Source organism: Perissodus microlepis, chromosome 3 (assembly GCF_051167445.1).
Source record: "Perissodus microlepis isolate ML-2025 ecotype Zambia chromosome 3, ASM5116744v1, whole genome shotgun sequence".
Lineage (NCBI taxonomy): Eukaryota > Metazoa > Chordata > Actinopteri > Cichliformes > Cichlidae > Perissodus > Perissodus microlepis.
Genome location: NC_140463.1, coordinates 6686252 through 6959374, shown reverse-complemented (window position 1 = coordinate 6959374; position 273123 = coordinate 6686252). Strand labels below are relative to the sequence as shown.

Genomic DNA, 273123 nt, shown 5'->3' with positions numbered 1-273123 from the left:
GCAGAGAGGATCATTGGTGTCTCTCTCCCTTCCCCCCAGGACATTTACAGCACCCGTCTCACAAAAAAAGCCCTTGCATAGCGGCTGATCCCACGCACCCAATGCAAAGCTTCTTCAAGCTGCTGCCGTCAGGGAGGAGACTGCGGAGTCTCCAGGCCAGGACCAGCAGACTGAAGGACAGCTTCATCCATCAGGCTGTCAGGAAGCTTAACTCCCTTCCGATTCTGCCTCCTCTCCCCTCTTCTCCTTCACGGTCTCACTGAACTCTGTCACACACATTCACACACACACACACACTCTCTGACTTCACTCACTGGCCTGCACCAGTTACCAGTCACTTTGTGGAGCATTGGACTGCCATTATCTCATAAGACTTTGTTGTTATACTATCTCTTACCGTATATTACTAAATCTCCATTTGCACTATTTGCTTATTTGCACTACTCTGCCTGGTTTACACTCAATGTCATTTATCCTTACTTGAATATTGTATATTGTATATTGCATAGCTTTCTTGTTATACGTAAAATTGTATTGTATTTATTTAAATTTTTATTTTTAATTATTTTATTTGCATTTTTTAATCACTCTCTTATATTTAAATGTTCATTTGCTATTTCACCTAGGGTTTGAGAGTAACGAAATTTCTATTCTCTGTATGTCCTGTACATGTGGTAGAATTGACAAATAAAGTTGACTTGACTTGACTTGACTTGACTTTAGCAGTAATGATATCTGTAACAAATGTAGCATATTTACAGCTCTGGAGGCCAGGATTACTGAATTGGAGACTCGGCTTCGCACCCTTCATTCACCCGTAGCTAGCCAGGCCCCTGTAGCTGGTGCAGCCGAAGATAGCGTAGGCCCCGCTAGCTGTTCCCCGGCAGACCCCAAGCAGCTGGGGAAAGAGGGTGGCTGGGTCACGGTGAGGAGGAAGCATAGTCCTAAACAGAAGCCCCAGGTACACCACCAACCCGTTCATGTGTCTAACCGTTTTTCCCCACTCGGTGACACACCCGCCGGGGGTCAAACTCTGGTAATTGGTGATTCTGTTCTCAGACATGTGAAGCTAGAGACACCGGCAACCATAGTCAATTGTCTTCCAGGGGCCAGAGCAGGCGACATTGAAGGAAATTTAAAACTGCTGGCTAAGGGTAAACGTAAATTCAGTAAAATCATAATTCACGTCGGCAGTAATGACACCCGGTTACGCCAATCGGAGGTCACTAAAATCAATATTGAATCGATGTGCAACTTTGCTAAAACAATGTCGGACTCTGTAGTTTTCTCTGGTCCCCTCCCCAATCAGACCAGGAGTGACATGTTTAGCCGCATGTTCTCCTTAAATTGCTGGCTGTCTGAGTGGTGTCCCAGAAACGATGTGGGCTTCATAGATAATTGGCAAACCTTCTGGAGGAAACCTGGTCTTGTTAGGAGAGACGGCATCCATCCCACTTTGGATGGAGCAGCTCTCATTTCTAGAAATATGGACAAATTTATTAAACCCCCCAAAATATGACTATCCAGAGTTGGGACCAGGAAGCAGAGTTGCAGTCTTACACGCCTCTCTGCAGCTTCTCTCCTCCTGCTACCCCCCCAAAAACCCATCTCCATAGAGACTGTGTCAGCTTCCAAAAAGACAAAAAACAAACTAAAAACCAGCAACAAACAACTTAAACATAAACAATTACAAAGAAAGAACAGTACAGTATCCACATCTGAACCAAAGAGTAAAACAGTGAAATGTGGATTATTAAATATTAGGTCTCTCTCCTCCAAGTCTCTGTTAGTACATGACTTAATAATTGATCAACAAATTGATTTACTCTGCCTTACAGAAACCTGGTTGCAGCAGGATGATTATGTTAGTTTAAATGAATCAACACCCCCGAGTCATTCTAACTACCAGAAACCTCGAAGCACAGGCCGAGGGGGCGGTGTGGCAGCAATTTTTCACACCAGCCTATTAATTAATGAAAGACCAAGACAGACTTTTAATTCATTTGAAAGCCTGATGCTTAACATTGTCCACCCCAGCTGTGAAACTCAGAAACCAGTCTTACTTGTTACCATCTATCGTCCACCTGGGCCTTACACAGAGTTTCTGTCTGATTTCTCAGACTTTATATCTAATTTAGTTCTGAGCTCAAATAAAATAATTATTGTGGGTGATTTTAACAGCCATGTAGATGCTAAAAATGACAGCCTCAACATGGCATTTAGTCTGTTATTAGACTCAATCGGCTTCTCTCAAAATGTAAAAGAACCCACCCACCACTTTAATCACACTCTAGATCTTGTTTTAACATATGGCATAGAAACTGAACATTTAACAGTGTTTCCTGAAAACCCTCTCCTGTCTGATCATTTCCTGATAACATTTACAATAATTGATTACACAGCGGTGGAGAGTAGATTTTATCAAAGTAGATGTCTTTCTGAAAGCGCTGTAACTAAGTTTAAGAATGTAATCCACCCACTGTTATCATCTTCAATGCCCTGTACCAACACAGAGCAGAGCAGCTATCTGAACGCTACCCCAACAGAGGTCGATTATCTTGTTAATAATTTCACCTCCTCACTACGTACGACTCTGGATACTGTAGCTCCTGTGAAAACTAAGGTCTCTAATCAGAAGTACCTGACTCCGTGGTATAATTCTCAAACACGTACCCTAAAGCAGATGACTCGTAATCTGGAGAGGAAATGGCGTGTCACAAATTTAGAGGATCATCATTTAGCCTGGAGAAATAGTTTGCTGCTTTATAAGAAAGCTCTCCGCAAAGCCAGAACATCTTACTATTCATCACTGATTGAAGAAAATAAGAACAACCCCAGGTTTCTCTTCAGCACTGTAGCCAGGCTGACAAACAGTCAGAGCTCTGTTGAGCCAACCATCCCTTTAACGTTAACTAGTAATGACTTCATGAACTTCTTCACAAATAAAATTTTTATCATTAGAGAAAAAATTACCAGTAATCATCCCACAGATGTAATATTATCTACAGCTACTTTTAGTACCATTGATGTTAAGTTAGACTCTTTTTCTCCAATTGATCTTTCTGAGTTAACTTCAATAATTACTTCCTCCAAACCATCAACGTGTCTTTTAGACCCCATTCCTACAAAACTGCTCAAAGAAGTCCTGCCATTAATTAATTCTTCGATCTTAAATATGATCAACCTATCTCTAATAATCGGCTATGTACCACAGGCCTTCAAGCTGGCTGTAGTTAAACCTTTACTCAAAAAGCATCTCTAGACCCAGCAGTCTTAGCTAATTATAGGCCAATCTCCAACCTTCCTTTCATATCAAAAATCCTTGAAAGAGTAGTTGTCAAACAGCTAACAGATCATCTGCAGAGGAATGGCTTATTTGAAGAGTTTCAGTCAGGTTTCAGAGCTCATCACAGCACAGAAACAGCTTTAGTGAAGGTTACAAATGATCTTCTTATGGCCTCTGACAGTGGACTCATCTCTGTGCTTGTCCTGCTAGACCTCAGTGCAGCGTTCGATACTGTTGACCATAATATCCTATTAGAGCGATTAGAACATGCTGTAGGTATTACAGTAATGTGCTGCAGTGGTTTGTATCATATCTATCTAATAGACTCCAATTTGTGCATGTAAATGGAGAGTCCTCTTCACACACTGAGGTTAATTATGGAGTTCCACAGGGTTCAGTGCTAGGACCAATTCTGTTTACATTATACATGCTTCCCTTAGGCAGCATCATTAGAAGACATAGCATACATTTTCACTGCTATGCAGATGACACCCAGCTCTATCTGTCCATGAAGCCAGATAACACACACCAATTAGTTAAACTGCAGGAATGTCTTAAAGACATAAAGACCTGGATGGCCGCTAACTTTCTGCTTCTTAATTCAGATAAAACTGAGGTTATTGTACTCGGCCCTGAAAATCTTAGAAATATGGTATCTAACCAGATTCATACTCTGGATGGCATTACCTTGGCCTCCAGTAACGCTGTGAGGAACCTTGGAGTCATTTTTGACCAGGACATGTCCTTCAACGCACATATTAAACAAATATGTAAGACTGCTTTCTTCCATTTGCGCAACATCTCTAAAATTAGAAATATCCTGTCTCAGAGTGACGCTGAAAAACTAGTTCATGCATTTATTACTTCCAGGCTGGACTACTGTAATTCATTATTATCAGGATGTCCAAAAAACTCACTGAAAAGCCTTCAGCTAATCCAAAATGCTGCAGCAAGAGTACTGACAGGGACTAGAAGGAGAGAGCATATTTCTCCTGTTTTGGCTTCCCTTCATTGGCTTCCTGTTAAGTCCAGAATTGAATTCAAAATCCTGCTCCTCACATACAAGGTCTTAAATAATCAGGCCCCATCTTATCTTAATGACCTTGTAGTACCATATCACCCTATTAGAGCACTTCGCTCTCGCTCTGCAGGCCTACTTGTTGTTCCTAGAGTATTTAAAAGTAGAATGGGAGGCAGAGCCTTCAGTTTTCAGGCCCCTCTTCTGTGGAACCAGCTTCCAGTTTGGATTCGGGAGACAGAAACTATCTCTACTTTTAAGATTAGGCTTAAAACTTTCCTTTTTGCTAAAGCATATAGTTAGGGCTGGACCAGGTGACCCTGAATCCTCCCTTAGTTATGCTGCAATAGACGTAGGCTGCCGGGGGATTCCCATGATGCATTGAGATTTTCCTTTCCAGTCACCTTTCTCACTCACTATGTATTAATAGACCTCTCTGCATTGAATCATATCTGTTATTAACCTCTGTCTCTCTTCCGCAGCATGTCTTTTATCCTGTCTTCCTTCTCTCACCCCAACCGGTCGCAGCAGATGGCCGCCCCTCCCTGAGCCTGGTTCTGCCGGAGGTTTCTTCCTGTTAAAAGGGAGTTTTTCCTTCCCACTGTCGCCAAAGTGCTTGCTCATAGGGGGTCATATGATTGTTGGGTTTTTCTCTGTATCTATGAAGCGCCTTGAGGCGACTTTTGTTGTGATTTGGCGCTATATAAATAAAATTGAATTGAATTGAATTGAACTTAACAAAGCACTAATGACCCTAGATTATCACACTATCTAGATACTAACTGCTTACATAAAGTCTTAATGTTTAGTAGATTCACATACCCCATGCCAGAATGATGCTGTCGGAATCACATTAACAATATTTCACACAACCTGATGTGTTTAAAAATGGAAACAAAGATAGCTAGATCGAGATGATTAAGATCGAGAACAATACTTACTTTAAGCTGTATCACAATAGTAACCAAAATCATTTACAATGTAATATTACGTATAGGTCATGCAAGTTTTATAAAGACAAAAAATAGGTGAGCCAGACAGAAAAAAGAAGCCTCTAGGTTATCCTTCTGACAAAACTATTCACAGCTTAAAGGCTTCTAATTGTGGCTAAAAGAAAAACAAAATCAGCCTATGATCGAAATTAGATTGCATTGTGTAGCAAAACTTTAACCATGCTTTTCCTAGGCACAGTAGCACTCTCTAGCTGAAGACTTTTGTCAAATGAAAGTTTATAAGTCTTATCCACTCCCGTGCTAAAGTTTAGAATGGCTAGCATTAGCTACATGTGGTAGTGCAAAATATTTCTTGAACTGTATGAGCGTAACATCTTACTTACATCTTACATCCACTACACGTGACTAGAGACAGAGGTTAATAACAGATATGATCCAATGCAGAGAGGTCTATTAACACATAGTGAGTGAGAAAGGTGACTGGAAAGGAAAAACTCAATGCATCATGGGAATCCCCGGCAGCCTAAGTCTATTGCAGCATAACTAAGGGAGGATTCAGGGTCACCTGGTCCAGCCCTAACTATATGCTTTAGCAAAGAGGAAAGTTTTAAGCCTAATCTTAAAAGTAGAGATAGTGTCTGTCTCCCGAATCCAAACTGGAAGCTGGTTCCACAGAAGAGGGGCCTGAAAACTGAAGGCTCTCCCTCCCATTCTACTTTTAAATACTCTAGGAACAACAAGTAGGCCTGCAGAGCGAGAGCGAAGTGCTCTAATAGGGTGATATGGTACATCAAGGTCATTAAGATAAGATGGGGCCTGATTATTTAAGACCTTGTATGTGAGGAGCAGGATTTTGAATTCAATTCTGTATTTAACAGGAAGCCAATGAAGGGAAGCCAATACAGGAGAAATATGCTCTCTCTTTCTAGTCCCTGTCAGTACTCTTGCTGCAGCATTTTGGATTAGCTGAAGGCTTTTCAGCAATTTTTTGGACATCCTGATAATAATGAATTACAGTCGTCCAGCCTGGAAGTAATAAATGCATGAACTAGTTTTTCAGCGTCACTCTGAGACAGGATATTTCTAACTTTAGAGATGTTGCACAAATGGAAGAAAGCAGTCTTACATATTTGTTTAATATGTGCGTTGAAGGACATATCCTGGTCAAAAATGACTCCAAGGTTCCTCACGGTGTTACTGGAGGCCAAGGTAATGCCATCCAGAGTAAGAATCTGGTTAGATACCATATTTCTAAGATTTTCAGGGCCAAGTACAATAATCTCAGTTTGATCTGAATTAAGAAGCAGAAAGTTAGCGGCTATCCAGGTCTTTATGTCATTAAGACATTCCTGCAGTTTACCTAATTGGTGTGTGTTATCTGGCTTCTGTCACGGTGGTGGACGGACTCAGGCACAGACTGAGGTAGCACGGTTCAACAACACTTTATTAATCACTCCGGTGCGCTATGTACACGTGAAGGGGGGGGGGGGGGGGACACCAGGGTCCCGGGGATCAATAGGCTGGGAAAACACACTTCTTCACACTTGCTCCGCTCCTTGTCCAGGAGTCAAAACGGGCGGGTCCAGATAAACCTATAAACATAGACGAGGGTAAGTCGGCTTCAAGCATGGGAACAACTGATTCACAATGAAGCCAGGCAATACTGACGAGGGTTACTCAATATTCCAGCGACGAATAGCTCAGAGCCCCAGCCTTAAGAAGAGCCAGAGATCAACTGCAGGTGCGTGGGCCAAGGGCGGGAGCCCAATCAGAGCTCTGCCCAGGCAGACAGGTAGGAGAGAGAGAGAGAGAGAGAGAGAAAAACAACAAACACTTGTGGCCACACTGGGCTGGGCGGGGAGGCACAGCGACCATGACAGCTTCATGGATAGATAGAGCTGCGTGTCATCTGCATAGCAGTAAAAATTTATGCTATGTCTTCTAATGATGCTGCCTAGGGGAAGCATGTATAATGTAAACAGAATTGGTCCTAGCACTGAACCCTGTGGAACTCCATAATTAACCTCAGTGTGTGAAGAGGACTCTCCATTTACATGTACAAACTGGAGTCTATTAGATAGATATGATACAAACCACTGCAGCACAGTACCTGTAATACCTACAGCATGTTCTAATCGCTCTAATAGGATATTATGGTCGACAGTATCGAACGCTGCACTGAGGTCTAGCAGGACAAGCACAGAGATGAGTCCACTGTCAGAGGCCATAAGAAGATCATTTGTAACCTTCACTAAAGCTGTTTCTGTGCTGTGATGAGCTCTGAAACCTGACTGAAACTCTTCAAATAAGCCATTCCTCTGCAGATGATCTGTTAGACAACTACTCTTTCAAGGATTTTTGATATGAAAGGAAGGTTGGAGATTGGCCTATAATTAGCTAAGACTGCTGGGTCTAGAGATGGCTTTTTGAGTAAAGGTTTAACTACCGCCAGCTTGAAGGCCTGTGGTACATAGCCGATTATTAGAGATAGGTTGATCATATTTAAGATCGAAGAATTAATTAATGGCAGGACTTCTTTGAGCAGTTTTGTAGGAATGGGGTCTAAAAGACACGTTGATGGTTTGGAGGAAGTAATTATTGAAGTTAACTCAGAAAGATCAATTGGAGAAAAAGAGTCTAACTTAACATCAATGGTACTAAAAGTAGCTGTAGATAATATTACATCTGTGGGATGATCATTGGTATTTTTTTCACTCATGATTAAAATTTTATTTGTGAAGAAGTTCATGAAGTCATTACTAGTTAACGTTAAAGGGATGGTTGGCTCAAAAGAGCTCTGACTCTTTGTCAGCCTGGCTACAGAGCTGAAGAGAAACCTGGGGTTGTTCTTATTTTCTTCAATCAGTGATGAATAGTAAGATGTTCTGGCTTTGCGGAGGGCTTTCTTATAAAGCAACAAACTATTTCTCCAGGCTAAATGATGATCTTCTAAATTTGTGACACGTTATTTCCTCTCCAGCTTACGAGTCATCTGCTTTAGGGTACGTGTTTGAGAATTATACCACGGAGTCAGGTACTTCTGATTAGAGACCTTAGTTTTCACAGGAGCTACAGTATCCAGAGTCAGGAGGTAAAATTATTAACAAGATAATTGACCTCTGTTGGAGTAGCGTTCAGGTAGCTGCTCTGCTCTGTGTTGGTACAGGGCATTGAAGATGATAACAGTGGGTGGATTACATTCTTAAACATAGTTACAGCGCTTTCAGAAAGACATCTACTGTGATAAGGTCTACTCTCCACTGCTGTGTAATCAATTATTGTAAATGTAAATGTTATCAGGAAATGACCAGACAGGAGAGGGTTTTCAGGAAACACTGTTAAATGTTCAGTTTCTATGCCATATGTTAAAACAAGATCTAGAGTGTGATTAAAGTGGTGGGTGGGTTCTTTTACATTTTGAGAGAAACCAATTGAGTCTAATAACAGATTAAATGCCATGTTGAGGCTGTCATTTTTAGCATCTACATGGATGTTAAAATCACCCACGATAATTATTTTATCTGAGCTCAGAACTAAATTAGATATAAAGTCTGAGAAATCAGACAGAAACTCTGTGTAAGGCCCAGGTGGACGATAGATGATAACAAGTAAGACTGGTTTCTGAGTTTTACAGCTGGGGTGGACGAGGTTAAGCATCAGGCTTTCAAATGAATTAAAAGTCTGTCTGGGTCTTTCATTAATTAATAGGCTGGTGTGAAAAATTGCTGCCACACCGCCCCCTCGGCCTGTGCTTCAAGATTTCTGGTTAGAATGACTCGGGGGTGTTGATTCATTTAAACTAACATAATCATCCTGCTGCAACCAGGTTTCTGTAAGGCAGAGTAAATCAATTTGTTGATCAATTATTAAGTCATGCACTAACTGTCACGATCCTGGCTCAGAAATTAAGAGAAAGGTTGGCTAAAGCAAAGAGAGGCTCTGGCAGCATTGAAGACACTAAACAAGAGAAACAGATCAGAGAACATCAGACTGAATAAGTGGAATAAAGTGAAACAGAGAACTAACGCTCCCTAAGAATGGAGCTGTCAGAGGAAGAGAGTGTCACGATCCTGGGTCTTATGACCCAGTTTTTTGAGTTTTAGTTCTTTTGATGTTTATAGTGTATGTTTAAGCTTATTAGGTTTCCTATGTTCATTTGCTTATTAGTTCCCCTTGTGTTTTCAACCCCTGTGAAGTCTCCCTGGCCCTTCGTGTGTTTCATGTCTGTGTGTCTTATGTTGTCATGTCTGCCTCTCATGTTTCCTGTTTTATTTTGAAGAGATCTCGTGTTTTTATATTATGGATTATGTTTTTAGTCCTTTGTTGTACTGTTTCTTGTTTCCCTAGATTTCAGTTATGGTTATCATAGGTTTAGTTCTTTGGCTTTGTAATATGGCTTCCCTGTGTTCAATGTTGTGTCTACTGTGACCTTTTTGTACCATGTTTCTGGTCCCTATGTTCTGTCTTCTCAGTTGCTGTTAAGTTTGCATGTTTAGAGTTCAGTCAGTGTGTTTCCTGTTTTACTTTGAAGGTCCATGTCTCATGTGAGTGTTTCTAGTTTTGCTTCACTTGTCTCGTCCAGCCTGATTACTCCCAGCTGTGCTCTCCTTCTGTGTCTCATTCCCTCATTATCCCTCTGTGTATTTAAGCCCTGTGTTTCTCTTTGTCAGTGTTGTAGTCTCCCTCATGGCTGTGTTTCCCCTGTGTGTCAGTTTATCCATTCCCCAGTTTAGTTTTGTTATATTTTTGTGCCATTCTGCAATAAAGCAGCCTTTTGAGTTTTATTCCTGCGTGGTGAGTTTTGCGTTTGGGTCCTTCCTTCTCTTGCCTGCACACAGCCGAAACATGACACTAACAGAGACTTGGAGGAGAGAGACCTAATATTTAATAATCCACATTTCACTGTTTTACTCTTTGGTTCAGATGTGGATACTGTATTGTTCTTTCTTTGTGGTTGTTTATGTTTAGGTTGTTTACTGATGGTTTTTAGTTTGTTTTTTGTCTTTTTGGGAGCTGACACAGTCTCTATGGAGATGGGGGAGGGGGGGGGGGAGGAGGAGAGAAGCTGCAGAGAGGCGTGTAAGACTGAACTCTGCTTCGTGGTCCCAACTCTGGATAGTCATATTTTGGGGGGTTTAATAAATTTGTCCATAGTTCTAGAAATGAGAACTGCTCCATCCAAAGTGTGATGGATGCCGTCTCTCCTGACAAGACCAGGTTTCCTCCAGAAGGTTTGGCAATTATCAAATACGATAAAACTGCAATAAATTACAGGCAGCAATAAAATAAACTATTAACTCTTCTAAACTACGTCCACACCTACCTACACGGGTATTTTTGACAAAGCAGCTTTTCACAGCCTTTTCTCTGCGTTTAGGCCTTTCGTCCACACGTAAACGGCATGAATCACTGAAAACAGAGACTTTTTAAAAACTCCTGCCAGGTTGGAGATTTTCAAAAACCCTGTTTTTGCGTTCACCTGTGGACGATGAATACAGACTTTGTCACGCAACATCAAAGGTATGTGCCTTTTTTGACGTTATTGTTTACATGAGACGAATTTCTACAATGGTGGAAAATACTGCTACTGTTAATCTTACTATCTTCAGTTTTTACACACTTACATATACATAAACATTTACCGTCCCTCCATTTAGAAAGGCAGAGGTGTCACGGTGTAATTATTTTACGTGTAGTTGTTATTTACTGTGTAATAATATTCAACATTGCTATCAATACATTTTTCAAAAAATGCCTCTCTGTGCAAAATGGGTTCAATGGTTTGAGTTACTGCAATATCATTTTGGAAGAAAGGATGTAGTAATCAGTGCACACATGTCATGCATGCTTTGAGGCAGCTATATGATGAATGTAAACTTCAGATCCGAAGTTTAGAGTCATTGGGCGTGGTGTCAGAAAGCTATGAGAGTTTGCTATTCCCAATACAGTTGAAGATGATTCCAGATGATATAGCTCTTGAATATAGCTGTCAGAGAAATGAAGATGGAGAATGGAAAGTGTCGGAAATAGTCACATTTCTACAGAAGGAGGTTCAGAGCAGGGAAAGAGCGCTGCAGATGACAAAACCGTACACTCCACGGAAAACTACAAATAAGTCATATAAGCCACAGTTCAGTGATGTGAGGTTCAAGGAGCCTAGCATGCAAACTACTGCTGCACTGTACACAACCAGCCAGAAACAAAACACCTGCATATTCTGTGAGGGTGGTGATCACATATCAGAAAATTGCCCAAACCATGACATTGCTCAAAGAAAGGTCAAGTTAAAGAGAATGGGAAGATGTTTTGTGTGTTTGGGACAGAAACATTGTAAAATTCTTTAAGATAAAGTATGTGCCCTGTGAGAAATGTGGACGGAGACATCATGTTGCTGTGTGTGGTGGTGAAAGAGTTGATGTGCAGGCCCCATCCCAACAACAAGAAGGGTGGAGGGACTGGCAGAAACATTGGTGGCACTGGAGAGCATATTTGGCTTTGTCATTTTCTCTGTAGAGGATGTGCAGCTATTGTTGTACAACTATTGCTATAGTCATGCAACCATACTGGGAAATCCTGGGTTAACTTAGAGATCTGATAACCAGCGTCCTGTGAATGTTTATCCTGGTCCCAGGGTTGGTGTCAGTGAATCCAAGAAACGGAAAGATATCCTGGATATGCTGACCTCACTCTGTGTATACAGAGCTCCGAGACAGCAGCTAGACTGCCTGTTTACCTTCATTATTAATGTTCACAATGAAAATCAAGAGATAAAGACCCGATGGATATAGATACAACCTCATTATCATTATTACGATATTATATATAGATATAACCTCATATATCTTATAATAATATAAGGAGTGTTGGGTAAGTTACTTTAAAAAAGTAATTAATTACTATATTACTTTCTCTGGAGTTTCTTATCACGTGAGGTGATCAACCTTCCTGTTTCCACTAAGGTTGCTCTTTTTTAGATTGTGGAAATCACATTCAGGCCTTTTACACGTGAATACCTCTAATTATAACATAGACCTCAAACTTATACAGAGGTTAATAATAAAACAAAACAAACACAAAACTTCAGTTTCAAAGTAGCGTTACTTTCATGCATCTGTTGCAGTGTCACCTGATTCACAGCAGTAAGACCAGTCAGTGTAAAACCCAAAAAAGACTCACTCATGTGAAAAATAAGAAATAAGCTAAAATGATCTACACCATGCAAGTTCAAGAGAAAAAAATATGAAAGTATCAGGACTCTGGTCCTTAATTTCATGATCTCTAGTTCACTCCAGCTAAGCTAATGAAAGAAACAAAATCAAATCACAATTTTAAGTAAGAAATTGAGCTACACAAAACAAAATAAGGCTGATAAACAAACATGCCTCCATATTTTATTTCATTTTTTACTATTTTAATATATGTCTCTTTACTCTAAAGAAATACCCAAAGCGTTAGTAAGGAAAGTGTAAAAATAGGAGCATTTCTAACATTTTGTTAAAAATGAGTTGATGACTTAATTTAAGAAGTTGTTCAAAAACAAAATAAGAAAAATTGGCTTAACTTAAATATATCTCAGCTGTGCATAACAATTTTCCCTTTACTTAACAATATAGCAGTATTAAGTGGGTAAAAGTTAAATATCTTATGAGCATCTTTCAAAAGGAACAAGGTGGAGTTTGCCTGGACCTGTAGTCAGACAGATAAATCCAAACTAAAGGCTATGCTAGCTCTTTTTGATGACAGTAGAAGGCGAGGTTGATACTTGGCACTGAACTACAACAGGATTAGTTGTAGAACTGCAGATTCATGAGAATATTTGTTCAGTGTTGGCACCATGTCGATGAACATTTAGTAAGTAACAGGTTTGTTGGTGGGACGCTTAATGTTAGAGACTAAACGGGTAAACTGTAGGTTTCTATAGATAATGTTTAAGTTGATGTTTAAGGCAAAGGTCTAGTTTGGTTTGAGGATAAAATTGAGCTAAAGTATATTCTGTGTCATAGTGCAGTCTGCAAACAACGACCAGAAATCCAAAGCCACACTGTAGAGACACCATATGGAAAAGTTACATAATGAGTTGGTTGTTTAAGTCACATTACTTAGCATTAGCATATAAAAGCTTAGTTACTATTGTCATTGTTTGCACACAATTTCTGTCTATTCGTTTTCACGTTTTCTTAAATCTTGAAACAATTCAGATGATTTTTTATGTTTGCTTGGTTTTTAATACAGTTTAAACTTTCTCACATTGTAGTTTGACTTAATATTTTGCATTCTGGCATGTCTCAAATTGGAGCTTTAAAATCTGCAAATTTGAAACACCAGGAAAGTTAAATAAACTTCTGGAGGATCGGTTTAACATATATTAAAATTATTCGCAGGATAAATATTTGGTAATAGGGAGAGAAATTGCTATTCGTGGCTGATATTACACTTGCATCCATACATAATGTACTTTCATTGCTCTCATTTTTAAATATGATGATTTAAAATACTGACATTGATTGTGACCTGCTAATGCTAAGATGATGAGGATATGACTAATGATGTGATGATGATTGCTCTAACAGGATCTGCTATAATCTCTGATCTAGCAGTGCAAGGATTGTGATTGAGGGAAAAGAAATCCTGAAAGATGTGGATGTACCCAGAGCCTGTGTCTTTCTCATGGGGCTAAAATATACACTCAATCTCAGCTACGCAAAAGAACTGAAAAACACATTTGAGGTGTTTCAAATGATATTTCTGGAGCTGGATGGTCTAAAAGCTAGCCCAAAGGTAAAGCCCACAGTAGTACTGGGCTGGAATCAAGTTCAAGAGGAAATGTTGCACTGTTATTTATTTGTAAAGTTGTGTTGTGCAACTTCCTGCAGCTGATTGTTGATAGCTGGCAATTTTTAAAACTAACTAGAATACACAAAGTCATCAACGTGCTCCTGCTTGACACAGCAACTTTTCAGATATAGTGTTTTATATTTTGTCTGTTGTATTCTTGGCGCTGAACTCACTTCTTCCTCCAAAGTCCAAATTAATAATGTTTTTGTCTCTCACTCAAAGACAACTTCTTAGTAAAAACCAAAAGCAAATATTTGAGTTAATGTATTCATTTCAGTTTCCCAAAGATTTTTGTATGGATGTATTTTCTTTTCTTTTCTTTGACATAATTTTTGAAGTGGGCCTGTCTATTTTGAAGATTGGTTTTGCATTAAACGATGTTAATATCAAAGTGGAATTGCTATGTGTAACTAAAGGAAAGTACAGTTGCTAATAATAAAATTTATGCAACAATGTGCATGGACATTTTTTAATAAAATAAAAATAAAATCAAGAATTTTGAGTAATTTAAATAATTTGATCACTTGATATCACCAAAGCTTTTTACTGAAATTAAGTTTTTTTGAGCTTAATTTAGCTTTTAGAGGAAAACGTAAATCATGCTGGTTGTAGCAGAGTAATTGAGTGAGTCTAACTAAAATTTTCACATTGTATTTATTCAGTAGTGGCTGCGTTGGAATTACTTAAAAGTGCTGTTATGCGTCATATTGTTTATCTCCTCTCTCCCTATTATCTACACTGATGAACCATTTAACCAAAAGCTGCTGATTTGCAAAACACAAAACAGGTTTTTTAACTGCAGAAAACACATAAAGAAGACAAAAATAACCTTTAAAATGTCATTTGAAAAAAGCTGAAAGATACAATACCAAAAGTAGACCTGGAGTGTGTGTTACATTTTTCCACACAGATGGGAGGAAAAGGTAAAAGGCAAAAACTAATATCATTACAATAACTATGACTATGCAAGAGTTGGCTCCCAGCCTCTATTTCCATTCCTCCAAAATAACAGTGAAGTTAAATTTACAGATACGAGGACATCCATCATACATTACAGCAGGTATCCTGATCAAATTTGATATCAGGTGAGGTTTGGGCTTCTTACAGTCCAATTTATGGCTGATATTTTTATGGTTATCAAACAGTCAAAGCAGAAGCAGAAGGACATTGTCAAAGCTGTTAAAAGAGACACTGCAAACCAAAAAAACAAGACACCAGAGCCTATCGGGAAAACTTCAAGATGAAGCTAAAAACTAGTGAGTGGACCTCTGATTAAAAAATTTCTACCAAACTACAACTGCAGCTGAACAAAAGAGCTGTTGGTGGAACTTTACACTCTGAAATATTGAACACAGCATGTTATTAACTTCACACATGAAGTGGTTCAGTCCAGTCAGACTTCAGTTTTGCAGCCACCGTCCACATCCTGCTTCTTCATCTGGTCGTCACGGTAACTCTGGACTTTCCTCCAACGAATCCTGAAGTCTGTCAGTCCTTCTGACAGCATGAGGCCTGACAGCTGGACAAAATGTGCAGATGATGAAAAACATGAAGCATAGTTTGAACTTGTGTCAAGTTTGTGTTTGTGACTGAACTGCTGACCTGCTGTGAAACCTGCTGCTGGATCTCTGTGCTGTGCATGTCTGCCTCTGACTGAAGCTTCATTTTCAATTCAATTCAATTCAATTTTATTTATATAGCGCCAAATCACAACAAAAGTCGCCTCAAGGCGCTTCATAGATACAGAGAAAAACCCAACAATCATATGACCCCCTATGAGCAAGCACTTTGGCGACAGTGGGAAGGAAAAACTCCCTTTTAACAGGAAGAAACCTCCGGCAGAACCAGGCTCAGGGAGGGGCGGCCATCTGCTGCGACCGGTTGGGGTGAGAGAAGGAAGACAGGATAAAGACATGCTGTGGAAGAGAGACAGAGGTTAATAACAGATATGATTCAATGCAGAGAGGTCTATTAATACATAGTGAGTGAGAAAGGTGACTGGAAAGGAAAAACTCAATGCATCTTGGGAATCCCCCGGCAGCCTACGTCTATTGCAGCATAACTAAGGGAGGATTCAGGGTCACCTGGTCCAGCCCTAACTATATGCTTTAGCAAAAAGGAAAGTTTTAAGCCTAATCTTAAAAGTAGAGATAGTTTCTGTCTCCCGAATCCAAACTGGAAGCTGGTTCCACAGAAGAGGGGCCTGAAAACTGAAGGCTCTGCCTCCCATTCTACTTTTAAATACTCTAGGAACAACAAGTAGGCCTGCAGAGCGAGAGCGAAGTGCTCTAATAGGGTGATATGGTACTACAAGGTCATTAAGATAAGATGGGGCCTGATTATTTAAGACCTTGTATGTGAGGAGCAGGATTTTGAATTCAATTCTGGATTTAACAGGAAGCCAATGAAGGGAAGCCAAAACAGGAGAAATATGCTCTCTCCTTCTAGTCCCTGTCAGTACTCTTGCTGCAGCATTTTGGATTAGCTGAAGGCTTTTCAGTGAGTTTTTTGGACATCCTAATAATAATGAATTACAGTAGTCCAGCCTGGAAGTAATAAATGCATGAACTAGTTTTTCAGCGTCACTCTGAGACAGGATATTTCTAATTTTAGAGATGTTGCGCAAATGGAAGAAAGCAGTCTTACATATTTGTTTAATATGTGCGTTGAAGGACATGTCCTGGTCAAAAATGACTCCAAGGTTCCTCACAGCGTTACTGGAGGCCAAGGTAATGCCATCCAGAGTATGAATCTGGTTAGATACCATATTTCTAAGATTTTCAGGGCCGAGTACAATAACCTCAGTTTTATCTGAATTAAGAAGCAGAAAGTTAGCGGCCATCCAGGTCTTTATGTCTTTAAGACATTCCTGCAGTTTAACTAATTGGTGTGTGTTATCTGGCTTCATGGACAGATAGAGCTGGGTGTCATCTGCATAGCAGTGAAAATGTATGCTATGTCTTCTAATGATGCTGCCTAAGGGAAGCATGTATATTGTAAACAGAATTGGTCCTAGCACTGAACCCTGTGGAACTCCATAATTAACCTCAGTGTGTGAAGAGGACTCTCCATTTACATGCACAAATTGGAGTCTATTAGATAGATATGATACAACCCACTGCAGTGCAGTACCTGTAATACCTACAGCATGTTCTAATCGCTCTAATAGGATATTATGGTCGACAGTATCGAACGCTGCACTGAGGTCTAGCAGGACAAGCACAGAGATGAGTCCACTGTCAGAGGCCATAAGAAGATCATTTGTAACCTTCACTAAAGCTGTTTCTGTGCTGTGATGAGCTCTGAAACCTGACTGAAACTCTTCAAATAAGCCATTCCTCTGCAGATGATCTGTTAGCTGTTTGACAACTACTCTTTCAAGGATTTTTGATATGAAAGGAAGGTTGGAGATTGGCCTATAATTAGCTAAGACTGCTGGGTCTAGAGATGGCTTTTTGAGTAAAGGTTTAACCACAGCCAGCTTGAAGGCCTGTGGTACATAGCCGATTATTAGAGATAGGTTGATCATATTTAAGATCGAAGAATTAATCAATGGCAGGACTTCTTTGAGCAGTTTTGTAGGAATGGGGTCTAAAAGACACGTTGATGGTTTGGAGGAAGTAATTATTGAAGTTAACTCAGAAAGATCAATTGGAGAAAAAGAGTCTAACTTAACATCAATGGTACTAAGAGTAGCTGTAGATAATATTACATCTGTGGGATGATTACTGGTAATTTTTTCTCTAATGATAAAAATTTTATTTGTGAAGAAGTTCATGAAGTCATTATTAGTTAACGTTAAAGGGATGGTTGGCTCAACAGAGCTCTGACTTTCAGCACTGTTTGCTTTGTACCTGCTAAAAATGAACCACATATAAAACACAAATATTAGTGTTTTACATGATGACAGGATCTTACAGTGTTTGCATTCTGGACCTCACCTGTGAAACAGAAAACATAGTTTTTATAGTTGCTGAAGCCATCATCCCATTCCCCTGACATTAAATTTAGTGCTCCACAGTATTCAATTGAATTGTAGTTATCAGGCACAGAAGGCCCCCAGTTAGTGAATCTGGAGGTTGTGTTGTCAGACCAGAAGGACCAAGGATCCCTGTAGAGGCCAATCCACACATACTGAACCCCTGATCCATTCAAAGTGAGCGTGATGTTGGATTTCTCCTCTTTGCTTCTTATACTGGTCAGGTCTGTGTGGTATGTCCTGCAGTACGACTGAGCCGCTGACCAGGAGCGGCTCTCCATCACTAAGATGTAACTTGTATTTTTGGCTGTGAAAGATTAAAAACTATGATGACTTTTTAGAACATGCACATAATATGAAAAAATAAATCTCATAAAATTGTAGGGATATCAAGGGCAACAAATGTTTTTTCCTACCATTGTAACACAGGAAAGGGTAAGAAGCTCCACAGGGTCTATCATTCATCTGTGTTTGTCCCTGAAGAGCCACACAGTATTCCTTTGCATTTGCACAGTCTGGTTGGCCGTTAGCCCAGATCAAAAATTCATGTGTACTGCCAACATAAAAAAGTTTTCCCTCCATGGACCACTTCCAGCTGTAACGATCATCATAGAGTCCTATCCAAGCCCAATCATTGATCCTTGGTGCCATTGAAACAAGCAGTTGGTTGATGTCTCTGTTGTAGATGGTGACCAAGTCAGTGAAGTGTTCTCTGCAGTAACTCTGAGCTTCAGTCCAGGTCATTTTCTGGTTCACAAAGTGGTATTCTCTGGAGTGGGGAGGAAGAGTGGAAAGTCCTCCTGAGAGAAATAAAACAAAGGTTTTTATTGCGGAAACTGTGCTCCTGGGTGAATCACTGAAAAGGACAAATTTACAAAAATAAAAATTATAACCATTTAAATAGTCAAACTATATGGAGACTAACCAGAGGTGGGAAGTTACAAGGTAAGTTACAAACATAAAAGACAGCCCTGTGCTGTGTCTATCACCAGGGTCATGTGATTGTTTGGTTGGGTTTTTGTCTGTATGTATTATTGTAGGGTCTACTTTACAATATAAAGTACACTGACAACAGAAAATAGAGCATTTTTAATTCTCTTCTCTGCTTTGTGTTCAAGCTGAGGACATTAATTAGAATTAAAATTAATATTAGACTAATATTATTTTATTATTATTTTATCATAGCACAAGGCAAAAACTGGTAGAAATGTCCTCCAAACTGTACATTAGGAGTACATGTCAGAGTCTAAACATTTTCTTTACTTTTACTAGAGTAAAGTAGTTGAATCACCGCTCCAACTTTTACCAGAGTATTTTTAAACATACGTATCTGTATTTGTACTTAGCTGCAGAATGACTATATGACTGTTTTGGCATCTCTGTGGCTAACACATAATAATTACATTTGTCAAACTCCAACATGTACAATATATGTAATAAAACCATGTAAAACTAATGTAGTGCAATATATACAGATATCAATGAAGATGCAGTCAAGTAAGGTGGGATATAGAGAGACTGAAGTCCGTCCAGTTTACCCCTCATTACATCTGCCAAAAGGTACAAAGCCTTTACATGCAGTCTTTTATGTGATTTATAGAGTGAAAATAAGAGTTTCTATGCACAGACATGAAATTTTCTTATTGGTGTCTGGGTGTGACTGCAGGAATGTGGAAGACCAAAGCTGTGATAAGATAAGAAACCATCATTATACATGATTTTGAATAACAATGATTTGTTAAACACAAAACCGTAACTCATGTGTGATTTTGCTGATAGTTATTTATGCTTAATACTAACCAGATCATGATAAGATATTTTAAGTATGTTTAGGTTTAACCAATATAACAAATAAGAAAATATGAGATATAGTAGTGATTCTAAAGACAGGCCTCACACTGAGAGTCTCCACACCAGAAAGTCCATTTGGCTCATGAAAGTTTCTAACTGAGAGTTGCGACCCACAGGTATCTGTGTGGCAGCCATAATAAGAGCTGTTCCAATTCTCCAAATATTAAGGAAAGGACCTTCAATGGGTTACTGTCCGCTCTGTAACTCTCTCCCTTTCTGCTGTTCATGTTGTGTTGATTGGAAACACACCTGAGCTATATGGTAATGTTCAATCATATGTTACATGCAGCAAGTCTTTTTCTCCAGTCTTCAGCAGGAGGGAGAGACATTGCAGGAGTTTTTTTCAGCTCCAAAAACGTTAGAGCACTTATGCAAATATGTGATGTCTTGATAAATCGAGCAGATATTTGAAGTTTACACAGCACCATTCTCACATGAAAATATCTTAAACGTTTATTTTGTGACCCAGACAGAGTAATATTTCAAACTCCGCCACTCTGTGTTCCTCTGCCACTGCCTCGATTGAGTTTTGGACGAAATGGATTCTGGGATATTGCATTTCGTCATTTCGAGCTGATTGGAGACCAAAACAGCCAATCAGATTTTTTTTTCATCCAAGTCTGTGATTGGCTGGTTTTGTGGCACAAATATAACGGTGTAGAGAAAGAGTTGAGCGTGCTCAGGCAGAAATGTTGAGAGCGCAAGCAACACATTGCGAGCAAGCGCAAGTGCAAAAGCTGAGCGAGAGGGGCTGCTATTGTGTGTGTGTATGTATAATAGCAAACACTGAAATACATTTTTTGCACGCAGCAATGAATTTTGTTCACTCAAATTTAGCTTTTCTTCGCTCAAAATAAATTTATGCAACACTTGCACCTGCATTTTTTTTTTTTTTACATGCGCTCAATTTTTTTTTTACGTGCGCTCAGAATAGTGGCACAAAAAAACCCCGCCATACTCCTGCTGCTATTTCAATCATGAAACTGATCAATGATCAACTGATCGGCTTTTCTGTTGCGAGTCCGTCTCTCTTGTTTGTTTATTGCCCACTTCGCGCCGGAAAGAGGAAACCAGCGTCTGAACAACAGCAGCACGTTTAAGCTTGATAAGCTGTTGTTAGAATTTATTTAATATTACTTTCTACACCAGGATCCTTTTCTACGTAGCTGACGGCTGGTAACTGTGCAGGGGCGGATCCAGCAAAGTTTAGCCAGGGGGGCCGATAGGGCATGAACTGGCCACTCGCTCACAGGCAAACTCACGAACTTTGGACCATTTTGCCATTCTGAGTCTTCATCTAGATCTCTGGGACTAGCTCCTCTTGTGACTACATCCGCAATGTTCTGAGGGCCAGGGATCCACCACCAATCTTGAATCCTTGTGCTGCTCTGTATTTCTCCAATCCTATTTGCGAAAAAGGTCTGATAACCATAGCTCTCCCTCTGTATTGCCCCAATGACCGTTTGGCTGTCGACAAAGTGATATCACCTCTCAACCTGAATCCGGCTTTGAGCCTCAAAGTATTTCTTTAGGCGTGAGCCAAACACTGCCCCACACAGCTCTGCTTTGACAACATCCCCTTTGTGGTCCAATGGAGTTAACTTAGCTTTGGACTCCACCAACCTGATGATTGTGCCCTGATCTGAATTCCACCTCAAGTACAACACTGCCCCATAGGCTTGCTCACTTCCATCGAAGAAAGTAATTGCCCAGGGTTCTTCGGTGAAGCATGGGGGAGTTAGAGTTAGCGCCCTGGCAAATGTAACTTTGCTGAGCTGGGCATACTCCTCAAAAAGCCTAATGGCGTCCTCCCTCATGGCATCTGAGAGCGCCATGTCCCAAGTGTCCTTGACCAAACAGCTTTCTACTTTTTTCTCTTGGAATGCCCTGCAAACTAAGATTGCTCCTTTTTGCTTTGCAGGAGTGAACAAACCAACTGGATCATACAACCCTGACACTTGACTGAGAAGCTCTCTTCGTGTCAGCGGGTTTGGCGTGTGGGTCTTAATCTGCTCCTGGACAAGGTCTTGGCCAACTCGCATCTTTTTCTTCCTCTTGGAGAAGATGATTGCTACCATGACATGAAGCTTGTCCTCTTCCACTATATAACCCAGACCAAGAGCTTTGTTTTCTTCGTCACGCATTTGGTTTGGTAGGACTATGGTTTTCACTCTTGTCTTCTCACCCTTGTCATCGCGCTTCCTCCTCCCACTTTGCCCAGATAAGACCCAAGGCTTCAGCTCAAATCCTCCAGCCTTTAGAATTCGCCCAATGTTCTCTGTAATGACTTCTAGTTGGTTCATGTCATTGTGAGAGGTAAGGATGTCATCGACATAGCTATCTTGCTGGAGTACCTGACGTTCCTCCTTGAGGTGGGAAAAGGTAGAAAGACTGGCAGTTTCATGCATTGCCAGCTGTGCAATGCATCCTGCCGGTTTATCTCCAATATTCACCCTTGTGATTGCATATTCCTCCAGCTCGTCATCCTCAGAGTCCCGCCAGAGGAATCTATGCAGGTGCATCTCTCTGTCTTCCAACTAAACTGAATTGCACATCTTTTTTATGTCACCAAGGGCGCCGTACACTCCACCTCTGAATCTGAGGAGAACTGCCCGAATCTGGTTGAGGACATCTGGACCCTTTATTAGCAGGTCGTTCAAGCTCACACCTCTAAACCTCTGGCTGCTATTCCACACAAGCCTCACTGGAGTTAGCAGAGTGAGGATTCGGAGCAATGAGGTGACTCACGTACCACACTGGCCCATCCCAGTTACTGATCATCCCCTTGGACAACTTGACTGCGGCTCCACGCTCCACCATGTCATGCACTTGAGCGGTATACGTGACTTTCCATTCAGGCTCCTTGGCCAATTGCTTCTCTGTCTGGAGGAATGTGCTCTCAACTCCTCTTTTGTTGTCTGGTAAGGATGCTGGATCTTCAACCCAGGGGTACTTGGCATGCCAGTGTGGTTCTTCGCTGTGGCCATCACCTGTGACATAGGTGAGCCCTTCTCTTATTATTTCAAGCTCTCTCTCCTCGGCCAGTGTCATTTCTTTCCCACCTGGCTGGCAATTTCCGCAACGGCAACCCTCACACTTTGGCTCACATGCAGCACCAATACTATCCCACTTCCACCACTCTAAGAATTCTCGACTGGTGGTTGAGGTGCTTGACCTCTGAAACTTAGTAGGTACATGCTTCCTTGTTGAAGACTGGTCTGAGGCCTTGCCAATGAGCTCCTCATACTTGACAGCTGCTGCTCTCATTGACCTGGCAAAGTAAGTAAGTAAGTAAAATTTATTTATATAGCGCTTTTCACAGATAAAAATCACAAAGTGCTTTACAACACAGGAAATGGAAATATAAAAACAATATAACAGTAAATAAAACAATGTAAAACAATAAAACTATAAAAACAGCATAAGAAGAAATTAATCAAATGCTTTTCTAAATAAAAATGTCTTCAGCTGTTTCTTAAAAGAATCAATGGAGTCCGTGCAGCGAAGAGACAGTGGGTGCCACAGTCTGAAAGGTCCGATCACCACGAGTTTTAAAACGAGTGTGCGGTACCACCAGCAGTCTCTGATCTAATGACCTTAAAGCCCGAGAAGATGAATGTGGTTTCAGCAGGTCAGATAAACATTGAGGAGCTTGACCATATAGGGCCCTAAAGGTTAGAACTAAAATTTTAAAATTTATAGGCAACCAATGAAGTGAGGCCAAGACTGGAGTGATATGCGATATTCTCTTGGTGCCTGTTAAGAGACGTGCTGCAGCATTCTGCACAGTCTGAAGACGATTTAAGGCTGATTTGTTAAAACAAGTAAAAAGGCCATTACAGTAGTCTAAACGAGAAGAAATAAAAGCATGAATAATCATCTCAAGTTCAAACTTTGACACCTTTGACACCCCTACTCCATGAACAACCAGAGTGATTTCTTCACTTCTCAGGTTAAGACTGCTTGCAGCCCTGTGGGTTATATAGTTGGTGTCAGAAGCCAGGTCAAGTAATGTCCCAATCTTTTGCCCAGCATTAGCTGTGACCTCAAGGAGCATCATGATTACTGGCAGCTCTCGAAGCCCACCTTCAAATAGGAGACTTGGCTGCTCCTTGGTGGTGCTGCATGCCCTGGATGCAGTGTTTGAAAATGCATCCCTGCATTCTCTTGTCAGTTCAGGTGATAGTTTTCTGAGGAACTCCTCCTGATCCTCCGTACATTTCCTGCTGACCTTTCCTCCCTCTGGATCAGATCTGTTTTGCCTCCCTGCTGCACTTCCCTTCCTCACCTCAGCATTAGGGCATAGGTAGTAATGGTGCTCTGCAGCGTGCGCTTCTTTGCAGCCTGGGTTTTTGCACAGATAAGTGGGTTTGCAGTACGACCCGTTGTCATGAACCTCGAGACAACTCCAGCATGCCCCTGGTTTCTTAATTGCAGCCTTCTTCTCTGCAAGCTTTAACGTTTTAAACTGCCTGCAGAAGTAGAGTTTCTTTTTATGCTTTCCATCACCGCAGACCACACACCCTTCATCACTACCTAATTTGGTGAATTTGCTTCTGGAATGTTTCAGCTCCACTCTTTCTCGCTTACTTGGCTCTTCCTCTCTCAGATGATCAAGCTGTTCATATATGGTTTCTTGCTCTTTGAGGAATTCCAGGAGGCTATCAAATCGTCTTTCTGGTGTCACTGCATTTCTACTGGGCGATCGGGGCTCAAGAGTTGGGAGTTCGCCTTGTAATCAGAAGGTTGCCGGTTTGAGCCCCAGCTTGGACAGTCCTGGTCGTTGTATCCTTGGGCAAGACACTTCACCCGTTGCCTACTGGTGGTGGTCGGAGGACCCGGTGGCGCCAGTGTCCGGCAGCCTCGCCTCTGTCAGTGCGCCCCAGGGTGGCTGTGGCTACAATGTAGCTGCCATCACCAGTGTGTGAATGTGTGTGTGAATGGGTGGATGACTGGTTGTGTAAAGCACTTTGGGGTCCTTAGGGACTAGTAAAGCGCTATACAAATACAGGCCATTTACCATTTACTGTCAGCAACATAAATAAGCCACTCCCTTTTGAGTGTCTCTGGAAGTTTACTTTCGATTGACTTTGTCACCAATGGGTTTTTTATAGCCCCCGTGTCACCAAGGTCAACCAGGTCTTGGAGCGCCTTCTCCACAGCTTGAATTAATTCCACTATTTTTCTTGGCTGGTGGCTCTTAACAGCTGGCATTCTCTGTAACTCCTCCACTATTTCAATAGCAATTGATGTTTGATTGCCGAACCGATTCTCCAAAACACGAAAGATGTCATCTGCAGTGTTGTAAGTGGTGAGTCGAAGTTCTCTCGTTATTTTCTCATCCACACTATCAAGTAGCTGAAACTTTTTCAAACCAGATGGCTCCGCCTGCCCCTGAAGAGCCTCCCATTCCTTCTTCCATCTGTGGAAGTCTCGTTTATTTCCAAGAAACTTGGGAATGGCTGTTGGTTTCAGCTTGATGATTAGCATGGGGCAGCTGGAGGTAGCTGGCAATGACGTCAGGTGATTAGCATCCTCCTTTACTCTCATCTCCAGAAAGTCAGCTTTTCTGGAAACCAGCCTGGGTATGCAGAGTTCCAGCTTCTGTAGATTGCTTTGAAGATCCCTCCGAACACTTGATGGGATCCAATGCTTCCACTTGCTATACCTCTCCTTTGCCGCCTCCACCAGTTCTTTCAGGTGGCCAAGTACGAAATCATACACTTCATAATTACCGTCAGGCTTAATGGCAGCAACATGTTCACACTCAGCCTCTGCTGCCTGTAGTGGCGTGGACAATTCTGCACTTCCAAAGTTGGCCCAGAGAGTCTCTCTGACTAGGGTTTTTATTTCCTTTAGTTTTAACTCACACTCACTTGCAGTCCTTGTTAAGTCGACTTTCTGCTGTTCTGTCAGCACAAGTGCTTCACTTGTGTCAAGCTTTGCCTCTAGTTCTGCAATGAAACCAGCCTCCAGATCATCATTGGCCTCCATGAGTTTCTATGCTTCCATTGTTAGTCTATTGAAACTGTCTTTGAGTTCTTCCTTCTTGATGCATCTACCACAGGTGTTTAACTGGATTTCACTCAATGACCAGGCAGATCTTTTGTTTTCCTTTTTCTTTAATCTTCTTTTCGGCCATAGTCAGCCATAGGTGAAAAACCTTTAAATACAAACCAAAAACCAAAATACAAATTATGTTTGTTATCACACATCTGCATATACCGTGAACAATCCCAAACATTTTTTTTAACACATCAATGCAGTGCATAAAGCTTTGTAGTTCAATATTTACTTGAGTATTTTTAAATGCTCAAATTATGTAATTCACTAACAATTGTACATACACCTTGAAAAATACTGCTTTCTATTAAAGTGCTAAATTAAATGATCAATCTGCATTAGAACTTAAGCAGTAACAATAGTATTTATAACCAGCTTCTCTTAACCATATGCAAGCATTAACAGTCTTCCATATGCAGACCAACAATAAACAATGGTGCCGCTCGTAAACAGGCGACCAACTCGCGGCACAATGCTAATGCTATGTAAGCTAGCGGCAGCCGCGATTCTTTAGCAACTCGTTTCAGTCTTTTAACATAGTCAGCAACCATTTCCTTACCGGCTGCCTCCCTGGCTTTGTAGATACATCAGTTCCACACAATATCCATGTTGGTGACAACTTATTGAAAGAATTTTTTTTATTTTTTATTTGTACAAATTAACAATTACAGCGCATATCTTACAAATCAAAAAGATATGTACAAGTATACGTATAGGTGGTTAAGAACAAAGCAGCCATTGAACAAAGAACAAAAGAACAGTATAGGTCAGAAATAACATAAAGCTATTGAAAGAATTATGCTGGGCTTTTCCCGTAAGTGGCAACTTCCTGTTGCTCCCCAGTTCGCCTTCTTTTTCCTCCCCGACAGAAACCCAGACACAAGATTAGTTCTGCCCTCCAGTCTGTCACTTTTACTTTTTTGCCTCAGGCTCTCCACCTCCTACTTGGTTTGACTTGACACCCATTGCTATTGTTTCTGTGTTCACTGAAAGCCTGCAGCTGCATGTTTTGTGTTGTCTTTCTGAGGGTGTTTAAAGCAGAGAGAAGCTGTCAGACACACGGGACACAAATTACATCATATTGGAATCATTTTTCCATTATTTCATATGCAAAATGATGGAAAATCTTATTAAAACACTGATCCAAATTTCAGAATCAGAATACTTTATTAATCCCTAAGAAAATGATAGAAATCTGTCAATGAGGACACTGTCAGATTCAGTGTTTTACTTACTATTCACAATACAATATCTCAGGATATTATATAAGAAAAAAATTACACCTCGGAAGACGGAAGCAGTGATTGTGGCGGAAGATCTGATCAGTGTGCAGGTGTGACTTCACAGTGATGCAATATGAAGGTAACGTCTCTACTGAGGCAAATCGGTGAGTACACGCATTGAGTTTCTCTCTGAACTGAGATTTGACAGTCAGGGCTTTCTCCATTTGAAATTTAGCTGAATAAATTCTCAGTTTTCTCAGGATAAATCTAGTTGATTAACATAGGACAAATGATAAAAATGTTTCTAAAACCTCAGTTTTAGAATATTTGAATTGTTCACTCATCTAACTCACCTCTGCAAACAACTAACAGGAGGATAAGTTCAGAAAGCATTTGTGTGCCGTTTCTCTCCAACAAGAAAAAAATACAAGTTTGTCACTTCCTTGCAACATATCAAGTGCCAAACCTCAAACTAACACCTTCAGTGTGTTTTCAGTTTTCAGCTCAGTGCTGTGCTGCACAACAAACCAAGGTCAGTAAATGTCTTCTATCAGCATTCAAACAACCATCATCTAAAAAAGTTTTAATGTAGGAAGAAGACTGCATTAATGCTACAAATGCCATGGTTCCTTGTGTTTCCACAACGTTGCTGTTGTTATTCTCTCTCGCTCTCTGTTGCTGGGGCAGAACTCATTGTGGGTTCCTGCCTCTGGCCCACGCACCTGCAAATGATCAGCGTTGTCCTGACACTGCAGCCACTACTAAAGGCAACGGCTCAGTGTTTCTCATCATTGGATCTTTGTACAACACTCATTTTCTTGGACCCATCCCAGTTTCCACCCCTGGAGTTGTGATTGTTTTGAGTGGCGTGTGGGGCCAAAGAAGAGAGTGGTTTTCCCCCCACCTTTCCTGAATTTTCTGAAACCCCCTTCCCCTTGCATTTTGCAGATAGTACTCAGTGATTGTGTAAATAAAATGTTTATATTCAACAGTAACAGAGTCCTGCGCTTGAGTCCGCTCGTTCATTGTGACAACAAATTTTTCTCAGTGGTTTGCCATCGTAAAAGCTGGCCAAACTTAGCTTCCTTCATGAAGCATCATGAGTAATGTTTTCGTCCTTATCTGGAGTTTGTGTTGGAATCAGTTTGTATTGCTAAAGAGAAGTATTGAGGCGCTCAGAGCATTAACAGCACATCCAGTGAGTTTTAGGCCTTCACATAGAAGTCACTTCATAGACTGTGAACAAAGATTCACAGAAGATTTAATTTTAACAACAATCTGCTCAAAAAATGTCACTAAAATCTCCTTACATATGAAAAAAACCTGAAGTTTTAATTGTTTGGACATATTCCTCTTTTTCACTACAGCTCGTCTGACTGTGAGTCCCAGAAGCTCTCAGTTGTTTGAATATGACTTTGTGTCTCTGAGCTGTGAGGAGGACGACAGCTCTGCTGGATGGACTCTGAGGAGAAACATGAGCAAACAACAAATGACCCAGTGTGGCGTTAAATGGGGAAGGTATACAGGTTCTTCTTGTGAGATTCAATTCATCGACCCACTGGACAGTGGAGTTTACTGGTGTGAGTCCAGAGAGGGGCCCATCAGTAACATGGTTAACCTGACAGTCACTGGTAAGCTGAGTGTGTGGAGTTAGTGTTGATGAAGCTGTGTGTAAATGGATGAAATGCTGTAGTTTGTCTCTGTGTTGAGGTGGATCAGTGATCCTGCAGAGTCCTGTCCTCCCTGTGATGGAGGGAGATGACGTCACTCTGCTCTGTAAAACAAAGACCACTCCCTCCAACCTCCCAGCTGCTTTCTATAAAGATGGCTCCCTCATCAGGAAGCAGCCTACAGGTCACATGACCATCCAGCATGTTTCCAGGTCTGATGAAGGCCTCTACAAGTGTGACATCAGCGGTCATGGAGAGTCTCCATCCAGCTGGATCACTGTCACAGGTGAGGAGCTTCACTCTGATTTCACCACTCCCTTTGTGTTCACAGTCAATCAAACAGGTGGGATTCTCTCTGCAGCTAAACCATCAACCACAGCTTCACCCACTACCCTACCCATGACCACCTCTGCAGCACCTCCATCGCTTATCTCCACCCCTTTCCAGGTTGTGACTACAGTCTGCCACCTGCTGTTGTTCTTTTCGCACTTACTTCATCTCCACTGTGCTCATGCCACAGGTGAGCCCCTGAATCATTTATTCACCTTTCAAACATCAGCAAACAAACAGTCAGCCTTTTTATCACTGACGCTTAACTCTAAATAAACTCTTCACATGTTAATGTCTGGAAAAGACAAACATAACAGTGAGTCCACTGCTCTTGTAACCTAACAGACATCAACAAAAAAATATTCATGGAGTTCTGTAGCTTTAGCGTTATACTGTAGATCTCACAGGATATTATTAGAAAATTCTATATACATTTCCAATTCTATGAAAATGATATTGATATATTTATAATGCCAGATGACACCAATAAATAAGTTCAATTACGTTGTAAACACATAAAGGACTGAATCATTTCAGGAACACTGAGGATTTTTAGAGCCACTGACATCTTCATTAACATGCATATTAAACAACGCAGAAGAACTGTTTTTTTTTATCTGTGCAATATCTCTAAAATTAGATAACAGTGACATGGAAAAACGATTTCACGCATTTATTACTTCCAGGCTGGACTACTGTTATTCATTATTATCAGGATGTCCTAAAAACTCCCTGAAAAGCCTTCAGCTAATCCAAAATGCTGCAGCAAGAGTCTTGACAGGGACTAGAAAGAGAGAGCATATTTCTCCTGTTTTGGCTTCCCTTCATTGGCTTCCTGTTAAATCCAGAATTGAATTCAAAATCCTGCTCCTCACATACAAGGTCTTAAATAATCAGGCCCCATCTTATCTTAATGACCTTGTAGTACCATATCACCCTATTAGAGCACTTCGCTCTCGCTCTGCAGGCCTACTTGTTGTTCCTAGAGTATTTAAAAGTAGAATGGGAGGCAGAGCCTTCAGTTTTCAGGCCCCTCTTCTGTGGAACCAGCTTCCAGTTTGGATTCGGGAGACAGACACTATCTCTACTTTCAAGATATGCTTCATTTGCCTTTTTAAAAAAGTTTAGAGATAGGGCTGGGTCAGATAATCCTGAATCCTCCCTTAGTTATCCTGCTTTACCATAATGTACTGATCATCACTTCTTCCCGTTTTTTTTTTGCCTGTGATGCTGCTGCATGTCATTAAACCATGGCCTTCTCACAGTTTGTGTTTTGTTCTCTCTTTGTGCTCTCCTCTCCCCCCCCCCATTCTCTTTCCTCTCACCCCCAAAGTTGTCAAGGCAGATGGCTGCCCCTCTGTGTTCACAGTTGGAGGTTTCTTTCTGTTTGAAAGGAGCTCTTCCTCACTCTGTTTAAATAAATATAACGTGTTGAACAGCATTTCCATCAGTATTGCTTCCATGATCTCAGGTTATTTACTGCTCAGTTGTTTACTAATATGGATTAGTTGTTAACATGTTCAGCTAACATAACCATCAATGTTTACTGTGAGGGTACACATGCCTAAATAGTAACCAGAAACAACTGTTCATCAGCTGATGTTTGTAAAGACTGAAGAGAGGAAAGCTAAACTAAACTGGAGCTAAACTACTTTTAATCTTAAACTAAAGAACTGCTGGTGTTAAGATTGATCAATCTTTTCTGTAAGTTACAGAACTGACATAATAAACATAATATGTAGTACAATATGAAAATGCTCTAAAACCAGGATATAAAATGTAAAAACATCGCTTTAAACTTTGGTACATGATCCTAATTTTCTCTCCAATGTGCTCTCCATGTAGAAAACACCCTACCTGTCTCCATGGTGACGACCCATGTACTGAAGACGAAGGTTCGATGGCAAGAATGAGAGTATAATTTCTAAACTGTGCCAATGAAGATGGAAATTTATATTGCAACTCTATGAAACTTAATTAGCTGAATAGACGGCTTGTCTCGTTTTACATACTTTATGACAAGGTTGTCCAACTCCAGGCCTCGGGGGCCGGTGTCCTGCAGGTTTTATATCTCACCCTGGGTCAACACACCTGAATCAAATGATCAGTTCATTACCAGGCCTCTGGAGAACGTCAAGACATGTTGAGGAGGCCATTTGAATCAGCTGTGTTGGATCATGGACACATCTAAAACCTGCAGGACACCGGCCCTTGAAACCTGGACTTGGACACCTCTGCTTTATGGCAATCAAAATTAAAGAGCTGAATCTGGAAATATTACAAAAAATATCTTTTATATCCAGCAAAGCAGGTCAAGAGTTTGACATTTTGATGAAAATATACTTTTTGCAAGATTGCACAAGAATCTATAACTTGTGATTATGATTTACAGCTTTACATACTGTCTAATTCTAAAATGTATAAGTCAGTTGTTAGAATTTATGAGGAATGTTTCTCTGGAGAAATCAGTGTTTTATTTTATTTATTTCTATATTGTTATTACTTGCTGTTAACAAAAATTTTTAATCATACACATGTTCAGCCCCTCCAAATAAAATGCATATCTGCTGTTTTTATTAATTGCATGCTCATATACAAGTTATCTTTCCTTGCTACAAGTTCAAAATAATATGACCTCTGCTTGGTCTGATATTATTTAAGCAAATTCTAAAGTTTAGAGTAAATCTAAACGCAGTATTGTTGCATTGTATTGTTGTATTGAAGGGCCGCGTTGGTGTCCTCCTCTCCATCATGCAGCAGTCCAGCCCTTCGAAATCCGTTGGTGATCGTGGATGTTTTCACACTTTTCCACGCTGTCAGAATCCACTGGTGGAGTTGGGCATAACTTGCTTTTTGCATGAATGATTTATCGCCGCTCGTCATCCACGCCTCCCACTGAATGCGTAGCGCTACTTTGAAGTTTGTTTTTCGCGCTACTTCGTACGGCACTTAGGCTACGTTCACACTGCAGGTGTTAATGCTGCAGTGTGATCAAATCCGATTTTTTTGTCTGCTTGTTCACACTACAAATAAAATGCGACAGCAAACGCTCTCTAGTGTGAACCCTCAAAGCGGCCCGCATGCGCAAAAGAAGATGTCACACACAACGCGCTCTGTTTAGACCCAGAGCAAACAATATTGTTTGACTAATGGCCCTTAATATAAAGACTTCGGACTTTACGTTTCCCAATCTTTGCTTTAAGTTATTTTGTTATTTACATAATAATGTAAATAACCAAATAATTATCCTTATTGCTGTTTTAGAGGAGCGGTGCTTCAAAGGATAGTTGCAGATTTCTGTCAGAATCTGCAGATTATGCAGTACAAATAAAATGTTCACGTTTCTCCAACATTGTCTTCCCAACAGTTTCACTGACATCTACACGGGATGGCGAGTAAGCGGTCACGATGTCTTCTCGGGCGCTGATAATTGGCGTCTGTCTTGTGTCAGTGACGTAAAAGACAGATTTTAATGCGACTTGACCATTCACACAGCAGTCGCTTTCTAAAACATCGGATATGTATCAGATTCAGTACCACATACGAAAGTGACCCAGATTGGATTTGAAAATATCGGATTTGTGCCGTTCACTCTGTCATACCATGATCGGATATGGGTCGCATAGGGTCAAAAAATCGGATTTGATGCGCTTTCGCCTGCAGTGTGAACGTAGCCTAAGTTGCCTGGTGGACGGACATGTGACCAACATTCCACTCTTGTACCCCAATACTGTGTCTGATCACATGCCCTTCCACCAGGCAACGTAGTGCCATACAACAGCGGTCCCAAACCCCTGGGCCTCGGACCGGTACCGGTCCGTGAGTCGTTTGGTACCGGGCCGCGAGAGTTGAGGTTCAGGTGTGAAATGTATAGTTTTCAGGGTTTTTATCGGTTTTCAGCGTTATTTTGTTATCGTTTTGATCGTTAACTCGGTTTTCCTGGGTCTTTTCACGTGTGTTATGAATAAATCTTCTTTTTTTCTGTACCGGTACTAGTTTTATTTTGTTGTATTTATCCGCGACACCTTAAAGGCCGGTCCGTGAAAAATATTGTAGGGCATAAACCGGTCCGTGGCGCAAAAAAGGTTGGAGACCGCTGCCGTACAACAGCGGAACAAACAAAACAAATCCTCTTACGATATCACAAAAATCATGGACAATCCATAGAAAAGCTGCACCTGACTAAAAGCCGCAGGGTTCAAAGCTTGTGCAAAAAGTAGCGGCTTATAGCCCAACAGTTACGCTACTCAGTCCCAGGACCAGTTTCCAAACCAAGTTACTCTTATTTTCTGTTTTAACTGATGACCGTAACTTAGACAATACACAACATGAAGTGTAACATAAGGTAAATACATCTTCTTAACTCACATATGTTAGCTGACAGATTCACTGGCTCTCCACTGTAATGATATAATACTTTAAGATTTAATAAGAAAAAAGTATTACGATTTAATACTTTAAGAGCTGTATATGTCATTCAGCAGTTAACTTAAATACAGACAGTGGCAGAAAAACCATCTTGCAATATGGCGGAGCACTATTGAAATCTAGCTTGCACAGCAATGGAGTTCAGCTGAAAGTAGTCCACCATTACAATGAACAATGATGATGGGCTAACGGTCAGCAGTAAAACGTGTTGCCACATTTATAGAGTTCTGTGCAGTGGGCAGTTACCTTAAACAGGGGAAATAGTGGAGAGATGAAAGAAGCTCCTGCTCATCTGTATTGACTGAAGCACAAGAGGTGCAAATCCCCCTACTGGAGCCCTGAGGCATTACCAAATCAAAACACTATTCACTACATATATGTGTGTGTGTGTGTGTGTGTGTGTGTATACATATACATACAATTAAAAAAATAATAATATACAGAGGTTAGCGGTTGGATATTGTACAAAGGAAATGGCATTTATGTACAGTATGGAGTGCATAATGTTGAAGTTCTGGTAAGTGAAGGTGAGGCGTCTATGAAGTGTTCAGCAGTCTGATGGCTGCTTGTTCGAGACTGGATACTGCAGTACCAATGGATCAACGCAAAGTGAACCCGGACAAAACTATTACCATCATCTCGTTTTACATTCCCACTGTGTATAGCCATGAGACCAGTTTTCCCACGCTTCAATTGTGTATGTTCATGCGAAGAGGGGAGAAAAAAAAAAAAACTTCCACAGGACTCTGATGTGAAAAGATATAAACAAAAATTTATTCCACAGCTTGTAAATCTTCTTATAGGAGTAATCAGGACTAAGTTATCCTCAAGAACTGTGGCTCTGTCCTCTCTTGCAGCATCTTGCCTCTGCTATACTAACTTTTTTCTCTCCCACTCCCCCCTTTAGCAACGCATGTACTCATTTGCATAAATCCACAATGCTGGGTTTTTAACTATAAACCAAGCCTTTAAGGCACACGTATTCATGGTTTTACTTAACCAATCCAACAATAATGCAATAAAAATGAAATTTAGTTCAATCATAACCATGAATTTACTTATTAAATTACTAAATACACAAAATAAGTTTAACAAAAAAATATAAATACTAAAATATATTAACTATATTAACTTTGCTCATACAAACTGCATATTCCATACAGCAACACATTCAAAACAACAATGAAGACATGTCATGAAATACAAGGAATAGTTGTGTATGAAGTGTTTCAAACTTTGTGTTATGGAAAAAGAAATCCAGCTCACATTCGAGCTAGTTGGCTATTAGCTTGTTCCTAACAAGAACAAAGCTGACATAAAAATTGGTAAATCTAACTTTCCTTTAAGCTGCAGCAACCCTGGTTTTATCCTCGAACACAAAGTCTTAAAAACTAGAAAACAAGAATCTAGGCAAAACAGGAAAAAGGCAATGATCAGCTGAAGTCTGTATTCAGTGAGGAGATTATTTACATAACATGACCTATAGCGAGTACTGGCTTGAATAAAGTGAATGAAAGCCAAATGTGAATTGTGGTTTCAACAATATGTTTAAGGAGGCAGCAGGAGGACAGCTGCAGTTTAACAGCTTCAATTCACTGACAGGAAACAACATTAGAAATATCATCATCCTCAACTCATCTGCTGCACTGACACTGACACCTTCAACGGCAACACCTTCACTTCATCAGCCCAAATATATGGAAACATCCTGTGAGTGAAAGTGTGTGTGAAGGTGTGTATGTGTGTGTTAGTATCAGGATCAGAGAACGACAGCTTTCCTCTGTTCCAGTCCAGATTCACTCTGATCCTCTGGAGCTTCTTCTGGACTGAGAGAGCAGTGGATCCAGTTGATGGTGAACATGATGAGTATGTACCTTTATATAACAATACAGTCCATAATTCAGACTGTATGATTCCCTTCCTCTGCACAGACTCTGCTAACACACCCAGTCTCCACCATTTACTGTCTCCTACATCAACATCCCAGCTGTGAGTCCCTGAGTTAAAGCCCTCAGAGCCCAGGACAGAGTAGTAAAAATCAATCCTCTCTGGATTATCAGGAAGCTGCTGTTCATCTCCTTCTACCACACTGGTCAGATCTTCAGAGAAGATGAGGTTTGGATGAGCAGTGTTTGGGTCCAGAATGAGAGGAGTGTAGGAGACCATGTCCTTCATGTTGTTCCAGATGTTGAAGGTCAGGTTGCCCAGGTGTTTGGCCTGGTCTATCAGAGCTCCTGAGGGCAGCTGTGGATCATCCAGCAGGGGGCAGCGCTGGACTCTTTCCACTGCAGCCTTGTAGTTGTGCAGGAATGAGACGTCTTCAGCTCTCAGCTCCTCCTCTGTGGCTCTGACTGTGTCTGAAAGAGCTGCTATCTCTCTGCTCAGAGCCTCCATCTTCTCCTTCATCATCCCACTCTTCTGCTCCTCTTCCTCCCTCAGTGCAGCCAGCCTGGCCTCCTCTTCCTCTGCTAGAAACTGGTGAAGCTTCTTAAACTGCTCCTTAATCTGCCTCTCTGTGTGTCGGGCCTGGACCTTAATGTGTTCTGCTGTTTGATCAAACTTCACTTGAACTCGTTTGCAAACCTTTAACTTCTTCTTTAAGGGCTCCAGAGTTTCCTGAAGTTCCTTCTTGTGTTGTTGTGCAGCTTCATCGATGGGTCTGAATCTGTGATTGGTGTGATTTTCTGAGTCTCTGCAGACGACACACACTGGCTGCTGATGGTCCAGACAGAAGAGTTTGAGTTTCTCAGAGTGCAGACTGCAGAGAGCCTCTGAAGCTCTCTGATCTCTCTCCTGTAAGAACGACTCACACAGGTTCTTTAAAGCTCGGTTTAAAGGTGGATCATCCTTTGGAGATATGTTCTTACAAACTGGACACTCACGTATCTGTTTTTTGATCCACCATCTATTCAGACAGTCTTTACAGAAGCTGTGGCTACATGACAGAATAACAGGATCTCTAAAGACCTCCTGACAGACCGGACAGCAGAGATCCTCCTCTGATCTGGAAGCCATTGAGTCTGTGAGTGAAGCTGAAAACAGCAGACAGGAAGTACAGTCAGTCCTGGCTCCCCTCCCTCCTCTACCACCTTCACTGAAACTTCCTTTGAGTCGTGTTTTTGCTCAAACTCACATTCAGTGTGTGGAGCGTCAGCAGCTTGAAGCAGCAGTGTTGGAGTTTTCCACTTTTCTCTCCTGTAGCTGGACTCACTCAGAGGAAGCTGCTAGTTTGGTCTGAACTGTGTCTGATCGTCTGTGCGTCTCTCTTCTCTGAAGAAGAAAAATAGTCTGTTTCCTTGTTTGTCGCATGTGAATGACGTTAGGGGCGGAGCTTCATTCAACTTCCCAAACCCCATCGGCGGAGCGGGGGAAGGGGGCCGGGCGTATTGGTCTTAAGTCCGGGTTATTTTTTCAGAAGCCCGGGGTCTTTTGGAGTGTAATTTGTTTCATAGTTAGATGCCTGACTGACAACTGTATAAAACAAAAACTACACACAATATTTGAAGCACATTGCGCACAGTCGTAAATCCCCCCTAATTTTGGTACGATCCGAGCTCAGGCACGACTGAGCACAGCACTTACGTATGTGAGCGAGGGGAGCTGCTTCGAGTTTGCTGTAGTGCAGCCAGGCAGACAGCGGAGAGCTTAAGTTTGACCAGGTACCAAAGCAAATCATCCGTACTGTCCAAATAATGTAAATATGACGGTGTATCACAAAAGATTGATGTCAAACTGATCACTTGACCCACATTACGTTACTTGCTCTTCGAGTGAACCAACAAATGGCGAAATGAAAAGCCGAACAACAACAATGCTGTTTTTTTAGAGTCTTAGCTTACATGTGTGTTTCATATTTTCAGTTGTTACCCTCCACGGCTAAATAACTCACAGTTGAAATCAGATATTATCATACACTTTAGGGAAAAACGAGCATTTTTTTTACTGTTAAACATCAGTTTAGAGTAAACTTTTTTGTTTTAGATAAATAAATATTGAAATATCTTTTGAATTAGTTAAATGTCAGAATAAAAAGAGGGAGCTGTCTATTTTAATCACTTTCATCAACTTTAGGAGTACATATACACTAAGTTTATTGTTAATTAATAAGAAAACTGCAGACGATTCATTCTGAGCTTAAGAAGCGTCCATGTGAGTAAATTGGTGGCACAGCTGTGGATGCATATAAGGCAAAACACAGAGCCTGTTTCTTTGAAATGGGAAAATCCAGAGACATCAACCAAAACAGCAGGAAAAGAATTGTGAAGCTCCATAAGTGTGGCTCAATTTTGAATACAATTTGGTGCCATTTACAATTAAGAAATACAGAGTTTCTCTCTTTACTCTTAAAGTTAACAAATATGTTTTTTATATTTATCAATAAAAAATATTTAGTCTGATTTGAGTATGTAAGAGTATGTAAATATCTGGTTTCAGCTGTATATTTGATGATGTTGGTGTTTGGCTTGATTGTCAACACAAAGAGGTAGAGAGAGGAACAGAACAGAGATGGAACAATAGCAGGTGAGACAGACGTGTTAGTCAAATGGTTGTTTGCCAAAACTCATCAGAACATGTGTCTAGTACCTAGTGGAACTTTTTAGATACAATTTTTTACTTTCAAATTCTATATTTATAAAGTTATGCAGGCTTGTTTGCACAACAAGGCTAAATAGTTACATAGTTATAGTTATATAGTTTATACAGGTATATAGTTCTGAATCTAAATAGTGTACTTTGGTAGAATTAGAAAATAATATGGTACAAACTCATGAAGACCAACACAGAGGGATCATTAAATAATAGTGATCTTTCAGATTGGTCAGGGGAAATCAGGAAAGTGAGAGAAAGCCAAAACACAACTGCAGGAAGCAGCAGGTGGATCGTTAAGGATAGCTGAAGGAGGTTTACTAGAAGGAGCAGCAGGAGATGATTTAGGAGAGTTCCTAAATCCAAGACAAAATGTCCTCCCACAGTAGCCACTGAGCCAGTTTGGAGGTCAATCAGTAAGAGTTGGTTTTAAAAGTTTTAATGGTTGGAGTATTCTGTTGTGTGGAACTTTGCTTTCTGTTTTTCATGTTGCATTTGTGAGAAGCAAAATACTTGAAAAAAGATGGCCTCAGTCATTCAGGGTTCTGCAACTGGAAGAGGGCTTTAGATGCCTTTAAGGAGCACGAAAAGAGTTCCAGCCATTCGTCTTTTATGATCTGCGTGTTGCACCGGTGCATTTCAGACCCAGCAATGCACCGGGTCTGAAAATGGGTCTGAAATGCACCGGTGCAACACGCTCAGACAATGTGGTGTATGCTGTACAGTATAGCGAGGAATGCCCAGACCTCTACATCGGAGAGACCAAACAGCCACTTCACAAGTTCATGGCACAACATAGAAGAGCCACCTCCACAGGACAAGACTCAGCAGTGATGAAACAAAAACTAAATTGGATCCCAGATAGTTTTTCTTCTTCTTCTCTTTAGTTTAGTTTTAGCAGTTTAACAGGTTTAATTTCAAATCACAGTTTCTCTCTGTTAAGTAAATGAAAGTAACTCTATGAGCTCATGAAACTACATACATATGACAGAATTGCACCTGCTATGAGTGAGGGAATAAGTGTTATGTTTGTCTACAAAGATAGATGTCAGAAAACACAAATCAACCAGTTGACTTGAACTGCAGGGATGTCTTAAAGACATAAACTTCAGATAAAACAGATTATTTTACTCTGGCCAAAATATTTACATTTACTATGAAAGCTGCTCAGACACAAATGTTCCTCAGCTCATGTGTAACGACTGAAGAGAGGAAGCTATGTGGTAGTTTGTCAGCTCTGCACGCCCCCTGCTGGAGATATCTGGTAATTGTTTATCATCTTATTATTGCATGACTGTATTTTCAGTTCCAGACATGACCTAAGATATCACTTTAAACTTTATAAGAAAGATGACCAGTCTGTCTCCATGGTGATGACCCCACCTACTGAAATTGGATGTAAAGACTGATGCTGTTACAACAAAGTATAATATCTGCCTTGAACCGATCAGACAGGAATCTTCAAAAGTTGATTCTGTTCATCTGGACGTAGCGTTTTCAGTGAGAGAAACATTTCGTCACTCATCCAAGTGACTTCTTCAGTCTCAGCTAACTGCGGGTTTCCCCAACCTTATAAACAGGACATTTGCATAATGATGATTATTACTAGATGATTATAATTGTTAATTCTGTAAATTTATGGTTAGATGTGTGTGACTGATTGTTTCAGCTGTGGTGGTGTCTGATACTCTGAGAGTAAAGTGAAATACAGATTTCCCTGTTTTCTGATCAGGTTAAAAACGTTTGTAATAATCTGTCGCTGAAGCTCACTTGGAAAGCTTCAGACTCTCTGACCATCAGCATTCTCAGGTCTGAGGGGTTTTTCAGAAATAATGATGATGTTTTCCAGAGATCTGATTGGCCACAGGTGATAGTTATACCCCCGCTGAACTCTATTCTCAAAAATAATCTGCTCCAGTGCAAGTTAGGTCTGCAGACTCTGTAACCATGACGATGTACCCTCTGAAGAAGTGAGGTGCGCAGAGGTTACCTGGATATCTCTTTATCCTGACTCAGTGTGTTGTAGGTTGTGTAGGAAGTGTTTCAAACTTCATACATAAGAATGCAGGTTCAAGCACGTTAGCCTACAAATGTTAGCTTGCTGCTAACAAGGACACAGCTGATGTTAAAGTTTTAAATCCAACTTTCCTGAAGCTGTAGGAACTCTGGTCTCATCCTCAAACGTCAGGAGCTGCTGCTCCATCAGAAACACCACAGAAGAAGAACCACAGTGGATCAGAGAGGGTATTTTTATTCTCTTGACTGAACAGGGACATTAATGGGCATTATTATAAAAATAAGATAAGTACACCTGCCTGATTATAATTAAATTGCTTGCATTTATAGTGCCGGGGCAGGTCTTATATAGACAATCACACTGGTAGAGGTAGGGTCACCAACTTTGTAACTATCAAATAAGGGACACTGGTGTGGCACAAGCACAATGCACAGCCAGCTGGGCACAGTGTAAATACGAACTGTATGATTATATTCTTAAAGTCAAAATGCAGTAAAATGTTGGTATTCAGTTCAATCAATAGCTCATCTAAATCAATAAAGAAAATACAGTAAATGATGACAGAAATCACATGTGCATTACCTTGAAAAATAAGCAAAAAAGAAAAATAGTCAAAGAAAATATTGTAAGTACAGGTCTCAGTTACCCAGTATATTATGTTACGCAGACCAAACAACACCTTATTTTTAAGAATCGTGTATTACTCCTCACACCTGGTGTGTGCGACGGGCATCACTGACAGATGTGACTACACGCAAGTACTCCTCTGATGTAACTGCAGTCAAATCAGTTTTGGTATTTGTTAAGAGTGCCAGCTGTTAGTCAGAAAATGACATTCCAGGTAACGGTAATTATACGGGACATTTAAGGTAGAATACTGCAGAAACCTATGTTGCTCATTTTACGGGACATCCTAGATAAAACGGGATAGTTGGCAACCCTACATAGAAGGGACAACAGATCTGACTGGACTGATTTGAGCCTCAAAGATCGTACACATGGAGATTGATTTTTACTATGATGATGGTATGTTTGTGTTTCCGCTCATGTAATAACAATAATCATGGACACTAAAAGTCTCAAACACACAACAACAACATCACACTGACTCCACTCTGACATCACTGATCAATAATCAAAGAACACACAGATCAAACTGATTGATCAGCCATCAGAGGAGTCGGATCAATGGAGCTGCTTCTGTTCCTGATGTCCCCTGTTTGATCCTGGACCTGAACTCTCCCTGCAGAGGAGACACAAGACAGTCAGACACACACGCACACACACACAAACCTTTGACTGTGAGCAGCACTCTTTTGTATCTCTTGATCTCCCCGTAGACTCTACAGCTGTACCTCCCACTGTCTCTCTCTGTGGGCTGACTGAGGTCTCCAGGCTTCAGCAGAGATCTTCTCTTCATCTTTGTTCGGTCTCTGTAAACCTGGTGCTGTTCTCCAGGCTGATCAGAGCCGTTCTTATACACGTGGACCTTCCTGTCATCATTGTTCCACCACACCACCTTAGCATCTGCAGGCAGGTCTTTTGTGGTTTTGAAAGGTAGCTCTACAGACTCCGCCCCCTCCTCTACCTCCACCTGACAGACTGAGAGGACAACAAATTTCATAAACAGTCTAAAGCACAAAATAAGATTTGTGTTCATGAATATCTCATCATCTCTTCTTCTTCTGCAGCTAACACCCAGCAGCAGCACTGACCTCTGACTTTCAGCTCCACTTGTTTCATCAGGATTTTTTTCCCCTCCCTGTTGCAGACGGTGTAGGTGTAGATGTCCGTGTCCCAGTCTGTGGGGTATTTCAGGGTCAGACTGAGGTCTCTAGTTTTCAGCAGGTCTTTATTCATCTGTGTTCGGTCTCTGTAATGGTTGTCCTGATCTTCAAGCTGGCCAGATCCGTTCTCATACACGTGGACCTTCCTGTTGAATCTGGTCATCCACTTCACTTTAGCATCTTTAGGCAGGTTTATAGCAGGGCAGCAGGACAGATGCCTCCCCTGAATCCACCTCCACCTGGGGGACTGAGAGGAGAAAAAACACAACATGAGCTGTGCAGCAAAAGCAGCTCTGAACATGTTTTGTCTGAATGGAGAAAATGGCATCTTTTCAGTGAAATCAAGTTTGACTGGTTCCAGTTTGAAACATGTCCAACTGAACAGAAACTGTGTCTTATTTGGTTTCTGTCCAATCAGCAGCAGAGCTCTGTCTTAAAGAACTCTGAGTCAAAGACTTATTTGCCATCTTGTTACCTGAGAGCTGTCCTATCAAGCAAGTTTGATTTATTCAGACTAAAAAAATATTGAAATAAAATAAAAATGTTTCAAAATAAAAAGCAAAACTGAATTTTAAATGTCAGCAAAATCTAAATGAACATGATTCTCTGCATGCCAGATACATTATGTCATAAAGACGTCTGTTCTGTGACATGAACGAGTTCTTCTTTCAGAAACAGAGCTCAGCTGAGAGAAATACAGACTAATCAGTACAATTCATTAGTAAAGACATCTGTTTCAGCAAATTCATTATTCATTTTCAGGTGATCTGTTGTATTAGTGATTCCATTAATGTAAGAACATCTGCTTCACCTCTTGTTGGAGACAGAGTCAAAGCAAAGAAAGGCAATTTGATGGCAGCACTGTCATGGGACATGAGTATCAGGCCCACTGCAATATAATCTTAGTCATTCATATACTGCTGCATGTGCTGGGCTGTATTTACATCGTAAGGTCTTAAAAACTGAGCTTTAAAATGAACAGTGGTAATAAAAACCGAGAGAGGCCGACTGTGATCACTGACTTTTTAAGAGGCTTGTTCAAATGAAATGGAACAAGATACAAAGTATTAAAACATGTTAAAAAGACAACTGTCATGGGTCTGTAGTTCTGTCCACGGTTTTAGGGAACATATTTAGTTTTAAAGTAAGTTACAGGGCTTTTCCTGTCTTTCTGAGGGACTTGCATATGCAATATGATGATATGCATATTAGCATAATTATGGATTATTATGATTATGATATTAAAAAAGACACACTGTATGTTAAAGAAAGTACATTAAGAAACAGATTATATTAGTGTTTGTTTTATGTGTATAGATTTTTAAAAATTATTATTCATGATATAACACGGTCTATAAATGCTTCGTAAGAATAGTTCTAGAACATTGTCTATCATTACTTTGTTATGGATTAGGTGCAAGATTTGTAACTAGGGATGGGTACCGGTATCCGGTGCCATGATGGCACCGGTTCTGACATAAACGGTAGTAACCAGACCGAAAAGCAGCGCACATTTCGGTGCTTTTTTTTTCCTGAGATGTCATACACTTTGGATTCCAGCCAATCATTTTACCTTTGCAAGCGTAGTAGGCGGGCCCAGGTACGTACGTTCTTTTAGAGCAGAGGTACAGATTAAAAATACCCAAGGCAGAGCGGTCAAAAGTCTGGCTGTACTTCACAGCAAAATATGCAAACTCAGCAGCCTGCAACAAGGGCTTTAAGCTGATACTGTGATACTGTGCAAAGGAGGTAACACCTCGAATCTGATGAAACACCTGGCGACGCATAGCGTTTTGTTAAAAGCCGAGAAATGCACCGTATTTGATAGCTTGCTGCGAGACCTCACACCGAGCACATCTACTGCGGGTGTGGTGCCTGTTATCAGACCCGGAGTTAGCAACATCCCCCAAAAACCCGAAGAGGAGAGTCCTGGCCCCTAGCCCTGCCAGTGTAGCAGAAATGACGGATGATGATGGCAGCAGCAGCCGTTCGTCTCTGCGTGAGTCGCTTAATGTTGTTCGTGTATAATTTACGTTGAGTAGGCTAACCACGTTATTACATTAATGCATGTAAGGTGAACTAGCAAACACCGTCATAGTTACATGTGGCTGTCTTCTTGTTTGATGGCAGATACTCCCTTCACCCTGGTCCAAAAGGCTAAAATGACCAAAGAAAAAGTGGAAAACAGCTAAACATGAGAGGTTTTTGGACAAAGTTGGTGTGTCCCCCCCCCCCCCCCCCCATTGATTAAGCACTGCTTCCAGCCAAGAGTGATACCATAAATCCCCTATAGCTGCAGAAAAGGCTAACATTGCTATCTTTTTACAAAAAAAACAGCTAAACATGAGAGGTTTTTGTACAAAGTTTGTGTTCTTCATTCTTTAAGTACCGGTTCGAGCACCGTTTAAGCACCGGCACCGTTTCAAAAGTACCGGTTTGGTACTGGTATCGGATAAAACCTAAACGATACCCATCCCTATTTGTGAAGTGTGGATAATTAAATAATAGATTAATGCAATAGCAAACTGTGCCTTGTTGTCAGATGGACATCAAGTGGAGAGTGATAGATGAGATGAGGAGATGAAAGAGTAAGAGAGGCAAACTGAGTCACAGGCAGAGCCGAGTTTATTTTGTTTCCTTATGGTTCCAAGCACCTTCACCAATCTTTGCATTTAATGTCTACAGTCTCGGATCAGCACAGCCCTGCCCTCCAGCACTATCACAGCAGGAGCAGCAGAAACCCCACAAGAGCAACATTGTACCCATCAGGTAAACATGGAATATGTTTGCTTTGCCTTGTCCCCACCTGATGACAGTGATATAGTATGATGTGATTCCATATTAGATTGTTGATGAATGTGGGTTGTTGTTATTCGGCCTGTTTCTCTGTGCCCCTTCTGAACTTTGAGCACCCGCCCATTTAAAAATCTCTGCACAGCCTTGTCCCTGTTTATGTGTATAGGTGTTTGGACGTGGGTGTGTGTATCCGGAAGAAAGAATTACAAGCATCATCAGGCTGAGGAGAGTTCCTGCTCTGAAGCCAGCTGATTGCCTTCATCAGTTGCCTCTCTACTTAAGCGAGTGGCTGAGCTTCAGTCGGTGCTGGATCGTTGAGTTCACGATGGGTTTGTTAGTGAGAACTTTGTGTGTGTGTTGCTTGGCAGTTTAATTCATGTGTTTTCTCACTAGGTATTGGGAACTGAGAGAAGCCACTGTACAGATTTGGAGTTGGGGTTGTCACAATTCACACCACAGACGTGAGCACTGTGTGGGATTCGGGGAGAAACAAGGTCAAAACTATGTTCGGACCTTTGACCTGTATAAGCAGCACTGACCTCTGACATGGAGCTGCACATTTTTCCTTGTCAGTATGTTTCCTTTCCTGCTGTAGATGGTACAGGTGTAGGTGAAGTTGTCGTCATCCGTGGGATATGTCAGGGTCAGACTGAGGTCTCCAGGTTTCAGCAGAGATGTCCTCTTCATCTCTGTTCGGTTTCTGTAAAACCGGTGCTGTTTTTCAGGCTGGTCAGAGCCGTTCTGATACACGTGGACCTTCCTGTTGTTTCTGTCCCTCCACTCCACTTTAGTGTGTTTTAGGAATTTAAATATAGTTTTGCAGGGCAGCTTGACAGACGCCACCCCTGAATCCACCTCCACTTGGTAATCTGAGAGGACAACAAAGCACAACACGATGACATCAGCAGCAGCTGTGATGGTCACATGACCTTCCTGTCCCCTTCCCCTCGTTCTTTGGTAACTAGTCTGCAGCGTCCTGTAAAGTGCTGCAGACATCTTAGATGAAGAACAGAAGAACAGACAGACTGAGCCTCCACAGTGAGCCATGTCTCACACACATCAGCACAGAAACCATGAAGATCTCATGTGTCTGCTCTGAACACAGTCAAGAGGCCACCAGAGGACACCTGTTGACCCTTCAAACCCAGTCGGAGCGGGCACGCTCCGTTTTGCGTAACTATTTTTAAATCCCTGTAGAACCGGAACCACGTAAGGTAGCACAATAATTTTTTTTGAACATGAAACCAGAGGAGTTGTACTTATATCTCATCGAAAAATGACGTCACTCATCGAAAGTGACGTCATTTTTGCAGAAAATGTAGTTTTTTTTTACCTTCGCTGTCTTATAAGCCTACACTGGTGTTTTTGAAGGTCATGTTTTACTTTATGCTTTTATGAATAGTTTCTGGGATGCTTATTTTGATGCACATGCTGTTGTTTTCCTAAATTTGCATTATAATATTTATTTTCGTTTTTCCAGCAGTATATAAAAATTGGTGTATCTCAAAAATAAAACTATGAAGACACTCAAAATAAATTTCCTGTTTTTGGAAACTATTTTGTGCTACTTTTTTGTATTTACAGTTTTGAGGGATAAACCTCTGAAATTCCTCTAACTAGAAATATATGTAAGAAAAAAAGATTTTCATTTTTTTGTTTTTTTAGAATTTATGTAGTTATTATAGACTTAATGCATACATATTATTAAAATTTGGGCTATAATGGTTGTATTGATGTATAGCAACTTGAAATGCTCCCAAAAATGGCTCTACAGCATGTAAAAATATAAAGATCACTATGGCGGACTTGGTTCTATGGTAGGTCTTAAAGGGTTAACCACTGGTATTATGGGTAGTGTAGTAGGAAAGACACTTACCTGACATGTAATAGTGACGTAAATAATATAAAAGACCTCCAAAAATAACAAAGACAAACAGGAGAACCAGAAGATCTTTGACCCAGGATGGAAATGGTTCTGTGGGGAAACATAAAACAAAATGACTTCTAATCTCTGACCTGTGTCTACAGTATTGACCTTTGACCTTTATCTCCAGCACCTACTTTTGACCTGCAGCATGACTTTTTGTCTCAAGATGTCTTTGTCCCTGTAGATGGTGCAGATGTATCGTCCCGTGTCTCTCTCTGTGGGGTATTTCAGGGTCAGATTGAGGTCTCCAGTTCTCAGCAGGTCTTCACTCATCTTCGTTCGGTCTCTGTAAACTTCGTCCTGAGTCATAAGGTCATCATTTCTGTTAGAATACTCATGGACTGTGATGAGTCCGAGGTCAGAGCGAGTCCACTCTACTGTGGTGTCCTCAGGCAGGTCGGCTTTTGTTTTGCACGGCAGGATGACAGACTCTGTTCCTTCCCTCACCTTCACCTCCACCTGCTGGTCTGAGAGGACAAGAAACCAAAACATAAACTGTAGAAGCGGCAGAAAAATACCGCTAAAAGTTTTGTGTTGGGCCGTGCATAAAATTTTAATGCATGTATGATATATGTACAGACGTGAGTGTGCTGAACCTCTCTGAGCTAAACACAAACACATCTGCACACAAGCAGTAGAACCTACATGAAACAGAGCTCATGTCTTTCAGAAGTTATAGAACTAAGAACCCATTTTATCTGCTTTGTTTCTCATGTTTTGCTGTTTCCACAAACGTTTGTGCTTGTTTCATCAAGACCTTCAGAATCGTTTGAGAAATACTTTGCGTTCGTTTAATCTTTAACCGTTCCCTGCAGTACTGACTTATGACCTGTAATTACAGCAGGTGTTGGGTTTGTTACTGACCTTTGACCTGCAGCTGGATGTCTCTGAGTTTTCGTTCTTTTCCTCCAGCACTGATGGAGCAGGTGTAGTTGCCACTGTCAGTCTTTGTGGGTTTCCTCAGAGTGAGACTGAAGTCTTTAATGATCAAAGCGTAACGATTCATTGATGTGCGCCTGCTGTAATGCTGGTTTTGTCCTCTAAGATCGTCTCGTTCTTCTCGTCGTTGGTGTACAGATATGGGATCGAGGTCACTGCGAGTCCACATCACTGTTGAATTGTCCTCAGGTATAGGACCTGAGAACAGACAGGGCAGCAGGACAGACCTTTCCCCCTCATTCACCTCCACCACCACCACAGCCAGAGCATGCTGGGAAACTGGAAGGACAGAAACACAAACACAAATCAAGTTCCTGTTGTAGGTTTGACCCAGAGTTAAAAAATAACCAAGTTTAACTTCATGCATTCTCTGATCCTTGTCCAGAGCCTATTCCAGCTACTATAGGGCAGCGGTCCCCAACCCCTGGGCCTCGGACCGGTACCGGTCCGTGAGTCATTTGGTACCGATGTATGGTTTTCAGGGTTTTTATCGCTTTTCAGCGTTATTTTGTTATCGTTTTGATCGTTAACTCGGTTTTCCTGGGTCTTTTCACGTGTGTTATGAATAAATCTTCTTTTTTTCGGTTGGAGGCGACTGCTGTAGCCTCAGCCTAACACACACAAAGCCCCACCTTCAACTTTTCCTGCCCCTCTCACTCTTTTTGTTTGCATCTTCTATTCATTATTTGTAGTAAAAAAACAACATGAACAAAGAACTTCTTCCACTACAGTATTCATTACAGCACTCCACAAACCCTCACACTGTCTCAATCCCTCTTTACAATTTCACTGAAAGAAAGCACGAAGCTCATACAGACACAGGACAAGACGTGATCCGCTGACAAAGCTACAGGGATTAGAAAGTTGTGGGTGTGGCTGACAGTGGATCAACAGGTGTAAAACTATGAGTAGTAGTCAGTTTTGGCAGTCTGCCATTATGTCTGGCTGTACACACTAAATCTGAAATGTAAACAAACACGGCTGGAAACTTAAGAGTAAAATATGTGAAAGGCTGAAATACCCTGACAGCTTTTTCTTTATGTTTATTGTAATCAGTGATTTCTCTGCACACTTTAAGAAACCTCTGAGTCATAAAAAAGTAATTACCTTAACTACATTTTGTATTCATTGGTAACCACAATAATCCATGGGAATTAATTTAACTGTCATTTATCAAATCAGATAAAAATTAATCTATATTTTAATCTAGCCCCATGCTAGTATAACTTGTTGTGCTCCAAGGATTTTTTTAAACATGGCTGGATGAAAGATGAGCGGAAAAGCAGTTGTTATTGGCTTTTGTCAGTCCCCATGATAGAATTTAAAAAAACAAAACAAAAAAAAAAAAAAAAAAACACCCAACTCTTTGCTTCAAGTAGCAGTAGCAACCTATGAGCGCACTCTGTGGGGTCCTGATTATCCCGAGATTGTGTTCCAGAGATACCTGTATCAAAATCCAAACCCAAAAAGTAGAATCCTTCACTGCTCACATCAACTCAGTGGATAGAAACATAACGTTTACCAAGGAAGATACAACAAATAATAGTTTGCCATTTCTGGACTGTGCTGTGCACATTAAGGCTGGATGGAAGTGTACACAAATACAGTGGCTTGCAAAAGTATTCGGCCCTGAACTTTTCTACATTTTCTCACATTACAGCCACAAATATGAATCATTTTTATTGGAATTCCACGTGAAAGACCAACACAAAGTGGTGTACACGTGAGAAGTGGAACAAAAATCATACATGATTCCAAATATTTTTTTACAAATAAATAACTGAAAAGTGGGGTGTGCGTAATTATTCAGCCCCCTGAGTCAATACTTTGTAGAACCACCTTTTGCTGCAATTAAAGCTGCCAGTCTTTTAGGGTATGTCTCTACCAGCTTTGCACATCTAGAGACTGAAATCCTTGCCCATTCTTCTTTGCAAAACAGCTCCAGCTCAGTCAGATTAGATGGACAGCGTTTGTGAACAGCAGTTTTCAGATCTTGCCACAGATTCTCGATTGGATTTAGATCTGGACTTTGACTGGGCCATTCTAACACATGGATATGTTTTGTTTTAAACCATTCCATTGTTGCGCTGGCTTTATGTTTAGGGTCGTTGTCCTGCTGGAAGGTGAACCTCCGCCCCAGTCTCAAGTCTTTTGCAGACTCCAAGAGGTTTTCTTCCAAGATTGCCCTGTATTTGGCTCCATCCATCTTCCCATCAACTCTGACCAGCTTCCCTGTCCCTGCTGAAGAGAAGCACCCCCAGAGCCATGATGCTGCCACCACCATATTTGACAGTGGGGATGGTGTGTTCAGAGTGATGTGCAGTGTTAGTTTTCCGCCACACATAGCGTTTTGCATTTTGGCCAAAAAGTTCCATTTTGGTCTCATCTGACCAGAGCAGCTTCTTCCACATGTTTGCTGTGTCCCCACATGGCTTGTGGCAAACTGCAAACGGGACTTCTTATGGTTTTCTGTTAACAATGGCTTTCTTCTTGCCACTCTTCCATAAAGGCCAACTTTGTCCAGAGTCACCATGGGCCTCTTGGCTGCATTTCTGATCAGCGCTCTCCTTGTTCGGCCTGTGAGTTTAGGTGGACGGCCTTGTCTTGGTAGGTTTACAGTTGTGCCATACTCCTTCCATTTCTGAATGATCACTTGATCAGTGCTCCGTGGGATGTTCAAGGCTTGGGAAATCTTTTTGTAGCCTAAGGCTGCTTTAAATTTCTCAATAACTTTATCCCTGACCTGTCTGGTGTGTTCTTTGGACTTCATGGTGTTGTTGCTCCCAATATTCTCTTAGACAACCTCTGAGGCCGTCACAGAGCAGCTGTATTTGTACTGACATTAGATTACACACAGGTGCACTCTATTCAGTCATTAGCACTCATCAGGCAATGTCTATGGGCAACTGACTGCACTCAGACCAAAGGGGGCTGAATAATTATGCACACCCCACTTTGCAGTTATTTATTTGTAAAAAATGTTTGGAATCATGTATGATTTTCGTTCCACTTCTCACGTGTACATCACTTTGTGTTGGTCTTTCACGTGGAATTCCAATAAAAATGTTTCATGTTTGTGGTTGTAATGTGACAAAATGTGGAAAAGTTCAAGGGGGCCGAATACTTTTGCAAGCCACTGTAATTACCTACCTATCACTACCTATTGAATCCCTCTGGAACACAAACGTGGAGTGCAGAGAGGAGTGCTCTACCTCTACATTGGAGAAAAGTATCAACGCATGGCACAAAGTAAATTTTGAACATGTCTGCAGAAACCTGAAGAGGACCACCAACAGTCTCCAACTAACCTGACAAATGTTTGAGAATGTTTGGAAAGAAGAATCAAATAAAATGTCCCAACCCAGGTGTGAAAAGCTTGCTGCATCACACCCAAAAGAATAAAGGCCAGGTGTTTTAATAATTATGTAAAAGTTATAATTCAGTTTTTCTCTCAAAAAACTAAAACGACTCTTTCTTCAGAAGTAGGGTGGCCCTGAGAGGCCAAATGGACTGCAACTTAGGAAAACACCACCAAATAGAAAAACGGTGCAAAAGCACAAAAAACACAATGAATATAGGAAAAAAGAAAATCTCAAGGGGAGTGTTTCTGGGGCGACAATAATGTGATAGACCAGCGGGAAGTGGCAGGAAATAAAACATGCTAAGGACGGGGCTGGCAGCCACTAAAAAGAAGTGGATGATTCATCGGTTTTGTGAGGTAAGAAAAGACGTGAGGTAAGTGTTTTTTCATCATATGATTCATATAATACTGAAGATATATGGAGTATACATACACATCTAATTATACCATAGCTAACGTTTGACATAGCTTTAGATATGTATCTTTTTTAAACTTGAGAACAAATACTAATAAATAAAAGTTATTAAGGTTTGTTGTAGTCAATCACTATTTTGTTAAGCCTTCCTAAACATGTATGTAGATTTTAATTCGGCATTTAATTTGTGTCTTCATTTTTGTGTCAGTTTTGGTCTTAATCTCCTAAGAATACCACGTGGCTCAATGATGTTGTTGTCTGATGAATGGCAGAAAGTTTACAGTGGTTTACTCTGAGAGGTGCTGCTAAGACTGGAAATAGGAGATAATAAGAAAAACAAGATGAACAATAACTGAAAAACAATGTATACATAAAAAAATCTCTTGATGGATAAATTATAGGCAAGGATATGCCCAAAAGCTTAGCTCCACTGGATGTTTCCTTGGAAAATTGTTTTATCCCTCATCCAAGTGACTTCTTCAGTCTCACAGATGAGTGATGAAATGTTTGAAAACCGTTAAATTCAATCGACTTTTTAAGGAGAGTAGTTTAATGCTTAAATGCTCACCAAAGCTGAGGGAAAGTGAAGGTTCTTTCAATAGAAGTGAAACTGATCCCTTTCATCAGTGTTTGTTCTCATAACCAATTACAAATCTGCTAACATCCAAACTCGTTATGTGTTTGTATTTTTATTTCTCCTATTAGTTTGACTGTGTAGAAATCACCTTTGAACAGGATGTGTTTTTAAAAAGGTGTGCTCATGAAGACAGTGGGTTCATCTTACAGCACAAGACAAAGTTGCCACATTTGATTAAACTTAATTGAAAAATGAAGGAGAAGAACAGTCAGAGTGTAATATCATCAAACATGATTCATGGTCTCAGATAAAACTTTACAGTATTCATGCTACTTTACCAAACTTTTGATGGCTAGGTGTGCAGTTCATGCTTTAAATGCATTCATTGTTTAGATTGAGAAATCTAAGTGATCGCTGCCCTCTGCTAAGACTGGAGATAATATAAGGAATGAGAGAACTGAGACAGCTGTTATTTTAATCAGCCTCTCTCAGTTCTTTTAACTCTAAGTATCACAAAGTAATGTGGTAACATCTGGACTGATGTGTTTACTGTCAGCATTTTAATCGCTAGTTTAAAGTCTGTAGGTTGCAGTTTGCTCTGACACTGTATAAATGTACAAACCGGATTCCAAAAAAGTTGGGACACTAAACAAATTGTGAATAAAAACTGAATGCAACGATGTGGAGACGGCAAATGTCAATATTTTATTCAGAATAGAACATAAATCACAGAACAAAAGTTGAAACTGAGAAAATTTATCATTTTAAGGGAAAAATATGTTGATTCAAAATGTCATGGTGTCAACAAATCCCAAAAAAGTTGGGACAAGGCCATTTTTACCACTGTGTGGCATCTCCCCTTCTTCTTACAACACTCAACAGACGTCTGGGGACTGAGGAGACCAGTTTCTCAAGTTTAGAAATAGGAATGCTCTCCCATTCTTGTCTAATACAGGCCTCTAACTGTTCAATCGTCTTGGGCCTTCTTTGTCGCACCTTCCTCTTTATGATGCGCCAAATGTTCTCTATAGGTGAAAGATCTGGACTGCAGACTGGCCATTTCAGTACCCAGATCCTTCTCCTACGCAGCCATGATGTTGTGATTGATGCAGAATGTGGTCTGGCATTATCTTGTTGAAAAATGCAGGGTCTTCCCTGAAAGAGATGACGTCTGGATGGGAGCATATGTTGTTCTAGAACCTGAATATATTTTTCTGCATTGATGGTGCCTTTCCAGACATGCAAGCTGCCCATGCCACACGCACTCATGCAACCCCATACCATCAGAGATGCAGGCTTCTGAACTGAGCGTTGATAACAACTTGGGTTGTCCTTGTCCTATTTGGTCCGGATGACATGGCGTCCCACATTTCCAAAAAGAACTTCGAATCGTGACTCGTCTGACCACAGAACAGTCTTCCATTTGCCACACTCCATTTTAAATGATCCCTGGCCCAGTGAAAACGCCTGAGCTTGTGGATCTTGCTTAGAAATGGCTTCTTCTTTGCACTGTAGAGTTTCAGCTGGCAACGGCGGATGGCACGGTGGATTGTGTTCACTGACAATGGTTTCTGGAAGTATTCCTGAGCCCATTCTGTGATTTCCTTTACAGTAGCATTCCTGTTTGTGGTACAGTGTCGTTTAAGGGCCCGGAGATCGGGCATCCAGTATGGGTTTACGCTCTTGACCCTTACGCACAGAGATTGTTCCAGATTCTCTGAATCTTCGGATGATGTTATGCACAGTTGATGATGATAACTGCAAAGTCTTTGCAATTTTTCGCTGGGTAACACCTTTCTGATATTGCTCCACTATCTTTCTGCGCAACATTGTGGGAATTGGGGATCCTCTACCCATCTTGGCTTCTGAGAGACACTGCCACTCTGAGAAGCTCTTTTTATGCCCAATCATGTTGCCAATTAACCTAATTAGTGTTAATTGGTCTTCCAGCTCTTCGTTATGCTCAAATTTACTTTTTCCAGCCTCTTATTGCTACTTGTCCCAACTTTTTTGGGATTTGTTGACACCATGTAATTTTGAATAAACATATTTTTCCTTTGAAATGATACATTTTCTCGGATTAAACTTTTGATCTGTCATCTACGTTCTATTCTGAATAAAATATTGACATTTGCCATCTCCACATCATTGCATTCAGTTTTTATTCACAATTTGTTTAGTGTCCCAACTTTTTTGCAATCCGGTTTGTAACAGGCCTCAGTGCTGGTTCTAATTAGGGCTGATATCGTCACTGATTTCTATAACTGATTCCATTCTGATTCACAAAGTACCAATTCAATTCAATCCACGACTCGACTCAGTCAGAAATAGTATAATTCTGCTCATTTATCTGTACATATCCATATTTTTATATCTGTGTATAAAAACAAAGCTGACACTTGTGAGACTTCATCAGAGGTGTAAACATTACAGCAGATGTCTTTATGTCAAAGTAGCTGAGGATAAAACAGAAAAACATGAAGGAAATTGTCCTGGACTGACTTTTTACAGCCGATAACCTTAAAAATATTCTGCAGACCTAAAACAGAAGAAAACCATGAACATTACCTGATGCTGTTGATGTGAAGCAGTTCAAAGTTATACAGGTTTGATTAGAGACACAGCTAAGAGTTTTGCGATATTTTTCTGTTTACCTGCTCTTTAATCCTGTTGCTGTTTTTGCTGTTTGGTGGTTGTTGAAATTGTTTCATCAGCTTTAACCTAAGATTCTGGTGTTTCTGGCAAAATAGGTTTATATTTAAAACTCGATTCAGGATTTAAACAATCGATATCACTCTATTCAAACTGAAATCAATTTTTTAAACCCAGCCAGTCTGAGTTTTAAGCTTTATTTGCGAAGAGCACATTAGCTTACTAAAAAGGGTAGATAGCTTGTACTGCTGGGGCGTAATACATTCATCAGTCTTCCATCAGTTGTGTGGGACAGCTTCAGCTTCAGTCTTCACATATCCGTGCTGGTCAGAGTGTAAATCTCGAGGCTGAACGGCCACTGTATAAGCACACACTCTTCTTAGCTGGGCACAGCTATGAGCACAAACAGCAGTGGCAGCCAGCCTGTGTCTGTCCAACCAATCAGAGCTCCTCACATCAAAAGCAGCATGTGGTTAATTTGCATTGCTTTTGGATTGTCATGGTCCTATGTCTGACCCAGTGTTTTGTGTTCGCTTATTGGTCATTCCTGGTTTTGGTTTTCTGAATGTTATATTTGTTCTTGCTTCCAGTTTGGGCTACTGTATTTTCCTTGTGGGCCATGTGTAACATTCCTTCAGTCTGTTTCTCAGCTTCAAGTACTTGTCCTTGTGAATTGTTTCAGGTTTTATTTTGATAGTCCCTGTCCTGTGTGCAGTGTGTCTGGTTTTGCTTCCCTTTTCTCATTAGCTGTGTTTCCCTCCTATCTCCCATTCCCTGATTACTCTTGTGTGTATTTAAACCCTGTGTTTTCTTTGCTCTGTGTCGTGTCACACTGTCATATTGTTTCTAGTGTTCCACAGTTTAGTTTTCTCTTTGATTGTGTCAGGAATACAGCTGAGGTTTTTGAGTTTATATTTTGTATCCTGGAGTACATTTGGGCCTTTCTCTCCTGTCCACACACAGCATTCATCCATGACAGGGATTTTAAAAATAGATAGCAAATCAAATAGTTAATCCCAAAGCTAATCCATTATCTAATATCATAGCTAATCTGTGAGCTAACAGGAGGTGAAATGGGTTTTAAATGAGGAGTGGAATCACCATTCTAAATGTCAGTAATAAATCTTAATTTTTGTATCTATTGATTTCTTTCTGTTGTTTTTTAAAAACAATTTTGAAAATCAATTTTTGAATGCAGAATGCAAAAATGGTTTTATGAAATGAGGTTTTTATTGAAAGTTTAATTCTGCTTTTCTGAAATTCATAAATATTGATTTAGATGTTTTATTTTTGTTTAAAATTAAATCATTAAATAATAAATGACATACATCTAGGATCCCATCTCATTTGACCTGACTTACATCCCAGCACCCCACTCACTATCTGTCTTTTGCCCCGTCTGTTTCAGCTTGTTCTTGTTGTGTGTCATGTCCTGTATAGGTTTTGCCCTGTTAAAATGAAATGAAAAAAAGAAGTCAGATAATACACACAAACTAGTTAAATTACTGTATTAAAGACTTAAAGAGTTGGATGACCTCTAATCTTCTTCTTCGAAATTCAGATAAATTGAGTAAATTCTCGTACTTGTCCCTGCAAATATAATAAATGTGGTATCCAACCTGGCTCCAGTAACACTGTGAGGATTCTTGGGCTCATTCTTGACCAGGATATGTCCTTCAGCATGTACAGTACAGAAATCTGTGGGAGTGTTTACCTTCATTCTAACATGTGAGCACAGATATATGTTAGTTACCATAAACATGCATGTTTGCTATGAAAGCTGCTCAGACACAAATATTCCTCAGCTCATATGTAACGACTGAAGAGAGGAAACTATGTGGTAGTTTAACAGCTCCACGCTCCCCCTGCTGGAGACATCTGGTAATTGTTTCTAATCTTAGTACTGCTGGTATATATACTGCATGACTGTACTGTCAGTCACAGGAAAACATACAAGATATTGTGCTCTAAGCTCTCCTACTCACAGTGACATTGAAAACATCAGATATCACTTTAACCCTCTCGGGCTCAAATTAAACTTTTTGTTGCTAATGCACAACCAAGTCCTGCAGTGGTACTTCTGAGTAAAAAATCCTCATAAAATATGTATGTGGGGTAATCAGGTTGTTAGTTTTTAACTGTTGCAAATCGGCAACGCCTGCCTTGAGAGGGTTAAACTTGACAAGAAAGATGGCCCGTCTGTCTCCGCGGTGATAACCCCACCTACTGAGGTTGGATGTAAAGAGCGATGATGATTTTTATTTTAGCTCTATGTGCCTGAACTTTCCTTACTTTTTAAATGACTGTATCACATTTAAACTAAATGTGAAAAGCTTATATTACTTACAGCAGATCTAACCAACAGGTACAGGTCAGGATTTTAAATATTGATGAAAAATATGTAATTAATGTAACTTTTGGAACAACCTGCCGAATTATAAGAAAAGCATGTCAGTAGATGAGAAATTTGACTTTATTTATTTCTTTATACGTTATATTTACAAACTGTTTAGCTCGTGGATTATAATTGTTAATCCAGTAAATTTGAGTTTAGATGTGTGAGACTGATTGTTTTAGCTGTGGTGGGCTCTGATACTCTGAGAGTTTAAAAAAAATGTAAAAACTGAGTTCAGTCTACATGAAATGTCTGTATGAAGTCATTAAGTACATTCCCTGTTTTTTGATCGGGTTAATAATGTTTGTTTAAATAATCTGTATTTCTTACTGAAGCTGGCCAGATAAAAACTTTCACTCAGTGGGCCCACGTCCTCATTTTAGGTTTGATATTATTTTAATACATAAAGGCAAATGGCTTAAACATGAAGTGAGCTGTGGATTGGGGAAGGCCTCGCCCCTGAAGATTCCCAGTTACTAATTGTAAGGGAGAAAGTTAAAGAAGTGAAAAAAGGAAGGGTGGATGGGGCATGAAAATGAGAATGAACAGCTTGTAGAACTGGGGGATTATATATAGAAAGGAACTGGAAGATGCTTGATTGGAGGAATGGCCCTGTTCCTGAAATTCAAATACTTTATCTCCAATTAGAAAGCTCTTGGAGAGCTTCAGTCTCTCTGACCTGAAGCTGTAGGAACCCTGGTCTCATCCTCAAACATCAGGAGCAGCTGCTCCATCAGAAACACCACAGAAGAAGAACCACAGTAGATCAAAGAGGGCATTTTTATTCTGTTCACTAAACAGATTAATATAAATATAACTACACCTGCCTCATTATAATAAAATTATTTACATTTGTCATGCCGGGGCAGATCACACGACTCTGTACAATATACAAAAGATAAACATAAACAATCACACTGAGGTACACATGAAAACAGATCTGATTGGACTGAGACGAAGCAATCATATCTTTGTGTTTCCTCTCATTTAACAGAATAATGTCTTCCTCAGAGGATCCACCTGTGCTTCCTCTCCTCTCTCCTCCACCTGTTACAGTGAGGGAACGTCCTCCATGATGGAGGAGCTGCTGGAAAGTGCTGAGAGTTTCCTCCAGACCTCTGTCACAGTTCAGAGGATCTACGGCAGCAGAGACCTTCATGGACACTAAAAGTCTCAAACACACAACAACAACATCACACTGACTCCACTCTGACATCACTGATCAACAGTGTTGGGTAAGTTACTTTAAATTAGTAACTTAGTTACATTACTAGTTACTTCTATCAAAAGTAACTCAGTTACTTCAAGTTACTCGTTACTTTCAAAGTAACTAGTTACTAGGGAAAGTAACTTTGGTTTTACTCAGAATTCTCTTGTTAATGTGTTGCTTCCGTAACTGGATACCCAGCCAGACTGCCAGTCTTCTAGCTTGCTTACTTGCCACAAGTGCACTGTGCCACCTACCAATAGAAAGGAAAAAATAATGTGCACATTTCCATGAGAGAAATCCCACGCCTGGACCGTCACTGACCGCTGCATGATTTTAGCCTGCTTTTTACATCCAACACAAAAACTGCAGTCGTGGTGCTTTCGATTGTACTCAGAACTCGGAAATTCTGCCTTCTGAATAGGAAGATGTAGGTAACACCAGACTGCAGATGAGCTGCTTACAGGGCTGGACTGGGACAAAAAAAAATCGTCCTGGAGAATTTGACCATTATAGGAAAAATCATAAAGCCTTTGAATGAAAACAAACATTGTTGTGACAGTGATGTACACTGTTCTGATGGTATATATGCATCAATCTATCAATTGTTTGTTGTAAGACTCAGATAATTATTTTTTTAAAAGTGAGACATTTTAAATGAGAATAAGAAAGAAAAGTATTTCCTTGTGCCCCCCTTTCCCTTTTAATTCCCTACATGGACCCCTGGCAACATTTTGTTAGACCCGCCCCTGCACAGTTACCAGCTGTTGGCTACTTAGAAAAGGATCCTGGTGTTATTTGTCTCTCAGAAACAGTTCATAACTTCCCTTCAACTCATTCATGTCACCTAAAAGGTAAACCTGTTTCTCCATCATCTGTTCAGCTCTGATGATTCAGTAAGGACATCTCCTGGTTTCATCTTCATGTTTCCCTCTCACCACATATCCAAACCGACATCATGACCAGCAGCTTTTACAGCTGTGGCTCCAGCAAACATCAGCTGATATTAGAAATTAATATTAAATAAATTCTAACAACAGCTGATCAAACGTGCTGCTGTTGTTTAACGCGACATCCGGTGGTTTCCTCTTTCTGGCGCAAAGTGGGCGATAAATAAACAAGAGAGAAAAGCCGATCAGTTGATCATTGATCAGTTTCATGATTGAAGTAGAAACAGGAGAGGGAGGGGAGAGAATGAGAGAAGAAGAGGCAGCTGTGCAGCAAAGACACAGAATAACTCCAGCTTTGTGTCTTTTTCATTGTAGCTGAAGTCCGGGACAAACTGTTCCTTTTCACCTCAATACGAAACGCGTAACATTTTCTCTGGATACGAGACGATTCCGTTTTTTACGGGACGGTTGGCAAATCTAATAATTAACCTATGAACAAAATAAAGTTCAACATCAGTAACATAGCACCACCCAGCTGTATAGAAACTCCGTCATGCTAGCTAGCACGCAGTATGAAAAAGTCAGCATAACGAAAATAAACTCCAACTAAACTTGATTTATATGTGACTCAGATAGACTGCAGGTTATAACTTCTTACCTGAAGTTCAGTTCACCTGATACTCGGACCAGCGGCCGCTTCGTATGAGGTGCCGTAAAGGACATTATTACTGAAACGCTCTCACACACACTACTGAAATTTTAGCTCTCACACACACTACTGAAAAACCAAGGCATTTCAGTTAAACAGGAAGGCGTTTCAGTTGAACAGGAAGGAATTTCAGTTAAACAGGAAGGCGTTTCAGTTAAACAGGAAGGCATTTCAGTTGAACAGGAAGTTAATTCTTGACAAGGAAACTGAAACAAACCACTACACAGATGTCTACTCAGCAACCTGCTAGTTAGGGGTGGGCTTTTATAATCGATTAAAATCGATTCTAGCTTGGATAACGTGAAATCGATTCATTAAAATCCTGAATCGATTTTTTTAATATAAATTTATTTTGCCCGAAATGCCAGAATCTCAGGTGAAACCTCACAAAATTTCAACAACCACCAAACAGCTAAGACAGTAAATGAGAGCAGGAACACGGATTCTGCACAAAGACGTAAACACACAGCGCGGACCGCGGATCAGAATCAGTGAGATGTCGCCTTTCTCACCCGACAGCACGGAAACGGTCGGGGCTGAAAGCCGACAGCTAGCTGATTCTGATCTGTCGAGGGTCCGGCTTTGTTTTCACGCCGTTTTTGCGCCTTTTCTAAAGCTGTTAGTTTTATCTCTCTCCAAACAATATTGACCGAACCAGCAGCAAAAGAAGATCCAAACTGAGCTTCACATAAACATCGTCATGAATTCCCTCTGATGTTTACTGTTTTGCTTCCACCACAATAAAAATCACACTTCATGTAAAGCTCTCTCTCTCTCTTTCTCTCTTTCTCTGTACTTCAAGAACAGTTTCCGTCTAAAAATCTGTTTTCTGCATTATTCGCTTGCTTGTTACGCACAAGTCTACCGTTGTTTACAGCGCTGTCGGCCGCTGTTTTTTTTTTTTTTTCATTTTACATACTTCCGAAAAGAAAACCTAATTTCTGCCGTTCAATACTGAACAAATTTAAACTTTTTAAAATTATGCAAAATGCAAAACGCTTAGCCGTGTCTCTAATAAAACCGCTGGAACGTCAGAGGTAACGTTAATATGTTGATTAATGGTTTTGTTTCGTTTTTGATGTACTGCAGAATATTTTTTATAAAATCCCAGGCCAGGAAAAATCACCTTCATGTTTTTCTGTGTTTTATCTTCAGCTACTTTTACACAAAGGCATCTGCTGTGACGCTTATACCTTTGATAAAGTCTTGCGTGTGTCAGCTTCCTTTTTTTAGATACAAAAATATGTAAATGTACTGATCTGAATTATAATATTTCTGACTGTCAAAATTTCCCAGAATCAAATCGAATTGAATTGAATCGAATCGAATTCAATCGAATCGTGGAACGAATCGATTCTGGACCTTAGTGAGACAGCTGCATTACTTAACAATATATTAGCCTCAGCATAAGTCAAAATTTAGAATAGCAGGAGACGGGCATTATCCTGGTTATTTTTTTGGCATATGTGCTTTTTGTCTTTTTTAGCAAAGAAAAAAATATCTTAAAATCATCAATAAAACCAGGGAGAGACCGTGCTCGTTACCACAATAATAACGTAGTTACTGTAACGCGTTACTTAATAACGCGTTAGTCCCAACACTGCTGATCAATAATGAAAGAACACACAGATCAAACTGATTGATCAGCCATCAGAGGAGCCTGATCCATGGAGCTGCTTCTGTTCCTGATGTCCCCTGTTTGATGCTGGACCTGAACTCTCCCTGCAGAGGAGACACAAGACAGTCAGACACACACAAACACAAATATCATCTTTGACAACTGACGAAGTTTGGGGTCTCTCCAGTGATCCTCGGGCTTTTCTAAATAACGCTGTGGAGAGCATCCTCACACAGAACATCACATCCTGGTATGGGAACAGCTATGTTAAGGACCAAAAAGCTCTTCAGAGAGTGATCTGTACAGCAGAACGCTGCTGCAAGGCTGCTCTCCCCTCCCAACAGGACATCTACACCAGTAGGTGCTGGACAATAGCCCAGCTATTGAAGGACCCGTCACATCCCAGAAAAAAACTGTTCCAATTGCTGCAATCAGGCAGAAGGTTCTGCACCGTGTGCGCAAAAACAGAGAAACTCAAGAGCAGCTTCTATCCTGAGGCCATCTGTGTGTTAAATCAGGACATGCCCCCAGCATACGTGACTGAGACAGGACTTATTGTTACCACATTCTGATATCATGTCTGATCTAGTCTTTTTCTCTCTCTTATTTTCTTTTCTAAATGTACCTGTATATTGTTTACATGTTTGAAATAAATTAACAATCAATCCTTCTGGCTTCACTACGGCACAGGACACGTTAACACGCCACTCATGCAAAGTAGATTCAGAGATTCAAACTGTAAATTTACAGATTGTTTTATTTTATTTATATAATGTATATAATTCACTTACTGCACATAATGTCCTCTTTGTACATATTCACTCACTGTATATAATGTTCTCTTTCTTGTTTTGTTGCACAGTCGAGCAGCTTCTCAGGACACATTTCACTGTGTGTTGCACTTGTATAACGATGCACATGACAGCTAAAGAATCTTGCATCTTGAATCTTTAAATATGAACATGAAGACAGAGACAGACAGATACCTTCGACTTTCAGCGGGATTATTTTGTATTGGATGATACTGCTGCTGTTGACTATACAAGTATACTCTCCACTGTCTCTCTCTGTGGGGTGATTCAGGGTCAGACTGAGGTCTCCAGTTCCCAGCAGGTCTTCATTCATCTTTGTTCGGTCTCTGTAAATCTGGTCCTGTTCTTCAAGCTGGTCAGAGCCGCTCTCATATACATGGACCTTCCTGTCCTGTTTGATCCGAACTCTCCCTGCCGAGGAGACACAAGACAGTCAGAGACACACACACAAACAAACGCACACGTTTGTATGTATTTACATCCTTGTGGGGACATGTCATTGACATAATGCTTTCCCAAGCTGCTTACCCTAAACATCAAAAATGAAGTCCTAACCCTAAACCTAACCACTGTTTCTAATTTTAATCTTGGTTATTTTATGTTGTAATCTGATATATTATGCTCCATAAATTTGTTCTGATTTGTTAATCTGTTGTGTGGTTGTAAAGTGTTGGTAGGTGTCGTAAAAGTGGTCGTATTGAGCTGCCACGTGTTGATGAAAGGTTAGGCAAGTAATCAGGAGCAACAGTTTTCTAACTGTTGCTATTTATAGTTGTTTTTGGTATAATATCAGGAAAATACAAACTGGGCTCCAACTGGAGATATTTGTTTTGCAGTTTTCAGTTTCAGTGGCATACAAACTATGTTAGAAAAGCACGAGTCAGAAACTTTATGTCCTGCAGAAGCGGAAACGAAGGACTGAAGATTGCTGCTACACTGACACTTAAACCACAATTTGAGACTCAAAAATGCCTTCGAGCTCATCGAAATGGGCATTTTGTCCCCACAAGTGACCGTTAGACCCCACAAGTATTGAGCATGCCAGGTTTGTGTCCTCACAAAGATGTCAAAACATGTAAACACACAGAGACACAAGCAAACCTTTGACTTTGAGGAGCACTGTTTTGTTTCTCTTGACCTCCCCGTCGACTTCACATTTATATTCTCCACTGTCTCCCTCTGTGAGCTGTTTCAGGGTCAGACTGAGGTCTCCAGTTTTCAGCAGGTCTTCATTCATCTTTGTTCGGTCTCTGTAATCCTGGTGCTGTTTGTGAGGCTGGTCAGAGCCGTTCTCATACACATGGACCATCCTGTCACCACTGACCTTCCACTGCACCTTGGTATCTTCAGGTAAGTTTTCTGTTGTTTTAAATGGCAGCTGGACAGACTCCGCCCCCTCACCCTCCTCCACCTGACAGACTGAGAGGACAACAAACAAAAGATGAGCTGCACAGACAGCAGCAGCAGTGGGTTTCTGAGTAGAACAGAAGGAGGAGCTTTTGTACCTCCTCACAGTACTCTGTAGTTTCACTGTGTTTACACTGTGTGTGTGTGTGCAGGCCTGGATCTCTAACAAAGCTTGGACTTCACTGTTGGTCCATTTCTCTGTAATTTGTTCCAGTTTAGAGCAAGCTGTTCTTCACAGTTAATGATGACGTGGATTTCACTATATACATCAGTATTTGCCTCGCACCCCACCACATGGAAACCACACAAACCTTTGACTCTGAGCAGCACTCTTTTGTATCTCTGGATCTCCCCGTAGACTCTACAGCTGTATCCTCCTTTGTCTCCATCTGTGGGGTGTTTCAGGGTCAGACTGAGGTCTCCGGTTCTCAGCAGGTCTTCATTCATCTCCGTTCGGTCTCTGTAAAGCTGGTGCTGTTCTCCAGGCTGATCAGAGCCGTTCTGATACACGTGGACCTTCCTGTCATTGCTGTCCCTCCACACCACTTCAGCATCTTCAGGCAGGTTTTCTGAGGTTTTGAAGGGCAGCTCGACAGACTCCACCTCCTCCTCTAACTCCTTATGGCAGACTGAGAGGACAACAAACACAACATGAGCTGTAGCAGCAGCAGGTTTTCAGAGTTGTAGAGAAAGCTGAAGGACAGAAGCAGATCAAAATCTAAAACCTGGAGATATCTTTTTTTTTTTTAAAGATTCTTCTGCAGAGGGCTTTGGTTTGGTTTTGTGTGTCTAAAATAGACTTTATTAGTAGCTTCTTATTTTCTTTATAATTAGAATTGTCAAGACATTTATGTTTGTGTGCCTCTGTTTTTACACTATGATATGTCTTTTTGGTACAGTATTTAAGGTAGGCACATTTAATTACCATCAGGTGTTGTTGGTCAGTAGGACCTAAAGGTCTTTGACCACTACGTTGTTGTGATCAATGTTCAATGATGTTGAATACTAAGAGGAACTGTTAAACTATGAATACAACCATTGGCGAGCAATAAATGTGTTAAATGGACAAATATGTACAGCTGGAGTTATTACACTTTCTCAAGTTTCAATGGCATCTGCAGCTCACACACACAAAACAGTACTCACCTTTGACTTTCAGCTCGACTTGTTTCATCATCAGGATGTTTCCCTCCCTGCTGTAGGCGGTGCAGGTGTAGGTGTCTGTGTCCCAGTCTGTGGGGTATTTCAGGGTCAGACTGAAGTGTCCAGTTCTCAGCAGGTCTTCATTTATCTGTGTTCGGTCTCTGTAACGGTGGTCCTGATCTTGAAGCTGGTCAGATCTGTTCTCATACACGTGGACCTTCCTGTTGAATCTGGTCTTCCACTCTACTTTAGCTACTTTAGACAGGTTTATAGTAGTTTTGCAGGGCAGCAGAATAGACTCCGCTCCTGAATCCACCTCCTCCTGGGGGACTGAGAGGACAACAAACGCAGCATGAGTTATACAGACTGAAGCAACTCTGACCATGTTTTGACTGGTTCAAATGACATATTTTCAATGAAATGTTTGACTGGTTCCAGTCTGAAACATGTCCCACTGGCCCACTGAACATAAACAGTTTATTTTTTTATTTCTGTCAAATTAGCAGCAGAGATAAAGTCCATCCAAATGAGGTTTGTCTATGACAAGATTTCTTCTTTCAGGAACTCTGCAGCTCTACTTAAAGAAATACAAAATAATCAATACAATTCATCAGTGATTCCATCAGTGAACTGATAAACGATCCTTCAGTTTTATGATGATTTATTTCATCCAGTTTGCTGCTGATCAATAAGCTCTACCTTTCTAAACCACTGAGAACCTAAACTGGACAAGAGGCTGAAGTATGGAGAGAAAATAGTGTCAAATATAAAATATGTTTATTGTATGAAACTATGTTCAGACCTCTGACATGGAGCTCCACTTGTTTCTCCATCAGGATGTTTCCCTCCCTGCTGTAGACGGTGCAGGTGTAGGTGGAGCTGTCGTCATCTGTGGGGTGTTTCAGGGTCAGACTGAGGTCTCTAAATTTCAGCGGGTTTCTGTTCATCTCTGTTCGTCCTCTGTAAAACCGGTGCTGTTCTCCACGCTGGTCAAGTCCATTCTCATACACATGGACTGTCCTGTCGTCTCTGTCCTTCCACTCCACTCTAGTGTCTTTGAGGAATCTGACTATAGTTTTGCAGGGCAGCTGGACAGACTCCACCCCTGAATCCACCTTCACCTCGTAATCTGAGAGGGCAACAAAGCACAACATGATGATATCAGCAGCAGCTGTGATGGTTACATGACCTCCCTGTCCCTTCCTTGTCTTCTAGTCTCAGTCAGATTGTGTCTCAGGCTGTATCCAAATTCATGGGCTGCATCCTCCTGAGGACGCATTTGTAGACCGATTACGTCACAGCGATGCGCCAAAGGCTGTCCAAATTCGTAGACTCCTCCAAATGCAGCCGACAAATGCGTCCTCCTTTTCCCCGAATTTGAAGGATGGGTCAGGTGTGTCCTTCGTGGCCTACCATATCCCAGAATTCGTAGCGCGACCCAGCCAAACTCCAGTTTCCGGTACTAAGTTTCAAAATTACTCTTATTAATCTTTCTGGGTCACAAAATAAACTTTTAACATATTTTCAGGCGAGAAAGTAGCTGTGTAAACTTCAAAAATCTGCTCGGTTTATCAAGACATCGCATATTTGCAAAAGTGCTTCGACGTTTTCGGAGACGTCTGTTACCCGCCAGCTCGATAGCTAGCCGGGAGCTCAAGGGTCACTGAAGCCGCCAAGAACGGCACAACTCCCAGCACATCACTTTCAGATCACCTCAGACTTTCGCTACTCAGGTTAAACGTAATATATAAGTCACTTAGACAACCTAAAAATGTTATTGTTGGGCTTTTTTCAGTGTTTTATTTGTTCGTGAGTAAATCGGTTTGGCTGAGATTAAAGTTATTAGATTAGATTAGATAAAATAAAACTTTATTAATCCCCCGGGTGGGTTCCTCCTTGGTTTTCACACAGCTGAATAAACGTCAAACAGAAAACTGATTAAACAGAAGTGAGAGACGGTCGAGAATTTACGCCAGTGTCCTGTTATATTTTAGATAGCAAGGAGCAGACGGCAGAGTTTATTAAACTCCACCAAGACAGCGGTGACGTTAATCAGAAGGCTAGACAGTCCAATTTCACGGCCGTTTACTTCTGGCCTACCCGACCTTCTGAGGACCCGGCCCACGTAGACCGCGAAGGCCGGATCCTCAGGAGGATGCACCCATGGATTTGGACACAGCTCAAGTTTGTTCCTGACTCGTTCTTTGGTAACTAGTCTGCAGCGTCCTGTAAAGTGCTGCAGACATGTTGGATGAAGAGCAGAAGAACAGACAGACTGAGCCTCCACAGTCGGCCATGTCTCACACACATCAGCACAGAAACCATGAAGATCTCATGTGTCTGCTCTGAACATTTGAAGCTCTCCACCACATGACTGAGCACAACTCAAGGAGGAACATTTACTGAAGCTGCTGCAACATTTACTGTCAGCACATGTTTCCATGTCAGCTGCTGTTTACCACCACAGAAGAAGAACAGCTTGTCCACATGCAGCCTCTGTGTCAGATCAATGCAGTGAAGCACACACACTGTTTAGTAAAGTCATGTTGTGGAGCTGTTTCACTGATCAATGACTGAGTCTGAAGGAGGTTTTCTGACTTCTGGAACAAACCTGGAAGTTTCTCTTCAGCTCTCTGTATCAGCTGTTTGTAACTCTCAACTCTTTCAGCTTCTGGAACAAGTTTGTGTGAGCCACAGTCAAGGAGCCACCAGAGGACACCTGCTAACCATCGGCATTATGGGTAGTGTAGTAGGAGACACTCACCTGGCATGAAATAGTGCCGGAAATAAAATAAAAGACCTCCAGTAACCCCAAGAACAACCAGGAGAACCAGGAGAGCTATGGCCCAGGACGGAAATGGTTCTGTGGAGAAACATTAAAAAATGTGACTTCTGATCTTGACCTCTGTCCACAATATTGACCTCTGACCTTTATCTAGATTTCCGACCTTTGACCTGCAGCACTACTTTCTGTGTCAGGATGTCTTTGTCCCTGTAGATGGTGCAGATGTATCGTCCCGTGTCTTTCACTTTGGGGTGTTTCAGGGTCAGACTGAGGTCTCCAGTTCTCAGCAGGTCTTCATTCATCTTCGTTCGGTCTCTGTAAACTTCGTCCTGAGTCATGAGCTCATCATTTCTGTTAGAATACTCATGGACTGTGATGAGTCCGAGGTCAGAGCGAGTCCACTCCACTGTGGTGTCCTCAGGCAGGTCAGGTGTTGTTTTGCAGGGCAGGATGACAGACTGTGACCCTTCCCTCACCTTCACCTCTGCCTGCTGGTCTGAGAGGACAAGAAACAGCAATATCAACTGTAGCACAAGAAATACTGATGGTAACTGGAGCACAGCTCGATATCTACACTTCATGACCTCTGACTCTGTCCAGAAACCATTAATAATAATATTCTCTGGGTCTTTTTGTTTCATGTTGAGTGATGTGTAAAAAGCAGCTGGCAGTTATAAATATATGTAGAGACGTGTGTGTGCTTGACCTCCCTGACATGAACTCTCCTCTGACCAGAAGCTGAATGAAAATGATGGAAATTGTTTTTTCGTTTGACCTCTGACCTTTGTATACAGTACTGAATTATGACCAGTAGTTTTTGCTGACCTTTGACCTTTAGCTGGATGTCTCTGAGTGGCCGTTCTTGTCTTCCATTGCTGATGGAGCAGGTGTAGTTGCTGCTGTCAGTCTTTGTGGGTTTCCTCAGAGTGAGGCTGAAGTCCTTTGTGATGAAAGCGTAACGATTCATTGATGTGCGTTCTTTGTAATGCTGGTTTTGTCCTCTAGGATCATCTCCTCCTGCTCTTCGTAAGTGTACAGATTTGGGATCGAGATCACTGCGATTCCACATCACTGTGGGATTGTCCTCAGGTATAGGACCTGAGAACAGACAGGGCAGCAGGACAGACCTTTCCCCCTCATTCACCTCCACCACCACAGCCAGAGCATGCTGGGAAACTGGAAGGACAGAAACAGTAACACATATCAAATGAATGTCGTGGGTTTGACATAGTGTTGAAATGATGGACCATTAACTAACTAACACTATCTTCAGAGCTGAAGTGAAACTGAGTGATAGGAACAGTGTAAAGTGTCACTGCAGCTGTTTTTTATCTTTCTCCTGGTGAACGCTGCTGCTTCCCTATTCTGGTACACATGGCAACCAGTTTTCTTGCAACCAATGAACCATCCACGTCCATTTTTAGTGGGTGAATACAGACAGTATCATGGGAAATAAATGATCCATTATAAATGTTTTTCATTGAGTGAAGTGAGACTGAAGGATCAGAGCTGTCTGAATTCTCTAAATACCAGTGAAAGAGTCGTCAGTGCTTTTGTGCAGTTCACAGCAAAGCAAAAGTGATTCTCTGCTCAGACGACATTTAAAATGCATCAGCAGGTACATTTTTAAAAGGCTTTTTATTCTTGTTGTGCTGAAGCACAGTCAGATTTCTCTACTGTTGACTCTGTTTGATGAACTCTGGTTTTATAAGTGTTTCAGTTTAAAATTTAACAAAGTTTAAGTGTAATAACTTAAAGCTGTGGATGCAACGTGTGGCGCAGTAATGTGGGTTCTGCCTCGAAGAACAAAAGAAACCAAAAAAAACACAAAAAAATACCAAAAAGACAACACAGCAGTGGTCAAAATGTTAACACTGAAGCTTCACAGAAATCAAAGTCAAGAAACCAGTGAGTGGTTTCTGGTGGAGATTTTATTGATTGTGTTTTATATATCGTTTTTACAGATTAAACTAAAATGATTCTCCTTTATTGACATTTACCTGCAAACATCAATAATCTAAACCCAGTGCTGCCATTAAGTATTCACACATGTAATAGAAGAAAACAACAGCAATAATTATAATAATAATAATAATAATAATAATACATTTAATATTAAATATTTGAAGAATTTAACAAATGCTGAATCCAGTTTTAAAGTATGAACATATGTCATGGTCTGGGTCTGATGACCCAGAGCTCATGTATTTCTTGTATATGTTTTTCCGTATGTTATGTTTTGGTGGTTTTCTCTCCCTTTTTTGTCCTTTCTCCCTGTGTGCTCCCGGATGTTTTGTGGTCGCTGAGGGGACTGCGCCCCGGAAGTGTTCCCGCACTGGGGACTGCCGCACCTGCCGCCCATTAGCTCTCACCAGCTGCAGCTGATAGCTTCATGAGGGGCGTCTTATTTAAGAAGGTGGCGGAGCCCCAGTCGGCGCGGGATTATACTAAGTCGAACCTGTAAAGTACCTCCGTAGATTAGTGTGTTGAGATCGGCTTCGCTACTAAAGGCTGCCTGCTGAGCTGTGTGTGTTTTTGTGTCACCAGGAGTCGGGAGTGAGGAACGTCGCCACGAGGGGAAATCACGGAGTGGAATCGGGTTTTTGGAGTTGTCACCTTTTCACTGCTATGGACACGTGCACTGTGTGGGATTCGTAGAGGAATCGCCACAGGAGTCACAGTGCTCGAATTGTATATAGTTGTCGTTTCTGTCCACTCACCATAAATAAATCCACTGTCCTTCACTAGAGTCTCGCGTTTGGGCCCTACTTTCTCTACTACTCCACGGTCTGCCGTCGCAGCCCGTGACAGAAATAATCCCGCCAATCATGGACCCAGCGGACTCATCGGAGAGAATCAGGAGGGAGGTGACGGATAAAGTTAATAGACTCTGCGACCTTTGGCTGGAGGCGCACGAGGAAGGATTTCGTCGCGCCGTGGAAAAGCGGCTGAAAGAGACGCTGTCTTGCTTCCCGTGGGTACTGGATACGCTCTACCCGATCGTCGCGGACTTTCTGGTTAACACGCTCCACCTCCACTCTCCTGTTTAGGCTGCTCTCCAGCCCGACCATCATTTTCCACTCCATCTGTTTGTTTGTTTAGGCACTGCGAGACCGCCAAGCCTGTAACTCAGGCAGCCGCCCAGTCTATAGCTAAGCGGTCTGCAGTTCAATCATCTACCCCACCTACAGCAGCCTCCACTCCACTACCCACTCCAGCAGCTGTGGATGCCATTGGGGGTAACATGAACTCCATTAGTGTGTTAAATTCTTTCCCTGTGACAGTGGAAATAGAGGGGGAAGAAAGAAAGAAGGTAGCAAAGATTGAGGAGGCCGAGAGTGTTGCTAAAGATTGTATCTCGCTGCCTCTACCCCTATTGACTGCTTCCCTCTCTGCTCAACCCATTGCTGTTGCTGTGCCACCATTCACTCCACCATCAGCACAGTCTACAGTTCAGCCATTTGCTCAATCTACTGCAGCACAGTTAGCTGCTCAAGCACCTGCTCAACTTCCTCAACAAATATCACTACAGTCAGTAGCTCTGTCTCTAGTACCGTCACCTCCTGTAGCCGTAGCACAGCCTGCTGCCCAGCCCCTTGGATCCTTTGCAGGATGTTCAGAGGAGCTCAGTCTGTCAAGTGAGGGCTGTTTACCTGGGCTGGAACAGACTGACTGCCCCGCACAGCCCCAGCCGCAGCATCACGAGCCGGCTGTGAGCCAGGTGCTGTCTCAACCAACTTCACCTTTGCCAGAGATCTCGATACCTGCTGGTCACACATGTGTCTCTGCTGAAGGGTCCGAGGGGCCGTTTCAGCTATCATCTGTTCCACCATCCACTTCAACTACACTGCCGTCATCTCCACCACCTGCTGCGGAGCTCGGCGAGCCGCAGCAGGAGAGAGCGCCGGAGCTCGGCGAGCCTGCACCGCCGCTGAAGGAGGGACCTGCACCGCCAACTGTGGAGCTCAGCAAGCAGGAGCCCAGTGAGCAGGAGCCAGCGGTAACATTGTTCTCCTCTCCACCCTTCATGTTGGACATATCACCCTCTCTGTCTTCCACCCAGCTATTCGCTCAACTGTCATTTGTTCCATCGTCCGCATCCACTGCTCTACCTCCACCTCCACCGCCTGCTGCTGCCGTGTCGCTGTCATCCCCGCCTGGTGAGGAGCTCGCGCTGCCCGATCGGGAGCGCGGCGAGCGGGAGCCGCAGCAGGAGCCCGGTTCGCCGCCCGATCGGGAGCGCGGCGAGCGGGAGCCGCAGCAGGAGCCCGGTTCGCCGCCCGATCGGGAGCGCGGCGAGCGGGAGCCGCAGCAGGAGCCCGGTTCGCCGCCCGATCGGGAGCGCGGCGAGCGGGAGCCGCAGCAGGAGCCCGGTTCACCGCCTGATCGGGAGCGCGGCGAGCGGGGGGAGCCCGCGCCACAGCCAGAGGTGCTCGGCGAGCCGCAGCGGGAGCCCGCACCGCCTGATGAGGAGCTCTGTGAGCCGGAGCGGGAGCTCGGCGTGCGGGAGGAGCGCCCACCATCGAGAGAGGGGCTCAGCGTGCCGGAGGGACCCGCTCAGCCACAGCCGGAGATCGGCGTGCCGGATGCATCTCCACCTCCAGCGTGCCCTCCACGCCGTCCACCTCCAGCGCGCCGTCCACGCCGTCCAGCGCGCCGTCCACGCCGTCCAGCGCGCCGTCCATGCCGTCCAGCGCGCCCTCCACGCCGTCTACGCCGTCCAACGCGCCCTCCACGCCGTCTACGCCGTCCAGCGCGCCCTCCACGCCGTCCACGTTCAGCTCATCGGGGATCATGGGCCATTCTGCTCTGTCGCTCACCGGAGCTGAATCACCGCAGCACTCGCAGCAGGCCGCCGGAGCTACGCCGCAACCACTGGACGCTTGGCAGGCCACCTGAGATGCAACGCCGCCACCGGACCCGTGGCCGCTCGCTGGAGCTGCCGCGCCACCGGATCCGTGGTAGACCGCTGGAGATGCAGCGCCACCATTACCGGATCCGTGGCGGGCCACCTGAACTGTTTCTCCGCCGCTACCGGATCCGTGGCCACCCGCCGGAGCTGCAGTGTCTCCGCTATTGGACCCGTGGCAGGCCGCCTGACGTGCTCGGTTGCTGCCACTGGACCCGAGGTAGGCCACCTGAACTGTTTCTCCACCACTGCCTGACCCGCAGCGGGCTTCGCCTGTTTTGCTGTCCACTGGGTCGGCCGCCAGAACTGTTGCTGCCACTAGGGCAGTGGTTGGACTATTGAACTTGGTTTTTCTTTTTTGTTGTCTAGTGTTGACGGAGAGGTTTTCCGTATGTTATGTTTTGGTGGTTTTCTCTCCCTTTTTTGTCCTTTCTCCCTGTGTGCTCCCGGATGTTTTGGGGTCGCTGAGAGGACTGCGACCCGGAAGTGTTCCCGCACTGGGGACTGCCGCACCTGCCGCCCATTAGCTCTCACCAGCTGCAGCTGATAGCTTCATGAGGGGCGTCTTATTTAAGAAGGTGGCGGAGCCCCAGTCGGCGCGGGATTATACTAAGTCGAACCTGTAAAGTACCTCCGTAGATTAGTGTGTTGAGATCGGCTTCGCTACTAAAGGCTGCCTGCTGAGCTGTGTGTGTTTTTGTGTCACCAGGAGTCGGGAGTCAGGAACGTCGTCACGAGGGGAAATCACGGAGTGGAATCGGGTTTTTGGAGTTGTCACCTTTTCACTGCTATGGACACGTGCACTGTGTGGGATTCGTAGAGGAATCGCCACAGGAGTCACAGTGCTCGAATTGTATATAGTTGTCGTTTCTGTCCACTCACCATAAATAAATCCACTGTCCTTCACTAGAGTCTCGCGTTTGGGCCCTACTTTCTCTACAACTCCACGGTCTGCCATTCGCAGCCCGTGACAACATAGATAAAACGGTTTCAGTCCCACATGGGTGGGGGGTTATTTATTTAAGCTGTTAAACCCCCAAAACAAAGAAAAAAACATCTGTGAATCCAACTTTTGGTTTTTCCGTCTCTTATCAGCACTCGAGGTTTAGGTGACGTCATGGTTGGTGTGTGTAGCCAAAAATCACATCTAAACAAAGACGATGCTGAACATTTCATTCATAGTTTCACTTTCAGCTGCACCACCCTCACAGCTGGATTTTGCCTCAGGTCAAAATAATCAAAAACGAAAATACAAACATAGTTAATATGTTTGACTGGTTGAAGTCATTATTCAGAAAAATGCATGTGTGTGCGAATATCTCAAAAACATTGGACTACAAATAACTGTACAATAGTCATATTCATAACATCATGAATGTCTGTTTATGTGATCGTGTATTCAGACGCAGTGTCAGAGTTAACAGATGTCAGTATCTCAGCTCACAGAGGGATGCCTGACTGTGACTGCAGCTGGTATCGCGCTCTCTGACCCAGCAGAATTAAATCCTCCAACAGCAAACAAGTAACAAAAGTGATGAAAAATGATAAGGAAGCTGATTTTATGCAAAATAAATCAATATGAGGAGGAATTATGCTGTTATTAAGAATCTATAGTCCATATAAAAAATAAATCATCTTTAATTTGTCAGTGTGGACTCTATGTAAAAAGCATAGAGGCTCTCGCTGTTTGCAGGTTGATGGAGAATCACTGTTTTCCAGAGAACTTTGATCTCTAGTCCTGACACTGGTAAGAAGTGGATCACTTCATTTCCTTGTGAACTCAGAGTTAAACCTGACAGAACGTCATTAACCCTCTAATCCTGGCTCTGATACCACTCAGACCTGACATAAATCTCTTCATTACATGGTGAACACACAGATGTCCACTGACAATTTACATTTCACACTTTAAGGAACTATAACAGGATCGACTGTTGAACCATCAGGTCTCCAGCTGCCCGTGTGCACAAAGACTATAATAAAGGTTCAGTTTTAAGTCTGAACCAGTTGAATCTTATCAGTGTCTTATTGTTTCTAATGGGCACAGTTTATTTTTCATATGTATAAATGTTTCTACACTGACGTGGGCAGACTAGAAATGACTCACAAAGCTAATTAAAGCTAATGTGTGAAGAGTTAAAGAGAAATTGAAGTAGCTCCTGTTGAAACTGCACAGTACAACACTGTAACCAAACGTGTGAAAGAACTAAACTTAATGAACAAAGAGCTAAACAGAAACATGGTAAACTATGAAAAATTTTGATGAAGTACGTAGTTATTGAAACTTCCAGCAGTCGTATTGTTTGATCTGAATAGAATCCAGTGTTTGATGGAAATCTCCTCCTGCTGCACTTCAACACATTAAAGAGAGAGAGATGAAAGAAAAGCTGATGATGAGAGCAGAGAGAGGAAGGTGTACTTACCGTGCAGGAGGATCACAAACACCACAAACATCTTCATGTTCCTGTCAAACTAAGAGACTCTTTAAAAGCCCTTCAGGACATCAGCTCACAGCAGCTTCACTTTCCTCTGCTGATCATCTACTGACACTCTCACACTGCTCACACTGTCACAGCTCAGAGTTCAGCTTCACACTTTGTTAAAGCACATCTGTGGAATGAAGTCCGGCCGGCCACAGATCAGACGTTTGTGAGAACGGAGGCAGTGATTTGCTAGTTCACCTGTGGGGGCGTGGCTAACAGAAAAGTGGATGAACAGGATGGAAACCATGAGAGAATGAACTCCTCCTCTTATCACATAAGTTTGTTGATGTTCTTTTACTAAAATGAAAGAGACTTAGTTTCATCACACTTTACCTTTAGCCTATTTAGCAGAAGCTAATATTCAGAAGATTGTATTTATGAATATCTGAAACACTGCATGTGTGAAAAGAGAGGGAGAAAACTGTGAGGTCAGATATTTGCTGATCTTTAAAGTTTAAAATCGACACATTCCCACAGACCAATCAGATACAGGATATGAGGAATTATTCACCAGGTGGCCTTTATGACAGGAGAGGAGTTTGGGCTCCAGCTGCTTCAGCAGCTCTGAGCCTGATACTGAGGTGGACAACTCCAACATACCTGATAACCTGTGGAGTGGGAAAAGGAGTACTACGGTACATTTCACCCTGCCCACATACTACATACATACCGTGGCCCAGTGCTGGATACACAGCCACAGACAGGTTTCTATGTTTTGTCCTGGTTTGGAGACAGCATGCTGTCGTCTGCCTGAGAACTGAGGAGCCCTGAGGCAAACTCCTCAACACCAAGTTATCCTGCCCATCAATGAGGTCATGTTGCTGTTTCAGGGCTTCATCTGGATTCCTGCTGATTTAAAGTCTCTGTAGGTTCATGTGAAATAAAGATCTGACATGATAACCTGGTGTTATGTGGACTGAACCAACAATCCAGCAGAGGTCAGGTAAGCAGGGCACTGTGGCAGCCGTCACTCCTGAAGTGGACACTAAACAGCTCTGTGTGGACTGTGATAAACCAGTACTCAGAGCTTCTAACGACACAAACAGAAGTCTGCATTATGGATCTGCTGCTTTCACAGGACAACAGCAGAGAGCTGCACAGCAGGATTATTCTGAGGCCACGAGGATCACAGAGGAAAACAGGACATGATTTATGTAAGTATAGGGAAAAAAGCTCAGAGTGGTCATCACCAGGCACCACTGATAATATTCTTATTATGCAAAGAAACTGACTTCAGTAAAAGCAAATATAACTCTCAATTATTAAACATAAGCTGTTAGTTTTAACTGATGAGGTTACAGTGAATGTAGTGGGATTTATTTATTTTTATTGGCAGCACAAACTATTGTAATCTGATCCAATTTATCTTGTTAAATCGGTGTAGAGGAGGAAGATGTTTTTGTCTGTGTGCAAACACATTTTAATGTGTGAGACAGTTTGTTTCTGCAGGCTCTGAGGCATTTAATGAACCAAAGGACAGAAACAAAGCATAGACATACATGCCAAAGTTTCTGTCAAACTTTTTAAATTGGTCCTAATTTTAATTCTCTGTGATGTTATGAAGTTTAAAAAAGTCTTAAATCAAACTTTCCTGAAGCCCACATTCAGCCTCAAACACATCAGAAGCATCAGAAACACCACAGAAGAAGAACAACACTGATCAAATGAAACCTTATCGAGTTTTTATTTCACAGTTTATCATTATAAAAATACAAAAATGTAAAAATATCAGATTTGGCCTCATCTGTAGTCCCTGTGCAGATTCAACCAATAAATTAAGAGAAACAGTAAACGTGGTCAGTCTGTGGGCCACTCCTGTCTGTGCTGTTGTTGTACCATCTACCAGCCAACATACAAAGAGCTGAAGTGAAACTGAGTGATAGGAACAGTATCACTGAAGCCACTATCTGCAGGTTTTTTAGATTTCTCCTGGTGATAGCTGCTGCTTCCCTATTCTGGCACACATGTCAACCAGTCTGCTTGCAGTCAATGAACCATCCACGTCCATTTTCAGTGGGTGGATACAGGCAGTATAATGGGGAAATAAATGATCCGTTATAAATGTTTTACACTGAGTGAAGTGAGATTGAAGGGTCAGAGCTGTCTGAATTCTCTAAATACCAACAAAAGAGTCCTCAGTGCTTTTGTGCTGTACAGTTCACAGCAAAGCAAAAGTGATTCTCTGCTCAGACGACATTTAAAGTGGATCAGCAGGTACATTTTTGAAATGCTTTTTATTCTTGTTGTGCTGAAGCACAGTCAGATTTCTCTACTGGTGACTCTGATTATTAAGAAGTATAACAGGACCATCAGGTCTCCAGTTGCCCGTGTCCACAGAGATTGTAGTAAAGGTTGAGTTCAGGAGATTTTCTCTCTGCACATTAAGTTTCTTCAAACAGTTCTTTCTGTAAATGTCACTGAGTAAAAAGTACTTCAACATTTAGATGGAGTGTTGAAGTCTTTGTCACGGTGTGAGCCGTATAGACCCAAAACAGATACAACACGGGCACCAGATGTGTGTGTCAGGTATTTATTAGTGAAAAAGTGAAAAACGTGAATACTCACTGGTGTGGAGTTCAGTTGCTATATACAGGTGGAGTGAAACAGTGACTAAGTGTAGGCAGTGATAACAATGATCACATGGGAATTAACTACACAAGTATACTTGCGACTGGGGTAATATGTACAAGGGTAAGGCAGAAATACACAGTGAACTGGAATTACTATGGCGGACACTTGGCTAAAGATTACTGCTTTGATGTTACTCTGGTGAAGACTGTGATTGTGGGCAAAGTTTTTATTTCACAGTTTATCATTATAAAAATACAAAATGTAAAAAATATCAGTCTTGACCTCTGTGTGCAGATCCAACTAATAAAAAAAGAGAAATAATCAACAGCTCACACTGAGTGAAGCTGGTCACAGGTCAGTTTGAGACAAACAACTTTAATACTTTGACACCATGATTATGACTGAAGTGAAGGCACGCTTACATTAATGTGATGCTGCAGATATTTTTTAAAACGGGTATTTTTCCAAGTTAGTTTAAAAAAAATCTCTCTATCGGCATAAAAATGCAAAACATAATCAATAATAAATAAATAATCTCAAGTGCTGTAAATAAAATGAAAATGCTGCGATGTTTCCTCCAGAGTGAGACCTCTGTCACAGTTCAGAGGATCTACGGCAGCAGAGACCTTCATGGACACTAAAAGTCTCAAACACACAACAACAACATCACACTGACTCCACTCTGACATCACTGATCAATAATCAAAGAACACACAGATCAAACTGATTGATCAGCCATCAGAGGAGTCGGATCAATGGAGCTGCTTCTGTTCCTGATGTCCCCTGTTTGATCCTGGACCTGAACTCTCCCTGCAGAGGAGACACAAGACAGTCAGACAGGAACTAAGAAACAAACAAACAAATAAATAAAAAGAAACAAACAAACAAACAAACAAACCTTTGACTGTGAGCAACACTGTTTTGTATCTCTTGATCTCCTCTGTTTTGACTACACATCTGTATTCTCCACTGTCTCTCTCTGTGGGGTATTTCAGGGTCAGACTGAGGTCTCCAGTTTTCAGCAGCTTTTGCTTAATTGCTGTTCGGCCTCTGTAACACTGGTGCTGTTCTTCAGGCAGATCAGAGCCGTTCTGATACACATGGACCGTTCTTTCACCACTGATCTTCCACTGCACTTTGGCATCTTCAGGCAGGTTTTCTGTTGTTTTGAAGGGCAGCTGGACAGATCCCGCCCCCTCGTTCACCTCCACCTGACAGACTGAGAGGACAACAAACAAAGGACAGACAGACAGCAGGTTCAGAGCTATAGAGAAATTTATTTGTATCTTTAAGGCTCATATAGCCCCATTATTGTATTTTATGCAATGACCTCACAAATTGTATCACACATTTGTTTCATTCTTTACTGCACAGAGATATGTTTTGTAGAATAGTTTTGGATTTAGACTGTTAGACTTAGACACTAACAGATATGAACAGGGAGAAGGAATTTGAGGTGGATGGTCTGCCTGGATGGTGATGGCACCAGAAAGCATAAAAATTTAAGGTGGACTCTCCTAGAGAAAAACAGGGGTATAAATTCTGCTGTTAGGGAATGCTCTCTTTCCCCTTCTCTCTCTACAAGCCTGACTGGATGACAAGCAATGGTTGCCATGGTGATGCGAGAAGAGATGTCTCCATACAGGGAGATGCTGGAAAGGTGCAGAAGATGAAACATGAGGCTGACATGGCGTCTAAAGGCTTCGTCCAACGTTTTGACCAATCGGGTTAAAACTGTTTTTACCACATGCAATAAAAGCACTCTATCATCAGGAGCATTATCTTTAGTGGACATGCTGCCAGTGGTAGAATGGAGAAAAACCCATCACTCATCAGTTGTCAGAGACTACAGTGAGGTGCAAAGAATCCCAGAAAAAGAGAAAAAGTACAAGTGGCTACAGCAACATGAGATTTCAGAACAAAACGGAAGAGATAGAAGAAGCAAGAAGAAGAACCACAGTGGATCTGTGGGAATGAGAGTGAATGGGAGATTTTCTGGGACAGTAAAAGGAGGAGAAAACTGATGATTTAGAGATAGAAAGCTCAGAAAGAGAGTACTGTTACTATTGATTTCAGGAGTCAGACGAAGATGAAGAGAAGAGATTCGCCCTATCACAAGAATAATTCACAAGATCTTAGACACAGATGGAACAAACTTGGAACTCCAAAGGTACAGATGTCACTAAGAATTGCATCGTCTGGCCAGCCTGTGTACATGTCATCTGTCCATCATGACATGGACTAGTTGCCAAACTCCACCTCTGACAATTCAGTTCAATTTTATTTATATAGCTCCAAATCACAACAACAATCGCCTTAAAGTGTTTTTTTACTCTACAGAAGATCATACAATAATAGATACAGAGAAAAACCCAACAATCATATGACCCCCTATGAGCAAGCACTTTGGCGACAGTGGGAACAAAAAAACTCCCTTTTAACAGGAAGAAACCTCCGGCAGAACCAGGCTCAGGGAGGGGCGGGGCCATCTGCTGCGACCGGTTGGGGTGAGAGAAGGAAGACAGTGCGGGACAGCAATTACTTCAGTCAAGTTAGAAATGGACTTTGGCAGCACTTTAGAGCCACCTATCCAGGATCTGAAGATTAGGAGCACTGAGAGGGCTAAACTCCAGTCAATTCAAGAACATCTAAAGAGAGTGGCTAAGATTTGGGAGGCACACACTAGAATGAGGCCAGATATTTGAGATGAAATAAAAATGCAGGCACCATTGTAAACTAGGATTATCACAGGGGTGCAGGAAAGCCTGGATGGAGTTGTAGGTCTGGGCTCCATGGCAGACAACATATGGAAGCATCACCTCCTGGTGCCTGGGCTGATTTTTGTTGTTGTTGTTATTGTTGAAATCTTACAGGTGGCAAATGTATGTGTGAATGTTCAAAGTGTGTCTCTGTAGGAATTCATCACATCCTGTATAGGTGGTGTTCTAGAGCCATCTTGAAATGCCCATGTATGAAATCAATAAAATATGTCAACCAGGCCTGAAGCATGTGCAAAATTTCATGTATTTTTGAAGCATGTTAAGGACTGCAAAAAGGCATAAAATAATAAATGGAGCAGATACAACAGGACCTTCCAAGTGTTAGTGCTTGGCTCCCAATTATAATGGCTGCAGATGCTGGTGGTAATAGTCTAATTAAATCTCAGCTAACAAAGCCTGGACTTCAGTGTTGGTCCAGTACTCTGTATTTTGTTCGAAAATAATAGAATAAACCATTGTTCACAGCTGATAAGTACCTGGATTTCATTTAATATACTTTTGCAGTGATAATGTGTATTGGTATTTTTAAGTTCTACTTCATCAGATATTCTTCTGTATGGAAACAAGTCCCTGCAAAGTACTGACAACATCTGGTCGTCACAGTTAGGCTCATATTGCAAGAAATCAATGCCAAAAATGGACCTTAGATTTCGCGTACATGCTTACATGAGGCTGCACTGACCTCTGACCTTCAGCTCCACCTTTCTCTTCAGCAGAATCTTTCCCTCCCTGCTGAAGAGGATGCAGGTGTAGGTGTTTGTGTCCCAGTCTGTGGGGTATTTCAAGGTCAGACTCAGGTCTCCAGTTTTCAGCAGGTCTTCATTAATCTCTGTTCGGTCTCTGTAAACCTTGTCCTGTTCTTCAAACTGATCAGAGCCGTTCTGATATATGTGGATCTTTCTGTATGAACCGTCTTTCCACTCCACTTTAACGTCTTTGGGCAGGTGAGCTTTGATTTCAAAGGGCAGTTGAACAGACTCAATGCCTGAATCCACCTCCACTTTGGGGACTGAGAATAGAACAAAGCAGAAAATGAGCTGAACAGCCAGCAGCAGCAACACTGAGCAGCATTTTCCATTGACTGGATGCAACTGAGACAGTTTCTCTATAACTGCAGGGCTTCCTTCACTGCTGTTAGTCAGATACAGATCAACAGGTTGTGGATAGAAAGCAGATTCCTTCAGCAGAGGATCCATATCACACTTGAACCACTTGAAAAAAAAAAAAAAGAATTATATATATATATATATATATATATATATATATATACACACACACACATTTAAATAAATATAAAAACAAGCCAACTTATTCCTGATCCAAATGTCTTCATGTCAAGTTTAAAATGTTTTCTATCACACATGTGTACCATCAAACATAATTTAGGAATTCTAGTTAAAAAAACAACAACACATACATACAAAGAATCAAAGGAAAAAACAACAACCTGTGATTTTGACTTTGAGCAGTACTTTTTTGTATCTATTGATCTTCCCGTAGACTTTACATCTGTATTCTCCACTGTCTCTCACTGTGGGGTATTTCAGGGTCAGACTGAGGTCTCCAGTTTTCAGCAGGTCTTTATTCACCTTCGTCCGGTCTCTGTAAAACTGGTGCTGTTCTACAGGCTGGTCAGAGCCATTCTTAAACACATGGACCATCCTATCACCACTGACCTTCCACTGCACTTTGGCATCTTCAGGCAGGTTTTCTGTTGTTTTGAAGGGCAACTTGACAGACTCCACCCCCTCCTCCACCTCCACCTGACAGACTGAGAGGACAACAAATACAACATGAGCTGTTCAGACAGCAGCTGGCTTTTCAGTGTTGCAGAGAAAACTGAGGGACAGAAGCATATCTGAGTAGAAGGTAACAGGACAGATATCTAGAAAGTGAAAACAAGTTCAAAATGTTAGAGATGATCAGAGTCTGATGGTGCTATTTTTTTGTGTCTATTTCCTGCTTTACAGTAATTTCACCTGTCAGTGTGGAGCTTTTGTCTGGGTCTTTTTGTCGTAGATATAAAATGGATCATTAAATACAAGAACATTTGTATTTCCTAAAAAGATTCAAGATCAAACAGCCTCACTGAAAATTAATTCAGTCAAATCAAATGAATTCCTTCAAAGTTGATGATGATCTGATAACATCAGATGGACTGTTTCCTCAAGGCAAACTGAATCATTGGCTGGGTTGCTTCCCACTTCCAGACACTCCCCGAGGCCACTGCCCACTGAGAAGTTTATTAACAGTTATTTTTCTGTTTGGATCCACACCACAGACAGAAGTACCATCACTAATGTGATATAAGAATCAAGCACCACCTGAGAGCAATTTAATATGCTTAAATGATTTGAGAAATTAAGTGGGCAATGGCAAGAAGGTTAGCACTGTTGCCTGAGTTTGACTCCACCACCTGGATGGGGCCTGTCTGTGTAGATTTTGCATTTTCTTTCTGTCTGCGTGGGTTCTGTCCAGGTACTCTGGCTTCCTCCCACAGGTCAAAGACATTATTGTTAGGTTAACTTCTAAATTGCCCACAAATGTGAATGTGAATGGTTGTCTGTTTCTCTGTGTTAACAACAGATTGTGACCTGCAACACATTGGCGACCTATCCTGGGTGTATCCACCTCCTGCCCCATGGTAGCTGGGGTAAGCTACAGGCACCCACCTACCTCTGCTCTGAACTAATTAGGCAAAAGAAAATGGATGCAGAAATCAATGTCAAAAATGGCGTTCAGATTTCAAGCACATGCTGACCTTGGACTTTCAGCTCCACTTGTTTCTTCATCAGGATGTTTCCCTCCTTGTAGACGGTGCAGGTGTATGTCTTTGTGTCCCAGTCTGTGGGGTATTTCAGGGTCAGACTGAGGTCTCCAGTTTTCAGCAGGTCTTTATTCACCTTCGTCCGGTCTCTGTAAAACTGGTGCTGTTCTACAGGCTGGTCAGAGCCATTCTTAAACACATGGACCATCCTATCACCACTGACCTTCCACTGCACTTTGGCATCTTCAGGCAGGTTTTCTGTTGTTTTGAAGGGCAACTTGACAGACTCCACCCCCTCCTCCACCTCCACCTGACAGACTGAGAGGACAACAAATACAACATGAGCTGTTCAGACAGCAGCTGGCTTTTCAGTGTTGCAGAGAAAACTGAGGGACAGAAGCATATCTGAGTAGAAGGTAACAGGACAGATATCTAGAAAGTGAAAACAAGTTCAAAATGTTAGAGATGATCAGAGTCTGATGGTGCTATTTTTTTGTGTCTATTTCCTGCTTTACAGTAATTTCACCTGTCAGTGTGGAGCTTTTGTCTGGGTCTTTTTGTCGTAGATATAAAATGGATCATTAAATACAAGAACATTTGTATTTCCTAAAAAGATTCAAGATCAAACAGCCTCACTGAAAATTAATTCAGTCAAATCAAATGAATTCCTTCAAAGTTGATGATGATCTGATAACATCAGATGGACTGTTTCCTCAAAGCAAACTGAATCATTGGCTGGGTTGCTTCCCACTTCCAGACACTCCCCGAGGCCACTGCCCACTGAGAAGTTTATTAACAGTTATTTTTCTGTTTGGATCCACACCACAGACAGAAGTACCATCACTAATGTGATATAAGAATCAAGCACCACCTGAGAGCAATTTAATATGCTTAAATGATTTGAGAAATTAAGTGGGCAATGGCAAGAAGGTTAGCACTGTTGCCTGAGTTTGACTCCACCACCTGGATGGGGCCTGTCTGTGTAGATTTTGCATTTTCTTTCTGTCTGCGTGGGTTCTGTCCAGGTACTCTGGCTTCCTCCCACAGGTCAAAGACATTATTGTTAGGTTAACTTCTAAATTGCCCACAAATGTGAATGTGAATGGTTGTCTGTTTCTCTGTGTTAACAACAGATTGTGACCTGCAACACATTGGCGACCTATCCTGGGTGTATCCACCTCCTGCCCCATGGTAGCTGGGGTAAGCTACAGGCACCCACCTACCTCTGCTCTGAACTAATTAGGCAAAAGAAAATGGATGCAGAAATCAATGTCAAAAATGGCGTTCAGATTTCAAGCACATGCTGACCTTGGACTTTCAGCTCCACTTGTTTCTTCATCAGGATGTTTCCCTCCTTGTAGACGGTGCAGGTGTATGTCTTTGTGTCCCAGTCTGTGGGGTATTTCAGGGTCAGACTGAGGTCTCCAGCTTTCAGCAGGTCTTTATTCACCTTTGTTCGGTCTCTGTAAACCTTGTCCTGTTCTTCAAGCCGGTCAGAACCGTTCTTATACACGTGGACCTTCCTGTTCTCTCTGTCTATCCACTCTGCTTTTACATCTTCAGGCAGATTTTCTGTGGTTGTGAAGGGCAGTTGGACAGACTCACTGTCTAAAACCCCGTTCACCTTGATACCTGACAGCACAACAAAGCAGAAAATAAGCTTTCTTCTTATATAATGTGACACAGGGTTCTTTTTACAAGACTGTAACCTTACAAACAAGTGGAGCCTGTTTCTCTCTTAAGCCCAGAAAATGACAGATGAGTTTGGGATCCTAGTAACATATTTCTAGCTCACCATGGGGTATGTGGCTGTTGGGGCGTGCTTTAACAGCACAGCTGTAGAGTGGTGTGTAAACAGTGCCTGTAAAACTGAAGGACCTGTCTTCCATAGGTCATTAACCTTTTTCCTCTTATACAGGAAACTCACACAGGATGCACAGCAGAGATCCGCATGAGCTTGTGAACAGTCGGCACTCCACAGCCAGGCACGTTAAATATACAATTAGAAGTATTTATAGTGTGTGCAAACCACAACTTGACTCTCATCCTTACTGAAAAGCATCGACAGTGGCAAGGCCCACTACCACACCTACGTACAAATGAAAACTAACTATGCTTTGATCCCTGAGCTTGATCTACAGCACTGACCTCTGACTTTCAGCTTCACTTGTTTCTTTTTCAGGATGTTTCCCTCCCTGCTGTAGACGGTGCAGGTGTAGATGTCAGTGTCCCAGTCTGTGGGGTACTTCAGGGTCAAACTAAGGTCTCCAGTTCTCAGCAGGTCTTTATTCATCTGTGTTCGATCTTTATAATCTTGGTCTTGTTCTTCCAGCTGGTCAAAGCCATTCTGATAAACATGGACCTTCTCATAGTCACTGTCCATCCACTCCACTCTAGCATCTTCAGGCAGGTTAGTCCTGGTTTTGCAGGGTAACAGGACAGTCTCCACCCCTGAAACCACCTCTACTGTGTAAACTGAGAGGACACCAAAAATATGAGCTATACAGAAAAGAGCAGCAACACTGAGCATGATTTACATTTAGTAGTTGAAGTGAAATATTTCAAGTCAAAACACATTTTACTAATCAGTCAGATTATGCCACTGAACAGAGAAAATATTGCCTTTGTTGTTTTTCCAATCAGCGTCACAGCTGTCTGTTTCTTAAAGACCTCAACATCACTGTCACATGTCCAGAGACAAGCTTTGTTGTTGTTCTTTGAAAGAGAATCAAGTAGTTCACTGCAGGAAACAACTAGTTACCTGGGGACGTCTTGTGAAGCAAATTCAGGATATCCAGGCTTTAATTGTGTTACCTGACCCCAGTCAGAGATCATGTTTATTAACAAAGTGATCATCAACTTTCTTTGTTAACTAGGCTTTCTGCTCCAGATACAGATCAATCAGCTATGCATGTTTATTATTAGTAATAATAGTATTTAAATAAAACATTTCATACTCAAGCAAAAATGTAAGTGCAGATGATTCTCTGCCAGACAGATATATTGCATTATATTCTTACAGGTGGTGTGAAATAGTTCTTGTATCCGTACGTAAATAAATATCTCAGAGAGACGTTGTTCTCCTGCACATAGATAGATAGATAGATATATCTATATCTATATCTATATGTGTGTGTGTGTATATATATATATATATATATATATATATATATGTGTGTGTCTCATTTACTAATCCATGAAATGATGTTAATCATCCTTTTCCAAATTTGCTGAAAAACTTTTACAAACCGTCATTGTCTCATTTTCTACATGTTCTAAGAAATGCTCCTTTAGCTTTATGCTGGTAAATTTCAACCAACTTGCTGCTAATCGATAAACTCTGCCTTTCTAAATCACTGAGGAACTGTATTGAGTTGAAGGTTAAAATATTTGAGGAAAATTAGTCTTAAAAATCTCATAAATGTATATCATATGAAATACAAATAAAAATGAACTACAACAGCACTGACCTCTGACACTGAGTTTCACAGTTTTTGTTAACAAGATGTCTCCCTTCATACTGTAGATGCTGCAGGTGTAGGTGTTTGTGTCTTCATCTGTGGGATATTCAAGAGTCAGACTGAGGTCTCCAGTTTTCAGCAAGTTTGTCTTCATCTTCGTTCGTTCTCTGTAAAACTCGTCCTGTTCTCCAGGCTGATCAGAGCCGTTCTGATGTATGTGGATCTTCCTGTTGTCTCTGTTTGTCCACTCCACTTTAGAGTCTTTAAGGAATCCGACTATAGCTTAGCAGGGCAGCTGGACAGACTCCTCCCCTGAATCCACCTCCACCGTGTAAACTGAGAAAACAACAAAGCACAACATGATGACATCAGCAGCAGCTGTGATGGTCACATGACCTCCCTGTCCCCTCCTTGTCTTCTAGTCTCAGTCAGATTGTGGCTCAGTTTGTTCCTGATGTGTTCCTGACTCGTTCTTTGGTAACTAGTCTGCAGCGTCCTGTAAAGTGCTGCAGACATGTTGGATGAAGAGCAGAAGAACAGACAGACTGAGCCTCCACAGTCGGCCATGTCTCACACACATCAGCACAGAAACCATGAAGATCTCATGTGTCTGCTCTGAACATCTGAAGCTCTCCACCACATGACTGAGCACAACTCAAGGAGGAACATTTACTGAAGCTGCTGCAACATTTACTGTCAGCACATGTTTCCATGTCAGCCTGCTGTTTACCACCACAGAAGAAGAACAGCTTGTCCACATGCAGCCTCTGTGTCAGATCAATGCAGTGAAGCACACACACTGTTTAGTAAAGTCATGTTGTGGAGCTGTTTCACTGATCAATGACTGAGTCTGAAGGAGGTTTTCTGACTTCTGGAACAAACCTGGAAGTTTCTCTTCAGCTCTCTGTATCAGCTGTTTGTAACTCTCAACTCTTTCAGTTTCTGGAACAAGTTTGTGTGAGCCACAGTCAAGGAGCCACCAGAGGACACCTGCTAACCATCGGCATTATGGGTAGTGTAGTAGGAGACACTCACCTGACATGAAATACTGACGGAAATGATATGAAAGACAACAAGAAACCACAAGAAGAACCAGGAGAATTATGAGAGCTATGGCCCAGGATGGAAATGGTTCTGTGGAGAAACATTAAAAAAATGTGACTGACCTGTGTCCACAATATTGACCTCTGACCTGTATATAGATCTCTGACCTTTGACCTGCAGCACTACTTTCTGTCTCAGGATGTCTTTGTCCCTGTAGATGGTGCAGATGTATCCTCCACTGTCTCTCTCTGTGGGGTATTTCAGGGTCAGACTGAGGTCTCCGGTTCTCAGCAGGTCTTCATTTATCATCGTTCGGTCTCTGTAAACTTCATCCTGAGTCATAAGGTTGTCATTTCTGTTAGAATACTCATGGACTGTGATGAGTCCCACTTCAGAGCAAGTCCACTCCACTCTGGTGTCCTCAGGCAGGTCAGGATGACAGAGTCTGACCCTTCCTCCACCTTCACCTCCACCTGCTGGTCTGAGAGGACAAGAAACCACAATATTAACCACAGAACTAGAACCCCAAAAACTTTATTCTGTTCATCTGGACGTAGCATTTTCTGTGTGAGAAATCTATCCAAGTGACCTGTAATTATTAATGTGGTTATAAGTAATAAGATCCCTAAACAAAGCTCCAGGCGATCCAAAAGTGAAGAAGGACAACTGCTGTTAAAGCAAACAGATGAACAGAATCAACTTTTTGGATTTACCTGGATGACTGACCATGCATAAACATATAGGACAAGTAATACTGATGGTAACTTGAGCACAGCTGGGTATCTACATTCTTGATCTCTGACTCTGTCCAGCAACCATTAATAATAATATTCTCTGAGGTTTTTTGTTTTCAGTAGTAAAAAAAAAAAAAAAAAAAAAAAAACATATTTATGAGATGCTACTACAGTTAATAAAAGATCATGGTGAAGTTTCAGGTTAGCACAAAAACACAGATTTTGACACACGTAGAAAAAAACATCTTGAATGTTTCATGTTGAGTGATGAGTAAAAAGTCAGCTGGCAGTTATAAATATATGTACAGACGTGTGTGTCCTGGACCTCCCTGACATGAACTCACCTCTCTGACCAGAAGCTGAACTAAATATATCTCAATGAATAAATCTCCAACGGTTGTAGCAGCAAGATCCCTTTTTACTGCTTTGTTCTCACGTTTTGTTTTTTTCAGTGAAGTCAAGTCTACAAACGTTACTGCTGGTTTCATCGAGACTTGCAGAATCATTTAGGAAATGCTTTTCTTCAGTTTGACCTCTGACCTTTGTCTGCAGTACTAACATATGACCAGTAATTACAACATTTGTTGGAGTTTTTCTGCTAACCTTTGACTTTCAGCTGGATATCTCCGACTCTCCGTTCATCACTTCCAGCACCGATGGAGCAGGTGTAGTTGCCACTGTCACTCTTTGTAGGTTTTCTCAGAGTGAGGCTGAAGTCTGAAGAGTCAAGAGCATCCGGTCTCATTGATGTGCGTTCTCTGTAATGCTGGTTTTGTCCTCTAAGATCATCTCCTCCTTCGCCTCGTTGGTGTACAGATTTGGGGTTGAGGTCAATGCGAGTCCACATCACTGTGGGATTGTTCTCAGGTGTAATACTTGAAAACAGACATGGCAGCAGGACAGACCTTTCCCCCTCAGTCACCTCCACCACCACAGCCAGAGCATGCTGGGAAACTGGAAGGACAGAAAATCAAATCAAATAAATGTTGTGGGTTTGACCCAGTGTTAATATGAGTTGAATACAACCAACATTATCTTCAGAAACCAGTTTTACAAACAACAAACACTCAAGTTAATTTAATCAGTCACACTGAAGTGAAAGACTTAATCTTTTAAAGAACAAAACGGCTGCACTTTAGCAGACCTCTTAAGGTATTAAAACATAAAACAGCTTTAATTGTCCTCATGATTGATGCTCCCATTCAATAAAAATATTGATAAAATATCAATAACACAAAAATTTCATAATTCTAACAAACATCACAGACTATGATGTGCAGCATGTGTGACAGAGAAACAGACACACTCCTGTGAGAATAGATCACTCCAACCTGACTTTCCTTCACTACAACAATAACTTACAGTGATAGGTTTAAGAAAGTAGCCTGATGGGTAATGTATTTCAGGCCACAGATTTAAAGTTGTGGAGTAGACAGGAACCACCTCTCTCTCTCTGGTGTGTGTGTGTGTGTGTGAGAGATAGTGAGATTAATGAGACTACAAAGTTTACAGAGAGTGAGAAGAAGACAAGTATGTATAATAGTAGCTACCAAAGCCAAAAGAGTCTAACAGACACAGTGGTGAGGGAAAAGTTAGTATTCAGCTGTTCACTGTGTTCACCACCTCCAAAGGAATAAAGTTCTGCTGGTGAAACCTCCCAACGTCTCTTTCCAACTTTCAGGACAAAGCTACTACAGATGCTACAGATCAGAGCCGCGGACCCAACGAGGTAACGAGAGGCAGTAAGACATTTATTCACTCACTGACTCATACTAACATCTTCCCATCTGTGCCAAAGTACTTCAAACCACATTGTAGTGTAGCTCAGGAGGTAGAGCAGATTGTTCCCTATCTGCTCCAGACTGCATGCCAAATATTATCGGGCAAGATACTAATCCTGAATCAGATAAGATAAAAAAGTGAAGGACTGCTTGAGCCATGTTGTGAAACCAATCCTCCCAATTAATGATAATTAATATCAGCTGGTTCAGTCCCAACTGATGCCCTTTAAAAAGGTGTCTCATTATCAAGGTGTCACACAAGAACTCTCCAGGATATGTTGTAGGCCCACTGGTTTGCATTTAACTTTTTAACAACAGATATCTCTGTAAATTATGGTAAATCCATTTTTGCTGATGATGACGCATTGTGGATAAGGGGGAAAAATATAGACCATCTCATTAAGAAACTCCAAGAGGGGATAGGTAAAGGGGAATAGCTGGGTGTAGAAGGGTATTTAAATTTTCAATTGAGAAAGCTAAAGTCATCTTTTTCCAAATAAAAAACAAACACGGGGGGAAAACAAAGGTTTGTATGGGAAAGGGCTAGAAAGGGTTAATTATTTTTGTTTTTTGGGTGTAGTTTTAATAAGAAATTAACCTGGAAAACCCACAGAGGACATTATAGGGAAAAGTAAAAGTCACTTAATTTGAGGTGTTTAGCAGCATTGACATGGGGTGCCAATTTTGATGTGCTTAAAAATATTAATGTCATATTAATTTGCGTGTCCACACAGATGATAATAAAGGTTTTGTTCAGGAGATTTTCTCGCTGTACATTACGTTTCTTCAAACAGTTCTTTCTGTAAACGCCTCTAAGTAAAATGGATCTCAGTGTTCAGGGAGAGTGTTGAAGTCTTAATCAGATGCTTCTTATTAGTGCCTTATTGTTTCTGATATATACAAACAGTTTACCCTACATACAGGGAGTGCAGAATTATTAGGCAAGTTGTATTTTTGAGGAATAATTTTATTATTGAACAACAACCATGTTCTCAATGAACCCAAAAAACTCATTAATATCAAAGCTGAATGTTTTTGGAAGTAGTTTTTAGTTTGTTTGTAGTTTTAGCTATTTTAGGGGGATATCTGTGTGTGCAGGTGACTATTACTGTGCATAATTATTAGGCAACTTAACAAAAAACAAATATATACCCATTTCAATGATTTATTTTTACCAGTGAAACCAATATAACATCTCCACATTCACAAATATACATTTCTGACATTCAAAAACAAAACAAAAACAAATCAGCGACCAATATAGCCACCTTTCTTTGCAAGGACACTCAAAAGCCTGCCATCCATGGATTCTGTCAGTGTTTTGATCTGTTCACCATCAACATTGCGTGCAGCAGCAACCACAGCCTCCCAGACACTGTTCAGAGAGGTGTACTGTTTTCCCTCCTTGTAAATCTCACATTTGATGATGGACCACAGGTTCTCAATGGGGTTCAGATCAGGTGAACAAGGAGGCCATGTCATTAGTTTTTCTTCTTTTATACCCTTTCTTGCCAGCCACGCTGTGGAGTACTTGGACGCGTGTGATGGAGCATTGTCCTGCATGAAAATCATGTTTTTCTTGAAGGATGCAGACTTCTTCCTGTACCACTGCTTGAAGAAGGTGTCTTCCAGAAACTGGCAGTAGGACTGGGAGTTGAGCTTGACTCCATCCTCAACCCGAAAAGGCCCCACAAGCTCATCTTTGATGATACCAGCCCAAACCAGTACTCCACCTCCACCTTGCTGGCGTCTGAGTCGGACTGGAGCTCTCTGCCCTTTACCAATCCAGCCACGGGCCCATCCATCTGGCCCATCAAGACTCACTCTCATTTCATCAGTCCATAAAACCTTAGAAAAATCAGTCTTGAGATATTTCTTGGCCCAGTCTTGACGTTTCAGCTTGTGTGTCTTGTTCAGTGGTGGTCGTCTTTCAGCCTTTCTTACCTTGGCCATGTCTCTGAGTATTGCACACCTTGTGCTTTTGGGCACTCCAGTGATGTTGCAGCTCTGAAATATGGCCAAACTGGTGGCAAGTGGCATCTTGGCAGCTGCACGCTTGACTTTTCTCAGTTCATGGGCAGTTATTTTGCGCCTTGGTTTTTCCACACGCTTCTTGCGACACTGTTGACTATTTTGAATGAAACGCTTGATTGTTCGATGATCACGCTTCAGAAGCTTTGCAATTTTGAGACTGCTGCATCCCTCTGCAAGATATCTCACTATTTTTGACTGTTCTGAGCCTGTCAAGTCCTTCTTTTGACCCATTTTGCCAAAGGAAAGGACGTTGCCTAATAATTATGCACACCTGATATAGGGTGTTGATGTCATTAGACCACACCCCTTCTCATTACAGAGATGCACATCACCTAATATGCTTAATTGGTAGTAGGCTTTCGAGCCTATACAGCTTGGAGTAAGACAACATGCATGAAGAGGATGATGTGGACAAAATACTCATTTGCCTAATAATTCTGCACTCCCTGTATGCTTAAAATTACACACTGTGGCCCACAGCCCCGCACTACTGTCTACAAGGATGTAGACAGATTAAAAAAGGCTGACATAGCTGATTGTAGCATGAACTCATCTGAAAGGCACCAAGAAGAATCCAGAGATTTGAAAGTTGCTGCTTTGGATTGTTAGTTTGATCTGAATCAGAATCCAGTGTTTGATGGAAATCTCCTCCTGCTGCACTTCAACACATTAAAGAGAGAGAGATGAAAGAAAAGCTGATGATGAGAGCAGAGAGAGGAAGGTGTACTTACCGTGCAGGAGGATCACAAACACCACAAACATCTTCATGTTCCTGTCAAACTAAGAGACTCTTTAAAAGCCCTTCAGGACATCAGCTCACAGCAGCTTCACTTTCCTCTGCTGATCATCTACTGACACTCTCACACTGCTCACACTGTCACAGCTCAGAGTTCAGCTTCACACTTTGTTAAAGCACATCTGTGGAATGAAGTCCGACCGGCCACAGATCACACGTTTGTGAGAACGGAGGCAGTGATTTGCTGGTTCACCTGTGGGGGCGTGGCTAACAGAAAAGTGGATGAACAGGATGGAAAGTATGAGGAAACGGAACGCCTCCTCATAACTGAAAAGTTTGTGCTAAAATGAAAGAGACTCAGTTTCGTCATACTTTACCTTTAGCCTAATTAGCAGAAGCTAATATTCAGAAGAATGTATTTATAAATATTTGAAACACTGCCTGTGTGAAAAGAGAGGCAGAAAACTGTGAGGTCAGATATTTGCTGATCTTTAAAGCTCAAAATCACCACATTCCCACAGACCAATCAGATACAGGATATGAGGAATTATTCACCAGGTGGCCTTAATGACAGGAGCAGAGTTTTCGAATCATCAGCTCTGAGCCTGATACTGAGGTGGAGAAACTCCAACATACCTGATACCCTGTGCAGTGTGAAAAGGAATGCTACAATACATTTCATCCTTGATTAAAGGCAAATATAACTCTGAATTATTAAGCATAAGCTGTTAGTTTCTCTTTATTATAAGTAAAAAGAGTAACTGATGAATGTAATGAGAGTTATTTATTTTTTATAGGCAGCACAAACTGTTTTAATCTGATCCTATTTCTCCTGTTAAATCAGTCTAGAGGAAGAAAATGCTTCTGTCTATGTGCAAATAAATTCACGTTTTAATGTGTGAGACAGTTTGTTTCTGCAGGCACTAAATCATTTAAAGCCCTCAGGACAGAATCAACATGATGACATAGATACCAAACTTTCTAACTTTTTAGAAATGCCCAAATTCTCTTTTCTCTTTTAATTCTCTTAGATGTTATGAAGTTTTAAAAAAAAGTCTTAAATCGAACTTTCTTGAAGCCCACATTCAGCCTCAAACACATCAGGAGCATCACAAACACCACAGAAGAAGAACAACACTGATCAGATGAAACCTTACAAAGTTTTTATTTCACAGTTTATCATTATAAAAATATAAAATGTAAAAATATCAGATTTGGCCTCATCTGTAGTTCCTGTGCAGATCCAACCAATAAGCAAAGAGAAACATTAAACAGCTCATACTGAGTGAAGCTGGTCACAGGTCAGTTTGAGACAAACAACTTTAATACTTTAACACAATGATTGGGTTTTATGACTGAAGTGAAGGCACGCTTGTGTTTTTCTTACATGTAGTAAAATTAATATATTACATGAAACATGATATCTTTAAAAAAAAATCTCAATAATAAATAAACTCAACTGCTGCCAAGAACATGCAGAAGCACCAGGGGTCCGTTCTTCGTACCTCGCTAAGTAAGTTAGCTGGATTTGATTGTTGACGATTTCGCGTGATCTTGGATCGTTCGGTTCTCCGAAGCTCATCCGGGACTTGCTGCCATAGCAACAGATCCGTAAGCGTAAACCTGCTTGGGAGCAGGCTTACTTTATGTAAACAGGATTAGATCGCGGCCACTCAGGTATGTCCGCTTCATTTATACGAAAGCAACAGCGATATTTTTCCACTGTGTTTCCATAAATAAATATTATCAATGTAACTAAAGATAATGCAGTATTTGATTCTTTTATTGATTTCATACAGATACATACGGGTCATTTCCTAAAAAAAAGGGAAATGTACTATTAATCATTCTATTTCATGTATTTGATTATTTCAGATGTAATTCATATTTTAGAGTTGTAATAGTAAATTACTTCGTGTAATCAAGATGAGAGACCACGGCTATAAAAGCGAAGGTGGATTTGGGAAGTCTGTCGCAGCCATGTCCTGTCCGTTTGTACGCGAGCAACCCATTGCGGAAGGTGCAAGATTGATAAGGAGAGTTTTCAGAATTCAGCGTATATTGCGGGATAGACAGGATCCTTTAGCTCAGCGCGACAGTGTGCTCATGGAGAGATATCGATTTTCCCGTGAGGGTATTATTTACTTAACCAACTTGTTGACGAGGGGGTGCAGGACCACCACCTGTCTTTTTTTGCTCTGCCCTTTTCTTGGTTGCTGTTATAAACAAACAGACAGATTATTTCAGGGTCTCTTTTCAAGAGACTAAAAGCAATATAAGTGATAAATATTACCATTCTGTAGAATATTCTTATATTTCACTTTTACTTGTTCCCATGTTGTAGTGGGTCCTGTTGTGGCTCTAATGTGAAAGAGGATATAATGTAATATAATATAATATGCTATAATATAATATAATATGATATAATGTAATATAATATAATAAATTTACCCTACCGCCTACTGGTGTTGGCCAGAGGGGCCGATGGCGCGATATGGCAGCCTCGCTTCTGTCAGTCTGCCCCAGGGCAGCTGTGGCTACAACCGTAGCTTGCCTCCACCAGTGTGTGAATGTGAGAGTGAATGAATAGTGGCATTGTAAAGCGCTTTGGGTGCCTTGAAAAGCGCTATATAAATCCAATCCATTATTATTATTATTATTATTATTATTATTAAATTACTTGCGAGTTTAATTTGTCAGCAGCTTTCTGCCAGCCCTCTCTCCTTGCTTTTGCAGCCTTTGCAGTGTTCCCTTGCGTTTTAATTAAACTCTGAAACTCCTGAAATCCCTCAATCAAGAGTTCTTGCTCTGCTGCCGAAAAATACTGAGCGCGCTCCTTCGACATTTTCGCCGACCAATCAAAGGGTTGCCGATCAATGTTTCTACTATCGATGCGTAGCCCCTTTTAAGCCACCCAGTGATCTCACATTACTTCATCCAGCTGTACTAATCGTCAACAACAGATGTGTTCGGAGAACCGGAATAGCGAGCTCAAAGTTGGTGCGATGATTTGATCTTGGATGTGTCATTTGATCTTGGATGTAGTAAGCGAGGTACGAAGAACGGACCCCAGGTGGCAACATAACCATAACCGTGAGGAAGTGTTGGCCAATCAAAAGCCCACAAACAATAACAGGATGCAGACTGACATCTAACAAATAGATAAAGACACACACACACACACACACACACACACACACACACACACACACACACACACACCCACCTCTGAAGGTGCGAGACAAAATCTGATTGCTTTGTCCTCATGTCCATGTAGAAAATCCTCTGAATCTGAGAATCTTCATCTCAGCAGTTGTAAAAAACAAAACAAAACAAAAAACAACAACAACAACAACAACCCTTGGTTCTCAGGGATCCATGTGGATCGCTAATCATGTGGATGAAAGTCCAAAAAATACCCATGCACATGTGGACATAGCCTGAAAACGCTCCTCTTCCTCAGAGGATCCACCTGTGCTTCCTCTCCTCTCTCCTCCACCTGTTACAGTGAGGGAACGTCCTCCATGATGGAGGAGCTGCTGGAAAGTGCTGAGAGTTTCCTCCAGAGTGAGACCTCTGTCACAGTTCAGAGGATCTACGGCAGCAGAGACCTTCATGGACACTAAAAGTCTCAAACACACAACAACAACATCACACTGACTCCACTCTGACATCACTGATCAATAATCAAAGAACACACAGATCAAACTGATTGATCAGCCATCAGAGGAGCCTGATCCATGGAGCTGCTTCTGTTCCTGATGTCCCCTGTTTGATCCTGGACCTGAACTCTCCCTGCAGAGGAGACACAAGACAGTCAGACAGGAACTAAGAAACAAACAAACAAACAAACAAACAAACAAGCAAGCAAACCTTTGACTATGAGCTGCACTTTTTTGTATCTGCTGGTTTTCCCGTAGACTTTACATCTGTATGTCCCACTGTCTCTCTCTGTGGGACGTTTCAGGGTCAGACTGAGGTCTCCAGCTGTCAGCGGGTTGTTATTCATCTCTGTTCGGTCTCTGTAAACCTGGTCCTGTTCTCCAGCCTGGTCTGAAAACACGTGGACCTTCCTGTCATGAATGTCCCACCACACCACTTTAGCATCTGCAGGCAGGTCTTTCGTGGTTTGAAAGGGCAGCTGGACAGACTCCGCCCCCTCCTCCACCTGCACCTGACAGACTGAGAGGACAACAACCACAACATGAGCTGTGAGGGAAAATTTCTCTTTGAGTTTACACTGTTTTTCTTCCCTCTCATGAGATTAATGAAGCTTGGACTTTACTGCCTGTCCATGTCTCAGTGATTTGTTCTGTTGTTCACCGCTGATGATTACGTGGATGCACAGGTCCTCTTCTGCTTATCATGCCTGTGGTGTGCCAAAAGGTTCAGTTTTGGAGACTCTTACTATTTCTGTTATATACGTTCCCGCTTCACCAGATTTCAGGCACTTTGACATTACTTGTTACACAATGCAGATGACATTCAGTTGTACATCTCTTTTTTTGAAGTTAAGTTAAAGATGTGGAATTGATGCTTAGACTATTAAAAGTAGGATTGCTGAGAATCTTCTCCAATTTAATAACGAGAAAGCAGAAACAGATTCACTTAAGAAAGATTTCCAAGTAGAGTTTCTCTGTGTTGTGCGTCCTTGTCTAGATTATTGTTGTATTTATTGTTGTACAACCTCCCTGGGATGTCTGCAGATCAGCTTCAGAGTTCACTTTAAGATTTTGCTCTGACAGTTTCTCCTTCAGCTTCATGCTGATCGATTTCCAAACTGTTGCCGATCAGTAAGCTCGATCTTTCCTAACTCACCAGGAGGATAAAGTATGGCGATACATTAGTGTTAAAAGGGTGATATGTCCATATTATGTACAGCACATGTGAAAAATAAAGTATAATCTGACCTCTAACTTTAAGCTCCACCTGTTTCTTCATCAGGGTGTTTCCCTGTCCGTTGTAGACGGTGCAGGTGTAGGTCTTTCCATCCCAGTCAGTGGGGTATGTCAGGGTCAGACTGAGGTCTCCAGTTGTCAGCGGGTTGTTTTTCATCTCTGTTCGATCTTTGTAAAACACAAACTGTTCTTCAAGGTTGCCAGGTCTGTTCTGCCATATGTGAACCTTCCTGTGTGAACTGTCCGTCCACTCCACTTTAGCGTCTTCAGGCAGATTAACTGCGGCTTTGCAGGGCAGCTGGACCGACTCTACACCTGAATCCACCACCTCCACCTGGGGGACTGAAAAGACAAAGCACTGAGCACAATAAGCATTGCACTGAATAAGTTAAATATTTGTAGTTAAAACATGTTTGACTGATCCCTTGACTGACCACTTCCTCCTTTCATTTAACCTCACTCTCTGCTGCTCTTCTACCAAGCCAACCCGTCTCATCTCGTTCCGCAACATCAAGAACATTGATATGGACATTCTCACTACCAGTTTGGACAATGTTCAGATTCCGGACTTCTATTCTACTCCTGATGATTTGTTGTTATATTATAATAATTGTCTACGCACTGTCCTTGATTCTCTGGCTCCTGTAAAAACCCACTCTGTTTCCTTCGCTCGCTCTGCTCCCTGGTTTACCTCTGACCTCCGAGCTCTGAAGGCCAAAGCTCGGCAGCTAGAGCGTAAATATAAGAAATCTGGTTTAACTGTTGATTCAGAAATCTATAAATACCACGTACTTCAGTATAAAGACTCCATCAACAAGGCCAAACAAAGCTTCTACTCTGGTATTATCAGTTCTTATGAGGGTAATGCAAGGACTCTGTTTTCAGTTCTCAACAAACTAATTCAACCCCCCAACGCTTTACCACCGCACTTCTATTCCTCTGAAACCTGCAACTCCTTGATGCTGTTCTGGACTACGAAAATCAATAACATCCACCAGCAACTCAGATCAAATGTTGTGTCTACGCCCTCTCCAGAACCTTTTCTCCTTTTTGAGCCGTTTTCCACTTTTCATCTTCCTGATTTATCTGATATTTCTGAGTTAATATGTAAATCAAAGCCTGCCACATGTCATCTTGACCCCATGCCCACGGGGCTTGTGAAATCCTGCCTCTCTTCTTTACTCCCACTCATCTCTGCTATCATTCACTCTTCTCTCACCACCGGTATCGTTCCCTCCTTATTGAAGACTGCTCTAGTCACTCCTATACTGAAAAAACCTTCTTTAGATCCTAACAACTTTAACAACCTCCGTCCGATTTCCAATCTACCCTTCATTTCTAAGATACTCGAAAAAGTGGTTGCAGCTCAACTTCATTTACACCTGGTTAATAATAACATCTACGAGAGATTTCAATCTGGTTTTCGCTCATGTCACAGTACCGAAACTGCTCTACTTAAAGTCACTAACGATCTTCTAATCGGAGCTGACTCTGGTCTTCTCACCATTTGCGTCCTTTTAGATCTGAGCTCAGCCTTTGACACCATCTCTCACTCTGTACTTCTAAGCAGACTTTCCTCTCTCGGCATCTCTGACATACCCCTCGCCTGGTTTCAATCATATCTCCTCGACCGTTCCCAGTTTATTCAACTAAGATCATTCCGCTCTCGTCTATTCCCCGTCACCTCTGGTGTACCCCAAGGCTCAGTTTTAGGCCCTCTTCTCTTTATAATATACATCCTCCCTCTAGGTACCATCTTCCGCAAATTTGATCTTCAGTTTCACTGTTTTGCTGATGACACCCAGTTATATCTCTCTTGCAAACCTGATTCCTCCCTCCCACCTTCTTCCCTTACAGAATGTCTATCCGAGTTAAAATCCTGGTTTACCTCTAATTTTCTAAAGCTCAATGAGGATAAAACTGAGATCCTCCTTATTGGCACCAAATCCAACCTTTTGAAGGCAAACCATTTCTCACTCACCATCGATAACTCCACAGTTTTCCCTTCTCCTCAGGTTAAGAGCCTTGGTGTCATCCTAGACAGTTCACTTTCCTATAAATCTCACATCAATAATCTCACCCGTTCTGCCTACTTCCATCTACGTAACATTAACAGATTGCTTCCTTCTCTTTCCACCCAGTCTACGTCCATTCTTGTACATAGTCTTGTTACGTCCCGTATTGACTACTGCAATTCTCTTTTGCATGGTCTCCCCCAAAAATCCCTCCATAAGCTTCAACTGGTTCAGAACTCTGCTGCTCGCATTATCACCAGAACCCCCTCCTACCAGCACATCACCCCTGTTCTTCAGGAACTTCACTGGCTCCCTGTGAAATTCCGGATAATTTTCAAACTTCTTCTGCTCACCTTCAAGGCCATTCATAACCTCGCTCCTTCTTACCTTTCTGACCTGTTAACCACCACCTGTTCTGCCCGTTCACTTCGTTCTTCTTCTTCTATCCAGCTTACTGTACCTTCCTTCCGCCTCACCACCATGGGAAGCAGAGCTTTCAGCTGCTCTGCTCCCAGGCTGTGGAACTCTCTGTCCCCAGAAATAAGAAATATTGGTTCTCTCCCCCAGTTTAAATCCCAACTCAAAACTCATCTGTTCAAATCTGCATATTCACTGTGAATCCACTGTTTGTTCATTTTATCTTGTGCTTTTATTTTATTGTTCTTATTCTGCCATTGTTTTACTAAGTGTTTTATCCTATTGTAAAGTGTCCTTGGGTGACTTGAAAGGCGCTCATAAATAAAATTTATTATTATTATTATTATTATTATTATTACTAACCTGGATTCACACATAAATAAAACAATGTTAGTATCTTGGCCCATACAGACTGGAGAAGATCAAACCACCAACCTTCAGCTTTAAGCTAGCATATCTCATGCAACTTGCTGCTGATCAATAAGTTCTACTTTTTTCACTTCACTGAGAACCTTTATTGGTTTGGGGGGTAAAGTATGGAGTTAAATTAGTGTGTAAAAGGCCACAAATGTGCATTATATGAAATACACATGGAATCTAAGTATACACAGATAACAGACCTTTGACAATGAGCTCCACTTTCTTCTTCATGCTGCTTCGATTTCCTTCCCAGCTGCAGACTGTGCAGGTGTAGGTGTTTGTGTCTTTATCTGTGGGGTATTTCAGGGTCAGACTGAGGTCTCCAGGTTTTAGCAGCTTCCTCTTCATCTCTGTTCGGTCTCTGTAAACCTGGTCCTGTTCTTCAACCTGGTCAGACACGTAGACCTTCCTGTTGGAAATGGAATTGTCTGTCCACTCCACTTTAGCGTCTTTAGGCACGTGAACTCTGATCTTGCAGGGCAGCTTGACAGACTCCACCCCTGAATCCACCACCACCTTGTAACCTGAGGGGAAAACAAAGCACAACATTAACTGTATAGACATTAGCAGCAGCTGTGATGGTCACATGACCTCCCTGTCCCTTCCTTGTCTTCTAGTCTCAGTCAGATTGTGTCTCAGTTTGTTCCTGGTGTGTTCCTTACTCGTTCTTTGGTAACTAGTCTGCAGCGTCCTGTAAAGTGCAGCAGACATGTTGGATGAAGAGCAGAAGAACAGACAGACTGAGCCTCAGCCTGGGGCTGATGAATACTGTGCCTAGAAGACTACTCAGGATTTCTGGGTTTTCATCAGAGGAAGAAAGGAAGACCGTAAACATACACGGCAGATCTAGTGGCATTTTGATCATTTTTATTTCATTAATGACAGTTGCTGGGCACAGACAGAGACACACACACAGAGCTGCACCTCTCCCGCTGCCAGCTCAACATAACAACAGCATTGTTAACCAAAACTCTGAACTTTTAAGCCGGCGAGTTGTGATTGCAGATGCCGCACAGGTGCGTCCATCGCACCCGGAGCAGCATCTCAAACCATGCCCCGCCACACACCCGCCCGGGGGGCGGCCGCCCACACATCCAGTGGCGCCGGTGATGAGGTGGGTCCGGGGTCACCCACGTCTCCAATGGCAACCCCGGAGCTGGACGGGGGCCACCCATGCGGCAAGCAGCGGCGCAGCAGGCATGGCCCGGGGATCACGAGCTTGTCCACAGACGTCCAACACGCCAGACTACACCACGCGCCAGCTTCTGGTGGAGGTGAGGCCGGTCTGCTCGGTCTGCTCAGCCCGCTACGCTACAACGCTACATCTATCACTACAGCCGTCTTCTTCAGTTTTACGACCCGGCTCAAACGCCGCAACATAAAAAAAAAGATGAATACCAGAGTGTTAGTGAGAAGAGGTTTTATCTTAAAACAGAATACCAGGTTGGCTAAAATGGCTGGTGCCACCAAGGCAAAGACAAACGAGCTTCCAGGAAGCTTGCCTCAGGTATGCTTTTATCCACACCTGACTAGGTGTGGCCAATTAGCACCAGCTGAAAACATTGAGGAGATTAGGGGCTGCAGAGGAATTGATGTCTTGTTCACTCTTGGCATGCAGCTTGATGTAATCCATGTACAGGAGGGTGACTGACAACTGCTCCATTCTGTAGTCTGTATCCATAGCCAGTTTTGTCAATGATCTCATTGAGGGGGTTCAGGCCTATGCAGAACAGCAGTAGGGACAGAGCATCTCCTTGGTAGATCCCGCGCTTGATGGTGACTTGTGCTATGGGCTTGAAGTTGGCCTCTAGTATTGTACACCACATCCATTGAGTTCCTGATGAAGGCTCCGAGGGTCCTGTTGATCTTGTACAATTCTAGGCATTCCAGGATCCAGGTGTGGGGTATTGAGTCAGGCCTTCTTGTAACCAATCCAGGCAGTGCACAGGTCTTGCAGTCTCGGCTGACTGCTCGGTCTACCAGTAGCTGGTCTTTTGCGCCTCTGGTATTCTTGCCCATCCCTTTCTGTGTCCCATCCATGTATTGACCCATGTGCCTGTTCATCTTAGCCACTATGATGCCTGACAGGAGCTCCCATGCGGTACTGAGGCAGGTTATTGGCCGCTAGTTGGATGTGACCAGTCGCTTCTGGGGGTCTTTGAGTATCAGGACTGTCCAGCCTTTGGTTAACCATTCTCGGTGTCTCTCATTGACTAGAAGTTGGTTCATTTGTGCTGCCAGACGCTCATGGAGTGCAGTCAGCTTCTTCAGCCAGTAGGCTTGAACCATGTCGGGGCCTGGTGCTGTCCAACTCTCCATACTGGGGAACCTTTCTTGGATGTCTGCCACTGTGATGGTTATTGGACCCTGTTCAGGGAGGTTGCTGTGGTCTGCTCTCAGATCTACTAGCCACAGGGCATTACCATTATGGATTGCATCGTTCTCCCATATGCACTTCCAGTGTTGCTCCTTGGTGGTGCTGTTCCCATATTGTTCCCCTGCCACTGAGAGTACACCATGGCTGGTTCCGTGGAGAACAGCTGGTTTATTCTCCTTCCTTGGATCTCTCTTGTGTACCTCTTCAAGCAGCTGGCCAAGTCTGAGTCTTTGCTTGGCAATTTCAGGTATTAGGTATGGACAGCTTGCTGTACTTCTTAGGCTTCTTTGTCACACCTTTCTGCAGCTCTGATAGTTGGCTAGCCTCCTTCCCTGCTACCTTGTGAGTAATTTCTTATCTAATGGTTAAAATTTTATTTGTGAAGAAGTTCATAAAGACATTACTAGTTAACGTTAAAGGAATAGTTGGCTTAACAGTGCTTTGACTTTTTGTCTGCCTGACTATAGTGCTGAAGAGAAACCTAGGGTTGTTATTTTTTTTTCAGTCAATGATGAATACTAAGATGTTTAATCTTAGTATTTACAGAGGTTGCAGAGTGGGGAAAAGCAGATAGACACATGAACAGGTTGGTGGTGTACCTGGGGCTTCTGTTTAAGACTTTCCTTCCTCCTCACCATCACCCAATCATCCTGTTTCCCTGGCTCCTCAGGACAGTCTGCTGGGAGCAGTTAGCAGGGCCTACACTACCTTCATCTACACGCGCTACAGGGGCCAGGCTAGCAACGGGTTTTCAAGGGTGTGAAACTGAGTCTCCAATTCAGCCTTCAGAGTTGCAAATAGGCTACATTTATTACAAGTATCATTATCGCTAAAGGCAATAAGGCAGAGGATTAACTAAACATCTGAGCAGGAAATTGCAGGGGGGTGAAGAGGTGAAGAGGCCATGCTGCTAATGAGTCGGCTACGAGCTGAGCTAAGCTAGAAACAAAGACACAGCGAGTGAATACTGTGAATAATTCGTGAGTGAATCAACTGAGAGTGTTTTGGATTAAGAACGTGAAGATTACACTATGAAATAAGAAGTTATCTATACGTTTTTATTAAATTGTTACACGGGTGGCTCTATCTGTACACATGCAGCCTCTGTGTCAGATCAATGCAGTGAAGCACACACACTGTTTAGTAAAGTCATGTTGTGGAGCTGTTTCACTGATCAATGACTGAGTCTGAAGGAGGTTTTCTGACTTCTGGAACAAACCTGGAAGTTTCTCTTCAGCTCTCTGTATCAGCTGTTTGTAACTCTCAACTCTTTCAGCTTCTGGAACAAGTTTGTGTGAGCCACAGTCAAGGAGCCACCAGAGGACACCTGCTAACCATCGGCATTATGGGTAGTGTAGTAGGAGACACTCACCTGACATGAAGTACTGCCGAAAATGAAAGAAAAGACCTCCAGAAACCCCAAGAACAACCAGGAGAATGAGGAGACCTACTAAAACTTTGGCCCAGGATGGAAATGGTTCTGTGGAGAAGCATAAAAAAAGGAAGATTTCTGACCCCTGACCTATATCTAGAAAACTGACCTCTGACCTCAACTTACAGCACTGACCTTCTACCTGCAGCACTACTTTCTCTCTCAGGATGTCTTTGTCCCTGTAGATGGTGCAGATGTATCTCCCACTGTCTCTCTCTGTGGGGTGTTTCAGGGTCAGACTGAGGTCTCCAGTTCTCAGCAGGTCTTCATTCATCTTCGTTCGGTCTCTGTAAACTTCATCCTGAGTCATAAGGTCATCATTTCTGTTAGAATACTCATGGACTGTGATGAGTCCGAGGTCAGAGCGAATCCACTCCACTGTGGTGCCCTCGGGCAGGTCAGGTTTTGTTTTGCAGGGCAGGATGACAGATTGTGACCCTTCCCTCACCTTCACCTCCACCTGCTGGTCTGAGAGGACAAGAAACCACAACATAAACTGTAGAAGCCTGTAGAAATTCCTCTGAATGTTTTATGTTGCGTGATGCATAAAATGTAATTTATTTATATATGTAAAGAAATTTGTGTGGTGAACACACTTCCCTTTGCACACAAGCTGAAGGACCTACATGAGTCTAATGTCACATTTTCCAGAGGCTGCAGCAGTTCTCTGCAGTCATCTTCTGCTTTGTTGTTTGTGTTTCCTCTGAGGTTACATCTGTGCTAAATGATGCTGCTGGTTTCATCAGTATTTTTTAGAACACTTTAGGAATTAATTTGCGTCAGTTTGACCTCTGACCTTTGACTACAGTACTGACATGTAGTTTTAGAAGGTTTTTGGTTTGTTGCTGACCTTTGACCTTCAGCTGGATGTCTCTGAGTTTCCTTTCTTTTCCTCCAGCACTGATGGAGCAGGTGTAGTTGCTGTTGTCAGTCTTTGTGGGTTTCCTCAGAGTGAGGCTGAAGTCTTTTATTATGAAAGCGTATCGATTCATTGATGTGCGCCTGCTGTAACGCTGGTTTTGTCCTCTAAGATCGTCTCCTCCTTTTTCTCCTTGTAGGTGGACAAATTTGGGATCGAGGTCACTGCAAGTCCACATCACTGTGGTGTTGTCAGGTATAAAACTTGAGTACAGACAGGGCAGCTGGACAGACCTTTCCCCCTCATTCACCTCCACCACCACAGCCAGAGCATGCTGGGAAACTGGAAGGACAAACAAAGAGAAATATAAATCAAATACATGTTGTGGGTTTGACCCAGTGTTGAAATGATGAATGAAAAGTGACATTATAGGCAGAACCTAGATGTACAAACACACAACTGACCAAAAGAATACATAAAATTTAGAACTGAATGGCCCTTTATTGTCATCGTACATGTACAACATAACTTAATTAGTTAATTTCAAATTTTTGAATTAATTCGAACTTAATTAGAATTTAATGTAATCTGTGAGTATCAGGCCATCGGTGCACATACATTTAAGCTTTTTAATATATTGCGTATACGCAATCAGCATTTCTTCAGGATTGGATGTCCGCATTTGCAAAATAGTTTTAGACCGCAGAAAACCCACACATCAAAGCAGGGAGGAGAAGACGTGTTTGCACAGACACGACTGCTTTCTGATGACCGACAGCAACACACTGAACCTCATGTTGTTTTCTCCAAACTTTGTTAATTTCAGATGTAACTTAACGCTTATCAGCCCTGCACTCATGTCTCATATCAGCCTCGCCCACGCAGACAGAGCTACTGTAGCTAATGTGGTTAGTTAGTCTGTTTCATGCTAGAAACTTTCACCTGAAAGCCCGCAGTCTGTTGGTCCTGACCCTCTCAGACATCATTCACACTCTCACAGGTAAAGTCAAACGTCATGAGGTTGCTGTTTTCCGGGAATGAGTGAACTTCTGGCGCTGTGATACCCCAACCTGCCTGGGCGCAGGTTAAACAGGTAAACGGAGCTCAGAGAGTTTCTTACCGCTCAGGAGGAGAAACAGCAACATCTTCATCCTCCTTTATAAACCACAGCAGCCACAAAGTCCGGTAACCCTGGAAGAAGCAGAGCTCCCACACACCCCTCACTGTTGTTCCTGTAACTTTGTGTTTCGTATGTGAGGGAAACGCCCCGCCTTCCTCCAGTTGTAACTACTGACAGTTGCTGCGTTCAAACACCTCGGATTTCAGAGTTACTACGTTCCAGGAAAAACGCGACAAACAGGATTTGTTTTGCTTCTCAGCACGTATAACCATCCAAACACCATAGCATAAGAACACGCTTATACTCTTGGTTTGTTTGTGCTTCAAAACAGCACTGCAGCGGACTGAGCCTGCGCACTGCTGTGTGTGGTTTATACAGCAGTTTCAGATGCAAATTCTTACTGAGGACTCGGAAAGACTTTCGACCCCAGATAGGCCAATTATGGATCTTCTTATGGACATTATGTCAGCAGCTATTCTCCATCGTGAACTATGTTAAAGACTAGTGATGTGAAGTTCTGTATCGAAGCTTCAAAGCTTGTGCCGAGTAATGAGGCTTGCTTCATTTATGGGAGGAGCTGAAAATGACGACGTCCGAAGCCTCGCCGCCCGGCTGTCCCACGTGACTGGTTCAGGAAGTGGTTCGAACTTTGCCGCGAGCTATGACAGCGATATAAACCCCTCAGACTTCATTCAAAAATGTGGGTGTTTGATGGAGAGTTGCGGTTAGTGAGAGTTTGGAGACAGTTTGGAGGTTTATGAGCGTGAGGAGAGAAAGTCAGGAGAGAATGGAGCCAGCTAAGAAGAGGAGGATGTCCTCCCCTGTGTGGGAACATTTTGATCTTATTCCTCCCAACAAGGTATGTAAATTTCTACAGAAGATGTATTTTCATAATACTGATACAATTTATGTTAAGCTGTCTTTACTTTTGTACAAGGTGAAGTGTTTGCTATGTGCCAGGGAGCTGGGATATAACAACAACACCTCATCCATGCTTAGGCACTACAGAGCTTTGCATGAGAATAAGGGAACACCGATTGTGGAGCAAGACCAGGTGAGCCATCAAATGCCATGATAATACAGCATGCTGTAATGTTACTAAATGATATAACAATATTATACAACTGTAATAAATTATGTGTGTGATATTTATATTTGTGCTTTGTTCTCCTGAGGAAAGACAATAAAAACAATCTCAAATAGATGAAGACCTGGTTAGCATGGTGATTGAGGACTCCCAGCCATTTAGCATTGTGGAGGACAAAGGATTTAAAAGATTTGTTAAATCATTAAATCATAGCTATGTTCTCCCCACTAAAAAGGTCATCAAAGCAGTGAAAATGTAGTTTTTACAGAATAAAATGTGAACAGGCAGGACTCGGTGTGTAGCTACACTACACACTGCTTCACAGCCACGTCGTACTTTTAAAGAAAATGTTTTTTCTTTCCTTTAGGCCCTGAAAGTCATGGTGGAGGCCAGGTACCAGGAGATGAAGGAGAAAGCTAAGGCCAGCATTGAGAAGGCAGCAGCTGTGAGTCTGACATCAGATATGTGGACCTCCATCAACACAGAGGCCTATCTTGCAGTCACCTGCCATTTTGTTGATGAGTCCAGCACATTAAACACCGTTGTTTTAGGAGTGCAATATTTTCCCAATGCACACACTGCAGAAAATATTGCACAAGTGAAAGGCTCACTCATGACAGAATGGGCAATTACTGACAAAGTCACATGCCTAGTAACAGATGGGGCTGCCAATATGGGGTCTTGTGCAAGGCAGCTACGACTCAAACATGCCATATGCATAGCTCACACCCTGAACTTAGTGGTGAAGAAGGCCCTTGACCAGACCCCTGAGCTCTCTGACATCCGAGCCAAGTCCAGGAAGGTCGTGGGATATTTCAGGAGCAGTACCACTGCAAAGGGAAGTTCTTAAGTGGCTTAATTACAGTTTCTTTAATGCTACTTAAGTGTATAGTTCTGCTCCCTTGACAATCTAATGTATGCTTTTTTTAATTGTATTTTGTAAGGAGAGGCTTTCAGTGGTGCAGGAACAACTAAGGAAGCCTCAACTCAAACTAATACAGGAGGTGGAAACCTGCTGGAACAGCACTTATAATATGCTGCAAAGACTGTTCAAGCAAAGGGAGCCAGTGGGTGCTGCTTTGACAAGTCTCACAACAGACATCCCACCTGTTTCATCTGAGGAATCTGTCTGGTTGTCCTAGCACCATTTAACGATGCAACCACTGAGCTCTCTCAGGAAAAAAGGGTGTCTGGGTCAAAGGTCATACCTTTGCTCACTATGCTGGATCATTGCCTCAATGAACAAATAGAAAAATCACCATCCATTGGGTCTTCTCTGGCTCAGAAGCTGAGGATGCTATTGAGAGAGAAGCTGGATAAAATACAAACCATGAGCATTATGTTCCTTGCGACACTGCTGGACCAAAGGTTCAGCAAACTCGGGTTTCTCAGCACTGCAAGAGCTAGCGAAGCAGAAAAAAGACTGAAAGCAGAATGTGCTTCCGTAATGAGGGCCTCCACCACCTCCTCTTCCTCCGCACCACCACCACAGCCATCAATGTCACAAACTGTTGAGGCTGTTTCCCACGGTACTATTGTTATTGCATTTGAGTTGCATTTATATAAACTGTGTTACGAAATCAGTTTCACCCCGGTTCTTTTTATTCCTCGAAGCATCCAGACATGGCACCGGACTCAGTAGTCATTTCACAAAACCTTTATTCATCTTCATTCATCTTCATTTTAGCATGCATCTTCTAGAAGGGGAGACATGCAAGGCTGGTGTCCCTCTGCAGATCTTCCACACTGTGTTTGTTACAGTCAGCTTTATAGAAGCGACCCCATCATAAAACTCCCATGGTGTGTTGAACACTGTGTTTGTGTGTGTATGTGCGAGCACGTGAGTGCCTGTATGTGCGCGTACCCGTGTGTATGTGTGAGTGCACGCAAGTGAATGTGTGCGCGTACCTGTGTGTATGTGTGAGTGTAACAGTTTAAGCACTGTGTGTCTGCATACGTGACTTCCTGACGGTCATAAAAGTAATCTCACCCAAGCTACACCAAATTCCTCTAGAAAACAGAGTTAATATATTACAAACACTGAGACCCCCACTCTGCATCCACTGGGCCATTGGCCTCTTGTTGTCTCACATTTACAGATCAGGTGGAGAGTCTCCTGCAAACCTACTTCTAAGTTATAACAATTATGAGTTTTTATTAAAGGTACAAGCGTCAGCATCAGCAACCCCCAACTGTAGCTTCCTGTCTCCTTTTATGACAGCAGACCCCCAGTGTCCATAAATTCCTTTCCCTCTAAACAATTACACACACTACAGCTAAGCCAAACTGAAACAAAAACAAATCCTTCCCTATTCCTCTGATCTAAGCAAATTTAAAACATTATATTGTAATAATTATTTTCTTGTACTCACAACTGATTGTTGGGTTTTCCTCTGTATCCATTATTGTACGATCTACTGTACAATATAAAGTGCCTTGAGGTGACTGTTGTTGTGATTTGGCGCTATATAAATAACATTGAATTGAAAATTGAATTGTTAGTATCACATAAAACTCTCCTTATTGTTTAGGTAACAACCTGTGGCGTCACCTGGATGAAAGTGTCAGGCAGACACAGACACAAAATGTGACAGCAGACGTGAATATTGAGGTCCAACGGTACATGATGGAGCCAAATATTGGAAGGCTGGAGGACCCCCTTAAATACTGGGAGAGACAAAAATATGTCTATCCTCACTTATATAAGTTAGCACTGACATACCTGTGTACCCCTGCCTCATCTGTGCCCTGTAAGAAAATGTTTTCAAAAGCAGGGGAAATATTGTCCAAAAAAAGAAATCGCCTACGACCTGCCACAGTGGAGAAACTGTTGTTTTTAAATAAAACCAATGATGTGTCCCCTAAACAGGAATCACTGTCCATACCCCAACTTCACCTCACAGTAAATGATCATTTCCATTTTAAGCATTTCCAAATAATCATTTTCCATACTGCCAGTATAAATATACACAGTATACTGCCATCACTACAATATACATGTTTTACACACTCCTTTTGTTGTTGACATTTACAGGCTGTGTGCAAAATGCCACACTCACACACTATTTTTATGTCCAGTAGATGTCCTACTAGAGCAGATGAAGCTTCAAGACGCTTTGCGCTGGATGAAAAGCTTCATGAAGTGAAGTGCTTCATGAAGCTTCATCTGCCCATCACTATTAAAAACAAATACCGCTCACGCCTCACAGATGACAGCTCACAGTCCTGCGTAAAGATGAAAGTGACTTCGTACAGCCCCGATTTGCTGTGCGTAGAGGTTCAGGAGCAGAAGTTCCATTGTAACCATACCACGGCAGACCCGCTGCTTTTCAGCATCCTTTTATTGACCACTTTTCACACACGGTTGCTTTGCGCATACAGCCGGCTGTAGCTTTGCAGCTCACAGCCCGAGCTCACGGGCGTGATTGCGGATGCCGCTCAGGTGCGTCCTCCTCCCCTGCAGCGGTGCTGCAGACGACACCCCGCCACACACATCAGCCAGGTAAAATACATATTTAGGCAGAATTTTGCAAATATCTATTTTTAATTTTTTAGCAGCATAGTGCTTTTTTTCCAATTATTTTTTAAAAGTCAGATGAAGGCTCCAAAAGCCCAAAGGCGATATAAGGGTGGCGGCTCACAACAGTTTTTCTTTGCTACATGGATCATTTTAGTTCAGGTTGGCGTCTTTCCTTTTGTTATATTTCTTTAAGAGTTCAAAATGTGTTAATTACATAAATAAAATGTAACTTACTCTGTAGCACTTCATGGATTTCATAAGCAACACACCTTAGTTGTTCACACAAAGCATAAAGGTAAAAAACAATATATACAGTGTTCTTCATTTTAGATGTCAAAAAGCATTTGCGGCTCCCAGTGATTTCTTTTGCGTGGAAACCAGGTCCAGATGTCGCTTTGGGTGTTAAGGGTTGCTAACCCCTATACTAGTGTGTTCCATGTTCACTGTGTCTTTATGACATCTAGTGGACATTTGAAGATGCTACTGTGCAGGGACAAAACCACTCAGTTAACGTGCTCTAAAAATAAAATACTGCAAAACGAAATAGAAAGCATAAATTAATTAAAGAGGAAGTCACGTTACTGCGCAGACAGATGTGGAAAGTGGAAAGAAAAGAGTTGGAATAAAAAGAAACAGAACACAGACTGACCTGTAGTTACATTCAATACTGACTCTGATGGCTTTCTCACGAGAAAGCCCAGCATGAGAGTCCAGAGTGTGAACATAAATGCATCTCACTGCTGTCATCATGAGGTGCTATAAAGAGTCTGAAGCTCTCACATGTCAGGCTGAATACTAACATCTATCACCTTCATGCCTGATAATAAAAGGGCTCACATAAAGTTTAAGTTTGATAACAAAGTATCAGCCACAGGGGTTTTGTCACTACCTTTGTGAGCAGCCACTTTATTAGGTACAGCTGTTCAGTTGTAGATGGTTTAAGGCGCCGTTTGTTACTGTATGACACAGTAACACTGGCTGTGATGGAGGCTTCTCCAGACACTTTTGTCACTTGCTGTAATGAGTTTCTGTTTTTGTTTTGCTTGTTGCACCCATACACATTCAGTTCAGTTCAGTTCAGTTCTTTTTTATTTCAAACATATACATTCACCAACGTTTCATAAAATCATTCCATGCAGTTGTTTGAAAAGGAGTAGGCAGAAGTATATACTTATTTAGCCCTACCCCCTCAGGTTTACATCCTCATCATCTAAATTTGAACAACAAAAACGTATACAATGCCTTCAACTTAGAACATAACATCTCAAAAAAATATTTTCACATGTTCAACTAAAACTATATTTAGATTTGCTAATTTGCAGAAGAAAATAAACATCAGTTTGACTGCTGTCTTGGGTTAATTGCATTTTCTTCATTCTTATACTTATTTAATATTTCTTTTTTGAGTTTTATTTTAAACTGGTTTATATCACTACTGACCTTTATTTCTTCTTTTAACTCATTCCAGAATTTAACTCCCGCTATTGAAATAGACATCCTTTTCAATGTTGTTCTTACTCTTTGTAATTTTAAATTCCACTTCCCTCTAAAATTATACCTCCCTTCTCTTTCTAAGAACCATTTACTTATTTTGATTGGGAGCATCCCTTTCCTTACCTTATATATTATTTGCACTGTTTTAAACTTCACCAGATCCTGGAATTTTATAGCTTGCGTCCTAATAAAGAGTGCATTTGTGTGAGCCCTATACCCCTCCTGATTTATAGTCTAATGGCCCTTTTCTGCATTATGATTATAGTCTGAATATTACTTTTATATGTATTTCCCCAAACCTCTACACAATAACTCATGTATGGTAATAGCAAAGCACAATATAACATATACAATGTTTTCCTATCCAGAAATTGTTTTACTTTCCCCAAGACAGCAATGCCCCGTGCTAACTTTCCCCTCACATAAGTGATGTGTGATTTCCAACAGGCCTTTTGATCAATGATCACACCAAGAAATTTTATGGCATTAACCCTTTCTATATTATCGACACAAATTTCAATGTTAATGTTTTTCTTATAGTTTCCGAATAACATAAATTTTGTTTGATTTAAATTTAAGGACAATTTGTTTATATCAAACCACTTCTTTAATATCTTCAACTCCTGTGTGATCACCTCCAAAACCTGTTGAAATTCCGCACCTGAACAAAGTATATTGGTATCATCTGCAAAAATTACAAACTTTAGTATCTTCGATACTTTACAAATATCATTTATATACATAATAAACATTTTCGGACCTAATACTGATCCTTGAGGTACTCCACATTCAATATCCATCAATTTAGATTTAAACTCATTTATTTGTACATATTGCTGTCGATTCATCACATAGCTGTTTATCCAATCCAGTACCACACCCCTGAACCCATATTTTTCCAGTTTGATTTTTAGAATTTCGTGGTCAACAGTATCAAATGCTTTTTTTAGATCTAGAAAGACTCCAAGTGCATACTTCTTGTTATCCATACATTCTGTTATTTCTTCCATTAAATCCATCAATGCCAAAACTGTTGATCTATTATTTCTAAACCCATACTGGCAATTTGCCAACAATTCATGTTTATCCACAAAGCTATCAAATCTTTTTAGAAATAGTTTTTCCAGTATCTTAGAAAACTGGGAGAGTACCGAGACTGGTCTATAATTTGTAAAACAATGCTTTTCACCTGATTTATAAATAGGAATAATTTTTGCAACTTTCATTTTTTGTGGAAAAACCCCTTCCTGGAAAGACAAATTAAAAATATATTGTAGTGGTTTTACAATACCATCAATTACTCTCTTTACTGTTACCATATCAATATCATGACGGTCAGTACTCATTTTGTTCTTAAGTCCACTGACAATATCATATATCTCCTTCTCTTCCACTGCTCTTAAAAACATTGAACTTGCATTCCTTTCAGTGTTTCCTCCAGTCTCCCTTTCTATCATATCAACCTTTATTTCCGCAGCCAGTTTTGGCCCTATATTTACAAAAAATTCATTGAATCCATTTACTACTTTGTTCATTTACATGAACCTAAACAGTAACTCTGAAACGCATCGTATTCATTTCTGAGAACCAAACTGAAAATTAAAATAAACACCAGCAGATGGCAGCGAGCATTAAAAGCATGTACAGAGATTGAAGTTCTTAATCGTCTACTGTAAACAACTTGTAAGATTTTAAATTCAAAACATTTTTAGAAATCATGTTGTTTTTAATCACACAGTGAACAATTTATTGTACATTTCATTTTTTTATTATTTCAATGAATAAAAACTCAAATGCTAAACACATTTGTACTGCATATATGACATACCACAAATGATAAATAAACTTACACAACAATTGTATGAAAATATATTATTACATAAATAGACTACGTAATGCCAAAAACAAAGCAAAGATAGAGATTTCATTTATTTACAGGTTTCTGTGAGTTTGTTAAATTGGTCATAAATTTTATTTTGAGTCACATTAAAAAGTCCAATTTTTCTGAAGCTGCAGGAACCCTGAAACACATCAGGAACAGCTGCTCCATCGCAAACACCACAGAAGAAGAAGAACATTTAAGGTTCGCCATCTATTTTTCTTGGGATTTATTTAACAAGAAGAGTGCAAGTTTGTAAGCATCCTTATAAAAACATGTCAAACATTTCGAGTGCTTATTTCCATTCACAGTCCCACCTTTAGAGTTCTGTGAAACGTCCACAAACTAAGCTCAAAGGTGGATCCAAATGCAGACCAAAAACAACAAAGTGAGTTTTATTTCAAGTGGCATGAAACACTACAGTACATGTATTGAGGCTAATTTACATCACGGACCCCTCATCCTAAAAATTCAGATTCAGCTTTTGTCTGAATCTCGGTTTAAGGAAAAAGTGTTTAGAAGATGTTTAATGCTAGTACAGAATGTGATGTGCTCTATAAGCCCTAACATTACAGCCAGCAGGTGGATCTTAATGTTTCAGTGCGGTTCAGAGCAGGGCTACATGTGGTAACTTAGACTCAGTACAGGTTGTGTTTCACGTCCACTTTAAGTGCTGACAATTACAGTCAGGAACAAAAAACTGAAAGCGATCTAAACAGCACAGCCTGCAAATGCAAAGAGACATAGAGATGTGGAAAATCAGAAGCACAGGAGGAGGTGATCAGATCAGAAGGGGACAGAGTAACAGGTGAAAGTAATCAAGACAGTGACAGAGACAGGAAACAAAAGTAAAATCAAAACCAAATGAATTCAGAGACAAGAAGATAATAACAGAGACGAGGACAAACAGATGAACACAACAAGGTGAGACGGGAACATCCAGGAAAACACCGACGGGGAAAACAAATCTATTGGTCAAACAACCAAACTCTATAAAAAGTAAATAATTAATAATAACGTTTATTCATGAATCATTTTTCAAAGCCATTGTTACCAAGTGCTTTCCAAAAACATGAACATGAACAAACATGGAAGAAAATTATGAATCAGTTAAACTTGCCTGTCAAATTTGAATAACTTATAATTTATTTACAAATAAATCAATTAAATACAAACCAAAACTCAAACATGGCCCCAAACCCGAGGACCAGGACAAAGAAAGAGGACATACAGACCACAGGTCACTTTCTTAAAGTGATCACAGGTCTGCTTTGGTAGAGGCCAACCTTCAAACTGGAACATGTTCTGTGATACCGTCATGGTGACTTACTGATTATTTACATGCTTGAAATAAAGAAAAACAGAAATAATAATAAGCAACAGAAATGGATGTTTTCAGTCAGTTACTATGGTGACATAACAGGTAAAAGACAATTCTGAAAACCCATCAATGTGACTTTATCATAAACAACTCTGGTCATGTGATCATGTGGTTTGTAGGAACGCTCCTCTTCCTCAGAGGATCCACCTGTGCTTCCTCTCCTCTCTCCTCCACCTGTTACAGTGAGGGAACGTCCTCCATGATGGAGGAGCTGCTGGAAAGTGCTGAGAGTTTCCTCCAGAGTGAGACCTCTGTCACAGTTCAGAGGATCTACGGCAGCAGAGACCTTCATGGACACTAAAAGTCTCAAACACACAACAACAACATCACACTGACTCCACTCTGACATCACTGATCAATAATCAAAGAACACACAGATCAAACTGATTGATCAGCCATCAGAGGAGTCGGATCAATGGAGCTGCTTCTGTTCCTGATGTCCCCTGTTTGATCCTGGACCTGAACTCTCCCTGCAGAGGAGACACAAGACAGTCAGACAATGAAGTCGATCATTTCTAGTCAAAGCACCTCTAAAAACTGAATCACTGAAGTGGTATTTTATTCACATCAGAATTACATGTGAGAAGAAAATTTACAACCTCATTTTTCCAGACTGTCAGAATCAAACAGCATCACTGACTCGCACTGGAATGTAGCTGAATGTAAGTGAAGCTCTCAAACAACCGGTCAATTTATGTCCCTACACTCACCTATGGTCGTGAGCTTTGGTAGTGACTGAAAGAATAAGACTGCAGATACGAGTGGTGGAAATGAGCTTTAACCTGGGTGAGGTGTTTTGGGCATGTCCCACCGGGAGGAGGCCCCGGGGAATGTCTTGGTGCTCCCCAGTCAAGCTGGAAGAAGTGGCTGGGGAGGGAGAGGGAGGACTGGGCTTCTTTGCTTAGGCTGCTGCCCCGGTTAAGAGGAAGAAATGGATAGAAGGTACTTAAAGATTAAGCTGTTGCTAATGTAAATTGTGGTACCTGGAGCTCCAGTTATTAGTGTCTGTGTATGATGATGAGTTTAGAAGTGAGAGTAGCCACAAATTAAATTTATGGAAACAACGCGTTAAAGTATCACCAATAAAACAGTATCAAGGCTACTAAGTCAGTTTCATAAATCTAATTTTCCCACTTGTTGATGCCCAGACTGGTTGAAACTAGATTTAGTTTGCTTGTTTTTGCTGTTGAAACATAATCCAACATAATCATTCTAACAAGTCAAACTCAAATCACAAGACAGTCAGATAGAAACAAACAAATAAACAAACCTTTGACTTTAAGCAGCACCGTTTTGTATCTGTAGAGATTCCTGCTGTGAACTACACAGTTGTATCTCCCACTGTCACTCACTGTGGGGTGTTTCAGGGTCAGACTGAGGTCTCCAGTTCTCAGCAGGTCTTCATTCATCTTTGTTCGGTCTCTGTAAACCTGGTGCTGTTCTTCAGCCCTCCAGCCGTTCTGATACACGTGAAGCTTCCTGTTGCATCTGTCCCTCCACTTCACTCTAACATCTTCAGGCAGGTTTTCTGTGGTTTTGAAGGGCAGCTGGACAGACTCCGCCCCCTCCTCCACCTGACAGACTGAGAGGACAACAAACACACCGTGAGCTAAACAGATGGCAGCAGCAGGTTGCAGCAGAGTTATTGAATTGAATTGATATACCTTTATTAGTCCTACAAGGGGAAATTTCATAAGGCTGCCGACCTATTGCATGCAATGGCAGCGCCATCTTACCCTCCGACCATACATACATTACAAAAAAACATCACATGGGGAAGACAGGTCAGAGAGGTATAACAATGGAAAATGCACCACATGAGGAAAGATAAGGAGAAAAAAATAACTCCCCCTAGACTGAGCTCCAACAGGGAGATCAGTTTGAGAACAGAAAAAAACACCTCTGCACAAAGAAAAACTCTTAATACACCAAAGAAACACATGACAAGCAACAGGGGTGGGTAAAGGGTGAGAGACAGCCAGTGTAGACAGCGCATCAGGGCCTGTAGAATATGGTCTCCTTGATCACCGTCAGCATCGGAAGGGAATAAGCGTCGAAGGCGTTTGGAAAGGGAGGGGGGGGTGTGCATATCAGTGTATATGTATGTGTGTGCGTGTCCAGAGTTCAGCTGATACAGTGTCCTTCGCCCTGCTAGGCTAAGTAAACAGTCTTCCAGCCAACCCAGGTGGCCTTGCATGGAATGGGAAGGAACAGACTAAACACAGTCGTTATCAGGGTGTTTTTGTTCAGCTCCAGCCTTGAGACCGCAGCTGGTGCCAAAGGGGTATCCGCATGAAGTGATGGTGCGTTTTACTTTAGTGCGAACAGCTCATATGAATTTCAAAGCAGTTCTACAGTCCAACACTGGTCTCTCAATCTCCCGTTGGAGAGCCGCGAGCTTCGCCATACTTGACTTCTGTGATGTTGTCATTTCTTGTGCTCAAGGAGCTGATTTCTGAGAACTCACGGCAGTGTGCCTCCCCGAGATGTCATCCAATTTTCACCCAGAGATGTTATTCCGAGCGAGCCCTTCTGAGATGTATCCAGTCTGCAGTCAGAGATCTTGTTCTGAGTATTCACAGCAGCCGTAGCCTCTCCAAGATCTTATCCGTGCTGACTCAATGAGCCCATTTTGAGAAACTCACGCCTCTCCCATCGTTTCAATCCCAGCTGGCAGCTTTGTGGGGGTTTGAACAGCCGGTTCCGCTTTCTTAATTCTTCGATAAGTCAGGGCCAAGCCAGCTCCGATCAGCCAAAACCCTGTTACCATGGTTCCGAATAGGTAGATATCTTCAGCACTCAGGCTCACCTGAGCCCAAACTTCTCGTTGAGAAAGGGGTGTCAATTGCATTTAGGGACCAGTTGATCCAATCCATAATTCCTCTTTTAGGTTTTAGAGAACAGACTGTGAGAGAATGTTCCAGGGAAAAGTAATACAAAAACCACGAGACTAGACAAGGACACAAGAGGCTAAGCAGGGAAGCTAAGGGAGAGGAGGAGGAGGAGAAAAGTGTGACGGCCTTCGTCAAGAGCAAGAGCAGAATAGAGAAAGCTGAAGGACAGGAGCACATCACAGGAGGAGGTAACAGGACAGAAATCTAAAAAGTCAAAGCAGTTTTTAAAGATGTTGGAGACGATCAGAGTCTGATGGTGCTGCTTCACAGTCATGTCTCCTGTCAATGTGGATCTACTTACTGCTGAAATGGTTTGTGGACCTAAAATGAAACATTAGAGAGAAGAGTTCAAAGAGTTCTAATCACAGATCCTGTCTTCTGTCAAGATCGGTTTCTTTGTAGGACAATATGACTCTCAACAAAGCACCAGATTTAAAACACATCTTCAACCTGGAGCCACAGAACCTGTCACATATCAAGGTTCCATTATTTCTACACATCACTAACTCCTCAGGATCAACACAACTCATCTCTACAGTTCAGTCTGAGCTGCTCTATTGGACCAAAGAGTTAAATCAGCTCCACTGAAACCTGCTGATAATCACATGACCTCAGATGAGCTGCTTCCTCCAAACAAACTGAATGACTGTGTGGATCTGTTCCATCAGTCATGTTGAACATGAACAGCTTTGCAGGATGAAGAAAACGGCACAAGTATAGTAATACTTCAAATAATCGTAAGCATTTTTTTCTTCAACAATATTCTAAAAGTGCATCTGAAGCCTCGTGATATAGTTGAATCTCTGATTTCTGTCTTTATTGATAATGTTGATTTTTTTTTTCAATTTCTACTTTGTGATCTGTGTTTTAGTTCTTGATTTGCTTGCTATCTCAGCATGTAGAGTTCCAGTCTTACTGGATTACTCCAAGTTCTGTTTGCTGTGAGTATTCAATGTTTCATTCATTTCATTATTTTAAATTTTTGGTCTTTATTTAGCTCCAGTTTCACCAGTGTGTTGTCTGTGTGTTTAGGACAGTTCTGATCTTCATGTTTGCTTCTTTCAGAAAGAACCTGACCGACAACATGACAGCAGCATCTTACAGGCCTGAGGACAGCCTGGAGGAGAGGGTGGAAGGGCAGAGGACAGGAGGAAAACACTAGAATACATAAATACATACATATATACATAAATAAATACATAAATCAGGAGGAAGGTACTGATTTTGATTCAGACCAGGTCTTGTATTAGATTTTTAGCTGTAACCTGACAGGACCTAACCAGAGATGATGTAATAGGAGTGAACCGATTTTGGTGATTTGCAGGTTCATAATTGACATTTTAAGATTTCAAAATACTGAATCTGAATCGTTAAATTAAAACTGCGGTTTTCTTCAGTTTTTAATGTTAGTAAGAAAAACCCCCAAACCTTCAGAGGTCCAGGTTACCGAGGAGACAGTACTCCGTCTTTAACATCATCCAAAAAACACCTCTCGGACTTCAGATCAGATCCATAAAAATTAAAAATAAGACTAATTGTTATTAAAATGTCTCAAACATTCAAAGACATGAGTTTCTCTCTTTTTCCTGTCTGTGAGCTAGAATTATCATGGATAAAAGCGGCAGTGTAAGTGTGTATGAGGCATGTTGTATGTTTTGAAGAAAGTCTTTCAGACTTGGTGAAGTCTGCTGACTGTAAAATAAATAGCATGTCAGCGATAATACAGAAACCCTCGATCACTGATCACACGCAAATTTCAACATGTTGACCTCTAACCCCTGTTTAGTCTATAACTCTTAATGAATTTAAGGGTTGTTTTTTTTTGTTATTGTTAAATTGTGAGTGACAAAAAAAGTCTTAAATCTAACTTTCCTGAAGCTGTAGGAACCCTGGTTCCATCCTCAGACACCTTAAACTGCTGGATTAAAACATTAAAACGTATTATTGAAATATAAATAAATATAAAAAACATGTTTTTAAATGTTCTATCTGCATGCTTGTACTTTCATCATGTTATTCAGAAATGTTAATCTGTTGTAACTGTGAAGCTCATCAACTTCACACTTGGCAGAATATCACCCTAACAGTACTCTGAAAGACAAGGTAACAGAGTACAGAGGAAGATGAGACAGAAGGAGGAATTGACACTCAGAGAGCCAAACAAATGAGAATACACGAAAATAGGTACAGAAACAATGAGACTTTAATGTGATAAAGGTTTCTGTGGCTTCTTGTTGAACATGTGTTTCAAAGGCTGTGTGCAGCTAAGACTCATTGAAAAAAAAGAGAAAAGGCTAAATAAAAACCAAAGATTCAGAAAAAAAACAACATAATAGGGCAGCAAAGGTCCAGAAAAACTGCTGCGTTAGTTCACCAGTCCCATTTACTCTTTATACAAATGACTGTACAAACAGTTACCCAAGTAACAATGAAATGCATATCAAATAAAAACATTGTAAAAGCACAAAGCCATAAAAGAAATGTATAAAAGAGAAACAGAATAAGTCTACAAATCAGGTGCAGCCAAGGCAAACGCACGGTCACCTCTAGATTTCAGCCAAGATCTTGGCTGCACCAAGATTACCGGAGTAGATGATCTTAGTGCTCTAACAAGGATGTACAATCTAAGGAATTCGATAAGGTAGCTCGGCGCTGTGTTGTTGATAATTTTAAAAGTAAGCAGCAGTATTTTAAATTGGATACGGTATTTAATGGGTGCAGTGCAGATCAGCAAGAACAGGGATAATAGAGGCAAACCTCCCAGTTCCAGTCAGAGGGCATGCCTAGCCACAGAAATGAGATGCAGTTGGTAGAAGCTAGATCTATCTACAGCAGACACTTGTTTATCAAATTTAAGAGCTATCCAGCAACACGCCCAAATTGCTAACAGTGTCAGAGATGGAACTGGCAAGGGAACCAAGGGCATCACGAAGTTGGCCGCGAGGGATATTACTATCAAATACCACGATTTCCATTTTCTTATCATTTAAGATAAGAGAGTTTCCTAAGAGCCATTATTTGACCTCACACAAACAGTGCAGAGACAGAGATCATCAGTTAGTTCAAAGTAGATCTGTATATTATCAGCATAACTGTGAAATGCGATATTGTATTTCTGAAAGATCACACCTAGAGGGAGCATACAACCCCCCTTTTACTTTTACTTTTAACATCACTGTTTTCAATCTGATTATGTCTCCCTTTCTCCAGATGTAACATGTGTATCTCCCAATGTTTCCCTCTGTGGGGTTTTTCAGAGTCAGACTGAGGTCTCCAGTTTCCAGCGGGCATTCATTCATCTCTGTTTTATCTCTATAATCCTCATCCTGTTCTTCATGCTGGTCAGATGCATTATGATACACATGAACCTTCCTGTTGTATCTGTCCTTCCACTCCACTTTAGCATCTTCAGGCAGGTTTTTTGTGGTTTTGAAGGGCAGCTGGACAGACTCCCCCATCTTCAGCTCCACCTCACAGACTGAGAGGACAACAAACACAACATGAGCTGTACAGACAGCAGCAGGTTTGTTTTCAGAGTTATAGAGGAAGGTAAAGGATAGAAGCAGATCAGAGCAGAGGACAGAAATCTTTAAAGTCAAATGAGTTTTAGAGCAATTGGAGATGATCAGAGTCTGATGGTGCTGTGGTTTCTTTTAACTTATATCTTTGGTCTATGTGCATCAGAGTAAACTCTCCTGTCACAGCTGGTCTTGGCTCACAGCCAAGGGTTGCCTTTTTTGGCTGGATTTACAGTTAGGAAGACTGAGACACAGTATGGTGTAAGCAAGAAGTGTTTATTTGCCCATATAGCTTTAAGGCCATGACAATCACTGGCAGATTAAGCTTTCTCACCGCACAATCACTCTCCCGTCTAATGACAACTGGCAGCCTTAAATACTCTAGCTGTTACGGACTAAACCATTATTTTACTGTTAGGTGAGTTTTTAATTTCTGACCTTCCATTCTACAATAAACTATTTTAATAAATAAATATATACATACATTCTACCATTTTCATCTGATCAAATATTTTATACAGGGCTCTAGATTAACTTTTTGCCATGGTTGCACTGGTGTGCCTAACTTTTTTTCTTAGGTGCACCAGCACAAAAGTTAGGTGTTTTTCAAGCACATTGCTTAAAACCGCAGTTCTACAAGAAAGAATAACTTTATTTATCCCGAGGGGAATTCTTTGGTCATGTACATGCTCAAAGCAGCAGGAGAGACAGAGGAACAGATGAATAAGATATACAATATATACAAGAATAGTAGTATACAGTAATATACAGTAGGATAGTGCATCGTATCAAATAACTCTAATGCACAAAGATTCCCCACAGTCCCTAACACACACACACACACACGCACGCACGCACACACACACACACACTGCAGCACTGACCTCTGACTTTAAGTTCCACTTCTTGTTTCTCCTTTAGGATGCAGGAATTGCTGTAGACGGTGCAGGTGTAGGCGTTTGTGTCCCAGTCTGTGGGGTATTTCAGGGTCAGACTGAGGTCTCCAGTTTTCAGCAGGTCTTCATTCATCTGCGTTCGGTCTCTGTAAACCTGGTCCTGTTCTTCAGGCTGGTCAGACACTTCTGGATATACATGAACCTTCCTGATGTTTCTGTCCTTCCACTCCACTTTATCCTCTTCAGACAGGTTAACTCTGGTTTTGAAGGGCAGCTGGACAGACTCCACCTTTGAATCAACCACCACCTGGGGGACTGAGAGGACAACAAAGAACAACATGAGTTGTTTGACTAGTTTCAGTCTGAAATATATCCAACCTCTTCACTGAACAAAGACAGTGCTGCATTTCTTCTCTGTCCAGTCAGTGGCAGAGATAACCATTTGCTAAAAGAAGTGTTATTGTCACATGTCCAGACTCAAAGCTTTACTTGCTGTCTTCAAAAGAGAATCAAGAACTTGTTCCATGAGGGGTGTCCTATGAAAGAAGTTAAACATATTTAGACTTTCAAGTTCAATTTCACTTCATGGGGTGAAATGTTTCTCTTAGCCCAAGTAAGTGCAAAATTGTCAAAGTGAAAACCACTCAATATAACACAGAACAAAACAATAGACAATGCAAGGTGATAAAATACAAGCAATTTTTTGGAGAGTGATTTTCAATCTGAAAAATAATCAGGTGTCCAAAACCTCTGGTATGACCCTGTCTGGATTATGACTCTGATACTGGATATTGGACTCAGAGTAGCAGAACTAGCTGCCGACTAGCCAAGAAGCTGGCTAGTCGGCAGTAGGGCTGGGTATCATCACTGATTTCTATAATCGATTTGATTCTGGTTCGTTTCAATTCAATTTTGACTCAAACAGTCAGAAATATTATAATTTGTCATCTTTAAGCACAGACAGTGTGTCCATGTATGTGCCGTCTGCACTTTGTGTTTACTTGTTTGTATGGAATCGGCTTACCTGCTCTCATTTGCTGTTTTAGCTGTTTGGTGGTTCGTGAAACCACCAAACAGCTAAAACAGCAGTGTGAGCTTTAAGCTGAGATTCTGGCGTTTCTTGTAAAATACATTCATTTTTAAAAATCAATCCTGGATTTTACTGAATCGATATTGTGATATTCAAACTAAAATCTATTTTAAGCTGACTAGTTCACAGCTAACTGAGCTTGTTCACCAGATAACGTTGGGCCTACGAGAACACAGATGACTGAGGAAGCTGACAATAGTCTTTTAGTAAAAAGTCTTTTTTATATCTGCTGTTGGGATGTAATAGAAAAGTATATTGGACTTTGTTAAGTTAAAGTTGCTCTGTATTAAAAATGTGAGGAAGAAGAAGCAGATAGCGTACCTGGAGAGCAGGATTGCAGACTTGGAACAATGCACCAGGACAAACAATGTCATTGTTTCACCAACACCAACAAGAAACCAGCAGTGATCTTAAGGTTTGTAAACAGGAAGCTAAATGGATCTCATGTCTTCATGAATATATATGTAACAAATGCAATGTTAGCATAGCCAAGAAAGCCTCAAGAAATTGGGTAAAATTCAAAGCACTGCAAACTAAAACTAAGCTAAATGTAACACTGGAAGATGTGGAAAAATACCAGTGAGCAACATGAACTGGACTATAAACAAGGTGACACGCATCCACACTTAAAGCACACAATTAAAATAAGTGATCTGGAGAAAAAAGCTGCATCACTCAGACGATTGCTGAATATAATCAACTCCAACTTAAAACATTTGAATATATGAATCACAATATATCAGGTTTTAAAAACATCTAAGAATTAGGGATGCCGTCTTCAGATCAGGGACTAAAGCAGCCCTCAGACTGCCAAGAACTGACCTCTCCCAAACTCACCTGAAGCATGAAGACTAAGCTGGTGTAATGGAAATCTGAAATAGACTGAGCTACACACAAAAAACCCATTCCCTTTCAGGGCTCTAGAGTGTGATCAATTTGTTCGCATATGCGACTTATTTCTCAGTGGTGCAACTAAAAGAAAATCGTAGGTCGACCAGCCTTTCGAGTAAAAAAAAAGGAAAAGAAAAAAAGTTTTTTTTAAAGTCTCAGCAACTCTGAAAATCTCCATGTGGTCAACAACAAACACACATTATGCCCATATCGTGGTCTAAACCAATCAAAGGTAGTCAGGGGTGGGACCTCTCTGATTGGTCGTGGTCCAGATAGTCCTGTCGGCCTACATGTGTGTATGTTTGAAAGTGCAGGCGGATAGACAGAGGTGAGTAGTAGGCTGGGTTTCAATAATTGATTTAAAATTATTTTAGCTTGAATAAAGCAATATTAATTCATTAAATCCTGAATTCATTTTTCAATGTAAATTAATTTTGCCAGAAACTCCAGGAGCTCACAAAACTATTTCAACAACCACCAAATAGCTAAAACAGTAAATGAGAGCAGGTAAACAGATTCTACACAAAGACAAACACAGAGCTTCCTCAACCGATGGCACAAACATGCCATCGGGGCTAAAAGTCGACATCTCACTGATTCTGAGCTGCAGGTTTTGTCCCTCTCCGACCAAAATGTACTTCAAGAACAGTTCCCCATCTCAAATCTCTGTTTTCTGCACAATTTGTCTTCTTATTACGCACCAGTCTACCATTGGATACAGCACTGTTTTTCTTCTTTTCCCCAAAAATGTTTAATACTAACGAAATTAAAACTTTTCAAAATTATGCCAAATTGCAAAACTCTTAGCTGTGTCTCTAATCAAACCTCTGTAACATTACTCTGCTTCACTTCAGCAGCATCAGGTAATGTTCATATGTTGATTCATGGTTTTCTTCAGTCTTTGTTCTTCTGCAGAATATTTTTAAGGCGGTTATCTGTTATAAAGCTGGCAACATGATGCACTGCATTTACTATGGTGAGTGTGGAAAGACCATGGCCGGCAATACTGCATTTGTGACTGCTGCTAATACGATACACAGTGTATCCAGAAAACACATTATATGCTGTGATAAATGCACTGCCCAAGTGTCCCCTCTTCCCACTGCCTTTAAGCGTCAGATGATGATTAAGTTTATCATTGTCTACAATATTGCCAAAGAGTGCCAAAGCACTTTAAGCACAACCACTTTTTCAGTAACTTATCTTTCTTGTAGAAATGTGCTTCAAATAAAGAACTTTGTGTTGACAAGATTGTTAGTTAATCATTTACAAATCAATATTGTCTGTATGGATGGCAATTTCCCCCTGAAAAAGTGCAAATGTAAAAATGCGGTGTTAATTGATGTGGTTGAAAAATCTGGGTGCACCGAAGCAAAAGGTTAGTCAACAGCCATCGCTTTATATGGCTTTATATGGCTTTAATATGCCTTTCCAAAACGGTCAGATAAAATGTTTTTAGTATCATCAGTAACTGACCCATTATTTTTAGTTGTTGTATTGCAATAATTCTCATTGCTGCATTTCTAGCTAAAAAATTTAAAAAAATTGTTTAAAAAGGTCAAAAATGAATATGATATCAAATCCAAGGCAAAACTATGTACGCTCTGACCTCTGACTTTAAGCTCCACTTGTTTCTTCATTAAGATGTTTTCCCCCCAGCTGTAAACGGTGCAGGTGTAGGTGTTTGTGTCCCAGTCTGTGGGGTATTTCAGGGTCAGACTGAGGTCTCCAGTTTTCAGCGGGTCTTTATTCATCTCTGTCCGGTCTCTGTAATCCTGGTGCTGTTCTTCAGGCTGTTCAGAGCCGTTCTGATACACATGGACCTTCTTGTTGTTCTCCGTCCACTCCACTTTAGGGTCTTTTTTTATCAGACGAACTCTGATTTTGCAGATCAGCTGGACAGACTCCACCCTTGAATCCACCTCCACCTGGGGGACTGAGAGGACAACAAAGCACAACATGAGCTGTACAGGCAGCAGCAGGTTTTTCTTCCTCACCAGTTGCAGGTAGATTACAGCAGAACCTTTCTGCATTTTGGATTGGAGTGGAGAAAGATTACACACTCCTGGGTAAGAGAGGCTGGCGATACTTCTTTTATCACATCCTACTTATGTCTTTTCTGCTGTGGCTTCAATCAATAAAAAAAAAATATAGATCAAAGTTGGACATTGAAAATGAACTCAGAGTGACAGTCTTAAAACTCCACCCCAGGTTTCAGAAGATCTGCAGCAACAAGCAGGCTCACACCAGCCACTAAAACGATGTCAGGATTAAATGTGTTATTTTTACACAACAAACCTTTATTTCTGATTTTTCCTCTTTGGGAGTTGTTTATGTTTTTAAACCCATTTTACACGGAGGACCTAAAAGAATCACACTATGAAGATGGTTTGTTTTTCTGTCATTTAAAAGTAGTTTAGTAGTAGTTAGTGGTTTATTTTATTGCAACCTGTACTTTATTGATTGTTTAATTTTATTTGTTCAAATGTTTACAAAGGTTTCATGTGTGAAATAAACTGCAATGGATTTTCTTGTAAAACAAAGGGGGGTTAGCAAAAAAAGGTTTGGGAACCACTGGGTTAAGATGATTAGAGATAAAGATGAAAATGTACCAGCGAGTGAAGAAAGTGTGTTGAGGAGATGGAAGTCATTTGAGAGGCTGATGAATGAAGAAAATGAAAGAGTGAGAAGCACAGATAAAGGAAACCGTGAATCATGAATTACAGAGGATTAGTAAGGAGGAAGTGAGGGCAGGTATGAGAAAGATTAAGAGTGGAAAGAAAAGAGGGCAGTGGACTTTTTTGATCAGACTTTCTAACACTTCCTGTTGTTCAACAAGTATCCTCTAACTTTAGAGAGAGCTGATTTTCACAAACAAGGGTGATGTGCACTGTCAGTAGAAGCATAGCAGAATACAAGTGCATGCATGAGAGGCAGACAGGTGGAAAGGTGAACATGGAAGTAGCAGAAGTAGTGAAAGTAGATGAGTTTAACTACCTGGAGTCAACCCTTGAAAGGAATGGACAGTGCAAAGGGAGGTGATAAAGGAGAATGCAGGCGGGGTGGATTGGGTGGAGATCGATATCAAAGGTGTTTTGTGACAGAAGGAGAACAGCAAGACTGTTAGGGGTGGATGCTGGAAGAGGGGGAGATGTTGGAAGATAACCTGTTGTGGCAACCTTTAAAATGAGCAGCCAAATGAAGACAAAGTAATCTAATCTAGGTAATTAATTAACGTGTATAGCCTCAGTATATTCATTCAGCGAAAAAGATCTGGCACAGACACAAAGTGCCTCATTTAACTGATTACTTTTGGGGACAGAGTCAAAGTGAACAAAGGCAGTTTGATGGCACGACTTGGTCTCAATATAAATAATATTGCAGAAACACAACATTTTTCCCATTATCATCAGTGAATGGTCACAAGTTAATATTATATGAAATACAAGTAAAAACTAAGTACACACTGACCTCTGACTTTAAGCTCCACTTGTGTGTCATTCAGGATTTTTTCTCCCTCCTTGTTGTAGACGGTGCAGGTGTAGATGCCTCTGTCCTTGTTTGTGGGGTATTTCAGGATGAGACTGAGGTCTCCAGTTTTTAGCGCGTTGCGCTTCATCTCTGTTCGCTCCCTGTATGCTGGGCTTTGGTCTTCAATCCTATCACAACCATTCTGGTGCACATGGACTTTGTTGTTGTATCTGTCCTTCCATTCCACTTTAGCATCTTCAGGTATTTTTTTTGTTTTGGTTTTGAAAGGCAGCTTTACAGACTCCACCCCTGACTTCACCTCCACCTGACAGTCTGACAGGACAACAAACAACATGAACTGTACAAACAGCAGCAGCAAGTTTTCAGAGTTTTAAAGAAAGCTGAAGGACAGGAATTGTTTCAGCCTCTGGACTTTTGAGTGACAGTTAAGGAGCCACCAGGGGACACTTGTTAACCATTAGTGTGTCTGGCACGAGAGACTCACCTGACATGAAATAGTGTTGAAAACTATATATGAGTCCCACAAAAAACACAAGAACAAGAAGAAGTACGACAGCTGTGGCCCAAAGTGGAAGTTTTTCTGTGGAGAAACAAAAAATAAATGCATAAATAAATTATGACCTTTGAATTCTGAAGTTAATCTGAGCCACTGTCCACCAGCTCTGACCTCTGACATAGTGCAGCACTACTTTCTGTCTCAGGATGTCTTTGTCCCTGTAGATGGTGCAGATGTATCTCCCACTGTCTCTCTCTGTGGGGTGTTTCAGGGTCAGACTGAAGTCTCCAGTTTTCAGCAGGTCTTCGTTCATTTCCGTTCGGTCTCTGTAAACTTCATCCTGTTTCATAAGTTTGCCACCTTTGTTTGAATACTCCTGAACTATCAAGAGTTCTGGGTCAGAGCGAGTCCACTCCACTCTGGTGTTCTCAGGCAGGTCAGGTTCAGTTTTGCAGGGCAGGATGACAGACTCTGAGCCTTCCTCCACCTTCACCTCCATGGGGTGATCTGAAAGGACAAGAAACCACAATATCAAATATAGGACCAATAGCAGTCACACTCATGGCAAATGACAAGTTTCTGTATTTCTGACCTCTGATTTTACAAATGTGGATCACTACTCTTTGCTTTGAGTGATAACTAAACTGGAATTTATGAACTGGTGCTACAGCTACAGACAATTGAGGGATCATAATGAATGTTTCAGTGTTTTAAAAGAAATCTTGAATTTTTCCTCATGGACAATATGTAAAAAGTCTACTGAGATTTGTCTCCCTGAGAAGAGAAGACAACTCTGCACAACTAAAAGAATGTAATGCCATATATCACAGAGGCTGTATCAATAAGATCTTATTTGAGTTTACTTTCTTGCTCATGTTTTGTTGTTTCATTTTAAGGTTAGGTCCATTGTAAATCTTTCTGTTAGGTTAATCAAGACTTTCAGAACTATTCAGAAAAAACTTGGCTTTTCTTGTTGCTTTTGGGACTATTTGAGCTTTATCTACTGTACTGACTTTTACTCTTTCATTACAGCAGGTTTGACCTTTGACACGCAGCTGGATGTCACTCAGTCTATGTTCTTCTCCTCCAGCACTGATGGAACAGGTGTAAATACCGCTGTCAGTCAGTTTGGGTTTCCTCAGAGTGAGGCTGAAGTCTTTTGTGTTTAGTGCATAACGACTCATTGATGTGCGCCCAGTGTAGCGCTGGTTTTGCCCTTTAAGATCGTCTCCTCCTTTTCCTTGTAGGTGGACAGATTTGGGATTGAGGTCACTGCAAGTCCACATCACCGTGGGATTGTCCTCGGGTATAGAACCTTTGTAAACATAGGGCAAGAGGACAGAATTCTCCCGCTCATATACCTCCACCACCACAGCCAGAGCATGCTGGGAAACTGTGAAGACACAAAAACAGAAATCAAAAGAATGTTTGGGTTTGATTTAGTGTTGAAATAATAGATTACAAGTAACATTATCTTTAGGGAACATTTTACAAAGAAATGATAACATTTTAATCTTTACATATTTAAATAGAGTGAAAAGGGTGCTGTGTCTGAAGGACCTCTCGATGTATCAAGAACAGTTTAATGCTCCTCAGCACAGATTATCCAAGTGTCCTTTTCTGTCCTGAATGGATGAACACATTCTCCCAAAACACTCCTAAGGAAAAATTTGGGTTAGGTCCCAGCTGCAAAAATGGACCACTAGGAGCAGAAATAGCTTTAAATGATCAACTAAAAACATTCCAACAGGCAGAGATGTAGTCAGTGTTGGGGAGTAATGGAATACATGTACTGGCTTGACATATTTAAAATACACAATATGAGAAACTCTATTCCGTTACAGTTAACGTTTAAATAGGTGGTAATCAGAATACAGTTATTTTGTTGAAATAAATAGAATGCACGGTGGTCTTTTCCTGTTTCATATGTTATAGGCTATGTAGGTTATCCCCACTCTATGCCTTCTCCAATTTTGGTGATTAAACAAGTTCGGGCGCAGGTTTAGCGCAGTTGGATGAGCATGTCTTCAGGATCTCCAAGTATTAACATGCTGTTTTTAGACTTGGTGGATAGCATTAACAACCTGCTAGCTGCAAATAATCATGTGCAGTTTCACATGATTATTAACAGACAAAAAGAAAACATATTACTGATACAAAAATAGTTTTCTAAACAAGATCGCTGCAAAAAGTGCAGCCTTACCTAATGTCCACCCTACTGTTACTCATTTTATATTATGATTTAGGCTTAGAGTACTACCGTATCAAAAGATGGCAGCTGAGCTGGTTCATGCATCTTACAAGGATGCCTCCAAACTGAGGTTTTTCTAGGCATGTCCTAATGGAGGAGGACCAGGGCAGAACTAGGACTCGCAGCTTCAGTTAAGAGTGAGAAGAAAATAAAAATGCGTTCACGTTTGCAGTTTTGTCTTGTTCTACAATATTTGAAATTTTAAAAAACAAACACTACATTTTTGGAAATATTAGTGGGTTTTTTCTTATTTGTTTGTTTGTTTTGTACTACTTGAACACTAAAGTGGTGCTCACATGAGATGACAGTGCCAGCATTTGCCCACAGCTCATTTAGGTTTTGAGACCCCGGCCCTGAAGTATCTGCAGTCATGATCAGAGTCCTCTAAATACTAAAATTTTTCTTTTATTACCCAATTTACTAGAGGAGGCACTGGTGCATCCTTTATGAAAGAGGAGATAATGTCATACCACAGTAACTCAGATAAAAAAGAGCAATTTTTTGATTGATGTTTTGTTTTCTGTTTTGTTTCCTTTACAATATTATACATTAAAGTATAATATTGTAACAGAAACAAAACATTAATCAAAAATAGTTGAAACACAAATTACAACATTGTATAAAAATTACAATCATCAACTCAAATACTTGGTTCTAATTGAACAGAAATTTTTATGAACTTGTAAGAACTGTGTAGGACATGAATCAGTCTGTGTCAGATCCTGAATTTTAAATTTCCACTGAAGTCACGGGTAAGAGGCAAGTGGAACCAAGATCTAGGTCATCTAGTTTGCAAAGACTGCTAAATTGTGCCAGTGGTAGTTCACTCTTTGCAACATAGTACGCTGTTCTAAACTGATTTTTCGGGTTTATTTTTAGTACGTTCTCTGCAATTGGTGTTAGTTCTGGGAAAGATACTGCAGACTGAGCAATGATGCATTCCTTGCATTCCTCATGCGCCTCATTCCTTCTAATGGGGTCTTTCTTAAAAGTACTGGTCCCAGTAACAAAGGCGCCTGTCAACTCAGCAATCGAGGGAAAACCAACAACACACCCGGCAGAACAAGAATTTCACTTGCATGTACAGTACCAGTGTACTCCACATGTGATGTGACAATAAAAGTGATTTGATTTGATTTGAACATCATGTTATTTAGCTTGTCATAGTCCAGCCATAGAAATTCTTTTGTCCATGAAACCATAAAGCTGCACTTTCTTTTTGCCTCATAGTCTGATTTGTCATAACTTTTCCGTTTCGTGGTAAGCTTTTCTTTGGCTGTCACTTCTTCACCCTGACCTGTCTTATTTGGCTCAGCAGAACTAAAATATATATCCTGCTGCTTTTACACACGCACTCACATAACGCTCAGCGATTCTCTGCGCGATCAACCTCTCACATGTTTAAGCTTGCTGCGGGAGATTTCACTTGTCACGTTTGAATAATAAGCTAATGAGTGATAAGACGATGTCTACATGGATTTTAACATCCATGTAGACAACCCTCAGGACAAAGGGACTAAAGACCTGAGTAACACTCTGGGCAACTTTGGGCTCACTCAGCATGTAACAGAGGCCACACATAATAGAGGACACACTCTTGACCTACTGATCTCCAAGGGCCTGAGCATTTCGAAGGTTACTGTGTCTGATGTGGGCCTGTCTGATCATTACTGTGTTTTCTTTGAAAGTTACATTTCAGTGCACACAAATATATCAACAGCAGTGATCACAAAACGGTGTATAACTGAAAACAGTAGTGAGATCTTTAACCAGGTCTTCCCATTAACACCTGGCCTCTCCAGAGGTTCAGTCAATGAGCTCGTCAATAGCTTCAATGCTAAAATGTTAAATGTAATGGACACTATTGCTCCCATTAAGGTGAAGGTTATCTCTGGAAGGAAAAACTGAACTCCTCCTCCTGCTGTTTAGATGTCCTGCCAACAAGTTTTTTCAAAAAGGTCTCAAAGACTTTGAAGTCAGACCTGTTACAGATCGTCAACTTTTCTTTAATGTCAGATGTGTTTCCAGAACCACTAAAAACTGCTGTAATTAAACCTATACTGAAAAAGGACAGTATAGGCACAACACAGAAGAGCTACCTCATCAGGCCTGGACTCTGCAGTCTATTTACACCTACAGGCCAGTGGACACTCTTTCAATGATGATAATGTACACATCCTGGACAGGGAGGAACGCTGGTTTGAGCGCAGAGTCAAGGAGGCCAATTACGTGAAAAGGGAAAGACCATCTCTGAATCAAGGAGGGGGCCTAAGGGTACATCTTTCGCCATCTTACAATGCTGTGATTGCAGCCATTCCCCAACTCTGAATGGTACTCATGGCCATTGATCAGTGGTCTTTGATCAGTGGGTTTTGATCAGTGGTTGTTGATTAATGGTCATGAGAATTTGCATAATTAAGATTAAGGAACTGACCTCCCAGCCCATTGTTCATTCAGTGGGCTGCTTTCAGTCATAATGCAAATGTACTGTTCATAAGATTGGGGAAACCTGCAGTCAGCTGAGACTGAAGAAGTCACTTGGATGAGTGACGAAACGTTTCTCCCACAAAACGCTACGTCCAGATGAACAGAATCAACTTTTGGGGATTTACTTTCCTGGATGATTAAGAATAGAGATGGCACGATACCACTTTTTTATGTCCGATACCGATACCGATATCATAAATTTGGATATCTGCCGATACCGATATGAATCCGATATAGTGTTTTTTAATCAATAAAACGTTTTTTTAATATCTTGCTGCATTTTGTATAAGTTTATACTCAACTTTAAATAAATAACAACACTAAAGCTATTCTGTTATACCTGTATGTAAAAAATACACTGCGCCCAAAATATTTCATAGTTCAGCAAAACCAATCAATCTAATAAACTTAAACCTACTCCATCCTCCCTATTCTGGTATTTTAAAGAGTACTTAGCAGAAATATTAAGCAACCTAACTAATAGGGTTGCAAACTCCCAGCAAAAAAAAATAGGGAACCACCCCCCACCCTCCACCTCATGATGCTTAATCGATGTAATCAAATTTAATTTGATGCAGGGGGAAAAATGCACAGAAATAAATTATTTTTCAAGAATAATTAAATAGATTCAACATCTTTCTTCAACAGAATTGCAGACTGCACAGATGGTATCTTCCCAAAGTAGTATAGCTTACTAGGGTATATTAGACTTAACAGTTACTATATACAGTAATGGACTACTATATATTTTACATCAGATTAAAACTTTGGGTGTAAGATTCAGATAATTATTTATTAAAAGCTAGACATTTTAAATGAGAATAAGAAAGAAAAGTATGTCTTTGTGCCCCATTTTCCCTGTTCATGCCCTATCGGCCCCCCTGGCTAAACTTTGCTAGATCCACCCCTGCACAGTTACCAGCTACGTAGAAAAAGATCCTGGTGTAGAAAGTAATATTAAATAAATTCTAACAACAGCTTATCAAGCTTAATAGTGCTGCTGTTGTTCAACCGCTGGTTTCCTCTTTCTGGTGAGAAGTGGGCCAAAAACTAAGAAGAGAGACGGACTCGCGACAGAAAAGCCGATCAGCTGATCATTAAGCAGTTTCACGATTGAAGTAGGAGCAGGGGAGAGCGAGAGAGAGGCAGTCCCTCCATATATCGGTTGTTAAGCTTAACGCTAAAATGCTTTACAAACATTCAGAGATGAACTTACACACTTGCTTTACTTCTCTCTGGGATCACTTCCTCGGAGATGAAATGCTGGTTTGGTAGCGAGGCTACAAATACACACAGCCGCTCTATTATGGAATCAGAATGATGCCACCTTGAAACGAAACCGAAAAAAATATTGAAACCGAAAAAAAATATTGTAACTGAAATAAATGTACTGAAAAATCTTGTATTGAAACCGAAAAAAAAATTGATAGTGAAAAACAATTAATTGAAACTGTAATTTTTTGGTTTTCGCTTACAATTTTTTTTTCGGTTTCAATCCATTTTTTTCGGTTTCAATCCACTTTTCGGTTTCAAACTATTTTTCAGTTTCACTCTGCTGGCACTGTTTTGGCGTACGGGGGCGCGCTGGGGGGCGGGGATTCCGACCCGCATGTATTTGCATATATTATAATGCTGACCAATGACTGGAGAAAACACTGACGACGCGGCTGCGGTCACGGACAAACTCGCACGTGTCTGTTCGGGAATGGCTGATGCCGAGAGGTCCAGCGTTTACATTACCGACTTTTTCAAAGTGACAGCCTGAGGTGTTCTTCAGTAAATTGGACTAACGGACAGGAGGACCTGAGGCCCCACCGCATTATTTTTGGTAAGTTAAATGTGTTTGTAAGCTAATCCGTAATTTAGGTCCTTAGCTAGCTACCTAAGGACCTAGCTAGCTAAAATGAGCACTCGGCTGTCGGGGAAACTTGTTTTGTAAAGTTCGTTTAGCTAACCCGTGCAGGTGAATGAATTTACCCTGACTAAAGAAATCAAGAGAAACGCACCGGGCTGCTTAGTGACTAACCACGGTTACTGTACTTTTATTATGAGTATTATACTGTAAGAGCAACAGGCTGGACTCTGCTTCTGCTCCTGTGCAGAGCTGATTATTAAATATGTGCAAACAGCAGCATGTTTTCTGTCGCTTTCCACATGTGGAAGGACATTAACGCCAACTTTTAAATTCCCCTCATTAGTCAATAGCTATGGATTAAATAGAAAAGCCCGATACTTATGTACTGAAACCAACTACTTCCGCTTGTCAGCTTAAGTTAAAATGTTACATTTTTCCTCTGATTATTTTTTTAGCTTTTTTTTTTTTTTAACTGAGTTTGTTACAAATATTCAGGTTAAAAAACTGTCCAAATTATTTTTAATGAATTATGTTCACAAAGTCACATGTGCAGTACTCTGTACAGCTTGCATCCTTTAGGACAAATAATTTGAAACATTAATATTTCTTGTTCAATACTGAGCTGATAACACCTCTGTATGTTGTGACCAGGATGCAGCAGCAGACTGAACCTCGACTGAAACCTGCTCCATCATCTCATCTTTGCAGATGTCCATTTATAAAGCATCAACAACTCAAAGGTAAACATGATATTAGAAAATGTTAGTAAGGCCTTTAAAACAAATAAAAAAAATAAACAGCTGTCGGCAGAACTGTAGACTGAACAACTTCAGATCCCGAGTGTGAGGACGGAGAAGGATCAGCTCTATTTCAGATTTGAGAGATAAACTTTATATTTCAGTTTGTGATGATTCTGTTCTGTTTGTGATTACAGGAGCTGTCCTCAGATTCAGACCTCAGCACCACCCAGTGACAGCAGACAGATCATCCTATATCTTCAATCTTTGTAGTAACTCCAAAATTAACTGAAGAAAACAGTACAAAGGTTAAAGTACCACATGTGCTGTCAGTGAAAGCTGCAGCTGTTTTATTGATAAATTTAAAGACAAAAAGTCAAAAGGATTAATCACCCCTGTAACTGTGTCACTATACATCAGCATTAACAGTACCTCAGTTTGGTGTTTCAGAAAACTGCTGATCTCAGACCTGCACAACTTCTGTTTTAAACACTGAATGTACTCAGCTACATGAAGAGCACATGTTTTCTCTGACACAATTAAATAAAACCTGATTAAAGTCAAAGGTTGTTACTTGTATTTGAACTAAAAACTTGTGATCTGGAATTCTTTCACTGTTTTTTGACAATAATGTGTTATTTATCATAAAGTAATTCAGAGTCATTCATACCAGAGTAACCAGTGAGCACAACATATATTTAACTTTCTACAGGACTTAAAGCTATTACTATAGCTTATAGCTATAGCTATTACTTAACTGCACTACTGTATAGTTCTGTGTAAATAATCATTCTGTACATATGATAATTTTTAATCCTACAACTGTTTATAACTTGCATAGTTCACATTTCTGTATAACTGTATATCTCAGATTTCTGTATAGTTTTTCATATTTATATCCTGTTCATAGCCTGTACATAGTTTGTGCTCACTACAGCCTGTACATACTTATAGTTATAGAATATTCCTAACATACTTCATACCGTGTACATTGTAACATACCATAATAGACCCATTTCTGTAATATACTTACATATATATATATATATTATTGCTAATATATATTGTAATATATCTATATCATGGCTAAAGCACTTCTGGATGGATGCAAACTGCATTTCATTGCCCTGTACCTGTGCATGTGCAATGACAACAAAGTTGAATTCTATTCTATTATATTATGTAAAAGTCCAGACCCTCTGAGGATTATCTGAGTACTTCTAACATTACACAAAGCAAAGGTCTCCATCAGTGTTCATGAAATGCTGGGTTTATCCTTCTTGTGAGGGAGCTGCTGGTGAAGATCACGAGCCCTGCTTGATCCTGGCGACGAGTTTCAGTCTTCCTGGTGTTTCTGAAATGATGCCTCTCACTGTGGGTCAACAGAACTTCTGGCACAGGACAGCTGTAATGAAAGAAATTGAAGAAGTTTTGAAAAAAAAAAAATCTTGGAAATGCCCTAAATGTGAGAAGCAGATTTTGTATTTACTTTTCTTTTGCCAATCAAGATAACAAAGTATAATTTTCACCATACAATTACTAACCTTGTCATCTCCTGCACTGTCTGTTTTGGGCTCTGGGCTCGTCCTTCCCAGCGCTCATGAGACTGCTTTGATGCACTGTGGTATGAGGTGCTAACCTGTTGACAGTGTTGGGAAGGTTAATTTTAAAATGTATTCCACCAAAGATTATAGAAGTAATGTATTCTGAATACTTTACAACTACATGAATGTACTATTGCTGTGTGATTTATTACTATTACTGAAGGCTACTCGCCATACCAATACCAACTAGATATTTAAATCTTAATATAAATGAGTAACAGTAGGTGGACATTAGGTAAGGCTGCACTTTTTGCAGCGATCTCGTGTAGAAAACTATTTCGCGCGTATATAAAACAGGTCAGCGGCTCCGAACCGTAGTAAAGGGACCTCTGGCTAATACGTCGGGTTCGTGTCGGGCTCGTAGCTGAAAACTAGCTTTACTTTGTTGTCTGGGTCAAGTTTGCTAGCGAGAGACAGAGAGAGGTGTTGAAAGGCTGCTTATTGTTTCGGAGGAAAACACGAACACGGTGTACAGTCGAGTCTTAACAGCTTACTTACAGCTGGGCTCGTCAGGCACTCTTTTTGGCTGCAGTGGTTATTATTATATTTACATGCTTCCAGCTCCCGTTTCTGCCCCGTGACAGCTCGTACTTTTCCTTTTTCTCCCTCCCTCGCTCACAGACACATAACGGGTATGGCAGTCCATTCTCCCTGCAGCACAGACTACACTGCCCATGAGGCTACATTGTTTAGGGCGATGCCTGTAACACTCTGCTATTGCCTTCATATTAAATAAGTTTTGTATAATAATTTTTAGAGGCTCTTATTGCGTGTTTTGTTTGGGTTTCCACCGGCGTGGAATTACCAAAAATAGAGAGACCATAGCCTAACATATGAAACAGGAAAATACCGCCATGTAATCCATTTATTTCAACAAACTAACTGTGTTCTCAATATCACCTATTGAACAGTAACTGTAACGGATACATTTACTCATATTTTGTATTTTAAATACGTAACACCGGTGCATGTATTATGTTACTGCCCAACACTGCCTGTTGAGATCCTGAGATCCGCTCCTAGAACACCGGCCTCCAACTCCTGAAGAGACACGGGTGTCCCTAAATTTAGCAAATATTAGCTTCAGGCTAGCTTGCTACGACGAATAGGCTAATACCAGCATTTTACCACAACTTCACCAGATGTAGCTAAAAAAACTAAACTAATGTCCAGCCCAGTGGGACAGCAAGGAAAGATGACAAAAAATGATTACTTACTTGCGGTTTGGAGGTTCAAGCTGAAATTAAAGCAGCCATTGAAAGACGGGAAGAGAGAAAGATGGCAGCTTGGTCAGCACTAGTGGCCTCTATAATGTATGCAAATACATGCGGGCCGGAAACCCCGCCCCCCCAGCGCGCCCCCGGACGCCAAAACAGTGCCAGCAGGTTGAAACCGAAAAATGGTTTGAAACCGAAAAATGGATTGAAACTGAAAAATGGTTTGAAACCGAAAAAAAATGGATTGAAACTGAAAAATGGTTTGAAACCGAAAAATGGATTGAAACTGAAAAATGGTTTGAAACCGAAAAAAAATGGATTGAAACCGAAAAATGGATTGAAACCGAAAACAAAAAAATTGTAAGCGAAAACAAAAAAATTACAGTTTCAATTAATTGTTTTTCACTATCAATTTTTTTTTCGGTTTCAATACAAGATTTTTCAGTACATTTATTTCAGTTACAATATTTTTTTTCGGTTTCAATATTTTTTTCGGTTTCGTTTCAAGGTGGCATCGTTCTGATTCCATATTTACTGTAAATCACTGGTATGTAACACCAAAATAACTCATGTGGTCAAGTATCTTCTGTCACTGTCTGTTTCTGTTTGACTTCAGGAGGCAGACCATAAACAACCCCATGAAATTGTTAATCAAACTCTCTTTGCTGCTCTTTTCACCAGTAATCAATTCAGTAATCATTAATTTGTATTCTATATTATATTATCTGACTTTTTGACAGAGCCCAGACACAAATCTGCAAGTGTGTCCATGACTCTCCAACTTACTTTTAAGTGAAGTTTAGTCTGCACTGGGTTTTTGTTGTTGTTTTGTTTTACACTGTTACTGTTTCTGACTTCCTGCCCAGCTAAACTATGCACGTTGACGGTGCTTCTTTGAAAAAGATTTTTTACTTAAACAACTTATATTTATTTTCTGGGAAGTTAGTGAAACGCTATGGTGAAATCAAACTTTTCAGAGGGAATCAGTTCCGGTTACCGCATCAGTGGTAGTTTGCGAGATTAAACAGGAAATAAACAATCCTCACAGTTTTGAACAAAAAAAAAGAAAAAGCTTTCGATTTTAACTGGTAACATTCCAGTCAGTCACACTTTGGTAACAATAGCAGATATAGGTGGCCACTTCATTGCATGTTCCTGTCACCTGTCTGAGAATGATGTTGTGATATAAAGGATTATCGGACCTGTCAATAAAGCCTTTTATCTCAGATCTGCAGCCATGACCTGTGTCACCGAGCTAGCTTAGCACGGCTAGTTAGCCTCTCCCAGGCTCAAACTTTCAACACAAAGTCGGTCCAGACTTTCTCACACCACCCCACCACTCGCTCTCCTACAAATAAAGCCACACATCATTACATCGGTAATTTCACACACTGCGTGTATCTACCTGTGCGATAAAACTTCGGTCTGAGTGCAAGATAAACATTGTTTACATATAGTATATAACATAGTAAGAGTTTCTTACCGCTCGTGAGGAGCAGGAGCAACAGCAGCATCTTCAATCTCCTGCAAGAAACAGCAACCAGTTAAATCCAAATACTTCTCATTGTTGCTCTTAATATTTGGGGATTTATATCTCATTTGGAGCCGTCGATAAAAGACAGTGGAGGGAGTAACACCAGCTATACTGTTTACTTTCGGTTTCACGTGAACAACAGTGTCCTGTCTTCCAGGTTAACTGGTTATTACTTTCACTGGCATATGTATTGTCTGAGGGAGCTGCACTGCTCAAACAGCTCTTATCTCCAAACTAAACTCTCAGCGCCCTGAACTTGTTTATTGATTAAACTTACGATAAAACATTACAAATACACTTACTCAGCAGTGGCGTGTTGTAATGCAGTGTATCGCCGGATGGTGGCGCCTCTTGTGTCATGACTGGTAGGTCACCCTCTTTTTTTATTCTTCGTTGTGTACGCGGACTAGTGTGCTCTCGTGTGTGGTAGAGCTGGCACTTTTATTTTTGATATTTAAAATAAATGAGTACTTGTGGAAAGTTAGAAGTTGTTGCTCATTCGCTATCCACCTGCACACATCTGCAGCTGGCTTCGTCTCCACCGCACGTTACAAAGTGTGACTTTCACCAGGTAACGTGGGCATTTTTCCTGAATCAGCAGTAGGCGTGTCCAGGTAAAATGAGAGTCCAGAGCTTATCGCTGGTGTCATGAGGAAAATGTCGGCTCATTATTTATGTTAAAGAAGACTTCTTCCAAACTGACCAGAAACATGCTTGTCATACTCTCACAGCAAAGGATCAGACTCACTGTGCACGACGGCTCAGGCCAATAATGTTTGTTAGATTGTCAGCTGTTTAGTGTGCTTCTGTACAGTTAGGGTCACCATCTCTATTTCAGAATAATTAATATGTGGAAAACACTAAAAGTTGGTTGTCTTCCAATATTCTAACATAATTAGAAAAATTAGACTTTGTAAGTACATATTATTAGTCCTAATTCCAATATGATTCTTCATAACTCCTGCTTTGAAATACTGAACTTTAAAAATTACCTGATGAAAGATAATTCACAGTGGCACTCTGTCAGGATCATTCTGACTATAAGATCACTGTATTAATCTGAATCCTTCTGAAATGTGCTGTGAATGAATGCTGATGCAACTCACTGTGGGAAAGCTGTTAATAAAATGAATCTGTGACACATGCAACACATTCACAGAGGAAGAGGACACAAAGGGAGGACACGCAGAGGCTGTGTTGAAGTCAGAAATCCAAATCTTTAGTCAAAAACAGGCGGCGGTTACAAACAGGAAGACAAGCAGTCCATCAAACAGTCTACAGGGTCAAACATACAGAGAATTCAAACAGCAGTAAAAAATAACTGGACACTGAAAAACTTAAAGCAATGTGTGACGCAATAAAAGGAAGCAGCGCAGTATATTCACTGAATTATCATCAATTACAACAGAGAAAAAGAGAAAAGGAGAAAAACAATGATTTCTACAAAAATAAACCTTGATGGAAACATACAGAATGTAAACTGTGTGAGTTTGGTGAACTTTGTTAGTAACAAATGAGAAAAAAAAGAGAGACAAAAACTCAGTATTCATTAATAATTAGAAAGCATCTAAACATTCTGGTCGTGGATTTTTACAGTCTTAGTTCCGCTCGCTGTCATCATTATAATCATCATAATCAATGGGTCCTGAGGTGGGTGGGGCTGTCTCTGGTGATGTCACCAGGAAGGAACAGCATCTGGCACGTGTTGGTGAAACATCCCAGTACACTGGTGTAGTTTCCTCTCCAGCTGGTTGACATGTGACACTTGAACATTAAGGGGAAGAAGAAGAAACAGTGTTAGGTCAGGTGACCACATGGTTTCTAAAGTAACTGACAGGAAGTAACCAGGCCGTTAGAAATGGATGGCATGTGTTTAGAGTTACTGGAGTTGGGTAACTCTACTTACCAAAAGCAGAAGCACACAGATGAACAAAGCTGCTGAATGTTGCAGGAACATGCTCATGTGTGGTGGTCATTCAGTGCTGCTCCGGCAGGTTAGACAGTCCAAGACTGATATCCTGCCCATCTGAGAGTTTGAAAACACACATGCAAAGATTTATTTTGTATTACAGTCAAAGTTGGATGTTCACTTTTGTCCTTTAAAAATGTTTGTGTATTTGAAAGCACTAACATTTAAGGATGACTTGGATTGTCTCCTTTAAAGGGGAGACAAGTGTATCCACTGATCCACGTCACTTTACCTGGATGATGACTCCTCTCCCCCTCACTCAGAAACACTCCTAATATAACCAAGCAAATAAATAATATTGAAGATTTACTTACATCATTACAAAAACAGCAAAAACATCTCCCTTTGATTCCATTCCTGCTGAACATCAGGCAACAAATATCTCAATAAATCACAGTAAAATGTAAAGCACATGTTTTCTCTGCTTTGTCTAACCTCTGCAGAGCCCCTGTCAAGAAAAACATATCTGTAAGCATAAAACAAATATACATTTCATAACACGTCACTGGACAAACCTCGGTCAGTTGATTTCCTCTGTGCAGTGCAGACGAGCATCAGTCAGCAAGTCAAGGTGTTGAGATGGACTGGTGTCCTTTGTGACTCTGCTGGTTCTTCTGAGGAAACACCATCGTCTCTCCACACCGTCACCATCTGTGAGCACAAACTGCTGCTCTGCTCTGCCAGCATGTAGGAAATCACATATCACACACAGGGGTGAAGAAACATCAGAGCTCAACTTTGGATACTTTAGATCTAAACAGATCAAAGTAGCTCTTAGTTTCAACAATCAGACAAACAATGATATCAAACTGATTCTGTATGAATACAATATAGTATTTTCAATACAGGTGTCAAATTAATTTATTAAAACTAATACAGATATATGTATATATATATTTTTGATAAATTAGTTTGCTAAATTATAAGAATATATTTTTATTTTTTTTCATTTAACAATTGCAACTGAAAGAAATTAAATATTGAACAAAAATATATTGTCACATTCTGAGCATGCTCAGCACGCTGACAGACTTGAAGTTGCTACAGATTTTAAGAAGTGATAATTATAGGGAAGAAACTTCTCTTTTTCATCCGTTTAATCAAACATTTGATGCCTCAGATGTCTCAGTCCTATAGCGTTCTGCAACTACAACTAACCTGAAGCTTGGATTTGGCTGCAGGTGCCCCTGTACATCCTTCTCAGCAGCACACATGTGGGTACCATTTAATCACACTTCTTCCTGAGCTTTGCTTCATCACAAGACCAAAGGTGGCATCCCGTGTCACAGTCTTATCATCATCCAGAAGAAACATTTGAAGAAACATCATGGAGAAGAAACATTTACACGCCTCCTGGTTTTGTTTTCTGATCCTGCGAAAAGACTGAGGACAACAAAGCCCAGAGAACACGAGATACACAACATCCAACATTCAGACTCAACAGCCTCCATAAATGAAGAGCACCACGTTTGTTCAGTTATAGTAGATATAAGCATACTTCACATTACTGGGTATGAATAATAATGAGGAGGCAAACTTTGAAGATGCAGAGCATGATGTCCCATCATCAGACTGTAAACAAATATCCACCAGGCTTCTTTGTTGGCAGAGGTGATGATTCTCCCATCAGGGATCAGTAGCGTGTATTAACCTGTGGTATAAGCAGCAGTCACTGAAATATTACTGTTTCAGATAAGAAATCTAGCACATAAAAGCCAGGGTGGGAGGGATCTCTGCAAACTGACTTACCTCTGCAAGTGTGAGGCTCAACAAAAATCAGACTCAGACAAACAAAAACCTCCAGCTGGGAGATAGAAAACGCTGTCTGAGTCTTGCTGGATGTTGCTGGTCAGAGTCCCACATTAGCAGAGTGCTTCTTGGTCCCACTGACCCATGTGGACAGTGACTGTGGAGAACTGTTCTGGAAAACAGAGAAGAGAATTAAAATAACAAAAAGCCAAACAGGATTTCCACAAAGACTATCTTGGAATCAGCAATCAGAAAAATCACTGGTTCATGTTTCAATTAAATATGAACAGGCTCCTTAAATGTAAGCAGTTCAGATCTGATTTAATTTAATTTCCTTCACACAGCACATTTGTCCAGGCTGACAGGTAAACATAGAATTAATCTCAGGTAACATGACGAGCAATACAGAGTTCGTCACGCAACGTCAAAGGTATGTGGCTATTTTCACGTCACGCTGTGCGCCACATTATTGTTTACATGAGATGAATTGCAGAATGGCAGATAGAGACAAAATACTGTTAATCTGACTGTCTGCAGGTTTTACATGCTTACATATAAACATGCAGTTACTGTCCCTCCATTTACAAAGGCAGAGGCGTCACGATGTGATTATTTTACATGTTATTGTTTTTTTCCTGTGTAATAATATTCAACATTGCTATCAATACATTTTTCAAAAAATGCCTCTCTGTGTAAAATGGGTTTAAAAACATAAACAGCTGTGGGATCCTGTTTGTCTGTGATTTGAACCGAGGGAACAAATCGTGGCAGGATCAGCCTGATGTTATTTGTATCCCGCTGTAACTTTAGTGTATAAAGAGCTCACATCTCCAAAATGTCAGGAGTAGTTAGTTATTACAACAAGTGTTTGTGAACTAAAAATCAAGAATGTGGGATCCTGTTTGTCCGTGATTTAAACAGCCCAGCGCGCTCTGACGAAGGGAAAACCAATTCTGCAGGGAGACCTACCTCAGCACTTGTGCAGGTGAAGCCAAAGGGAAGATTTGCTTCACCATATTTTCTAGTCTTTGGCTTAGAATGAAGTTGGTTTGGAAACATATTCAGCGATGCTTCATCTCCTGCTTTGCGTTTGTGTGGGCGCCCGTGCTGGCAGTGTCCAAGCGTCCCCCCCCCCCCATGGCTCTACGGGCCCCACACTTTGGGAAGGTCTGGTTTAGACAGTAACTTTACTACAATTATATTTTGGCTCACACTGAAGATACCGCGTTATAAAGCTGTTCTTTCGTGCTGCTTTTAAGCGAAACATGCTTTGTAGATGAGGCCAAGGGTGTTCATCCTCTTCATTTCTAACAGAAACAGTTGCCTCTGCCATGTTTTCCTGTTTCTTCTTTCCGTGTGTCCACTAGATCGAAAGTTTATTTCCTCTCAGGTTTCTTACTTTCAGTAAAGGTTCACTTTTAGAGCCCTGACCAGCATCCTGCAGCATCTGGAGCAGCTGTGTGGTGCTGTCATGGCAATAAGGATCCAAATCTGTGGGGATGTTTCCAGCAGGGGTTATAACCTGCAGTCAGCAAGGTGTGCCTAATAAAGTGGCAGTGTTTCTGTCACAGTGCAGCACCATCAGAAAACGGTGGTTTACATCTCTGTTACAGGAAACCTGAAGAGTTAAAACACAAGAGAAGAAAATCTAAACGTTACACAAAGAACATAAAAGAACTAAACTTCATAAAAACTTCACAAATGATGCTTTAAATGAAAAATAAATCCCTGTAAATAATTCAACAGGTCACATATTAGAACCACCTTAACTAAACTCTGTAGCCGGTCACTGTGGTTTGTCCCAGCAGCTCTTAGGAAACAAACTGCTAACTTCAGTGTCAGCACACACTGTTAGTAAACTATGCAACACTGAATTCAGGTTTCAGTTGTGTTAAGTTGTGAAGTTGTGATTAAAGTGTTCTTACTGACACAGGTAGGATGGTCAGGCGTCCTCTGTTCCTTCACCGTTCATGAACTGTCACTTATAAAATGCTGCCAAACATCAACTACACTCAATAACTAAACGTGTGCAGGTTAAAGTGATGGACGCCCAGATCTGCACTCCAAATACAAACAGACTAAAGGTGTTTCCTTCAGAAACAAAGACAATATTTACAAAGATCTCACAGGTAAATTGTGAGCGATCACAGCAGCATCTCATCCTGACTAACAGCTTTTAGATGCAGGGAGAGCGTCGTGGTTCAGAGGTGGTTCAGCAGATGATGAAGGCCTTTCTGTTGCATTGTGTAGTGCTGTGGATGCCATGATGGTTGACTGGGTCTGGTTCTACTGAACTCACAAACACTTCTGAGGTATTTACACCTGAAGCCTCATTGAATGTGAGTCAGAAACAAACGGCTCACCTGTGATTAATGGATGTTTCCCTGCATTTATATTTTCACACAGTTTATTTCTTACAGCAGGAAAACTGAACAGAATGTATGTAAGAGGTTAGAGTGAGGATGACGTCACTTAATACAGAAAATACATGTTTGTCTGTTTTGATGATGAAGGACTTCTTCAGCTCTGTAAACAGCTACACTTGAGAGGACAGAGGTGATTTCATGGATCAATAACAATGTGTTTATCAGCTTTCATCATCGCAGTGCAGACATGACGTCAGATCTATCAAAGTGAAGGCCGTGTCGCTGATGACGTCGCAGAGCAGAGTCGTTCTGTCCAATAAAGGATCTCAGATCAGCTGCTGCCATCTTGTGGCCACAGTTGGTTACTGTCTCTGAAAGTTGTCTCATGTTTCCTGTTTTCCTGTTAACAAAGGCTGGAGCTCATCATGCTGAGAGGGCAGCAGCATTTTGTGGCTCTTCACACATGTTCATTATATTCTGATGATCCTGGATGGAGACAAACTACAGATAAGTGTGTTCAGCCCAACTAGTTTATCTCATTACAGCAGTTTGATGTTTCCCTTTGAATCCCCCTGAAGATCCTGACAGTGAAGCACGTACATAATACTCCAGCCTTTCAACTCTGAGCTTATTTAGTTCTATTAATACACTGAAATCTCATTTGTGTCATGAAGAAAGTCTTTAATCAAACAGAATTCAAAGATCAGAAACATTTCATATATGGAGTTAAACATGAATCATTGTTTCAACAATATATTTATTGTTGTCATAAACAGACAAGAAGACAACAACAAACTGCTCCTCCCATTCAACACATGTCAGTCCATATCCCAGCAAACTAAATCATCTCCATTTACACATCAAATAGAAACATGAATCACTTGTAATGATTAGAAACTTGATAGAATTTCAAATCTAGTTTGGGGAGTCATTCAGTGAGAAACAGTGAAATGATTTTCCATGTGAAAAGGTGGACAGCAGAAACAGAAAGAAACATGAGAACTAAAAGAGAAACAAAGAGCTTTGGAACAACGAGGCAGCAGGAGGACAGCTGCAGTTTAACAGCTTCAACTCACTGACAGGAAACAACATTAGAAATATCATCATCCTCAACTCATCTGCTGCACTGACACTGACACCTTCAACGGACACACCTTCACTTTACCACCATCAACAGTGCTAATGTATGGAAACATCCTGTGAGTGAAAGTGTGTGTGAAGGTGTGTATGTGTGTGTTAGTATCAGGATCAGAGAACGACAGCTTTCCTCTGTTCCAGTCCAGATTCACTCTGATCCTCTGGAGCTTCTTCTGTACTGAAAAAGAAGTTTCAGCTGCTGGATAGAATTTTTTTTCTTCGAAGAAGCCTATTGTCCATAATCCAGACCGTATGCTTCCCTTTCTCTCCATAGACTCGGCAAATACACCCAGTTCCCACACTGTACTGCCTCCAACATCAACATCCCAGCTGTGAGTCCCTGAGTTAAAGCCCTCAGAGCCCAGGACAGAGCAGTCCCGATCAAACCTCTCTGGATTATCAGGAAGCTGCTGCCTCTCTCCTCCATATCTCACACTGGTCAGATCTTCAGACAGGATGAGTTCTGGATTTGCAGTGTTTGGGTCCAGAATGAGAGGAGTGTAGGAGACCATGTCCTTCATGTTGTTCCAGATGTTGAAGGTCAGGTTGCCCAGGTGTTTGGCCTGGTCTATCAGAGCTCCTGAGGGCAGCTGTGGATCATCCAGCAGGGGGCAGCGCTGGACTCTTTCCACTGCAGCCTTGTAGTTGTGCAGGAATGAGACGTCTTCAGCTCTCAGCTCCTCCTCTGTGGCTCTGACTGTGTCTGAAAGAGCTGCTATCTCTCTGCTCAGAGCCTCCATCTTCTCCTTCATCATCCCACTCTTCTGCTCCTCTTCCTCCCTCAGCGCAGCCAGCCTGGCCTCCTCTTCCTCTGCTAGAAACTGGTGAAGCTTCTTAAACTGCTCCTTAATCTGCCTCTCTGTGTGTCGGGCCTGGACCTTAATGTGTTCTGCTGTTTGATCAAACTTCACTTGAACTTCTTCACAAACCTTTAACTTCTTCTTTAAGGGCTCCAGAGTTTCCTGAAGTTCCTTCTTGTGTTGTTGTGCAGCTTCATCGATGGGTCTGAATCTGTGATTGGTGTGTTTTTCTGAGTCTCTGCAGACGACACACACTGGCTGCTGATGGTCCAGACAGAAGAGTTTGAGTTTCTCAGAGTGCAGACTGCAGAGAGCCTCTGAAGCTCTCTGATCTCTCTCCTGTAAGAACGACTCACACAGGTTCTTTAAAGCCAGATTTAAAGGTGGATCATAAACTGATCTTTTCTTACAAACTGGACACTCGTGTGTTGGTCTCTCTCTCCACCATCTCTTCAGACAGTCTTTACAGAAGCTGTGGCTACATGACAGAAGAACAGGATCTCTGAAGACCTCCTGACAGACCGGACAGCAGAGATCCTCCTCTGATCTGGAAGCCATTGAGTCTGTGAGTGAAGCTGAAAACAGCAGACAGGAAGTACAGTCAGTCCTGGCTCCCCTCCCTCCTCTACCACCTTCACTGAAACTTCCTTTGAGTCGTGTTTTTGCTCAAACTGACATTCAGTGTGTGGAGCGTCAGCAGCTTGAAGCAGCAGTGTTGGAGTTTTCCACTTTTCTCTCCTGTAGCTGGACTCACTCAGAGGAAGCTGCTAGTTTGGTCTGAGCTCAGTCTGATCGTCTGTGCATCTCTCTTTACTGAGGAAGAAGAACTTCCTGTTTCCTGGTTTTGTTGCATGTAAGTGATGTGAGGGGAGGAGAAAAATGTTGCTTTACCTGTAGCCTAGGTGTGCTTCATTCCAGAGTTAGACTTTCATCCTGCCAGCAGCTCAAAAGCTATAAAACAGGTTTTCCTCCATTCCAGCTGCACATGTCACAACATTACTCTTAATTTTAATTACTTTTGTAGAATCTATTTAGACTTTGAAGCAAAACTATCAGATTTCTCACATAACTAAAAGATTTGATTTAATTATGAGTAATCATCAGTGCACCTGACTCACCAATTTTGGGTAAAACACACTGCTAACCTCAGTGAGGGCCAGTCAAAACACCCTTTACCTCAGGTCACAAATAAGTACAGTATTAAAGTTCATTCTGTATGATTTTAGGATGGATTTCTTCATTTTAGCCCTGATTTTGATTTTGCTGTATTTCCAAATCTTAGACATAATGGAGGATTTCGGAACATAAAACTTACCAGAAAGTGATTATCATCAACAGTTTGGTTGCTGATGTCATAGCTAAATTTAACCTAAAAAAGATGTGACACCATTAAAAACTGCCAAAAAACTATGCTTGAGACTTGTGTCTTTTAGGGACTTTTCTAACACAAATACACTCTGCTTTAACTTAAATGAGGACCACGAATGTCCTTTGGAAACTGGTAAATACAATGAACTCTTTGATTAAACATCTGCTTGTGTTAAGGTACGCTTCATGATTTCAAGATTTATTTCTTTTCTCTTGGTGTTCCAGTCCAGTCTTGCTTTTTTCCTGTAAATAAACCTTGTAAGTAGTTCATGCATTTTTTTTTGAGTTTGCTTTGGGTCCAAACCTATGTGGAGCCTCTAGTCTGTGACAGATGAAGGATCATGTACAAAAGACGGTTTGTCTCAGGTGAGTCAGGTGATGGCCAGATGCAAAATCTAACTATCACAATATTTTCACTACTCAGTCTACATCTCTTATATTTTATTTTGTTTTCCTCTAACACACGAGCAAATTTTACAGCAAGTGCAGCAGTAAATGTATTGATGGTACATTTTACTGCACTTGTACATCTTGGAAGACTGTGTTGAATCAGCCTATGCATGACCTCTGTTACCTAAGCACTTCCCACCAGGGCCCCCAATGTTCTCAGTACTGCTAAATCTCCTGGGCACCTAGGAATTTCCATTCACCACAAAATGCAGTAAAGTTGTTTTTTTTTCTTGTTTTTTTTTTTTTAATCTTTGTACGTGTTCATGAAATGATGATAATCTACAGATAAGTGTGTAAAGCTTAGTCATTTGAGCTCACTGATTAAAAAATGTTTTAAAGCATTCATGATAACTTCATAAGAGCAGTCCTACTGTCAAATCATCAAGTGTATGACGGCTTTCCTAAACATCATCAACCTTTTATGGAGACTTTTTGTACATCTTCATTTATGCTGTTTTTGTTCACCGTGTTCTGATCTTAAACCGGTTTATCCAGCAGATAAAAATAGTGTCATGTTCTGGGTGAGTCACAGTAATTTTCCACAGTCCCTGCTCTCATCCTCTAGGCAGAGTCTTCATCAATCCTAGGACTAATGAAGCCGGTTGTATTTAAGACCAGCCTTCGCCAGAATGTCTGCTAACCTACTGGTTCTCAATTGACTCTGTCTAAGACTTCATAGTTCATGTTCATTCATCCAAGGCTCATTCCTAGCTTTTGCACCTGTAAATATTACTATCACAACATGATTGTAAATAAAACTCTTGTTCACTTCATTCTTAGCAGAGACCTGAAAATTAAAAGAAAGCTGTTTTCTTGTTACACAATGGGTTTATTAAATAATTGTTATACCTGAATACGATTACATTTTTCTTTCACAAGTACCTGACTCTTTACTTCCACACTGGAATTATCATTTTTTATTGGAATTAAATAAAGTAAACAAAAGAACAGAATTCAAATATCAGAAACATTTCATATATGGAGTTAAACATGAATCATTGTTTCAACAATATATTTATTGTTGTCATAAACAGACAAGAAGACAACAACAAACTGCTCCTCCCATTCAACACATGTCAGTCCATATCCCAGCAAACTAAATCATCTCCATTTAAACATCAAATAGAAACATGAATCACTTGTAATGATTAGAAACTTGATAGAATTTCAAATCTAGTTTGGGGAGTCATTCAGTGAAAAACAGTGAAATGATTTTCCATGTGAAAAGGTGGACAGCAGAAACAGAAAGAAACAGTGAGAACTAAAAGAGAAACAAAGAGCTTTGGAACAACGAGGCAGCAGGAGGACAGCTGCAGTTTAACAGCTTCAACTCACTGACAGGAAACAACATTAGAAATATCATCATCCTCAACTCATCTGCTCCACTGACACTGACACCTTCAACGGACACACCTTCACTTCATCATCAGTGCTGATGTATGGAAACATCCTGTGAGTGAAAGTGTGTGTGAAGGTGTGTATGTGTGTGTTAGTATCAGGATCAGAGAACGACAGCTTTCCTCTGTTCCAGTCCAGATTCACTCTGATCCTCTGGAGCTTCTTCTCTACTGAAAAAGAAGTTTCAGCTGCTGGGTAGAATTTTTTATCTTCGAAGAAGCCTATTGTCCATAATCCAGACAGTATGCTTCCCTTCCGCTGCACAGACTCTGCTAACACACCAGTTCCCACACTGTACTGCCTCCAACATCAACATCCCAGCTGTGAATCCCTGAGTTAAAGCCCTCAGAGCCCAGGACAGAGCAGTAACAGTCAATCCTCTCTGCCGTCTCTCTCCTCCATATCTCACACTGGTCAGATCTTCAGACAGGATGAGTTCTGGATCAGCAGTGTTTGGGTCCAGAATGAGATTGCTAGAACATGTTAGTAGTCTGGCAGCTTGGAGGCGAGAACGACATGATTTGTCCAGGCTGGTAAACAGGACATTACAATAATCTAAACACAATGACACAAATGTATGAACAGTTTTTTCCAGTTCAGCCGAGGAGACCATATGTCACAGTAGGGCTGGGCCATATTATACCTTTCACGGTAATACCAGTACAATGCTAGGCTACGATAAGAAAATAAAATATCGCAATAGAATATGGGTAAAACGCGCATGCGCAATGCCGAAAAAGCACGGCGGTAATGGAGAAGGAGAATGGGAAAAGCAGATTGTTGAGTGAAATGGATGAACCAGAAAAATGGTGTAACTTAACTGGTTTGGTGTTTGTCCGTCAGATACACAACAAAGCACTTTTTTTTTGTAGAACATGCAAGCGGGCCGTCGTTATTGCCGTATTTGTCGGACTAAGGTGCTCGTAAATCTGGGAGTAATCTGGGTCCAAAACTCCATCCACTTGAGGTCCCCTTCAGGTCCCAAAGTCAAACAAACACTGCAGCATCACTGAGAGTTAAAAAACTGCCTAAATTCTTCCATCTTTAATAAAACGACCAGCATTGCTGCTTTACCAGGTGTAACTATGAAGTTTAACTTCCAGAATTCATTACATTTAACGGAGTGAGAAGTTAGCTCCCTAGTTACCTAAGCATGACATAGCATGTTCTGACTGAGAGATTTCTGAAAGAATTCAAACGTACAGCTCTGTTATCACCTCCAACATAAATGAAGACAGAAAACTAAACAGCAGTGACGTTTGTAAGGTTACTGAAGTTGGGCTAGCTGGTATATAATGATGTGCTACGTGATCGCTAGCGACACAGCTATGTTAGCATCGAACAGGAAGCATGTAAAAAGAAAATAAAAATGGACCCAAACTAAACCTTCTTGAACCCTGCAGGTCAGGGAGGCAATGTTAGAGGTGAACTTGTTTCTATTAACAGAGTCCTATGAAATAAGTAAAAGCCATTCAAACACAGAGCCAGATACACCAGCCAAAACCTGAAGTCTATTAAGTAGGATTTTATGGTCAATATTACAGGAAATGATTACAGAAAAAAATCCCTGCATTAGAAACCATTAAAAGATCATTACAGACCTTCAAGAGAGCAGTCTCAATGGATGCTGCTTTTAAAGCCAGAGTGACAAATCTGTCATTTGCATAGTAAAGACCTGAACTCATTTTCTAACATTGTTTCTAATAATTTTCTCACAAATGGCAATTTTGAAACAGGCTGATAATCACCAGCAGAGCTGGCATCAAGACTCCAGTGTTTCAATAGAGGAGTGAACTCAGCATGTTTAAAATAGGATGGAGCACAACCTGCCTCAGTGAAATGTTAATGACAGACAGCCAGTGGCGGTCCTAGGCTGTTTGGTGCCCTGGGCGAACACTAATGAATATTGTGCTGAACACAGTCCAAAAGATTCAACAAGCTACATTCAGTAAAATCATAATTCACGTCGGCAGTAATGACACCCGGTTACGCCAATCGGAGGTCACTAAAATCAATATTGAATCGGTGTGTAACTTTGCTAAAACAATGTCGGACTCTGTAGTTTTCTCTGGTCCCCTCCCCAATCAGACCAGGAGTGACATGTTTAGCCGCATGTTCTCCTTAAATTGCTGGCTGTCTGAGTGGTGTCCCAGAAACGATGTGGGCTTCATAGATAATTGGCAAACCTTCTGGAGGAAACCTGGTCTTGTTAGGAGAGACGGCATCCATCCCACTTTGGATGGAGCAGCTCTCATTTCTAGAAATATGGACAAATTTATTAAACCCCCCAAAATATGACTATCCAGAGTTGGGACCAGGAAGCAGAGTTGCAGTCTTACACGCCTCTCTGCAGCTTCTCTCCTCCTGCTACCCCCCCAAAAACCCATCTCCATAGAGACTGTGTCAGCTTCCAAAAAGACAAAAAACAAACTAAAAACCAGCAACAAACAACTTAAACATAAACAATTACAAAGAAAGAACAATACATTATCCACATCTGAACCAAAGAGTAAAACAGTGAAATGTGGATTATTAAATATTAGGTCTCTCTCCTCCAAGTCTCTGTTAGTACATGACTTAATAATTGATCAACAAATTGATTTACTCTGCCTTACAGAAACCTGGTTGCAGCAGGATGATTATGTTAGTTTAAATGAATCAGCACCCCCGAGTCATTCTAACTACCAGAAACCTCGAAGCACAGGCCGAGGGGGCAGTGTGGCAGCAATTTTTCACACCAGCCTATTAATTAATGAAAGACCAAGACAGACTTTTAATTCATTTGAAAGCCTGATGCTTAACATTGTCCACCCCAGCTGTGAAACTCAGAAACCAGTCTTACTTGTTATCATCTATCGTCCACCTGGGCCTTACACAGAGTTTCTGTCTGATTTCTCAGACTTTATATCTAATTTAGTTCTGAGCTCAAATAAAATAATTATTGTGGGTAATTTTAACATCCATGTAGATGCTAAAAATGACAGCCTCAACATGGCATTTAATCTGTTATTAGACTCAATTGGCTTCTCTCAAAATGTAAAAGAACCCACCCACCACTTTAATCACACTCTAGATCTTGTTTTAACATATGGCATAGAAACTGAACATTTAACAGTGTTTCCTGAAAACCCTCTCCTGTCTGGTCATTTCCTGATAACATTTACATTTACAATAATTGATTACACAGCAGTGGAGAGTAGATTTTATCAAAGTAGATGTCTTTCTGAAAGCGCTGTAACTAAGTTTAAGAATATAATCCACCCACTGTTATCATCTTCAATGCCCTGTACCAACACAGAGCAGAGCAGCTATCTGAACGCTACCCCAACAGAGGTCGATTATCTTGTTAATAATTTCACCTCCTCACTACGTACGACTCTGGATACTGTAGCTCCAGTGAAAACTAAGGTCTCTAATCAGAAGTACCTGACTCCGTGGTATAATTCTCAAACACGTAGCCTAAAGCAGATGACTCGTAAGCTGGAGAGGAAATGGCGTGTCACAAATTTAGAGGATCATCATTTAGCCTGGAGAAATAGTTTGCTGCTTTATAAGAAAGCCCTCCGCAAAGCCAGAACATCTTACTATTCATCACTGATTGAAGAAAATAAGAACAATCCCAGGTTTCTCTTCAGCACTGTAGCCAGGCTGACAAACAGTCAGAGCTCTGTTGAGCCAACCATCCCTTTAACGTTAACTAGTAATGACTTCATGAACTTCTTCACAAATAAAATTTTTATCATTAGAGAAAAAATTACCAATAATCATCCCACAGATGTAATATTATCTACAGCTACTCTTAGTACCATTGATGTTAAGTTAGACTCTTTTTCTCCAGTTGATCTTTCTGAGTTAACTTCAATAATTACTTCCTCCAAACCATCAACGTGTCTTTTAGACCCCATTCCTACAAAACTGCTCAAAGAAGTCCTGCCATTAATTAATTCTTCAATCTTAAATATGATCAACTTATCTCTAATAATCGGCTATGTACCACAGGACTTCAAGCTGGCTGTAGTTAAACCTTTACTCAAAAAGCATCTCTAGACCCAGCAGTCTTAGCTAATTATAGGCCAATCTCCAACCTTCCTTTCATATCAAAAATCCTTGAAAGAGTAGTTGTCAAACAGCTAACAGATCATCTGCAGAGGAATGGCTTATTTGAAGAGTTTCAGTCAGGTTTCAGAGCTCATCACAGCACAGAAACAGCTTTAGTGAAGGTTACAAATGATCTTCTTATGGCCTCTGACAGTGGACTCATCTCTGTGCTTGTCCTGCTAGACCTTAGTGCAGCATTCGATACTGTTGACCATAATATCCTATTAGAGCGATTAGAACATGCTGTAGGTATTACAGGTACTGCACTGCAGTGGTTTGTATCATATCTATCTAATAGACTCCAATTTGTGCATGTAAATGGAGAGTCCTCTTCACACACTGAGGTTAATTATGGAGTTCCACAGGGTTCAGTGCTAGGACCAATTCTGTTTACATTATACATGCTTCCCTTAGGCAGCATCATTAGAAGACATAGCATACATTTTCACTGCTATGCAGATGACACCCAGCTCTATCTGTCCATGAAGCCAGATAACACACACCAATTAGTTAAACTGCAGGAATGTCTTAAAGACATAAAGACCTGGATGGCCACTAACTTTCTGCTTCTTAATTCAGATAAAACTGAGGTTATTGTACTCGGCCCTGAAGTTGAGAAAGCAGTTCAGGAGATGGCTAAATATGGGCCATCAGTTCCATCCACTGAGGATACATCAGGCAGTGAACCTTTCCCAAGGAGAACTGACATACAGGGACGTCAGCTGCCAGTGCACAGCAAAGCAAATTCTGACCTGTGAGTGCTTTAATGCAAAGCATTTCACATTCGATCAACAGACAGCACCCACAGCCACAGAAATTGTTGCAAAAAGGTCACACAAGTTTGTTTTCACAGAAAACTCCACACACGTGCACACTAACATCCGAACACACTCAGGACGTGTTCAGTACTGTTACCCAATATTCATTCCTTGTTACTTTCTGCAAATATGTTTGGTTGATCTTTCATCCAGTTGATTAATAAATTACATGATAATAAATTTGATAAGCTTGAGGTTTGTGTCTACTTGAATTGAAAAAAAAATGTGCCTTTGGATGGATATGATTTCTGCTTATATGTCAAGGTTAGTGCTGTGGCAAGTAGAGCAGGGCGATATGACCAAAAATATTTATCACAATATACATTTGAAAATTTGCGATAACGATATAACTGACGATATAACTGACACTAGACAAAATACTTTACAACTCCACAACTTTATTAGTGCAAGAAAAACCCCATCAATGTATTTTCACTTAAACAAGCAGCTTTTTTTTATGTGAATTAAAGTTATATAAAAATGTAACAGTGCAAATGCAAATTCCTTGCTGACAGTTTAACCAAAAGGCATTTCCAGTGGAAATCAAAGGATTGATTTTAAGTGTGCCGTATTTTCCAAACAACGCGGTAATAACGACGGCCCACTAGCATGCTCTACCAAAAATAGTGCTTTGTTGTGTATCTGAGGGACGAAAGTTAAACCAGTTCCACACCACTGAAGTTGCAGCATTTTTACAAACCAATTCTGGTTCATCTGTTTCATTTAACGATCCGCTTTCGCTCTTCTCATTCTGCGTCGCCGCCATGTGCGTATGTAAACATAGGCACTGCGCATGCGCGTTTAACCCATATTCTATCGCAATATTTCATTTTCCTGTCATTGCCCAAAATTACAGCGGTATTACCGTGAACGGTATGATATAGCCCAGCCCTAATGGCAAGCAAGATGAGGACCCAAATGCAGGACTCACAAGACCCAGAGGGATAGGGAGGCAGCTGTATTAGTGTAGCAAGCAATTCAAATATAAAAGCACCAATAACCAAAACTCAGGAAACTAGGAACTAGAAACATGGAACTAAAGCTAGGAAACTGGAAAACTAAGACTGGAACAGAAAACTTGTAATTACGTGGCGCTCTGCAGAAACACACAGCAACAAAGGATAATGACGTGACAATGGACAGAGGAAAACACAGGGTTTTAACACACCAGAGAGTGATGAGGCAATGGGACACAGGCGGGAAACACAGCTGGGACCAATCTGACAAAATGAGGCAGGGCGGAAGAAAAACTGAAAACTCTGAACCCAGGACACAAGACTGTCTCAGATTTGGTGGACCCTCGTATTTGGAGGCCATGGATCTTCCAAATCTCAGCCAATGGTCCTCCAAATCTGCCCCCTATGGGGCCATAGTTCATGGGACCCGGCCGGGCACAGCCGGAAAAAAGGGCATGGGCCCATCCTCCTGCAGGCCCACCACCTACAGGAGGCGCCGAAGTGTCAGGTGCAATGTGAGCCAGGCAGTGGCCAGAGTGGAGACCCTGGCAGGCTGATCCCCGGCTACCAAGACTAGCAATTGGGACAAAATTAAAATAAATAAATACAAAACCAAAACTCAAAAATGGTACAAGACCCAGTATGACCAGCATGAAGTCAAAAGACATACAAACAACACGTCACATGGAAGTAAAGTAAAATCACTGGTCTGCTTTGTGTGAGACTGACCTTTAAATAGAAACATGTGGAGAGTTCCTTTAATATTACAATGATGTGTTATTGATTGACAGATTGCTTTACTTCAAACATGTAAAAAAAAAAGAAAAGAAAAATAAACAATTAAAAAAAACCTGACATAAATGCACTGTTTCATTCAGTTGCCACGGTGACATAACAGGTAAAAAGAGTGACAGTTTTCTGTATCTGAGAACTCTGACTTTAAGGACACCTGCAAACCCATTAATCTGACTTTGTACTTATACCATTCTGGTCATGTGATCATGTGGTTTGTAGGAACGCTCCTCTTCCTCAGAGGATCCACCTGTGCTTCCTCTCTTCTCTCCTCCACCTGTTACAGTGAGGGAACGTCCTCCATGATGGAGGAGCTGCTGGAAAGTGCTGAGAGTTTCCTCCAGAGTGAGACCTCTGTCACAGTTCACAGTGGCGTGTCCAGCGGGGTGGCCTGGGGGGGCACAGGCCACCCCCCCAACCAGACTGGCCACCCCAGGTGCCACCCCGAAGCTAAAACAATAAAATTTAATGAAATATCAAATGTACGATTATGGTTTCACAGTGAAGCTCAGATGTCCGAGGGTAAGTGAATACAGCACCGGCTTCTGCACTATGAGCATCATGTTAGCAAAGGAAGGAGAGCCAAGCACGAAAGACGGCACCGCAGAAAACATTTTTTCAGCGAAAGATTAACAAGTTAACATAGCTGGACTAGCCATCGGACATTTGCACGGTGGGCTGATGACTTATTTATTTATTTTTTTTGTAACGGCATGAACAATGAGAGGTGGTGGATTGGCCAGATGCTGGCCGATGTGTAAAAATAACTCAGTTGTTTGGTGGTGGCTATGGCGGAGCTTCCACAGAGGCAACAGGTGGATGAGGGAAGGGGAGGCAGGAGGAGCAGAGACCCGAGGCGGCCGCTGGTTCGAGTGTCAGATGAACTGAACTTCAGGTAAGAAGTTATGACCTGCAGTCTATCTGGGTCAGATATAAACCAAGTTTAGGTGGAGTTTACAGGGCTCGCAAAATTTCAAAATCCCTGGTAGCCCTTCGGGCAGGGACTCTTCAGTTTTTGGTAGCCCAAAATAAATTTAAGTAGCCCGAATAAAAAAGAGCAATTTTTTGATTGATGTTTTGTTTCCTGTTTTGTTTCCGTTACAATATTAATGTATAATATTGTAACGGAAACAAAACATTAGTCAAAAAATTCTTTAAACACAAATTACAACATTGTATAAAAATTACAATCATCAACTCAAATACTTGGTTCTAATTGAACAGAAATTTCTATGAACTTGTAAGAACTGTGTAGGACATGAATCAGTCTGTGTCAGATCCTGAATTTGAAATTTCCACTGAAGTCACAGGAAAGAGGCAAGTGGAACCAAGATCGAGGCCATTTGCTTTTTGAAGTTTGCAAAGACTGCTAAATTTTGCCAGTGGTAGTTCACTCTTTGCAACATAGTACGCTATTCTAAACTGATTTTCAGGTTTATTTTTAGTATGTTATTTGCAATTGGTGTTTGTTCCGGGAAAGATATTGCAGACTGAGCAATAATGCATTTCTTGCATTTCTCATGGGTTCTAATGGGGGCCTTTCTTAAAATGACTGGTCCCAGTAACAAAGGCGCTTGTCGACTCAGAAATCGAGGGAAAAGCAACAACACACCCGGCAGAACATTATGTTATTTACACGGGTGCACATAAGTGGTCCGCATGTGCGCATTCGCTGTCAAAATAAAAGACGCGCACCAGATAAGAAGTTGCAACGCGCGTTTGCGTCCATATAAACGGCACTGTTTTTGTCCGCTAGAGTGGGATTTTCACGGCACATTCTGCACCACATCTCTGTGCGTTCATCATTTGTTTGAAGCCAGCTCACCTCCTGCAAACACTTTTCCGAGAATACGCACTTCTTTTGTGGTTCGGACTCCTTCTGACAGTTCTTTGGAGGTGGAGGAACACCAAAGTAATTGCTTAAAGGAGCTTCTTCGACATCTTTAAGAGTTCTAAACAAATGTCTGTCCTCCTCCAGAAAATCTTATGTACGCAAACACGCGGTGCAACTTCTTATCTTGTGCGCGTTTTTTATTTTGACAGCGAATGCGCACCTGCGGACCACTTATGTGCAGCCCTGGTTATATAGCTCATCATATCGCAGCCACAGAAATTCTTTTGTCCATGAAACCATAAAGCTGCACTTTCTTTTTGCCTTATAGTCTGATTTGTCATAACTTTTCCGTTTTGTGGTAAGCTTTTCTTTGGCTGTCACTTCTTCACCCTGACCTGTTTTATTTGGCTCAGCAGAACTAAAATATATATCCTGCTGCTTTTACACACGGACTCACATAAGCTCAGCGATTCTCTGCGCGATCAACCTCTCACATGTTTAAGCTTGCTGCGGGAGATTTCACTTGTCATGTTTGCATAGTAAGCTAACGATTGATAAGACGATGTCAGAGGAATTGGTGCGCAAATTATCGTCACTCACCAATCAGTGCTGTCGCTCTCTATAAAACAGTTCGCGCGATTGCAAAGTGAAAGCAAAAAACAAGCGCAAATTCAAACACGATTTCAATATGTCACATATTGACAGTGGCTCACCGATGCCAATGACATAATTACCCAGCTACATTTCCGAAAGAATGCAAAAGCATTGAAATATATTTTCCTATGATAGCCCGACGGGCAGGGCAGAGACAGATTTTGGTAGCCCGACTGGAAAAATCGCTAGCCCCGGGACGTCGGGCTAGCGATTTTGCAAGCCCTGTAAGTTTATTTTCATTGTGCTGACTTTTTACAGTCAGTTACAATAACTCATACTGTGTGAGCTAGCATGATGGAGTTTTTATACAGCTGTTCGGTTGCTATGATGTTACTGATAGTGAACTTTATTTTATTCATAAGGTTAGTTAGTAGAGTTGCCAACGGCTCCTTAAAAAATGGAATGGTCCCTCATTCAGAGAAAATATTATGCGTTTGTATTGAGCTGAGAAGAGACGCAGTTTGTCCGGGACTTTAGCTAGAATGGAAAAAGACACAAAGCTGGAGTTATTCTGTGTCTTTACGCTGCACAGCTGCCTCTTCTCTTATCTCTCCCCCCCCCCTCTTTTGTTGCTATTTTAATCATGAAACTGATCAATGATCAGCTGATCGGCTTTTCTCTCTTGTTTATTTATTGCCCACTTTGCACCAGAAACAGGAAACCAGCGGATGTCGCGTTAAACAACAACAATACTTTTCTTTTTTATTCTCATTTCAAATATTTAGCTTTTATTAAATAATTATCTGAATCTTGCGAACAAAGTTTTTGTCTGACGTAAAATGTATAGAAATCATACATATACCAAAAAGACAGTGTACATCACTGTCACAACAGCGTTTGTTTTCATTCAAAGTCTTTATGGCTTTAATACCTGGTGGGCCGGTCTGTAGTGAAAATGCCCAATTTTTTGTCCCAGTCCAGCCCTGCAGGTTAATACTGGCAGTGTCACCATGCCAGCTGACTGTATTTCATCATCAGCCAGTGTTGTTCTTTATACATCAATATTACCAAAGTTTACCAGGCAGCATATAAAGTATTTACTTGCTTTCAGGTGTTATTCGAATGTTAGTCTTTTCATTTGTTTCCCCACTTTTTTCCTGTTTCAAAATCAAACACCAGTTTGTGAGAAGATTATCTTCTTTTTTTTTTTTAGCAGGCATTGGTTTGGCATTGGCCAATTTGCCAATTGTATGTTAAAAATGTTCGTATTTTATTATTCAAAAATGTTTTTGCCTAAAACATATGTGCACTACATGTCAGTAAAAATACTATGCAAATATTGCTGTCCTTGACTGCTGAATAAACACTGACTGATTGTATCTCTTGTACTTTATCAACGCAGTATCTAAAAACTTTGCAACGTAGTGGTTAAAATCTCATTCTAATAAGAGTTAAAAGCGCATTCGGTTATTAGGTTTATAGGGTTATTGAATTATGGTTAACGGTTGGTAGAATTATTTTTAACATTATCTGCCAATTATATCTGCCACCCTTCTCCAAATCTGTGCCCCTACCTGGCCCCCCCAACAAAAATTTTCTAGACACGCCACTGACAGTTCAGAGGATCTACGGCAGCAGAGACCTTCATGCACACTAAAAGTCTCAAACACACAACAACAACATCACACTGACTCCACTCTGACATCACTGATCAATAATGAAAGAACACACAGATCAAACTGATTGATCAGCCATCAGAGGAGTCGGATCAATGGAGCTGCTTCTGTTCCTGATGTCCCCTGTTTGATGCTGGACCTGAACTCTCCCTGCAGAGGAGACACAAGACAGTCAGACACACACAAACACAAATATCATCTTTTACAACTGACGAAGTTTGGGGTCTCTCCAGTGATCCTCGGGCTTTTCTAAGTAACGCTGTGGAGAGCATCCTCACACAGAACATCACATCCTGGTATGGGAACAGCTATGTTAAGGACCAAAAAGCTCTTCAGAGAGTGATCTGTACAGCAGAACGCTGCTGCAAGGCTGCTCTCCCCTCCCAACAGGACATCTACACCAGTAGGTGCTGGACAATAGCCCAGCTATTGAAGGACCTGTCACATCCCAGAAAAAAACTGTTCCAATTACTGCAATCAGGCAGAAGGTTCTGCACCGTGTGCGCAAAAACAGAGAAACTCAAGAGCAGCTTCTATCCTGAGGCCATCTGTGTGTTAAATCAGGACATGCCCCCAGCATACGTGACTGAGACAGGACTTATTGTTACCACATTCTGATATCATGTCTGATCTAGTCTTTTTCTCTCTCTTATTTTCTTTTCTAAATGTACCTGTATATTGTTTACATGTTTGAAATAAATTAACAATCAATCCTTCTGGCTTCACTACGGCACAGGACACGTTAACACGCCACTCATGCAAAGTAGATTCTGAGATTCAAACTGTAAATTTACAGATTGTTTTATTTTATTTATATAATGTATATAATTCACTTACTGCACATAATGTCCTCTTTGTACATATTCACTCACTGTATATAATGTTCTCTTTCTTGTTTTGTTGCACAGTCGAGCAGCTTCTCAGGACACATTTCACTGTGTGTTGCACTTGTATAACGATGCACATGACAGCTAAAGAATCTTGCATCTTGAATCTTTAAATATGAACATGAAGACAGAGACAGACAGATACCTTTGACTTTCAGCGGGATTATTTTGTATTGGATGATACTGCTGCTGTTGACTATACAAGTATACTCTCCACTGTCTCTCTCTGTGGGGTGATTCAGGGTCAGACTGAGGTCTCCAGTTCCCAGCAGGTCTTCATTCATCTTTGTTCGGTCTCTGTAATCTGGTCCTGTTCTTCACGCTGGTCAGAGCCGCTCTCATATACATGGACCTTCCTGTCATCACTTCCCTCCACACCACTACAACGTCTTTAGGCAGGTTTCCAAAGACTCCACCCCCTCATCCACCTCCACCTGACAGACTGAGAGGACAACAAACAAAAGATGAGCTGTACAGACAGCAGCAGCAAGTGTTCAGAGTTGTAGAGAAAGCTGAAGGACAGAAGCAGATCAGAGCAGAAGGTAACAGGACAGAAAGTTAAAGCAACTTTTTGAGCTGTTGGAGATGCTGAACAAACGTGTGAAGAGGATTTGTTACTTTGTCTGGAGGCTAAAAAGGCCCTGTGCATCTGCACTGCCTGCATAGAGCATGAAAAGGTTTTACTCTAATCCTCCTGCAGAGTAGTTTCTAGAATAAATAAAATGAAGTAATTCAGGAGGACAGCTCCAGTCCACCATTTCCAGTGTTTCCAATCTCTTCCCCTGGCCTTATTAAGCTGATTCCTAAACATTGCACCAGCAGCTAAACTGCTAGTCCACATTCAAAAAACTGTGGTTTTATCTGGTCCCCTCCCCAGCAAGACAAGGGTTGATATGTTTAGCTTGCTGGCTGTCTGAGTGGTGTCCAAAAAACAATGTGGGCTTTCTAGATAATTGAGAAACTTTCAGGATTAAATCTGGTAGGAGAGACGGCATCCATCCCACTTTGGATGAAGCAGCTCTTATTTGTAAAAACCTGGTCAAATATATGAAAACGTCCAAAAATGTGCCCTAAAGGCTGATTCTGTTCATCTGGACGCAGCATTTTCAGTGGGAGAAACGTTTCATCACTCATCCATTCTCTCTTGGCTCTTGACAGAGGCGGTCGCACTTTCTCCCTCTCCTTCTCCCTTATCTTTCCTGCTTGGGAAGTGTTAATAAAGTATTTAAATATCCTTTGTGTGGCCATTATCAGTTGATAGTGTGCTGAGCCTCGTGGAGTGGTGCACAGATACTTTTACATGTTCATTCACTGCAAAAAATAATACAAAATCACTCATTTGACATCTTTTTTTTTTTTTTTGCATGCTAAATCGAGCACTCAGATGAAACAAACCTTGCACCCTCCTAATGAACTAAAGGTGAGAAAAACATATCAGGGTTTTCAAACTGTGCTAAAGAGCCAGCAACATGTGGCTAGCTTATCTAGGATTATTGTCTCAGACAAGGTGCCAGCTCAGAGTTCAGCTTCACACCTTGTTAAACCAGATCAGTGGAAACAAGTCCAGACGCGCACAGATCACTTCTGAGGAAAGAAGAAGACGTTCAGTTTCCTCATAGTTTCACACCTGAGTGCTACGGTTGGAGGCGGCTGCTGCGGCACACACAAAGCTCCACCTTCACCCCGACATGGAAACATGCACTGAGAGAAGGCCTGAAGCTCAGCCAATCACAGAAGAGAATCGGGAATGAAGTTGATCAGCTGAGAACAGAGACGGTGATTTGAGGTTCAGCTGTCAGAGTGAGGCTACCTCACAGTGGACCTGAGCCCCTTTACTTGTGCATCTCCCATCAGTTCAGTTCTTTGGGTCCCCACAAAAGCAAAGACCTCTAGGGCAAAGGTGAGGTGTTCTTCCTATTCTTCCTCCCCGCAAGGTGACATACAAAGAAACAGCAGACAATCCTTCGCCTGTACGTGTGTGTCATGGTCCTCCAGGCCTGCTGTGTGTCGCTGCCATTTCTCTCTCAGTATGAATATGTAGTGTTTTTGTGTTTGTTTCTTTAACCAGGCCTGCTGGATCCAGGATCCAGGACCTTCACCCTCCTCTAACCGTGCTAGTGAACCAGCTCCCATCTGTAAGTCTGCTTTCCTGTTGTTGCCTCAAAGATTACTCATTTGTCATCTCCTCTGTGCAGCAGCCCTGGTGTTGTTTCCCCGCAGAGAGAGAGAGAGAGCGCCAGCTGTGGAGTAGTGCTGGTAGAAGTGTATCGAGGCTTCAAGACGACCTGAAACCGTCTCCACAGTGACACCTGCTGGACAATTTGGCTATCACCACATCTTGATGATAATATTCTGTGAAACAGTGACACAGTAACATTCGTGTTGCTCACAATAAATCAGTTTGTAAAGCCAAACACAGAGAGGAATGACTGCAGCGTTTCCTGTAAGAACCATGTGTTTGGGTCACTTTAGGTTTTCTGGGAGTTCATGTTATCAGGTTTGTTTAACACACTGTCAAGCAAAGCTAGAGGCTGACATACCATTAGGTTTTGTTTGTAATGAATTAAAAATCACGCTGCTGTGGATGTTTTATCCTGTAACACTGGCACGATGTTTTACTGAGTCTGTGAACCTTCATTACTTCTGTTGTTTATGATAAATTTGCAGCAGAAGCATTGGTGGGAATTAAAAAGGAAAAAACGAATTTGCCATGAAACCAGTTAAGAAGTAGATCACCTGTATTTAATGGATGTGTTTTTTGAAACTTTTCTTTTTACAGATTATTTTCTTTCTGGCGGTGCAGTGTGTGAGTGTCGGGTTACAGAGAGGATGACGTCACTGTTTTATTATAGAACTCCTGTTTTATTTCCTTCCTGAAAGCAGAGAGCAGGTTTTTATTGAGATACTGAAATTCTCAATAACATTCATTTACAGCACAGTGTTGCCTCCTCTCTCTCTCTCTGCTGATAGGAGTAAATGGAGCTCTCGCCCTGAGTGAGTCCTTGGTGACATGAGGCCTCGGATTTTCTTCTCCTTTCAAGAGACTGAAAGGAAGCTCAGTCGTGTGAAAGCCTGGCTTTCAACATCCCATTACTCCTGTCTACCTTCTTTATCTCTTCGACCGTTTAACCCTTGGCTCTACCTTCACACACTTTCTTTCTTGATTGAAAAAGAACAAACTCTGGGACTGAATTCAGAAGTTCAGATGGTTCAACTTTAGACTTGAGAGGAAAACAAAGGACTAAACTTTGGGATGGAAATACAGGATTTTACACACCAATGAAATGAATGGGACTAAATGAGAGGAGAATTTAATGCAGCTCAAGTTCAGAATCATGAGGCCAGATTAATGGCATGGTTAGTCACACCTGACTCTCAGGTGTGACAGGTGTGCCAGCAGGAAAGAGTAATAATAACCTGCATCCAGAGGTTTGTCATGCAGGATTAAAGGAGCCAGGCTTTGTTCACACAGCTAGGATTGTATTTTACACTGACCCTGGGTCAGTATAAGTATCATACAGTTTAAACGAAGCACTGAAACTTGCACATATTTATTATAGATGCACTGAAGCTAAACGAGATATTTACTGTCAATCTGTGGCTGCGATTAAACACTTTACTGGAAGTTTTATTAACTAGTAACTTCATCAGTCATGACAGAAGCTAATGTTTCTGTGCTAACATCGTTTAAACCAGTGGATCCCAAACTTTTTCTGCTGGGCCCCCCTTTGTTTTACAAGAAAGATCCCCCCCCCCTGCGCACAAACACGTCCTCCAACCACACACACCCATATTTTGCTCCATTGCGGTTTATTTCACACCTCAAACATTTAGTAAACAATTAAGCAAATACAAGTAATCTGCAATAAATTACAGGTAGTAAGAAAATAAACTACTAACTCTTTTACGCTACGTCCACACCTACACAGGTATTTTTGATCAGCCAGATGTTATTTGTATCCCGCTGTAACTTTACTGTATAAAGTTACAGCGGGATACAAATAACATGTGACATGTGGTTTACATCTCTGTTACAGGAAACCTGAAGAGTTAAAACACAAGAGAAGAGAAGAAAATCTAAACGTTACACAAAGAACATAAAAGAACTAAACTTCATAAAAACTTCACAAATGATGCTTTAAATGAAAAATAAATCCCTGTAAATAATTCAACAGGTCACATATTAGAACCACCTTAACTAAACTCTGTAGCCGGTCACTGTGGTTTGTCCCAGCAGCTCTTAGGAAACAAAGTGCTAACTTCAGTGTCAGCACACACTGTTAGTAAACTATGCAACACTGAATTCAGGTTTCAGTTGTGTTAAGTTGTGAAGTTGTGATTAAAGTGTTCTTACTGACACAGGTAGGATGGTCAGGCGTCCTCTGTTCCTTCACCGTTCATGAACTGTCACTTATAAAATGCTGCCAAACATCAACTACACTCAATAACTAAACGTGTGCAGGTTAAAGTGATGGACGCCCAGATCTGCACTCCAAATACAAACAGACTAAAGGTGTTTCCTTCAGAAACAAAGACAATATTTACAAAGATCTCACAGGTAAATTGTGAGCGATCACAGCAGCATCTCATCCTGACTAACAGCTTTTAGATGCAGGGAGAGCGTCGTGGTTCAGAGGTGGTTCAGCAGATGATGAAGGCCTTTCTGTTGCATTGTGTAGTGCTGTGGATGCCATGATGGTTGACTGGGTCTGGTTCTACTGAACTCACAAACACTTCTGAGGTATTTACACCTGAAGCCTCATTGAATGTGAGTCAGAAACAAACGGCTCACCTGTGATTAATGGATGTTTCCCTGCATTTATATTTTCACACAGTTTATTTCTTACAGCAGGAAAACTGAACAGAATGTATGTAAGAGGTTAGAGTGAGGATGACGTCACTTAATACAGAAAACACATGTTTGTCTGTTTTGATGATGAAGGACTTCTTCAGCTGTGTAAACAGCTACACTTGAGAGGACAGAGGTGATTTCATGGATCAATAACAATGTGTTTATCAGCTTTCATCATCGCAGTGCAGACATGACGTCAGATCTATCAAAGTGAAGGCCGTCTCTCTGATGACGTCGCAGAGCAGAGTCGTTCTGTCCAATAAAGGATCTCAGATCAGCTGCTGCCATCTTGTGGCCACAGTTGGTTACTGTCTCTGAAAGTTGTCTCATGTTTCCTGTTTTCCTGTTAACAAAGGCTGGAGCTCATCATGCTGAGAGGGCAGCAGCATTTTGTGGCTCTTCACACATGTTCATTATATTCTGATGATCCTGGATGGAGACAAACTACAGATAAGTGTGTTCAGCCCAACTAGTTTATCTCATTACAGCAGTTTGATGTTTCCCTTTGAATCCCCCTGAAGATCCTGACAGTGAAGCACGTACATAATACTCCAGCCTTTCAACTCTGAGCTTATTTAGTTCTATTAATACACTGAAATCTCATTTGTGTCATGAAGAAAGTCTTTAATCAAACAGAATTCAAAGATCAGAAACATTTCATATATGGAGTTAAACATGAATCATTGTTTCAACAACATATTTATTGTTGTCATAAACAGACAAGAAGACAACAACAAACTGCTCCTCCCATTCAACACATGTCAGTCCATATCCCAGCAAACTAAATCATCTCCATTTACACATCAAATAGAAACATGAATCACTTGTGATGATTAGAAACTTGATAGAATTTCAAATCTAGTTTGGGGAGTCATTCAGTGAGAAACAGTGAAATGATTTTCCATGTGAAAAGGTGGACAGCAGAAACAGAAAGAAACATGAGAACTAAAAGAGAAACAAAGAGCTTTGGAACAACGAGGCAGCAGGAGGACAGCTGCAGTTTAACAGCTTCAACTCACTGACAGGAAACAACATTAGAAATATCATCATCCTCAACTCATCTGCTGCACTGACACTGACACCTTCAACGGCAACACCTTCACTTTACCACCAGTGCCGATGTATGGAAACATCCTGTGAGTGAAAGTGTGTGTGAAGGTGTGTATGTGTGTGTTAGTATCAGGATCAGAGAACGTCAGCTTTCCTCTGTTCCAGTCCAGATTCACTCTGATCCTCTGGAGCTTCTTCTGTACTGAGAGAAAAGTGTCTGCTGATAGTGACCATGCTGAGTATATACTTCCATTAAACAATATTACCCATAATCCAGACAGTGTGCGTCCCTTCCTCTGCACAGACTCTGCTAACACACCCAGTCTCCACACTGTACCGTCTCCAACATCAACATCCCAGCTGTGAGTCCCTGAGTTAAAGCCCTCAGAGCCCAGGACAGAGCAGATAAATCCATCAATCCTCTCTGGATTATCAGGAAGCTGCTGCCTCTCTCCTCCTCGTCTCACACTGGTCAGATCTTCAGACAGGATGAGGTTTGGATCAGCAGTGTTTGGGTCCAGAATGAGAGGAGTGTAGGAGACCATGTCCTTCATGTTGTTCCAGATGTTGAAGGTCAGGTTGCCCAGGTGTTTGGCCTGGTCTATCAGAGCTCCTGAGGGCAGCTGTGGATCATCCAGCAGGGGGCAGCGCTGGACTCTTTTCACTGCAGCCTTGTAGTTGTGCAGGAATGAGACGTCTTCAGCTCTCAGCTCCTCCTCTGTGGCTCTGACTGCGTCTGAAAGAGCTGCTATCTCTCTGCTCAGAGCCTCCATCTTCTCCTTCATCATCCCACTCGTCTGCTCCTCTTCCTCCCTCAGTGCAGCCAGCTTGGCCTCCTCTTCCTCTGCTAGAAACTGGTGAAGCTTCTTAAACTGCTCCTTAATCTGCCTCTCTGTGTGTCGGGCCTGGACCTTAATGTGTTCTGCTGTTTGATCAAACTTCACTTGAACTTCTTCACAAACCTTTAACTTCTTCTTTAAGGGCTCCAGAGTTTCCTGAAGTTCCTTCTTGTGCTGTCGTGCAGCTTCATCGATGGGTCTGAATCTGTGATTGGTGTGTTTTTCTGAGTCCTTGCAGACGACACACACTGGCTGCTGATGGTCCAGACAGAAGAGTTTGAGTTTCTCAGAGTGCAGACTGCAGAGAGCCTCTGAAGCTCTCTGATCTCTCTCCTGTAAGAACGACTCACACAGGTTCTTTAAAGCCAGATTTAAAGGTGGATCATTCCTTGAAGATCTTCTCTTACAAACTGGACACTCGTGTGTTGGTCTCTCTCTCCACCATCTCTTCAGACAGTCTTTACAGAAGCTGTGGCTACATGACAGAAGAACAGGATCTCTGAAGACCTCCTGACAGACCTGACAGCAGAGATCCTCCTCTGATCTGGAAGCCATTGAGTCTGTGAGTGAAGCTGAAAACAGCAGACAGGAAGTACAGTCAGTCCTGGCTCCCCTCCCTCCTCTACCACCTTCACTGAAACTTCCTTTGAGTCGTGTTTTTGCTCAAACTGACATTCAGTGTGTGGAGCGTCAGCAGCTTGAAGCAGCAGTGTTGGAGTTTTCCACTTTTCTCTCCTGTAGCTGGACTCACTCAGAGGAAGCTGCTAGTTTGGTCTGAGCTCAGTCTGATCGTCTGTGCGTCTCTCTTTACTGAGGACGAAGAACTTCCTGTTTCCTGGTTTGTGACATTTGAGTGACGTGAGGGGAGGAGAAAAATGTTGCTGTTTGACTTTTAACTAAGGTGTGTTTCAATCCTGCCTGCAGCTCAAAAGCTGTAAAACAGGTTTTGTGTCTTTTCACCTCCACAGGTCACAACATGAAACCTGTTGTGAAGTTTATAAAATAAAGTGTCACTCGGTGGTGCAGCTGTTTGTCAGCTTCTATTTTAGACTTTGTTCTGGTTCTTGTTCAGGTTCCCAGCAGTGGGAGTGTAATGCAGTCACACACACACAGGTGGTGTTAAGGTGGATTCACTTTGTTACAGACAGTGGTGTTATTTCTTGTAACTAAGGTGTGTTTCACTCCAAAGTTCAGACATTAATCCGCCAGAAGTTGTAAAAGTTACTAATAAAGAGCTTTTATCTCATTTCACATGCAGGTCAGAGCATGAAAGCTGTGATGCAGCAGTTTGAGAAAAATTGCTGCTGATATAAAATATTTTTTGTGGTTTTACAAAATATATAAAAGAGCAGAAAGAAAAGAAATAAGTGTAAAGAGTGCAGCAAAATGCATGTTTTAGTGTGAGTTGGTTCATCTGATCTGGTTGTGTAAAAGTCACTGCATGACACTGAGTGTTACTGTTGTGTTACTGACACTCATCTCTGACTCAGAGAAACGATTTCTCCCCTGTGATGTTCACACAGTGGTGAGTTACATGTATGTGGAATTTTTACTGTTTTATAGAATTAAAGTTTCTCTTACTTTCTTTTTTTTAAAAAATCTCTCAAAGAAATAATGAATTCTCCACACGTGTTTGAAGGTTGCATGCACATATCATGTGATCTAAAAGTCAAATATCTGCTGATGGAGCAAAACAAGGCCAGATGTTGAGCAGCTGTATTGCTGCATGACATCAGCCCACAGCAGCAGAGACCGTGGAGCCAACATGTGAGAAACAAAGCAACACGCTGAACATCTGAACCACAGCAGGAAGTGCGACTCTTTGTAGACCTGTGGACAGGAAACACACAGCAGGTCCTGATCAGTAACAGGGTCCAAAGACACACATTTGTTTATCAGCATCTGTATATATGAGCACACAGAGAGCTCAGCTGGACACACACTTCAGTTCTCCATCAATTATAATGCACTGTTTTCATCAGCTGCAGCCAGTGTTGGGAAGTAATGCAATACATGTACCGCCGTTACGTAATTAAAATACAAAATATGAGTTTAAAAAGGTGGTATTTAGAATACAGTTACTATTTTTGGTAATTACACACCGTTGGAAACCCAAACAAAACACACATTAAGAGGCTCTAATGTCTGTGTCTCAGTCTCTCGTCTCATAATGACATGAAGAAATATTTTTTTAAATGATTTAATATGAAGGCAACAGGCAGAGTGTTACAGGCATCGCCCTAAATAATGCAGCCTTGTGGGCAGTGTAGTCCGTGCTGCAGGGAGAATGGACTGCCATACCCATTATATGTCTGTGAGCGAGGGAGGGAGATACAGGAAAAGTACGAGTTGTCATCGAGCAGAAACGGGAGCTGGAAGCATGTAAATAATAACCACTGCAGCCAAAAACAGTGCCTGACGAGCCCAGTTGTAAGTAAGCTATTAAGACTCGACTGTACACCGTGTTCGTGTTTTCCTCCAAAACAATAAGTTCGGTTGGAGCAGCCTTTCAACGCCTCTCTCTGTCTCTCGCTAGCAAAGTCGACCCAGACAACAAAGTAAAGCTAGTTTTCGGCTACGAGCCTGACACAAACCCGACGTATTAGCAAGAGGTCCCATTACTACGGTTCGGAGCCGCTATATGAGATCACAGCAAAAAGTGCAGCCTTACCTAATGTCCACCTACTGTTACTCTTTTATATTAAGATTTAAATATCTAGTTGGTATTGGTATGACGAGTAACCTTCAGTAATAAATCACACAGCAATAGTACATTCATGTAGTTGTAAAAAAGCATGATAATATATTAAGTGATCCAAAGTATTCAGAATACATTACTCTCATTGAGTAACGTAACGAAATACGCTACAAAATACATTTTGGGGCATTTATTCTGTAATCTGTAGTGGAATACATTTTAAAAGTTACCTTCCCAACACTGGCTGCAGCACAGTCCAGTCTTTACAGTCAGATAGGGCTTTTAATTTGAAAGGTACCATGCAGGAAGTTTCAGAGGAACAGAAGAAGAACCAAAGGATGGTCTGTGGTGTTAAGGTTAGGGTGATCAGCATCAGCTGGAAATATGAAACACTGGTAAAGTAGGTAAGGTGGGTAGGTGTATGTGTGAAAACATTTAAAGCTGCTGTACAGAATCTTTGAAACAAGCTTAAAACATTTTTAGAATAGAAACAGAGCATCTGCTTCTCTTTACAGCTCCTCACTCCACCAGGGCTGTTTGGCTCTTTCTGATAGTGCGCAAATGTGGTGCACATACTGCAGCAGTCATACAGACAACTGGACGGTCCAAAAGTTGGCCTACCTATTACTGGCTGAGGTTTTAGTAGAGTTGTGGCTGAACCACATAAAATATCTAATTAATTTTAATCCATTACAATGTTATGTTGGAATGTTGTTAAAGAGGGTCAAAATGTTTCAACCCAGTTTGTTTAGCAGATTCTGTATAGAAGCTTTAATATAGGGAGAACACAACTTCCAGATTGTGTGTGTAAAATCAGGTTTTTTCTCTTTGTTAGTTTAACAGTTTCTAACAGTTTTTAAACAACTTAAACATAAACAATTACAAAGAAAGAACAGTACAGTATCCACATCTGAACCAAAGAGTAAAACAGTGAAATGTGGATTATTAAATATTAGGTCTCTCTCCTCCAAGTCTCTGTTAGTACATGACTTAATAATTGATCAACAAATTGATTTACTCTGCCTTACAGAAACCTGGTTGCAGCAGGATGATTATGTTAGTTTAAATGAATCAACACCCCCGAGTCATTCTAACCAGAAATCTCGAAGCACAGGCCGAGGGGGCGGTGTGGCAGCAATTTTTCACACCAGCCTATTAATTAACGAAACACAAAGACAGACTTTTAATTCATTTGAAAGCCTGATGCTTAACATTGTCCACCCCAGCTGTGAAACTCAGAAACCAGTCTTACTTGTTATCATCTATCGTCCACCTGGGCCTTACACAGAGTTTCTGTCTGATTTCTCAGACTTTTTATCTAATTTAGTTCTGAGCTCAAATAAAATAATTATTGTGGGTGATTTTAACATCCATGTAGATGCTAAAAATGACAGCCTCAACATGGCATTTAGTCTGTTATTAGACTCAATTGGCTTCTCTCAAAATGTAAAAGAACCCACCCACCACTTTAATCACACTCTAGATCTTGTTTTAACATATGGCATAGAAACTGAACATTTACAGTGTTTCCTGAAAACCCTCTCCTGTCTGGTCATTTCCTGATAACATTTACATTTACAATAATTGATTACACAGCAGTGGAGAGTAGACTTTATCAAAGTAGATGTCTTTCTGAAAGCGCTGTAACTAAGTTTAAGAATATAATCCACCCACTGTTATCATCTTCAATGCCCTGTATCATCATCATATACAAACACAAAATCTGATTTTAAGAAAAGAAGACATTGCATGTAAGCTTTAAATGTAAATGTTTTCAGTTCCCACTAAGCAGTCCTTACCTCTAAATATCACCTCTGCTTTTTCCATCTCTGAGTGACGTTCCCTCTCATTCTGGGAAATATAGCAGGTTTACCTTCAGCTTGCAGAATGTGACAAACTGCACGCAAACAGTTTGTGTGCTTGCTGATATACCTGCCACTTAAAATTTTACTTTTTCCCCCTACAACTTTAAACAAATTTCTGTACTTTCTAATCCCTACAATACGTTGTGTTCTTGGTACTTCAGCGTACAGGTTCAAGGTTCAAGGGTTCAAGGTTCTTTATTTGTCACATGCATAGTTATACAAGTATAACACACAGTGAAATGTAGCCTGACACGCTCCTCGACATGTGCAAAAATGGTGTCATGTTCTGATGTCATGTTCTGTGTGAGGATGCTCTCCACAGCGCCTGTATAGAAAATCCTGAGGATCTTTGGAGAGACCCTGAACTTCCTCAGTTGTTGTAGGTGATACAGGCGCTGCCTAGCCTTTTTGGTCTGGACCTGAATGTGGGCAGTCCATGTCAGGTCTGAGGAGATGTGGACACCAAGATATTTGAAGGACTGCACCCTCTCCACTGGAGCTCCATTGATGATAATGGGCTTGTAGTCTCTGTGCTGACCCCGTCTGAAGTCCACCACCAGCTCCTTGGTCTTGCCGACGTTCAGCTGGAGGTGGTTGTCCTGGCACCATGATGCCAGATTCTTCACTTCATCCATGTAGGCCGCCTCATCGTTGTTGGAGATGGCACCCAACACCACTGTGTCGTCAGCAAACTTCACAATGGTGTTGGAGCCATGGGTGGCCACACAGTCTGAAGTGTAGAGGGAGTAGAGCAGTGGCGAGAGGACACATCCCTGAGGTGCTCCTGTGTTGATGGTACGAAAGGAACGAAGTATTTGTACTTTGTTACTTCCCATCTCTGCAGGTCTGACACATCAGCTGTGTATGGAAAGCCAAATGGATTGTAATTCATTGGTTTGGGGTTTGAAACTTAGAATGGAAGATGCAAATTTTAAGCTATAGCTATAGCTATAAAGCTATAATTGGCTGTTTTAGACAGCTTTTGATTTTACCTTTATATTTCACATTTAAAAACTATTTGCCTTGCCTTGTTTGGTATCTTTCTTTTCCGTACAACATCAAATGTCTAAATTTACAGTTATTTGTTCATTGACATGCTGCATTAACACAAACAATCTAAAAAAAAAAATACAATCTGAGTAGAAAAAGTGTATTTTTTTTACTGTTAAAACCACATACATGTTTAAAAAATCATTTTTATAACTTGAAATGCAAATATAAACTGTAATCTTTAAAAAAAAATAAGTTAAAAACTGCAAACAGCAAAGTTATATCAAACTATTTACCTAAAAATGCACCCAGTGCATCAGGTGTTAAAACTAGAGAAAAATCAGGTGTTACACCACCTCATCGGCTCATCTTCCTTTCATATTTCTCAAAATATGTCTTCCATTTTAAAAAATGAGAATATCTTAAAAATGTGTTTGTTTACAGCAGGGCTTATAAGATACTGGACTGTAGCCTGCTGAACTGTACCCTGTGCTCTGCTGGACTGCAGCCAGCAGTCTGCTGGACTGGTATCAGTTGGAGAAAACTCTGCAGTCTGCTGGACTGACACTGCCGCTGAAATTTCATTATAATCTTGAAATTTTAAAATTTAGAAGTTCTTTTTCTATTACCGTCATATTGTAACTGAATTTATACTCTCACAATAGAATAATGAACCACCATAAATGAGTTTGGAGTGGAGCCCCCGCAACCCCCCCCAACCACCCGCCTTTGCCCCCAGTTATTGTTATTACAGTTTATTGATTACAATTTTTTTGAAAACTGTGGTTTTTATCAGCAGCTTCTTTCTTTTGAAAACAGATGTTTACATATGACTCAGAAGTATATATGTTTTCTCTATATATACACACTCTGGTCAAAAGCTTTAGACCACCCCAATTCTTCCAGAGTCTTACTGAAACCCAAGCAGTTTAATGTCTCTTTGTATTTTGAAGTGAAAGCACAGAACAAATAAACAACTAAGGTTAAAAAACAAAATCACAGAATCCATTTGTAATCAAAATTTATTCTACACTTTTGATTCAAAATAGTAACCTATTTGACACCTATGACAGCTGAACACACTAGTGTCATTCTTTCTACAGTGGAAACAAAATATTCTTCGAAAGGTCTTGATGCATGGTCAGTCATCTGGGTAGGTAAATCCCAAAAGGTTGATTTCTTCATCTGGAAAAAGCATTTTCAGTGGCAGAAACATTTCATTGTTCATTCAGCTAGCTTCAGTCATTGTGCAAATGTACTGTTTATAAGATTGGTTAAACCTGTAAACAGCTGAGACTGAAGAAGTCATTTGGATAAGTGACGAAACGTTTATCCCACTTTGGGGATGTTCTTCAAAAGGTTCTTCCCAATTCTGCTGCAAAAGTTTCCATAAATGTGTAGCGCTTGTAGGGTGCTTTTTAATCTTCTGTCCAGTTCATCCCAAACCAACTTGATGGGCCCACTCTATGATGGTACCTCCATGTTTTTGAGCTCATCTTCTTCTTTTTTTGTCTAAATTAGAACTATCATAGTTTGAACTTTTAGGTCATTATCTTTCTGTAGAAGGACCAACTGGACACAAACCAGTGGGTCCTGCACGACACTGCAGAATGCTGTGGTAGCCATTTTAGTTCAGGGCGCCTCGCACTCTATAAGTCGCCGACCCTGGATCCAGCAACAGTCCCATCACGTGTTCTACATGTTTGACATTTGATGCCACATATTGAAAAACCACTGTGTGATGTACAAAATATTTAGATTTCGATTTATCAGTTCATAACACCTTCTTCCAGTCTTTACCAGTTCATCGCTTGTGCCTTGTGCCTATCAGTTGTTGACTTTTAGAAACGTGTCTTCTGATTTAGCTGTGGCTTTGTGTTTGCCAGAGTTCTTCCTCTCAGTTTGCACTAGTTCCTGAGTGCCTTTTCATGGTGAAGGAAACTGTACTCAGTGACACATTGACTTTCTTTAAGAAGTATTATGATATCTCTTCTATTGTTAACTCCATTTTTGCATCCTTTTTACAACAACACACTATTTTTGCAGTACAGTACAGTTTAAATAATACTCATGAAGGTATGGTACACTATGTACCATCAGTAGTTTTACAACCCTGCTCGCCCCCTGCAGACAGAGGGGAGTAGTTCAATCATTTCTTTTTAAGTGAACAAGACAGCGTAAGGAACAAGTTAATAGCTGTAATATTTTACCTTTTTTTGCTTCTGAAAAACACAAAAGCACTGAATGTTAAACAACTGATTTGTTCATCTGAGTCACAGAAAACTGTCAATTCAATATATCATCTCAGAGGTTTAGAACAAAACATTTGCTCCACACGTCTGATTGATTTCATCTGCTCAGTTTCAATCCCACAGATGTCAAAGGTTACTTCCCAACAGCCTTGCTAACATGTATAGACTACTTGCACAATACATTTTTAACTCTAAAGGTCTACACTAAAGTCTGGACTTTAGTGTCTCGGTCAGCACAATCTGTCAGTTTATTCCCTGCCGTGAAGGTTTTCACAGTGCACTAAGTTCAACCTTTTCCTGAAAGTGCTTTGCATTCTTTCTCCCTGTGTGGTCTGTTTCCAGCCTGAACTAACATGTGGCACACCAGAGTACCTTTCTGAGTAAAAGTTTTCTCACACTGGTTTTAGATGTATTGCCTGTCTCCCTTACAGATTCACTGAGGTCATCTAAGGGAACATAAAAGCATCAAAGCAGTTCTATATTCATGACACATGTCGAGTTTCTCTCCAGTAAGCTCTTTATTTGCATTTCTACTCTAAAGGTTTTTGACACAGTTAAACGTTTCCCATATTGGTTAGAGCTGTATGGTTCTTCTCCACTGTGAATACACATATGTATCTTTAGGCTACCTGACTGAGTAAACACAGACCCACACTGGTCACAGCTGGAAGACCTTTCCTCCATATGGATTTGCTGATGGCGACTCAAGGAGCCTGAAAGAGTAAAAGCATTCCTATATTTTCTGTATGTGAACAGATTCTCTCCAGTATGAATTTTGATGTGTTTCTTCAGGTTACCTGATTGAGTAGATAGAGATCCACATTCATCGCAGCTGTACAGTTTCTCTCTGGTGCAAATCCAGGCTAGCTGGCCTCTCCCTTACAGATAGGGTGAACAGTTTCGTCATTTTATATACTAACTATTATAATATATGTGTGGGTTATTATTGTTTTATTAGTACTGTAAAAGTCAAGAATAACATGTGTTTAGACACCACGTACACCAATAAAAACATTTTCTGGTTATTAACATGTTATAATTAATGTGTGGCTTTAATTCTTTCTGTGAATTATTAAACTTCGGCATTTAAAAACACAGAAAACTAAGGTACTACAACAGAAGAAATCCACCTTAACAGTCAGATTAACGAAGACGATAGAAACAAACAGAAGCACAAAGTGTTCATGTAGCTATAATACTCACGGCCATATGTGAACATCAGGTAACAGTAGTTTGGATGGTTATTTAAACTGTAGCATTGCACACTCACAAGTTTACAGTGTCTGGCTGTTAGTAACAATGGTTTATTAACATGAGCCTGAACCTCAGAGAAGCCTGACTGCAGCTCTCAAACCCGGCTGTCTGCAGGACAGACGACAGCTTTCTGGAGCATGGTACTCTCGTGGGTACTCTCGTGGACTGGTTGCCCCTTCTTATTAGTTTGTTTTTCAGAGGCGCCAAAAGCCCAACCGTCTTTATTTTCTTTTTCCGAAACCGAACTAAAACAGAATAAACCGGATGATAAACGGTCCGTTGTAGAGTAAAAAAAAATCCGGGACACTGACCTGGAGCTCGTTGGGAGCTTCGGAGGGCTGCCCTCCGTGGCTGGTCTCTAGGTTTATGGTCTGCTCCGCCATGATTCCCGTTAATCCGGCTCCTCTTGTCGCCGCCATCTCCACAGCTGCCACATCAAAGTGTGATGAGCCCCTCCATTGCGGTGCTGAGTAGTTACATTACAAATGGCTCTGTTAAAAAACAATGTAATTTAATTTTTTATTAATCTCAAAAGGAAATAAAACCTCAACCACTAGATTCTGTTTTTAAATAAGGGAAGACATATTTATTATACAAAAGGTAAAGAAAACATTTCGGCAACCCTACTCGCTGAATCGCCCACTGGTGCCTGGCTGCAGGACAGCCCATAATCCCCGCCTCCTCCACGTTAGCGGGTGGGACGACAACCTCCCCCTCAGATAAAGGCTTCCCCAAGATTTGTCTTGGGGGGTCTACTTTTTCATAAGTTTGATTCTAATTACTACCATAAAACTGGCCATCGCCACATTTTGATAATGCTATTATGTGAAACAGCGACGCAATAAAACACCAAACAAATCTACCTGTTATATCAGACTGTCGATCACTGTGATCATCACGTTTTGGAAGTAAATAAAAATAACAAGGAAATAAAAATAATGAGACTGTTAAAGACAAAGCTGTGACAGTGCTGATCGATGTGCTTCAGTAAAATTCTCTGTTAACATTCGTGTTACTCACAATAACTCCGTTTATAAAGCCACACTGTATTGAACCGCTGATCTGTACCATAAGTCATCCTTGCGGGGGTTGTCGGAACTGTATGCGCAGTCGCACTAAGGACAGATGTGCTCAGAGGCATGCCCCGTAACGTGTATGGAGCAGTCTGTCGTGCGGCAGGAATAAGTTGTACAAAGTCCATCTTAGACATGTGTGTCATGCAAGCTAGCAGCTGCAGCACCCCATGAGAAACGGGCCGAAGTGTTTAAGTGCTCACCGGAGTTTGCACCCTTGGCAAGCGGACTGAGGTATGTGATGAGAGGTGATCTGTTGTTATATTTTATTTAACCGAACTGTGTAACCCCTCGATGCTGTTTGAAGTAACCCCTTTTGTTTTATTTAATCTGTGACTGTATATCTCAGAATTACTTGTTTTAACTTACCTGAATTAACTTAAGCTCATTGTTGTAATTGCTCCTTGTTATAGTTCAAAAGGACTGTACGGGTATCAATTTTTTCTTATTTTATAGTTTTCACGGTGCTCAATGTCCAGAGAATGAGTCGTGTGTGGAGAGGAAATAAATGGCTGCACCCGTTAGAGACTCTTCTGTTGTTCTTGATGCAAAGGGCTGCTACACACACATAGAGAGGAAAGACTGCTGTGTTTACTGTAATAACCGCACAGGTTTGCAGATGGTTTGGGGCTCGATCGGCTTCGTTTTGTGCTCTCAGCCCTCAGAGTTCTTTATGTTTTCTGCTTGTTCGTGTGATCCGCTTTGTTTAACACACTGTCAAGCAAAGCTAGAAGCTGGCACGGCGCTAGATTTTTATGTTTAATTCATTTAAACATATATATTTACAGGAAAAAACACTAAATGTGCTTTTTTCTTTATAAAACTGTAACATTTATCAGATTTACATTGGCTAATTCTCACCGATCGTAAGTACGTTTTTAAATCCTCCTCCGCTGAGTCAGGCGTGAAGAAAACAGTATCCTGTAACACTGGCATGATGTTTTAGTTATAATGAACCTTTCCAAAACCACACCGACTGTTACACACTGACAGCCTGAGGTGTTATTCAATAAACTGAAAATAACCGACAGAAGGACCCGAAACCCCTCCGCACTGTTTCGCTAAGTTAAATGTGTTTTTAGCTAGTTAACTAACGAGCTAGCGGTCAGGGAAGGCAGGTGTTCGTCAGCTAGTCCGTGTACATGAATGAATCTTCGCTGACTAAAGAAATCTGTGTGAGCTTGGATGTTGATTAAAGTCAGTGCTGTGGTTCAGACATTAGCTCTGCTGCTCTGACTGAACTGAACTGAGGGACGTGCAGACCTGCAGCTCACTCAAACGTTTTATATGACAAACAGAGCAAAGTCAGTAATAACGTCACCGTTACTGTGCTTTTATTATGAGTGTAGAGCAGCAGGCAGGACTTTGTCTTTCTTTATATAAACAGTAAAAGTAGACTTTCAGATCTAGAAGTGTGTGAGCAGGGCTGGTTATTGTCACTGATTTCTACAACTGATTCTATTCTGATTCACAAGGTCATGATTCGATTCAATTCAATTTTGACTCAGTCAGAAATATTATAAATATGATCATTTATTTTGGATATGGACTGTTAAAAGAACCCTGTAAACCTTGTAAATTAAAGATATTTCATTCCAAATTATTTGACTGTTTCTCTGCAATTAAAACTCAGTGTAAACTATCTATCTAAACTAAGCAGACACTTGTGAGGTGTGAGCATCACTGCAGATGCTTTTGTGTCAAAGTAACTGAGGATAAAACAGAAAAACATGAAGGAGCTTTTCCTGGCCTGGGTTTTTTTTTTTATAGCAGATAACCTTAAAGATATTCTGCAGTAGATCCAAAACTGAAGAAAACCATGAATCAACATATGAATGTTACCTGATAGAGACACAGATAAGAGTTTTGCAATTTGGCAATCTGTCACTCCTTCAGCCAGCTCAAACGTTTTTTTGTGTGTTTGTTTTTTGTTTTACAGTTTTGGACACTTTACATTTGCAAAACATATGATATGTGTTCCTCCTGTAGGCTCACCAGGGGCAGCTGGATGGTGGCCGAGGACGGAATCCCTTTCAGAGCGAGGGAGGGTGCTGAGGGCTGGCGACAATGGCGGTCCTAGCCTGTTTGGTGCCCTGGGCGAACACTCCCTATGGTGCCCCCCCCCACACACACACACACATACACACAAAACTGTTGTCGGAACCATACTGAATGTGAGAAAAACACACACATTGTTAGAGTGAAGTGTTAAATGTTAGCATTTTTATGCTTACCATCTCTACATTGTTTTAACTCTGTGATGAAAGGAATTTCCTTTTGTCCCCCTCCCCAGATTCTCGAGGTTCTGGGTGGGGGCTTTAGTGTTTTATTGCAGATACATCCTATCTGGAAGATCTGTTTCCTGTGATGTTGCTTCCTGCTTTTATGACCTTTTCGGTCAGCAGGAGGTCACTCATACACATTCTCACATAACACACACACACAGACATACATACAGTGCCTTGTCTTTGTAACCAAGGGGGGTTATGAGGGGAGGTACTGTTGTTTTGTATGAACTGTGTTCCCAATAAAAGGCAGCAATCGGAGGCCAGATTTGGGGTCATTTTGTGGTAGACACCGACGAGGCCTCCCTTGCAAGTAAATCGATGGATCGCTGACTCTCTTGTTTTCTTCATGATGAATAAGTCTCTAAACCAGCGGGGCTTGTGGAAACACAGACCCAACACACACGTATGAAGAGAGAGAGAGTATGCATAGTATGCAAACGGCTACCAAACAGCCATCATAATTCGTCATACAATGAGAACAGGACAAAGCAACAACTGACAATGACTAATTCATAATGTATTGTTTGGAGTTTAGTCTGTTACTGTTACTATTTTTACCATTTCTTCTTGGAGCAACTGTAATCCACATTATTTCCTTAGGGATTAATAAAGTATTCTGACTCTGATTGTTTCAGGATGACCTGCCATTATCCAATCACACATCTGCTTACCTGCATATTTTGCTCGTTTCTCCTCCTCTTCTTTTCTATTTTTTCTAAACTGAGCACCTGATGGCTTTGAACTTTTCTTGTCCATCTTGGTTTTAATTTTGCTCTCCAGTATGAACACCCATCCTCCAACCCGAGGATCACTACAGCATAACCTAACAGACCTACACCTTAGTTCACAGATTCACTTTGTCTAATTTCTGTGATTTCACACAACCCAGGATTCAAATCATGAATACATAATGGGCTTGGATTTACAACATTATAAATGAAATGTGCTCTATTTGGAAGCAGCCGACCCTCCTCCCCTTTCGACGGGTTGTGTGTGAGACTTTAAATCAGGGGCAATTTTAGCCCATTTTTGGGGGGGCTTTGATTCATTTTGGGGGTGCTGAAGTTTCTTACTTTTTTCTTACTTTTTTTTTTGACAATATTTGCTGTTTGTGTGACACACTACTAAAAATATAAAAAGCATGCAGAACTTGGTTGAGATGTAACATTTTAACAACAAAAGTATTGATACCCCCCCCCCAAAATAGTTTGTTCCAGCTCGGCTCTCCCCTGCTCTGGCTCCAGCTCCTGCTGCCAGAGCGATGGTGGCTGAGACGCAGCAGAGCGGAGGTGTAAGTGCCTGGCTTAAAACAGGACATGTTGGCTGCATTTAACCTTCAGTTACTCTTTATACAGTTAGGTAGGAGTCAGACCATGTTTCTTTTTAGCTGAAAAACATTACACCAGGTAACCTGCTGTGTTGAAAACGTGTTTTCTGGCAATGCTTGCTACTCTACAATCCGTCCTCCTGTAGTAAAATCAGTGTCATTTGACCGTCCTGTTGCTCCCATTGAAATGTATACAGACTATTTAAAATCTAAAACTTCTCCATAGCCTGCTGTTGTTACCACTGTCCTGTTTGAAATGGATACTAACTAGCTAACTGACTGGATGCCCATTAACCTTATAACTCCTGGTGTGTGTGTGTGTGTGTGTGTGTGTGTGTGTGTGTACAGAGAGACAGCCAGGTTCATAAGGGATATAAGGAAGGTTTTTCAAAAAAAGGAGCCACATTCAGGTAAAAGTGTAAAATCAAATGATCCGTCAATCAAGAATAATGTTGGATCAGTGTTTCAATATTTATCTTTTATTAGATGTTCATGTGGTTTGGTTATTTGCCTTTTGAGAGAGGACTTTTTATTAGTGATCTTAGTAGTATTGTTTTTTTAATATTAATGTAATTTTTTCATCTAATTGAATACAATCTATTTGTGTATGATTGTCAGTCCAAAGAGGGAGAGAGGAAAGAGGGGAACGTGAGGAGAAAGGGCAAGGTCAGGAAGAACCAGGTAAGAAAACAGACAGGGAACAGTGACAGGCACAACAGAAACTGTTAAACTGACAAAGAGAAAAAACCTGATTTTACTCACACAATCAGGAAGTTGTGTTCTTCCTATATTAAAGCTGCTGTACAGAATCTGCTAAACAAACTGGGTTGAAACATTTTTACCCTCTTTAACAACATTCCAACATAACATTGTAATTGATTGGGGAGATTACAATTAATTATATATTTTTATGTGGTTCAGCCACAACTCTACTAAAACCTCAGCCAGTAATAGGTAGGCCAACTTTTGGACCGTCCAGTTGTCTGTATGACTGCTGCAGTACGTGCATCACATTTGCGCACTATCAGAAAGAGCCAAACAGCCCTGGTGGAGTGAGGAGCTCTAAAGAGAAGCAGATGCTCTGTTTCTATTCTAAAAATGTTTTAAGCTTGTTTCAAAGATTCTGTACAGCAGCTTTAAATGTTTTCCAAAAGCACACATACACTTATCAGTGTTTCTCAAACTTTTTACAGTGTGGACCACCTGATAAAAATGTCGAGCTCTCCTAAGTACCACTATGAAAGCATGAAACTCATAAATCTTACAACACAAAATTAGTATCTGCAGTAAAGATTTTTTCATGCATGGTATACATTCTACCACAGGCAAAGTTGCCTCCATTTTTATAGTTTTATTCATATTTTGTAATAATTTATTTGTAATAATTTATTCTGTTTTGGGAGTGTTTTTTATTTATCTGTATTATATTATACATACACATTAAAAGTGAATCTCTGTCCAAAAAATGCACTCAGTTTACTTTTTACTCACTATGAGCATCATTCATTATTCTCCCCAGTAATTAAGGTTAGGATATGTATTTTTTTCTATTCCAATCCATTCTTCTTTTGCAGCATTTAAATAACCTTTATCAGATTTGATGGTTTTGTTACAGACTTTTCAAAAAAGTGTTTTGCTTTTCTTTCACAAATGTGGGGATTAAATTGTTAAAATGTACAAAACAGTAATGTCATGTTTTGTGACGAGGACCCAGGCACAGAGAGACTTGATGAATTTAAGAATCTTATGATTTAATAAAGAAATTTGCAGACTTGCACAGAGATGGTAAAATTATGATGACTGATAAAGGAGACGAAGACAACAGACGACGAGGACAGGGAGGATGCAGGGACCGAAAGAGACAGGGAAGAAGTCTCATTGTGACGAGTAAAGTGTATCTTGGGTGGCTGGGCAGCTCTCTGGGTGCTCAGCACCCCCAAAGCTCTGATCCTAGAATCGCCCCTGCTTTAAATCATCAAATAAATATAAATTTTAAATTGTTATTGATCCCTTTACCCCGAGTCCTAAAGTGTATATTTATTTTCTTACTCTTCTTATATTTATTGTTTGTTTACTTGCACTGCTGTAACTGGAGCCTCGTTGTCTCGTCTCTCTATATACTGGACTGTATGTAGCGGAGATGACAATAAAGTTTACTTTGACTTCAGCAGCGAGCAGGTGCACCGAGGAAAAACATCGGTGCAAATTAAAAGTCTGTATCATAATGTCTGGTGTTTTCGTGTTTGTTGGTTTGTTTTTATTTTGCGAGTTGGTTATTAGATGCTGCTCCCCGCCACCCCGCTCTCTCCTCCCTGTGCTGCAAGCAGCAGGCGCACCTCGCAAACGAAGGGCGCCCTTACTCCCAGCAAATAGAAAACCGATCGGTGTCTACGACATTCCCACTATGCGCTGGCTGACATCGGGGCAGCATGAGTACGAGCAATTTTTTTTTTTGCTGATGCCCGTGATGCCGCCCCCCACCACGATGCCGCCCCGGGCAACCGCCCGTGTCGCCCATATCAAAAACCGCTACTGGTTGGCGACATGGCATAGATGAATGGTCATTCCTTTGGCACGGTTCTATCTCTCCAGAAGTGGCAGCGGTGGTCCTCTGGTTCAAGCCCCAGTTGTTCCAGTATTACCTGTAGGACATCTAAAAAAGTGGGCCCTTGCTGTTGCAGGAAGGGTCACCACTGCCACCTTCAACTCTCTAGACAGCAAATGCAGCAGCTGCAGTGACCACTCCAGTGCGGGCCACTGGTACGCCTTTGCTGTTGCTTGGAAGACCTCCATGAAGGCTGGGGGTCATATCCCTTGTCCATCTGGTGGAGTGTCACTGCCGGGGCCAGGGGAAGCAGTGTTGGCAAGAGACACCGAACCTCCAGTAGTTTTGTCCGGTGTTTGGCCTGGTCCTGCAGTCAGTTGAGCTGTCTGTGTTGCTCCACCGCCTGCTCCTGATCCAGCGGTTAGCTCTGCCACCATTCTTGCCAGTCATCCTATGACTGGGTTTTGGCATCACTCATGAAAAATAACCCGGTGCATACAGTGTTACAAGGTAAATTAATGTTTATTTACCGTTCATTTTTAAACAGTTTCTTCTTAGCAGCTTTCCAGCTGCACCCTTCAGTTCTGTCCTGTCCTGTTCTCCAGCTCTCTTCGTAACCCGGCATCCTGCTCATATACAATAGAACAGACCTTTGTCATTTTACATGTAAAACGTGATTGTGGGAAAATATATAGAAGCATGATTAGCTGATGTAGAACAGCTGTGTGGATCAGCTGCACATGATGCCACACCCTGAAGCCACTGCTCCACCCCTCCTTTTCACAGACGATGTTGTTCTGGTGGCTTCTTCAGGTGCTGGCCTCCAGCTCACACTGGAGTGGTTTGCGGCCATCAGCACCGTCAGGCCATGGTCCTCAGATGGAAAATGGCAGAGAGCCCACTTCGGGTCAGGGACAAGTTACTGTCCCAAGTGTAGGAGTGTAAGTATTTCGGCCTCTTGTTCACAAGTGTGGAGAGAGGGGAGCAGTTTTATGTATCAGGCTGTAAACATGTTTATTTCTGCTGTGAAGTTGGACTGCAAAGTCTTAACACTGGAGTTTATAGGGATCGACTCCCCTTAGGAATGGCAAGTTAACAAAGGTTAAACTTTGTTTTAAAAGCTTTTAGGATCTAATTTACACATTAATACAGAAATACACAAAAGAGTGAAGAAAATCACAAATATATTAGGGCTTTCCCCTCTTTGGTTCAGTTATCAAAATAAGGAACCAAACAACAGAGACGAGTAGCAAACAGTTGATTTAATCATCTGAGTCATACAACAATGATTTCATCTTAAAGGTTTAAAATGCAGAACAAGTCAATACAAACTCATGCAAAGCTTCACTGCAATGGCTGAAGAAGAAAAACTGAGAGCAAACAACTCGTAATGAAAGCTCATGCTCGGGCGCTTCAGTGTCCGCCTAACAAAAGCACATCGTTAAAAAACACAGCAGGACTTGGAGAGTACTTTGTCCTCAATGTTGCCCTGAAATAAAATGCTGCACAGATTAAAATATGGAAGAGAAAGGAGCTCCATCTGACCTCTGACCACCTCAGAGGAAGAATAACGTGAGATTTGATCAAATGGAAGCGGCTGTGCTTAAAAGTACCATTAATAATAATCATTTAAAAAAAAAAACACATCTTACTACCTGCATCTGTGTTGCTATCTTACTTAAAGGTTTATCGCTCAACTGGGAGGAGAATCCTGGGGGGAACTAGACTGTTGAGCATCTGGAAGGACATCCAGAATACCTGCTGAGCCTCCTGCCACCACAGCCTGAATTCAGATAAATGGAAGATAAAGGGTGGATGTCCCTTTAAGTCTTATCCAGGTGCTTGATGAGCGAAGCACTCATTGCATTCTTTTAATTGACAGGTGTCGCGCAGTAGAAGACATCAAAACAGGAAGCAGAGAAATTGTGGAGTTTTTTTTTCATAAAGTGATCTGAATCCCTCCACTCCCTTGGTGGCAGTACTTATTGCAAGTTCTACTTCCCCACATTGGACTCTGTGTTCCACAAATCTACTACTTTTTATTCCCTAAACCTGGAGCAGACTTCTCTCTGAGATTTGGGTTCCTTAAAAACTGCCAAATAAATCTAACATGAATACTGATTAACATATATATTAACATGTTCTCCGTTTAGGATCTAATAAACCTGAAAATTTTGATTTTGTTTCTACAATCTGCTTTACATTTTATCAATGTCCATCTTCTGCAAGTGGATACGCTAAGAGCCTTTATTGTGAAAGGCAGGAACAGGAAGAAGCCCTTTTTGCACATGTGAAGAAAAAATGGAGCTTCTGGTTTAGATCAGGCAGCAACAACCAGATCTCTAAGGTACTTAAGGTAAACAATACACAAGCTGTTTAATTCTGTTTTCTGATCAGATCTTCTCACTAAAACAGAAAAATCAGCATCTGACTGAGGTCAGAGGTCAGGGTTCAGGGAAAGCTTCCGTCGCCTGGGGGGTGGGATTATTAAGACTCGACCTCACAGTCTGTGCAGAACTCACACTCACACATTCACTCACATGAACAGTTCATGCTGTAATAAATAAAAACATCCAGAGCATCTATAAAGTCCAACGTTAGAATATATATATTTATATATGTTTCTATATGTGGCTGTGTTTAAATATATTTATAGGTAGCTTTGATAGAATCATGTACATTTCAAAAGAAGCAGAGCTCCATTCAAAAGTGCTGCAGCTGAAATCAAACATTCACACGTCCCTGCGATCCCTCATATAAAAAAAACCCCAAAATGACAAACAGCAGTGAATTATGGGACAAAAAACAAAAGAAAAAACACTTGGATGTGGGCTCACTGTGCCCTGAGCTGTGCCTCCCAGGAGGCAGCTTTCTCAGTGTGCTTCCTTGTGAAAACAAAGCGCTCTTCCTTAACTTCAGGTCCATGTCTCTGACTCATCTGCTGTTGATTGTTATGGAAAGGAAAAATCAAACTGCAGATCTGTTGGAAGAAGCGCCTGATAGAGGATGAATTTCAATCTGGCAGTGTGAGGAAGCAGTTTTGACTGAAGGTTTTTATTCACCGCACTTTACTGAAAATAATCAATAAATAAATATAAAGGTAAACAAATGCAGTGCAGTCAATATTAACAGGGATCCTCAGCAATTAATCTGAGGATTGTTTTTTTTCTGTTTTTACTAAAAAAAAGCTTGATTTATTTTATTACAAAAACAGTTCATTTTTTTCTGTCAGTGAACACACTGATCAGTTCAATTCCTGATATCATCTTCAGTTTGTAAATAAAGACTGAAAGCTCAATGATTGTCCTGTCAGATGAGGAGTAAGAAAAGGCTGCCAGAATCTCACTACAAGACACTGCTCAGGGCAAAGAAGCGAGCCCACGGAGGCTGAGCTGCTTACGAACGGAGCGCTTCAAGCTGCAGACAGACAGCTACATTCAACAGGAGAGAAGACATAGATCGATAGATAGATTGATAGATAGATCAGTAGATAGATAGAGTTGGCGTGGGGTAAGGCATCTCTCCGTCACTGTCCTTCTCTCCATCTGTCGTTTCCTCGTTTGGTTTTTCTCTTTGTATACATCAAACTAAACCTGCTGAACTTTCTCGTTCCCGCCATCATCCCTCTCTCCGCTGGAGGAGAGGAAAAAAGGTTGAAATGGTTTAGGTGGTCAGTCCTCTCCTCTCCAGCTCCCTCGTCTGTTTCAGCTCTTTGATCCTGTAAAAATATATTTAAAACTCAACTCGAGCTGACAGAAAAAATATTATAATTTTAAAATTCCTCCTGTTACCTGTGTCTGCAGCGCCGCAGAAACCTCATGATCTTGCGGGCTGCCTGGTCCTGTTTCTTTGTCAGAAACGACCCCCTTAATGACAACGAGAAAAGAAAATATCTGTCATCAGTGTGTGTCTCTAAACCTCACAACGTAAGAGATCTATCTAACTCAAACAAAACCCTTATCTTAAAGTTTTTGGTGCCATTGGGCCCTCTGTGGTCACTTTGATCAATTATTCTCTGCTCTCTGGCTCTTTACCCAGGTGCTCTAAACAGCAGATATTCAACCTCTGCTAAGAACTACACACCACAGACAAGCTACAGAGCCATTTTGAAACTTCCCATCATTACAGAAACATTAAAAAAAGCTGTTTGGTCACAAGTAAGTAAGGCACTTGAGACGCATAATATTCTTGATAAATACATCACACAAAAACAACATAACTTGAGTTCCCTGTAAAGCACTTTGTAGCACATTCTCTTCTTAAAAAGTGCTATATGAATAAATGGGACTTACTTAAAAATGAGGAACTAAATCTGTGTTTCAATGCAGAGGCTTATTTAAAGAGAACTTTTACATTAAGCTTCATTGTTGACATGAAGGCAGCACAGCAACTGATCTTCTCGAGAAAAACTTGAGGGAACAAGTGATTATATTTAGAGAAGATTTTGAAAGTTATTTTCTTGTGTGAAACAAGTTAACAACATATATCCAGATGTTCAACACGTTGGTGAATATCCCAAAGGAGCAAGTTATTATCATGATGGGACAAATGAAGACAGAAAGAAGACAACAACTTGTTCCCTCAAGTTTTTATCCTGAGGGAACAAATTACCTTTTTGAAGGAAAAAGTTATCTTGACTGAACAAGTTATTAACCTATTTTAAAGAATTATTTATTTAAGGGCTAAGTTGTATTTCTTGAAGGAACAAATTCATATTCAGAAGGAACAAGGAGAAACTCGTTTATTGTGTTGAGAGAACAAATTTCTATCTTGTGGGAAAAGATAAAAATTTCAAAGTTTCATTCTTGAGGGAACAATTTGTAATCAGAATGAAACTTTTTTTCCTTTTAGGAAACTATTATACTTAAGAGTATGGAAGAAGACACCGTCTTAACTTGTCATTACTACATTATTTTTGTGGGCAGAAATGAATCTTGTTTCCATGCGATCAGACCAGGTTTATTAGCTTGTTTCAGGAGTGATAAGGTCTTACTTGATCTTGGAGTTGTGGGTGGCGGTGCCTCTTGGTGCCTGTTTGAGCCTCTCATACTCCTTGTAGCTGCGGTAGTACTGCTGGATGAGGACGGCGGCCCGCCGGCTCTGCTGGAAACGCTTCTGCTCGTAGTACGACCTGAACTTGGACTGGATCAAGATGGCTGCCTGGGTCATCTTCTTATAGAGAGCGTACTGAGGAGGCAAACGGAGTGTTAGAGTTCATACAGAAGAAACAGTGTTTAGAGAAACTGACGGAGAGATGATCCATCATCCGTTTTCTGTTTGATGTCGTCACTCTGGTGAACTTCAAATACTGTACCTCAGTTCAGGACTCTTTATAAATCTGACTTTCTTTTTGTTTTACTGAGTGCTGTCAGCATCAACTCGCTAACGGAGATTTGCCGCATTAATGCGGTTATGGCGTTAACATCATTTTAGCGCGATTAACGCTGACAGCACTCGTTTTGTTTTCCATTTCGCCCATTTAACCTCTGAGCAGAGTTTAACAATGTTTTTTAAGATGTTCATGTTGGGCATAAACTTAATCTCAGTTTTGCTTTCACAGTAATGGTAAAAGTTTATCCCGCTATGAACTCAATATCTCGATGAACATAACTTGCTGGGACTATCTTACATTGCTTTTGCCACTAAAAGAGAAGGGAACATATTTGCTGTTTTACGCTGTCAAAGGTGATAATTTTTTATTTTTCTTTGTCACTTGACAATAAAGTTGTTATCTTTGAGTATTTTATTGCTGGACAGTGAAGCCCTACTTTAACAATTTGATGTAATTTCCCAGGTTTGGGCCTCTCTGTTCCAGCTCGAATAAAAACTGGATGTAAAATAAAGTGACATCATGAGCTCGAGGTAGTACGGATACACTACTGACTGCGGTTGTTAAACAGTGAGCCACACACCAACACACACACAGGGCGATGTACTGACTACACATCACTACGTCTACTGTCAGCCGTATTACCTTCAGAGCTATCCATGTTAGCTAGCCAGAGAAAGAGAGAGAGAGAGATGGTAAAGAGACATGGCAGGTTAGTTTAGTGTTAGTGAAGCTCGAGACAAACTCAAACAGCTCAGCACACACACACCTGTTTGTACTTCCGGTAGCATCTCTGGATGACGGCCGCAGCCATGTCCTGCTGCTCCTTTAACCTCCGACCCTGAAAATAAAGAAAAAATACTAAGATTCCTGGGAATAAACTGCCACACTACACAGGTGAAATAACCCAAACCTAGATGACAGCAGATGGATGGTATGAAAGAGTGACCTCTGAAGTTTAAGGATGTATTTCCTCTGGTATGCTTATCTGACTGCAGACATCCTGCATATATGATGTGGATGTTTGAGATACTGAGGGCATTTCTTTCTTTGTTAGCAGACACAAATTTGATAAAGAGCAGTGGAGAATACAGAAAGTCATTTTTGGTGCTGAATGGGTGCAAATGCTTTGTTAACAGTTCAGCCCTTGTTAAAAAACCTTTGGAGAATTAGACTAGAATTAGTCACTAGCATGACCAAATTCAGCTGGGGCAGAAGGAAGTGAACGATCGGACTAGATTACGGGACTGAACTGTGTTCTTGGACACACAGACTAAACTTCCGTGGATTACGGCTCGCCCCGCACTAGAAGGAAACATTTATCCCTAATATTGCTCGCTCCCTCACTTCCCATAACGCCATGTGCACCTTGTATCTCCTGAAGGCGTTCTGGATGATTCTGGCGGCCTCGTAAAGCTCCCTCTGCTCGCCGTCTGTCAGCGTCAGCAGGGCGAAATCTCGCTCCATCTTTCCATTGGCTGAGGCGTTGAGGAATTCTGCCCATGCTGCAGAAGAGGGAGGGCGGAGCCTCTGGAGGGCTAAAGCGCTGAGTGGTGAGGGGGGGCACACGCGCCTGCAAGCACATGTGCACACATCTCATGACAACGTTTGGTTCTAATGGTTACACTTTTCTGGCATCTTTTGGGGCGGGGCTTACCTGGGCGGGGAGTGTGCGTGGGTGTCGACCGTTTCCAGGTATGTAGCCAGCCAGGTGTCCTGTATGGCCGGGTTGTCCCACCTTTCTCGGAGCGGTGACTCCGCCCCCGTGGGGAAATCCTCCTGTTTGATTCGCTCTGGGGTTGCCTCGATGATTTGCTCTGCTAGCGTTGCCATGTCAACCTGTTGTGTGGGGAAGGTAACCATAGCAACAGTGAAATTTTTTTCATTAAATACATTTAAAAAATTAGTCTGGTCTAAACTAAGGGACTATATTTTGGTACCTGCAGCACCTCCTCCTCCAGATACGCCTCTTCCTCGCCTTCATTCTCGGCATTCTCACTGTAGCTCAGCAGCTGCTCCTCCAGTGTGGCGTGCGACCGCCGCCTGCTCGCCGTGTGCATGTATGACTGCGCGTGACTGGCAGAGACGCTCTCATAGTCCATGAGGTGAAGGGGGGAGTCTCTGGAACCACCAGGGTTCAAACCTGCAAGATCGAAATTGACGATCAGTGACCTCATCAGGTACGTCGGCGAATTACAAATAAATGAACGCTAATGTTACCTGTGCTGAAAGTGGTGTTTGTCTCCTCCCCCCACATGGACTCCAGAGGGAGGGAGGAGGGGGAGGGAGGGGAGACAGATAGTGAGGAAGAGGAGGAAGGAGACGAAGGGGAAGAGGGCGATGTCTCCATGGGGGCGGGGCCACTGGAGTAAGCAGAGCTGGGGGAGGGTGAGGAGGGGTCACTGGGGGAGGGGAGACTGCTGGAGGAGCTCAGACCTGTTGGGAAGAGTGCATACTGTTACAGCCAATCACAGAGATGGATTCAGGCCACATGATGGGCAACAGGTGTAAGCATTACCTGTATCTGGGCTGGTGGAGAGAGGGGACAGTGGTGGCTGCGGTGTGTGCGTGTCTGCTGGAGGCGTGTGCACGTCTCTGGACACCACGTTAGCGAGCGTGCGCTGCATGTGCAGCTCCTCCAGCGCCGTGGCGAGGCGAGTGTGTCCTCGGGAGCGAGCAACGGCAAGAGGCAAGCGTCCCAGAGAATCAGGGATGCCCAGAGCCAGACTGTTCCAGCTGTAGAGGAGCTCTGCCGCCCTCTGATGGCCCAGCGCACATGCCCACATCTGGAATACACGTGACACAGAGGTGAGGGAAGCAGCAACCAGATGTTGGCGTGACAACTCTGACACTTCCATTTATGAGGATGGAAGATGGTCTCTATCCAAAAAGTGAATAGATTTGCTTTAATTCACTCTGTATTGATTAAGGATTGCTCTTCAACATTTGTTGAAAACTAAAGTTACTCTTTTAGTGTTGAAGTTGTCTTTTACATTCCTCATATGACGCTCACTGCGTTACTGCTGGAAAATGAAAGTTGACCTTTAGTTGCAACTCAGTTAGCAATACGACAGCAAGTAATACGACAGGATGCAAGCTGCTCTTTAGGGATCAAACTTGGTGTTTTAAGGCAGAAGTTCCTCTTCTTGGTACAAATTTGAAATATTGAACAATGAACTTTGACCCCGTTGGCCACTGATGTTTGTGTGTGTATATTTACCAGCGGCGTGCAGGAGAAGTGGTCGACATTCAGAGGATCGACTTCCTGTTCCAGGTCCAGACTGTCGCTGTTTACATTCCTGTGAACAGCAACAACAATGTCAACAAAGCAAAAACAACAGCAGTAACAGGAAAATGTGTGTGTGTGTGTTTACCTCCAGTGTATGAGTGTGTGGATCAGGTGTGTGTATCCCTGTGCAGCAGCCAGGTGGAGCAGCGTCATGCCACGGTGACGAACGGAGTGATGAAGCCTCTCTCCTCCTCCCCCTGACCACCGACCGCCCCTCATCATCCGCTCGCACACTCCCACAATCCTCCTTTCGAACCACTGAGAGGACTGACACACACACACACACACACACACACACACACACACACACACACAGATCAGACAGCTTAATGTCAGCTTTGCCCCTTTTAACCTGCTCTGACCTCACCTGCTACCTGACTTCACAGGGTCATGTGACACTTTAGACCAATCACAGGGGAGCTCCTTTAGCTTGATAAATGATAGTTTATAAATCACCTCCTTCTCCTCCAGCTGGTAGGAAACATTACATTCATACCCTCCTCCCTCCCCTCCAGTTTTCCCTGCGACTCACCCAGGCATGCACACCTCCCCCTCCCCTCCCTGTGAGGACAAGCGCGGCTAAAAATGACTGATGGCGGAAAGGGAGAGAGAGAGAGTCTCTGTGATCCACCCAGCTGTCAGTCATCCATCAGGCTCTCGGACAGCTGCAGCACCAACACCATGCTAACACCGCGCTAACCGCACGCTAACCCGCGCAGTAAATAAACTCTGCGGTCTCCAGTTTACGCTCAACATTTTTATTTTAATTCAAAGCGACGTTTCCAGGCTGATTGATTACGTTCGCTCAGGTCAGCAATCAAAGACTCTAGGTCTGCAAAAGTGCTCCTGGTGGATAAGTTACTCTGACTCATTCTATGAAAGGTTTAAGGAAAAATAAATGCCTTTAAGTTGCTAGAGTTGCTTTTAAAGTTGTTCTTTTGGTATGGAAGCTGCCCTTGAATTTCATCTTTAAGGCATCGCTCTTTAACTTTATGCAAATATTATTTGCATAATATATTTTGTTTTTGAAGGATTCAAGTTGCCGCCGAAGTTGAGTGTTGTTCTTCACAAGCCACCCTTAGTTTCTGTAGTCCGAGAAAGTACTGAAGGTGCTCTTTAAGCAATAAAGGATTAGTGTTAAAGGATGACTTTAATCCAGTTCCAGTTTAATCCACTTTAAGCCTGTTAACTTTAATTTGCTCTTTAAGGACTGAAGTTAGTTTTAAAGCAGCTGTTTGAGCTGAGTTGTTGTTAAAGGTTTAAAGCTGCTCTTTCATTTGTTCCTCGTGGAATAAAGTTGCTTTTTAAGCAGCTCTTTAAATATTCAGGTTGCTGAAGCTGCTCGTGAAGTTTCTGTCTATGCATTAAAGTTGCTGTTAAAGGTTAAAAGTTGGTTTTAAGCAATGAAAGTTGCTCTTTAAGTATAAAGCTTCCCCTTTAGCCCAGTGGTTCCCAAACTGTTTTTGCTAGGCCCCATAATATTCAACATTGCTATCAATACATTTTTCAAAAAAATGCCTCTGTGTGCAAAAATGGGTTTAAAAACATAAACTGCAGCGTCCAAGTGTTTTGTTTTCCCCCTTTTCATACCGCGCCCCCCCTGCAATGGCTGGGGGGGGGCACTTTGGGAAGCTCTGCTTTAGCCTAACTTATAAGGGACAAAGTTGCTCTTCAAGGATTATTGTTGCTGCTCGGAGTTTAAAGTTGCCTTTAAGCAAAAGAAGTGACTGTTAGGAATAAAAGCTGATCATTAAGCGATAAAGTTACTGTTAAAGCTTTAAGGATTAAGGGTGTTGTTAATGTTTCAAAGTTACCCTTCGGATGAAAGTTGCTCTTCAAGTTACTCTTTAGGCATTAAAGCTCCTGTTAAAGGCTTAAAGTTGTGCTTTATGTTGCTCGTTAGGAGTTTAGGTTGCTGGTGAATCTCCTTTAGCACAGTTCAGTGTAGATTAGTTGCTGTGTCCAGCTGCTCAGACAATGTGATTTTTAATTTTTTAATTTTCTCGATCAGTGGAAAAAGCAGGCAGAGTTAAATCCAAGTGCCACCATGCTGACACCTGAGCGTTGACACACACAAACATCTGTGTGTGCACAGCTGACTGACAGATGTGCACAGCTGCGTAACAGCCCGGGCACGAGAGGGTTAACGGGGCCTCCCTGAGCAGCTCTTCTTTCTCAAGACAACAGCAGATTGTTTCAGTTAAGGTCAAGTGTCTCTCTGTCACAGCGAGGCTATTTTAACTCGACCGCGGCGTCTGCCAAATTCCCATGACATCAGAGGGGGGGCGAGGGGGCGGAGGGAGGTTCAGCAGAGGTCACACCGTTTGTTCTTCACAGGATCCAGCTGTACGCGCTCGCCGCGAGGCCTCTGCTGCAGTTTGATCCGTTTAGAGGAGGATCCATCCAAGTTTCAGTCTTAGTGAATTTCAAATTAAAAGTTCAGCTGAACTGTTACTGCTTTCAGAATCGAGCTTCATTCGTCATCTTTTACTCTGTGTAGTAACTTTTCAGTTACTTCATGGTGGTTTTGATTGTTGTTGTTTAGCTCCTGGCTTCAGGTTGCTACTTTGAATGACCTGAGTGTGGGCACCAAATGAAAGATGTGAAAATAACGACTTTTCATTGTATTTTTTTTGAAGAACAGACGGCGTCACAAGACTGAATTGTTACCTACAGTTCAGTTTTACAGCTTTCTTACAAAGACATCATCCATACCTTACACTATAAAGGTGACTGCTGTTGTGATTTGGTGCTAGATAAATAAAAATTGTCGCTGTTAGTTATCCATTAACATGCACTCCATTTCCTCTGCTGTTAATTTTAATCATGGCTTCCTCAGGGCTCTATCCTTGGCCCACTTTTGTTTTCTATATATATACGATTTCTCCCAGCCAGACCACTCTTAGCTGTGATACTGCCCACTGCAGCTCTATGTTCCCCTGTCAGCCTCGACAGTTTGCTCACCTGCTTCAGTGATAGCAGACGCCGGGTGCTAAACACTTTCTAAGAGCTCAGCGATGATAAACACGGCGTCCGCTCTGACCTACAGTCAGCTCAGTTCATGGAACAAACATAAGAAGCTGTGTTAAAGTGTTCATCTTGGTTCTCTTTGTTTAAAATGTGCTCAGAATTGGATCATTGTCATCTGCTAATGCTTTGCACAACGTCACAAGTGCATTTAATTTTTCCCGCCATGATTATCGTGCTCCTCTCTACGCCAGCATCAGATCACCGATCTTATTAATAACTGTAAAGCATTGGATGGCTTTGCTCTGAAGTTCATTAAGAACCTCTTAACTCTCGGTGAATGTGAGTAAACAAAGATCAGCAGGCGTTTACATTCAGAGCTCAGTCCACCCACTGAGACCAAAACCTCTTTACTGACTTTTTAATCTCTTCTTAAAAGAGTATTTGTTGACATGCTTTGAGAGGAGTGAACACACAGAGACAGAAATCCAACACAATCGTGACTTATTGTAGGTAAGGGGCGCTTTCAGGAAAGTTTGGTATGAAGTGACTTCAAATGGTTTTCAGATGGTGAACAGCAGTCTCACCTGTTCGTGGTCCTCTGGTGGAGGAGGAGGGGGCGTGGCCAGCTGGCTGCCGTGCTGCTGTTGATTTTGCTGTTGTTGCTGCTGCTGTTGGTTGTTGTCCCGGGCCATCTCCACCATCCTGCGCTCCATCTGCTCCAGCCGCTCGAGAATGGACATCCTGAACTGATTATCTGCAGGAAGAGAACACGGAGGGTGAAACCCTGTCATCCATCATCTATAGTTACTGACGCAGCGCTGCGGGGTGATTTTTTGCATGGCAAAACAAAACTTTACAATATTTATAGGTTTATTTCTGGAAGGTCGTCTCCACTAACAGACGTCACTTATTCCTGAAGCGTAAACTACACAGGAGTGTTACTAACAAGGCTGCTGAGTGAGAAAACTCCCTGGGTCCTACACTTCCCATAATGCACCGGTATCGAGGGTTATCTTTGGTAAACTGCTGCAGATTCAACAGCAGAAGGACAAACCGTCAATCATCGGAGACCTGAAGCTCAGAAAACTGTGTGTGTGTTGACAGCTCTAACCATGAGGCTGCTCCTAAATAACTTTTTAAAGAGCACCTCTTTATCACTCACTCACACACACACACACACACACACACACACACACACACACACACACACACACACACACACAGTGTCTCACATGGAAACTATCTGACTGACTTCAATCGCTCAGCCGCCTGGCACACCGAGTGTGTGTGAAGGAAATAAAAGCAGAGTCCCTAATATAGCCTGATACACTGTGACCTGGACACCCCCCCCCCAAACACACACACTCTTACACACAGGGGACTCCCTGCTTTCTAACAGCTGCTGTGATTATTTTACCCGTTTCTCTGGATCGACCTTCGTCTGCTAACGAACAAAAGCACCTACAAAGAGACACAAACTCAAAGAAAACGACGTCTGATTCGGACTCCGTCAGCCGGGGCGGCGGCAACGGGGACCTGAACGTTGTGACGGCTTTGAAAGTCTAAAAAAACAGAGTTTAAAATCCAAACAGAAATGATGAGATGATCAATGCTTAAGGAAGAAGCAATGATTCAGATTCTCTCCTCAGAGAATGACAGACAGCACATTAAAGTTAACGTTTTCTAGGTTTAAGGTCAAAAATAATCACACGTTACGCGTCGCACAACGTGAGAGATGTGGCTTCAGTTTTAAAACTGTTAACAGTTACTTCCACCTGCAGCTCTCATGTTTGTTCCTGTTATTAAACACGTAATCAATACAAGTTTACAGAAAGAAAATTACCTCTCTGATGACTGTGGGTGGTTGCCGTGGTTACGTGGCAACCATGTAACCATGACAACCATCACATTAAAAAAAAAACCCACACACACTCTCTTAGGTTGGTCCTACCGGCACCATCCTGCTGCCGAGTGTCCATCGTCTGTCTGTCTGTGGGCGTCTGATTTCAGGTGAGGAGCATGCTGGGTACGCTGTGATGTCACAGGATAAGTCTACACGGAATCCTTATGTGTGCAGCAACGCACAAAGACACGCATGCCATGAGGAGGCAGACTGAGCGGCGGTACGAGGATCAGAGAGAGAGAGAGAGCAGGCAGGACGTCCAAACACTGCAGAAAGGCATGCTGGGAAACCCACAAAGAGGGGAGGGGAGGGGCGGGGAGGGGAGGCTGATAGAGTGTCTCCACTGACTGTGTGACATTCCTGAATGTGAGACGGGAACCCTCGACAGACAGACAGCTGAGGCCAGACAGCTGCCCTCTCACTCTGACCACAACAACCAACCGAGCTGAAAGCAAGATGCTGCAGTTCCACTAATGTCCACCAGAGGCCCCCCAAGTGTGTAAGTGTTAAAAAGTCCAACTTCACAGTAGAAATCAGCATGTCTCTGTGTCAGAAAAACAGGAGTACACATTTAACAGCCTTTAAATGTCTGACCTGAAGTATTTTAAACTAAAATCTGAGTTTTTCTGGATGCAGGAACCGACAGAGATCAGAGAAAAACAAAACTCAGAATGGAGTTCCACAAGGCTCTATTACTGATCCTCTACTTATTATTCAGATTATATCATCTTGTTTGTTTGCTTCTACAAATGTACAGAGGGTGTTTTTTTTAAAATATGCCATATGTTAAAGTTATGATAATTCATTATTAGGGGCGTGATCTCTGACAGGTTGCTGTAGCTGCTAGCTGTCTGCTAGGCCTCGCATCAGCTAATTGGAAACCTGTACTGGGCCTCTAGAACTTGTGCTGTGGGATCCTTTCGAAGCATTTTTAAATCCAATAATCTGACAAATAATATGACTGCTGTGTGGTTAAATGTACTGTCCAAGAATTCTAAGCTCTAATTTCAATGAGTGCAATTTAAGGACTTTATTTAAATGTTACTCAGTGCTGATTAGGATGGATCTGATTTTAAGGCAACTAGTATTAGCTGACATCCTGGTCACTTCTGGCTCAATAAAAATTAGACTATTGCAGTCAGCTGCATCGACGTAACATGCAGTTATGTCTTTAGGAGGTGGACGCCAGCGTACAGCGGTGAGTGCAGCGTTAATTAATACAAACAAAACAATAAGCCACTGTCACTGATGAAAGACTTCCTAATAGGAAGTATCACTATACTGCCACAAGGTTTCAGCAGCAGACAGATGTGAGGACTGTAAATGAATTTAGGAATAAATATTAGAATATCCGGGAGGAGGCCCCGGGGCAGACTCAGGACACGCTGGTGAGATTATATCTCTCGGCTGGCCTGGGAACGCCTTGGTGTTCCCCCGGATAAGCTAGAGGAGGTGGTTGGGGAGAGGGTGGTCTGGGCTTCTCTGCTTAGGCTGCTGCCTCTGCGACCCGGCCCCGGATGAAACGAAATCTTTGCCATATGCAAAGTTACAGAAAAAAAGACCAAGTTAAAATAAAAGTTCACTGTATGATGATAAATAATGACGATGACTACAGTGAAGGTAGAGACTGGTCTGTATCAGCTGTTGGACTCTGCTGCCCTCTTGTGGACGAGCAGCTGAAGCCCACACTGACTGTAGCAGAGCAGCTCAGAGTATCAATCACTTACTCGTCTGATCAATATCCCGATCACTGAACAGTAGTTCCTCCACTGTAAACCTTCTAACTACACTTCACATTCATACAGCACTTTGGCCTTTAAATGCTTTCAAACCATCAACATTCTGATTAACAGGCAATTTGCTCCTGACATGAGTCAAACATGAACCCACGAACACGTTAGACGAATGTGTAAACCACTACAGTACAGAGGCACTGAACCCAAAATGCTGATACAATTTATTTAAAACTTCTACTACTACTAGTTTTTTTCTACTACATCATTTTTCATCCAAGAACAAACTACATATTCAGACAGACTTCCATACAGTCCTCCAAAGAACCAACTGGAGGGAGTGTAATGGTGATGACACCATGTGTGCAGGGAGGATGTGATTGCTTAACAAATTGGACGCTCTTTATATATTGGAACAGTTTCCATTGCGGTATAAGGACCGTGAACAACAAAAATACTGTAGCCCACAGACTGGTTGGTCCTCACATCTTTAACATTTTGGCTGGTTTCGCCTCATAAGTAAGATTAAGGAGGTTAACCTCTGATGGGACACTTCGCCTGGTGGATAATCTTCCAGATACTTGACTTCTGTTTGCTTTTTGTCCTTCTGTGTTGGTTTCTGTGGGTTTGTGGCTGTTCTTCAGGATCATGAGAACAAACTGGGATTCTGGAACATCCTAAACTGAGTGAAAGTTTGGTTTTGAGGTTGGAGTGAGCTTTGAAGAAGTGTATCTGACCTCTGAACCGCTTGTGTGGTAGAGTTTACTTGACTGAACTGACTTTTCGATGTTTTGTAGGCTTGGTTTTGATTGGTTGATTTCACTGATACAGACTGCCTTGTGTTGGGGTTGTAATGCCTGAGATTCAAACATATCAAGCATCATCTGTTTTTTGTTTTTTGGCAGTACAAAATCTGAAATATCAGGATCTCTAAATTCTCTTTCAGCCCTCTTCCACGTTAATTATTTGTCATGTGTAGGTGGCGACATAGAGAGGGAAATCTGACCGTCTAGTGAGAGCCAGTCGAGCTGAGAGCTGGGCAGAGAGCTGGCGTTCCTCGCTCTGTACTCGAACAGGACCGAAGAAGAAACCGAACCTCCAGACTCCAGGACCTGCAGACAGACCAGGCCGGCCTCATGGGCTGAAAGACAGGAGATGGGAGAGTCTGTCAGGTCACACGCGCCATTTCAATCAGCATAGTCAGGCTGGAAGAGGAAAATCTGTGTGTACCAGGACAGTAGCAGCGCAGCACCCCTGGCTGGATCAGCGAGGCGGGGACGGTGCTCTGATCGAACACGCATGAATACCGACCCGACGGCTCGCTCCACGGCCCTGTTATCAGCACCTTTACTCCGCCCTGCGGAGGACACGACGATGACTGATGAGTCATCACTTAAACACCTTTACATACATGTATTTAAATACATAATATTTATTATGTATTTAATAACACACACAGTTACTTTATCCTTTTATACTGTGTGACATGAGGATGACACATCTGTAATTCTGACAATAACTTTTTAAATCTTCAACCTCTTGCCTGACATTTGACTCTGCGCAACACTTCGTCTCCAAAGACAGAACAATCGACATGTTTACTGATCAAAGTACACAAGAAGAAGAGTTCGTTATTAAAGATGAGGATGTTAAAAGTTTGCTACCCTTCAGCCTCTTAGTAGAAGCACCTCTGGCACGATTTCAAAATCCTACATCACTTTGTTGTTGAATTATCGCGTTCACAAACTTGGGTGCCCACACCACCAACTCAGCAGGGCCACGACAATCTGTTTAATTACATCCAGCAAAAATTTCCATCTTTTTTGTCGCGTCGAATCTTGGATAAATTGAACGCTGTGTTCCCTCCATCACGTACAGGGTTTTTTGCAACCCATAGAGAGTTTGCATTAAAAAAAAAAACACAACAGCGATGAACAAAATATTCAAAATTAATATTTTATTACAATTATCTACGCATAATTTTTCTGAGATACCTTACCTTTCACTATGAGCAAACTACACCTGTCGGGACATGATCATCTGAGCTCCTCGCACCACCAAACCCACCGTACTGACCCCCTTCAATTCATCACATTTCTCTTGAGTCTCCCTCTTAGAAATATTTAATTAACCCTCTGGGGTCCAGAGTATAATTGGCCGTTTTTGACTACTTTTGATTTTACCTCTATATTTCACCTTTAAAAACTATTTATCTTGCCTTGTCTGGTATCACTATTTTCAGCAAAACCTCAAATATCTGAAATTGGAGTTATTTTTTTTATTTTTACACACTATATTATCACAATTGATCTAAATTCAGACAAAAAATGTTAAATCCGAGTAGAAAAAAGTTATATTTTTTACTGTAAAAAACACAAACTTGTTTAACGAATCATTTTCATAACTTGAAGTGCAAATAGAAATTGTACATTTCTAAAAATTATGCACAAGTTTTGCAAACAACAAAGTTATTTGGTACTATTTACCTAAAAATGCAGCCAAGGCCTCAGTTTTTTATATAACCATTTAAATCTACTTACAGAACAATCAGGTGTTCTGCATCAAATAAGAAGGCACACAAATTATTTGTGCCAGTCCAAAAAATGTAGTTTGTGTTCAGTATAAGACAGAGGAGAACAGCACAGGCCTAAACCCTGCAGGTCTGACAGCAGGAGGTGCATCAGTCCAGTTTTCCATGTGGGAACAGCGTTTACACTGGAATCTGCCTTTGGTGGCTTTTGTGGAGCAAATGTGACATTCAGCAGTCTAACTGACACACAAAACACAACTCACTAACTACAGCCTCCAAACACTAAACGTCACTAATGTCTCACATATGAAAACTCACTCTCTCTCTTTCTTCCGCACGCCCGCTTTCCGTCGCCAGCTTCACTCCTAACCTCTCCCTAAACAACCAAATGTTGCCATATCATTTTTTGGATTGGCTGACATGGTAAACTCTAACACCAATAGGGAAGGGGTGATTTTCTTTTTTCACTGGCAAGCAGAGTGTTTGCTAGCGCTGGCCGTAGAAAACGCCGTTTTGATGGTTTCTTCCCACTCTTAACTTTTGTTCAGAAAAAAACATTCTGTGTATGTCCATTTATTATTTTATAATAATAATAAAATATTATTATTATTATCAATAATAATAATATTATTATTTATTCATTTTTTAATCATAACTCTGGTTTTACGTGGCCTATCGACACAATTTAAAAGCTATAGTTTGAAGTCCTCCCTTTCTACCCAATTTGAAATGGAGACTCTGGGTCACTGCATCTTGTAGCTGTGTCGTCTTAAATTGGTCATGTGATGCACCGGTGTGTTCGTAGACCCCAGAGGGTTAATGTAAGAGATCATTATTGGATATGGTTTTTTGACTCAGATTTCAGTTTAAAAGGGGGAATTGTATGCTTGTTTTTGGTTGCAGACGTTGTTGTGCCAGCTTTCCCTCAGTTAGAAAGAATGAAACAAAAAACATTTTTCAATTGAGAGACGAGTAAGAACACAAAGAAATCATCATGCCACGAGGGAGCCTTGAATTCCTGAGCTCTCTCTCTGGGGGCGGCTTATGATGTGTGATTTGTACTTCTGTGATAAATGTACGACGCGGCCTGTACAAATATCCAACACCACAAGAAGCAGCAGGAGGGTCTGACCATAGTGAACAGGCCAATCACAGTCGGCTGCATCGATGCATCATGTAGTTTTATGGACATCAGGTTCAATCTTCTGACTTTTACCCAGTTAAATCAATAAAACCTCACTGACGATAAATAATGACGATGACTACAGTGAAGGTAGAGACTGGTCTGAATCAGCTGTTGGACTCTGCTGCCCTCTTGTGGACGAGCAGCTGAACTCCACCCTGCCTGTGAAAGAAGCTCAGAGTATCAATCACTGACTGGTCTGATCAATGTCCCGATCACTGGACTCCACTTCCTTCACTGTAAACTTTCTGACTGATTTTCTATTGACTGATTGCTCGACTGTGAAGCTGATTTATTGGCGACTGATTACCTCGGGGTACGACCACTCCGGGGAGAAGTCTGTGATGGAGGCGAGGCGTGTGGAGGAGGCGGGCAGCGGGTGAGGAAAAGGGAGAAAGGAGGAGGAAGGGGAGGGCTGGGGAGGAACGACGTAGCGGACTCCTGCCGGAAACACGGCAGGGCTTGGCACGGCGGAGACGGCAGCGCAATGAGCCGCGACAGGATTGGCCTCCTCTGTCATGAGGTCAGAGATGAGGTCAGGAAACTGACTGTCAAAGGAGATGTCAAGCTCCTCCCCTCCCCGCTCGCAGGGCTCCGCCTCCTCCTCCAGCTGAGTGTTCATGCAGGTGTCCTCAGAGTCGGAGCCCCGCCTGCTCTCCTCTTTCACCTGGATAGCAGTATCCATGGCAACAGCAGCAGGCGTGGAGTCCATGTTAGCGTCACTGTTGGCAAATATTGAAGACTGCTGCTGCAGCAACAAGGGCTGACGGGACGTCTGAGCTGGGGTTGGGGCCTCAGGTATACACAGGTGATTGGAGTGTTGCCCGGGGTTTAACGGATGCTGATGCTCGTCAGCCTGTCGGTAAGTCTGATTGGCCGGCTGGCAGGCCTGGGTCGCCGAACTCTGACACACCAGGAGCAGGGAGGCAGAACTGCTAATTGTCTGTTGCCGTGGTGCCAAGCTGGAGGAGGCATGGTTTGTCTGGAAGGCACAGAAATAAAAAGGGTGTTGATGTAGGAGGAGGGCTACAAGCTTCTGCTACAGGAAACAGTCCCCCATTGAAGGTTTTTAAAAAGAAATAGATCGAGCACATACTCACCTGCAGGAGAGCGAGTTTAGAGGGAGGAGCACTTCCTTCATCATCATCATCTTCCTCTCTCCTGTCCTTCACCTCTTCTTCTGCATCCTCCCTCACTGCCTCCGACTCCCCCAGAGCTCCGAGCTCCAAGCAGAGCGGCAGCAGGGGCGGGGCCACAGTGGACGTGGGAGACAGTGATAGGGAGAGGGAGGGGGGCATTGTAGACTGAACTTGGGGAGAAGAGGAGGAGGAGGAGGAAGGAGAGGCAGAAAGAGGGAGGACTGAGTCTCTCCTGTCCACTTCACAGGAAGATGAGAGGGAGGACAGTGAGGAAGGAGGGGAAACAGAGGATGGAGGGGTGGAGGTGGGGGACAGGGAGAGAGCGAGGGAGGGGGGAGAGAAGGGGGAGGAGGTGGTGCACATGACAGAGGTGGGGGTGGACGAGGAGGAAGGAGGAGGAACAGGGCCGCCATACGTCTGGCCTTGTTTGGGGGAGTTGAGGAACGAGTCAGGATCAAAGGCAGGGGGAAGGGATGGGGGAGGTGGCGGCGGGGGTGAGGGGGAGGAGGGGGGAGAGGGTGGGGAGACAGCAGCAGCAGGAGGTGGTGGGGAGCAGAGGGAGGTGGATGTGTTGGAGGAAGACGGGGTTAAGAGAAGGCCTCCAATAACCGGGGAGGGCAGAAGAGTGAGTGAGAGGGTGGTCACGCCTGGTGCCTGCACAGGAGGCGGGGGGAGGGAAGGGGGGGCAGGTGAGGAGGAGGAAGTTGGAGGGGAAGGGGAGGTGGGCTTGATGCCTGGGGGAGGGAGGGCCGGGGAAAGCAGCAACTGCCCAGAGCCGGTGAATGACAGGCTCCTCCGCAAACCCGCCTCCTCCGCTCTCGCCACGCCGCCCCCTCCTCCCTCTCCTGTTATGGCAGCAGTCGCCATGACAATGACTGCGTTCTGTGGCAGTGCCACCGTCGTCAGGTTGCCATGGCGGTCTCCGTAGAAACCGTTACCGTTGTTACTCATGGTGACAGCAGCTCGGTGGGATTGAGGCGGGGAGGAGGAGGAGCTGTGGGAAACAAACAGGAGTAATCGATCAATCAGGAAATGAGCTCATAATCGATACCCTCTGACAACTTTCTGGCACAAATTGTTCATGACTTTCACAATCAGTGAGTCCATATGTGTTCTCTACAGAGTCAGTGTGAATCTGAAGCAGAGCTGCTTTAAAATAAAACGCTTTTCTCTCGGGATCAAACAGTTCAAAAGGACAACAATAACGAGAATTACAGATCCTCCAACAAAGCCAATGACTTTAAACTATTTTAATTGAAGTGTTTTATGGCTTTTTCTTTGCTCGTGAAATTCAGTTTAGTAGTTTTTGGGCTATCTCGCTTAAAACGAACCACCAAACCAAAAGGACTCGAGCAGGAACGTTCACAGTTCGACTGATAACTTCTCTTTTTCCTGTGCGGATGACTTACGTGGACGAGGGGCAGGGAGATGAGACCGGGCTGGTCTGAGCCTGAAGGTGAGGCAGTTTGGCTTCTCCTCCCGCTCCTCCTCTCCCCACCTCCCCCAGCTCAGAGGACACCGGCGAGGCGGATGGCCTACAGGAAGAGGGCGGGAGTTTCGGGGAGATGATGCGATGCTTGGTGCTGTTACATCGGTGGGGAATGTTCACTCCGGATGATACTGTGCTCAGAGATAAACAGGGCCGGGTGGTTAGTTTCACTCTGTGATGTCATGGCGATGTCACAGTGAAGTCAAGGTGTTCAGGGCTCACCCTGGGCAGTGTTACACAGGCAGGTGTGTGTGCGCGGCTGTGGTTTGGTTCTTTGTCGGTCCAGGATTTGCTGAACCAACTCCTCAATACTGAAATCTCCCGCACCAACTGAACACTTCATACTGTGGACTGAAACGCAGTAAAACTACACATTAGTACTACAAAACACACACACTCTGCATCCACACAATGTGGCAAACACATGCAGTTAGGTGTTCGTGCATACACATGGGCCTCAGCTGGCTCAGCAGGTCGTCTCGGCTCCAGCGCACGCTGTCATGGCGGTCGGCCACCGCGCAAAGCAGTGGACTGCATTTCCCAGAATCCTCCAGGGACGGCACGTTCAGGTAGTGGACCAGCACGATGTCTGGGTTCTGTCGCAGAGAAACACACTGATTAATACTATTTTAGGTTTACATTTTCTATTATTTTGTGTCTGCATGTAGGTGCATGTGTCTGCATGGGAAAGTACTGCTAACTGAGACTGCAAGTGCGTACACTTACTATAGCCTGCAGTTGATGTCTTAGTTCTGATACGCAGTTTTAGGGACCCTCGCACTCTGCTCGTGCTTACCTGCAGCCTCGTAACTAAACTGGGGACTAAACTCAGGAATTCAAGTAATAAATAATAAAACAAATAATAAATCTAGGATCAAACACTGGCAAATAAACTTGGAAACTAACACCAGGAACTAAATACAGCAACTAAACTCGGGAACTAAACTCTGGTCTGAAGTCAAGAGCCAAATCCCAGGTAACTAAACTTAGACATGAAACATGGAAATAAGTCTGGGACTAAACTCTCGACTTAAAGCTGGAACTAAAGGTGTAGTTTGGGAACTAAACTTTCTAACTAACTGGAAAACAAGTTGTAACCACTTGGGAACCAAAAAGTTCAGTTTGGGAACTACAAACCATGGTCTTAAGGTAAGAACTAAATCACTGGGAACTAAATTTGGAACTAAACAAGTTGGGTAACAGGTTGGAACTAATACTAGATTAAACTTTGTAGCTAAATGACAAGATTGGGAACTAAACTCTGAGTAAGGAACTAAACCCCAGGAGAGACTAAAATTTGAAAACGATGGAAAAACATGGAACTAAACTCTGAGCTAAACCAACTAAACTGGTGAACCAGTCTGAGACTAAATCCTAAACTTTACTTTTAAATTAAAAACAGTAAATAAATTTGGGAACTAAATTCGAAGAATAAACTGCATCTATCAATAAACTAGGGAACTCAGCATCATACTTCAGGAGTAAACTCGAGCTCTGAACTTTGTCAGTGGAAACACCAACATTTAATCTCGGTGTTGTTTAATCTTAATGATGTTTAAGCCTGCAGTCGCTCACACACTGCAGTAAATAAAAGGAACCTGTAAACAAGCTGAGGAGAACTTCTTTCTATATGGTTCCTTATAAGCGCTGAATCAACACCACTTGGAAAACTGGCTGCAAACCAGTGGCAGCGTGGTGTGTGTTAATGTGTGTGTGACGGGGTGTTTATTCTGACCTGCAGCAGCCAGTAGCATCGTCTGTGGAATGTTGGCACGATGGAGGAATGGACGTAGCAACCATACAGGCACTGAAACCCAGAGACCAGCACAGTTTAGCAGGGATCAGCCTCAACACTCGCTAATAGAACAGCACGTATAACACAATCCTTTCAAAATAAGAGCAGACGCTGTGTCGCTGCTGCAGCCTGGACTAACTAACTGATCTAAAACAGGATGTGGACACAAGCTTCGTCTTTATTCATAGAGATAATGTTCAGGGCAGCAAATGCATCTTATTTCCTCCCACAATAATCTCACAAACAGTATTCCTTCTGCTGTGCTGTGACACTGTGCGTCCTGCAGGGGGAGCAGCTGTGCTCAGGTGTGTGTGTGCACGTGCTGCAGACCTCCATGCCCTGGACCTTCAGCTTCATGTGGTCTTCTCTCGTCGTCTTTCCATCCTTCCTTTTCTTCCAGCAGTATCCGTCCTTTCTGTACTTCACCTTCTTCCTGTTGTACAGGATGATGCTGCCGTTCTTCGGCCTGACGCACAAACCAATCAATCAATCAATAAAATCCAACAGGAGAGAGGCCCTCAGCTGTTTGTGTACGGCAGGTGTGCTCTGGGTCTGTACCTGGTTTTGAGGGTGCAGGAGAGCCACTCGTCATGTCTGTCGAAGGATATCAGGTAGGAAGCGATTTCCTGCAGAAACAAAGACGATTTACATGATTTAAAATCACACGTAGAGCTCAGAGTGAACTGCTCGTAAAAACAGCGTTACAGCCGACATACAGGATGAAACGTTTTCTACTCACGCTAAAGAAAACATTTTCTGTCATATCGTTTCGTGACCCCGAAAACTTCAGGAGGCTTTCAATGTCCCAGTAAAACATCGGACTGAGCAGCAGTTAGTTGTTAGTTAGAACGACCAGAATATCCGAGTTATAATTATGTAAAATAAAACAATCAGCCACATCTGCGACGCTGGAACTGCCAAATCTTCCTTTCAAAGTCAGAAAACCCCACAGATGGTGACGGCGGGAACTGTCAACTGTAACAGGCTCATCAGGTTTAGACAGTGTGGCGTGTGCAGACTGAATAAATAACGGGATTTCTTGAGTTTCTGTTTCATATTTATCAGAGCAGCTCGATTATCAGAGCAGAAACACTCAGAGCAGCGAGGCCTGTGCAGGTTTTAGTTCCTCAAACTGACGGTTTCTGCCTCACATTTAAAGAACGGCCCCTCTGCTATTGTTACCATTGTATTCACGTGCATGTCCGACCTGATGCAGTCACCTACGCTCACAGTGGGTGGAGGCCCAAGGGCTCTCTGACTGTCTTTCTGGGGCAGGGAGGGTTGCGGGGAAAGGGATCGCACCTCTGAGCCTGCCCCCGAAAGTCCTCACTTAAAAGTGATGATAACAGCAGTGATGGAGGACACGAACGTGGGTAATAGAACGGCTTACCTTTAAAGTTTGAAATTCTGCTTTCATTCTTAACCTGCTTCTCTGATCCTATCTCTGTCTGTTGTGTGTTGTTTTAAACAGTGATAATGATAATATTCTCCGTGTGATGTCACTTCCTGCCTCCACCGGTTGCGTCAAACAGGAAACGAGGATCACACGAGAACTCACCTCGTTAGTGTTCCACCTGAGCCGCTCATTAGGCAGGCTGGACGAGCGAGGGAGACACTCGAGCAGCTTGTTGGGAAGAAACACCTTCCTCTGTCCTTTGTTCTCTGCACGCACACACACACACACACACACACACACACACACACAGTTAGTGGTTCTGCTGGTTCTGATGCGGACAAACACCTCAAATTCTCATCATCATCACCCTCAGTGAGACAGGACACGATTAGAAATGAGTCCATCACAGGGACAGCTCAGAGAGGCTTAGAAGGTCTGAGCATGTGCAGAGGAGGGAGGGTGGAGGATGAAGGTGGAGCTGCCAGGCAGGAGGAACAGAGGAAGAGCTCAGAGGAGGTTCAAGGATGAAGGAGGACATGCAGAGGGTTGGTGTAACAGAGGAGTATGCTGGGATAGGAAGAGGTGGAGGTAGATGATGCGATGTGGAAGAAGCACCGATCAAAGGCCCGAATCCTGAACATTAATCTCTGAATATCTCAGGATCTCAGCAAAGACGGCAGAAAACAGTCACATTTTACGTAAAAACAAACAAACACTTTTTTTTAGAGGTTTTTACAGGATATGACATGAAGGACAAAATGACCCAGGACTGATGAACAGAAAAACAAAGTGTCAGACAGTGGACACGTTCCACCAATCGCAGCTGGGCAGAGCCAGCGTTTCACTCACAACTGAGACTAAAAATAGACGCTTCTGAGTTGGCAACGTGTGCAACCTCAGTTTGACCACAGCGAGCAACAAAAAGCCACCAAGACGCCGAACTCAGGTGTAGCTGGGCGTGGGGGTCCGTGTGGATGACTGCGTGCCAAAGTTCAACGGGTTAAAGGTATGAAAATGTCCTGTCAGGGGCTTCATGCACCATCCCTGGGTTTACAATATAAACAAGTTCAATTAGAAATGTAACTGTTTTTCCAGCCTGCCTCCATCTTTCTTTCTTTTTCCTTTTTCTTTTGTACTTTATTATTTTGCTAATCTTGACCCTCAAACTCTCAGGTCTCTAACAGAGGAGCCGAGCTTGAAGATCTCACAAACCCCACCCCTCCTTCACCAGTAAAGATACACGGGGACCCACTATAACTCTGATGTACTGCAGGAAACTGGGACACTTGTTCCGTGATATGTTACCGAAGCACCCAGGAGCTCATTCACCAATGATTTCATCGAGAGGAAAAAGTCAGACTGTCAGTGAGTCTAAAAGTAGGAAAGCATTCAGAAACACTGAAACAGAGTTTAGTGGATGAGGTCACCGAGTCAGAGCAGCACTGACTTCTTCTGTTTGGTTTACTGAGACACAGCTGACACAACAGAGCTCTACAGCAGCAAACATCATCAGACCACAGTGAGTCTGCAGGGCGTTATCTGACTGAAGCCTTTACATCTCCATGTCACTGGTAGCTGAAACAGATTACACACAATGAAATCCTACACGACGTAACGCTGTGAGCTGCACACAGCGTTGGTAAAGACTTAAAACAGGTAAAATGAAACAGCTGCAGACACCTCGGCAACCAAAGCGTCTCTAATGTTCCCTCAGAGGAGCTTCCTAACGTCTGCCCTCCAACAGGTTCATCCTTTGCTTTCATCAGATTAATATGTCTGTATGCTTAATGTTTAAAGGCACTCTTGTTTTCATACCGTCCTGTAGTACAGGACCTGCGTTCAGCCTTTCACTGAGTCATTTCACACGTGAACAGAGCAGAAAACCACAGAACACCAACAAAACGGCTTCTTACTGTCCACCTCCCTTATTTACAGCTTTCCAACAGAGAGCAAAGGTCACAGGGGGCGCCATTACATCGTCATAGCAACACTAACACCGCTAGTGTTCGTGTTGCTAACACTAGCGGTGTTAGTGTTGCTAACACTAGCAACACTAACATTAATTAAACAAAAATAAATCTTTTAACCGACTAATGACATTTTTTCTTTCAGCTAGTTGAAAAAACCCAAAACAAACATCTAGCCATTGCTCTGAAGAGAACGGCTAGATGTCTGTTATTATTATTAAAAAAACCTACATATTAATATACATATAATAATAATTATTACAAATTGTATAATATCTAAAATTTTTAACATGAATTAAAACATGAATAAACGCTATGAAATGATTTTGTTTAATCATGATTTAAGTTTTTTTAACAGTTTTTTTTACATAAAGTTAAAATGATCACGTAAACTAAACAGTAAATATATAAAAACAAAATGAAAGTAATACAACATGAAAATGAAATGTAAACAATATCTAAAGAGCTAATGTGGACAACAAGCTTGAAAAAATTATCCAACTTATATTAATAATAATAAATAAAAAACGTTAAATCAGTAAATAAAAAATGTTAAACTTGAAATATTTGTTTTTTATAATTATTATTTTAAAAATTATTTTTTCACTTCAATAAAAATAAACCTTTTTAGAACAGATCTGAAGGAAAGGGGTAGAAGTAAAAATAATATAGCATAATTTATAACTACTACTAACAATAATAGTAATAAAATATCAGTAATAAAATAAAATTCTTTGTTTATTTGAAATAAAACTAGGTCCAGTAATATTAAAATATACAGTTCAGTAATAATATACCTGAGATAGAACCAAAAACCCTAATAATACAAAACCGGTTAAATAAATAAGAATAAACACACGTAATCTTACATTTATTTAATAGTTTTATAAAAAAAATTAAAGATAAATAACAACAAATATCAAAGCGAAAACAGACACAATAACAAAGAAACAGCATAAATAATAAAAGAAGGACAGCGAAGTTTAAGAGCCGATCCAGCTGGACAAACAGTCACAAACAAATACATGAGAAGACAGAAAGAGCTAAAACACTTCAACTGCAAGAAGAAGTGACATATTGATCCTCTGACTCACAATGAAAGACACAACCAGCTACACCTACAGTAAGACACACAGCACCAAACACAGCAGCTCGTGAGGCCTGGCAGGAAATCAGAAATCCGTTAAAGAAGAACTCATTGATCTGATGGACACACAAACGCAATAACAGGCGACACCATGCAGTCACTGTCTGTGTGCAGGTGGATGGGACTGACCTGTCTCCGGGGAAACCATCTCCTTGTTGCTCATGGTGACGAGTCCATGCAGGATGAGTCTCACACAAGGCAAGGCGGCCTGCACTGCCCCGCTACACACACACAGAACAGGTCATCAGTGTGATCAGTGTGATCAATGACAAACAAGAGCTGCAAACACACACATCTGATATCTGAACTGGCTAGCTCCACACAAACACACATACACACAGACAGCCACGCACTTCTTCAATAGCTCCCTGTTGCCTAGCAACAGCTGAATTTGCACCCACTTTACATGGAGAGCGTGTAAAGTGGGTGTGTGTTGGGATAGGAGTGTGTTTGTGTGTGTTTAGTTACATAACAACAGCTTCACGGTGTGAGTGTGTGATGATTAACCCACAGAATGACTTCTTTCATTAATTCGTGAATAAAACCCAAACATCACCTGCTGTCACACACACACACACACACACACACACACACACAGAAAACATGCCAGCTGTCACTTGATCGATATCTGATTTAGTTCTAATCATCAAGACGCTCACTGAGGCAGGTTCACAGATAACAGATGACGCTGAGCCTCTTGTGTAGAGGATCCATCCTCCTCCCACACAGGCTCGGTCTCCACAGGCCGGGCTCAGACCCCGGATTCTCATGGGTGCTATGGCCGCCTCGCAGAGCACAGCACCCCGCCCGCGGGAGCTCAGCTGCAGCTGGCTGGTCAAAGCTAACGTTTCACGCTTTTGCGTTAACAATTAGCACAGTTACCCAGACAACAACAGGTTTTAACGCAGCGCTGTATTTATTCAAGCCCTCATGATCTACACTCGGAGGGGAACTCAGATGCGAGTGCGGATGTTTGGGTGTTAGCTGCTCTGCTAGCCGTCTAACTCCACCGGCGGAGCTCGGCTAGCTGCTGGTAACAGGCTCGCCTCCGCGGTGATTAAAGCAGTCCCGGAGCCCAGCTGCAGGGCTTCACCTGCGGGTCACAGCACGCTACACCGAGCCAGCCAGCGGTGGCTCCTTTCCAGATATACCGTATAAAACAGAGCGAGCTAGACGAGAGCAGACAGTCGAGAGCAGCACAGAGTTCGGAGGTAAAACAATCTGTTTAAAGCTCCTTTACCTTCCGCCTTCAGCACAGCCGCCATCTTCTCTGGCTATGACGTCACTGCGCAGAAACGTCTGGCGGGAGGGAGGACTAGTTTTTTTCTGTTTATTACTAGCATATTGTAAAAATGCAATACTAAGTTCTTTCTTGTGTTAATTTAATTGTACTTATGAAAAACGTAAAAGAATATGCAGTTGCATTCTCTGATTACACTTTAAAGGTTTTATTTATCTGGAAGGACTATTCCAGAGTTTGTGTGTGTTATAATGTGTCATTTTGTTATGTGGCTCTTTTCCTCAATTTTTGTATTTTTTGTACACAGGTCTCTTTTGACTAAGAGATCTTGATCTCATTGTTTAAATAAAGGAGCAAATAATAGAAACAATAGTGTTATATAGTAGTATAACAATATTATTGTTGTTGTTGTTGTAAGTGTGACAAAAAGTACTAAATCTGGATTAAAGAAATTTTCTTCAACAAAAGAATATGGGGGAAACAATCCACAGTTCATGTTGTATTAGTGCAGTTCTTGTTAAATCTTGTTTTTGGTGTAGTAGTCTGTGCTAGTCTGATGATTTCTTCTTATGGACTTTTTTTTTCTCTCCTTGTGACTGTCACTGTCACTTTGTAAAAAATATGAAAACATTTTCATCCGGAAACTCAATTTTCTTCCTCCTTATATAGCATCCAAAATCCACCCAGAACATTTGAGAGTATGTGCACTGATAAAACTTGTGACAGGTGGGTAAAGACCAACAGCACAGTCTTCTGCATGAGCTGTTATCGTGACCTGAAAGCCACTGACTTCGTCTTAATGCACTTAGACCTACTACTCCTCAGCAGTGTTGGGTAAGTTACTTTAAATTAGTAACTTAGTTACATTACTAGTTACTTCTATCAAAAGTAACTCAGTTACTTCAAGTTACTAGTTACTTTCAGAGTAACTAGTTACTAGGGAAAGTAATTTTGGTTTTACTCAGAATTCTCTTGTTAATGTGTTGCTTCCGTAACTGGATACCCAGCCAGACTGCCAGTCTTCTAGCTTGCTTACTTGCCACAAGTGCACTGTGCCACCTACCAATAGAAAGGAAAAAATAATGTGCACATTTCCACGAGAGAAATCCCACGCCTGATTCTGTCCTAGCCTGCTTTTTACATCCAACACAAAAACTGCAGTCGTGGTGCTTTCTATTGTACTCAGAACTCGGGAAATTCTGCCTTCTGAATAGGAAGATGTAGGTAACACCAGGCTGCAGATGACATCTCCTGGTTTCATCTTCATGTTTCCCTCTCATCACATATCCAAACCGATATCATGACCAGCAGCTTTACAGCTGTGGCTCCAGCAAACATCAGCTGATACTAGAAATTAATATTAAATAAATTCTAACAACAGCTGATCAAGCTTAAACGTGCTGCTGTTGTTTAGCGCGACATCCGCTGGTTTCCTCTTTCTGGCGCAAAGTGGGCGATAAATAAACAAGAGAGAAAAGCCGATCAGCTGATCATTGATCAGTTTCATGATTGAAGTAGAAACAGGAGAGAGAGGGTGAGAGGATGAGAGAAGAAGAGGCAGCTGTGCAGCGTAAACACAGAATAACTCCAGCTTTGTGTCTTTTTCATTGTAGCTGAAGTCCGGGACAAACTGTTCCTTTTCACCTCAATACGAAACCCGTAATATTTTCTCTGAATACGAGACGATTCCGTTTTTTACGGGACGGTTGGCAACTCTAATAATTAACCTTATGAACAAAATAAAGTTCAACATCAGTAACATAGCACCACCCAGCTGTATAGAAACTCCGTCATGCTAGCTAGCACGCAGTACGAATAAGTCAGCATAACGAAAGTAAACTCCACCTAAACTTGGTTTATATATGACCCAGATGGACTGCAGGTTATAACTTCTTACCTGAAGTTCAGTTCACCTGATACTCGGACGGGCGGCTGCTTCGGGTCTCTCCTCCTCCTGCCTCCCCTTTCTCTCATCCACCTGCTGCCTCCACCACTTGCTAATGTTATTGAATCTGTGGAAGCTCCGCGATAGCCACCACACGAAGTAACGAATAACGAGCCTATCTAAATCTCAGTAACGAGTAACTGGTTCCTGGTTTTGGCATAATAACTAGTTACCGTGCTCGTTACCACAATAATAACGTAGTTACTGTAACGCGTTACTTAATAACGCGTTAGTCCCAACACTGGTCCTCAGTCACCGGATGTGAATCAAGCTAAAAGCCATTTGAGAACTTTGACCATAAAAGTTCTGAATTCAAAAAGGTTGTTCTGTTTCCCTGCAATGTGACAGAGGTGGGAGTGTGTCTTTAGACATCTTGAAAATAATAGATATTAGGTCTAGACCCATATTTTATCCTTCAGCAACATACAGCTGACTGATCGTTTCACAGACGATGCCATATCACACCTGCTCCACACATCCCTGAGTCACCTGGACGCTGGCAGAGGGAATTATGCTAGGATGCTGTTCGTGGACTACAGTTCAGCATTTAACACAATAATTCCCTCAAAGCTTTTCACCAGGTTGAAGGATTTAGGTCTCATTGATCCTGTGTCAGTGGATCCTCAACTTCCTCACAGACAGACTCCAGTCAGGGAGGGTGAAAAAAACATGCCTCCTTCCATCTCACTCAGCACTGGAGCGCCTCAGCGCTGTGTTTAAAGCCCCCTGCTGTACTCACTGTACACTTATGACTGTGTAACCAATCAGATACCACCTCCATTGTCAAGTTTGCTGACGACACTGTTATTGTGGGCCTGATCTCTGACAACATCAGAAGAGATTAGAAACCTGGAGATTAGAAACCTGGAGAACAGAAAAACAACCTCCTTCTAAACATCAGCAAGACTAAGGAGGCTGATTATAGACTTCAGTACAAAGCAGGCATAGAATTATGAGACCCTGATCATCAGGGGCATATAAACTCCACCACCCTAAGTGGGTGAATCTTTCAAATCATCCTGTTCGTCTTGATTGTGATGGGAAATTAAAACTTACCAATATGAACGTGATGTCTGTCTGTGTGTTTGGGTGCAAAGCACTACTAGAATCCCTCCCCCACCCCCCCCCAAAAAAAGTCTTGATTTCAGGATTGATTTTTTGTGCAAAAGCAAAAATAAAAAGGCTTTACCTTTCTCTTTCCAGGATAACTCTAGTATCCCCCACTCTGAACCTCTCACCATGGGCATTCTGGATAAAGACACAATCCAGACCAGACCCAGGAGATTGGTTCTGAAACCAATATGTTGGGTGATATTACAAGGGTCAATTGCTCTGGTTAGTCCAGCTCCCAGACCACAGGGGCATACAAACTCTACCACCTTAAGTGGTAGTAGACCATCAGCTTCCTGGACCATCAGCAGCCAGTGTGTGTCGTCTGCTGTGCCTCAGAAAAACACACCAATCACAGATTCAGACCCATCGATGAAGCTGCACAACAACACAAGAAGGAACTTCAGGAAACTCTGGAGCCCTTAAAGAAGAAGTTAAAGGTTTGTGAAGAAGTTCAAGTGAAGTTTGATCAAACAGCAGAACACATTAAGGTCCAGGCCCGACACACAGAGAGGCAGATTAAGGAGCAGTTTAAGAAGCTTCACCAGTTTCTAGCAGAGGAAGAGGAGGCCAGGCTGGCTGCACTGAGGGAGGAAGAGGAGCAGAAGAGTGGGATGATGAAGGAGAAGATGGAGGCTCTGAGCAGAAAGATAGCAGCTCTTTCAGACACAGTCAGAGCCACAGAGGAGGAGCTGAGAGCTGAAGACGTCTCATTCCTGCACAACTACAAGGCTGCAGTGGAAAGAGTCCAGCGCTGCCCCCTGCTGGATGATCCACAGCTGCCCTCAGGAGCTCTGATAGACCAGGCCAAACACCTGGGCAACCTGACCTTCAACATCTGGAACAACATGAAGTACATGGTCTCCTACACTCCTGTCATTCTGGACCCAAACACTGCTCATCCAAAACTCATCCTGTCTGAAGATCTGACCAGTGTGAGACGAGGAGGAGAGAGGCAGCAGCTTCCTGATAATCCAGAGAGGTTTGATCATTCCTGCTCTGTCCTGGGCTCTGAGGGCTTTAAGTTTTGGTAAATACTCAGCATGTTTATCATCAGCTCCAGACACTGCTCTCCTATTAAAGAAGAAGCTCCAGAGGATCAGAGTGAATCTGGACTGGAACAGAGGAAAGCTGTCGTTCTCTGATCCTGATACTAACACACACATACACACCTTCACACACACTTTCACTCACAGGGTGTTTCCATACATTAGCACTATGAATAAAGTGAAGATACTACTAGTGAAGGTGTCAGTATTGTCTTAGCAGTGCAATTTAGTATAATTATAGTTATAGTGCCTTCAGTCATTAAATGTGGTTCATGTTTATGTACATATATCAAATGTTTTATTTAATCTATGATATTTTGTATTTGCTAAATTTCTGTTCATTCTAATGAAGCTGAAATGATTGAATTATTCTGTCTCTTTCATTTACAACTATTTCCCAGACCGGTCGCAGCAAAAACTAAAGCATTTGCTGATGACATTGTTTATTGATCAGTATCATCAGTGTAGATAATAGAAGGATAAATTCAACAACCGCAGATACCACAATGGACCAGACCCACGGTGAAACATGGCAGAGGAAACATTGAGGTCCACTCCACCAATGATGACTAAGGAGACCTGACTGTCATGGACTTTATGAACACTGGCATCCTTGAAAGAGTGACATTTATTCTTGTGAAGGATAAATGTCACTTTAGACTTTTTGTTGATCATAATATTTTATTACAGAGATTAGAGCATGGAAGCAGACCCCACAGAGTGCAACAAAAAAAACAGCTCAAAACAAGTTTACAATCGGGACCAGTGTTGGTCAAGTTACTTGAAAAAAGTAATCAGTAACTAATTACTGATTACTTCCCCAAAAAAGTAATCCCGTTACTTTACTGATTACTTATTTTCAAAAGTAATTAATTACTTAGTTACTTAGTTACTTTTTAAAAACACGATTTACAACCTGAATAGGTGATAAAACGATAGATCTTTCAGCCCAATTCTACTTTTTCTACATAATCCATCATACAAAATGTAATCAAATGGAAAAGTCCCTTTTTAAAACTTGTTTTTATTAGTTTTAATCTTTTAACTTTATGCATCAAGCAAAAATTTAATTATATGCAACATTCTCTGACTGGAAGAAATTTGTTTAATATTTAAACCTATTTTCTGCACATTCCAGCACATAAAATTTTTTTTTGTGTGTGTTTACACTCACTCTTTCAAATAGATGCAAGTAAAACACAGCAGAAAATAAATAAAATCAAAGACTAGCGGTCCTTTTGCTCTATTTTCACCTGTAAAGCAGGAGTAGGGTAGGCGGAGGTTTGCCCTGGTGCAGGTGTGCCGCAGCGGTCAGTGGAAGGATACGGCAGTTTCTCTGTGAGTTTCCCATTACGTGGTAGCGCACTCGGAGCTTGCTTGGAGGTTTAGGGGTTTTTTTTCGCTGTAAAAAGAAGTTTTCTTCCCACGCACAATGCTAATGGACGCTAATGTTTTTGTCACTTTTTATGGAATCAAACTCAAAGTAAGGTCAGTACTTCCACGCTTTAAACGCTGCACGCTCATACTCTCTCCCGTACTCGATATATGATCCACTGTTGATCTGCACACAGCTGTTGTCACGAACGTCGCACTTGCTTACGTCACTGTCATGAGACATTCTGGCAAAAAAAATCACGGTTTTAGTAACGCAGCATTCCTACGGGAAAGTAAAGGTAATCTAATTACCGTTTTTGCAATAGTAATCCCTTACTTTACTCGTTACTTGAAAAAAAGTAATCGGATTACAGTAACGCGTTACTTGTAACGCGTTACTGCCCATCTCTGATCGGGACAGACCATCAGCTAAAACATTTTCAGAGCCATTTTTATGATGAATACTTAAATTGTGTTCCTGCAATAACACAGCCCAGCGCACAAGATGCTGGTTGTGATTAAACATGCGAGCAAGGAACATAAGTGGGTTGTGATCAGTGTGCAGAACAACAGGTGACATGCTGCACCCCAACAACAAAGCCAGGGTCTCCTTTTTGTGGAGTAGTTTACCTGATTTTTATTAAACTTGCGGGAATAATAACAAACGGGCAGTCTAAACCCTGCAAGTCATGCAACAGCACTGCCCCAACCCCGACAGCACTGGCATCAAATTCATGTGTGAAGGGTCGCGTCAACCTATCCACATACCACCTGAAAGGTTCTTTTAACAAAAGCCTTATCATACTGGCATTTCATTTTTTCCTGGGAAACAGCAAGGTGCTGCTTAGCCAGAGCTTTGGCTTAACTCAAATGCTCAAGGAAGTTTTTCACATACCTCCTTACTTTTGTTTTGGAACTCCCCTCCTGAATCAAAAGTGTCTCATTCAGAGCTTTGAGGGGTCGGCGTGGCGTATGGCCAAATACTGTTTCAGAAGGACTAAACCCGAGTGATTCCTGAACAACATCACTGGCAGCAAATAACACAAATGGGACTCCCTCATCCCAACTTCTCCCAGCTTTTAGGCAGTACTTACGTAGCATCTTTAAAGTCTGATGCCGCCGCTCTATTGGACCTTGCGATTCAGGATGATAAGCAGAGGACACAACATGTTTAACACCTAGAGTGCTAGCAACTTGTTTAGATAACACAGACTGAAAGTTTGAACCCTGGTCAGTCTATATGACCTTGGCCAGGCCAAATACTGTAAAGAGTGTTGTCAACATCCTAACAACTGATTTTGCTGCAATCTTATGTAATGGGACAGCCTCAGGGAAATGGGTAGCTGCACACATGATTGTGAGATGACATTGCTTTCCTGATTTTGTTCTTGGTAGTGGACCCACACAGTCTACTATGACACGGTCAAATGGCTGATCCACTACAGGAATGGGACACAAGGGGGCAGGGGGTATGATCTGGTTAGGCTTACCTGCAATCTGGCACACATGACAACTACGACAAAATTGTGAAACATCACACTTCATACTAAGATATCAACAAAGAATCAGAGAGGGTAATGTCAGCACCTTTACTTGCTTGCGCATGGGTAACCACCAGTGTTGGGCAAGTTACTTTGAAAAAGTAATTAATTATAGTTACTAGTTACTTCTTCAAAAAAAGTAACTGAGTTAGTAACTGAGTTACAATATTCTAAAAGTAATTAATTACTCGAAAATAACTATTGCGTTACTTTAAAAAACGTTTAACTCTCTGGGGTCCAGGGTATAATTGGCCATTTTAACTACTTTTGATTTTCCCTCCACATTTTCCCTTTAAAAACTATTTACTTTGCCTTGTTTGGTATCATCCTTTTCAGCACAGCCTCACGTGTCTGAATTTACAGTTATGTTTTCATTTTGACACACTGTATTAACACAATTGATCTAAAATCAGACAAAAAACATAAAATCAGAGTAGAAAAGGTTATATATATAAACAGGGGTCTGGCACCTTACCACCACAACCATGGACCTCATTACGGGCTTCAGCTTTTATATAACCAACCCCTTTGGCTTGCTGAGAATTTGACATTTTCCAGCAATACATTCAAATGCTGCAAAGTATGTATCAACCTCAGCTTCTCTAAAAGCAGGTAATTACTGATAGTGAAAGCAGAAGCAGACGATGAGGTGGAACCGGGATTTTCAGCAGAGGCAGATGAGGCTGCGACTCCAGCTCAAGCTTTGTCTGCCTCTATCTCCAGCCTTCTGGTTTCCAGGAGTGCAAGTATATCATTTTATGTATTTAAGTTTTTCAAGGTCTTAACTATTCATTAATAGCATGTATTTGTAACATAACATTACTTTTTATTAACTATTTTATCAGTTACGTATTTTATTATATTCTTGAAAATCTTTACGTAATGAGTTCTTTATTTTATTGTATTCACTTTTACATTTTATTTATTTATTTTTCACATAACGACCAAAAAACCCTCTTTATTTGATTTCTTCTATCTCTTTGTGGTTCTGGAAACACCAGAGTTTTTACTGCCATCCCCTCTTAATTTAACTGTGATTATTATGTTATGAAGCTTAACTTTAATCTGGCCCAAACCAATTTACTCAGGAACAAATAAAACACTAAAATAAACCAAACATTAACATTTAGAAGTGATCTAAGTGACTTATATATCGTGTTTAACCTGAGTAGCGAAAGATCGTGGGGGGGTTGAAAACAATGTGCTGGGAGTTTGCTGTTCTCTAGTGAGCGTTGAAACCCTGGCTAGCTATCGAGCTGGTGGGTAACAGACGTCTCCGAAAACGTCGGAGCATTTTTAGAAATATGTGATGTCTTGTTAAATTGAGCAGACATTTGAAGTTTACACAGCTACATTCTCGTCTGAAAAAAGTAAACGTTTATTTTGTGACCCAGAAAGAGTCATTTTTTAGCTGCGCTTCTCCGCTATTGCCGCGTTTGAGTTGTGGAAGAAAGGCATTCTGGGATATTTAGCTGTACCAAATCCACACAAGTCACCACCGATGCATGCTCGATAAAACACATCCAGGAATTTTTTGCGTTCTTGTCTTGATGCGTACTTTGAATTGGAACAGTAGTTGGTCTCCGACTGATGACGTATGAGGAGTAGACGAGAACGCAACTACGCACAAGTACGCATATTTAGACAGGCTCGCTAGGTCACTGCAATGCGCAAGCAATACTTTCACATGCTGCAAAGTATGTATCAACCTCAGCTTCACTAAAAGCAGGCACTAAAGAAATGCAATTACTGTTATCGAAAGCAGAAGCAGACGATGAGGTGGAACCGAGATTTTCAGCAGAGGCAGATGAGGCTTGTGGCTGAGACTCCAGCTCAAGCTTTCACAGCCTTACAGCTTTGTCTGCCTCTATCTCCAGCCTTCTGGTTTCGAGCTCTAGCTCAGCCGCCTCTTCTGGGCCTTCTCTTCAGCCTTGAAATGGAGACGTGCCAGCCGCACCTTTAACAGAGATCCATCCCTGCTTCCTGAACTCCCAGAGGAGAGCGGATCGTAGCGAGGAAGCGTGTGCGGCGTTTTCAGAATTCTTAGATTAAAGTTGGAATTCTGAGAAAAACGAAAGAAAATTGTGACCTTAATCTAAGAATTCTTACTTTTATCTCTGAATTCTGTAAAAGAAGAGAAAAATATGTGCCCACTTTTTTTCTCCCGGTGGCCCTAATCCTACAAGTATATGATTTTATGTATTTAAGTTACATGTTATTTATTTATTTATTTTACATAACGACCAACGGCCTTTATTCGATTTCTTCTATCCCTTTGTGATTCTGGAAATATAAATATACGTACAATGTATTACTGTATAAATATCTATTATGTATTCTTAAATGTTCAACAAACAAATTCTATTTAAAAGTTTTGGGCCCTATAATTAGAAGGAGCTAAAAAAGAAAGAAAGAAAAGAAAAACACTATGAAGTTGAATTTTATTTTATTATTTATCTGGTATTACTCTTCAACAGGTTGCTCTTAATATTGTAATATTTTGTGTAGCTAATAGCAGAACATGATAAAAGCATTACATTATTATTATTTCGTCTTGATGTTTGCTCAATCATCCAGGTAAGTAAATCTCCAAAAGTTGATTCTGTTCTTCTGGACGTCACAGCTCACCTGGCAATCTTCCTGGCACTTAACAGCGTCATAATTATGATGAAGGAGCTGACCTCCCAGCACATTGTTCATTCAGTGCTGCTAGTTTTAGTGCAAATGTACTGTTTATAAGATTGGGGAAACCTGCAGTCAGCTGAGGCTGAAGAAGTCACTTGGATGAGTGACGAAACGTTTCTCCCACTGAAAACGTCCAGATGAACAGAATCAACTTTTAGAAATTATTATTATTATTATTATTATTATTATTAACTGTAGAAAAAGTACCAAATCTTGTTCCACTTCTTCTTTTATAGCACTCAACATTCACCAAGCATGTATCAGTGTATGTATGGGTAAAGGGCAACAGCACAGGTAATGTAGGTATTTGCTGTTATCATGACTTTGGATCCATTAACTTCCTGTTACTCTCATTCTGTTTAAATTGTCAAACCGCACACTTGCAACATTAGTCCTAATTCAGTGGCCAGGTGTGAATGGACCTAAACAGCTTCTTGACAAAAAGACAGATTTTCTGTTTCCCTTGCTGTCAGTCAGTCTGGTAAATGGTTTTCTTCCTCTGACTCAGGATATGTTTTATTCCAAAGTTCAGACGATGAACTGCCAAAAGCTGTAAATGTTAATGATAAACAGATTCTATCTTATGTGTCCGGAGATCCGTGATGTAGTCCTTGGACAACTTTCACCATACTATACCTTCTGAATTCATGCCAGCATTTTAATAGCTCAGCCTTCGTCAACTTCAGTCAGCCCCACAGTGCTGTGCATACACTTGTGTTCTGAGACCGCTTCTCCTCGTCTGCGACGCTCGCACAGAGAACATATGCACTTTAAATACTCGCCCAGACGCTGAGGGCTAATCAGGGGAATGAGACACAGCTAGGAAACAAGACCGGTGAAATGAATGAATACAATCACAGACAGGAACTAAACTAAACTAAAGAGACAAAAACTAATCAATTAAAAGAGGAAGTAATGAACAGAGAAACTTGACACAGGAGAACACAGAGGAAAGCTGGAAAAAAACACTGTGGACTAATTGAATTCAGGGAACTCAGAAACTACAAAACTGTATTACAGGGGTCCTGGGTCCAAGACCCAGTACAATTACACATCTGTTGTACTCTTTGTTGACATGGGGCCATACTTTTGCTCATTAATTTTTACCTCTATTCTCACGGCTAAAGTCACAGTTTTGGTAAAATTATTAACTTTCAGAAATACATCTACTATAATGAAATGTATTCCCAATTACTGTGTAAGCCATTATTATAAATGTGAAATATTTATACATTTATTAAAAACAGACACATCAAGTTCATTTCATTAATTACCAACATTCTACTAATAGCAATTTAAAATACAGGAGCAAGTAGTACACTAACAAAATAATTTTTAGAGCACATTTTAAGAGCTGGGTACAGTGACCTATGTTTTAATCAGGATTTTGAATCAGGAAGGTCATCCAGGTCTTTATATGTTTAAGATATTCCAGCAGTTCAGGATCACAGACCGTGGATAGATAACGTTGGGTATTATCTGTACAGCATTGAAAATATATGCTGTGCCTTCTATTGATACTCCCAAAGGGAAGCATGTGCAAACCTCATGTCATGGCTGTGTGAAGGTAGGCAGGAATGGTGGACCCAAGAGCTGGAAGCGCAGAGGCAAGGTGAACTCAAAACATACGGCTTTATTGTGGGATTGCAGACAGAACAGAAAACTAGTTAAACTGGGAAAGCAAAACTATCAGGCAGGCAAGTTGGCAAACAGAACACACAGTGAAGAATGAGGGATGACGCAATAACGAGCAGGGAAAGACGCTGACACTAAAAAGCAAAAGGACAACGAAAAGGTTAGAATATTTTCTCCAACAAACTTAATTTCATTTCCTAAACATAAATACATTTAAACATTGACGACAGCAACACACTCTAAAAATAAAAAATGAGACAGAGGCAGATAAGCCTGTAAATGTAGCAACAAGTAAACAGAGGTAGTAAAAGTGCTGATTTTCTTTACTTAAGTAGAAGTACAGATAACTTTGTTTAAAAATACTCCAGTGAAAGTACTGAAGCAACTTTTTTACTCAAGTAAAATTAAAAAGGTACCTGCTCTGAAATATACTCAAAGTGAAAAAGTAGCTCTTTGAAGAATAATTCTACTAACAAGGAAACAGAACCTTGTGCTATATTAACAGGATAATAATGATAATAATAATGTAATATTAGTACATGATAATAACAAAATCCTTAACTTTAAATTCTAATTCCAATGAATGTCCTTACTTTGAATCTGTTATGTATGAATCTGCAGTTAAAGTACTATTTCCTGTTGCCTATACTGTAGATCAGGGGTAGGCAACCTTTTTGATGACGAGTGCCATCTAAAATTTCCTCAGAAGTCAATGTGCCATATAATTGCATTAGCAATAAATTTAATAACGCTCTATATTACTGAAGCATTTGAAGTGTCAGAACGTGGAAATTTCAACATCGCTTGAAAAAACTGACAGCTAGCAACATCCCTCTCACCAGTAGGCTAAGTGATTTTTAGCCAATTACAAGTTGAATCTGGTAGTTTGGGTTGTTAGCTGAGATACCGTCATTAAGAAGAGGCGCAACTAATGTGTCTATGTGAGCTAATTTGCGATGTGCACCGCTGGCCCGGCCATTTATTTTTTAATGCACCCTCTCAGATTAATTCACTGCGTGTCGTGCCCAGAGCTGGACTGGGACAAAAAATCGGCCCGGGCATTTTGACTAGAGAGCGGCCCACCAGGTATTACAGGAAAATCCATAAAGCCTTTGAATGAAAACAAACGCTGTTGTGACAGTGATGTACAGTCTTGTTGGTATATGTATGATTTCTAAACATTTTACGTCAGATAAAAACTTTGGTTGTAAGATTTGGAGAGTATTTGTTAAAAGCTAGACATTATAAATGAGAATAAGAAAGTATTTCTTTGTGCCCCCCTCTCCCTGTTAATGCCCTACCTGGCCCCCCTGGCAAAACTCTGCTAGACCCGCCCCTGCACAGTTACCAGCTGTCAGCTACTTAGAAAAGGATCCTGGTGTTATTTGTCTCTCAGAAACAGTTCATAACTTCCCTTCAACTCATTCATGTCACCTAAAAGGTAAACCTGTTTCTCCATCACCTGTTCAGCTCTGATGATTCAGTAAGGACATCTCCTGGTTTCATCTTCATGTTTCCCTCTCACCACATATCCAAACCGATATCATGACCAGCAGGTTTACAGCTGTGGCTCCAGCAAACATCAGCTGATACTTGAAATTAATATTAAATAAATTCTAACAACAGCTGATCAAGCTTAAACGCGCAGCTGTTGTCTAGCGCGACATCCGCTGGTTTCTTCTTTCTGGCGCAAAGCGGGCGATAAACAAATGAGAGACGGGGCTTGCGCCAGAAATACCGATCAGCTGATCATTGATCAGTTTCATGATTGAATGAGAGAAGAGGCAGCTGACAGCGTAAAGATGCAGAATAACTCCAGCTTTGTGTCTTTTTTCATCCTAGCTGAAGTCCGGGACAAACTGCGTTCCTTTTCAGCTCAATACCAAACGCGTAATATTTTCTCTGAATGCGGGACGATTCCGTTTTTTACAGGACGGTTGACAACTCTACTAACTAACCTTATGAATAAAATAAAGTTCACTATCAGTAACATCATAGCACCCACCCAGCTGTATAGAAACTCCGTCGTGTTAGCTAGCACGCAGTACGAGTTATTGTAACTGACTGTAAAAAGTCAGCATAACGAAAATAAACTCCACCTAAACTTGGTTTATATCTGACCCAGATAGACTGCAGGTCATAACTTCTTACCTGAAGTTCAGTTCACCTGACACTCGGACCGGCGGCCGCCTCGGGTCTCTGCTCCTCCTGCCTCCCCTTTCCCTCATCCACCTGGCCTCTTGTGGCAGCTCCGCCAAAGCCACCACCAAACAACTGAGTTATTTTTACACATCTGCCAGCATCTGGCCAATCCACCATCTTTCATTGTTTATATACCGTTACTAAAAAAAAAAATCATCGACCCATAAAAACGAAAAATCACTGGGCCTTTGTGTATGCCCGATGGCCAGTCCAGCTAAGGTCGTGCCATCAGTTAACCCTCCGCATGCCAACTGTGGCACGCATGCCCAGGGTTGCCAACCCCTGCTGTAGATGGTAACTTTGCCTCTTCACCTAAACAGTAAAATGAGAACATTCAGGGTTTAAAGTGAGATTCAGCAAGTGGGGGAATCACAGCTCACAATAATTTATAATGTGAGCTTCAGTAGATTTTCTGTTTAGACTGTGATCAGCTGACCTGCTGCTCCTTGTGGAATTACACAACTGAATTCAACAAGACATCAGCAGTTTCACAAGCTATCATGGCTGATATCTATCCCTTACACTGAAACAATATACTATATACTTATACTGTCTTTATACCAGTATATATGAAAAATTCAGTTAATTAATCCAAACATCATTATCTTAAGTGCAAATTAATCTCTGTTATACTTGATGTAAACCTTAATCTGACCATCAGCACCACAGACACTCTGAATTCACCACATTAATGCAGACTAACCTGTTTATCCTTCACAAAACTACACAAACTCAGTCTACTCAGTTTATTTGGTATAAATCAAAACACATAATTTATCAAATCACATCATATACAAATCCAATATGTGAGTAAAATGATGACGTCACGTGTAAGCTTTAAATTTGCAGTTTATCAAGTGTTACTGAGCAGTCCTTCCCTTTAAATCTAAGCTCTCTTTTTCCTCTTCTGCCCTTTCTTTCTTATATTTCTGAGGTACCACAAACACAACAGGACACCGGCACTCCCTCCATCCCACTTTAACATCCCCAAGTATAAATGCTATAGATGATACCACTGAACCTAAAGTAAGGAGTCTGTTTTGAAAGTGCAGATTGTACAGATATTTGTTTAAAAATGTAGGGAGCAAAAATATAAATACTCAACTAAAGTACAGATATCTGACAATTCTACTTAAGAACAGTAACAAAGTAATTGTACTTATTCCCACTTCTGCATCTACTAATCGTCTCAATTAGCAGGTTAAGAGATAACTCGTGTGCATGTCAAGCTTTGGTATAAAGGAAGCATCCACCAAAGGTTCAGTCTTTGCAAGCAGAGAGGAAAGAGGAAGCAAATATCAATTTCGTGCAGAAATGCCAACGAGTTTTTTCAGCTTAAGATCATCTGACATGGAACGCAAGACTATGGAAATGTGTTCTGTGGTAAGACGAGTGCACATTTTAGCTTGTTTTGGGGGAAACTGGACCTCATATACATTGCAAAGACGAGAAAAAAACCCTGCTCCAGATTGTTACCAAAGAAAGGTGCAAAAACAAACCTTTGTGATAAATGGGCGTACATCAGTGTCCATGTGATGGGGGATTTGTGAAGGCACTATTGATGCGGAGGCTTACACAGGAACTTTGGAGCGACGTATGCTCTTTTCCTAGCAACTCCAACAGGCCTCATTCTGCACAAATTACAACAGGCTGGCTTCACAGACATAAAGTCTGTAAAAAAACAGGGGATGTGACCCAATGGTAAACTTGCATGTCCCAACTTTTTTTGGAATGTGTTGCAGGCATCAATGTTTAAATGTGTTTCTTGAAATATTTTGTTTACCCCTTTGCCCGTTAACTAAATGTTTAAATGCCGTACCAAATCGCAGATTTTAGTGTTTATTGCAGTTTTAGAAATAGTCCCAAGTTTTCTGGAAATGGGTTTTGTATAATATAAATAGAATCAGTGTCACATACAGGACCTTTGGCCATGTTGCTTTAACGACCACACTAACATTAGGTTTGTAATTGACTGTACTGGAAAATGACCAAAACCCAGTCAAGTAGAGACGAGTTGTGAGTCAAGCCAAGTAAGTACCAATGAAAAAGGGATATTAGTGTTAAAAAACAAAAAAAAAACCCAAAAGATCTCAGAATATGACTTTAATATGCATATTCAATAATGTGTAAGACTGCTTTTCTTGCATTTACGCAATCTCTAAAATGAGAAATATTCTATCTCAAAGCGATGCTGATAAAACCCCAACGAACTGGCAGCAGGCCGTGGGCATACAAGATTACCCATGCCTGACCACTGCCTCTTACTGAGTGCAGCTCCAGACTGAAACAATCCAGTTCCTCTCTAGGAGACTGGTTCCAGAGCCCAAGCCATGCTTAGAAGTGGACACCTCATGAAATAGCTCAGGCTCCTTCCACATCAGAGAGGTAACATTCCATCTCAATTCCATCTTAATATTTTCTGAGCTGCAGGCAGAGTTCAGAAGTCTGAACCTTAGAATGAAACAGACCTATGCTGTGGGCAAAGCTATAGGATTTACAAGAGGAAGGTGAACAAAGCTCTGACTCTTACATCACCCAACTGCGTCAAAGCAGGAAACAGGAAGTTCTTCATCCTTGGTAAACAGAGACGCACAGACGATCAGACTGAGCTCAGACCAAACTAGCAGCTTCCTCTGAGTGAGTCCAGCTACAGGAGAGAAAAGTGGAAAACTCCAACACTGCTGCTTCAAGCTGCTGACGCTCCACACACTGAATGTGAGTTTGAAATTAAAACACGACTCAAAGGATGTTTCAGTGAAGGTAGTAGAGGAGGGAGGGGAGCCAGGACTGACTGTACTTCCTGTCTGCTTTTTTCAGTTTCACTCACAGACTCAATGGCTTCCAGATCAGAGGAGGATCTCTGCTGTCAGGTAAGTCACGAGGTCTTCAGTATTCACTGTCATAGTCCTGGGTCAGTGACCCAGTGTTTTGAGTTTTTGTATCATTATTGAACTTTGATTTTGTTATTGTTTATTTTTTCTAGTCTTTTGGTTTCTGTTTCTGTGTTCCATGGTTGCTGGTCAATTCTGTGTTTTCTCTCCGTGTCTCCCTGCATTTCTGTTCTTGGTTTCAGGTTTGTTTTGTTAGTTTTTTCCAGTTGAAGTTTTATCCTGGCCTTGCTGTTTCTGTTTGTTTCCACCCATCTTACAAAATAAAGCTCACTCGCATCAAAAGTTGCATCCTATTCTCCTACTCCACACGTCTGCCACGCCAGCTGTAACATTTCCATTGTTCTTTCATGTGGCTACAAATTCTGTAAAGACTGTATTGAAGAGATGGTGGTGTCAGAGAATTGAGTACACATGTGAGACACTTGGCTTACAAGAACTGCTCACAAGTTAATATTAAATAAAGATAACTTGAGAAAATGAAAATTGCAGTTTTTAAATGAATATGTTTTGTAACCTGGATTTAAAAAAATAGCAAAGAGATAAACTAATTCGTTGAATTTTGTTATTTTATTTTTAAAAACAAAGTTCATGTAAAGTGATTAAAAACATGTTTATATTCTTTAAAATAAGTTATCTTTCTTTTGTTGTTAAATTGCTGGTGAAAACTAAACTGTACTTTCCTACGAGGAGATGGTCTGTGAAGGTGGCACAGAGTGAGGGCATTGGTGTGTGGATGACATAGAGCAGTTGGAGAAGTTAGCTTGTTTACATATATTTCCAGCAAGTGAGTCTATACTTTTCGGAAAGATAAGTCACAGTTTGTGTTGGTAAGCTTGTGGCGTTTCAGCATAAGGCTACTGGACTGTTCATTTTGTTTCCTGCCGCTGGTGGAAATATTCAGTCTTTGATGACGTGAGGAATCCAGCTTCCGAGGCCCAAACTACTCTGCGTTTAATAAGTCTGTTGTGTTTTTAACATGTTTTAATGCTTTGTATCTTGTTCTTTTTAATCTCAACAAGCTCCTAAAAACAGTCAGTGATCACTGTCAGCCTCTCTTTGTTTTTAATCATTTACAATTTTGATTTTACCTCCATATTTCACCTTTAAAAACTGTTTATCTTGCCTTGTTTGGTATCATTATTTTCAGCACAACCTCAAATATCTGAAATTGGAGTTATTTTTTCATTTTGACACACTATATTATCACAATTGATCTAAATTCAGACAAAAAATTTAAAGTCTCAGTAGAAAAAGTTATATTTTTTACTGTAAAAAACACAAATATGTTTAACGAATCATCTTCATAACTTAAAATACAAATAGAAATTATACATTTCTAAAAATTATGCACAAGTTTGCAAACGACAAAGTTATATGGTACTATTTACCTAAAAATGCAGCCAAGGCCTAACTTTAATCTCAGCCAAACAGATTTACTCAGGAAAAATTGAAACACTGAAATAAACCAAACATCAAGATTTAGAAGTTATCTAAGTGACTTGTATATCATGTTTAACCTCAGTAGCAAAATCTCTCTATTAATAAAAATAGTGTACATGTATGCCTGAATAAAAACAAACAGGTGAGATGTTAGAACGTTTTTATTTTTATTTTAGTTGACACTCAAAAATTACAACAGACAACTGCTGGGGTTTGGAAGAGAACTGAACAAATATTTTAAATGCAATCTGATCATTTTTAAGCAGCCTTCAGAATCTCCACATGCTGTTTTTGTTCATGTAGCTACATTCTTGCCTGAAAATAACTTAAAAGTCTATTTTGTGACTCAGAAAGAGTAATATTTAAAAGTTTTTAACTGAGCTCCTCACCATTGTCGCATTTGAGTTTTGGATGGAATTAATTCTGGGATATTTAGCTGTACCAAGTCCACACAAGTCACCACCGATGCATGCTTGATAAAACGGGCAGAGCGAGAACACATCTGGGAATTTTTCGCATTCTCGGCTTGATGCGCACTTTGAATTGGAGACAACCTGTTGCCTGGACTAATCTGGTAGGAGTTTTACAAGGGAGTTGCACATTTTATAAGGTACTGAGTTCATTTATTTTTTTGCTTTTTGAGTGAAGAACTTCTGGTTCGGAGATCCCAATAGACTGCTACATTCTAGAGTATCAATACAAGCCTGCAACATAGGGTGTATTTGCACCGGCTTTAGGTTTAGGTTTTTTGGGACAGTAATTATTTCTATGACTGGCGGTTTACACTGTATGTGGGGATTCCTTGTAAGTTGGTAAATTGTTGTGTGTATTTTTTGGGTTTTGCATAAATCTGCTGTTTTATCATTTCATTATTTTTAATTATTTTGGTAAATTAAAGGAGGATTGCTATGATCTATTTTTGTGTATAGCGTGATTTACTGCACTGTTAGAAACTAGAGTTTATTTTATTGGGTAATGTTACTTTTAGAGATAAGCTTCATTGATCTAAGTTAGAGAAGTTAATTTAAGAAGTTACTTTTTGTAAGGTTTGAGTCCTGGCATAAATCTAACGCAGCATTTCATTAAAAGAACATGATGCCAACAGTAAAACACGTTATTGTGATGGTCTGGGGCTGCATTGCTGCTTTGGGACCTGGATAAAATGCCATGGTTAATGGAACCATGAATTGTCCTAGCAAAAATGTCTGGACATCAGTTTGTGCCTTGAAGTTTAATTGTACTTAGGTTATGCAGCAGGCCAGTGATTTGAAACACACCACCTATGAATGTCTCAAAAAGAAAAAAAATTTCTATTTTAGTTAGAAGACCCAAATGCCATGTTGCAATACTATACTGCTATCATAGCCAAAGTTTCAAATGCAGGTTTGACAGGTTTGTTAGTGTACACTTTATCCAAAACCTAGTGAGGGTTTACTCATGTTTACCACCGGCTGGCTGTAGCTCAGGAGGTAGAGCAGGTTCCCTACTGATCGATAAGTTAGTAGTTCGATCCCTGGCTCCTCCAGCCTGCATGTCAAGATTTTGAATGTGTATGAATGTAGTTAGAAAGAACTCTGTTAAGAGAAAGTGTGTGATTGGGTGACTGTGGCATGTTGTATAAAGCACTTCGAGTAATCAGGGAAACTAGAAGTGCTATATAGGAATCAGTCCATTCACTGTGTGAACAGAGTTTCGTCACGTTACTGTTGCATGTTCTGGCACATGTTGTTATTACATGGCTTGATTAAGGTACACATTAGGCTGACATCTGGGCCAGAGCTGAAACTGTTCTGGGCCAGCAGTGTGTCTGCAACTGGCCTTGTCCTGGCCCATGTGTGGGCCACCTCTGGCAAACCTGATCTGGGCCACACAAGGGCCGTCATTCTTTGTGGTATGTGGGCCATGTGTAAACACATTGTGTGGGCCAGATCCGGGCCACACCAAGTGTGCTATGTGGGTATATTATGAGTCATTTTTTCTCTAATTGTGAAAATGTCTTGTGTGAAGTTCAGGACGTCATTACCAGTGCTGAAAAGAAACCTAGGGTTGACCTAGGAGCTTGGAAAGAAAAGCGTCTTGTAGTGGAAATATCAAAGATAGTCACGGATGTGGCACTGATTCAGTCTTTGAGCACTACGGTCACCCCGGTGTGTCGGCCAGAACACCACTTAAGGCCAAATTGTCCCAGAGTATGAAAGAAGGAGGGAGCTTGAGGTTCCGTTTGAGGCACTTTATTGTTACCCCTCAATTTCTGGGGCTGTAAACACAGCGGGTGTACATAGTTGTGTGTGTGTGTGTGGTTTCCTACAAAGGAAATAAACAATGGAAATAACGATAAATAAAGAGAATAGACAAGTAAAACACTCAAATACAGACATAATACAATATAGTTAACATAATCACATATAAGGATCAGAAAAACATAATACACTTCAAACTGCTCACACTATGCAACTAAACAGCATTAGTGCGAGGTTAAGCAACCGTCAGTACACAGGAACTACTTCTGGTAGTTGTAAAAAATAAAAGCGTCCCCATTATAATCAGCCGTAATGCTCTTATTTGTCGTGTCCAAATTCATGGGCTGCATCCTCCTGAGGCCGCATTTGTAGACCGATTACGTCACAGCGACGCGCCGAAGGCTGTCCAAATTCGTAGACTCCTCCGAATGCAGCCGACAAATGCGTCCTCCTTTTCCCCGAATTTGAAGGCTGGGTCGGGTGTGTCCTTCGTGGCCCACCATATCCCAGAATTCATAGCGTTGCCCAGCCAAACTCCAGTTTCCAATAATGGCGGCCGCTACTAAGTTTTAAAATTACTCTTACTAATCTTTCTGGGTCACAAAATAAACTTTTAACATATTTTCAGGCGAGAATGTGGGTGTGTAAACTTCAAATATCTGCTCGGTTTATCAAGGTATCGCATATTTGTAAAAGTGCTTTGACGTTTTTGGAGACGTCTGCTACCCACCAGCTCGATAGCTAGCCGGGAGCTCGAGGGTTACTGATGCGGCCGAGAACGGCACAACTCCCGGCACATCATTTTCAGATCACCGCAGACTTTCGCTGCTCAGGTTAAACGTAATATATAAGTCACTTAGACAACCTAAAAATGATATTGTTTGGCTTTTTTCAGTGTTTTATTTGTTCGTGAGTAAATCGGGTTGGCTGAGATTAAAGTTATTAGATTAGATTAGATAAAATAAAACTTTATAAATCCCCCGGGTGGGTTCCTCCTTGGTTTTCACACAGCTGAATAAACGTCAAACAGAAAACTGATTAAACAGAAGTGAGAGACGGTCGAGAATTTACGCCAGTGTCCTGTTATATTTTAGATAGCAAGGAGCAGACGGCCAAGTTTATTAAACTCCACCGAGACAGCGCTGACGCTAATCAGAAGGCTAGACCGTCCAATTTCACAGCCGTTTACTTCCGGCCTACCTGACCTCATGAGGACCTGGCCCACGTAGACCGTGAAGGCCGGGTCCTCAGGAGGATGCACCCATGAATTTGGACACGACCATTGTGAAGGGCAAGCGGGAACGCGATCCTTCCAGTCAAACTACGATCGCTATTTTATTAATCCTCGTACCTAATTGTTCGCTACAAACTCCGCTACTTTAAAGTAAACAATCACAAGCATCACATACAACATATAGAGAAGGTCTGATAACACAGGAATGACGTTATGGACATACGAGTGACCGTACATGCATCAACAAAGCTAACCCAGGGTAAGCTAACAACATAAATTAGCATATGAAATGAGGGTGAACTCACGCATTGCATGCGTGGCCTACCGCTCCCACTATGGACTACATTAGCTCCTAAATGGTAACATACTACAGTACTGACACAAACAAAGGCAAAATACAACACAGGTCAATACTTACTTGTCATTTACGCACACATAACATTCCCCAGGAATCAGTGCACCCCCTCCGGACCATCACTGCTCATCCGACATTAAACTGCCCACCTTACTAACCGGATGATGTCACTAGAAGGTGGGCTGGCCAAAACTGACAGAAGACTGAATATTAAATGAACTTATATAAACTTATAAACACCAATAAAACTATTCTATGAACTTTGGGGCCTTTTATACACGTCTGGACATCAAATATAAAGTTTCTTAAAGATGTTTCAAGATGTATCAACATCCGTGAAACTTCTTGCTTCACGGATGTTGATAAGAGGTGATGCTTTTCTCTTTAAGCTCCTTAGAGTACGATGACCTGGATGACTTAAAATCTTCAAAGACACTAGGCTTGCACTTATTTTCTTCAATCAGTGATGAGTAGTAAGATGTTTTGGCTTTGCGGAGGGCTTTCTTATAAATTAGCAAACTATTTCTCCAGGCTAAATGATGATCCTCTAAATTTGTGACACACCATTCCCTCTCCAGCTTACAAGTTATCTGCTTTAGGGTACGTGTTTGAGAATTATACCACGGAGTCAAGTACTTCTTATTTGAGTCTCTATTTTCACAGGAGCTACAGTATCCAGTGTTGTACGTAGTGAGGAGGTAAAACCATTAACAAAAGAATCGACCTCTGTTGGAGTAGCGTTCAGATAGCTGCTGTGCTCATTGTTGGTACAGGGCAGTATGTTTTGTTTATACTGGGGAATGAGGAAGATGCCGTTGTGGTCAGACTTCCCAAAAGCCGGGTGTGAGACAGTTTTGTAGCCCTGCTTGTATGGCGTGTAGCAGTGATCCAAAATTCGATCCCCCCTCGTTGGACACGAGACGTGCTGGTAAAAGTTTGGCATGACTTGTCTGGGGTTCGCTTTATTAAAGTCTCCTGCTACAATGAGGGCTGCGCCCGGGTCCTGGTTTTGAAGCGAACTCAGCACATCATGTAATTCAGACAAAGCCATACCTGTGTCCGCTTGGGGTGGGATGTAGACCACTGTGGCGATGACCGAGGTGAACTCACGGGGCAGATAGAAAGGGCGGCACTTAATGCTCAGGAATTCCAGATGTGGCGATCAGCCGCTGGATAGAGTAGAAATGCTCCTTCTCTTTTGAGAGAAACCAGTTGAGTCGAATAACAGACTGTCGTGTTGAGGCTGTGGGCATCTCAACAGATATTATAAACACCAACAATAATTATTTTATAATTATTTCTGAGCTGCGCACTAAATCAGACAAAAAAGTCTGAGAAATCAGACAGAAACTATGTAAAACCCAGGTGGACAATAGATGATCACAAATAAGGCTGTTTTTTTTTTTTGTTTTTAGGTTTGCAGCCAGTAGCGGTTTTAGATACGGGCAACACGGGCGGTTGCCCAGGGCGGCATCACGGGCATCGGCAAAAAAAAAAAAATTGCTCGTACTCATGCTGCCCCGACGTCAGCCAGTGCATATTGGGAATGGCATAGGCACCGATCGGTTTTCTATCGCCCATTTGCTGGGAGTAAGCGCGCCCTTCGTTTGCGAGGTGCGCCTGCTGCTTGCGGCACAGGGAGGAGAGGGCGGGGCGGCGGGGGATTCTCTGAACGGCTGGAGCAGCATCTAATAACCAACTCGCAAAATAAAACAAAATAAAAACAAAACAACAAACACGAAAACACCAGACATCATGATGCAGACTTATAATTTGCACCGATGTTTTTTCGAAATTCTATACACGAAAAGTGAGCGCGAGAGCCCTCGGTGCACCTGCTTGCTGCTGAAGTCAAAGTAAACTTTATTGTCATCTCCGCTACATACAGTCCAGTATATAGAGAGACAAGACGACGAGGCTCCAGTTACAGCAGTGCAAGTAAACAAACAATAAATATAAGAAGAGTAAAAAAATAAATATACACTTTAGGACTCGGGGTAAAGGGATCAATAACAATTTAAAATTTATAATTTACAGTTTGATGATTTAAAGTCTCACACACAACCCGTCGAAAGGGGGAGGGGGGCCCAGCTACTTCCAAATAGAGCACATTTCATTTATAATATTGTAAATCCAAGTCCATTATGTATTCATGATTTGAATCCTGGGTTGTGTGAAATCTCAGAAATGCACCCTAGACAAAGTGAATCTGTGAACTAAGGTGTAGGTGTGTTAGATCATGTTGTGGTGATCCTTGGGTTGAGGGATGGGTGTTCATACTGGAGTGCAAAATTAAAACCAATGGAAGATGGACAAGAAAAGTTCAAAGCCATCAGGTCCTCAGTTTAGAAAAAAGAGAAAAGAAGAGGAAGAGAAACGAGCAAAAGATCCAGGCAAGCAGATGTGTCATTGGATAATCGCAGATCATCCTGAAACAATCAGAGTCAGAATACTTTATTAATCCCTAAGGAAATTATGTGCGTTACAGTTGCTCCAAGAAGAAATGGTAAAAAATAGCAACAGTAACAGACTAAACTCCAAACAATACATTATGTTACAGATTTTAATATTAATTAGTCATTGTCAATTGTTGATTTGACCTGTTCTCATTGTATGACGAATTATGATGGCTGTTTGGTAGCCGTTTGCATTGCTTTTTGCATTGCTGTTTGCATTGCTGTTTGGTAGCAGTTTTATGTTAATGTACAGTCCTTAGGGCAGAGGGAGTGTCCGCCCAGGGCGCCAAACAGGCTAGGACCGCCACTGTTTGCAGCTACGGGGATAAGGCTGAGTATCTGGCTTTCAAATGAATTAAAAGTCTATCTTCATTTTTGGTTGATTAATAAGCTTGTGCTGCTGTCTGAATTTACGTGAAGTCTTAGCCAAATTTCCCTTAATGCCACCTGCTCTGGCCCCTGGAAAACAATTGACTATGGTTGCTGATGTCTCTAGTCTAGTCTCAGAAGAAAATAATTAATTTTGAGAGTTTGATGTTTCACAGAGTGGGGAACGGGTTGGCAGTGTACCGGAACTTCTGTTTATTCTTCCTGCTCACCATCATCCAGCTGTTTTCCCAGCTGCTCGGGACAAGCTGCCAAGCAGCTCCTACCCTCGGCTGCATTGGCTACAGGGGCCTGGCTGCCCATGGGTTTTTCCTGGGTTTGAAGAAGAGTTTCAAATTCAGTCATTCTGGTCTCCAGAGTTGCAAATATGCTGCATTCATTACAAGCATTATTATTGCTAAAGAAGGCTGAGGAGTAACTAAACATCTAACACATTGAACAGGAAAGTGCACAAGGGACAGGTGAAGAGGCTATGCTGCTTGGCTACGAGCTAAACTAGGGAATCCCGAAAGACACAGAGAGTTAATACTATGACTATAATTAACAAGTGAATCAACAGAGAGTGTGCTTTGGGTGAAGCACGTGAAGATTACACTATGAAATAAGATGTTATCTAGAAGTTTTTAATTAAATTGCTATGCAGATTACTTTTTGCTAAAGCATGTATTTAGGGCTGGATCAGGTGACCCTGAATCCTCCCTTAGTTATGCTGCACTAGGTGTAGGATGCTGGGGAATTGCTACTTTTGTCACCTTTCTCACAGTGTATGAACACACCTTTCTGTGTTTATACATTTCTCTGCACTGAATCATTTCTTCTTATTAATCTCTGGCTCTCTTTCACAGCATGCCTTTTATCCCGTCTTCCTCTCTTCACCCCAACCGGTCGTCGCAGACGGCCGCCCTTCCCTGAGCCTCATATTGCTGGAGCTTTCTTCCTGTTAAAAGGGAGTCAAAGTGCATTTGCTCATATGTGGTCATATGACTGTTGAGTTTTTCTCTGTTGTTTTATTGCAGGGTCTACCTTGTAATGTATGGTACACCCTACAATGTATATGAATAAAGCAATTCAGCAAAAAAAAGAAAGAAAAAGTGGAAAAAGATTATGTACTCATATTACTATGTGTTCCTTGTTCTTACAGGAGAGAGATCAGAGAGCTTCAGAGGCTCTCTGCAGTCTGCACTCTGAGAAACTCAAACTCTTCTGTCTGGACCATCAGCAGCCAGTGTGTCTCGTCTGCTGTGTCTCAGAAAAACACACCAATCACAGATTCAGACCCATCGATGAAGCTGCACAACAACACAAGAAGGAACTTCAGGAAACTCTGGAGCCCTTAAAGGAGAAGTTAAAGGTTTGTGAAGAAGTTCAAGTGAAGTTTGATCAAACAGCAGAACACATTAAGGTCCAGGCCCGACACACAGAGAGGCAGATTAAGGAGCAGTTTAAGAAGCTTCACCAGTTTCTAGCAGAGGAAGAGGAGGCCAGGCTGGCTGCACTGAGGGAGGAAGAGGAGCAGAAGAGTGGGATGATGAAGGAGAAGATGGAGGCTCTGAGCAGAGAGATAGCAGCTCTTTCAGACACAGTCAGAGCCACAGAGGAGGAGCTGAGAGCTGAAGACGTCTCATTCCTGCACAACTACAAGGCTGCAGTGGAAAGAGTCCAGCGCTGCCCCCTGCTGGATGATCCACAGCTGCCCTCAGGAGCTCTGATAGACCAGGCCAAACACCTGGGCAACCTGACCTTCAACATCTGGAACAACATGAAGTACATGGTCTCCTACACTCCTGTCATTCTGGACCCAAACACTGCTCATCCAAACCTCATCCTGTCTGAAGATCTGACCAGTGTGAGAGGAGGAGAGAGGCAGCAGCTTCCTGATAATCCAGGGAGAACTAATTGGTTTTACTCCGTCCTGGGCTCTGAGGGCTTTAACTCAGGGACTCACAGCTGGGATGTTGAAGTTGGAGACAGTGCATATTGGGACCTGGGTGTGTTAGCAGAGTCTGTGCAGAGGAAGGGAGAGTTGTGGTCTAGATTATGGAGAATAGAGTTATTTGAAGGTAAATACTCAGCATGTTCACCATCAGCTCCTCTCACTGTTCTCTCAGTAAAGAAGAAGCTCCAGAGGATCAGAGTGAATCTGAACTGGAACAGAAGAAAGCTGTCGTTCTCTGATCCTGATACTAACACACACATACACACCTTCAGAAACACTTTTACTGAGAAGATGTTTCCATACATTCGCACTCGTGAAGAAGTGAACGTGTTGCCATTGACAGTGTCAGTGTCAGTAGAGTAGATGAGCTGAGGATGATGGTATTTCTAACATTGTTTCCTGTCAGTGAATTCCCCATGTACTTATACTCTCACTGACAAAATGCAATAATACACCCAGTCTAAAAGAACGTTCACATTTGAATGTATTTAAGAATGATTTAGAAAGTGAAAACTCAGCACATGGTTAGAAACCAGCTTGTGTTTAAACTCAGACAGTGAATACAAACCTCAGACTAACAAATCAAAACTGGTTAATGTAAACGAATGGAACTCCTGCCACATTAAATGATTTGAAAAAAATATATAGCAGGCATATGTAACAAACAACAAGAATTTTATGAAACTTTATATCTGGTAGTAAGATTAAATTTCAATTTTCAATTTCAAATTTCAAATTTTTTGATACATAATAAAAGTGTTTGGTGGACCCATTTTGAACCCTTTGTAACACATTTGGCTTGAACAGAAAACCAATCAGAAAAATTTATTGTATTTGTATATGTATATATGTATATGTAATTAATTATTCCGATTCGTTTTTTTATCATTTGGAAAAAAGGGACATTTTATTATAAATGTAAATATTCAATTTGAGGTTATATGGATATGAGCAAACAAATTACTCTATTTGTATTGTAAGTTAGTATTTTTAAGTGGTCAGCAACTTTAGAGTATTTTTTACCGAAAAAGGGACATAATGTTGTGTAGGTAATTTTAAGAAGTGATTTCATGATATTTTCCCAATCTTACCTTATACATAAACATCAGTTTTGATTATTCACTGTTCATTTGTCCTTGTACTTTACAAAAAAAAAAGGAATTACAGGAAAAACATGATTCTTTTTGTAATTGTATGTGGAAAAATAATCAGTATGAAACATGTATAGACATATGTGACTTTATAATACTGTAATCAAAACAGTCTGCTTTTTGTTACGAATAATTAAATTGTTAATTTTATGTGTTTATTGTGCTGTGTTATGTTGTGTTGGATGGTATACATGCATGCATCTGAGAGAGAGTATAAATCTATCAACATGCACTGATCATTTAGGAGGTGAACAAAGGCCATCTTGGAGGGATGTGTTTGATGTGTCTTTGAAGAGGCCCTCAAGCAGGGGCGGATCTAGAGAAATTTTCTTAGGGTGGCATGAGGGTGGCAAAAAAATCAAATGGGGTGGCAAATCAAAGCCTTTTTTTCAAACACATATGCAGGTGGTTACATATGGTAAAAATGATTCAAATGCAGTAAGTATACATGTTTTTCATATAAATATAATCTATAACTTAATTATTTTCTGTAGCCCACATAATTAAACACTTTAGTTACATAAAACGTGAGTTTTGATCTTATGTACTGTATAATAAATAAATATGTAGCCCAATAAATATAAAATCCAGAAAGGTACACAACATGGGGCGGTTCATTTACAAATACAAGTCTAACTTAAGTTTCACTGTTTCTTGTTAGAAAAAAAAGTAAAATTGTTACATGCTTAAATCACACGAAATGTCAGAAATCTACACTGACATGAACACAAATTTAAACCTAATTTTTCGTGATTTGTTGGATTAACCCTCCAAAATATAACCGGTCATTTTTGACTCCTTTTGAGTTAACGTTTGTATTTCATCCTCAGATTGTTTCATTTTATTTTTTCCCCTTGCCTTGTTTGGTATCATTTTTTTCAGCTCAACCTCACGTGTCTGAATTTAGTTGTTTTTTCATTGACATACTGCATTAGTATTACTGATCTGAAATCACACAAAAAACTTAAAATCCTAGTAGTAGTAGTTTTTTTTACTGTAAAAAACCCCCCACAGACATGTTGAGTAAAGTATTTTTATAACTTGAAATGCAAATATAAATTGTACATTTTGTAAACATATACATCTATTTATCTAAAAATGCAGCCAATACACCTGCCGTTTTTTTCATTTTCTACAACCATTTAAAAATATTACTAAAACTAAAATGAGAGAACAATCAGGTGTCGCAATAAGATGCCTCACAACTTATGTGTGCCAGTAAAAAAAAATAAAAAAAACTTGTCAGACAGAGGAGAACAGCACAGGGATAACCCTTCAGGCCTGACAACAGGTGGTGTATCACTCCGCTGGTTTTCCACCTGGTGACAACATTCATTTGTGCCCTCACTGACACACAAAACAACGACTACACAACAGACTAACTACACAAGACAACACAACACACTAACTACACTCTCCACGCTAAACGTCACAAATCACCCACATCTAAAAAGTCTCTCTCTCTCACTCTCATCTCGCAGTCGTAACCGTCACCCCCAAAACTTTTGCCTCTTTTAAAACAACCAAATCTCACGTGTTGACTTTTTTTTTTAAAATTGGTGGACATGGTACATTTTTCCACCGATAGGAAAGATGTGGCTTTTTTTCTTTCTTTACTGTTTTTACGCTGTCTTTAGAAAACGCTATAAAAAACACACACAAAAACACTGTGACGACAGTATTTAGAAAAAAGCATGGCTTATATATAATTAGATTTTTATCATAACTCTGGATCTACTGGCCTGTAATTAAAATTTAAAGACCGGTGTATTCTTTGAAGTCCGAACTTTCAACACGGGCTGAAATAGACACTCAGCCTGGCTGCAGCTTGTTGCTATGTCAGCTTAAATCCGGCATGTGATTTGGAGGTGCAGCGTGTCCGTGGACCACAGAGGGTTAATAACACTCACCTTCATTCCATTTCCAGAGTGTAACAACCAACCACCTGTGTGAAATCCGAAATTCCCATGGTGTTGTTCAAAATGTGCTTTGGCACAATCATAAGCATCGCTTGCTACTGAAAACAAGAAAAAAGCCGGCCGAACCATTTCTTAATGGTGGAGGGGGGTAACACTATGCAATATATTCAGTTTTAGCATTTATATTCACTGTTAACTGTAACTACACTTAAAGTGTTAATGCTATCTTATTTTAATAAACAACACTGTCATATGCAAAATTAGGGTGGCAGTTGGGGTGGCAAGAGATCATTTTAGGGTGACACTTGCCACCCCATGCCACCCTTCTAGATCCGCCCCTGCCCTCAAGCAATAACATGGCATCCAGCCTTTGCTACAAAAACAAAAACTACTGTTAGTGTGTATATGCACCTGCCTGCTCTTACAGCCAAAAGGTAAGCACACAGCTTGGCTGAGGATTCATTTCATTAGAGAGCAGAGAAGTTCAAACACATGGAGCAAAGAGAAGATAAACTAAAGGGACTTTAGAGATGGTTATGTAGCCTGTGTCTCAGCGAGCTGCAGGACTCATTTGAAGAAGGCACAAGCTTTGATGAAGAGTGTGACACAGAATGCTCGGTGCAGTCTTCCACATCTGTGAGTGTTTCCAAAACTCTGAAACTCTGAGTGACTGGAAATCGAAGAACGGGCAAGTCTGGTCTCTATCTCATGCCAAGATGCTTGATCTGAGGGTCCACGAGAAATGACTTATCAGGTATTTGTGATGTGCATCCTGTTTTGACATTTTCCTCACTCCTGACACGATGCAACAGATTTTTCAAAGAAAAAGCCTACACAGGATCTGCTCTTCCTTTGTCTTATTCCCTTTGTAACCCATACATGATTTGTTTACCGGTAAACTGAATTGAACATGATGTACTAATGGAAGTTTTTCTGGCCTACAGGTCAGGTTTTTTTTCCCACACTGAGTTGATCTTCTTCACCGGCGAGCCGGTAGGACCATTCTTTTCCCCTCTTTTCACTCACTTAGCCATCTTTGGATTCCGGACATATTTTCCCCATTACATGAAACTGGACCCTAAAGAGGAATTCCTGAAAAACTGAACTGTAAAAGAAACTTTAAAAAGGACCAAAAGGACTCTTAACAAAAGGACTCTTGCACAGATAATCACAACATTAATTTATTAATTACAGTTTTTCTCAAATGCTAAAACACATTTCACAAACGTTTCCACCATGTTCCCCAATGTCTAAACACAACACCCTTTTCTAAAGCTACATAAACACAACCACACCTTCCCACTGCAAAACTCAAACTTTCACACCAAAAGAGCAGCTCGAAGCTGTCAAAAATGTAAACACTATACACATCATTACACACTACAGCAAAACAATTGAAAACGCAATGATCAATTTGTGAGAAGGTTATTTTTTTCATAACTGCCAATGCATATTTTTAGAAACTATACAGTAACGGCTCGTCGTAGATCTCTGCAGAGGATTAGGCATTTAGATTTGTGAGTTTCATATGAAGAGTATAAATCTATAGAAAATCCTGCACATATGCACACTACTGTAACACAACTCAATGCAAAAACAGAATCTATTGCACACAACAGTACTCCTGAAAACCTGATCAGGGTGTGAAGTTTTTTTATTTACGTTAGTCACACCACACACACACCACAATCACTGTGCGGCATCATGTCGCAGAGCTGCATTGGGCCACATCACCTCATCCACATGGCAGGCTATATTGTCTCTTGCCAGGCACCGCGGGAAAAACGCCCTGGAATGGCAAATCCATCCTTGGAAGGCCTCCGCTGGGATGTCAACACAGGCCAGCTCCACTGCCCTTAGGAGGTTCTCTCTTGTGTATGGTTGTCTGTCATAAACCTTCCATCTCCACGATGAGAAGAACTCCTCTATAGGGTTCAGGAAAGGGGAGTAGGGTGGCAGACAGACGTTTAAAAAGTGGTTACTGTTGGTGGTGAACCACTCTCTGATTTGGTTTGTTCTGTGGAAGCGAACATTGTCCCAAATGATCACATAAATGTGATGTGCGGGTCCAGGATGGTGTTGTTGGCGGTCCAGGAGGATGTCTTTTAGCTCTAGGAAGGTGAGGAGACGTTGGGTGTTGTAAGACCCAAGGACAACATGCCGGTGGACAACCCATGGCCGCACAAAGGGTAATATTACCCCCCGCCCCCCGTTGGCCAGGGACCTCAGTGATGGCTCTTTGGCCAATGATGTTACGGCCTCTTTGCCTTCGTTTCTGCTGGTTGAAGCCAGCCTCATCTAGGAAGAGGTACTCAAGAGGTCTGGCCATCGCGTCCAAATGTAATATCCTCTGTGAAAATGTGAAAGTGCACAGGTGTTCAGAACAACAGTCAATCAGGTAGCACAGTATTGTCCAGAAGTAATGTAGGCCACTGAGCAACACAGTATGTCCACTAACTGTACTGTGAACATGGATGTATACGTACTTGCACATACTCGGAACGTAGGTCTTTGTGTCGCGCAGAGTTGCGCTCAAAGGGAACCCTATAGACCTGTTTCATCCGCGTCTTTTGGCGCCGGAGAACTCGGTCTATTATGGCCAAGCTGACATCGTCAATGCTCTCAAAGTTGACATTATCGGCAATGACTTTGTCTCTGATCTCCCGGAGTCTGATGAGGTTGTTCCCACGAACCATATCCACAATGAGGGTTTCTTGTGCCGCTGTAAATATGGCAACCCTCCCACCTCTATGTGGCATTCTTTCAACTCTAAAGAAAGAAACATGTGTTGTCAATTGACATGTGTTACAATACAGTCACAACTGATTTGAAACCAATAGACTACTTTCACAGGTTTGTAAAACTGTATTGTGACAAAGAAAGCAATCGAGTACAATACCAATGTTCTGTGAATTGTGTCTTCATGTGACATGTGTTTATGATATTGGTAAATGATGGCTAGATTTAGTAAATGTGTTTAGACAACTGGTCATTTGGTTTAGAGGATTGGCTTTTGTGTTTTAGCATTTGAGAAAAACTGTAATTGTGGTAAATTTATTTATGTTGTGTTTTGTATTTATTATTTTGTTCCATTTCCCCTTTCCCCCCTTTTATTCGATATATTTTTGTTTTTTCCTAAACAAAAATTTGCAGTCTCTGGTCTCGTCACTCATACCATCTAGGCTCCATAAAGAACTATTTCTTCTGCACTTCAGTCAGTAAACTCACTCATTGCAGTAAAACCCCTTATATAACCTTGTGTTACACCTTGTTATCCCTCTGTGTATTTGAGCCCTGTGTTTTCCTCTGTCTTTTGTCATGTCATATACCCTCTCTGCTGTATGTTTCCCCTTGTGCTCCAGTCTAGTTCTCAGTTCGTTTTCTTGTTGTCTAAGTTGAGTTTCTAGTTCCTACATCTTGATGCATGCTCAATAATCCAGGTAAGTAAATCCCCAAAAGTTGATTCTGTTCATCTGGATGTATGGATGGATCTAGTTCCTACATCTAGTTCTAGTTCCTAGTTTAGTTTGTTGTATTTGACGTAAGAGTTTTAGTCCAGCAACAAAGTAGCCATTTTGAGTTTATTCATTCTTGTACGAGACCTGCATTTGAGTCCTTCATCCTGCCTTCTGCACAGCCAGACCTGACAATAAGATATTAAATATTTGAAAAATTTAGGCTTAACACTTGCAGCTATAGGGTGGCAAGAAGACTACAGAATGAATGTAAAAGGAAAAAAATAAAATTGTGAAGAAAGATGAAAAAAAACACAGACACAACTACACACAAACTAACACAGACATCCCTACCACCTCAACGCACACAAAGCCAGACATATCCTCTCTCAATCCATTTATCTGTTTCTCTCAAATACACACATACATCATACATACAGAGTCTGGCTATTTCTGTTTCAAATGTGTTCATATTTCATATGTTCTGTTGTGTTTATCTTTTGTTGTTGAAGTTTTCAGTGAGTTTGCAGTTTGCATAATAAATGCTCCCATTGACCGACAACAACCCCACTGGGCATGAAGAGGTATCCCAGCCGATGTCTTGATGCATGCTCAATCATCCAATTAAGGAAATTAAGGAAACCCCAAAAAGTTAATTCTGTTCATCTGGACGTAACGTTTTCAGTTTGATGAACAGAATCATCTCTTTGAGATCCAGAGGACAAAGGCCCGCCCTCGCCCACAGCCCCTGCACCAACATTCCCTTCACCTTCACCCAGCTCATCGCCCCCTCTGCTTCTAGGAACATGAGGTCAGGAGGACACTGAGAGTGGTGAATCCTTAGAGAGCTGCCGTCCACGACATCATCCCAGGGGCTGTGGTTAAAGCCTGCACGAACCAACTGACCGGGATCCTCACTAGGCTGTTCAACCTTTCCTTGACTCATGCCACTGTTCCCACCTGTCAGACGCCTTCACCATCATTTCCATCCCCAAAACGACTGGTATGGGCAGCCTCAATGACTACAGACCTGTAGCTCTCACATTTGTAGTCATAAAGTGTTTAAAGCGGATAGTGTCTCAGCACATCAGAGACTCTCTATCACACTCCCTTGATTTGCATACAAATCAAACTGATGCACATGACTATTACCCTTCAGAGAAATTATCAGGAAGAGCTATGTGAGGATGTGTGAGAGAGAGTGAGTGAGTGCCACTGTATGTGTCTTTACACAACTTTGTTTACTAATTAACAGATTTATTGTATAAATATGGAAAGGAATCAAATGTTAGGAAAAAGTGTTTTTTTAAAGTATAATTTCACTGATTGTATTTTACAGTTTTTGTATCTTCTTTGTATCTTGTTCACATAAACAATAAATGCCTGTAAAATTAAAGTTTTGCATAATTAAAATTACAATTTATTTAGAATACAATTTTAATTATATTTAATTTGTTTAAAGAAATTATGTCAAATGTTTTTGTAAAGATTATGAGTAAGAACTGAAAGGGTCAGTTTAGGAACCATTCTTGCTGAATAGTTTAAAAAGCAGGGGGTGTCCAGGGTACACACTCTGCAGAGCAACATCAATAATGAACTGTGGCCATAAGATGGCAGTAAACTGCAGTATGGCAGCAACTTTTGAAAATTGTTAACATGCTTGAAGAAAATGTTAAAGATGTTCAAAATTATAGAGTTGTCATAGCTGTAGTGTTTCATCATGTTTAAGTATCTTGTTTATTGTCACCATCGACTTTGATCTTCAAAGTGTGAGGCTTTGCAGGGACCAATAATAATAATATTCTTATTATTTTTTTTTATAATTTATTAAGTAATTAATACATTAATATTCACTTAAAAATGAAATTATTAAATTGCAATAAAAACATAATTATGTAGGAAATTGACAGTATTTACAAAAGTGCTCTGACATTTTTGGACATGTCTGAGCTTGACATGACCCGGTGAGAAACCCCCTCTGGGCTTCGCCACTCAGTGGAAGTGAAACATGACATAATTCACCTAGATGATTTCAAACTTGTTTTTATTTTTCTTTCATTCAGTCTTTTACTTGTTCCTGAGTAAATCCTTTTGGCTGAGACTGAAGTTAATCTTCATAACTGGACCGTTTTATTTAACTATGATGTCTCACTGCTGTCAGTAAGAAAGACTCTTTCAGCCACCATTATTCTCAATGTTAAATTGTAATATACGTATTGTAACACTTTTTCTAAACTGAAGTGTGTTTTCACTTGGAGCAGACATATCTGGACCAGCATATTCATCCTGATGACTGCTGCAGAAATGATCAGATTTTTGGGGGGTTAATTTTGGTTATTTATTCAACTCTGTTCTAAACACCAGCTGACCATTGAAAGTCTTGGGTTTCTGCTAAAATAGAAATAAAATTCTAACATATGATCTGTCTACAGAACATCTGTCCTCTATGCATTTTACACTTCAGAGTTGTGCTCTTGTCCTTTTGTCGAATAAAAACAAGAACCTTTGTACCTTTGTTACGACATAATTGTAACTAACTACTGAATTTAGTACAATCACATGTTACATTAAAGCAACGCTGAAAAAAGTAATGTACTTTGTGTAATCTGTTATTTTGTGACACCCAACACCAGTGATGGGAATAATGGTGTTGCTAATGGCGTTACTTTTTTCAGTGACTAGTAATCTAACAAATTACTATTTCTATTGTTGCCATGCCATTACTAACAAGTGCAGACGCGTTACTATTTTTCAACACATAGACAGCTGAAGCTGTCTTCAGCATACCGGGAGCTACGCAGGCAGTGCTGCTCATTGGCTGAGGAAGAATAAAGTAGTCAGGGTAAACCAATCACATGACCGATTTAAGATGGCATAGCATCAAGATACTATGGCAATCTCTGTGAGGAAACTGTTGAATGTCACAGGTGCTGCTAAGAAGCCACCAAAGCCAGATTGCAATGTAAATGCTGTCTCCGGGTGGAAAACAGGAGGAGCGATACACCTCCTGATGTCAGGTCTGCAGGTATCAGGCACAAATAATTTTTGTGGGATCTTATTTGATGAAGAACACCCAATTGTTCTGTAAATAGTTTGGAATGGTTCTGAAAAAAAAGCTTTTTTAGGTAAATAGTTGCATATAACTTTGCAAAAGTTTTGTAAACCACAAGTTTTAAACTTGTGCATAGATTTTTTTAAATGTACAATTTATATTTGCATTTGAACCTTTGAAAATGATTCGTTAAACATGGTTGTGGTTAGTACAGTAAGAAATTTTGTCTGAACATAGATGTGTTAATCAGTTGTGTTAATAGAGTATATTAAAATGAATAAATAACTATAAAACTAGATGTGAGGTTGTGCTGAAAAGAATGATACCAAACAACACAAGATAAACAGCTTTTAAACCTGAAATGTAGAGGTCAATGTAGTCAGAAAACGGCCAATTATACCCTGGACCCCAGAGGGTTAAACTTTTTTATAAAGTAATGCAATTGCTACTTTTCCTAGTAATTGTTTACTTTCATAATATTGTAACTTAGTTACTAACTCAGTTACCCCCCTCCCGCCCCACTCACCACCCGTCTCTTTCTTCTGCTCTTAATCAGTACTGTAGTGCAGAACAAAAACGAGTCCAGACAGATGCCTGCACCCACACACACAGATACCCACACACACACACACACACACACACACACACACACACACACACACACACACACACACACACACACACACACACTCACACATAAATATGAGACAGCTTCTAGAGGCAGTTGTCAGGCCTAAGGCCGACTCAGAGAAAAAGCACTCAAATGTAGGATACAGACGGAGGCACTGGTAAACGTTTAGAAACCAAATTTATTTAGAGAAACAAGTGAATGTACAAGACAAGTAAACTGTGAACTGTGGGAATGAACATAAACTATGAATAATGCAAAACTGTGAAGTACATATGCAACCTGAGCTATGAAAGCAATCAGAGAAACTTGGACAGTGAAAATGACACTTCTATGACTTTGTGGCCAAAAAGGGTGTAGACATACTGGATGGCTGGTTCATGGGGATTCCCTGATATGGAAATAAGATAAGTTCAGGTATTGTTCCAGGAAAATGCTGGCTGACTGTGGTTTAGAGTGTTCCTTTGATGCTTACTTGCTGCAGGTGGAGGAGTATGGAGGGGAGAATTGTCCGAGTGAGTGGGGGAGGAATCCAGAACTTCAGAAGCTGAGGCAGGGAGGCAGGCAGGTGCATAGGGCGAGCAAAGCCATGGCTGAGAAAACTGTCTAGAAGTCCTGCCTCTGAATGAAGCTTTTCTGGGGAAGGTTTGCATCTGGAGAGTTACTATAAATGAGTATCACAAGGTACGACAATGCAAGTCACTTAAGCGGTTCACAAATACTATTGTGGCCTACAATAACTTTGGTTAGCTGAGACTCTGGTGAAGAGGAGTGGAGAGTGCTGGTGTTATATGTCAACAGATGAAATGAATAGCCCCTCCCAGAGGTGGAACTGCTGACTCTGTGGAAAACACCGAAACTCACCCGGATCATGATGGCAACAAGACAACAAGCATCAGCGCCATGTTACGCTAACTGTTAGTAGTTCAACGATCCAGTGAAGATCCACCACTCTGGTTAGTAGTGGCTTCATTAAAGCATAAGGAACAGGTAAGTGATCATCAGCTGGTGCATAGAGTAAAAAAAGGTGGGGAAACAAAAATATCTTAGAGAAAAGAAAAAGTTTTAAACTTTGTTCTGTTATTAAAAGGATTCACAGCATCATGATTAAATATTTCTGATTAAATTAGCAAAAAAGAAGATCATCAAGGGTCCTAAAGGCTGAATGACAGCTTGAGATACAAAGAGAGTCCACCTTTGTGTGTTAATGCGTGACAGATCCCAATAGAACAAACTAGTTGTGCCTGTGGCTGCTGTGGAATATACACTACACCACTGAAGGACACTCTGTGTTCTTCGCTTCTTAAAAGTTTACATGTTTTGACCTGTCTTAAGAAGACAAACAGCTACGCTCTGGAATGAAACACACACACGTGGGTGTAGTTGAATGAGTCTCTACCCTGTTGTTGTTCCTCAGTAAAGAGAGATGCACAGACGATCAGACTGAGCTCAGACCAAACTAGCAGCTTCCTCTGAGTGAGTCCAGCTACAGGAGAGAAAAGTGGAAAACTCCAACACTGCTGCTTCAAGCTGCTGACGCTCCACACACTGAATGTGAGTTTGAGTAAAAACACGACTCAAAGGAAGTTTCAGTGAAGGTGGTAGAGGAGGGAGGGGAGCCAGGACTGACTGTACTTCCTGTCTGCTGTTTTCAGCTTCACTCACAGACTCAATGGCTTCCAGATCAGAGGAGGATCTCTGCTGTCAGGTATGTCAGGAGATCTTCAGTATTCCCATTGTTCTTTTATGTAGCTACAGCTTCTATAAAGACTGTCTGAAGGGATAGTGGAAAGAGAGAAGTTAGTACATATATGAGCCACTTGTAAACCTGGCTTTAAAGAACTACTAATATTTTAATATTAGATAAAATTAACTTGAGAAAATGCACATTGCAGTTTTTTAATCAATGCATTTATTAAGGTTTTTAAAAAAAGCTATCCAGACCTGCCTGGCCCTATTTTAAAAGGTATTTTAAAAAGTAAGTGACTCCCTTCGTTAGGCAAAAGTCAACAATCTTCGGTCGATGCGGGTGGCCTTAAATGAGGGGAGAGAGAGTCACAACAAATAGTCTTATTATCTAGGGGAGAATTTTGTCATTCCCGTCAGCTTTTGCCTTGAGCATCCAGCTGGTGCCAGGGGGGCCGCATGAGACGAAGATGGTAGTTGTTTTGGTTAGTGCGAACAAACTGCATCCAATTTTAAAGTAGGTCTAATGTCCGTCACTGGTCACCAGGTCTCATCGTTCAATGTCCTCCATCGAGAGTGTCGCCAGACACACGACACAACCGAGTATCCGGCAGGGAACGTCTCCACAGGACAATTGGGATAATTCTTCTTTGGTTTTTTAGAGAACAAGTCTGGGAGAGTCTCTTAGGGTTAGAGAATAAGCAAGACTATACAAGACATGAGAAGCCAAGCAGGAAAGATAAGGAAGAGGGAGAAAGTGTGACAGCCAAGAGAAGAGAAGTGTTTCGGGACCTGGATAACTTGTCATGATTAATGGAACCTTGAATTCTGCTTACTGCTGGCAACCTTTACTGAGGTTCTTTAGCATGATCTTGAAATACCCGTAAATGGCAGGTTAGCCATGCATGTCACCTATTAATAGAGATAGATTGATAATATTTAAAATATTTAAATTTAAATATTTAAAATTGAAATTAATTAATGGTGGGACTTCTTTGAGCAGTCTTGTTGGAACGGGGTCTAAAATACATATTTATGGTTTGGAAGAAGTAATTACTAGAGAGTTGAAGAAAAAGAATAAATAAATATCAATGTATTTGAAAACAGCTACACAACAGACAGTCGGTGTCATAAGCTACCGCCTCTGTTCAAACATGGTCATTAACAGTGGACATAGATGACTTCTTTCACTAGTCTTTTAAACCATCTGTCTTCTCTGTCCAAAATGATTCCAGCATTCAGCTGTCTGCCATCTATAATCCAGTTTTGAGATCCCTTCCCAGACGCCTTAATGCCATTCACATCCTTGGCCATTTGACCAAAGTATCACATGATAGGGTGGGGCTAGCTTTCACAATGGATTCACCCAAAACCTTGGCTGATTGTGACCTACACCTGTTTTAACACATTGGCTCATGTGATTATGTAGAGAATCAGTAGCGGAGTGTGGGAGTATCCCTTTTGGGGAAAATCACACAGGGCTTAAAATCTGGGACTGCTCACCAATTGCTCTTAGGACTCAAGAAACTTCTTTGATGAGAGATTAAATGCCCTAAATCATCCATTAGTTATGGTGCAATAGGTGTAGGCTCCTGGGGGATTCCCATCATGTACGGAGTATTACTGTCAGAGGGGCCCGGAGGCCAGAAACTTGAAATGAACCTAAGAGCAGTAACCCAGATTGAAGGCGGAAGGAATGTTTTAACAAGGTTTATATAACTAATACAATGGTAACATTTGGCAGCTTGTGCTTTGTGCTGGGAAGAGGGCGAGGGGCGGTAGTTACACTCTCAGTAACACAGGAACAGAGCGGGAGAGAGAGAGAGCCAGGGACAACAACGTCACATTAGAAAGGTATAGTAATCATCCACAACTATTTTCAGTTGCAGATGATAAAGGATTCAGAAAGTTTATTCATGCAGGCCCATATGACAGAGAATGTGCATGTTCTTTTTGTTTTCATATTATAATTTATATTTAATTGTGTTGTGGTTTGCAGTGTTTTGTGTTGTTTCACTTTAAATTTGTTTAAAAGGAAAAAGCTGAAAATTTAAATAGTTAAAAGTTGAAATGTGAATAGTTGGTTTTTGTACTATATGATTTATTTATTACATTTTATGTGGAGTGAATAAATAAAGTGCGCCCCAGGGCAGCTGTGGCTACAATGTAGCTTGCCATCGCCAGTGTGTGAATGTGTGTGTGAATGGGTGAATGACTGAATGTAGTGTGAAGCGCTTTGGGGTCCTTAGGGACTAGAAAAGCGCTATACAAATGCAGGCCATTTAAATAAAAGTATATTTATGGTGGCCCCTACAGACAAAGCACGTACAAAACACAACAGAAGTGCTCCAGGATGCTAGGGCGCAGTGTTGAGCTTTTGTTACTTAGTGGCTACAACAGTCAGCAAGTACCAACGACCAGATTTGGTGTGTGGTAGTAACAGGTAAATGAACATTTTTTAAAATTATTTGAATATATATGAATGCTTGTGTATTAATACACAAACAATACACATATGCTTTCAATTGTGTAATTTAAGTGATCTAGGTAGCTCTGTTTTGGAAGTTCAGTTCACGCTAGAAATGTGTTTTGGAGTTTGTACGTGTTTTGTCTCTAGGGGCCACCGCATATATTTATATATAAACAAACATAAATAAAACGACTTTTTTTACATTAGTAATTCTTTTTTTGCATAATTTAGTATTATTGTTAATAATAAATTAATTAAAACAAAACAACCTGAAGAGCCGGTTCAGAGCCGAAAGAGCCGGCTCTTTTTAGTGAGCCGAGCCGAAAGAGCCAGTTCTCTAAAAACAGACGGTAATCCCATCACTAGCAACATCATCAAGCACGTAACAAAAGGGTCTGCTAGTTGGGGTGCACTGAGGATAAATCCACTTGGTCATCCGTGGCAGTGTCAAATACATCTTCTCCAGGGGATGTGCCAATCCGCATGCTCCGTCCTCTAGATCCACCAGCGACAGAAAGGTCACAAACCCCCTATTGATCTTCTACCTAATCACACAAGCCAAGGGTGAAAAAAGGTGGGGTCACAATCAGCCAAAGTTTTGGGTGAACCCATTGTGAAACCTAGCCCCATTGTATTAGGTGATTTACTGTAGTCAAATGGCCCAGGGTGCGTTCACTATGTGTTTATACACTTGAATACTGAGTACTGAATTATTACTTATGATTATTCTCTGGGTGTCTTCCACAGCATGCCTTTAACCCTGTCTTAACCCTCCCCTCAGACCAATCAGTTGCAGCAGATAAACACCCTTCCCTGAGCCTGGTTCTGCTGGAGGTTTCTTCCTGTTAAAATAGATTTTTAACTTCCCACTTTTGCCAAAGCGCTTGCTCATAAGGAGTCTATGACTGTTGTTTTTTTCTCTGTTGTTTTATTGCAGGGTCTACCTTATAATAAAAGGTAGACCCTGCAATGTGTCTGAACAAAACAATTTAGCAAACAATTAAAAATAATTCTACAAAAAAATTAGCAAAAAATTAAGAACGTACATTACTATGTTCTTACAGGGGAGAGATCAGAAAACTTCAGGGACTCTCTGCAGTCTGCACTCTGAGGAGCTCAAAATCTTCTGTCTGGACCATCAGCAGACTCTGTGTCTCGTTTGCTGTGTTTTAGCACAACACACCAATCACAGATTCACACCCATCAATGAAGCTGCACAACAACACAAGAAGGAACTTCAGGAAACTCTGGAGCCCTTAAAGGAGAAGTTAAAGGTTTGTGAAGAAGCTAAAATGAAGTTTGATCAAACAGCAGAACACATTAAGGTCCAGGCCCGACACACAGAGAGGCAGATTAAGGAGCAGTTTAAGAAGCTTTACCAGTTTCTAGCAGAGGAGGAGGAGGCCAGGCTGGCTGCGCTGAGGGAGGAAGAGGAGCAGAAGAGTGGGATGATGAAGGAGAAGATGGAGGCTCTGAGCAGAGAGATAGCAGCTCTTTCAGACACAGTCAGAGCCACAGAGGAGGAGCTGAGAGCTGAAGACGTCTCATTCCTGCACAACTACAAGGCTGCAGTGGAAAGAGTCCAGCGCTGCCCCCTGCTGGATGATCCACAGCTGCCCTCAGGAGCTCTGATAGACCAGGCCAAACACCTGGGCAACCTGACCTTCAACATCTGGAACAACATGAAGTACATGGTCTCCTACACTCCTGTCATTCTGGACCCAAACACTGCAAATCCAAACCTCATCCTGTCTGAAGATCTGACCAGTGTGAGAGGAGGAGAGAGGCAGCAGCTTCCTGATAATCCAGAGAGGTTTCATTGGTTTTACTCCGTCCTGGGCTCTGAGGGCTTTTATTCAGGGACTCACAGCTGGGATGTTGAGGTTGGAGACAGTGCATATTGGGACCTAGGTGTGTTGACAAAGTCTATGGGGAGGAAGAAACAGTTATGGTCTGAATTATGGAGAATAGAGTTATTTGAAAGCAAATACTCAGCATGGTCACCATCAGCTCCTCTTACTGCTCTCTCAGTAAAGAAGAAGCTCCAGAGGATCAGAGTGAATCTGAACTGGAACAGAGGAAAGCTGTCGTTCTCTGATCCTGATACTAACACACACATACACACCTTCAGAAACACTTTCACTGAGAAAATGTTTCCATATATTCGCACTCGTGAAGAAGTGAAAGTGTTGCCGTTAAAAGTGTCAGTGTCATGGAGCAGATGAGTTAGGGATAATTATATTTCTAATGTCGTTTCCTGTCAGTGAAATGTACATTGGGTCCAGATGTAATAATACTAATTTAAGAATGATTTAAAAAGTGAAAACTCAGCACAGGGTTAAAAATCAGCTTGAGTTGTTACTCAGACAGTGAATACAAACCTCAGATGAAAAAATTATAACTGGTTAATGTAAATGAATGGAACTCCTGCCACATTAAATGATATGAATAAAAATATATAGCAAGGATATGTAGTAGACAATCAGGATTCAATTAAACTTTATATTTATTTTTTTATAATGTGAAAGAAAAAGGTATTTTAATCCAAATATAAATATTCAGTTTATTTCTTTTGTGCTTTTAAAAAAAAAAAGTAATGGAAAACATGTGCCGCCTTTACGTATTTAAAATACAAAATCTGAGTAACTCTATTCTGTTACAGTTACCATTTAAAAAGGTGGTATTTAGAATACAGTTACTTTGTTGAAATAAATGGATTACTCGGCGGTATTTTCCTGTTTCATATTGTGGTGTTACGGTTGCCATGATTACAGGGTGCCGCTCTCTCTCTCTGCGACTGTGTGTTTCCTGGGTGAGAGAGCGCCTTTTTGTTGTTGTTGTGGTGCTAAGCTAATAGGCAGAATGCTACAGGCATAGCTCTAAAGAATGTAGCCTCATGGGCAGTGTAGTCCGTGCTGCAGGCAGAATAGAGTGCCATACATGTTATCTGTCTGTGAGCGAGGGAGGAAGAAAAAGGATAGTCGAAAAGTAAGCTATTAAGACTCGACTGTACAGCGTGTTCGTGTTTTCCTCCGAAACAATAAGTTCGGTTGGAGCAGCCTTTCAACGCCTCTCTCTGTCTCTCACTAGCAAAGTTGACCCAGACAACAAAGTAAAGCTAGTTTTCAGCTACGAGCCCGACATGAACCTGACGCATTAGTCAGAGGTCCCTTTACTACGGTTCGCAGCCGCGGACCTTCAGTAACAGTAATAAATCACAGCAATAGTACATTCACGCAGATGTAGTTGTAAAAAGCATGATAATATACTAAGTAATCCAAAGTATTCAGAATACGTTACTGTCATTGAGTAACGTAACGGAATACGTTACAAAATACATTTTGGGGCATGTAATCTGTAATCTGTAGTGGAATATGTTTTAAAAGTAACCTTCCCAACACTGCATATAAGGATTACAGTATATTTAAAAAGTGTTTTTCTTTTTGTTTAATTTTAAAATATTTTTTCATAAAAATATGTATTTACATAATGTAAAATGAAAGACAATGAAAATATTTTGCTAACAGATCAACTGAAAATGCCATTGCTACAATGGCGGGCGTTACACTAGGCTGCTCTTTGCTGACTTTAGCTCTACTTCTAATAAGATACTCCTGGACAGACTAATAGTAAAACTGCTGGATATCGGACTTCCTTCTACAACGTGCCACTAGGTTATTGACTTTCGCTCAGACCATGTACAGAAAGTTAGAGTGGGACCTCATCTTTCCTCTGCCCTTAGCCTTAAAACCGACTCTCCACAAGGCTGTGTAGTAAGTTCCCTACTGTATACCCTGTACACACATGACTGTGTTTGTTCCTGCCTTACAACTGTGTGTGGTTCTCCAGCTGCACCACGGCACAAAAAAAGACACTTCAGAGGGTCATGGATGTGTCCTGAAAAATCATTGGACAGCCTCTTCAATCAAACAATCTGCACAACACTGGCTGCCTCAAGAGGGCATGCAGCATCCTACGGGACTGTACACACCCAGGACACCGGGTGATTAAGGCTACGTCCACACGTACACGGGTATTTTTGAAAACTGAGATTTTCCATTTTCGTTTTTAAAATAATCCCGCCCACACGTAAACGCAAAAATTAAGGAAAACGCTGCTAGGAACATGCCAAATCAACAGGTAGCGATATATTCCTAACCTGTAGAAATGTTGGCCAATCAGAAGTCTCAAAGCCTGGGTGAGAAGTAGTAAACAAAGATGTGCATAGAAGCAGAACCGAGTCCCGTGTGTGTATATGTAAGCATTTAAACACTACAGAGTACAATTAACAGGAACAGTATTGTGTCTAAGTCCCCCATTGTAGAGATTCATTTCACCAAAACAATAACGTGGCGCACAGTGATGTCAAAAAAGGCGCACACCTTTGACGCTGTGTTTTCTCCGTTTTCCTCGTCCACACGTAAATGCAAAAAACTGAGTTTTCGAAAATGTCCACCCTGGCAGGAGTTTTAAAAAATCTCCGTTTTCAGTGACCGAAAACGCTGTTTACGTGTGGACGAAAGGTGCAAATGCATAGAAAAATGTCCGTTTTCAAAAATACCCGGGTATGTGTGGACGTAGCCTAAGCTGCTGCCATCTGGCAGGAGAGTCAGGCTGGTGAGGTCGCGGACAAACAGATTAAAGGACAACTTTTACAACAGGGCAATAGTCCTAATCAATGCAAACAGCTGACCGCACCAGCTACCTACCTGCACTTTTTGGGGGGCAATAATAACAATAACAATAATAATAATAATATAATACTGATAATGATAACAATGTGCAATAAAAACACACTCATTCCTTTAATTTATTAAGTCATTCATTTGCTTACACATTTCTTGCACCTTAAAAAAATCCACTTCAAGTTAAGTTACTGTGTTGTGTTATCTTGCTTTGTGTTGTGCGCACTGCCAATGATGGACAGTTTCCAATTTTGTTGTAGTATTGTACTAGGTATGACTGTGCAATGGCAATAAAGAGTTGTCTTATCTTCTCTGATTCACTGTTCGGTTGTCCTGCTGTACATAAAAGGAAATACAGGAAAAAAATATAATTGTATGTGAAAAAAATAAATGGTATGAAACATTCCAGGTGTAGACATAAGTTACTTTAGAATAATTTTATCAAAATTGTCTGTTTTTAGATACCAGTAATTAAATTGTTAATTGTGTATGTGTGTAATTTTGCATCTTTTAACATTAAGTCACAACACACATTCATATTACGACACCATAAACCACATGACAAGCAACTGGGGTGGGTAAGGGGGTGAGAGGTGAGCTAAAGCAGCCACAGGCATCCAGCCAAGTGCTATTAATCCAGCGCTGGGACTTACACCCACCGTCTGACTTCGGCGATAAGCGTTTGAAGGCATTTGGAACAGTATAAAGGGTGTCAATTGCAATCAGGGATCAGTTGATCAAATGTTAGTGTGTACATGCACTTGGCTGCTTTCGCAGCAAAACATAAGCACGCAGCTTGGCTGAGGCGTTTTTTCATTAGAGACGAGAGAAGGAAAAACACCTGGAGTAAAGAGAAGGAGACACATAAAGTGACATTTAATGCAAAAGAGACTTTAGAGATGGTCATTTAGCCTGTGTCTCACCAAGTTGCAGGACTCATTTGAAGAAGGTGTGAGCTTTGATCAGGAGTCTGACACAGATTGCTCGGTGCAGTCTTCCACATCTGTGAGTGTCTCTAAAACTCTGAAAGTGGATAGGACTCTGAGAGTATCCTGGTCATCCTAACAGTGAGTGGACATTGAAGAATGGGCTAGTCTGGTCTCTATCTCATGCTCATGCGAGATGCTTGATTGGAGGGCCCATAACATATAACTCATCAGAAACTGATTTGATACAACAGAAGAGGTTCCAGAGGATCAGAGTGAATCTGGACTGGAACAGAGGGAAGCTGTGGTTCTCACTCACAGGATATTTCCATACATTCTCCTTATGGATGACGTGAAAAGATCACCCGTGAAGGTGTCAGTGCAGCAGATCACTTCAGGATAATCACACATCTGTTGAGTTTGTAATCAGGCAGCGGAGGCGACATCTGGGTTCAACACTTTATTTCAGGCTTTACAGCGGCACTCCATCTTGTTACCTCTCTCTACTTTCATTCTTCTCCCCTCTCTCTTACCCAGCCTCATTAGCGGCACCCCTGGTCTGACAGGGTAACAGCATGTACTAATTTGCTTCCTTTATTATAGAACCTTGTAAACACAACATCTCCCCCTTTTCTCAAATAATACTCTCTCCCTTGCAGCACAACATGAAACCTTCGACAGCCTGTTACTTTTGAGGCAATTAGTAACTTCAGAACAGTATTATATATATCCTGATAAAAGAACTGTAATGACAAGTAAACATGCCCCGGATCAACCCTGAATCAAAAGGAACAACCATGTGCCTTCTTCTCAGCTTATCAGAAGTCACAGCTGGAATTAAAGATAGGTAATGAAACTCAAATGCACTTTCCATTCACAGTCATTTCTCACATCTGCATATTTCTTCTTTCTTTTTACCTGTGAACTATTTCATAACAAAGTCTTTTGTCCATCTTGGTGGTTGTCTGTCCCTCTGCAGGGTGGGACGTGTAGCTGTCTGTGCTGAGATGATGTTTTCCGCCTCTGTATCAGCTCTTTGTGTGTGTTTTGAGTTCTCTGGGACGAGTGAGAGACGCGCTGCATTCCATCTTCTCCCATCGCTGAGGATGAAAGAACTCTCACCCGTCTGCTGCTGTACCTCCAGCGGCTTGGTGTATTGTGGCTCTCCTTTTCCCACATGGAATGGCTTTCGTACTCTCACTGAAGCACCCACAGTCACTTTAGTAGGTTTAGCACCTCTCTTTCTGTCTGTATAAAGTGCACTTTTTTTCTGTGTCAATGTCACTTTGGATCTGATGTGGTCATATTGTCCAGCATCCTTTGGTGGTGGCAGGATGTTGAGTTTAGTCCGCATGGCTCTTGCTCTGAGGAGCTGGAAAGGGGACTCACCGGTTGTAGCGTGGGGAGTCGCTCGATAATTTTGAAGCAGTTCTGTAACCACAGTTTTCCATGGTTGCTGAGTAGCTTGTACTGTCTGTATGGAGTCCTTCAGTACTCTATTAAAGCGCTCCACACATCCATTTGCTTGAGGATGATAGACACTTGTCCTGATGTGTTTTATGCCCCTTTCAGCGAGAAACTCAGCAAAGGCAGCTGAGGTGAACTGTGGACCATTATCAGTTGTAATTTCATAAGGGTTTCCTTCACGGGCGAAAACAGAAGTCAGGAATGCAATCACTGTCGCAGTTGAGGCGTTTGGTGTGAATGCGACTTCAGGCCACTTACTGAAATAGTCAACTAGTGTGATGGCAAACCTGCAGTCATAGGTTCCTTGTTCAAACGGACCAACAATGTCGACAGCAACATGTTGAAACGGACCCTCTGGGAATTTGATGGGTTGTAACAGTGCAGGTGAAACAGCTGCTGTCTTGTCACATGATTGGCAGGTTGTGCATGTGGACAATATTTCGTGGACCAGCTCATCCATGTTTGGCCACCAATATAGATCTCTCAGGCGTTGTTTGGTTCGGACCATGCGTTGATGTCCTTCATGCACTGCAAAAAACGATTTTCAAGAACGTAAAAAAACCCTTGTTTATGGACATTTTTTCTTATTTTTTGTCTAAAAAGAAAATATATTCTTAAGAAGCAAGTTTTGCACAAGAAAATAAATCTTATTCTAGGAAAATATGTCTAACTTTTCCTTAAAAGGATATTTCAGCTCATCTTGAGCTTTATTTACCAGTTACAAGGTATGAAAATGGTTTGGTTGAAATTCCAGAATAAAAACAAGATTATTTTTCTCATTTCAAGAGTAAGGCTCCTTAAACAGCTGCTCAGTTTAAGAAATGTATTTACTGACACTAAAGTGTAATATAGTTGCTGTCAAGTTTGACACAACATGCAGTACATGAACAAAAGCTGGAACTAAAAGCACATGATAAACATGAAATACAGACCCATTTGAAAAACAGAAACAGCACAACTCATTCACTTTAGGCCATGTCAAACAGATTAATAGACCAGCATCATAGAAGTATCAGTACACATATCTTCACTATGGCAATGCTACAATCGCATTCAACTGTCAGATTTGATAGAAAAATCAACAACAAAACTGTCCAAAACAATAACCTGATAATACAGTTCATGCATGTAAAGCAGCGTACCTTTTATAAAACATCTGTTGAGCTCGTGTGTAGTCCAATTACATCACACAGGTAATATTTCATGACTGCATATGTCATATCTTTGTGTGTGAAACTGTAATATGGAGTGAAATCTATAAGATTATCAGCAGATATCAGTTCTGTTGCTTGTGCCATGTTTGGAATCTCTATCTTATATGACATGTAATCTCTGTCATAACAAATGGTATTGTGCTGCTGGAATTCAAAACAGTACAATGATGAATTGATCACATAGATATTTTTCACAAGCCCAAATATAGGTAAACCACTAGAACAGGGGTGGCCAACTCCAGGCCTCGTCCTGCAGGTTTTAGATGTGTCCTGGATCCAACACAGCTGATTTAAATGGCTAAATTACCTCCTCAACATTTCTTGAAGTTCTCCAGAGGGCTGGCAATGAACTAATCATTTGATTCAGGTGTGTTGACCCAGGGTGTTATCTAAAGCCTGCAGGACACCGGCTCTCAAGGCCTGGAGTTGGCCACCCCTGCACTAGAACCAACAGCACAAACAATTAATGACCTATCCCTTATGTATTTGTTACCATTTAGATTAAGCCATTTAACACTCACTGCATGGTTTACTTCATCATTTCCAAGGAAGGCCCTCATTTTTTCTTTTAAGTATGGCATGTTGCTTACTTCTGAGGATGGTCCTAATGTGCATTCTTTGGAAAAAATGGGGTGATCAAAACTATCCACATTCTGACAACATTCATACATTTGATTATGCTTTATTAAAGACTTGCAAACATTTTTAAAATTTATTTTTGACGCCCATTGTTTGAAAAAGCAATGTTTCGATTCAAATCTCATGCACATATGACGGACCATTGGTCCCAAACGTTTAATTTGGCTTGGTGTATGAATCAAATAATGTTGTTTTGGTGTGATGTTGTTATCTGGGAAAAAGGCTTTCATGTGCTTCAAGTGCTGTTCAATGAGGATTTTCAACTTGTTAATTGTCTGCAGACTGATGACAGGAGCAAGTAAAATCTGAACTATCTCAATGAGTTCAAGAATGAATGCGTAGTGTTCAGTACCTTTGGCTGCATCAATCAGAAATGGCAAAATTTTCAGAAGAACAATTTGCCCCGAGGACTGCTTCAACTTATTGTCACTGGAGGCTAATGTACTGTAGGTAATAACACTTGGTTTATCTCTAATATCAACTGGAGAGTATGGGAAACCAGTCACTGCAGCATTGAAGAGATCTAAGTCTAGCTCTCCCATAAGAACTAAGTGTTTCAACACACACTTTATTTCTAATGGAGCAATTCCTTCAAAAATTACATGCATCATGTCTTGGGGTGTTTGTTGGATCAAGTTGAATGCTGGAAAATTTATAAGTTTGCTTCTTTTGTTTATTCCATATGTTGTTTTTAAGCTGCTTCTTAGATACTCTGTGCTGGCCTTCTCAATTTCGCTACATTGCCGGACATGTCGTTCAAATGTCCGTTCCTCAAAGTTATCCTCATCAAAATAAATTTGCATGTCCTCAAATGACCATTCACACTGCCTGCATTTACTATGAGCAAACCCAACACCCTCTTAAAACCCACAAAGCTCATGTTGCGCCAAAGTGTCTCCACATAATGAAACTAATGCTCCAAATATTTCACGTTCACCATTTCCAGTTTGAATTTTAACTTCATTATATAGCTTTACTAAGTCCTCATGCAGCCTTTGCAAGATTCCATCTACACCACATTCAGAAAGCGCACTCTTTTTTTGCAATGGCAAGTAGATGAATGGCAGCTAGTTTTGATCGATATTTAGGATTAATGTTTCCCAAAGTATAATAGAACATTACCAACTTATTTTTGGAGGCATGAGACCCAAGTGGGTTACAAATTTCAATTTCATGGGGTGTGCAGAAAATAAACGGTGAGACTTCATGAGTTCTCTGTCTATGATATCATATAAATACTCATTTCTGTAATTCTTCTGCTCATCTATCAATGCCAAAACTCTTGGATGGGACAATAACTGTTCCAAACTTCTGACAAGCGGAACATAATGAAAACATCTGGGCACAGTAGTGAGGAATCTTTTTTTCCCTTTTTTTACTATGACAGCAGTATACCCAACACAAACCTCCTCGGACTCCACAAAATTGAAATTTCTCTTTATCACATCATCCTGCCTGTATGTTGTTGAAACAGAGGCAAATGGATCCTCAATCTGGTCGAAGACTGCCAAAACATCTTTTTCAAGTCCACTTCCATGATGCTGCTGGAAAACCTTTTGTACCTGACTTCTCAGATTATTGACCAACGATGCCTGATACTGTAGTAATGCTGCAACGACATCATACACACCACTCTGAAAAACAGACAGAAAGTACAAACGACATCTCAGTTGTTTGCTATTAAAAGAGATTTATTTTTAGCGAATAGACAACTTATAATGTAAGGACTAGTAACGTACGTAGCTCTGCAACCAAAAAACTGCATAGAATTATTTTTAAAATTCATCTCGGATTTCTTGCAAAACGCAAATTTTTAGATTAATTAAGATTACAATTTTCCTTTTTAAACTGAGACTAAGAGTTAGGTGGCGGAGGAAGGCTTGGGATGGGAGCAACCCTGAAAAGGATAGGCGGAGGCGAATGGATGGATGGCTAGAGACTATGACTGCCTTAGGTAAACTGGAAAGTTGGAGGCACATACAAGTGATGCTCAGTTTTCCATAGTTACTATTAGGATAATCAGAATGAATTAAAGGCTGTTACAGTTTAGGGAAAATTGTTAATAATGGTGAGAAAAAAAACATAAATATAGCCACATGTTAAAATAATCATTCTAAATTTGTATGAGCACAAACCTGTGAAAGACGATGTTTCTCTCTTGCAGTCAATACAAGAGCTGTTGCTTGTCTGGTAAGAACATCATGGTAGGAGTCATCCTTCAGAAAAGAGAAATAAATATAGGAGTGTAATAAACTGGTAAAATGTTTTATCAAAAGAAGTTGTTATTGTTCAGTAGTGATAGACTTACCATAGATTGGGATGATGCTACTCCATCTGCGAACCCGCTTGGACAAGCTGCTGAAATGTTTGGAGTCGAGGTATCATTGTTGGTCTGGGATGGAACAAGGGGCCTTTGCGAGATATGGGCGCCATCATCGAAGCCAGAGTACAATGTCATATTACTGTCAAAAGTACCAAAATGTTCCGGGCACACTCTGTCTGGAGCATGCTGTATTGTGTTTTGCTCAATCACTGCATCTTCTCCTGAGTTTAATCTGGTGTCTACAGCTGCATCCATTGTTGGCTGGTTTTCGACCACTGGATCAGTCCTGTAGGCCCACATGTTACTCAGACTTCTGTTCTCCGCTGATGAGGGTTCCCTCCTAGAACTGCAATTGAGATTAGTTGATTAATTGACTAGTTAAAGACATTAATTACAAGCTACACTGATAATTTCTAAATAATTATATTCTGCATTTGATAATTTACTCTAAAATATGTATGTTTTCAGACTGAGTTTAATAAATTGATACTAATTCAATGCTAATGGATATTTGGCAGCGTAACTGTAGTTTAAAAGCTTTAAAAATCCTCAAAAACCTAAACCTGGAAAGCTAAACTAAAGAACACAGGAAACATGGAAAATGTTGCAAAAACCTTACAACCTGGAGCAAGGAGCATGAGACATGAAAACCTGAGGGAGGGAACACAGATGACACAGAGGAGAAAATGCAGACGACCCGACAAAGAACAGAGGGAAGCACACACTAAATATACACACACACAGGGAAGCGATGAATTGGCAGACAGGTACGAAACACAGCTGACACTAATCAGATGAGAAGAGACCAGGGGGAAGGGCAACAGAATACACCAATGCAGGGCATGGGACTATCAAAGTAAAACAGGAATAAACATGAACATCAAACCAGGGACACTTGACTCAAGACAAGGGAGGCACGGAGAACACCTAAACACTGGAAATAATTAACAAATAACCAGGAAACTAACTGAAACAATGAATATTAATAAACCCAAACAACCAAGGAGACTCTGGACCATGCCCATCGGTTTATTTAAAACAAAAGTTAAAAAAAAAATTAAAAATGCTGTTTTCTCTATTAAGAGAAATTAAACACTCAGAAAATTCTTTATAAATAAATAGCATTGATGTGGATCACAAGGAATTAGCATTAACATATCTACTGTTAAGCTGTAAAAACAAGTAGGCATCTAACATGAATACTTTATATGATTATTTACAAAGATATCAAAGTATATAGTCAGTCTCACCTTACAGATTTTTGTGTCCTAGTCGATCCGCTGCATTGTCCATTGCCAAGGTGGTTAGAGTGTGTTCGACAAATGTGATACCAAAATGAATTGTAAACACGATATTCTTTGACACATCCATCTATGCCACAAACTACACGGAAATCTGGACTATGGCTATGGGCATAATTAATATGACTCAGTAAGAATTTGAGGGTCAGACCCACAAAAACGAAGCAGATAACACAGCGCCAAATCATTTTGTTTCACTGGTCAGTGAACCGTTTTTCCCATAAAGCTAAGATGACCAGGATTATTCCATTAAGGGGTAGGAATGGCTATCCTAATTCGGTGCCTTATAACAGCTGTAGTAAGTAATAGAACCCACATGTCAGTATTTACTGAATATAATCTAACTAAATAGTCAAATCTTTAAATATATATAATTTTATAGATATAAAAGAGCGAACTAAACCATTTCTGTACACAACCCCATACTCCTGAGTTGGTACAGTCCAGCTTCGTGCCTCTAGCTTCGCGCCTCAAGTTTGGATTGCGGATTAGTAATATTTTGGGGTCTGGGATACAGTGTGAAGAAATTAAGGCACGCTATGGAGAAACTGGACGAAATAAAAATTGCCACCCTGAAAGGTATGTGACTGTTTTGTTTTTTCTATGTTTTGTGTTCTGCTATGTTGCATGTTAAGTTGCTAGCGTGGTAGGCTATACCGGTTGTTAGCTTAGCTTGTGCGGTTAGCTTAGTTGCATTAGCATATTTAAATGTGCTAGTGCTATTAGTTTCAGTGTCTGTGAATTTATTCAACAACTGTGCAAAGTGCCATAATTTAATGCCAGTTTCAAATTTCCATTAGTGAAGCTATTTCATTATATACTTTAGCACAGGAAGTAAAAAAAAAAAAAAGACATTTATATGTATACATGTATATAATTAATGTATCACAAATATATTACTTTTTCCAGTCAATCGGAGGAAGGTAATTTAGAACCTGTGGAGCAGTCAGGAGGGAAGATAATGGAATAGAGTATTGTCTTTAAATGGTAAATATTAAATTATGTTTCTTATGTATCCTGTGTGTTACCCAAGCAAAGCTGTCAGCTGGCTTGCACATGAGGATAATGCAATGTAGTGATAATTGGAAACTCCTATTGCAGAAGCAAATGTTGGAGAAGACCTGCTCTCATCACTTTCACGAGATGACATCAAAGATCTGTTTCCTGGTCCTGAACATTTCCTCAGGCATCAGGCTCTATGGCTTGCAGTGCACAAATGTGAAGAAGTAAGTTCTGTCCTATCGCTGTGTGACAAAACTGAGAACACACCAATTCCTCTGACATCATCTTATCAATCGTTAGCTTACTATGCAAACATGACAAGTGAAATCTCCCGCAGCAAGCTTAACCCTTTAAAACCGGTCAGAGCGGGCACGCTCCGTTTTGCGCAACTACTTTTAAATCCTTGTAGAACTGCAACCACGTAAGCTAGCGCAATAATTTTATCTTATGCCATCAGCTTGTCCTAGGTCATGGTTTCCTTCCACATATGGCTTTGCAAAAACGGCATAAAAAGCGCTTGCAGGAACAAAAACATAATTTTCCAGAAACACGCTTTGCCGATCCGATCAGCTGTTCATAACACTTCCTATGTTAGGTCAGCATGAACTATCGCATGTCCGCCATTACCTGCCCGAAACCGGAAGTGACGTCATTTTCGCGGAAATGTAGTTTTTTACCATCAGGGCCTCACGAGCCTATATTGGTGTTTTTAAAAGTTATGTTTGACTTTATGACTTTCTGTGTCGTTTCTGGGATGCTTAGGACTAAAATTGCACTGCTGGAAATAGTTTATTTTGATGCATATGCTGCTTTTTTGCAAATTTGCACTATAATATTTATTTTCGTTTTTCGTGCAGTATATAAAAATTGGTGTATTTCAAAAATAAAACTATAAAGACACTCAAAATAAATTTCCTGTGGTGGGAAACTATTTTGTGCAACTTTTTTGTATTTACAGTTTTGAGGGATAAGCCTCTTAAATTTCTCTAACTTTTTTTTTTGTAGTTTATTGCACTTTCTTGCAATTTATGTAATTTCTATGCACTTAATGCATACATATTATTAAAATTTGGACTATAATGGTTGTATTGATGTATAGCAACTTGAAATGCTCCCAAAAATGGCACTACAACATGTAAAAATATAATATAAGCTCTGGTGGACTTGGTTCTATGGTAGGTCTTAAAGGGTTAAACATGTGAGAGGTTGATCGCGCAGAGAATCGCTGAGCGTTATGTGAGTGTGTAAAAGCAGCAGGATATATATTTTAGTTCTGCTGGGCCAAATAAGACAGGTCAGGGTGAAGAAGTGACAGCCAAAGAAAAGCTTACCACAAAACAGAAAAGTTATGAGAAATCAGACTATAAGGCAAAAATAAAGTGCAGCTTTATGGTTTCATGGACAAAAGAATTTCTGTGGCTGCAAAATGACAAGCTAAATAACCAGGGCTGCACATAAGTGGTCTGCAGGTGCGCATTCGCTGTCAAATAAAAAACGCGCACAAGATAAGAAGTTGCAACACGTGTTTGCATACATAAGATTTTCTGGAGGAGGACAGACATTTGTTTAGAACTTTTTTTTTTTCTTTTTTTGTTGTTGTCCCGTTTCGATCTTTAGCCATCAGAATTGTTGTCTTAAGGCCAAGAAAGATGCCAAGCGGATTTATTTTACCAAGTGGATCATCATGGCCTTGCCATATTGGTCCATTTGATTGACCTTTATTATAATTATGTATTTATTTTATTTTATTTTCGGTTGCTACAAACGGGAGAGACATGACTGGGGGATAGGACAGGGAGAAAGAATGAAAGAAAGAGAGGGAGAGAAAGAAAAACAGAGGGGAGAAGAGACGGTGAGAAAGGGGGGAAGAAAGAAAGAAAAACAAACAAAACACCTGGATCACCTGTATGGAGAAAAAAAACCAGAAGAGAAAACAAACAAAAAAGAGCAACATAATAAATACAGCACCATCACAATAAACTAGCTAGCAGTAGATAACAGTAGATACTAAATATTAAACGCTATTGTGCAGCACGCAAGATAGACAGCGGACAATGTGCTTTGACGCAGCAGCCAAGAAAGGTGTAGTCCGCGTCTGTGAACACCTGTGTGCACACCTGTGTGGATCAGCATGCTTGTATTCCAAAGGTTTCTCCATGTAACGATCTGCTAGACAGTGTGGGGAGTGTAACGATGTAAAAGAATGAATATGGTTTTGTTGTTGTTAAATTCCTGTTAAACTTGGGATCTCAACCATGGGTTTATTTTGATACTTTTATTTTGAAAATCCGCAGCGGAAGTCTGCTACTGGTAAACGGGTTTTCCCTAAGCTTATCCGTTAGTAGCAATGAAGCTTTTGCTGTGGTAAGTTCTTCCTCAGTCCGCCCTGACTGAATATGAGTTTAAAACATATTTGAAAATCCTCATTGAGGTTAACATGACAGTGCATTAACAGCATGAACTGCCCATACAGTAGCATCTGAGTAGATTTCAGTTTTATGGTCTTGCTTTGCAATTCATGGGTTAGACGGTAGGAAAAATGGACACGCTGAGCTAGCGGCTAACAGCTAGAGGAGACTTTCGTGTCTAATAATTTGAAACTTCTCTTGATAGTTTGGGTGGAATCCTGTTGCTGGAAACCCATGGTTATTCATGTCCCATGTTATTGCAGGTATGTGTATTTTGAAACATGTATTTGGTTGAGCTGCAGGCTAATTCTGTTTAAGAAATACTGCTTATTAAGTTTTGCAGCATTGTTCCATTTACTATTGTACATGAAAGGAAATTTTGGCTTTGGTCTGGAAGTTTATTTATATTCACATGAATGTGCATTTAAGTGAATTCATTTCTCTTTTTTTACCTAAACCAC

At 41.3% G+C, this 273123-nt stretch overlaps 12 protein-coding genes, 3 long non-coding RNA genes and 5 pseudogenes across 29 annotated transcripts; 5 read left to right on the top strand and 15 right to left on the bottom strand.

The window, feature by feature from the left end:
* Positions 1-15485: 15485 nt before the first annotated feature.
* LOC146389647 (putative C-type lectin domain family 20 member A) lies at positions 15486-18904 on the bottom strand. The gene is made up of 5 exons (XM_084922994.1): positions 18488-18904; positions 18034-18378; positions 17918-17949; positions 15695-15751; positions 15486-15611 (listed from the first exon to the last, which is right to left on the bottom strand). Exons 1-5 carry the CDS (start codon positions 18813-18815, stop codon positions 15486-15488), a joined length of 888 nt encoding a protein of 295 aa, XP_084779120.1. The 5' UTR covers positions 18816-18904.
* Positions 18905-27341: 8437 nt separating this feature from the next.
* On the top strand, positions 27342-31121 carry LOC146389646 (high affinity immunoglobulin gamma Fc receptor I-like). Its single transcript, XM_084919338.1, has 4 exons — positions 27342-27372; positions 28576-28839; positions 28919-29398; positions 31054-31121. The coding sequence occupies exons 1-4, from the start codon at positions 27342-27344 to the stop codon at positions 31119-31121; spliced, it is 843 nt and encodes a 280-aa protein (XP_084775464.1).
* Positions 31122-34388: 3267 nt separating this feature from the next.
* LOC146389645 (zinc-binding protein A33-like) lies at positions 34389-36895 on the bottom strand. The gene has a single exon (XM_084922993.1). It carries the CDS (start codon positions 36649-36651, stop codon positions 35266-35268), a length of 1386 nt encoding a protein of 461 aa, XP_084779119.1. The 5' UTR covers positions 36652-36895; the 3' UTR covers positions 34389-35265.
* Positions 36896-40678: 3783 nt separating this feature from the next.
* LOC146389644 (uncharacterized) lies at positions 40679-51349 on the bottom strand (annotated as a pseudogene). Its single transcript, XR_014799235.1, has 8 exons — positions 51235-51349; positions 47615-47968; positions 46885-47217; positions 46700-46798; positions 45363-45692; positions 41956-42274; positions 41534-41842; positions 40679-41483 (listed from the first exon to the last, which is right to left on the bottom strand). The product of XR_014799235.1 is annotated as an uncharacterized LOC146389644 (transcript).
* A 6444-nt stretch (positions 51350-57793) lies between these two features.
* LOC146389643 (uncharacterized) lies at positions 57794-75186 on the bottom strand. Of its 2 annotated transcripts, XM_084922986.1 has the most exons (10): positions 74993-75186; positions 68486-68836; positions 67824-68156; positions 67640-67738; positions 65678-66004; positions 64879-65205; positions 64044-64361; positions 63427-63744; positions 62500-62736; positions 57794-61617 (listed from the first exon to the last, which is right to left on the bottom strand). In XM_084922986.1, the coding sequence occupies exons 1-10, from the start codon at positions 75027-75029 to the stop codon at positions 61526-61528; spliced, it is 2439 nt and encodes an 812-aa protein (XP_084779112.1). In that variant the 5' UTR covers positions 75030-75186; the 3' UTR covers positions 57794-61525. The 2 variants fall into 2 exon arrangements, with proteins under 2 accessions (XP_084779112.1, XP_084779111.1); XM_084922985.1 differs by having other exon boundaries at positions 61550-62736.
* A 2709-nt stretch (positions 75187-77895) lies between these two features.
* On the bottom strand, positions 77896-82064 carry LOC146389642 (butyrophilin-like protein 2). The gene is made up of 4 exons (XM_084922990.1): positions 81848-82064; positions 81086-81403; positions 78522-78842; positions 77896-78433 (listed from the first exon to the last, which is right to left on the bottom strand). The coding sequence occupies exons 1-4, from the start codon at positions 82062-82064 to the stop codon at positions 78342-78344; spliced, it is 948 nt and encodes a 315-aa protein (XP_084779116.1). The 3' UTR covers positions 77896-78341.
* A 1077-nt stretch (positions 82065-83141) lies between these two features.
* Positions 83142-93149, bottom strand: LOC146389641 (uncharacterized; annotated as a pseudogene). Its single transcript, XR_014799233.1, has 8 exons — positions 92956-93149; positions 89013-89363; positions 88066-88156; positions 87843-88008; positions 87667-87765; positions 85319-85645; positions 84479-84802; positions 83142-83488 (listed from the first exon to the last, which is right to left on the bottom strand). The product of XR_014799233.1 is annotated as an uncharacterized LOC146389641 (transcript).
* Positions 93150-94108: 959 nt separating this feature from the next.
* LOC146389640 (uncharacterized) lies at positions 94109-106748 on the bottom strand. 4 transcript variants are annotated; one of them, XR_014799768.1, is made up of 8 exons: positions 106499-106748; positions 105370-105720; positions 104460-104987; positions 100911-101234; positions 97871-98200; positions 96834-97142; positions 94615-96755; positions 94109-94583 (listed from the first exon to the last, which is right to left on the bottom strand). XR_014799768.1 is itself a non-coding variant. In XM_084922988.1 (8 exons), the coding sequence occupies exons 1-8, from the start codon at positions 106527-106529 to the stop codon at positions 96664-96666; spliced, it is 1878 nt and encodes a 625-aa protein (XP_084779114.1). In that variant the 5' UTR covers positions 106530-106748; the 3' UTR covers positions 94109-96663. The 4 variants fall into 4 exon arrangements, 3 of the variants coding, with proteins under 3 accessions (XP_084779114.1, XP_084779113.1, XP_084779115.1); XM_084922988.1 differs by having other exon boundaries at positions 94109-96755; positions 104460-104567; positions 104655-104987; XM_084922987.1 differs by having other exon boundaries at positions 94109-96755.
* Positions 106749-108502: 1754 nt separating this feature from the next.
* LOC146389639 (zinc finger BED domain-containing protein 4-like) lies at positions 108503-110097 on the top strand (annotated as a pseudogene).
* Positions 110098-115658: 5561 nt separating this feature from the next.
* Positions 115659-141110, bottom strand: LOC146389637 (uncharacterized). Its single transcript, XM_084922992.1, has 11 exons — positions 140771-141110; positions 130179-130529; positions 129308-129643; positions 129125-129220; positions 128620-128952; positions 126758-127084; positions 123156-123482; positions 121912-122231; position 120833; positions 117130-117441; positions 115659-116329 (listed from the first exon to the last, which is right to left on the bottom strand). The coding sequence occupies exons 1-11, from the start codon at positions 140799-140801 to the stop codon at positions 116238-116240; spliced, it is 2526 nt and encodes an 841-aa protein (XP_084779118.1). The 5' UTR covers positions 140802-141110; the 3' UTR covers positions 115659-116237.
* LOC146389638 (uncharacterized) lies at positions 136776-139485 on the bottom strand. The gene is made up of 2 exons (XR_014799769.1): positions 138011-139485; positions 136776-137871 (listed from the first exon to the last, which is right to left on the bottom strand). It is a non-coding gene; the product is annotated as an uncharacterized LOC146389638 (long non-coding RNA).
* Positions 141111-142014: 904 nt separating the features above from the next.
* Positions 142015-144728, bottom strand: LOC146389636 (uncharacterized). Of its 2 annotated transcripts, none has more exons than XR_014798977.1 (6): positions 144540-144728; positions 143949-144441; positions 143306-143467; positions 142953-143061; positions 142728-142847; positions 142015-142585 (listed from the first exon to the last, which is right to left on the bottom strand). It is a non-coding gene; the product is annotated as an uncharacterized LOC146389636 (long non-coding RNA). The 2 variants fall into 2 exon arrangements; XR_014798978.1 differs by having other exon boundaries at positions 143306-143457.
* A 2633-nt stretch (positions 144729-147361) lies between these two features.
* LOC146389635 (nuclear factor 7, brain-like) lies at positions 147362-149652 on the bottom strand. The gene has a single exon (XM_084922983.1). It carries the CDS (start codon positions 149398-149400, stop codon positions 148015-148017), a length of 1386 nt encoding a protein of 461 aa, XP_084779109.1. The 5' UTR covers positions 149401-149652; the 3' UTR covers positions 147362-148014.
* A 19312-nt stretch (positions 149653-168964) lies between these two features.
* Positions 168965-181543, bottom strand: LOC146389634 (nuclear factor 7, brain-like). Of its 6 annotated transcripts, none has more exons than XM_084922980.1 (5): positions 181448-181543; positions 179825-180004; positions 179057-179137; positions 178889-178972; positions 168965-172284 (listed from the first exon to the last, which is right to left on the bottom strand). In XM_084922980.1, the coding sequence occupies exon 5, from the start codon at positions 171007-171009 to the stop codon at positions 169618-169620; it is 1392 nt and encodes a 463-aa protein (XP_084779106.1). In that variant the 5' UTR covers positions 171010-172284; positions 178889-178972; positions 179057-179137; positions 179825-180004; positions 181448-181543; the 3' UTR covers positions 168965-169617. The 6 variants fall into 6 exon arrangements, 5 of the variants coding, with proteins under 5 accessions (XP_084779106.1, XP_084779105.1, XP_084779104.1 ...); XM_084922979.1 differs by lacking the exon at positions 181448-181543 and adding an exon at positions 180534-180604; XM_084922978.1 differs by lacking the exon at positions 181448-181543 and adding an exon at positions 180141-180253.
* Positions 180644-183193, top strand: LOC146389633 (uncharacterized). The gene is made up of 2 exons (XR_014799767.1): positions 180644-180820; positions 182576-183193. It is a non-coding gene; the product is annotated as an uncharacterized LOC146389633 (long non-coding RNA).
* A 4800-nt stretch (positions 183194-187993) lies between these two features.
* camta2 (calmodulin binding transcription activator 2) lies at positions 187994-215912 on the bottom strand. Of its 3 annotated transcripts, none has more exons than XM_084922974.1 (26): positions 215857-215912; positions 214746-214837; positions 211665-211768; positions 210665-210732; positions 210437-210572; positions 210047-210118; positions 208760-208907; positions 208534-208662; positions 208232-208442; positions 206784-207816; positions 205994-206665; positions 203201-203327; positions 202977-203111; positions 198919-199088; positions 195450-195631; positions 195296-195374; positions 194594-194861; positions 194296-194511; positions 194016-194218; positions 193733-193914; positions 193444-193648; positions 192845-192916; positions 192721-192741; positions 191740-191933; positions 190538-190612; positions 187994-190464 (listed from the first exon to the last, which is right to left on the bottom strand). In XM_084922974.1, exons 2-26 carry the CDS (start codon positions 214777-214779, stop codon positions 190410-190412), a joined length of 4791 nt encoding a protein of 1596 aa, XP_084779100.1. In that variant the 5' UTR covers positions 214780-214837; positions 215857-215912; the 3' UTR covers positions 187994-190409. The 3 variants fall into 3 exon arrangements, with proteins under 3 accessions (XP_084779100.1, XP_084779101.1, XP_084779103.1); XM_084922975.1 differs by lacking the exon at positions 215857-215912 and adding an exon at positions 215276-215806; XM_084922977.1 differs by lacking the exon at positions 192721-192741.
* A 25608-nt stretch (positions 215913-241520) lies between these two features.
* On the top strand, positions 241521-243588 carry LOC146389631 (nuclear factor 7, brain-like). Its single transcript, XM_084919303.1, has one exon. The coding sequence runs from the start codon at positions 241521-241523 to the stop codon at positions 242697-242699; it is 1179 nt and encodes a 392-aa protein (XP_084775429.1). The 3' UTR covers positions 242700-243588.
* Positions 243589-247294: 3706 nt separating this feature from the next.
* LOC146389630 (uncharacterized) lies at positions 247295-248250 on the bottom strand (annotated as a pseudogene).
* Positions 248251-253421: 5171 nt separating this feature from the next.
* On the top strand, positions 253422-263071 carry LOC146389629 (nuclear factor 7, brain-like). Its single transcript, XM_084922973.1, has 4 exons — positions 253422-253531; positions 253959-254095; positions 254197-254249; positions 257762-263071. The coding sequence occupies exons 3-4, from the start codon at positions 254214-254216 to the stop codon at positions 258920-258922; spliced, it is 1197 nt and encodes a 398-aa protein (XP_084779099.1). The 5' UTR covers positions 253422-253531; positions 253959-254095; positions 254197-254213; the 3' UTR covers positions 258923-263071.
* A 2331-nt stretch (positions 263072-265402) lies between these two features.
* On the bottom strand, positions 265403-268251 carry LOC146389628 (uncharacterized; annotated as a pseudogene).
* Between the last annotated feature and the right edge of the window lie 4872 nt (positions 268252-273123).

Excerpts from the sequence above, each read along its gene's own strand:
- LOC146389647 (XM_084922994.1), bottom strand. The coding sequence starts at position 18,815 with ATGACCTGGACTGAAGCTCAGAGTTACTGCAGAGAACACTTCACTGAC. Across the intron at positions 17,950-18,033 it reads CTATGTTTTCTGTTTCACAG|CAGGTACAAAGCAAACAGTG; the intron begins GTGAGGTCCAGA and ends GTTCATTTTTAG. Across the intron at positions 15,752-17,917 it reads AAACAGTGCTGAAAGTCAGA|CTTCAGTCAGAGGCAGACAT; the intron begins GCTCTGTTGAGC and ends TTGAAAATGAAG.
- LOC146389646 (XM_084919338.1), top strand. The coding sequence starts at position 27,342 with ATGAAGGTAACGTCTCTACTGAGGCAAATCG. Across the intron at positions 27,373-28,575 it reads GTCTCTACTGAGGCAAATCG|CTCGTCTGACTGTGAGTCCC; the intron begins GTGAGTACACGC and ends TTTTCACTACAG. Across the intron at positions 28,840-28,918 it reads GGTTAACCTGACAGTCACTG|GTGGATCAGTGATCCTGCAG; the intron begins GTAAGCTGAGTG and ends CTCTGTGTTGAG.
- LOC146389645 (XM_084922993.1), bottom strand. The coding sequence starts at position 36,651 with ATGGCTTCCAGATCAGAGGAGGATCTCTGCTGTCCGGTCTGTCAGGAG.
- LOC146389643 (XM_084922985.1), bottom strand. The coding sequence starts at position 75,029 with ATGAAGATGTTTGTGGTGTTTGTGATCCTCCTGCACG. Across the intron at positions 67,739-67,823 it reads AGTAGTGCTGCAGGTCAAAG|AACCATTTCCGTCCTGGGCC; the intron begins GTCGGAAATCTA and ends GTTTCTCCACAG. Across the intron at positions 64,362-64,878 it reads AGTCGAGCTGAAAGTCAAAG|TCTGCCATAAGGAGTTAGAG; the intron begins GTGAGTACTGTT and ends TTGTCCTCTCAG.
- LOC146389642 (XM_084922990.1), bottom strand. The coding sequence starts at position 82,064 with ATGGTCCATGTGTTTAAGAATGGCTCTGACCAGCCTGTAGAACAGCAC. Across the intron at positions 81,404-81,847 it reads CAAAGTCAAAATCACAGGTT|TGGAGGTGGATTCAGGCATT; the intron begins GTTGTTTTTTCC and ends CAGTCCCCAAAG. Across the intron at positions 78,843-81,085 it reads GGTGGAGCTGAAGGTCAGAG|TCTGTCAGGTGGAGGTGAAC; the intron begins GTCAGTGCAGCC and ends TTGTCCTCTCAG.
- LOC146389640 (XM_084922987.1), bottom strand. The coding sequence starts at position 106,529 with ATGAAGATGTTGCTGTTTCTCCTCCTGAGCG. Across the intron at positions 101,235-104,459 it reads TCGGCAGTACTTCATGTCAG|GTTACAAGGTGGTGGTGGAT; the intron begins GTGAGTGTCTCC and ends TTTTCCCCTCAG. Across the intron at positions 97,143-97,870 it reads GGTGGAGCTTAAAGTTAGAG|TCTGTCAGGTGCAGGTGGAG; the intron begins GTCAGATTATAC and ends TTGTCCTCTCAG.
- LOC146389637 (XM_084922992.1), bottom strand. The coding sequence starts at position 140,801 with ATGCTGCTGTTGCTCCTGCTCCTCACGAGCG. Across the intron at positions 128,953-129,124 it reads TCAACACTATTTCATGTCAG|ACTGTCAGGTGGAGGTGAAG; the intron begins GTGAGTCTCTCG and ends TTGTCCTGTCAG. Across the intron at positions 122,232-123,155 it reads AGTGGAACTTAAAGTCAGAG|TCTGTGAGGTGGAGCTGAAG; the intron begins GTCAGTGCTGCA and ends TTGTCCTCTCAG.
- LOC146389635 (XM_084922983.1), bottom strand. The coding sequence starts at position 149,400 with ATGGCTTCCAGATCAGAGGAGGATCTCTGCTGTCCGGTCTGTCAGGAG.
- LOC146389634 (XM_084922980.1), bottom strand. The coding sequence starts at position 171,009 with ATGGCTTCCAGATCAGAGGAGGATCTCTGCTGTCAGGTCTGTCAGGAG.
- camta2 (XM_084922974.1), bottom strand. The coding sequence starts at position 214,779 with ATGAGCAACAAGGAGATGGTTTCCCCGGAGACAG. Across the intron at positions 210,119-210,436 it reads TGAAGGTCCAGGGCATGGAG|TGCCTGTATGGTTGCTACGT; the intron begins GTCTGCAGCACG and ends TCTGGGTTTCAG. Across the intron at positions 190,613-191,739 it reads ACCCACAACTCCAAGATCAA|GGGGTCGTTTCTGACAAAGA; the intron begins GTAAGACCTTAT and ends GTTGTCATTAAG.
- LOC146389631 (XM_084919303.1), top strand. The coding sequence starts at position 241,521 with ATGTGTTCCTTGTTCTTACAGGAGAGAGATCAGAGAGCTTCAGAGGCT.
- LOC146389629 (XM_084922973.1), top strand. The coding sequence starts at position 254,214 with ATGGCTTCCAGATCAGAGGAGGATCTCTGCTGTCAG. Across the intron at positions 254,250-257,761 it reads AGGAGGATCTCTGCTGTCAG|GGGAGAGATCAGAAAACTTC; the intron begins GTATGTCAGGAG and ends ATGTTCTTACAG.